Source organism: Muntiacus reevesi, chromosome 1, assembly GCF_963930625.1.
Source record: "Muntiacus reevesi chromosome 1, mMunRee1.1, whole genome shotgun sequence".
Lineage (NCBI taxonomy): Eukaryota > Metazoa > Chordata > Mammalia > Artiodactyla > Cervidae > Muntiacus > Muntiacus reevesi.
The window spans coordinates 4,612,628-4,900,985 of NC_089249.1; the positions used below are offsets into that span (position 1 = coordinate 4,612,628).

A 288,358-nucleotide genomic window follows, 5' to 3' on the forward strand; every position below is an offset into this window, starting at 1 on the left:
GAGTCTTGATTTCCTTGATGGCACTCCAGAGAATCCCCAAGAAAGTTGTCTCAAGTCTAGAGGGATCCTGATGTCACTGTAGCAACAGGAAAGAGCTCCACAAACCCCAAATCAACTCAAGATGAGAGCATAGTCCCTTGCTTCGACTCAAGAGGAATACCAACTTTCCACAAGCACCTCAAGAGGAGGCTATTCTCAGCTATAAGTATGTGAGGAGGAACCTGAGTTTGTGGCCTAAAGTGGAATGGACACTGAGAAGCCCTGATTGGAAACAAGGCCAGATATCCCTGCAGTGGCTTGAATGCAGGCTCGTCTTGCATCTCACAAGATGAAAGGATGTCTGAATACCCTGAGGAGACCATAGAGAAAGACCTAGTTCCACGCCTAATCATGACCGGAGGACTCACATCCTTTGAAAACACGAGAGGTACTCGGAGATCAATGCTTCAAAAGGAGACGATGCCTGACTCCACTTGAAAACTGAGAGGGCTCCTAGTATCCCTATGGCACGTGGAAAGGGATGCTGGGTCTCCCGCCTCACATGGAGAGGTGTCCAAATATCCCTGCCAAGTCACGAGGAGAATACCGAGGTGTCCCTCGCAACTAGACAGGAGTCCAGACGTCGGTGAACAAACACGTGTTTGGAAGGGGCATCCCCGTAGTAACTGCAGAATAAACACCAGGTTCCAGTCGCAACTCAAGAAAAACCAGGAGACTTCCCCTCGCTGCGAGATGAGGCCCGACTCCCCTGCACTGCGTGCAGAGCAATTCCGTGCTCCACATCAAACTGGAAAGGAGTCTTTATTTCCTTGATGGCACTTCAGAGAAACCCCAGGAACACTGTCTCAAGTCTAGTGGGATCCTGAGGTCACTGGAGCCACCAGAAAGAGCTCCATGTACCCCAAATCATATCGAGATGAGTGCTGATTTCCTGGCTTCAAATCCAGAGGAATGCCAACTTTCCATAAGCACCACAAAAGGAGGCTTCTCTCAGCTGTACGTATGTGAGAGAGACGGTGAATTTGGGGCCTCCAATGGAATCGACCCCGAGATGCCCTGACCCGAAATCAGGCCGGAATTCTTGCAGTGACTTGAATGCAAGCTGGATTTCATCTGACAAGATGAAGGGATGTCTGAAGCCCCTGGGGAGACACTAGAGAAAGCCCTAGCTTCCTGCCCCTTTTTGACAGGCAGCCTCTCATTAACTGGAAAACTCGAGAGGAAAACAGAGTTCAATGATTCCAAAGGAGACGATGCCTGACTCCTCTGGAAAATAGAGAGGAATCCCAAAATCCCAGTGGCAACAAAAAGGAACCTTGGGTCTGCCGCCTCAACTCGAGAGGTGTTCATATTGCCCTTTTAAGCAGCGAGGAGAATCCCGAGGTGTCCCTCACAACTAGACAGGTGTCCTGACGTTGCTGACAAACATGTGGTTGGAAGGGCCAACCCCGTCGTAACTCAAGTATATATCCCAGGTTCCCGCCGGAACTCGAGAAAAAACATGAGACTACCCCCTCGCCGCGAGTTGAGGCCTGATTCCCCTGCACTGCGTGCAGAGCAATTCCGTGTTCCCCATCAAACCTGAAAGGAGCCTTGATTTCCTTGATTTCACTCCAGAAAAGCCCCAGGAACACTGTCTTAAGTCTAGAGGGAATCTGAGGTCACTGGAGCAACCAGAAAGAGCTCCATGTACCCCAAATCATCTCGAGATTAGAGGTGATTTCTTGGCTTCAAATCAAGAGGAAAGTCAGCTTTCCACAAGCACCACAAGAGGAGGCTTCTCTCAGCTGTACGTATGTGAGAGGGACGTTGAATATGTGGCCTCAAACGAAATCGACCCTGAGATGCCCTGACTCGAAATTAGGCAGGAATTCCGGCAGTGATTTGAATGCAAGCTGGATTTCAACTCACAAGATGAGGGGATGTCTGAAGCCCCAGGGGAGACATTAGAGAAAACCCTATTCCCCCTCGCCTTCTCGACAGGTGGCCTCACATCAATTGGAAAACTCGAGAGGAACACGGAGTTCAATGATTCCAAAGGAGACGATGCCTGACACCTCTGGAAAATAGACAGGGATCCCAGGATCCAAGTGCAACAGGAAAGGGACTCTGCGTCTGCCGCCTCACCTCAAGAGGTGTTCCTATTGCCCTTTTAAGCTGCGAGGAGACTCCCGAGGGGTCCCTCGCAACTAGACAGGAGTTCTGATGTCGCTGAACACTCCCGTGATTGGAAGGGCCATCCCCGTCGTAACTCGAGACAATACCCCAGGTACCCGTCGCAACTCGAGAAAAACCATGAGACTCCCCCCTTGCCGCAAGATGAGGCCCGATTCCCCTGCACTGCATGTAGAGCAACTTTGTGCTCCCCATCAAATCCGAAGGGAGCCTTGATTTCCTTGATGGCACTCCAGAGAAACCCCAGGAACACTGTCTCTAGTCTAGAGGGATCCTGAGGTCACTGCCGCAACCAGAAAGAGCTCCGTGTACCCCAAATCACCTCGAGGTGAGAGATGGTGTCCTGGCTTCAAATCAGGAGGAATGCCAACTGTCCACAAGCACCACAAGAGGAGGATTCTCTCAGCTGTACGTCTGTGAGAGGGACGTTTAACTTGCGGCCTCCAATGGAATCGACCCCGAGGTGCCCTGACATGAAATCAGGCTGGATTTCCTGCAGTGACTTGAGTGCAACCTGAGTTTCATGGCACAAGATGAAGGGATGTCTGAAGCCCCTGGGGAGACACTAGAGAAAGCCCTATCTCCCTGCCCTTTCTCGACAGGTGGCCTCCCATCCATTGGACAGCTCGAGGAGAACACGGAGTTAAGTGATTCCAAAGGAAATGATGCCTGAATCCTCTGGAAAATGGACAGGAATCACAGGATCCCACTGGCAACAGGAGAGGGACCCTGGGTCTGCCCTGTCACCTCGAACGTGTTCCTATGGCCCTATCAAGCAGCGAGGAGACTCCCGAGGGGTCCCTCGAAAAAAGACAGTAGTCTTGACGTCACTGAACACACCCAGGTTTGGAAGGGCCATCCCCTTCGTAACTCGAGAATATAGCCCAGGTTCCAACCGCAACTCGAGAAAAACCATGAAACACCCCCCTCACCGCGAGATGAGGCCTGATTCCCCCACAACTGCTTGCAGAGAAATTCCGTGCTCCCCATCAAACCCCAAGGTGCCTTGATTTCCTTGATGGCCCTCCAGAGAAACCCCAGGAACACTGTCTCAAGTCTAAAGGGATCCTGAGGTCACTGTAGCAACCAGAAAGAGCTCCGAGTACCCCAAATCATCTCGAGGTGAGAGCTAATATCGTGGCTTCAAATCAAGAGAAATGTCAGCTGTCCACAACCACCACAAGAGGAGGCTTCTCTCAGCTGTACATCTGGGAGAGGGACGTTGACCTTGAGGCCTCCAATGGAATGGACCCCGAGATACACTGACAAGAAACCTGGCTGGAATTCCTGCAGAGACTTGAGTGCAAGGTGGATGTCATCTCACAAGATGAAGCGGTGTCTGAAGCCCCTGGGGAGACTCTAGAGAACGGCCTAGCTCCCTGCCCTTTCTCGACAGGCGGCCTCCAATCCATTGGACAGCTCGAGAGGAACACGGAGTTCAATGATTCCAAAGGAGACGATGTCTGACTCCTCTGGAAAATGGACAGGAATCCCAGGATCCAAGTGGCAACAGGAAAGGGACACTGGGTCTGCTGCCTCACCTCGAGAAGTGTTCCTATGGCCCTGTCAAGCCGCGAGGAGTATCGCGAGCTGTCCCTCGCAACTAGACAGGTGTCCTGAAGTCGCGGAACACACCCGTATTTGTAAGGGCCATCCCCACGTAACTCAAGAATATACCCCAGGTTCCCGCCGCAACGCGAGAAAAACCATGAGACTCCCCCCTCGCCACGCGATGAGGCCCGATTCCCCTCCAGTGCATGTAGAGCAACTTTGTGCTCCCCATCAAACCCGAATGGAGCCTTGATTTCCTTGATGGCACTCCAGAGAAACCCCAGGAACACTGTCTCTAGTCTACAGGGATCCTGAGGTCACTGCAGGAACCAGAAAGAGCTCCGTGTACCCCAAATCATCTCGAGGTGAGAGATGGTGTCCTGCCTTCAAATCGAGTGGAATGCCAACTGTCCACAAGCACCACAAGAGGAGGCTTCTCGAAGCTGTACGCCTGTGAGAGGGAGGTTGAATTTGCGGCCTCCAGTGGAATCGACCCCGAGATGCCCTGTCTCGAAATCAGGCCGGAATTCTTGCAGTGACCTGAGTGCAAGCTGGATTTCATCTCACAAGATGAAGGGATGTCTGAAGCCCCTGGGGAGACACGATAAAAAGCCCTAGCTCACTGCCCCTTCTCAACAGGCGGCCTCCCATCGATTGGACAGCTCGAGAGGAACACGAAGTTCAATGATTCCAAAGGAGACGATGCCTGTCTCCTCTGGAAAATGGACAGGAATCCCAGGATCCCAGTGGCAACAGGATAGGGAATCTGGGTCTGCGGCCTCACATCGAGAGGTGTTCCTATGGCCCTTTCAAGCCGCGAGGAGACTTCCGACGGGTCCCTCTCAACTAGACAGGAGTCCTGATGTCGCTGAACACACCCGTGTTTGAATGGGCCATCCCCGCCGTAACTCGAGAATATACCCCAGGTTCCCGCCGCAACTCGAGAAAAACCATGAAACTCCCCCCTCGCCGCGAGATGAAGCCCGATTCCCCTGCACTGCGTGCAGAGCAATTCCGTGCTCCCCGTCAAACCAAAAATGAGCCTTGATTTCCTTGATGGCACTCCAGAGAAACTCAAGGAACACTCTCTCAAGTCTAGAGGGATACTGAGGTCACTGCAGGAACCAGAAAGAGCTCCGTGTACCCCCAATCATCTCGAGGTGAGAGCGAATTTTCTGGCTTCAAGTCAAGAGGAGTTCCAACTGTCCACAAGCATAACAAGAGGAGGATTCTCGCAGCTGTACGTCTGGGAGAGGGACGTTGAATTTTTGTCCTCCACTGGAATCGACCCCGAGATGCCCGGACTCTAAATCAGGCCGGAATTCTTGCAGTGACTTGAGTGTAAGCTGGATTTCAACTCAGAAGAAAAAGGAATGTCTGAAGCCCCTGGGGAGACAGTAGAGAAAGCCCTAGCTCCCTGCCTTTTCTAGAGAGGTGGCCTGCCATCAATTGGACAGCTCGAGAGGAACACGGAGTTCAATGATTCCAAAGGAAACGATGCCTGACTCCTCTGGAAAATGGACAGGAATCCCAGGATCCCAGTGTCAACAGGAAAGGGACAATGGGTCTGCGGACTCACCTCGAGAGGTGTTCCTATGGTCCTTTCAAGCCACGAGGAGACTCCCGAGGGGTCCCTCGCAACAAGACAGGAGTCCTGACGTCGCTGAACAAACCCGTGTTTGGAAGGGCCATCCCCGCCGTAACTCGAGAATATACCCCAGGTTCCCGCTGCAACTCGAGAAAAACCATGAGACTCCCCCCTCGCCGCGAGATGAAGCCCGATTCCCCTGCACTACATGCAGAGCAATTCCGTGCTCCATGTCAAACCCGAAAGGAGCCTTGATTTCCTTGATGGCACTCCAGAGAACCTCAAGGATCACTCTCTCAAGTCTAGAGGGATCCTGAGGTCACTGCAGGAACCAGAAAGAGCTCTGTGTACCCCCAATCATCTCGAGGTGAGAGCGAATTTCCTGGCTTCAAATCAAGAGGAATGCCAACTGTCCACAAGCACCACAAGAGGAGGCTTCTCGCAGCTGTACGTCTGGGAGAGGGACGTTGAATTTATGGCCTCCACTGGAATCGACCCCAAGATGCCCTGACTTGAAATCAGGCTGGAATTCCTGCAGTGATTTGAGTGCAAGCTGAATTTCATCTCACAAGATAAAGGGATGTCTGAAGCCCCTGGGGAGACAATAGAGAAAGCCCTAGCTCCCTGCGTTTTCTCGAGAGGCGGCCTCCAATCCATTGGACAGTTCGAGATGAACACGGAGTTCAATGATTCCAAAGGAGACGATGCCTGACTCCTCTGGAAAATGGACAGGAATCCCAGGATCCCAGTGGCAACAGGAAAGGGACAATTGGTCCGCCGCCTCACCTCGAAAGGTTTTCCTATGGCCCTTTCAAGCCGCGAAGAGACTCCCGGGGGTCCCTCACAACTAGACAGAAGTCCTGACGTTGCTGAACACACCCGTGTTTGGAAGGGCCATCCCCGTCGTAACTTGAGAATATACCCCAGGTTCCTGCTGCAACTCGAGAAAAACCATGAGACTCCCCCCTCGCCGCGAGATGAGGCCCGATTCCCCTGCACAGGATGCAGAGCAATTGCGTGCTCCCCATCAAACCCGAAAGGAGCCTTGATTTCCTTGATGGCACTCCAGAGAAACCCCAGGAACACTGTCTCAAGTCTAGAGGGATCCTAAAGTCACTTCACCAACCAGAAACAGCTCCGTGTATTCCGAATCATCTCGAGCTGAGAGCTGATTTCCTGGCTTCAAATCAAGTGGGATGCCAACTGTCCACAAGCACCACAAGAGGAGGCTTCTCGCAGCTGTACGTCTGGTTGAGGGAGGTTGAATTTGCGGCCTCCAGTGGAATCGACCCCGAGAAGCCCTGACTCGAAATCAGGCCGGAATTCCTGCAGTGACTAGAGTGCAAGCTGCATTTCATCTCACAAGATGAAGGGATGTCTGAAGCCCCTGGGGAGACACTAGAGAATGCCCTAGCACCCTGCCCTTTCTCGACAGACGGCCTCCCATCCATTGGACAGCTCGAGAGGAACACGGAGTTCAACGATTCCAAAGGAGACGATGCCTGACTCCTCTGGAAAACGGACAGGAATCCCAGGATCCCAGTAGCAACAGGAAAGGGAACCTGGGTCTGCGGACTCACTTCGAGAGGTGTTCCTATGGCCCTTTCAAGACGCAAGGAGACTACCGAGGGGTCCCTCGCAACTAGACAGGAGTCGTGACGTCGGTGAACACACCCGTGTTTGGAAGGGCTATCCCCACCGTAACTCGAGAATATACTCCAGGGTCCCGCCGCAACTCGAGAAAAACCATGAGACTCCCCGCTCTCCGCGAGATGAGGCCTGATTCCCCTGCACTGCATGCAGAGCAATCCCATGCTCACCGTCAAACCCGAAAGGAGCCTTGATTTCCTTCATGGCACTCCAGAGAAACTCAAGGAACACTCTCTCAAGTCTAGAGGGATCCTGAGGTCACTGCAGGAACGAGAAAGAGCTCGGTGTACCCCCAATCATCGCGAGGTGAGAGCGAATTTCCTGGCTTCAAATCAAGAGGAATGCCAACGGTCCACAAGCATCACATGAGGAGGCTTTTGGCAGCTGTACGTCTGGGAGAGGGAGGTTGAATTTGCGGCCTCCAGTGGAATCGACCCCCAGATGCCCTGACACGAAATCAGGCCAGAATTCCTGCAGTGACTTGAGTGCATGCTGAATTTCATCTCAAAAGATGAAGGGATGTCTGAAGTCCCTTGGGAAGCACTAGAGAAAGCACCAGCTCCCTGCCCTTTCTCGACAGGCAGCCTCCCAGCCATTGGACAGCTCGAGAGCAACAGGGAGTTCAATGATTACAAAGGAGACGATGCCTGACTCCTCTGGAAAATGGACAGGAATACCAGGATCCCAGTGGCAACAGGAAAGGGACAATGGGTCTGCCTCCTCAACTCGAGAGGATTTCCGATGGCCTTTTCAAGCTGCGAGGAGACTCCCGAGGGGTCCCTCTCAACTAGACAGGAGTCCTGACGTCGCTGAACAAACCCATGTTTGGAAGGGCCATCCGCGTCGTAACTCGAGATTATACCCTAGGTTCCCGCTGCAACTCGAGAAAAACCATGAGTCTCCCCACTTGCCGCGAGATGAGGCCCAATTCCATTCTACTGCGTGCAGAGCAATTGCGTGCTCCCCATCAAACCCGAAAGGAGCCTTGATTTCCTTGATCGCACTCCAGACAAACCCTAGGAACCCTGTCTCAAGTCAAGAGTGTTCCTGAGGACACTGTAGCAACCAGAAGGAGCTCCGTGTATCCTCAATCATCTCGAGGTGAGAGCTGATTTCCTGGCTTCAAATCAAGAGGAATGCCAACTGGCGACAAGCACCACAAGAGGAGTCGTCTCGCAGCTGTACGTCTGGGAGAGGGTCGTTGAATTTGCGGCCTCCAATGGAATTGACCCCGAGATGCCGTGACTAGAAATCAGGCCGGAATTCCTGCTGTGCCTTGAGTGCAAGCTGGATTTCATCTCACAAGATGAAGGGATGTCTGAAGCCCCTGGGGAGACACTAGAGAAAGCCCTAGCTCCCTGGCATTCTCGACAGGCGTCTTCCCATCCATTGGGCAGCTCGACAGCAGCACGCAGTTCAATGATTCCAAAGGAGACGATCCCTAACTCCTCTGGAAAATGGACTGGAATCCCAGGATCCCAGTGGCAACAGGAAAGGGAAACTGGGTCTGCCGCCTCACCTCGAGAGGTGTTCCTATGGCCCTTTCAAGCGGCGAGGAGACTCCCGAGGAGTCCCTCGCAACTAGACAGGAGTCCTGTCGTCGCTGAACACACCCGTGTTTAGAGGGGCCATCCCCGTCATTACTCGAGAATATACCTCAGGTTCCCGCCGCAACTCCAGAAAAACCATGAGACTTCCCCCTCGCCGCGGGATGAGGCCCGATTCCCCTGCACTGCATGCAGAGAAATTCCTTGCTCCCCATCAAACCAGAAATGAGCCTTTATTTCCTTGATGGCACTCCAGAGAAACGCCAGGAACACTGTCTCAAGTCTAGAGGAATCCTGAGGTTACTGCAGGAACCAGAAACACCTCCATGTACCCCCAATCATCTCGAGGTGAGAGTTGATTTCCTGGCTTCAAATCAAGAGGAATGCCATCTGTCCACAAGCACCACAAGAGGAGGCTTCTCGCAGCTGTACGTCTGGGAGAGTGAGGTTGAATTTGCGGCCTCCAGTGGAATCGACCCCGAGATGCCCTGACACGAAATCAGGCCGGAATTCTTGCAGTGGCTTGAGTGCAAGCTGGATTTCATCTCACAAGATGAAGGGATGTCTGAAGCCCCTGGGTAGACTCGAGTGAAAGCCCTAGCTCGCTGCCCCTTCTCAACAGGCGGCCTCCCATCCATTGCCCAGCTTGAGAGGAACAGGGAGTTCAATTATTCAAAGGAGAGGATGTCTGACTCCTCTGGAAAACGGACAGGAATCCCAGGATCCCAGTAGCAACAGGAAAGGGAACCTGGGTCTGCTGCATCACCTTAAGATGTGTTACTATGGCGCTTTCAAGCCACGAGGAGAGTCCTGAGGGGTCCCTCGCAACTAGACAGGAGTCCTGACGTCGCTGAAAACACCTGTGTTTGGAAGGGGCATCCCCGTCATAACTCGAGAATATACCCCCAGTTCCCGCCGCAACTCGAGGAAAACCATGAGACTCCCCCCTCGCCGCGAAATGAGGCCCAATTCTCCTGCACTGCGTGCAGAGCAAATCCGTACTCCCCATCAAACCCAGAAGGAGCCGTGATTTCCTAGATGTCACTCTAGAGAAACCCAGGAACACTGTCTCAAGTCTAGAGGGATCCTAAAGTCACTGCACCAACCAGAAACAACTCCGTGTATCCCCAGTCATCTCGAGGTGAGAGCTGATTTCCTGGCTTCAAATCAAGAGGAATGCCAACTGTCTACAAGCACCACAAAAGGAGGCTTCTCACAGCTGTACGTTTGGGAGAGGGAGGTTGAATTTGCAGCATACAGTGGAATAGTCCCCGAGATGCCCTCACTCGAAATCAGATTGGAATTCCTGCAGTGATTTGAGTGCAAGCTGGATTTCATCTAACAAGATGAAGGGATGTCTGAAGCCCCTGGGGAGACACTAGAGAAAGCCCTAGCTCCCTGCCCTTTCTCGACAGGCGGCCTCCCATCCATTGGACAGCTTGAGAGGAACACGGAGTTCAATGATTCCAAAGGCGACAATGCCTGACTCCTCTGGAAAATGGACAGGAATCCCAGGATCCCAGTGGCAACAGGAAAGGAAATCTGGGTCTGCCGCCTCCCCTCAAAAGGTATTCCTATGGACCATTCAAGCCACGAGGAGACTCCCGAGGGGTACCTCGCAACTAGGCAGGAGTCCTGACGTCGCTGAGAATACCCGTGTTTGGAAGGGCCATCCCCGTCGTAACTCGAGAATATAACCCAGGTTCCCGCCGCAACTCAAGAAAAACCATGAGACTCCCACCTAGCCGTGAAATGAGGCCCGATTCCCCTGCACTGCATGCAGAGCAGTTCCGTTCTCCTCTTCAATCCCGAAAGGAGCCTTGATTTCCTTGATGGCACTCCAGAAAAACCCCAGGAACACTGTCTCAAGTCAAGAGGGATCCTGAGGACACTGCAGCAACCAGAAAGAGCTCCGTGTATCCCCAATCATCTCGAGGTGAGAGCTGATTTCCTGGTTTCAAATCAAGAGGAATGCCAACTGTCCACAAGCACCACAAGAGGAGTTTTCTCGCAGGTGCACGTCTGGGAGAGGGAGTTTGAATTTGTGGTTCTTCAGTGGAATCGTCCCCGAGATGCCCTGACTCGAAATCAGACCGGAATTCCTGCAGTGATTTGAGTGCAAGCTGCATTTCATCTCACAAGATGAAGGGATGTCTGAAGCCCCTGGGGAGACACTAGAGAAAGCCGTAGCTCCCTGCCCTTTCTCGACAGGCGGCCTCCCATCCTTTGGACAGCTTGAGAGGAACACGAAGTTCAATGATTCCAAAGGCGACGATGCCTGACTCCTCTGGAAAATGGACAGGAATCCCAGGATCCCAGTGGCAACAGGAAAGGGAACCTGGTTCTGCCGCCTCACCTCGAGAGGTGTTCCTATGGCCCTTTCAAGCCGCGAGGAGTCTCCCGAGGGTTCCCTCGCAACTAGAAAGGAGTCCTGACGTCGCTGAACACACCCGTGTTCGGAAGGGCCATCCCCGTCATAACTCGAGAATATACCCCAGGTCCCCGCCGCAACTCGAGAAAAACCATGAGATTCCCCCTCGCCTCGAGATGAGGCCCGGTTCCCCTGCACTGCATGCAGAGCAATTCCGTGCTCCCATCAAACCCGAAAGGAGCCTTGATTTCCTTGATGGCACTCCAGAAAACTCCAGGAACCCTGTCTAAGTCTAGAGGAATCCTGAGGTCACTGCAGCAACCAGAAAGAACTCCGTGTACCCCCAATCATCTCGAGGTGAGAGCTCATTTCCTGGATTCAAATCAAGAGGAATGCCAACTGTCCACAAGCACCACAAGAGGAGGCGGCTCGCAGCTGTCCGTCTGGGAGAGGGACGTTAAATTTGCAGCCCCCACTGGAATCGACCTCGAGATGCCCTGACTCGAAATCAGGCTGGAATTCCTGCAGTGACTTGAGTGCAAGCTGCATTTCATCTCACAAGATGAAGGGTTGTCTGAAGCCCCTGGGGAGACACTAGAGAAAGCCCTAGCTCCCTGTCCTTTCTCCACGGGCCGCCTCCCATCCATTGGACAGCTCGAGAGGAACATGGAGTTCAATCATTCCAAAGGAGACGATGCCTGACTCCACTGGAAAATGTAGAGGAATACCAGGATCCCAGGGGCAACAGGAAAGGGACCCTGGGTCGGCCGGCTCACCTCGAGAGGAATTCCTATGGCCCAGTCAAGCCGCGAGGAGACTCCCGAGGGGTCCCTCGCAACTAGACAGGAGTCCTGAAGTCGCTGCACACACCCGAGTTTGGAAGGGCCATCCCCGTCGTAACTCAAGAATATACCCCAGGTTCACATAGCAACTCGAGAAAACCATGAGACTCACCCCTTGCCGCGAGATGAGGCCCGATTCCCCTCCACTGCGTGCAGAGCAATTCCATGCTCCCCATCAAACCTGAAAGGAGCTTTGATTTCCTTGATGGCACTCCAGAGAAACTCAGGGAACACTGTCTCAAGTCTAGAGGGATCCTGAGGTCACTGGGATCCAGGCTCCCCGGCTCCCAGCCTCCCAGGCTCCCAGGCTCCCAGGCTCCCATGCGAAGACTCGAGAGCTGCTGTAAACCAGTCTCCGGGCTCCTGGGCGTTTGCTCGAGAGCTGCGGGCCCCAGTCTCCCAGGCTCCCAGGTGAAGACTCGAGAGCTGCTGTAAACCAGTCTCCGGTTTCCCAGGCGTTTGCTTGGGAGCTGCTGGCCCCAGGCTCCCAGGCTCCCAGGCTCCCAGGCACGCAGGCGAAGACTCGAGAGCTGCTGTAAACCAGTCTCCGGGATCCCCGGCGTGTGCTAGGGAGTTGCTGGCCACAGGCTCCCAGGCTCCCAGGCACGCAGGCGAAGACTCGAGAGCTGCTGTAAACCAGTCTCCGGGATCCCAGGCGTGTGCTAGGGAGTTGCTGGCCACAGGCTCCCAGGCTCCCAGGCTCCCAGGCTCCCACGCGAAGACTCGAAAGCTGCTTTAAACCAGTCTCCCGGCTCCCGGGCTGCCGGCTCCCGGGCTCCCGGGCCCCTGGCTCCCGGGCTCCCGGCTCCCAGGCTCCCGGGCTCCCGGGCTCCCGGGCTCCCGGCTCCCGGGTTCCCGGCTCCTGGGCTCCCGGGATCCCGGGCTCCCGGCTCCCGGCTCCCGGGCTCCCGGCTCCCGCGCTCCCGGGCTCCCGGCTCCCGCGCTCCCGGGCTCCCGGGCTCCCGGCTCCCGGGCTCCCAGGCGAAGACTCGAGAGCTGCTGTAAACTAGTCACTGTGCTCCCGGGCGTTTGCTCGGGAGATGCTGGCCCCAGGCTCCCAGGCTCCCAGGCTCCCAGGCTCCCGGGGTCCCGGCCCCCAGCTCTCGGGCTCCCGGGCTCCCGGCTCCCGGGCTCCCGGGCTACCGGATCCTGGCTCCCGGGCTCTCGGGCTCCCGGCTCCCGGGCTCCCGGGCTCCAGGCTACCGGTCTCCCGGCTCCCGGGCTCCCGGGCTCCCGGCTCCTGGGCTCCCGGGCTCCCGGGCTCCCGGGCTCCCCCTCCCGGGCTCCTGGGCTCCCGGGCTCCCCCTCCCGGGCTCCCGGCTCCCGGGCTCCCGGCTCCCATCTCCCGGGCTCCAGGCTCCCAGGGTCCCGGCCCCCGGCTCTCGGGCTCCCGGGCTCCCGGCTCCCATCTCCCGGGCTCCCGGCTCCCGGGCTCCCGGCTCCCGGGCTCCTGGGCTCCCGGCTCCCGGTCTCCCGGCTCCTGTGTTCCAGGCTCCCAGGCTCCCGGGCTCCCGGGCTCCCGGCTCCCGGCTCCCGGGCTCCCGGCTCCCGGGCTCCTGGGCTCCTGGCTCCCGGGCTCCCGGGCTCAAGGCTCCCGGCTCCTGCGCTCCCGGCTCCCGCGCTCCCGGGCTCCTGGCTCCCGGGCTCCCGGGCTCAAGGCTCCCGGCTCCTGCGCTCCCGGCTCCCGCGCTCCCGGGCTCCCGGCTCCCGGGCTCCCGGGCTCCCGGGCTCCCGGCTCCCAGGCTCCCAGGCGAAGACTCGAGAGCTGCTGTAAACTAGTCACTGTGCTCCCGGGCGTTTGCTCGGGAGATGCTGGCCCCAGGCTCCCAGGCTCCCAGGCTCCCAGGCTCCCGGGGTCCCGGCCCCCGGCTCTCGGGCTCCCGGGCTCCCGGGCTCTCGGGCTCCCGGCTCCCGGACTCCCGGGCTCCCAGATCCCGGCTCCCGGGCTCTCAGGCTCCCGGGTCCCGGGCTCCCGGGCTCCCGGGCTACCGGGCTCCCGGCTCCTGGACTCCCGGGCTCCCGGGCTCCCGGCTCCTGGGCTCCCGGGCTCCCGGGCTCCTGGGCTCCCCCTCCCGGGCTGCCGGGCTCCAGGGCTCCCCCTTCCGGGCTCCCGGCTCCCGGGCTCCCGGCTCCCATCTCCCGGGCTCCAGGCTCCCAGGGTCCCGGCCCCCGGCTCTCGGGCTCCCGGGCTCCCGGCTCCCATCTCCCGGGCTCCCGGCTCCCGGGCTCCCGGCTCCCGGGCTCCTGGGCTCCCGGCTCCCGGTCTCCCGGCTCCTGTGTTCCAGGCTCCCAGGCTCCCGGGCTCCCGGGCTCCCGGCTCCCGGCTCCCGGGCTCCCGGCTCCCGGGCTCCCGGGCTCCTGGGCTCCTGGCTCCCGGGCTCCCGGGCTCAAGGCTCCCGGCTCCTGCGCTCCCGGCTCCCGCGCTCCCGGGCTCCTGGCTCCCGGGCTCCCGGGCTCAAGGCTCCCGGCTCCTGCGCTCCCGGCTCCCGCGCTCCCGGGCTCCCGGCTCCCGGGCTCCCGGGCTCCCGGGCTCCCGGCTCCCGGGCTCCCAGGCGAAGACTCGAGAGCTGCTGTAAACTAGTCACTGTGCTCCCGGGCGTTTGCTCGGGAGATGCTGGCCCCAGGCTCCCAGGCTCCCAGGCTCCCAGGCTCCCGGGGTCCCGGCCCCCGGCTCTCGGGCTCCCGGGCTCCCGGGCTCTCGGGCTCCCGGCTCCCGGACTCCCGGGCTCCCAGATCCCGGCTCCCGGGCTCTCAGGCTCCCGGGTCCCGGGCTCCCGGGCTCCCGGGCTACCGGGCTCCCGGCTCCTGGACTCCCGGGCTCCCGGGCTCCCGGCTCCTGGGCTCCCGGGCTCCCGGGCTCCTGGGCTCCCCCTCCCAGGCTGCCGGGCTCCAGGGCTCCCCCTTCCGGGCTCCCGGCTCCCGGGCTCCCGGCTCCCATCTCCCGGGCTCCAGGCTCCCAGGGTCCCGGCCCCCGGCTCTCGGGCTCCCGGGCTCCCGGCTCCCATCTCCCGGGCTCCCGGCTCCTGGCTCCCTGGCTCCCGGCTCCCCGGCTCCCGGCTCCCCGGCTCCCGGGCTCCCGGTCTCCCGGCTCCCGGCTCCCAGGATCCCGGGCCCCCGGGCTCCCGGGCTCCCACCTCCCGGGCTCCCGCCTCCCGGGCTCCCGGCTTCCCGGCTCCCGGCTCCCCGGCTCCCGGGCTCTGGGGCTCCCGGGCTCCTGGCTCCCGGGCTCCCGGGCTCAAGGCTCCCGGCTCCCGGGCTCCCGGGCTCCCGGCTCCCGGATCCCGGACTCCCGGGCTCCCGGACTCCCGGGCTCGAGGCTACCGGGCTCCCGGGCTCCCGGGCTCCCGGCTCCCGGCTCCCGGGCTCCCGGCTCCCGGGCTCCCGGCTCCCGGGCTCCGGGGCTCCCGGGCTCCCGGCTCCCGGGCTCCCGGGCTCAAGGCTCCCGGCTCCCGGGCTCCCGGGCTCCCGGCTCCCGCATCCCGGACTCCCGGGCTCCCGGACTCCCGGGCTCGAGGCTACCGGGCTCCCGGGCTCCCGGCTCCCGGCTCCCGGATCCCGGACTCCCGGGCTCCCGGACTCCCAGGCTCTCCCTCCCGGGCTCCCGGATCCCGGGCTCGTGGGCTCCCGGCTGCCGGGCTCCCGGCTCCCGGGCTCCCGGGCTCTCCCTCCCGGGCTCCTGGGCTCCCGGCTCCCGGGCTCCCGGATCCCGGGCTCGTGGGCTCCCGGCTGCCGGGCTCCCGGCTCCCGGGCTCCCGGGCTCTCCCTCCCGGGCTCCCGGGCTCCCGGCTCCCGGGCTCCCGGATCCCGGGCTCGTGGGCTCCCGGCTCCCGGGCTCCCGGATCCCGGGCTTCCGGGCTCCCGGCTCCCGGGCTCACGGCCCCCGGGCTCCCGGGATCCCGGGCTCCCGGCTCCCGGCTCCCGTGCTCCCGGGCTCCCGGCTCCCGGGCTCCCGGCTCCCGGGCTCCCATGCTCCCAGGCGAAGACTCGAGAGCTGCCTGGGAGCCTGGGACCAGCATCTCCCGAGCAAACGCCCGGGAGCCCAGAGACTGGTTTACAGCAGCTCTCGAGTCTTCACCTGGGAGCCTGGGAGCCTGGGAGCCTGGGAGCCTGGAAGCCTGGGAGGCTGGGTCCAGCATCTCCCGGGCAAACGCCCGGGAGCCCAGAGAGTGGTTTACAGCAGCTCTCGAGTCTTCGCCTGGGAGCCTGGGAGCCTGGGAGCCTGGGAGCCTGGGAGCCAGGGAGCCTGGGAGCCTGGGGCCAGCATCTCCCGAGCAAACGCCCGGGAGCCCAGAGACTGGTTTACAGCAGCTCTCAAGTCTTTGCCTTGGAGCCTTGGAGCATGGGAGCCTGGGAGCCTGGGAGCCTGGGAGCCTGGGAGCCTGGGAGCCTGGGATCCTGGGGCCAGCATCTCCTGAGCAAACGCCCGGGAGCCCAGAGACTGGTTTACAGCAGCTCTCGAGTCTTCGCCTGGGATCCTGGGAGCCTGGGAGCCTGGGAGCCTGGGAACCTGGGAGGCTGGGGCCAGCATCCCCTGAGCAAACGCCCGGGAGCCCAGAGACTGGTTTACAGCAGCTCTCGAGTCTTCGCCTGGGAGCCTGGGAGCCTGGGAGCCTGGGAGCCTGGGAGCCTGGAGCCAGCATCTCCCAAGCAAACGCCCGGGAGCCCAGAGACAGGTTTACAGCAGCTCTCGAGTCTTCGCCTGGGAGCCTGGGAGCCTGGGAGCCTGGGAGCTTGGGAGCCTGGGGCCAGCATGTCCCGAGCAAACGTGTTCCTCTCGAGCTGTCCAATGGATGGGAGGTCGCCTGTCGAGAAAGGGCAGGGTTCTAGGGCATTCTCTAGTGTCTCCCCAGGGGCTTCAGACATCCCTTCATCTTGTGAGATGAAATCCAGCTTGCCTCAAGTCACTGCAGGAATTCCAGCCTGATTTAGAGTCAGGGCATCTCGGGGTCGATCCAGTGGAGACCATAAATTCAACGTTCCTCTCCCAGACATACAGCTATGAGAAGCCTCCTCTTGTGGTGTTTGTGGACAGTTGGCATTCCTCTTGATTTGAAGCCAGGAAATCAGCTCTCAGCTCGAGATGATTCGGAATACACGGAGTTGTTTCTCGTTGGTGAAGTGACTTTTGGATCCCTCTAGACTTGATACAGTGTTCCTGGGGATTCTCTGGAATGCCATCAAGGAAAGCAAGGCTCCCTTCGGGTTTGATGGGGAGCACGGAATGGCTCTGCACGCAGTGCAGGGGAATCGGGCTTCATCTCGCGGCCAGGGGGGAGTCTCATGGTTTTTCTCGAGTTGCAGCGGGAACCTGCGGTATATTCTCGAGTTACAGCGGGGATGGCCCTTCCAAACACGGGTGTGTTCAGCGACGTCAGGACTCCTGTCTAGTTGCGAGGGACCCCTCGGGAGTCTCCTCGCGGCTTGAAAGGGCCATAGGAACACCTCTCGAGGTGAGGCTGCCGACCCAGGTTCCCTTTCCTGTTGCCACTGGGATCCTGGGATTCCTGTCCATTTTCCAGAGGAGACAGGCATCGTCTCCTTTGGAATCATTGAACTCCGTTTTCTTCTCGAGCTGTCCAATGGATGGGAGGCCGCCTGTCGAGAAAGGGCATGGTGTTAGGTCATTCTCTAGTGTCTCCCCAGGGGCTTCAGACATCCCTTCATCTTGTGAGATGAAATTCAGCTTGCACTCAAGTCACTGCAGGAATTCCGGCCTGATTTCGAGTCAGGGCGTATCTGGGTCGATTCCACTGGAGGCCGCAAATTCAACCTCCCTCAAGCAGAAGTACAGGTGCGAGAAGCCTCTCCTTGTGGTGCTTGTGGACAGTTGGCATTCCTCTTGATTTGAAGCCAGGAAATCAGCTCTCACCTCGAGATGATTGAGGATACACGGAGCTCCTTCAGGTTGCTACAGTGTCCTCAGGAACCCTCTTGACTTGAGACAGGGTTCCTAGGGTTTGTCTGGAGTGCGATCAAGGAAATCAAGGCTCCTTTCAGGTTTGATGGGGAGCACGCAATTGCTCTGCATGCTGTGTAGGGGAATCTGGCCTCATCTCGCGGCGAGGGGGGTGTCTCATGGTTTTTCTCGAGGTGCGGCAGTAACCTGGGGTATATTCTCGAGTTACGGCGGGGATGGCCCTTCCAAACACGGGTGTGTTCAGCGACGTCAGGACTCCTGTCTAGTTGCGAGGGACCCCTCGGGAGTCTCCTCGCGGCTTGAAAGGGCCATAGGAACACCTCTCGAGGTGAGGCTGCCGACCCAGGTTCCCTTTCCTGTTGCCACTGGGATCCTGGGATTCCTGTCCATTTTCCAGAGGAGTCAGGCATCGTCTTCTTTGGAATCACTGAACTCCGTGTTTCTCTCGAGCTGACCAATTGATCGGAGGCTGCCTCTCTAGAAAAGGCAGGGAGCTAGGGCTTTCTCTAATGTCTCCCCAGGGGCTTCAGACATCCCTTTATCTTGTGAGATGAAATCCTGCGTGCACTCAAGTCACTGCAAGAATTCCAGCCTGATTTCGAGTCAGGACATCTCGGGGTCGAATCCAGTGGAGGCCATAAATTCAACATCCCTCTCCCAGACGTACAGCTGCAAGAAGCCTCCTCTTGTGGTGCTTGTGGACAGTTGGCAATCCTCTTGATTTGAAGCCAGGAAATTCGCTCTCACCTCGAGATGATTGGGGGTGCACAGAGGGCTTTCTGGTTTCTGCAGTGACTTCAGGATCCCTCTAAACTTGAGAGAGTGTTCCTTGAGATTCTCTGGAGTGCCGTCAAGGAAATCAAGGCCCCTTTCTGGTTTGATGGGGAGCACGCAATTGCTCTGCATGCAGTGCAGGGGAATCGAGCTGCATCTCGCGGCGAGGGGGGGTTTCATGGTTTTTCTCGACCTGCGGTGGGAACCTGGTGTATATTCTCGAGTTAAGGCGAGGATGGTGCGTCCAAACACGGGTGTGTTCAGTGACGTCAGAACTCATGTCAAATTGCGAGGGACCCCTCGGGAGTCTCCTCGCAGCTTGAAAGGGCCATAGGAACACCTCTCGATTTGAGGCTGCAGACCCTGTTTCCCTTTCCTGTTGCCACTGGGACCCTGGGATTCCTGTCCATTTTCCAGAGGAGTCAGGCATCGTCTCCTTTGGAGTCATTGAACTCCGTGTTCCTCTCGAGCTGTCCAATTGATGGGAGGCCGCCTCTCTAGAAATGGCAGGGAGCTAGGGCTTTCTCTATTGTCTCCCCAGGGGCTCAGACATCCCTTTATCTTGTGAGATGAAATCCAGCTTGCACTCAAGTCACTGCAATAATTTCGGCGTGATTTAGAGTCAGGGCATCTCGGGGTCGATTCGAGTGGAGGCCATAAATTCAAGGTCCCTCTCCCAGACGTTCAGCTGCGAGAAGCCTCATCTTGTGATGCTTGCGGACAGTTGGCATTCCTCTTGATTTGAAGCCAGGAAATTCGCTCTCACCTCGAGATGATTGGTGGTACACGGAGCTCTTTCTGGTTCTTTCAGTTACCTCAGGATTCCTCTAGACTTGAGAGAGTGTTCCTTGAGTTTCTCTTGAGTGCCATCAAGGAAATCAAGGCTCCTTTCAGGTTTGACGGGGAGCACGGAGTTGCTCTGCATGCAGTAAAGAGGAATCGGGCTTCATCTGTCGGCGAGGGGGGAGTGTCATGGTTTTTCTCGAGTTGCGGCGGGAACCTGGGGTATATTCTCGAGTTACGGCTGGGATGGCCCTTCCAAACAAGGGTGTGTTCAGCGACGTCAGGACTCCTGTCTAGTTGCGAGGGACCGGTCGGGAGTGTCCTCGCAGCTTGAAAGGGCCGTAGGAACACCACTCGAGGTGAGGCCGCAGACCCAGGTTCCCTTTCCTGTTGCCACTGGGATCCTGGGATTCCTGTCCATTTTCCAGAGGAGTCAGGCATCGTCTCCTTTGGAATGATTGAACTCTGTGTTCCTCTCGAGCTCTCCAATGGATGGGAGGCCGCCTCTCTAGAAAAGGAAGGGTGCTAGGGCTTTCTCTAATGTCTCCCCAGGGGCTTCAGACATCCCTTCATCTTGAGAGATGAAATCCAGCTTGCACTCAAGTCACTGCAGGAATTCTGGCCTAATTTCAAGTCAGGGTATCTCGGGGTCGATTCCACTGCAGGCCGCAAATTCAACCTCTCTCAACCAGACGTACAGCTGTGAGAAGCCTCTTCTTGTGGTGCTTGTGGACAGTTGGCATTCCTCTTGATTTGAAGCCAGGAAATCCGCTCTCAGCTCGAGATGATTCAGAATACACGGAGCTGTTTCTGCTTGGTGAAGTGACTTTCGGATCCCTCTAGACTTGAGACAGTGTTCCTGGGGTTTCTTGGAGTGCCATCAAGGAAATCAAGGCTCCTTTCGGGTTTGATGGGGAGCACGCAATTGCTCTGCATGCTGTGCAGGGGAATCGGGCCTCATCTCGCGGCGAGGGGGGAGTCTCACGGTTTTTCTCGAGTTGCGGCGGGAAACTGGGGTATATTCTCGAGTTACGACGGGGATGGCTCTTCCAAACACGGGTGTGTTCAGCGACGTCAGGACTCCTCTCTAGTTGCAAGGGAACCATCAGGAGTCTCCTCACGGCTTGAAAGGGCCATAGGAACACATCTCGGGGTGAGGCGGCAGACCCAGGTTCCCTTTCTTGTTTCCACTGGGATCCTGGCATTCCTGTCCATTTTCCAGAGGAGTCAGGCATCGTCTCCTTTGGAATCATTGTACTCCGTGTTCCTCTCGAGGTGTCCAATTGATGGGAGGCCGCCTCTCTAGAAAAGGCAGGGAGCTAGGGCTTTCTCTAGTGTCTCCTCAGGGGCTTCAGACATCCCTTTATTTGTGAGATGAAATCCAGCTTGCACTCAAGTCACTGCAAGAATTCAGGCCTGATTTAGAGCAGGGCATCTCGGGGTCGATTCCAGTGGAGGCCATAAATTCAACGTCCCTCTCCCAGACGTTCAGCTGCGAGAAGCCTCCTCTTGTGGTGCTTGTGGACAGTTGGGATTCCTCCTGATTTGAAGCCAGGAAATCATCTCTCAGCTCGAGATGATTCAAAATACACGGAGCTGTTTCTGGTTGGTGAAGTGACTTAAGGATTCCTCTAGACTTGAGACACTGTTCCTGGGGTATCTCTGGAGTGCAATCAAGGAAATCAAGGCTCCTTTCGGGTTTGATGGGGAGCACGCAATTGCTCTGCATGCTGTGAAGGGGAATCGGGCCTCATCTCGCGGCGAAGGGGGAGTCTCATGATTTTTCTAGAGTTGCAGCGGGAACCTGGGGTATATTCTCGAGTTAAGGCGGGGATGGCACTTCCAAACACGGGTGTGTTGAGCGACGTCAGGACTCCTGTCTAGTTGCGAGGGACCCCTCGGGAGTCTCCTCGCGGCTTGAAAGGGCCATAGGAAAACCTCTCGAGGTGAGGCGGCAGACCCATTGTCCCTTTCCTGTTGCCACTGGGATCCTGGGATTCCTGTCCATTTTCCAGAGGAGTCAGGCATCGTCTCCTGTGGAATCATTGAACTCCGTGTTCCTCTCGAGCTGTCCAATAGATGTGAGGCCACCTGTTGAGAAAGGGCAGGGTGCTAGGGCACTCTCTATTGTCTCCCCAGGGTCTTCAGACATCCCTTCATCTTGTGAGATGAAATCCAGCTTGCACTCAAGTCACTGCAGGAATTCCGGCCTGATTTCGAGTCAGGGCATCTCGGGGTCGATTCCACTGGAGGCCTCAAATTCAACCTCCTTCAACCAGACGTACAGCTGTGAGAAGCCTCCTCTGGTGGTGCTTGTGGTCCGCTGGCATTCCTCTTGATTTGAAGCCAGGAAATCAGCTCTCACCTCGAGATGATTCGGAATACACGGAGCTGTTTCTGGTTGGTGAAGTGACTTTAGGATCCTTCTAGACTTGAGACAGTGTTCCTGGGGTTTCTCTGGAGTGCAATCAAGGAAATCAAGGCTCCTTTCGGGTTTGATTGGGAGCACGCAATTGCTCTGCATGCTGTGCAGGGGAATCGGGCCTCATCTCGCGGCGAGGGGGGAGTCTCATGGTTTTTCTCTAGTTGCGGCGGGAAACTGGGGTATATTCTCGAGTTACGACGGGGATGGCCCTTCCAAATACGGGTGTGTTCAGCGACGTCAGGACTCCTGGCTAGTTGCGAGGGACCCCTCGGGAGTCTCCTCGCGGCTTGATAGGGCCATAGGAAAACCTCTCGAGATGAGGTAGCAGACACATTGTCCCTTTCCTTTGCCACAGGGATCCTGGGATTCCTGTCCATTTTCCAGAGGAGTCAGGCATCGTCTACCTTTGGAATCATTGAACTCCGTGTTCCTCTCCAGCTGTCTAATTGGTGGGAGGCCGCCTCTCTAGAAAAGGCAGGGAGCTAGGACTTTCTCTAGTGCCTCCCCGGGGGCTTCAGACATCCCTTTACCTTGTGAGATGAATACCAGCCTGCACTCAAGTCACTGCAAGAATTCAGGCCTGATTTAGAGTCAGGGCATCTCGGGGTCGATTTCAGTGGAGGCCATAAACTCAATTTCCCTCTCCCAGACGTACAGCTGCGAGAAGCCTCCTCTTGTGGCCCTTGTGGACAGTTGGCATTCCTCTTGATTTGAAGCCAGGAAATTCGCTCTCACCTCGAGATGATTGGGGGTACATGGAGCTCTTTCTGGTTCCTGCAGTGACCTCAGGATTCCTCTAGACTTGAGAGAGTGTACCTTGACGTTCTCTGGAGTGCCATCCAGGAAATCAAGGCTCCTTTCGGGTTTGACGGGGAGCACGGAATTGCTCTGCACGCAGTGCAGGGGAATCGGGCTTCATCTCGCGGCGAGGGGGGAGTCTCATGGGTTTTCTTGAGTTGCGGCGGGAACCTGGGGTATATTCTCGAGTTACGGCGGGGATGGCCCTTCCAAACACGGGTGTGTTCAGCGACGTCAGGACTCCTGTCTAGTTGTGAGGGACCCCTCGGGAGTCTCCTCGCGGCTTGAAAGGGCCATAGGAAAACCTCTCGAGGTGAGGCGGCAGACCCATTGTCCATTTCCTGTTGCCACTGGGATCCTGGGATTCCAGTCCATTTTCCAGAGGAGTCAGGCATCATCTCCTTTGGAATCATTGAACACCGTGTTACTCTCGAGCTGTCCAATTGATGGGAGGCCGCGTCTTTAGAAAAGGAAGGGAGCAAGGGCTTTCCCTAGTGTCCCCCCTGGGGCTTCAGAGATCCATTTTTCTTGAGAGATGAAATCCAGCTTGCACTGAAGTCACTGCAAGAATTCCAGCCTGATTTCGAGTCAGGGCATCTTGGGGTCGATGACAGTGGAGGCCATAAATTCAACGTCCCTCTCCCAGATTACACCTGCGAGAAGCCTCCTCTTGTGGTGCTTGTGGACAGTTGGCATTCCTCTTGATTTGAAGCCAGGAAATTCGTTCTCACCTCGAGATGATTAGGGGTACACGGAGCTCTTTCTGTTTCCTGCAGGGACCTCAGGATCCCTCTAGACTTGAGAGAGTGTTCCTTAAATTTCTCTGGATTGCCATCAAGGAAATCAAGGCTCCTTTCGTGTTTGACGGGGAGAACGGTATTGCTCTGCACGCAGTGCAGGGGACTCGGGCTTCATCTCACGGTGAGGGGGACTCTCATGGTTTTTCTCGAGTTGCGGCGGGATCCTGGGGTATATTCTCGAGTTATGGCGGGGATGGCCCTGCCAAACACGGGTGTGTTCAGCGACGTCAGGACTCCTGTCTAGTTGCGAGGGACCCCTCGGGAGTCTCCTCACGGCTTGAAAGTGCCATAGGAACACCTCTCGAGGTGAGGCCGCAGACTTAGGTTACCTTTCCTGTTGCCAGAGGGATCCTGGGATTCCTGTCCATTTTCCAGAGGAGTCAGGCATCGTCTCCTTTGGAATCATTGAACTCCGTGTTCCTCTCGAGCTGTCCAATGGATGGGAGTCCGCCTGTCGAGAAAGGGCAGGGTGCTAGTGCATTCTCTAGTGTCTCCCAAGGGCCTTCAGACATCCCTTCATCTTGTGAGATGAAATCCAGCTTGCACTCAAGTCACTGTAGTAATTCCGGCCTGATTTCGAGTCAAGGCATCTCGGGGTCGATTCCACTGGAGGCCGCAAATTCAACCTCCCTCAACCAGACGTACAGCTGGGAGAAGCCTCCTCTTCTGGTGCTTGTGGACAGTTGGCATTCCTCTTGATTTGAAGCCAGGAAGTCAGCTCTCAGCTCGAGATGATTCGGAATACATGGAGCTGTTTCTGCTTTGTGAAGTGACTTTAGGTTCCCTCTAGATTTGAGATAGTGTTCCTGGGGTTTCTCTGGAGTGACATCAAGGAAATCAAGGCTCCTTTCGTGTTTGACGGGGAGCACAGAATTGCTCTGCACGCAGTGCAGGGGCATCAGGGTTCATCTCGCGGCGAGGGGGGAGTCTCATGGTTTTCTCGAGTTGCGGCGGGAACCTGGGGTATATTCTCGAGTTATGACGGGGATGGCCCTTCCAAACACGGGTGTGTACAGCGACGTCAGGACTCCTGTCTAGTTGCGAAGGACCCCTCGGGAGTCTACTCCTTGCTTGAAAGTGCCATAGGAACACCTCTCTAGGTGAGGCCGCAGACCCAGATTCCCTTTCCTGTTGCCACTGTGATCCTGGGATTCCTGTCCATTTTCCAGAGGATTCAGGCATCGTCTCCTTTGGAATCATTGAACTCCGTGTTCCTCTCGAGCTGTCCAATGGATGGGGGGCCACCTGCCGAGAAAGGACAGGGTGCTAGGGCATTCTCTAGTGTCTCCCCAGGGGCTTCAGACATCCCTTCATCTTGTGAGATAAAATCCAGCTTGCACTCAAGTCACTACAGGAATTCTGGCCAGATTTCGAGTCAGGGCATCTCGGGATCGATTCCACTGGAGGCTGCAAATTCAACATCACTCAACCAGACGTACAGCTGCGAGAAGCCTCCTCTTGTGGTGCTTGTGGACAGTTGGCATTCCTCTTGATTTGAAGCCAGGAAATTCGCTCTCACCTCGAGATGATTGAGGGTACACGGAGCTCTTTCCTGTTCCTGCAGTCACCTCAGGATCCCTCTAGACTTGATAGAGTGTTCCTTGAATTTCTCTGGAGTGCCATCAAGGAAATCAAGGCTCCTTTTCGGTTTGACGCGGAGCACAAAATTGCTCTGCACGCAGTGCAGGGGACTCGGGCATAATCTCTCGGCGAGGGGGGAGTCTCATGGTTTTTCTCGAGTTGCGGCAGGAACCTGGGGTATATTCTCGAGTTAAGACGGGGATGGCCCTTCCAAACACGGGTGTGTTCAGCGAAGTCAGCACTCCTGTCTAGTTGCTGGGGACTCCTCAAGAGTCTCCTGGCAGCTTGAAAGGGCCATGGGAACACCTCTCAAGGTGAGGGGGCAGACCCAGAGTCCCTTTGCTGTTGCCACTGGGATCCTGGCATTCCTGTCCTTTTTCCAGAGGAGTCAGGCATCGTCTCCTTTGGAATCATTGAACTCCGTGTTCCTCTCGAGCTATCCAATGGATGGGAGGCCGCCTGTCGAGAAGGGGCAGGGAGCTAGGGCTTTCTCTAGTGTCTCCCCAGGGGCTTCAGACATCCCTTCATCTTGTGAGATGAAATCCAGCTTGCATTCAAGTCATTGCAGGAATTCCGGCCTGATTTCGATAAGGGCATATCGGGGTCGATTCCGTTGGAGACCGCAAGTTCGACGACCCTCTCACAGACGTACAGCTGAGAGAAGCCTCCTCTTGTGGTGCTTGTGGAGAGTTGGCATTCACTTCATTTAAGCCAGGAAACCAGCTCTCACCTCGAGATGATTTGGGATACCCGGAGACCTTTGGGGTTGCTGCAGTGACCTCAGGATCCCTCTAGACTTGAGACAGTGTTCCTGGGGTTTCTATGGAGTGACATCAAGGAAATCAAGGCTCCTTTCGAGTTTGATGGGGAGCACGGAATTGCTCTGCACGCAGTGCAGGGGAATCGGGTCTCATCTCGCAGGGAGGGGGGAATCTCATGGTTTTTCTCAAATTGCGGCACGATCCTGGGGTATATTGTTGAGTTACGACGCGGATGGCCCTTCCAAACACGGGTGTGTTCAGCGACGTCAGGACTCCTGGCTAGTTGCGAGGGACGCCTCAGGAGTCTCCTTGCGGCTTGAAAGGGCCATAGGAGCAATTCTCGAGTTGAGGCAGCAGACCCAGTGTCCCTTTCCTGTTGCCACTGTGATCCTGGGATTCCTGTCTATTTTCCAGAGGAGTCAGGCATCATCTCCTTTGGAATCTTTGAACTCCGTGTTCCTCTCGAGCTGTCCAAATGGTGGGTGGACGCCTGTCGAGAAGGAGCAGGGAACTAGGGCTTTCTCTAATGTCTCTCCAGGGGATTCAGACATGCCTTCATCTTGTGAGATGAACTCCAGCTTGCACTCAAATCACTGCAGGATTTCCGGCCTGATTTCGAGTCAGGGCATCTCGGGGTCGATTCCATTGAAGGCCGCAATTCAACGTCCCTCTCTCAGACGTACAGCTGAGAGAAGCGTCCTCTTGAAGTGCTTGTGGACAGTTGGCATTCCTCTTGATTTGAAGCCAGGAAATCAGCTCTCACCTGGAGATGATTTGCGGTACACGGAGCTCTTGCTGGTTGCTGCAGTGACCTCAGGATCCCTCTAGACTTGAGACAGTCTTACAGGGGTTTCTCTGGAGTGCCATCAAGGAAATCAAGGCTCCGTTCAGGTTTGATAGGCAGCACGAAACTGCTCTGGCTTGCACTCAAGTCACTGCAGGAATTCCGGCCTGATTTCGTGTCAGGGTATCTCGGGGTCGATTCCATTGGAGGACGCAAGTTCAACGTCCCTCTCACAGACGTACAGCTGAGAGAAGCCTCCTCTTGTGGTGCTTGTGGACAGTTGGCATTCCTCTTGATTTGAATCCAGGATATCAGCTCTCACCTCGAGATGATTTGGGTACACGAAGCTCTTTCTGGTTTCTGCAATTACCTCAGGATCCCTCTAGACTTGAGACAGTGTTACAGTGATTTCTCTGGAGTGCCATCAAGGAAATGAAGGCTCCGTTCGGGTTTGATAGGAAGCACGAAACTGCTCTGGACGCAGTGCACTGGAATCGGACATCATCTCGCGTCGAGGGGGGAGTCTCATGGTTTTTCTCGAGTTGTAGCGGGAACTTGTGGTATATTCTCGAGTTACGACGGGGATGGCCCTTCCAAACACGGGTGTGTTCAGCGACGTCAGGACTCCTGTCTAGTTGCGAGGGACCCTTCGGGAGTCTCCTCGCCACTTCAAATCGCCATAGGAACACCTCTCGAGGTGAGGCGGCAGACCCAGGGTCCCTTTCCTTTTGCCACTGGGATCCTGGGATTCCTGTCCATTTTCCAGAGGAGTCAGGCGTCGTCTCCTTTGGAATCATTGAACTCGTGTTCCTCTCGAGCTGTCCAATGGATGGGAGGCCGCCTGTCGAGAAGGGGCAGGGAGCTAGGACTACCTCTAGTGTCTTCCCAGAGGCTTCAGACATCGCTTCATCTTGTGCGATGAAATCCAGCTTGCACTCAAGTCTCTGCAGGAGTTCCAGCCTGATTTCGTGTCGGGGCATCTCGGGGTCGATTCCATTGGAGGCCGCAAGTTCAACGTCCCTCTCACAGACGTAAAGCTGAGAGAAACCTCCTCTTGTGGTGCTTGTAGACAGTTGTCATTCTCTTGATTTGAAGCCAGTAAATCAGCTCTCACCTCGAGATGATTTTGGGTGCACGGAGCTCTTTCTGGTTGCTGCAGTGACCTAAGGATCCCTCTAGATTTGATACAGTGTTCCTGGGGTTTCTCCGGAGTGCCATCAAGGAAATCAAGGCTCCTTTCGTGTTTGATGGGGAGCACGGAATTGCTCTGCACGCTGTGCAGGTGAATCAGGCCTCATCTTGCGGCGAGGGGGCAATCTCATGGTTTTTCTCGAGTGCGGCGGGCACCTGGGGTATATTCTCGAGTTACGACGGGGATGGCCCTTCCAAACATGGGTGTGTTCAGCGAAGTCAGGACTCCTGTCCAGTTGTGAGGGACCACTCAGGAGTCTCCTCGCGGCTTGAAAGGGAGATAGGAACACCTCTCGATATGAGGCGGCAGACCCAGGGTCCCTTTCCTGTTGCCATTGTGATCCTGGGATTCCTGTCCATTTTCCAGAGGAGTCAGGCATCGTCTCCTTTGGAATGATTGAACTCAGTGTTCCTCTCAAGCTGTAAAATGGATGGGAGGCCGCCTGTTGAGAAGGGGCAGGGAACTAAGGCTTTCTCTAGTGTCTCCCCAGGGGCTTCAGACATCCCTTCATCTTGTGAAATGAATTCCAGCTTGCACTCAATTCACTGCAAGATTTCCGCCCTGATTTCGAGTCAGGGCATCTCGGGGTCGATTCTATTGGAGTCCGCAAATTCAATGTGCCTCTCACAGATGACAGCTGAGAGAAGCCTCCTCTTGTGGTGCTTGTGGACAGTTGGCATACCTCTTGATTTGAAGCCAGGAAATCAACTCTCAGCTCGAGAAGATTTGGGGTACACGGAGCTCTTTCTGGTTCCTGCAGTGACCTCAGTATCCCTCTAGACTTGAGACAGTGTTCCAGGGGTTTCTCTGGAGTGCCATCAAGGAAATCAATGCTCCTTTCACGTTTGATGGGGAGCATGGAATTCCTCTGCACGCAGTTCAGTGGAATCAGGCTTCATCTCGCGGCGAGGGGGGAGCCTCATGGTTTTAATCGAGTTGCGGTGGGAACATGGGGTATATTCTCGAGTTACGACGGGTATGGCCCTTCCAAACACGGGTGTGTTCAGCGACGTCAGGACTACTGTCTAGTTCCGAAGGACCCCTCGGGAGTCACCTCGCGGCTTGAAAGGGGTATAGAAACACTTCTCGAGGTGAGGCGGCAGACCCAGGTTCCCTTTCCTGCTGCTACTGGTATCCTGGGATTCCTCTCCATTTTCCAGAGGAGTCAGGCATCGTCTCCTTTGGAATCATTGAACTCCGTGTTCCTCTCGAGCTGTCCAATGGATGGGAGGCCTCCTGTCGAGAAGGGGCAGGGAGCTAGGGCTTTCTCTAATGTCTCCCAAGGGGGTTCAAACATCCCTTCATCTTGTGAAATGAAATCCAGCTAGCACTCAAGTCACTGCAGGAATTCCGGCCTAATTTCGAGTCAGGGCATCTCGGGGTTGATTACATTGGTGGCCGCAAGTTCAACGTCCCTCTCACAGACGTAGAGCTGAGGGAAGCCTCCTCTTGTGGTGCCTGTGGACAGTTGGCATTCCTCTTGATTTGAAGCCAGGAAATCAGCTCTCACCTCGGGATAATTTGGGGTACACGGAGTTATTTCTGGTAGCTGCAGTGACCTCAGGATCCCTCTAGATTTGAGACAGTGTTCCTGGGGTTTCTTGGAGTGCCATCAAGTAAATCCAGGCTCCTTTCGGGTTTGATGGAGAGCACGGTATTGCTCTGCACGCAGTGCAGGGGAATCGGGCCTCATCTCGCGGCGCGGGGGGACTCTCATTATTTTCCTCGAGTTGCGGGGGGAACCTGGGGTATATTCTCGAGTTCCGACGGAGACGGCCCTTCCAAACATGGGTGTGTTCAGCGACGTCAGGACTCCTGTCTAGTTGCGAGGGACCCCTCGGGAGTCTCCACGCGGCTTGAAACGGCCATAGGAACACCTCTCAAGGTGAGGCGGCAGACCCAGGGTAGCTTTCCTGTTGCCACTGGGATCCTGGGATTCCTGTCCATTTTCCAGAGGAGTCAGGCATCTTCTCCTTTGGAATTATTTAACCCCATGTTCCTCTCAAGCTGTAAAATGAATGGGAGGCCACCTTTCGAGAAGGGGCAGGGAGCTAGGGCTTTCTCTAGTGTCTCCCCAGGGGCTTCAGACATCCCTTCATCTTGTGAGATGAATTCTAGCTTGCACTCAAGTCACTGCAGGATTTCCGGCCTGATTTCGAGTCAGGGCATCTCGCGGTCGATTCTATTAGTGTCCGCAAGTTCAATGTGCCTCTCACAGACGACAGCTGAGAGAAGCCTCCTCTTGTGGTGCTTGTGGTCAGTTTGCATTCCTCTTGATTTGAAGCCAGGAAATCAGCTCTCAGCTCGAGAAAATTTGGGGTATCCGGAACTCTTTCTGGTTGCTGCAGTGACTTCAGGGTCCCTCTAGACTTGAGACAGTGTTCCTCGTGTTTCTCTGGAGTGCCATCAAGGAAATCAAGGCTCCTTTCAGGTTTGATGGGGAGCACGGAATACCTCTGCACGCAGTTCAGTGGAATCGGGCCTCATCTCGCGGCGACGGGGCAGTCTCATGGTTTTTCTCGAGTTGCGGCGGGAACCTGTGGTTTATTCTCGAGTTACGACGGGGATGGCCCTTCCAAACTCGGGTGTGTTCAGCGACGTCAGTACTCCTGTCTAGTTGTGACAGACACCTCGGGAGTCTCCTCCCGGCTTGAAAGGGCCATAGGAACACCACTCGATTGAGGCCGCAGACCCAGGGTCCCTTTCCTGTTGCCACTGGCATCCTAGTATTCCTGTCGATTTTCCAGAGGAGTCAGGCATCGTCTCCTTTGGAATCATTGAACTCCGTGCTCCTCTCGAGCTGTCCAATGGATGGGAGGCCGCCTGTCGAGAAGGGGCAGGGATCTAGGACTATCTCTAGTGTCTCCCCAGAGGCTTCAGACATCGCTTCATCTTGTGCGATGAAATCCAGCTTGCACTCAAGTCTCTGCAGGAATTCCAGCCTGATTTCGAGTCGGGGCATCTCGGGGTCGATTCCACTGGAGGCCGCAAGTTCAACGTCCCTGTCACAGACATACAGCTTAGAGAAACCTCCTCTTGTGGTGCTGGTAGATAGTTGTCATTCTGTTGATTTGAAGCCAGTAAATCAGCTCTCACCTCGAGATGATTTTGGGTGCATGGAGCTCTTTCTGGTTGTTGCAGTGACCTCAGGATCCCTCTAGATTTGATACAGTGTTCCTGGGGTTTCTCTGGAGTGCCATCAAAGAAATCAAGGCTCCTTTCGTGTTTGATGCGGAGCACGGAATTGCTCTGCACGCTGTGCAGGGGAATTCGGCCTCATCTCGCGGCGAGGGGGGAGTGTCATGGTTTTTCTCGAGTTGCGGCGGGAACCTGGTGTATATTCTCGAGTTACGACGGGGGTGGGCCTTCCGAATACGGGTGTGTTCAGGGACGTCAGAATTCCTGTCTAGTTGCGAGGGACCACTCCGGAGTCTCCTCGCGGTTTGAACGGGCCGTAGGAACACCTCTCGATATGAGGCGGCAGACCCAGGGTCCCTTTCCTGTTGCCATTGTGATCCTGGGATTCCTGTCCATTTTCCAGATTAGTCAGGCATCATCTCCTTTGGAATTATTGAACTACGTGTTCCTTTCTTGCTGTCCTATTGATGATAGGCTGCCTGTTGATAAGGGGCAGGGAGCTAGGGCTTTCTCTAGTGTCTCGCCAGAGGCTTAAGACATCCCTTCCTCTTGTGAGATGAAATCCAGCTTGCACTCAAGTCACTGCAGGAATTCCGGCCTGATTTCCAGTCAGGGCATCTCGGAGTCGTCGATTCCATTGGAGGGTGCAAACTCAACTTCCCTCTCACAGACCAACAGCTGAGAGAATCCTCGTCGTGTGCTGCTGTGGACAGTTGGGGTTCCTCTGGATTTGAAGCCAGGAAATCTGCTCCCACCTCGAGATGATTTGGGGTACACAGAGCTCTTTCTGGTTGTTGCAGTGACCTCAGTATCCCTCTAGACTTGAGACAGTGTTCCTGGGCTTTCTCTGGAGTGCCATCAAGGAAATCAAGGCTCCATTTGGGTTTGATCGGGAGCACGGTATTGCCCTGCTCGCAGTGCAGGGGAATCGTGCCTCATCTCGCAGGAGGGTGGAGACTAAAGGTTACGACGGGAATGGCCCTTCCAAACACGGGTGTGTTCAGCGACGTCAGGGCTCCTGTCTATTTGTGAGGGAACCCTTGGGAGTCTCTTCACGGATTGAAATTTCCATAGGAATACCTCTGGAGTTGAGGCGACAGACCCAGTGTCCCTTTCCTGTTGCCACTGGGATCCTGGGATTCCTGTCCATTTTCCAGATGAGTCAGGCATCGTCTCCTTTGGAATCATTGATCTCCGTGATCTTCTCGATCTGTCCAATGGATGGGAGGCCACCTGTCGAGAAGGGGCAGGGAGCTTGGGCTTTCTCTAATGTCTCCCCAGGGGCTTCAGACATCCCTTCATGTTGTGAGATGAAATCCAGCTTGCACTCAAGTCACTGCAGTAATTCCGGCCTGATTTCGTGTAAGGGCATCACAAGGTCGATTCCATTGGGGGCCGCAAGTTCAACGTCCCTCTCACAGACGTACAGCTGAGAGAAGCCTCCTCTTGTGGTGCTTGTGGCCAGTTGGCATTCCACTTGATCTGAAGCCAGGAAATCAGCTCTGACCTCAAGATGATTTGGGGCAAACGGAGCTCTTTCTGGTTGCTGCAGTGACCTCAGGATCCCTCTAGACTTGACGTGGTGTTCCTGGGGTTTCTCTGGAGTGCCATCAAGGAAATCAAGGCTCCTTTTGGGTTTGAAGGGGAGCACAGAATTGTTCTGCACGCAGTGCAGGGGAATCGGGCCTCATCTCGGGTCGAGGGGGGAGTCTTTGGTTTTTATTGAGTTGCGGCAGGAAACTGGGATATACTCTCGAGTTACGACGGGGTTGGCCCTTCCAAACACGGGTGTGTTCAGCGACGTCAGGACTCCTGTCTAGTTGCAAGGGACTCCTCGTGAGTCTCCTTGCGGCTTGAAAGGGTCATAGGAATACCTCTCGACGTGAGGCGGCAGACCCAGGTTCCCTTTCCTGTTGCCACTGGGATCCTGGGATTCCTGTCCATTTTCCAGAGGAGTCATGCATCGTCTCCTTTGAAATCATTGAACTCCGTGTTCCTCTCGAGCTGTCCAATGGATGGGAGACTGCCTGTCGTAAAGGGGCAGGGAGCTAGGGCTTTCTCTAATGTCTCCCCAGGGGCTTAAGACATCCCTTCATCTTGTGAGATGAAATCCAGCTTGCACTCAAGTCACTGCAGGAATTCCGGGCTGATTTCGAGTCAGGGCATCTCGGGGTCGATTCCATTGGTGGCCGCAAGTTCAACGTCCCTCTCAAAGACGTACAGCTGAGAGAAGCCTCCTTGTGGTGCTTGTGGACAGTTGGCATTCCCCTTGATTTGTAGCCAGTAAATCAACTCTCACCTCGAGATGATTTGGGGTTCACGGAGCTCTTTCTGGTTGCTGTAGTGACCTAAGGATCCCTCTAGACTTGAGACAGTGTTCCTGGAGTTTCTCTGGAGTGCCATCAAGGAAATCATGGCTCCTTTTGATTGTGATGGGGAGCACGGAATTGCTCTGCATGCAGTGCCGGGGAATCGGGCCTCATCTCGCGTCGAGGGGCGAGTCTCATTGTTTTTCTCGAGGTGCGGCAGGAACCTGGGCTATAATCTCGAGTTACAACGGAGATGGCCCTTCCACGCACGGGTGTGATCAGCGACGTCAGGACTCCTGTCTAGTTGCGAGGGACCTCTCGGGAGTCTCCTCGGGGCTTGAAAGGGCCATAGGAACACCTCTCGAGGTGAGGCGCAGACCCAGGGTCCCTTTCCTGTTGCCACTGGGAAACTGGTATTCCTGTCCATTTTCCAGAGGAGTCAGGCATCTTCTCCTTTTGAATCATTGAACTCCGTGTTCCTCTCGAGCTGCCCAATGGATGGGAGGCCGCCTGTCGAGGAGTTACAGGGATCTAGGTCTATCTCTAGTGTCTCCCCAGGGGCTTCAGACGTCATTTCATCTTGTGAGATGAAATCAGCTTGCACTCAAGACTCTGCAGGAATTCCGGCCTGATTTCCAGTTGGGGCATCTCGGGGTCCATTCCATTGGAGGCCGCAAATTCAATGTCCCTCACACAGATGTACAGCTGAGAGAAGCCTCCTCTTGTTGTGCTTGTGGACAGTTGGCATTCCTTTTGATTTGAAGCCAGGAAATCAGGTCTCACTTTGAGATGTTTTGGAGTACATGGAGCTATTTCTAGTTGCTGCAGTGATCTCAGGATCCCTCTAGACTTCAGACAGTGTTCCTGGGGTTCTTTAAAGTGCCATCAAGGAAATTAAGGCTCCTTTCGGGTTAGATGGGGAGCACGGAATTGCTCTGCACGCAGTGCAGGGGATTCGGGCCTCATCTCGCGACGAGCGGGGAGTCTCATTTTTACAACCGGGATGGCCCTTCCAAACACGGGTGTGTTCACTGACGTCAGGACTCCTGTCGAGTTGCGAGGGACCCCTCGGTAGTCTCTTCACGGCTTGAAAGATCCATAGGAACAACTGTCGAAGTGAGGCGGCAGACTCAGTGTCCCTTTTCTGTTGCCACTGGTGTCATGGGATTCCTGTCCATTTTACAGAGGAGTCAGGCATCATCTCCTTTGGAATCATTGAACTCCTTGTTACTCTCAAACTGTTCAATGGATGGGTGGCTGCCTGGCGAGAAGGAGCAGGGAGCAAGGTCATTCTATAGTGTCTCCCCAGGGGCTTCAGACATCCCTTCATCTTGTGAGATGAAATCCAGCGTGCACTCAAGTCTCTGCAGGAATTCCGGCCTGATTTCAAGTCAGGGTATCTCGGGGTCTATTCCATTGGAGCCCGCAAATTCAACGTCCCTCTCACAGACGTACAGCTGAGAGAAGCCTCCTCTTGTGGTGCATGTGGACAGTTGGCATTCCTCTTGATTTGAAGCCAGGAAATCAGCTCTCACCTCAGCATGATTTGGGGCACACGAATCTCTTTCTGGTTGCTGCAGTGACCTCAGGATCCCTCTAGACTTGAGAGACTGTTCCTGGGGTTTTTCTGGAGTGCCATCAAGGAAAAGAAGGCTCTTTTCTGCTTTGATGGGGAAAACGGAATTGCTGTGCATGCAGTGCAGGGGAATCGGGCCTCATCTCGCGTGAGGGGGGAGTCTCATGGTTTTTCGCGAGTTGTGGTGGGACCATGGGATATATTCTCGAGTTACCACGGGGATGGCCCTTCCAAACACAGGTGAGTTCAGCGACGTCAGGAGTCCTGTCTAGTTGCGAGGGACCCCTCAAGAGTATCCTCACGGCTTGACAGGGCTATAGGAACACCTCTCGAAGTGAGTCGGCAGACCCAGTGTCCCTTTCCTGTTTCCACTGGGATCCAGGGATGCCTGTCCATTTTCCAGAGGAGTAGGCATCTTCTCCTTTGGAGTCATTGAACTCCGTGTTCCTCTCGAGCTGTCCAATGGATGGGAGGCCGTCTGTCGAGAAAGGGCAGGGTGCTAGGGCATTCTCTAGTGTCTCCCCAGGGGCTTCAGACATCCCTTCATCTTGTGAGATGAAATCCAGCTTGCACTCAAGTCACTGCAGGAGTTCTGGCCTGATTGCGAGTCAGGGCATCACGAGGTCGATTCCATTGGAGGCCGCAAATTCAACGTCCCTCTCACAGACCTACTGCTGAGAGAAGGCTCCTCTTGTGGTGCTTGTGGACAGTTGGCATTACTCTTGATTTGAAGAAAGGAAATCTGCTCTCACCTTGAGAAGATCTTGGGAACACGGAACTTTTTGTGGTTGCTGCAGTGACCTCAGGATCCCTCTAGACTTGAGAGAGTGTTCCTGGGGTTTCTCTGGAATGCCATCAAGGAAATCAAGGCTCCTTTCGGGTTTGATGGGGAGCACGGAATTGCTCTGCACGCAGTGCAGGGTAATCGGGCCTCATCTCCCGGCGAGTGGGGCATCTCATTGTTACGACCGGGGTGGCCCTTCCAAACACGAGTGTGTTCAGCGACATCAGGACTCCTGTCTACTTGAGAGGGACACCTCGGGATTCTCCTCCCGGCTTGAAAGGGCCCTAAGAACACCTCTCGATGTGAGACGGCAGACCCAGTGTCCCTTTCCTGTTGCCACTGGGATCCTGGGATTCCTGTCCATTTTCCAGAGGAGTCAGGCATCATCTCCTTTGGAATCATTGAACTCCGTGTTCCTCTTGAGTTGTCCAATGGATGTGAGGCCGCCTGTCGAGAAGTGACAGGGAGCTAGGGCTTTCTCTAATGTCTCCCTAGGGGCTTCAGACAACCCTTCATCTCGTGAGATGAAATCCAGCTTGCCCTCAAGTCACTGCAGTAATTCCAGCCTGATTTCGAGTCAGAGCATCTCGGGGTCGATTCCCTTTGAGGTCCATAATTCAGCATCCCTTTCACAGAAGTAGAGCTGAGAGAAGCCTCCTCTTGTGGTGCTTGTGGAAAGTTGGCATTCCTCTTGATTTGAAACCAGGAAATCTGCTCTCACCTCGAGATGATTTGGGGTACACGAAATTCTTTCTGGTTGCTGCAGTCCCTAGGATCCCTCTAGACTTGAGACAGTTTTCCTGGGGTTTCTCTGGATTGTCATCAAGAAATCAATTCTACTTTCACGTTTGATGTGGAGCACAGAATTGCTCTGCAGGCAGTGCAGGGCAATCAGGCGTCATCTCGCAGCGAGGGGGAATTCTCATGTTTTTTCTCGAGTTGCGGTGGGAACCTGGTGTATATTCTCTAGTTAAGACGGGGATGACCCTTCCAAACACGGGTGTGTTCAGCGACGTCAGGACTCCTGTCTCATTGCGAGGGAACCCTCGGGAGTCTCCTCGCGGCTTGAAAGGGCCATAGGAAAACCTCTCCAGGTGAGCTGCAGACCCAGGGTCCCATTCCTGTTGCCACTGGGATCCTGGGATTCCTGTCCATTTTCCAGAGGAGTCAGGCATCGTCTCCTTTGAAATCATTGAATTCCGTATTCCTCTCGAGCTGTCCAATGGATGGGAGGCCGCCTGTGGAGAAGGGACAGGGAGCTAGTGCTTTCTCTAGTGTCTCTCCAGGGGCTTCAGAAATCCTTTCATCTTGTGAGATGAAATCCAGCCTGCACTCAAGTTCTGCAGGAATTCAGGCCTGATTTCGAGTCAGGGCTTCTCGTGATCGATTCCATTTGAGGCCGCAAACTCAAAGTCCTTCTCACAGACGAACCGCTGAGAGAAGCCTCCTCTTGTGGTGCTTGTGGAAATTTGGCATTCCTCTTGATTTGATGCCAGGAAATCAGCTCTCAGCTCGTGATGATTTGGGGTTCCCGGAGCTTTATCTGGTTGCTGCAGTGACCTCAGAATCCCTCTAGACTTGAAACAGTGTTCCAGGGGTATCTCTGAAGTGCCATCAAGGAAATCAAGGCTTCTTTCCGTTTTGATGTGGAGCACGGAATTGCGAAGCAGGCAGTGCAGGGCAATCAGGCGTCATCTCACAGCGAGGGGGAATTCTCATGGTTTTTCTCGAGTTGCAGCGGGAACCTGGGGTATATTCTCGACTTACGACGGGGATGGCCCTTCCAAACACGGGTTTGTTCAGAGACATGACGACTCCTGTCTAGTTGCGAGGGACACCTCGGGAGTCTCCTAGCGGCTGGAAAGGACATAGGAATACCTGTCGAGATGAGGCGGCAGACCCAGTGTCTCTTTCCTGTTGCCTCTGGGATCCTGGTATTCCTGTCTATTTTCCAGAGAAGTCAGGCATCGTCTATTTTGGAATCATTGAACTCCGTGTTCCTCTCCAGTTGTCCAATGAATGTGAGGCCGCCTTTCGAGAAGGGACAGGGAGCTAGGGCTTTCTCTAGTGTCTCCCTAATAGCTTCAGACATCCCTTCATCTCGTGAGATGAAATCCAGCTTGCCCTCAAGTCACTGCAGCAATTCTGGTCTGATTTCGAGTCAGGGAATCTCGGGGTCCATTCCATTTGAGGTCGCAAATTCACGTCCCTTTCACAGACGTAGAGCTGAGAGAAGCCTCCTCTTGTGTTGCTTGTGGAAAGTTGGCAATCCGCTTGATTTGAAGCCAGGAAATCTGCTGTCACCTCGAGATGATTTGGGGTACACTAAACTCTTTCTGGTTGCTGCAGTGACGTCAGGATCCCTCTAGACTTCAGAGAATGTTCCTGGGGTTTCTCTGGAGTGCCATCAAGGAAATCAAGGCTCCATTTGTGTTTGATGGGGAGCACGGAATTGCTCTGCATGCAGTGCAGCGGAATCGGGCCTCATCTATCGGCGAGCGGGGAGTCTCATGGTTTTTCTCTAGGTGCGGCTGGAACCTGGGGTATATTCACGCGTTACGACGGGGATGGCCCTTCCAAACACGGGTGTGTTCAGCGAAGTGAGGACTCCTGTCTTGTTGCGAGGGACCCCTCGGGAGTCTCCTCGCGGCTTGAGAGGGCAATAGGAACACCCCTCGAGGTGAGGTGGCAGACCCAGAGTCCCGTTCCTGTTGGCACTCGGATCTTGGGATTCCTCTCCATTTTCCTGAGGAGTCAGGCATCGTCTTCTTTGGAATCATTGAATTCCGTGTTCCTCTCGAGCTGTCCAATGGATGGAAGGCCGCCTGTCATGAAGGGGCAGGGAGCTAGGGCTTTCTCTATTATCTCCCCAGGGGCTTCAGACATCCCTTCATCTTGTGAGATGAAATCCAGCTTGCACTCAAGTCACTGCAAGAATTCCGGCCTGATTTAGAGTCAGGGCATCTTGGGGTTGATTCCATTGGAGGCCACAAAATCAAAGTCCCTCTCACAGATGCACACCTGAGAGAAGCCTTCTCTTGTGGTGCTTGTGGAAAGTTGGCATTCCTCTTGCTTTGAAGCCAGGAAATCAGCACTCACCTCGAGATGATTTAGGGTACACGAAGGTCTTTCTGGTTGCTGCAGTGACCTCAGGATCCCTCTAGACTTGAGACAGTGTTCCTGGGGTTTCCCTGGAGTGCCATCAAGGAAATCAAGGCTCCTTTCGGGTTTGATGGGAAGCACGGAGTTGCTCTGGACATAGTCCAGGGGAATCGGGCCTCATCTCGGGAAGAGAGGGAAGTCTAATGATTTTTCTCGAGTTGTAGCGGGATCCTGGGGTATATTCTCGAGTTACGACCGGGATGGCCCTTCCAAACACCGGTGTGTTCAGCGACGTCAGTACTCCTGTCTAGTTGCGAGTGACTCCTCGGTATTCTCCAATCGGCTTGAAGGGCCACAGGAACACATCTCGAGTTGAGGCAGCAGACCCAGGTTCCCTTTCCTGTTGCCACTGGCATCCTGGAATTCCGGTCCAACCCAGAGGAGTCAGTCATTGTCTCCTTTGGAATCATTGAATTCTGTGTTCCTCTCGAGTTGTCCACCGAATCTGAGGCCGCCTGTCGAGAAGGGGCAGGGAGCTAGGTCATTCTCTAGTGCCTACCCAGGGGCTTCAGACATCCCTTCATCTAGGGAGATAAAATCCAGCTTGCACTCAAGTCACTGCAGGAATTCCGGCCTGATTTTGAGTCAGGGAATCTCGGGGTCAATACCACTTGAGGCCGCAAATTCAACGTCCCTCTCACAGACGTAGAGCTGAGAGAAGCCTCCTCTTGTGGTCCTTGTGGAAAGTTGGCATTCCTCTTGATTTGAAGCCAGGAAATTAGCTCTCAGCTCGAGATGATTTGGGGTACAGGAGGCTCTTTCTGGTTGCTGCAATGACCTCAGGATCCCTCTAGACTTGAGACAGTGTTCCTGGGTTTTCTCTGGAATGCCATCAAGGAAATCAATGTTCCTTTCAGGTATGATGTAGAGCATGGAATTGCTCTGCTCGCAGTGCAGGGGAATCAGGCCTCATCTCACGGCAAGGGGGAAGTCTCATGGTTTATCTCGAGTTGCGGTGGGAACCTGGGGTATATTCTCGAGTTATGACGGGGATGGCCCTTCCAAACATGGGTTTGTTCAGCCACGTCAGGACTCCTGTCTAGTTGTGAGCGACACTTCGGGAGTCTCCTTACGGCTTGAAAGGGCCATAGGAACACCTCTCGAGTAGAAGCGGCAGACCACGGTCCCCTTTCCTGTTTTCCCTTGGATCCTGGAATTCCTGTCCATTTTCCAGAGGAGTCAGGCATCGTCTCCTTTGGAATCATGAACTCCGTGTTACTCTCGAGTTGTCAAATGGATGTGAGGCTGACTGTCGAAAAGGGGCAGGGTGCTAGGGCTTTCTCTAGTGTCTCCCCAGGGGCTTCAGACATCCCTTCAACTTGAGAGTTGAAATTCAGCTTGCACTCAAGTCACTGCAGTAATTCCGGCCTCATTTCGTGACAGGGCATCTCGGGGTCGATTCCATTTGAGGCCGCAAATTCAAAGTCCCTCTCACAATCAGACAGCTGTGAGAAGCCTCCTCTTGTGGTGCTTGTGGAAAGTTGGCATTCCTCCTGACTTGAAGCCAGGAAATCAGCTCTCAGCTCGAGATGATTTGGGGTACAGGAGGCTCTTTCTGGTTGCTGCACTGACCTCAGGATCCCTCTAAACTTGAGACAGTGTTCCTGGGTTTTCTTTGGAGTGCCATCAAGGAAATCAATGTTCCTTTCGGGTTTGATGTGGAGCATGGAATTTCTCTGCTCTCAGTGCAGGGGAATCGGGCCTCATCTCGCGGCAAGAGGGAAGTCTCATGGTTTATCTCGAGTTGCGGTGGTAACCTGGGGTATATTCTCGAGTTACGACGGGGATTGCCCTTCCAAACACGGGTTTGTTCAGCCACGTCAGGACTCCTGTCTAGTTGTGAGCGACACCTCAGGAGTCTCCTTACGGCTTTAAAGGGCCATAGGAACACCTCTCGAGTAGAGGCGGCAGACCACGGTTCCTTTTCCTGTTGTCCATTGGATCCTGGGATTCCTGTCCATTTTCCAGAGGAGTCAGGCATCGTCTCCTTTGGAATCATGAACTCCGTGTTCCTCTCGAGTTGTGAAATGGATGTGAGGCTGACTGTCGAAAAGGGGCAGGGAGCTAGGGCTTTCTCTAGTGTCTCCCCAGGGCCTTCAGACATTCCTTCAACTTGTGAGATGAAATCCAGCTTGCACTCAAGTCACTGCAGGAATTCCGGCCTCATTTTGTGTCAGGGATTCTCGGGGTTGATTCCATTTGAGGCTGCATATTCCACATTCCTCTCACAGACATCCAGCTGAGAGAAGCCTCTTCTTTTGGTGCTGGTGAAAAGTTGGCATGCCCCTTGATTTGAAGCCAGGTAATCAGATCTCACCTCGAGATGTTTTGGGTTACATGGAGCTCCTTCAGGTTGCTGTAGTGATCTCAGGATCCCGCTATATTTGAGACAGTGTTCCTGGGGTTTCTCTGGAGTGCCATCAAGGAAATCAAGGCTCCTTTTGGGTTTGATATGAAGCACGGAATTACTCTGCACACACTGCAGGGGATCGGGCCTCATCTCTCGGTGAGGGGGAAGTCTCATGGTTTTTCTCGAGTTGTAGCGGGAACCTGGGGTATATTCTCGAGTTACGACGGGGATGGGCCTTCCAAACACAGGTCTGTTCAGCGACGTCAGGACTCCTGTCTAGTTGCGAGGGACACCTCGGGAGTCTCCTCGCGGCTTGAAAGGGCCATAGGAACACCCCTGCAGGTGAGTCAGCAGACCCAGTGTCCCTTTCCTGTTGTCACTGGGATCCTGGGATTCCAGTCCATATTCGAGAGGAGTCAGGCATCGTCTCCTTTGGAAACACTGAACTCCATGTTCCTCTCGAGATATCCAATGGATGTGAGGCTGCCTGTCGAGAAGGGGCAGGGAGCTAGGGATTTCTCTAGTGTCTCCTGAGGGGCTTCAACATCCCTACAACTTGTGAGATGAAATCCAGCTTGCACTCAAGTCACTGCAGGAATTCCGGCCTGATTTCGAGTCAGGGCATCTCGGGGTCGATTCCTATGGAGGCCACAATTTCAACGTCCCTCTCCCAGACGTACAGCTGAGAGAAACCTCCTCTTGTGGTGCTTGTGGACAGTTGGCATGCCTCTTGATTTGAAGCCAGGAAATCAGCTCTCACCTCGAGATGATTTGGGGTACACGGAGCTCTTTCTTGTTGCTGCAGTGTCCTCAGGATCCCTCTAGTCTTGAGCCAGTGTTCCTGGGGTTTCTCTGGAGTGCCATCATGGAAATCAAGACTGCTTTCTGGTTTGATGTGGAGCACGGAATTGCTCTGCACAGAGTGCAGGAGAATCGGGCCTCATCTCGCGGCGAGGGGGAAGTCTCATGGTTTTTCTCGAGTTGCGGCGGGAACCTGGGATATATTCTCGAGTTACGACGGTTGTGGCCCTTCCAATCACGGGTTTGTTCAGAAACGTCTGAACTCCTGTCTAGTTGCGAGGAAAACCTCGGGAGTCCCCTTGCGGCCTGAAAGGGCCATAGGAACCCCTCTCGATGTGAAACGGCAGACCCAGGGTCCCTTTCCTATTGCCACTGGGATCCTAGGATTCCAGTCCATGTTCGAGAGGAGTCAGGCATCGTCTCCTTTGGAAACATTGAACTCCGTGTTCCTCTCGAGATATCCAATGGATGTGAGGCTGTCTGTCGAGAAGGGGCAGGGAGCTAGGGACTTCTCTAGTGTCTCCCGAGGGGCTTCAGACATCCCTACACCTTGTGAGATAAAATCCAGCTTGCACTCAAGTCACTGCAGGAATTCCGGCCTGATTTCGAGTCAGGGCATCTCGGGGTCGATTCCATTTGAGGACGCAAGTTCAACGTCCCTCTCACGTACGTACAGCTGAGAGGAGCCTCCTCTTGTGGTGCTTGTGGAAAGTTGGCATTCCTCTTGGTTTGAAGCCAGGAAATCATCTCTCACCTCGAGATGATTACGGGTACACGGAGCTTTTTCTGGTTGCTCCTTTGTCCTCAGGTTGCCTCTAGACTTGAGACAGTGTTCCTGGGGTTTCTCTGGAGTGCCATCAAGGAAATCAAGGCTCCGTTCAGATTTCAGGTGGAGCACGGAATTGCTCTGCACACAGTGCAGGGGAATCGGGCCTCATCTCGCGTCGAGGGGGAAATCTCATGGTTTTCTCGAGTTGCAGCGGAACCTGGGGTATATTCTCGAGTTACGTCGGGGAAGGCCCTTCCAAACACAGGTTTGTTCAGTGACGTCAGGACTCCTGTCTAGTTGCGAGGGACACCTCGGGAGTCTCCTCGCGGCTTGAAAGTGCCATAGGAACACCTCTCGAGTTGAGGTGGCAAACCCAAGTCCCTTTCCTGTTGCCCCTGGGATCCTGGGATTCCCATCTATTTTCCAGAGGAGTCAGGCATCATCTCCTTTGGAATCATTGAACTACGTGTTCCTCTCAAGTTATCCAATTGATGTGAGGCCGCCTTTCGAGAATGGGCAGGGAGCTCGGGCTTTCTCTATTGTCTCTCCAGGCGCTTCAGACATCCCCTCACCTTGTGAGATGAAATCCAGCTTGCACTCATGTCTCTGCAGGAATTCCGGCCTGATTTCGTGTCAGGGCATCTCGGGGTCGATTCCATTTGAGGCCGCAAGTTCAACGTGCCTCTCAGGTCCATAAAGCTGAGAGAAGCCTCCTCTTGTGGTGCTTGTTTAAAGGTGGCTTTCCTCTTCATTTGAAGCCAGGAAATCTGCTCTCACCTGGAGATGATTAGGGTACACGGAGCTCTTTCTGGTTGCTCCAGTGACCTCAGAATCGCTCTAGACTTGAGACAGTGTTCCTGTGGTTTCTCTGGAGTGCCATAAAGGAAATCAAGGCTCCTTTCAGGTTTGCTGTGGAACATGGAGTTGCTCTGCACGCAGTGCAGGGGTATCGGGCCTCATCTCACGGCGTAGGGAAGTCTCATGTTTTTTCTCCATTTGCGGCGGGAACCTGGGGTATAGTCTCGAGTTACTTCGGGGATGGCCCTTCCAAACACGGTTTGTTCAGCGACGTCAGGACTCCTGTCTAGTTGCGAGGGACACCTCGGGAGTCTCCTCGCGGCTTGAAAGGGCCATATGAACACCTCTCGAGTTGAGGTGGCAGACCCAAGTCGCTTTCCTGTTGCCCCTGGGATTCTGGGATTCCCATCTATTTTCCAGAGGAGTCAGGCATCATCTCCTTTGGAATCATTGAACTACATGTTCCTCTCAAGTTATCCAATTGATGTGAGGCCACCTTTCGAGAATGGGCAGGGAGCTCAGGCTTTCTCTAGTGTCTCTCCAGGCGCTTCAGACATCCCTTCACCTTGTGAGATGAAATCCAGCTTGCACTCATGTCACTGCAGGAATTCCGGCCTGAGTTCGTGTCAGGGCATCTCGCGGTCGATTCCATTTGAGGCCGCAAGTTCAACGTGCCTCTCAGGTACGTAAAGCTGAGAGAAGCCTCCTCTTGTTGTGCTTGTGGAAAGGTGGCTTTCCTCTTCATTTGAAGTCAGGAAATCTGCTCTCACCTCGAGATGATTGGGGTACGCGGAGCTCTTTCTGGTTGCTCCAGTGACCTCAGAATCACTCTAGACTTGAGACAGTGTTCCTGTGGTTTCTCTGGAGTGCCATAAAGGAAATCAAGGCTCCTTTCAGGTTTGATGTGGAACATGGAGTTGCTCTGCACGCAGTGCAGGGGAATCGGGCCTCATCTCACGGCGTAGGGAAGTCTCATGTTTTTTCTCCAGTTGCGGCGGGAACCTGCAGTATATTCTCGAGTTCCGACGGGGATGGCCCTTCCAAACACGGGTTTGTTCAGCAACGTCAGGACTCCTGTCTAGCTTCGAGGGATACCTGGGGAGTCTCCTCGTGTCTTGAAAGGGCCATAGGTACTCCTCTCGAGGTGAGGCGGCAGACCCAGTGTCCCTTTCCACGTGCCACAGTGATAATGGGATTCCTCTCAGTTTTCCAGTGGAGTCAGGCACCGTCACCTTTTGAAATATTGATATCCTCATACCTGTCGAGTTTTCAAACGATGTGAGGCCTCCGGTTGCGATTAGGCGTAGAATTATGTCTTTCTCTATGGTCTCCACAGGGTATTCAGACATCCTTTCATCTTAGATGCAAGACGAGCCTGCATTCAAGCCACTGCAGGGATATCTGGCCTTATTTCGAGTCAGGGCATCTCGGTGTCCATTCCACTTGAGACTGCAAACTCAGGGTCCTCCTCACATACCTATAGCTGAGAGAAGCCTCCTCTTGAGGTGCTTGTGAAAAGTTGGCATTCCTCTTGATTTAAAGCCAGGAAATCAGCTCTCACCTCGAGATGATTTGTGGTAAACTGAGTTCTTTCATGTTGTTCCAGTGACCTCAGGATTCCTCTAGACTTGAGAGAGCTTTCTTGGGAATTCTCTGGAGTACCAACAAGGAAGTCAAGTCATCTTTCGGGTTTGATGTGGAGCAAGGAATTTCTGTGCATGCATTGCAGGGGAATCGGGCCTCATTTCACAGCGAGGGGAAAGTCTCATGGTTTTTCTCGAGTTGCAGCGGGAACTTGGGGTATATTCTCAAGTTAAGATGGACATGGCCCTTCCAAACACATGCTTGTTCAATGACGTCAGGACTCCTGTCTAGTTGCGAGGGACACCTTGTGATTCTCCTCGTGGCTTAAAAGGGCAATAGGAACCCCTCTCGAGGTGAGGCGGCAGACCCAGGGTGCCTTTCCTGTTGCCACTGGGACACTGGGATTCCTGTCAATTTTCAAGAGGAGTCAGGCATCGTCTCCTTTTGAATCACTGAACTCCGTGTTCCTCTCGAGTTGTCAAATTGATGTGAGGCCGCCTATCGAGAAGGGGCAGGAGCTAGGGCTTTCTCTAGTGTCTCCCCAGGGGCTTCAGACATCCCTTCATCTTGTGAGATGAAATCCAGCTTGCATTCAAGTCACTGCAGGAATTCCAGCCTGATTTTGAGTAAGGGCATCTCGGGGACGATACCATTTGTGCCCGCAAATTCAATGGCCCTCTCACATACGTATAGCTTAGAGAAGCCTCCTCTTGTTGTGCTTGTGGAAAGTTGGCATTACTCTTGATTGGAAGCCAGGAAATCAGCTCTCATCTCGAGATGATTTGGGGTACATGGAGTTCTTTTGTGTTGCTGCAGTGACCTCAGCATCCCTCTAGACTTGAGACAGTGTTTTTGGGGATTCTCTGGAGTGCCATCAAGGAAATCAAGGCTCCTTTCGGGTTTGATGTGGAACACAGAATTGCTCTGCAAGCAGTGCATGGGATCGGGCCTCATCTCCTGGCGAGGGGGAAGTCTCGTGGTTTTTCTCGAGTTGCCGCGGGAACCTGGGTTATATTCTCGAGTTACGACGGGGCTGGCCCTTCCAAACACGTGTTTGTTCAGAGAAGTCACGAGTCCTGTCTAGTTGTGAGGGACAACTCGGGAAACTCCTCGAGGCTGGGCATGGCAATTGGGATGCCTCTCCATATGAGGCAGGAAACCCAGGTTCCCTTTCCACGTGCCACAGGGATGCTGGGATTCCTCCAATTTTCAAGAGGAATCAGGCCTTGTCTCCTTTTGAAGCATTGATCTCCGCGTTCCTCTCGAGTTTTCCAAGGATGTGAGGCCTCAGTTCACGATTAGGCGTGGAACTAGTTCTTTCTCTATGGTCTCCACAGGTGATTCAGATATCCTTTCATCTTGGGAGATTCAAGACGAGCCTGCATGCAAGTCACTGCAGGGATATCTGGCCTTATTTTGAGTCAGGGCATCTCCGTGTCCATTCTACTTGAGGTGCAAACTCAGGAACCTCCTCACATACCTATAGCTGAGAGAAGCCTCCTCTTGAGATGATTGTGGAAAGATGGCATTCCTCTTGAGTCGAAGCCAGGGACTAAGCTCTCAACTCCAGTTGATTTGGTGTACATGAAGCTCTTTTGTGTTGCTACAGTGACCTCAGGATCCCTCTAGACTTGAAACAGTGTTCTTGGGGATTCTCTGGAGTGCCATCAAGGAAATCAAGGCTCCTTTCGTGTTTGATGGGGAGCACGGAATTGCTCTGCACGCAGTGCAGGGGAATCGGGTCTCGTCTCACGGCGAGGGGAAAGTCTCATGGTTTTTGTCGAGTTGCGGCGGAAATCTGGGGTACGTTCCCGAGTTACGACGGGGATGGCCCTTGAGAACAGGTGTTTGTTCAGCGAAGTCACCACCCCTTCCTAACTGCGAGTGACACCTCGGGCTTCTCCTCGAGGCTTGAAAGGGCAATAGGAACACCTCTCGATGTGAGGTGGCAAACCCTGCATCCCTTTCCTGTTCCCACTGGGATACTGGGATACCTGTCAATTTCAAGAGGAATCAGGCATCATCTCCTTTGGAATCATTGAACTCCATGTTTCTCTCGAGTTGTCAAAATGATGTGAGGCCTCCTGTCGAGATGGGTCAGTGAGCTAGGGCTTTCCATAATGTCTCCCCAGGGGATTCAGACATCCCTTCAACTTGTGAGAGGAAATCCAGCTTGCATAATGGTCACTGCAGGGATTTCCGTCCTGATTTCGAATCAGGGCATCTCGGGGTCGATTCCATTTGAGGCCGCAAATTCAACTTCCCTCTCCCATACGTATAGCTAAGAGAAGTCTCCTCTTGTGGTGCTTGTGCAAAGTTGAGATTCCCCTTGATTTGAAACTAGGAAATCAGCTCTCATCTCAAGATGATTTGGGGTACATGGAGCACTTTCGTGTTGATGCAGTGACCTCAGGTTCCCTCTAGACTTCAGACAGTGTTTTTGGGGATTCACTGGAGTGCCATCAAGGAATTCAAGTCTCCTTTCAGGTTTGATGTGGAACGGAATTTCTCTGCACGCAGTGCAGGGGAATCAATCCTCATCTCGTGGCGAGGGGGAAGTCTCATGTTTTTTCTCGAGTTTGAGCGGGAACCTGGTGTATATTCTCGAGTTACGACCTGGATGGCCCTTCCAAACACGTGTTTGTTCAGCGACGTCAGGACTCCTGTCTAGTTGCGAGGGACACTTGGTATCCTCCTCGAGGCTTGGCAGGGCAATCGGGACGCCTCTCCAGGTGAGGTGGGAGACCCAGGGTCCCTTTCCACGTGCCACAGGGATACTGGGATTCATCTCAATTTTCAAGAGGAGTCAGGCCTTGTCTCCTTTTGAAACATTGATCTCTGTGAACCTCTCGAGTTTTCAAAAGATGTGAGGCCTTCGGTCGCGATTATGCATGGAACTTGGTCTTTCTCTACGTTCTCCACAGGGGATTCAGACATCCTTTCCTCTTGGGAGATGCAAGACGAGCCTGCATTCAAATCACTACAGGGATATCTGGCATTATTTCGAGTCAGGACATCTCAATGTCCATTCCAATTGAGGCCGCAAATTCAGGGTCCTCCTCACATAACTATAGCTGACAGAAGTCTCCTCCTTGGTGCTTGTGGAAAGTTGGTATTCCTCTTGAGTCGAAGCCAGGGATTAAGCTCTCATCTCAAGGTGATTTGGGGTACATGGAGCTCTTTCATGTTGCTACAGTGACCTCAGGATCCCTCAAGACCTGAGACAGTATTCTTGGGGATTCTCTGGAGTGCCATCAAGGATATCAATTCTCCTTTAAAGTTTGATGTGGAACAAGAAATTGCTCTGCATGCAGTGCAGGGGAATCGGGCCTCATCTCGCGGCAAGGGGGAAGTCTCATGGTTTTTCTCGAGTTGCAGCGGGAACCTGGTGTATATTCTCGAGTTATGTTGGGGATGACCCTTCAGAACACTTGTTTGTTCAGAGACGTCAAGACTCCTGCCTAGCTGCGAAGGACACCTCAGGATTCTTCTGGAGGCTTGAAAGGGCAATAGGAACACCTCTCGAGGTGAGGCGGCAGACCCAGTCTCCCTTTCCTGTTGCCACTGTGATACTGGGATTCCTGTCATTTTTCAACAGGAGTCTGGCATCGTCTCCTTTGGACTAATTGAACTCTGTGTTCCTCTCGAGTTGTCAAAGTGATGCGAGGCCTCCTGTCGAGATAGGGCAGGAGCTATGGATTTCTCCAGTGTCTCACCAGGGGGTTCAGACATCGCTTCCTCTTGTGAGATGAAATCCAGCTTGAATTCAAGTTACTGCAGGGAATCCGGCCTGATTTCGAGTCAGGGCATCTCAGGTTCAATTCCATTTGAGGCCGCAAATTCAACGTCCCTCTCACATACATACAGCTGAGAGAAGCCTCCTCTTGTGGTGCTTGTAGAAAGTTGGCATACCTCTTGATTTGAAGCCAGGAAATCACCTCTCATCTCGAGTTGATTTGGGGTACATGGAGCACTTCTGTGTTGCTACAGTGACCTCACAATCGCTCTAGCCTTGAAACAGTGTTCTTGTGGATTCTTTGGAGTGCTATCAAGGAAATCAATGTTCCTTTCGTGTTTGATGTGGAACACGGAATTGTTCTGCACGCAGTGCAGGGAAATCCAGCCTCATCTCGCGGCGAGGGGGAAGTCTCATGATTAATCTCGAGTTACGGTGGGGATGGCCCTTGAGAACACGTATTTGTTCAGCGACGTCAGGACTCCTGCCTAGCTGTGAGGGACACCTCGGGAATCTCCTGGAGGTTTGGAGGGGCAATTGGAACGCCTCTCCAGGTGAGGCGGGAGACCCAGGGTCACTTTCTATGTGCCACAGTTATACTGGGATTCCTCTCAATTTTCAAGAGTCGTCAGGCCTCGTCTCCTTTTGAAGCATTGATCTCCGGGTACCTATCGAGTTTTCAAAGGATGTGAGGCCTCTGATCGCGATTAGGCTTAGAACTAAGTATTTCTCTATGGTGTCCACAGGGGATTCAGACATCCTTTTGTTTTGGGAGATGGAAGACGTGCCTGCATTCATGTCAGTGTAGGGATATCTGGCCTTATTTTGAGTCAGGGCATCTCTGTGTCCATTCCACTTGAGGCCGCAAACTCAGGGTCCTACTCACATACCTATAGCTGAGAGAAGCATCCTCTTGAGGTGCTTGTCAAAATTTGGTAGTCCTCTTGGCTCGAGTCCATGGACTAAGGTCTCATCTCAAGTTGAATTCGGGTACATGGAGGTCTTTCGTGTTGCTACAGTGACCTCAGGATCCCTCTAGACTTGAGACAGTGTTCTTGTGGTTTCTATGGATTGCCATCAAGGAAATCAAGGCTCCTTTCAGCTTTGATGTGGAACACGAAATTGCTCTGCACGCAGTGCAGGTGAATCGGGCCTCATCTCGCGGCGAGGGGGAAGTCTCATGGTTTTTCTTGAGTTGCGGTGGGATCCTAGGGTATATTCTCGAGTTACGAAGGTGATGACCCTTGAGAACACGTGTTTGTTCAGCGACGTCAGGACTCCTGCCGACCTTTGAGGAACACCTCGGGATTCTCCTCGAGGCTTGAAAGGGCAATAGGAACACCTCTCCAGGTGAGGCGGCAGAGCCAGCGTCCCTTTCCTGTTGCCAATGTGATACTGGGATTCCTGTCAATTTTCAACAGGAGTCAGGCATCGTCTCCTTTGGTATCATTGAACTCCGTGTTCTTCTCGAGGTGTCAAAATGATGTGAGGCCTCCTGTCGAGATGAGGCAGGGAGCTAGGGCTTTCTCTAGTGTCTTCCCAGGGGATTCAGACATCCCTTCTTCTTGTGAGATGAAATCTAGCTGGCATTCAAGTCACTGCAGGGAATTCCGGCCTGTTACCGAGTCAGGGCATCTTGGGGTCGATTCCATTTGAGGCCGCAAATTCAACATCCCTCTCACATAAGTATAGCTGAGAGAAGCCTCCTCTTGTGGTGCTTGTGGAAAGTTGGCATTCCTCATGACTTGAAGCCAGGAAATCAGCTCTCATCTCGAGATAGTTTGGGGTACATGGAGCTCTTTCTGGTTGCTCCAGTGACCTCAGGATCCCTCTAGACTTGAGACAGTGTTCTTGGGGATTCTCTGGAGTGCTATCAAGTATATCAAGACTGCTTTCAATTTTGATGTGGAACACGGAATTGTTCTGCACGCAGTGTAGGGGAATCGGGTCTCATCTCGCGGCGAGGGTGAAGTCTCATGGTTTTTCTCTAGTTTCAGCGGAACCTGGGGTATATTTTCAAGTTATGCCGGGGATGGCCCTTGAGAACACGTATTTGTTCAGCCACGTCAGGACTCCTCTCTAGTTGCGAAGGACACCTCGGGATTCTCCTCGAAGCTTGGTAGGGCTATTGGGACGCCTCTACAGGTGAGGTGTGAGACGCAGTGTTCCTTTCCACGTGCCACAGAGAAACTGGGATTCCTCTCAGTTTTCAAGAGGAGTCAGGCATTGTCTCCTTTTGAAGCATTGATATCCGCCTACATCTCGAGTTTTCAAAGGATGTGAGCCCTCCGGTCACGATTAGCCGTGGAACTAGGTCTTTCGCTATGGTTTCCACAACGGATTCAGACATCCTTTCATCTTGGGAGATGAAAGACAAGCCTGCATTCAAGTCATTGCAGGGATATCTGGCCTCATTTTGAGTCAGGGCATCTCAGTGTCCATTTCACTTCAGGCCGCAAACTTCGGGTCTTCCTCAGATACATATAGCTGAGAGAAGCCTCCACTTGAGGTGCTTGTGGAAAGTTGGTAATCCTCTTGAGTCGAAGCCAGGGACTAAGCTCACATCTCGAGTTGATTTGGGTTACATGGAGCACTTTTGATTTTGCTACAGTGACCTCAGGATCCCTCTAAACTTGAGACAGTGTTCTTGGGGATTCTCTGGAGTGCCATCAAGGAAATCAAGGCTCCTTTCAGGTTTGATGTGGAACACGGAATTGCTCACCACGCAGTGCAGGGGAATCGGGCCTCATCTCGCGGCGAGGGGGAAGTATCAAGGTTTTTCTCGAGTTGCGGCGGGAACATGGGGTATATTCTCCAGTTACAATGGGGATGGCCCTTGAGAACACGTGTTTGTTCAGCAACGTCAGGACTCCTGCCTAACGGCGAGGGACACCTCGGGATTCTCCTAGAGGCGTGGCAGAGCCATTGGGACGCCTCTCCAGGTGAGGTGGGAGACCCAGGGTCCCTTTCCACGTGCCACAGGGATCCTGAGATTCTTCTCAATTTTAAAGAGTAGTCAAGAATAGTCAGGAATCGCCTCCTTTTGAAGCATTGATCTCCACGTACCTCTCGAATTATCAAAGGATATGAGGCCTCCGGTCGCGATTAGGCGTGGAACTAGGTCTTTCTCTATGGTCTCCATAAGGGATTCAGACATCCTTTCGTCTTGGGAGATGCAAGACGAGCGTCTATTAAAGTCACTGCAGGGATATCTGGCCTTGTTACGAGTTAGGGCAACTCGGTGTCCATTCTACTTGAGGCCGCAAACTCAGGGTCCTCCTCACATAGCTATAGCTGAGAGAAGCTGCCTCTTGAGGTCCTTGTGAAAAGTTCGTATTCCTCTTGAGTCGATGCCAGGAACTAAGCTCTCATCTCGAGTTGATTTGGGGTACATGGAGCTCTTTCATGTTGCTCCAGTGACCGCAGGATCCATCTAGACTTGAGACAGAGTTCTTGGGGATTCTCTGGAGTGCCATCTAGGAAATCAAGGCTCCTTTCGGGTTAGATGTGGAACTCGGAATTGCTCTGCACGCAGTGCAGGGGAATCGGGCCTCATCTCGCGGCGAGAGCGGAGTCTCTTGGTTTTTCTCGAGTTGCGGCGGGAACCTGGAGGATATTCTCGAGTTACGATGGGGATGGACCTTGAGAACACGTGTTTGTTCAGCGATGTCAGGACTCCTGCCTAGCTGTGAGGGACACTTCAGGATTCTCCTGGAGACTTGAAAGGCCAATAGGAACACCTCTCGAGGTGAGGCGGCAGACCCAGGGTCCCTTTCCTGTTGCATTGGGATACTGGGATTCCTCTCAATTTTCAAGAGGAGTCAGGCATCGAATCCTTTTGAATCATTCAACTCGGTGTATCCCTCGAGTTGTCAAAGTGATGTGAGGCCTCCAGTCAAGATGGGGCAGGGAGCTAGGGCTTTCTGTAGTGTCTCCATAGGGGATTCAGACATCGCTTCCTCTTGTGAGATTAAATCCACCTTGCATTCAAGTCACTGCAGGGATATCTGGCCTAATTTCTAGTCTGGTCATCTCAGGCTCGATTCCATTTGAGGCCGCAAATTCAACGTCCCTCTCACATACATATAGCTAAGAGAAGCCTCCTCTTGTGGTGCTTGTGGAAAGTTGGCATTCCTCTTGATTTGAAACCAGGAAATCAGCTCTCATCTCGAGATGATTTGGGGTACATGGAACTCTTTCGTGTTGCTGCAGTGACCTCAGGATCCCTCTAGACTTGAGACAGTGTTCTTGGGGTTTCTCTGGAGTGCCATCAAGTATATCAAGGCTCCTTTCGGATTTGATGTGGAACACGGAATTGCTCTGCACGCATTGCAGGGGAATCGGGCCTCATCTCGCAGCGAGGGGGAAGTCTCATGGTTTTTCTCGAGTTGCGGCGGGAACATGGCATATATTTCCCGCGTTATGACGGGGATGGCCCCTCCAAACACGTGTTTGTTCAGGGACATCAGGACTCCTGTCTAGGTGCGTGGGACACCTCGGGATTCTCCTCAAGGCTTGGCAGGGCAATTGGGATGCTCTCCAGGTGAGGTGGGAGACCCAGGGTCCCATTTCACGTGCCACAGGGATACTGGGATTCCACTCAAATTTCAAGAGGAAGCAGGCATTGTCTAGTTTTGAAGCACTGATCTCCACGTACCTCTCGAGTTTTCAAAGGATGTGAGGTCTCCGGCCGTAATTAGGCATGGAACTAGGTCTTTCTCTATGGTCTCCACAGGGGATTCAGATATCCTTTTATATTTAGATATGCAAGACAAGCCTGCATTAATGTCACTGCAGGGAATTCCTGCCTGATTTCGAGTCAGGGCATCTCGGTGTCCATTCCACTTTAGGCCGCTAACTCAGGGACCTTCTCACCAACCTATAGCTGAGAGAAGCCTCCTCTTTAGGTGATTGTGGAAAGTTGGTATTCCTCTTGTGTCGAATTCAGGGAATAAGCTCTCATTTTGAGTTGATATGGGGTATATGGAGCTCTTTCGTGTTGTGACAGTGACTTCAGGATCTCTCTAGACTTGAGACAGTGTTCTTGGGGATTCTCTGGAGTGCCATCAAGGAAATCAAGGCTCCTTTTGAATTTGATGTGGAACACGGAATTGCTCTGCACACAGTGCAGGGTAATCAGGCCTCATCTCGCGGCGAGGGTGAAGTCTCATGGTTCTTCTCGAGTAGTTGTGAGAACCTGGGGTATATTCTCGAGTTACGACGGGGATGGCACTTGAGAAGACGTCTTTGTTCAGCAACGTCAGGATTTCTGCCTAGTTGCGAGCGATACCTCGGGATTCTCCTCGACGTTTAAAAGGGCAATAGGAACACCTCCCTAGGTGAGGCAGCAGTCGCAGTGTCCCTTTTCCTGTTGCCACTGTGATACTGGGATTCCTGTCAATTTTAAAGAGGAGTCAGGCATCGTCTCCTTTTGAATCATTGAATTCCGTGTTCCTCTCGAGTTGTCAAAGTGATGTGAGGCCTCTTGTCGAGACAGGGCAGGGAGCTAGGTCTTCCTCTACTGTCTCCACAGGGGATTAAGATATCCCTTCATCTTGTGAGATGAAGTCCAGCTTGCATTCAAGTCACTCTAGAGAATTCCAGCCTAATTTCGAGTCAGGGCATCTCGGGGTCGATTCCATTTGAGGCCGCAAATTCAACGTCCCTCTCACATACGTATAGCTGAGAGAAGCCTCCTCTCGTGGTGCTTGTGGAAAGTTGACATTCCTCATGACTTGAAGCCAGGAAATCAGCTCTCATCTCGAGATAGTTTGGGGTACATGGAGCTCTTTCTGGTTGCTCCAGTGACCTAAGGATCCCTCTAGACTTGAGACAGTGTTCTTGGGGATTCTCTGGAGTGCCATCAAGTATATCAAGACTGCTTTCAATTTTGATGTGGAACACGGAATTGTTCTGCATGCAGTGCAGTGCAATCGGGGCTCATCTCGTGGCGATGGGGAAGTCTGATCATTTTACTCGACGTGTGGCAGAAATCTTGTTTATATTCTCAAGTTATGACGGGGATGGCTCCTGAGAACACGTGCATTTTCAGTGACATCAGGACTCCTGCCTAGCTGCGAGGGACACCTCTGAATTCTCTTCAAGCCTGAAAGGGCAGTAGGAACACCTCTCGAGGTGAGGCGGCAGACCCAGCGTCCCTGTCCTGTTGCCACTGTGAAACTGGGATTCATGTAAATTTTCAAGAGGAGTCAGGCATCGTATCTTTTTGAATCATTGAACTCCGTGTTCCTCTCGAGTTGCCAAAGTGATGTGAGGCCTCCTGTCGAGATGGGGCAGGGAGCTCGGGCTTTCTCTAGTCTCTCCTCAGGGGATTCAGACATCCCTTCATCTTGTGAGAAGAAATCCAGCCTGAATTGAAGTGACTGCAGGGAATTCCGGCATGATTTCAAGTCAGGGCATCTCGGGGTCGATTCCATTTGAGGCCAAAAATTCAACGTCCCTCTCACGTACATATAGCTGAGAGAAGCCTCCTCTTGTGGTGCTTGTGGAAAGTTGGCACTGCTATTGAATTGAAGCCAGGAAATCAGCTCTCATCTCGAGATGATTTGGGGTACATGGAGCTCTTTCGTGTTGCTACAGTGACCTCAGGATCCCTGTAGACTTCAGACAGTGTTCTTGGGGATTCCCTGGAGTGCCATCAAGGAAATCAAGGCTCCATTTGAATTTGATGTGGAACACGGAATTGCTCTGCACACAGTGCAGGGGAATCAGGCCTCATCTCGCTGCAAGGGGTAAGTCTCATGTTTTTTCTCGAGGTGAGGCAGGAAACTGGGGTATATTGTCGAGTTACGACGGGGATGGCCCTTCCAAACCCGTGTTTTTTCAGCGACGTCAGGACTCCTGTCTAGTTGCGAGGGACACCTAGGGATTCTCTTCGAGGCTTGGCAGGGCAATTGAGACGCCTCTCCAGGTGAGGCGGGAGACCCAGGCACCCTATCTACGTGCCACAGGGATACTGATATTCCACTCAATTTTCACGAGAAATGAAGCAACGTCTCCTTTTGAAGCATTGATCTCCATGTACCTCTTGAGTTTTCAAAGATGTGAGGCCTCTGGTCGCAATTGGGCGTGAAACTAGGTCTTTCTCTATCGTCTCCACAGGTGATTCAGGCACACTTTCGAACTGGGAGATGGAAGACGAGCCTGCGTTCAAGTCACTGCAGGGATATCTGGCCTGATATCGAGCCAGGGCATCTCGGGGTCGATTGCATTTGAGGCCGCAAATTCAACGTCCCTCACACATACGTATAGCTGAGAGAAACCTCCTCTTGTGGCACTTGTGGAAAGCTGGCATTCCTCTTGATTTGAAGCCAAGAAATCAGCTCTCATCTCGAGATGATTTGGGGTACATGGAGATCTTTCGTGTTGCAGCAGTGACCTCAGGACCCCTCTCGACTAGAGACAGTGTTATTGGGGTTTCTCTGGAGTGCCATCAAGGAAATCAAGGCTCCTTTTGGGTTTGATGTGGAACACGGAATTATTCTGAACGCAGTGTAGTGGAATTGGGCCTTATCTCGCGGCGAGTGGTAAGTCTCATGTTTTTTCTCGAGTTGCGGTGGGAACCTGGGGTATACTCTCGATTTACAATGGGGATGGCCCTTGAAAACATGTCTTTGTTCAGCGACATCAGGACTCCTTCCTAGCTGCGAGGGACACCTCGGGATTCTCCTGGAGGCTTGAAGGAGCAATCGGAACACCTCTCGAGGTGAGGCGGCAGACCCAGTGTCCCTTTCATGTTGCCACTGGAATACTGGAATTCCTGTCAATTTTAAAGAGGAGTCAGGCGTTGTCTCCTTTGAAGCATTGATCTCTGCGTACCTCTCGAGTTTTCAAAGGATGTGAGGCCTCCAGTCGCGATTAGGTGTGGAACTTGGTCATTCTCTGTGGTCTCCACAGGAGATTCAGACAGCATTTCGTCTTGGGAGATGCAAGACGAGCCTGCATTCAAGCCACTGCAGGGAATTTCAGCCTGATTTCGATTCAGGGCATCTCAGTGTCCATGCCAGTTGAGGCTGTAAACTCAGGGTCCTCCTCATAATCATATAGCTGAGAGAATCCTCCTCTTGAGGTGCTTGTGGAAAGTTGGTATTCCTCTTGATTTCACGACTGGGACTAAGCACTTATCTCGAGTTGATTTGGGGTTCATGGAGCTCTTTCGTGTTTCTACAGTGACCTCAGGATCCCTCTATACTTGAGACAGTGTTCTTGGGGATTCTCTGGAGTGCCTTCAAGGAAATCAAGGCTCCCTTCTTGTTTGATGTGGAACACGGAATTTCTTTGCATGCAGTGCATGGGAATAGAGCCTCATCTCGCGGCGAGGGGGAAGTCTCATGGTTTTTCTCGAGTTGCAGCGGGAACCTGGGGTATATTCTCGAGTTACGACGGGGATGGCCCTTGAGAACACGTGTTTGTTCAGCGACGTCAAGACTCCAGCCTAGCTAAGAGGGACACTTCGGGATTCTCCTGGAGGCTTGAAATGGCAATAGGAACACCTCTCGAGGTGAGGCGGCAGACCCGGTGTCCCTTTCCTGTTGCCACAGGGATATTGTGATTTCTGTCAATATTCAAGAAGAGTCAGGCATCGTCTCCTTTTGAATCATAGAACTATGTGTTCGTCTCGAGTTGTCAAGTGATGTGAGTCCTCCTGTCGAGATATGGCAGGGATCTAGGGCTCTCTCTAGTGTCTCCCCAGGGGCTTCAGACATCCCTTCACCTTGTGAGATGAAATCCAGCTTGCATTCAAGTCACTGCAGGGAACTCCCCCCAATTTCGTGTCAGGGCATCCCGGGGTCGATTCCATCTGAGGCCACAAATTCAACATCCCTGTCACATACATATAGCTGAGAAAAGCCTCCTCTTGTGGTACACGTGGAAAGTTGGCATTCCTTTTGATCTGAAGCAGGAAATCAGCTCCCATCTCAATATGATCTGGGGTACATGGAGTTCTTCCGTGTTGCTACAGTGACCTCAGGATCCCTCTAAACTTGAAACAGTGTTCTTGGGGTTTTTCTGGAGTGCCATCAAGGAAATCAAGGCTCCTTTCGGGTTTGATATGGAACACGGAATGACTCTGCATGCAGGGCAGAGAAATCAGGCCTCATAACGCGGCGAGGGGGAAGTCTCATGGTTTTGCTGGACTTGTGGCAGAAATTTTTTTTGTATTCTCGAGTTACGAAGGGGATGGCTCTTGAGAACACGTGCTTGTTCAGCGACGTCAGGACTCCTGCCTAGCTGTGAGGGACACCTCTGGATTCTCCTCGAGGCTTGAAAGGGCAATAGGAACACCTCTGGAGGTGAGGCGGCAGACCCAGCGTCCCTTTCCTGTTGCCACTGGGATACTGGGATTCCTCTAAATTTTCAAGAGGAGTCAGGCATCGTATCCTTTTGAATCATTGAACTCCGTGCTCCTCTCGATTTGCCAAAGTGATGTGAGGCCTCCAGTTCAGATGGGACAGGGAGCTAGGGCTTTCTCTAGTGTCTCCCCAGGGGATTCAGACATCCCTTCATCTTGTGAGATGAAATCCAGCCTGAATTCAAGTGACTGCCGGAATTCCGGCCTGATTTTGAGTCACGGCATCTCGGGGTCGATTTCATTTGAGGCCACAAATTCAACGTCCCTCTCACATACCTATAGCTGAGAGAAGCCTCTTCTTGTGGTGCTTGTGGAAAGTTGGCACTCCTCTTGATTTGAACCCAGGAAATCAGCTCTCATCTCGAGATGATTTGGGGTACATGGAGCTTTTTCGTGTTGCTGCAGTGACCTCAGGATCCCTCTAGAGATCAGACAGTGTTCTTGGGGATTCTCTGGAGTGCCATCAAGGAAATCAAGGCTCCTTTCGAGTTTGATATGTAACACAGAATTGCTCTGCATGCAGTGCAGGGGAATCAGGCCTCATCTCGCGGCAAGGGGTAAATCTCATGGTTTTTCTGGAGGTGAGGCGGGACCTGGGGTATATTCTCGAGTTATGACGTGGATGGCCCTTCCAAACCCATGTTTGTCCAGCAATGTCAGGACTCCTGTCTAGTTGCGAGGAACACCTCGCAATTCTCCTGGAGGCTTGGCAGGACAACTGGGACGCCTCTCCATGTGAGGCGGGAGACCCAGGTTCCCTTTCCACGTGACATATTGATACTGGGATTCCTGTCAATTTTAAGGAGGAGTCAGGCATCGTCTCCTTTGAAGCATTGATCTCCGCGTACCTCTCGAGATTTCAAAGGATGTGAGGCCTCCAGTCGCGATTAGGCGTGGAAATAGGTCATTCTCTATTGTCTCCACAGGAGATTCAGACATCATTTCGTCTTGGGAGATGCAATACGAGCTTGCATTCAAGCCACTGCAGGGAATTCCGGCCTGATTTCGATTCAGGGCATCTCAGTGTCCATGTCACTTGAGGCCATAAACTCAGGGTGCTCCTCATAATTGATTCTCCTGCATTGACTCCAGAGCAATTCTACATTCCTCATCAAACAGGACAAGTGGCTTGACTTGTTTTAAGCAGCTCCAGAGATTCCTGAGAACACCATACCAACTCTAGAGGGGCACCAAGTTCAGCACAGCAACTTGAGAAAAGCTCAGTGCACCCCAAATCATGTTGAGATGAGAGCTGATTAGCTGGCTTCAAAACAAGAGGAATGCCAACTTTCCACAAGCAGCTCAAACGGAGGATTTTCTCAGCTCTAGGTATGTGAGAGGGACCCTGAGATTGCTGCCTCAAGTGGAATGGACACCGACATCCCCTGACTTGAAATAAGACCGGATTTCCCTGCAGTGACTTGAATGCCGGCTCGTCTTTCATCTCAAAAGATAAAGGGAAGTCTGAATTCCCTGTGAAGACCCTAGAGAAAGCCCTAGTTCCCTGCCTCATCTCGACAGGAGGCCTCATATCCCTTTGACAACAAGAGTGGAACGTGGAGTTCAATGCTTCAAAAGTAGACGATGACTGAACCTCTTGAAAATCGGCGGAAATCCCAGTATCCCTGTGGCAACCTGAAAGGACACTGGGTCTCCTTACTCACCTCGAGAGGCGTCCCTATTGCCCTGCCAAGCCTCGAAGAGAATCCCGAGTTGTCCCTCGCAACTAGACAGGAATCCTGACGTCGCTGAACAGACACGAGTTTTAAAGGGCCATCCCAGCCATAACTTGGGAACATAACCCAGGTTCCCGCCGCAACTCCAGAGAAACAATGGGACTTTCCCCTCGCTGTGAGATGAGGCCCAATTCCCCAGCAATGCGTGCAGAGTAATCCCATGTTCCCCATTAAACAGGAAAGGAGACTTGACTTCCTCAATGCAACTCCAGGAGACCCCAAGAACACTGTCACAAGTCTAGAGGGACACTGAGGTCCCCGCATCAACATGAAAGGGCTCCGTGTACTCCAAATCAACTCGAGATGAGGCCCGATTCCCTTGCACTGCGTTCAGAGCAAGTCCGTGTTCCCCATCAAACAAGAAAGGAGCCTTGACTTCCTTGATGTAACTCCAGAGTGTCCCCAGGAACACTGTCACAAGCCTAGAGGACCCTGAGGTCCCCGCTGCAACAAGAAAGCACACCGTGTACTTGAAATCAACTCAAGATGAGGCCCGATTCCCCTGCGCTGCATTCAGAGCAAGTCCGTGTTCCCCATAAAACAAGAAAGGACCCTTGACTTCCTTGATGGAACTCCAGAGAGTACCCAGGAACACTGTCACAAGTCTAGAGGGACCCTGAGATCCCCGCAGCAATATGAAAGGGCTCCATGTACTCCAAATCAACTTGAGATGAGGTTCGATTCCCCTGCATTGTCTCCAGAGCCATCCGGCGTTACACATCATACACTACACGGGGCTTATTTCCTTTAGGCAACTCCAGAGTTTCCCCGAAAATCACGTCTCAAGTCTAAAGGAACACCAAGTTCAAAATAGCAACTCGAGAAAAGCTCCGTGTGCCCAAATCATCATGAGATAAGAGCTGATTCCCTGGCTTTGATTCAAGAGGAAGGCCAACTTTCCACAAGCCCCTCAAGAGGAGTCTTCTCTCAGCTATAGGTATGTAAGTGGGACCCTGAGTTTGCTGCATCAAGTGGAATGGTCACCGAGATGCCGTGAATCGAAATAAGGCTGGATTTCCCTGCAGTGACATCAATGCAGGCTTGTCTATCATCTCAAAAAGTGAAGGGATGTCTGAATCCCCTGTGGAGGCCCTAGAAAAAGCCCTAGTTCCCCGCCTCATCTCAAAAGGAGGCCTCACGTCCCTTTGACAACTCGAGAGGAACACGGAGTTCAATGCTTCAAAAGTAGATGAAGACTGATTCCTCTTGAAAATTGTCAGGAATCCCAGTATACCTGTAGCAACTTGAAAGGACCCTGGGTCTCCCGCCTCACCTCGAGAGGAGTTCCTATTTCCCAGCCAAGGCTCGAGGAGAATCCCGATGTGACCCTCGCAACTACCCAGGCATCCTGATGTCACTGAACAAACAGGAATTTTGATGGCCATCCCCATCTTCACTCGAGTATATAACCCAGGATTCCTCCGCAACTCGAGAAAAACCATGAGACTCCTTGCTCGATGAGAGATGAGACCAGATTTCCCTGCATTGAATGCAGAGCAAGTCCATGTTACCCATTAAACACGAAAGGACCCTTGACTTCCTTGATGGAACTCCAGAGAGTCCCCAAGAACACTCTCACAAGTATAGAGGGACCCTGACGTCCCCGCAGCAACATGAAAGCGCTCCATGTACTCCAAACCAACTCGAGATGACGCCTGATTCCCCTGGATTGTCTCCAGAGCCATCCCGCCTTCCCCATCAAACATGACAAGTGGCTTGACTTCCTTTAGACAGTTCTGGAGATTCCTCGAGAATACCGTCACAAGTCTAGAGGAACACCAAGTTCAGCACAGCAACTCGAGAAAAGCTCCGTGTACCCCAAATCATCTCGAGATGAGAGCTGATTCCCTGGCTTTGACTCAAGAGGAATGCCAACTTTCCACAAGAACCTCACGAGGAGGCTTCTCTCAGATATATGTATGTGAGAGGGACCCTCAGTTTGCTGCCTCAATTGGAATGGACCGGAGATGCCCTGACTTGAAATAAGGCCTGAAATCCCTGCAGTGACTTGAATGCAGGCTCGTCTTTAACCTCACAAGATGAAGGGATGTCTGAATCCCCTGTGAAGACCCTAGAGAAAGCCCTAGTTCCCTGCTTCATCTCGACAGGAGGCCTCACATCCCTTTGACAACAAGAGTGAAATGCGGAGTTCAGTGCTTCAAAAGTAGACGATGACTGATTCCTCTTGAAAATTAACAGACATCCCAGTATCCCTGTGGCAAAATGAAAGGACACTGAGTCTCCCACCTCACCTTGAGAGGCGTCCCTATTGCCCTGTCAAGCCTCCATGAGAATCCCGAGTTGTCACTCATAACTAGACAGGAGTCCTGACGCCGCTGAACAAACACGAGTTTTGAGGGGCCATTCCCATCGTCAGTTGAGAATATAACCTAGGTTCCCTCTGCAACTCGAGTAAAACCATGAGACTCCGCGTGCCTGTCACGCTCTCGATGAGAGATGAGAAAAGATTCCCCTGCATTGCGTGCAGAGCAATTCCGTGTTCCCCATCAAACGTGAAAGGAGCCTTGACTTCCTTGATGGAACTCCAAAGAGTCCCTAAGAACTCTGATACAAGTCTAGAGGGATGCTGAAGTCACCGCAACAACACGAAAGAGCTCGGTGTACCCCAAATCAACTCAAGATGAGGCCAGATTCCCCTACATTGGTTCCAGAGCCATCCTTTGTTCCCCATCAAACATGACAAGTGGCTTTACTTCCTTTAGGCAACTCCAGAGATTCCCCGAGAACACCATCCTAAGTATAGAGGAACACCATGTTCAGCACAGCAATTCGTGAAAAGCTCCGTGTGCCCCAAATCATCTCGAGATGGGAGATGACTCCCCAGCTTCGAATCAAGAGGAATGTCAACTTTCCACAAGCCCCTCAAGAGGAGGATTCTCTCAGCTATAAGTATGTGAGAGGGACACTGAGTTTGCTGCCTCAAGTGGAATGGACCCAGAGATGGCCTGACATGCAAGAAGGCCGGATTTCCCTGCAATGACTTGAATGCAGTCTCGTCTTTCATCTCACCAGATAAAGGGATGTCTGAACCCCCTGTGGAAACTTTAGAGAATACTCTAGTTCCCCGACTCATCTCGACAGGAGGCCTCACATCCCTTTGACAACATGACAGACATGCGGAGTTCAATGCTTCAAAAGGAGACGAAGGCTGACTCCTCTTGAAAACTGACAGGAGTCACAGTATAGCTCTGACAACTCCAAAGGGAAACTTGGTCTCCTGCCTCACCTCAAGATGCATCCCTATTTTCCAGCCAATCGTTGAGGAGAATCCCAAGATGTCCCTCGTAACTAGACAGGAGTCCTGACGTTGCTGAACAAACACGAGTTTGGAGGGGCCATCCCCATCGTCCCTCGAGAATATAACCCAGGATCTCTCTGCAACTCAAGAAAAACCATGAGACTCCCCACTCGATTAGAGATGAGAACAGTTTCCCCTTCATTGCGTGCAAAGCAATTCCGTGTTCCCAATCAGACATGAAAGGAGCCTTGACTTCCTTGATGGAACTCCAGAGAGTCCCCAAGAACACTGATACAAGTCTACAGGGACCCTGAGGTCATCGCAGCAACACGAAAGAGCTCAGTGTACCCCAAATCAACTCGAGATGAGGCCGATTCCCCTACATTGGCTCCAGAGCCATCTGGCATTCCCCATCAAACACGACAAATGGCTTGACTTCCTTTAGGCAACTCCAGAGATTCCCTGAGAACACCGTCCTAAGTATAGAGGAACACCACGTTCAAGCGCAGCAACTAGAAAACAGCTCCGTGTACCTCAAATCATCTCGAGATGAGACTTGATTCCCTGGCTTTGACTCAAGAGGCATGCAAGCTTTAAACAACACCTAAAGAGGAGGCTTCTGTCAGCTATAGTTATGTGAGGAGGACCCTGAGTTTGCTGCCTCAAGTGGAATGGACACCGAGATGCCCTGACTCAAAATAAGGCCGGATTTCCCTGCAGTGACTTGAATGCAGGCTCGTCTTTCATCTCACAAGACAAAGGGATGTCTGAATCCCCTGTGGAGACCCTAGAGAATACCCTAGTTCCCCACCTCATTTGACAAGGGGCCTAAGATCCCTTTGAAACACGAGAGACATGCGGTGGTCAATGCTCCAAAAGGAGACAAAACCTGACTCCTCTTGAAAACTGACAGGAGTCACAGTATCGCTCTGACAACTGCAAAGGGAAACTTGGCCTCCCACCTCAATTCGAGAGGCGTCCCTAATGTCCTGCCAAGCCTCGAGGAGAATCCCAAGGTGTCCCTTGCAACTAGACAGGAGTCCTGACGTGGCTGAACAAAGACGAGTTTTAAAGGGCCATCCCCGCCGTAACTGGAGAACATCACCCAGGTTCCCGCCGCAACTCCAGGAAAAAAATGAGACTTCCCGCTCGGTGAGAGATGAGACCAGATTCCCCTGCATTGAGTGCAGAGCAAGTCTGTGTTCCCCATCAAACACGAAAGGAGCCTTGACTTCCTTGAAGGAACTCCAGAGAGTCCCCAAGAACACTCTCACAAGTATACAGGGACCCTGAGGTCCCCGTAGCAGCACGAATGCACACCCTGTACTCCAAATTAACTCGAGGTGAGGCCCGATTCCTCTGCATTGTCTCCAGAGCCATCCCGCATTCCCCATCAAACACAACAAGTGGCTTGACTTCCTTTAGGGAACTCCAGAGATTCCACGAGGATACCGTCACAAGTCTAGAGGAGCTCAAGTTCAGCACAGCAACTCGAGAAAAGCTCCGTGTACCCCAAATCATCTCGAGATGAGAGCTGATTACTTGGCTTTGCCTCAAGAGGAATGCCAACTTTCCACAAGCACCATACGAGGAGGCTTCTCTCAGCTATATGTATGTGAGAGGGACCCTGAGTTTGCTGCCTCAAATGGAATGAACTCCGAGATACCCTGACTCGAAATAAGGCCAGAATTCCCTGCAGTGACTTGAATGCAGGCTCGTCTTTCATCTCCCAAGATGAAGGGAAGTCTGAATGCCCTGTGGAGACCCTAGAGAAAGCCCAATTCCCCAGGTCATCTCGACAGGAGGCCTCACATCCTTTTGAAACCTCGAGAGGCACATGGAGTTAAATGCTTCAAAAGGAGAGGATGGCTGGCTTCTATTGAAAATTGATAGAATTCCCAAAATTCCTGTGGCAATGGGAAAGGACCTTGGTTTGCCCCCCTCACCTCGAGAGGCATCCCTATTTTCCTGCCCAGCTTCAAGGAGAATCTCGATATGTCCCTCGCAACTAGACAGGAGTCCTGACGTCGCTGAACCAACACGAGTTTTGAAGGGCCATCCCCGCCGTAACTCGAGAACATACCCCAGGTTTCCGCCAGAACTGGAGAAAACCATGAGAATTCCCCCTCGCTGCGAGATGAGGCCTGATTATCCTGCACTGCGTGCAGAACAATTTCATGTTCCCCATCAAACATGAAAGGAGCCTTGACTTCCTAGATGAAACTCCTCATAGTCCCGAAGAACTCTGTCACAAGTCTAGAGGGACCCTGAGGTCAACACAGCAACACGAAAGATCCCCGTGTACCGCAAATCAACTCGAGATGAGGCCCGATTCCCCTGCATTGGCTCCAGAGCAATCTTGCATTCCCCATCAAACAGGACAAGTGGATTGACTTCTTTTAGGCTACTCCAGTGACTTCCTGAGAACACCGTCACAGTTCTAGAGGAACACCAAGTTCAGCACAGCAACTCGAGAAAATCTCCGTGTACCCCAAATCATTCCGAGATGAGAGCTGATTCCCTGTCTTCGAATCAGGAAGAATACCAACTTTCCACAAGCAACTCAAGCAGAGGCTTTTCTCAGCTTCAGGTATGTGAGAGGGACCCTGAATTTGTTGCCTCAAGTGGAATGGACACCGAGCTGCCCTGATTCAGTGGGGCCGAGAATTCCCTGCAGTGACTTGCATGCAGGCTCGTCTTTCATCTCACAAGAAGAAGGGATGTCTGAATCCCCAGTGAAGACCCTAGAGAAAGCCCTAGTTCCCAGCCTCATCTCAAAAGGAGGCCTCACATCCCTTTGACAACAAGAGTGGAACGCAGAGTTCAATGCTTCAAAAGTAGACGATGACTGACTCCTCTTGAATATTGACCGGAATCCCAGTATCCGTGTGGCAACTTGAAAGGACACTGGGTCTCCTGCCTCACCTCAAGAGGCGTCCCTATTGCCCTGCCAAGCCTCAAAGAGAATCCTGAGTTGTCCCTCGCAACTAGACAGGCGTCCTGACATCACTGAACAAAACACGAGTTTGGAGGGGCCATCCCCGTCTTCACTCGTGAATGTAACCCAGGTTCCCTCCGCAACTCGAGAAAAACCATGAGACTCCCCGCCCGATGAGAGATGAGATCAGATTCCCCTTCATTGCGTGCAGAGCAATTCTGTGTTCCCAATCAAACATGAAAGGAGCCTTGACTTCCTTGATGGAACTCCAGAGAGTCCCCAAGAACACTGATACAAGTCTAGAGGGACCCTGAGGTCACCGCAGCAACACGAAAGAGCTCGGTGTACCCCAAATCAACTCGAGATGAGGCCGATTCCCCTACATTGGCTCCAGAGCCATCCAGCATTCCCCAAAACACGACAAGTGGCTTGACTTTCTTTAGGCAACTCCAGAGATTCCCTGAGAACACCGTCCTAAGTATAGAGGAACACCACTTTCAGGACAGCAACTAGAAAACAGCTCCGTGTACCTCAAATCATCTCGAGATGAGAGCTGATTCCCTGGGTTTGACTCAAGAGGAATGCAAGCTTTAAACAACACCTAAAGAGGAGGCTTATGTCAGCTATAGGTACGTGAGAGGAACCCTGAGTTTGCTGCCTCAAGTGGAATGGACGCCGAGATACCCTGACCCGAAATAAGGCTAGATTTCCCTGCAGTGACTTGAGTGCAGGGTCGTCTTTCATCTCACAAGATGAAGGGATGTCTGAATCTCCTGTGGAGACCCTAGAGAATACCCTAGTTCCCCGCCTCATCTCGACAGGAGACCTCACCTCCCTTTGACAGCATGAGCGGAAAGCATAGTTCAATGCTTCAAAAGTAGAAGATGTAAGTGTAGCAGTAGCTAACACCTCCATATTGGCATATACTTACTACTGCCTTATGTGATAGGAACATTGAAGTTATACTCTCTTAACAACTTCAAGTATTTAATTCAGTGCTGTTAACTATAATTACCATGCTATGCATTAGTTGCCCAGAACTTATTCATCTTATACCTTGAAGTTCATATTCTTTGACCAGTACCTCCCCATTACTCCCATCCTCCTCCTGGGCTCTGGTAGCCATTCTTCTACTCTCTGTCACTATGTATTCAACTTTTTGAAAAGCTGCATGTAAGTCGGGCTTCCTTGGTGGCTCAGCAGTAAAGAATCTGCCTGTAATGCAGGAGATATGGTTTTGACCCCTGGGTGGGTAAGATCCCCTGGAGAAGGGAATGGCAACCCAATTCAGTATTCTTTCCTGGGAAATCCCATGGACAGAGGAGCCTGGCAAAGGGTTGCAAAGAATTGGACATGACTTAGTAACTAAACAACAACAACATGTAAATGAGATCACCCCATATTTCCTTATTGTGTGACTTGTTTCACTGAGTATAACACCGTCTAGATCCATCCATATTGTTGCAAACAGCAAGATTTTTTTACATGACTGAGTAATATTCCATTGTGTATGTCTATGTGTATATGTGTGTGTGTGTGTGTGTGTATGTTTGTGTATATATATATGTGTGTGTGTGTGTGTGTGTGTATCCCCTACCTGTTTATCCACTTGTCTGCTGACAGACACCCAGGCTCTTTCTGTACGTTGACCATTGTGAGCGATGCTGTGGTGAGCATGTGGGGACAGACACCCATGAGTCAGGGCATACAGGTGGTCTCTAGAAGTGAGAGTAATCTTCCGTCTCAGGAAGAACACTGAGAAACTAAATTCTGCCAATGATCTGAGTAGGCCTGGAAGCAGATTCCCCCTCAGAGTGTTCCACAAGAGCCCAGCCAATACCACCTTGATTTTGGCACTGTGAGCCCTTGAGTAGAGAACCCAGCTGAGCTTCCTTGAGCTGTGAGATAATAAATGGGTGCTATTTTAAGCTGCTAAGGTTGTGATAATTTGTTATGACAGCAATGAAAAACTAATACATGCAGTAGTTATCTATCACTGAATGATTAGGGACCCTGAAAGCTTTGGAACAAGTATGCTTTTCTCCAACCCAAGAATCAGGCCCACTTTGAGAGATCTGGATTCTCTTGACTTCCCAGAGACAACAAACTGATACTTTCAACTATGGTTAGAATACCATTTTCAATTCCCCTGGTGTTAGAAATTTAAATTAACCAAAATAATAGAGGTTGTTCTATATCTTTTTTCAGGTTGTGGGGGAAACATTTGAGAGAGATTGTCCCCTTTGCATAAACTAGGCTATGTCTAACTAATAGTTTGATTTTCTATTAAGCATCAGGGAAGTGAGAAATGGTGGTTTTCATAGAATTAGTAAATGCCACCAAAACTAAAGGTCAAACTAAGTTGACATTAAAAACAGTATTTCCAGTGGGGCAGTGTGGGGTACTTGAAAGAACAGTTCCAACAAGTCCCTACAATGCCTATTCTCTGAACTTGTTATAATTGTTAACGGAATCCAGTAAAACTCTGTCCATCCCCAGCCTTTCCATTTGTGACATATATTAGCCACAAGTCTGTTTTCACAGACAAAGTGCCCTTGGCGACCAACGTGGAGAAGAACCATGTGGCTGATTCCACATTGCAGATGTTGCATTCATCCATGCAGGCTTCTCAGGGCCCCTGGCACTGCCAGCATTCAGGATCACTGTGAACTCAACACTGATTTATCCCCTCATGTGGCTTTGGAGGACAGAGGAATAAAGGAGCGTGGACACAGGGCAGATTACAGCTGAGCTGAGTTTGCACAGGAAACTCAAGCTTGAATTAAGGACCTGGTATCCAGGCTCTGGTCTATAATGTCGCAAAGAGTAGGACACAACTGAAGTGACTTGGCACGAATTCATCCTTAGATATGGTTTTAACCACTTTGATGCTCAATTTCCCCATCTGTGAAATAATGAGGAGATACCCCACACCCAAGGGCAAAGGTGAAGCCCAGCAAGATGGTAGGAAGGGTGAAATAACATTTAGAATCAAACCCCATACCCACCAGAGATGCTTAGAGGGCTCAAGGGCCCAGAGACCCTACAGAGACTGAGACAGAGCTGAGTTTCAGCGCCTCCTGAGGAGGCACAGGTCAGCAGTGGGCTGCTGCAGGGGCAGGGGCTCTGGGTGCAGCAGACCTGGGTGTGGCATAAATCCTCTTGGAGGAGATTGCCATTAGCCCCACCACAGAACTGCCAGAACTTATACAGGGCTGGGAAAACAGACTCTGGGAGGGCACAAACAGAATCTTGTATGCACCAGGACCCAGGAGAAAGGAGCAGTGACCCCACAAGAGACTGACCCAGACTTGTCCATGAGGGTCCAGGAGTCTTTGGCAGAAGCATGCATCAGTGTGGCCTGCTGCAGGGCTGGGGACACTGAGTGTAGCAGTGCATGCACGGGACCTTTTGAAGGAGGTCGCCATTATCTTCATTAGCTCCACCATAGTTTGGCCCCAGGTCAAATAACATGGAGGGAACACAACCCCACATATCAACAAAAATTGGATTAAAGATTTATTGAGCATGGCCCTGCCCAACAGAATAAGACCCAGTTTCCCCCTCAGTCAGTCTCTCCCATCAGGAAGCTTCCATAAGTCTCTTATCCTTCTCCATCAGAGGCCAGACAGACTGAAAATCACAATCACAGAAAACTAACCTATCTGATCACATGGACCACAGCCATGTCTAACTCAACGAAAGTATGAACCATACTGTGGAGGGCCACCCAAGATGGATGGGTCATGGTGGAGAGTTCTGACAAAATGTGGTCCACTGGAGAAGGGAATAGCAAACCACTTCAATATACTTGCCTTGAAAAGAAGAGAAGCGAAAGGCAAAGGAGAAAAGAAAAGATACACCCATCTGAATGCAGAGTTCCAAAGAATAGCAAGGAGAGATAAGACAGCCTTCCTCAGTGATAAATGCGAAGAAATAGAGGAAAATAATAGAAGGGGAAAGACTAGAGATCTCTTCAAGAAAATTAGAGATATCAAGGGAATATTTCATGCAAAGATGGACACAATAAAGGACAGAAATGGTGTGGACCTAACAGAAACAGATATGCAGATGACACCACCCTTATGGCAGAAAGTGAAGAGGAACTAAAAAGCCTCTTCATGAAAGTGAAAGGGGAGAGTGAAAAAGTTGGCTTAACGCTCAGCATTCAGAAAACTAAGATCATGGCATCTGGTCCCATCACTTCATGGAAAATAGATGGGGAAACAGTAGAAACAGTGTCAGACTTTATTTTTGGGAGCTCGAAAATCACTGCAGATGGTGATTGGAGCCATGAAATTAAAAGACGCTTACTCCTTGGAAGGAAAACTATGACCAAATTAGATAGATATTAAAAAGCAGAGACATTACTTTGTCAACAAAGGTCCATCTGGTCAAGGCTATGGTTTTTCCAGTGGTCATGTATGGATGTGAGAGTTGGACTGTGAAGAAAGCTGAGTGCCAAAAAATTGATGCTTTTGAACTGTGGTGTTGGAGAAGACTCTTGAGAGTACCTTGGACTGCAAGGAGACCCAACCAGTCCATCGTGAAGGATATCAGTCCTTGGTGTTCATTGGAAGGACTGATGCTGAAGCTGAAACCCCAATACTTTGGCCACCTGATTCGAAGAGTTGACTCATTGGAAAAGATCCTGATGCTGGGAGGGATTGGGGGCAGGAGGAGAAGGGGACGACAGAGGATGAGATGGCTGGATGGCATCACCAACTCAATGGACATGAGTTTGAGTAAACTCTGGGAGTTGGTGATGGACAGGGAGGCCTGGCGTGCTGTGATTCATGGGGTTGCAAAGAGTCAGACATGGCTAAGTGACTGAACTGAACTGAACTGAACTGAAGCAGAAGATATTAAGAAGAGGTGGCAAGAATACATGGAAGAACTATACCAGAAAGATCTTCACGACCCAGAAAATCACAATGATGTGATCACTCACCTAGAGCCAGACATCCTGGAATGTGAAGTCAAGTGGGCCTTAGGAAGCATCACTATGAAAGAAGCTGGTGGATGTGATGGAATTCCAGCTGAGCTATTTCAAGTCCTCAAAGATGATGCTGTGAAGAGTTCTGCACTCAATATGCCAGCAAATCTGGAAAACTCAGCAGTGGCCACAGGACTGGAAAAGATCAGTTTTCATTCCAATCCCAAAGAAAGGCAGTGCCAAAGAATGCTCAAACTACCACACAATTGCACTCATCTCACATGCTAGCAAAGTAATGCCCAAAATTTTTCACGTCAGGCTTCAACAGTACGTGAACCATGAACTTCCAGATGTTCAAGCTGCTTTTAGAAAAGGCCGAGGACCCAGAGACCAAATTGCCAACATCCATTGGATCATCAAAAAAGCGAGAGAGTTCCCGAAAAACATCTACTTCTCTTTCATTGACTACTTTGACTTTGACTGTGTGGATCACAACAAACTGTGAAAAATTCTTAAAGAGATGGGAATACCAGACCACCTGACCTGCCTCCTGAGATATCTGTATGCAGGTCAAGAAGCAACAGTTAGAACCGAACATGGAACAACTGACTGGTTCCAAATTGGTAAAGGAGTACGTCAAGTTTGTATATTGTCACCCTGTTTATTTAACTTATCTGTAGAGTCCATCATGAGAAATGCTGGACTGGATGAAGCCCAAGCTGGAATCAAGATTTCTGGGAGAAATATCAATAACCTCAGATATGCAGATGACACCAACCTTATGGCAGAAAGCAAAAGAACTAAAGAGCCTCTTGATGAAAGTGAAAGAGGAGAGTGGAAAAAGTTGGCTTAAAACTCAACATTCAGAAAACTAAGATCATGGCATCTGGTCCCATCACTTCATGGCAAATAGATGGGGAAACAGTGGAAATAGTCAGAGACTTTATTTTCAGGGGCTCAAAAATCACTGCAGATGGTGACTGAAGCCATGAAATTAAAAGATGCTTACTCCTTGAAAGAAAAGCTATGACCCACCTAGACAACATATTAAAAAGCAGAGACATTACTTTGCAAACAAAGGTCCATCTAGTCAAAGCTATGGTTTTTCCAGTAGTCATGTTTGGATGTGAGAGTGGACTATAAAGAAAGCTGAACACTGAAGAATTGATGCTTTTGAACTGCGGTGTTGGAGAAGACTCTTAAGAGTTCCTTGGACTGCAAGGAGATCCAACCAGTCCATCTTAAAGGAAATCAGTCCTGAATATTCATTGGAAGGACTGATGATGAAGCTGAAAGCCCAATACTTTGGCCATCTGATGTGAAGAAATGATTCATTTGAAAAGACTGGGAAAGATTGAAGGCAGGAGGAGAAGGGGACAACAGATGATGAGATGGTTGGATGGCATCACCAACTCAATGGACAAGAGTTTGAGTAAACTCGGGGAGTTGGTGATGGACAAGGAAGCCTGGCCTGCTGCAATACATGGGGTCACAAAGAGTCTAACACGACTGAGTGACTGAACTGAACTGAACTGAAAATGAGATAGTATTAGATTAAAAGTAAGATAATTGAAGAAAAGAACACTCCCCTACTTCATTGTTTTCTATTATTCTTACTTTTTAATTGTACATTTTACTTGTTACTCTTTCCCCCCCCCCCCATTTATTTTTATTAGTTGGAGGCTAATTACTTTACAATATCGTAGTGGGTTTTGCCATACGTTGATATGAATCAGTCATGGATTTACATGTATTCCCCATCCCGATCCCCCCTCCCACCTCCCTCTCCACCCGCTCCCTCTGGGTCTTCCCAATGCACCAGCCCCGAGCACTTGTCTCATGCATCCACCCTGGGCTGGTGATCTGTTTCACCCTTGATAATATACATGTTTCGATGCTCTTGTTTATTATTTAGTATCTATCTCCCTATCAACCAGAATGTAAGTTCCATTATGTCAGGAACTTTGCTTGTTTACTTTGGTTGGCCTAGAGGCAACAAGGCAATAATCTTCCCTGGTGACTCAGTTGATAAAGTGTTCGCCCAGAATGTGGGAGACCTAGGTTCGATCCCTGGGTCAGGAAGATCCTGTGGAGAAGGAAATGGCAACCCACTCCCATATTTTTGCCTGGAGAATTCCATGGGTGGGCCTGGTGGGCTACAGTCCACTGGGTCACAAAGTGTCGGACATGGCTAAGTGACTAACTTAGAGGCAACAAGAGGCAGGAGGGCTTAGTGGTTAAGAGCAACGGCTCCAGAACCAGGTTTCTGAGGTTTCAATATGGACTGCTGTGTGAACCTGGGACAATTACTCAATTTCTCAATTCCTCAGTTTTCCTATATTTAAAATGACAGTAATAAAACTTTCCAAGGGAATTCTACTGCCTTTTTGGTGGGAATTTAAATTGATACAGCTACTATGGATAACTGTGGAGATTCCTTAAAAAACTAGGAATAAACTACCTTGCTTGCATGTATGCCAAGTTGCTTCAGTCATGTCCCACTTTTTGTGATCCTATGGACTGCATCCCACCAGGTTCCTCTGTCCATGGGATTCTCCAGGCAAGAATACTGGAGTAGGTTGCCGTGCCCTCCTCCAGGGGATCTCCCTGACCCAGGGACTGGACCTATGTTTCTTAAGTCTCCTGCATTGACAGGCAGGTTCTTTACCACTAGTGCCAGCTGGGAAGCCCCTAAAACTACCATATGACCCAGCAATCCCACTACTGGGCATACTCTGAGAAAACCACAAATCTAAAAGACATATATACACTAATGTTCATTGCAGCACTATTTACAATAGCAAGGATGTGGAAGCAAGCTAGATATTCATTGACAAGTGAATGGATAAAGAATATATAGCACATTTATACAATCGAATACTACTCAGCCATAAAAAGGAATGAATTTTAGTCAGTTGTAGTGAGATGGATGAACCTAGAACCTGTTATACAGAGTGAAGTATAACTTCACTTATTTTTCTGACTGATGAGAAAAGAGAAAAATAAATATCATATATTAACTCATGTATATGGAATCAAGAAAAATATACTGATGAACGTATTTACATGGAAGGTATGGAGATGCAAATATAAAGAATGAACTTGTGCACACAGTGGGGGAAGGAGAGGGTAGGACAAACTGATAAAGCAGCATTAACCTATATACACAGTCATGTGTATAATAGAAAACTAGTAGGAAGCTGCTGTGTAACACAGGGAACCCAGCTTGGTGCTCTGTGACAACCTAAAGGGGTGGGACGGGAGAGGGGAGGGAGACTCAAGAGGAAAGGGGTGTGTGTGTGTGTGTGTATATATATATATATATATATATATATATATATATATATATATATATATAATTATGACTGATTCATGTTGTTGTAAAGCAGAAATCAGCACAGCATCATAGGGAAATTTTCCTCCAATTAAAAAAAATGATAATAGAGAGGACTTCCAGTTCAAGATGGCAAAGTAGAAGGACATACGCTCATCTCCTCCTGTGAGAACACCAAAATTGCAACTATTGAACAACCATTAACAGGAGGATGCTGGAACCCAACAAAAAAAGAGAGAGAGAGAGAGAGAGAGAGAGAGACCCCACGTCCAAAAACAAAGAAACTGCTGTGAGACAGTAAGAGGGGCACAACCACAGTAAAATCAAATCCCATACCTGCTGGGTGGGTGACCCACAAACTTGACAACAATAATACCAAAGAAATTCTCATACTGTTGTGAAGGTTCTGAACCCACATCAGGCTTCCCAGGCTGGGGATCCAAGAAAGGGTGGGAATCCCCAGGGAATCTGACTTTGAAAGCCAGCTGAATTTGATTATAGGATTTCCACAGGACTAGGGGAAACAGAGACTCCAGTCTTGGAGGCACAAACAAAACCTTTGTGCACCAAGACCCAGAGGAAAGGAGTAGTGACCTCACAGGATACTGAACCATTACCACCTGCTAGTGTTGGGGGGCCTCCTGTGGAGGCATTGGTTGGCAGGGGCTCACCACAGGGACAGGGCACTGGCAACAGCAGGCCAGGAAGGTCCCCCTTGGCATAAATCCTCTTGGGATTCACCATTAACCCTACCAGAGAGCCTGTAAACCCCAGGGATGGGTCTCCTCATACCATACAATGAACCCAAACCAGGAGGAAATTCAACCCCACACACCAGCAGAAAATTGGATTAAAGTTTTACTGAGCAAGGTCCTGCCCACCAGTCCCGCCTACCCGGAAACTTACACAAGCCTCTTAGCCTTCTCCATCAGAGGGCAGACAGAGAAAGCAAGAAGAAGAACAATGGCAAAGTGCTAAAACAAAAACCATATGACAGAAAGTTAATCAGGTTGAAAAAGCCGAAAGTTGTGTCCCAGATGAAGAGACAAGATAAAACCCGAGAAAAACAATGAAATGAAGTGGAGATAGCAAACTTCCAGAAAAAGAATTAAGAATAATGAGAGTGAAAATAATCCAGGATCTTGGAAAAACAATGAAGAAAATGCAAGAAATGTTTAGCAACGACCTAGAAGAACTAAGGAACAAACAAACATAGGTGAACAATACACTAGAAGGAATCAACAGCAGAATAATTGAGGCAGAAGAATAGATAAATGACCTGGAGAACAGAATGGTGGAAATCACTGCCACAGAACAGTATATAGAAAAAAGAATGAAAAGAAATGAAGTCACCCTGAGAGATCTCTGGGACAGTATTAAAAGCACTAACATTTGCATTTTAGGGGTCCCAGAAGGAAAAGAGAGAGGAAAAAGGACCTTAGAAAATATTTGAAGAGATAACTGAAAACTTCCCTAACATGGGAAAGGAAATAGCCAACCAAGTCCAGGAAGCACAGAAAGTCCCAGGCAAGATAAATTCAAGGAGGAACACACCAAGACACATAGTAATCAAACTGACAAAAATTAAAGACAAAGATAAACTATTAAAAACAACAAGAGAAAAATAAATAACTTACCAGGAAACTCCCATCAGGCTATCAGAATCATTTCTCAACAGAAACTCTACAAGCCAGAAGGGAATGGCACCATGTATTTAAAGTGATGAAAGGGAAAAACATACAACCAAGAATACTCTGCCCAGCAAGACTAACATTCAGATTTTATGGAGAAATCAAAAGCTCTCTAGACAAGGAAAAGTTAATAGAATTCAGCACCACCAAACCAGCTTTACAACAAATGCTAAAGGAACTTCTCTAAGCAGGAAACACAAGAGAATGAAAAGAACTACAGAAAATAAACCAAAAACAATTAAGAAAATGGTAATAGAACCACACATACCAATAATTACCTTAAATGTAAATGGATTAAATTCACCAAAGGAAAGACATAGACTGGCTGGGTGGATGAAAACATGTGCATGTATGCTCTGCCACTTAACACTGCTTGACCCCTCAAACTGCATGTAATTATTTTATATTGCCACATTAATAATATTCCAATTATGGCTTGCAATTGTAATTATCTTTTGTTTTTTGTCTGGCTATTTTCTGTAAAAATCAATAAGCATCTTTTACTATTGTGATTATGTAACTATTATTCCCTTAATACCATTGTATCACGATTGGTCAACAGAAGAATAATAGAACTCTATATCACCAAAACTATGATTTAATAGAAAAGGCTACAATCACTTTTTAAAATCCAGATGCACATCAGAATTATCTTGAAATATATTGAAAAATGTAAATGCCCAGGTACTGCTTTCTTTTTCTCCAGAGCTCCAGATAAATTTCTAATGAGCAGTAGTGTTTAAAAACAAGTGAGCTATATGATGATCCTTTACTTTTAACTAGTTTGTTTCACTTTTTTTATTTCATATTCAGTGCTCCCATTACATTTATTTTATGTTTTCCAATTTCTCCATCTTTTTTTTTATGTTATTTCTCAAGCCTTTCTCAAGTATAGTAGAAAAGCTTTTGTATACATATGTATAAATAATATGCATAATGTGTGCATTTTAGAAAACTTATGAATCTTTGACCAACTAAAAAATTTATGAAATTTATTTTGATTCCACTTGTTTGACTTAGATTTCTATTTTAAAAAAATAAATATGCAACAAGCAGCAAAGGTTTATTGTATAGCCAGGGAACTACAGTCAATATCTTGTAACAACCTTTCAGTTCAGTTCAGTTCAGTTGCTCACATTGTCTCATTCTGATGGCGGAGTCTTGGTTCCAGGGTGATGCACAGAACAGCATCACCCTTACTACTTACAGGCCCCGAGGACACGAGTCAGCACCACACAACTCCAAAGGCATTGCATGTGCCTGGGCTTGAGTGGAACCACAGTTCTCTTGAGGGGGAGAAAAGCAATCACATAGAAAATATGAATTCACAAGATAATATTTCACAAGATAATAAAAACGTGCTTTAATGTTGCTCCCACTCATATTGTGGTTAGGAATCCTTCATGAAATGCATTATCCCATTAGTCCTCAATCTCTGTAGATCAGACGTACTGTCATCTCTATGATGGTGAGAAATCTTATAGGAAACAGACAAGGTCCTGCATTGCTGAGAGACCTCATAGCTTTTAGATTAATCTTTCTCAGGGCTGATAATACAATTAATGTATTCAGGAAGTGACTCTTTATTTTAATAAGAAAAATATTGGCTCCTTGAATTAATAATACTTATTGGCTTTTTGCATGACTTTGAGGCCCATTCTTGGAACTACTATCCTGAAAAATGATCATTATAAAAAAGGTAACTGAATTTACTCTCTAAAGCATTCATTTATCCATTCATTTAGTCAATAAACTTTCAAGGACACGATGCCAAGTTCTACAGTGGTGCAGAGTATGTAAAGATGAAAAGTTATAGTCCCTTAATTCAGTGGCTAGTCATGCAAGTCAATCATTACAACAGTAGCAACAAATAATGCCAGATGTTTCTGAGCACTTACCATAGTCCAGGCACTGTGCCAAGTGCCTTCTCTGTAGTTTGTAATCTTTCCCACAGCCAATGTGGTAGATATTATTAATAATACCATTTTACAGATGAGTAAACTGAGCCCTGAGAAGGGAAAAAGTAGAAGCAGTGACAGACTTTATTTTCTTGGGCTCCAAAATCACTGTGGATGGTGACTGCAGCCATGCAATTAAAAGATTCTTGCCACTTGGAAGAAAAGCTATGACAAACTTAGACAGGTATTAAAAAGAGACATCACTTTGCTGGCAAAGGTCCATCTAGTCAAAGCTATAGTTTTTCCAGTAGTCAGATATGGATGTGAGAGTTGGTCCATTAAAAACACTAAGCATCAAAGAACTGATGCTTTTGAACTCTGGTGTTGGAGAAGACTCTTGAGAGTCCCTTGGACTGCAAGGAGATCCAACCAATCAATCCTAAAGGAAATCAACCCTGAATATTCATTGGAAGGACTGATGCTAAATGTATAACTCCAATTCTTTGGCCAGCTTTTGCAAAGAGCCACCTCACTGGAAAAGACTTCAATGCTGGGGAAAATTGAAGGCAAAAGGAGAAGGAGGCAGCAGAGGATGAGATGGTAAGGTATCACGATATGACTTTGAGCAAACTCCAGTACATAGTGTAGGACAGAAGAGCCTCACATGCTCCAGTCCATGGGGTCACAAAGAGTCAGATATGACTTAGCAACTTAACAAAAACAACAAACTGAGGCTCCCATTATTTTAGTGACTTTTCCAGTTAGATATGGAGCTGAGAACCAAGCTCAGGCAGTCTGACCCCATAACACATTCTTTTAGCTCTGTAACTCATACTTCATATGCACTATTCATAGCATATGGAGAAAGTTTGGTGGTTGCCCAAGGGAAGAGGCTGTACGATATCCATGAAGGAATTAGGTAAGCATCACAGGGGAGAGAGGATCTAGGCTGAGACCTAATGGACTTGTAATACTTGTTCAGGCTAAATAGCTTGCAAAGAGCATCCCAAGTGCATGCATCAGGGAATGCATGCAGCAAGCACAAAGCAGGGAGAGAAGCTTGGTACATTCTATGATGGAGAGCTAGATCCCAGGAGCTTGGGCACTGAGCAAAGACTGGAATGGAAGACAAGGCCAGTGAGGAAGGCAGGATCTGAATACCATGCCTTATTATATAAGGTATCTATGAGCAGCAAGTGGCAATGGTGCTGGAGTGGTGAGCGGCCGAGAGGAGACACCCCATGTCCAAGGTAAGAGAAACCCCAGGAAGATGGTAGGCGCTAAGAGAGGGGATCAGAGGGCAGACAGACTGAAACCACAATCACAGAAGACTAACCAATCTAATCACATGGACCACAAACTTGTCTAATTCAATGAAACTAAGCCATGCCACCCAAGACAGACGGGTCATGGTGGAGAGTTCTGACAAAATGTGGTTCACTGGAGAAGGGAATGACAAACCACTTCAGTATTCTTGCCTTGAGAATCCCATGAACAATATGAAAAGGCAAAAAGATAGGACACTGAAAGATGAGCTGCCCAGGTCGGTAGGTGTCCAGTATGCTACTGCAGATAAGTGGAGAAATAACTCCAGAAAGAATGAAGGGATGGAGCCAAAGCAAAAATAACACCCAGCTGTGGATGTGACTGGTGATAAAGAGCAGTATTGCATAGGAACCTGGAATGTTAGATCCACGAATTGGAAGAGGTCAAACAGGAGATGGCAAGAGTGAACATTGACATTTTAGGAATCAGTGAACTAAAATGGACTGGAATGGGTGAATTTGACTCAAATGACCATTATATCTGCTACTGTGGGCAAGAATCCCTTAGAAGAAATGGAGTAGCCATCATAGTAAGCAAAAGAGCAGTACTTGGATGCAATCTCAAAAAGACAGAATGATCTCTGTTCATTTCCAAGGCAAACCATTCAATATCACGGTAATCCAAGTCTACGTCCTGACTAGTAATGCTGAAGAAGCTGAAGGTGAATGGTTCTATGAAGACCTACAAGATCGTTTAGAACTAACACCCAAAAAAGATGTCCTTTTCATTATAGGGGACTTGAATGCAAAAGTAGGAAGAAAATAAAACACCCAGAGTAACAGGCAAATTAGGCCTTGGAGTACATAATGAAGCAGGGCAAAGGCTAATAGATTTCTGCCAAGAGAATGCACTGGTCATAGCAAACACCCTCTTCTAAGAACACAAGAGAAGGCTCTACACATGGACATCACCAGATGACCAACACTGAAATCAGATTGATTATATTCTTTGCAGCCAAAGATGGAGAAGTTTTATACAGTCAGCAAAAACAAGATTGGGAGCTGACTGTGGCTCAGATCATGAACTCCTTATTGCCAAATTCAGACTTAAATTGAAGAGAGTGGTGAAAAACACTAGACCATTCAGCTATGACCTAAATCAAATCCCTTATGACTATACAGTGGAAGTGAGAAATAGATTTAAGGGACTAGATCTGATAGACAGAGTGCCTGATGAACTATGGACGGAGGTTCATGACATTATACAGGAGACAGGGATTAAGATCATCCCCCAGAAAAAGAAATTCAAAAAGGCAAAATGGTTGTCTGAGGAGGCCTTACAAATAGCTGTGAAAAGAAGAGAAGTGAAAAGCAAAGGAGAAAAGGAAAGATATACCCATTTGAATGCAGATTTCCAAATAATAGCAAGGACAGATAAGAAAGCCTTCCTCAAAACCAGATCTGAAAGGGACACATGTACCCCAATGTTCATCACAGCACTGTTTATAATAGCCAGGACATGGAAGCAACCTAGATGCCCATCAGCAGACAAATGGATAAGGAAGCTGTGGTACATATACACCATGGAATATTACTCAGCCATTAAAAAGAATTCATTTGATCAGTTCTAATGAGATAGATGAAACAGGAGCCCATTATACAAAGTGAAGTAAGCCAGAAAGATAAAGACCAATACAGCATACTAACGCATATATATGGAATTTAGAAAGATGGTAATGATAACCCTATATGCAAAACAGAAAAGGAGACAGAGATGTACAGAACAGACTTTTGGACTCTGTGGGAGAAGGCGGGGGTGGGATGTTTTGAGAGAACAGCATCGAAATATGTATATTATCAAGGGTGAAACAGATCACCAGCCCAGGCTGGATGCATGAGACAAGTGCTTGGGCCTGGTGCACTGGGAAGACCCAGAGGGATGGGGTGGGGAGGGAGGTGGGAGGGGGGATCGGGATGGGGAATACATGTAAATCCATGGCTGATTCACGTCAATATACGGAAAACCCACTACAATATTGTAAAGTAATTAGCCTCCAACTAATAAAAATAAATGGAAAAAAAAGAAAGAAAGCCTTCCTCAGTGATCAGTGCAAAGAAATAGAGGAAAACAATAGAATGGGAAAGACTAGAGATCTCTTCAAGAAAATTAGACATACAAAGGGAACATTTCATGCATAGATGAGCTCAATAAAGGACAGAAATGGTATGGATCTAACAGAAGCAGAAGACATTAAGAAGAGGTGGCAAGAATACACAGAAGAACTGTACAAAAAAAATCTTCATGACCCAAATAATCACAATGGTGTGATCGTTCACTTAGAGCCAGACATCCTGGAATGTGAAGTCAAGTGGGCCTTAGGAAGCATCACTACAAACAAAGCTAGCAGAGGTGATGGAACTCCAGTTGAGCTATTTCAAATCCTAAAAGATGATGCTGTGAAAGTGCTGCACTCAATAGGCTAGCAAATCTGGAAAACTCAGCAGTGGCCACAGGACTGGAAAAGGTCAAATTTCATTCTAATTCCAAAGAAAGGCAATGCCAAAGAATGCTCAAACTACTGCACAATTGCACTCATCTCACACGCTAATAACGTAATGCTCAAAATTCTCCAAGCCAGGCTACAGCAATATGTGAACTGTGAACTTCCAGATGTTCAAGCTGGTTTTAGAAAAGGCAGAGGAATCAAAGATCAGATTGCCAACATCTGCTGGATCATTGAAAAAGCAAGAGAGTTCCAGAAAGGCATCTATTTCTGCTTTATTGACTATGCCAAAGCCTTTGACTGTGTGGATCACAATAAACTGTGGGAAATTCTGAAAGAGATGAGAATACTAGACCACCTGAACTGCCTCTTGAGAAATCTGTAGGCAGGTCAGGAAGCAACAGTTCGAACTGGACATGGAACAACAGACTGGTTCCAAATAGGAAAAGGAGTACGTCGAGACTGTATATTGTCACCCTGCTTATTTAACTTATATGCAGAGTACATCATGAGAAACGCTGGGCTAGAAGAACCACAAGCTGGAATCAAGACTGCCGGGGAGAAATATCAATAACCTCAGATACACAGATGAGACACCACCCTTATGGTAGAAAGCAAAGAGAAACTAAAGAGCCTCCTGATGAAAGTGAAAGAGGAGAGTGAAAAATTTGGCTTAAAATTCAACATTCAGAAAACTAAGATCATGGCATCCGATCCCATCACTTCATGGGAAATAGATGGGTAAACAGTGGAAACAGTGGCTGACTTTTTTGGTGGGGGCACCAAAATCACTGCAGATGGTGACTGCAGCCATGAAGTTAAAAGACACTTACTTCTTGGAAGCAAAGTTATGACCAACCTAGAGAGCATATTAAAAAGCAGAGACAACACTTTACCAACAAAGGTCCATCTAGTCAAGGCTATTGTTTTTCCACTAGTCATGTATGGATGTCAGAGTTGGACTATAAAGAAAGTTGAATGCAAAGAATTGATGCTTTTGAACTGTGGTGTTGGAGAAGACTCTTGAGAGTCCCTTGGACTGCAAGGAGATCTAACCAGTCCATCATAAAGGAGAACATTTGAAGTGTTCATTGAAGTGTTCATTGAAGTGTTTATTGAGTATTCATTGGAAGGACTGATGCTGAAGCTGAAACTCCAATACTTTGGCCATCTGATGCAAAGAGTTGACTCATTTGAAAAGACCCTGATGCTGGGAAAGATTGAGGGCAGGAGTTGAGGGGGATGACAGAGGATGAGATGGTTGGATGGCATCACCGACTCAATGGACATGGGTTTGGGTAGACTCCAAGAGTTGGTGATGGACAGGGAGGCCTGGCATGCTGTGGTCCATGGGGTTGCAAAGAGTCGGACACGACTGAGTGAACTGAACAGAACTGATGTAACTATCCAGTTATGAAACAAATCTGTCATTTAATTTTGTCTGGCAAGTCATAGCTCTTACTGCCTGATTAACATCAGAATGAACTTACCCTTAGATTGTTGGGGTCTAGTCACATTGGTAAATAGGCTAATTTTACTGCTATTGTTTAATGCCAAAGGTCTCTTTGCAGAAAGATTTTAATATCATGTTTATTTTGGTTTCATTTGAAATCATAAGGGAGATTTTAAATGTTACAAATTATCTATGGAATCTAAGTTAATCAGTTTAGATTCACAAATTTGAATACATCAAGTTGTATCCTTACTCCACATAATCACAAATGTGTGTAAATGTAATTGATCTCAAAAGACTAGAAGAAAATGGGCCAATATTTTAATAGTTACCTCTAAATCCTGGAGAAGTTTTATATAGTTTCTAAATTTTCCACAGTGAAAGCATATCACTTTCAGGAGTACAGAAAGAAATTTTTGCAGAGTGGAAATAAGATATTTTAAAATTCAGTGTAATGCACACACATAGTTCAAAAGTCAAATTTGTCTGAAAGGACTAATAATGAAATTAATACTCTGTTCTTCACTCCCACCCTGTCTTAACTCCCCAAAATCAGTCCACTAACTCTATAACTTGTTTATTCTTTAGCTACATCAAAATTCTGTATTTCTTCTATGATTCTACAGTAAATGTGAGTTTATATACAATGTCTGAATTTGTCCATTTTAGATATTCAAGTTGCTGCTATAAGATTCAGCTCACTTATATCACCTCACATCTATCTTCCCCAATTTCCCTGTGTAATTATAACACATATTTGTTTCTCTATTGTTTGGCTATCTTTGAAATTTTAGGCAGTAAACATACACCAAATATAGTCAGTCTCTTAACATCCCCTTGGGTTTAAAGAGAACACTGGTGCTCTTAGACTCATCTTTAGCTCTGCTGTCTTCCTTTTCTGGCATTCCAATCGTAGAGCATTCCAGGTGATAACATTTACATTTGGTTCTATAATTAAAATTACATCTTCCATGCTTTCTCTACCAGTATTTTTTAAAATTTGTAAACTAATAAGAGCGTTTTACATCATTGTGACTTTGTAAGCATTATTCACGGAGGAGTCAAGTGGTATTCTGTGAAGTTAACTTTTTCCTTATACTTGTTTTTGTTTCTTCTAATTCTCACAGTATTTTTTTTTTTTAAATTTTATTTTATTAGTTGGAGGCCAATTACTTCACAACATTTCAGTGGGATTTGTCATACATTGACACGAATCAGCCATAGAGTTACACGTATTCCCCATCCCGATCCCCCCTCCCACCTCCCTCTCCACCCGACTCCTCTGGGTCCTCCCAGTGCACCAGGCCTGAGCACTCGTCTCATGCATCTCACCTATTTTTAAATTTTCCATGACAACAGATATTCTACAACGTCTCCTTTTGTCCCAGGAGACCTCTCCCCCAGAGCCACCTGTCTCCTGTTTTACCTGGACTGTACGTTCTGCGGGTACAGTGGACAGTTTGACTGATTCCCCAAATCCATTCCATCACAGACAATGACTGAGGAGACAGTCATGTCCCCTCATTAGACTGAGGAGACATCCTCAGTGAGGATGTTCCAAACACCATTCCTAAAGTTCCAGCAGTCTACAACACTTCCAGTTTCCTCCTCTACTTTATTTATTACACCAACACATATCACTTTATAGCATAGTTGCTTTTCATTTCTTCACCTGAATGTAAGCTCCATGAAGGCAGGAAAGCTTCTCTTTATTTTCTGTTTTTTCCCATACATTTCATATATTATCATATTCTTCATATATTTCATATTTTCATATATTTTCATACACTTTCATATTTTTCATATATTTCATATTTTTCATATACTTTCATATTATTCATATTTTTCATATTTTTCATATATTTCATATATTTCATTTTTTCATATTATTCATATATTTCATATTTTTCATACATTTCATATTTTTCATATATTTCATATACTTTCATATATTTCATATTTTCATATACTTTCATATTTTTCATATACTTTCATATTATTTGTATGTTTCATATTTTTCATATATTTCATATTTTTCATATACTTTCATATTTTTCATATTTTTCATATACTTTCATATTATTTGTATGTTTCATATTTTTCATATACTTTCATATTTTTCATATTTTTCATATACTTTCATATTATTTGTATATTTCATATTTTTCATATATTTCATATTTTTCATATACTTTCATATTTTTCATATTTTTCATATACTTTCATATTTTTCATATACTTCATATTTTTCATAAATTTCATATTTTTCATATTTTTCATATACTTTCATATTTTTCATATACTTCATATTTTTCATAAATTTCATATTTTTCATATATTTCATATACTTTCATGTTTTTCATACTTTTCATATTATTCATATATTTCATAATTTTCATACACTTTCATATTATTCGTATATTTCATATTTTTCATATACTTTCATAGTATCCATATACTCCATAATTTTCATATATCTCATATTTTTCATATATTTCATATTTTTCATATATTTCATATACTTTCATATTTTTCATATTATTCATATATTTCATATTTTTCATACACTTTCATATTATTCATATATTTCATATTTTTCATATACTTTCATATTTTTCACGTACTTTCATATATTTCATATTTTTCATATATTTCATATTTTTCATACACTTTCATATTATTCATATATTTCATATTTTTCATATTATTCATATATTTCATATTTTTCATATACTTTCATATTTTTCATATTTTTCATATACTTTCATATTTTTCATAATTTTCATATGCTTTCATATTATTCATATATTTCATATTTTTCATACACTTTAATATTTTTCATATTTTTCATATACTTTCATATATTTCATATTTTTCATATTATTCATATATTTCATATTTTTCATATACTTTCATATTTTTCATAATTTTCATATGCTTTCATATTATTCATATATTTCATATTTTTCATACACTTTCATATTATTCATATACTTTCATATTTTTCATATTATTCATATATTTCATATTTTTCATACACTTTCATATTATTCATATATTTCATATTTTTCATATACTTTCATATTTTTCATATACTTCCATATATTTCTTATATGTCATATATATTAATATATTTCATATATTTTCATATTTTATGTACTCTGTCTTCTTTGGTTTACTTGCCAGCTTTATTGGGATGCATGCTGGATAACTTTCTGAGAGGTCACTTTTTCTAGACCCTTGAATGTCTTAAAAAGTTTTCATTTATCCCTTCATTGATATCTTGGGTAGGTTGGGACTATAGGTTGAAAATTTTAATGTCTCCGAATTTTGAAAACAACAGTCAAATTACCTATTACCATCCACTACTAATTGACGGGATGTTTGGGTGATCTGGTTTTACTCTGAAAAATAGCACTGACACATCTAGCAAGTAAAAATATAGGATATACAACTAAGTTTGCATTTCAGATAAACAAGGAAATTCTAGAAACATACTTATTCTAAAAAATTACTTATTGTCTATTTGAATTCCAATGTTAACTAGCTGTCCTATATTTTATGTTAACACTACTGGGACATTTTTAGGATATTCTTTTATCCTTAACATTCTGAAATTTCACAGTATTTCCGGTTGTGAGTCTTTAAAAGAAAAACAGTCTTTATATTAGTGCTTGAGCCCCAAGAAAGAGGGTATGATTATTATTGACATAATAATGTTTAAATAATGAGTCTTTATTGCTTCCAGGCTCTGGCTGTCTATCAGCTTGAGTCTGGGGAACAGGAACAAGAAAAAAAATGTAAAAAGTTTCATCAGTCTTAGGATTTGAAAATCTTTAGAGTAATTATCAGAGTGGAAGCATGAGATGACTATAACCTATTTCATACAGAGCCTGGTTATCTAGTAGAGTTGTCTGGTTTCAAACCTTGCCACCCAACTGGCATTTCATACAAGTATCAGTGAGCATCCAAAATTCAGGCTGAAGAGCCTTGTTTTATAAGAGTGAATATTCTGGACACATCCCAGATTTACCATGTAAATGCTCCACAGTGAACACAGCATAGATGTCTCCAAAGGAGAAAATTATTTGCTTGTGAGATGCATATTTCCTGTGGTTATCTCTGAGTGAACTAGCCAAAAAGTAAGTGAAGAGGTGAGAGACAAGAAGTAGTCACTTTGCAAAGTAGTGATAAAATCAACCAAGGTAAAACTGGTTTAAAGAAATTCGGAGAACTATAGAGCTGAGAGAGAAATTTTTTAAACTGACTTTAGAATCAGTTATCTAGGTCAGCCCACCTTTTACAGGTGACACTACCCAGGCTAACAGAGCGGAAGAGACTTGCCCAGAGTCACCGAACCATACTAGACCAGTTCCCGGTTCCCAGTCCAGTGTTTATTCCCCTTCATTGTTGCTGTGGGTTGGGACCTATTGCACAACAGCCCTATTTAATCATCCTGACAGCAATCCTGAGAGTGATAAACTTGCTCTGCAACAATCTGACTCAACTCAGGGTAGCAGCTTCACCAAATGCCCCATTAAAATGCAGTCAACTCCAAGGGGAGGTGAAAAAAAAGGAAGGGGGTGGTGGTCCAGAGGGCTTGGAAAAGTTTTTCCTAACCAAAAATATTGCCCACACCCACATACCTGTGTGTCTGAAATTAACCACTGAAAATGTCTGCTGTAAGGCAAATAATCATCTTTAACATTTTGCTTGGATCTTTGTAGAGGCTCCTTAACAAAGAAGAAGGTCTTAATGATATGACACCAGACAAATACATTGTGATTGAACATGGCAGAATGACTAGACAGTGGTCTGAAATGTATTAGGACCCATCAGGTACAAATAGCAGCAAGTGCCTACTTTACCATCATCATTTCACATCAGAACAAAGCAACAGATTGCTCTAATCATTTCCCTGTCATCAGATTTCACTTTTGGTGTCTGATGTCACGGTAAGGTACTTTAGTAGACCTAGTTTCCCTGATTACTTGAATAATTCACATTTTGATTCTGAATATGGGATGTTTTCAGCAGAACAAAGGCCCTTTAAATGGCAATTGCGATTTCAGCATTGAGACTCAGTTTGTCTGGACTCAAACTTCAAAATGTAGTTCCCACACCTTTAAGGTCATTTGCTTTCTTCTTTTTGTGGTCAAAAAGTTAAGCAAGATGAAGATCAAAAGATAACCATTTGTTTTTGTTAATGAAGAGGTAGTTTTAACCAGAGCTGGTGTAATGATGGTTAGGAGGCCAAGGGCAGATTGCCATGCCTTGCTAAGAAACAAATGCAGGTGGAAAGGTGGAGAAAAATTAATGCAGATAATCTTTTAAGAAGGTTGACTAGGACCAAAAAGAGAAAGTCTTTTATTGAAATATTTGGATGGATATTGATTGATTGGTTGATTTTAAAGGGCATAGGGAAGACATGAGCATTTCTATTACCTGGGGCGGGGGGGGGGGGTGTGTGCGGGGAGTCAGGCCCTTAGCTTCTCCATCCAAATATTGCAGAAATGTTAATATAACTGTAAACAAAGAGTCTGTCCAAGGTCATCCAGCCAACTGACCAAAGCATCAGAATTAAAATCCTGGCCCTTCAACAGCTTGTTTTCTTGGGCACATGAGGTCTCTCCATTTTGCAACTGTTTTTTATTTCAGTGGGTCATGGGAGGATGAAGGTGGTCATTTCTGTATCACTGCATTTGTAAAGAGCTATAAGGTCCTCTTGGGCAGGGAAGGGATAAGGAGAATAAATACTTGATTAAGTTAACATTTTCCATTTGCCAGACACCAGGCTAAGTGCTTTACCTAAATAAGTTATGCAACCTTCACAGCAACATATGAAGCAGATTAAGTTAATATCTTTTCACAGACAAAGAAATTGTGGCTCGAAGAGATTTAGTAATTCACCTGAAATCACACCAGCAAAAGCCAAATAAAAAAAGTGGGGGTTTTAACCAGTAGATTATCCCATCTCTCATATGCTATTTCAAATCCTGAAAGATGATGCTGTGAAAGTGCTGCACTCAATATGCCAGCAAATTTGGAAAACTCAACAGTGGCCACAGGACGGGAAAAGGTCAATTTTCATTCCAATCCCAAAGAAAGGCAATGCCAAAGAATGCTCAAACTACTACACAATTAGTGATATTTTTAAATATCACAATTCATTTTTTCTAGGTACAGTCACATTTTTGTCCTGTTTTATTTCCAGAAAATGCTGTGAGACAACTGAGAACGTCAACTCCATTTGAGAATAGGGACAATGAAACATATTCTCTCTCTCCCCCCTGCTCCCACTTCTCTCTCATACACACACATACACACACCATTAGGGAGGAAAGCCCATTAGAATGGAAATAATAGAGCCTAGATAGCTCAGTGGCCGAATTTGCCACAGAGCTGCCAGGACCCTTAAGAGAAGAGATTCAGTCCTCTGCTGTTTTTAGCCAGCAGCACCTGGTGTCCAGGGTAAAGGATATAAACCCATTCCATCAAAATGCCAGAATGTATGCCCGCAAGCAGCTTTATCGGAAGACCAGGCGAGAGGACTCATAAATAATAACTAGGAAAACTATTTCCAAGTGGAACAAACTTAAAATAATAAACGCAGCAGATCTTGACCACTACTAGGATCCTTTCCTCTCCCCAGTGAACTACAATGAGTCTCTTGGCATCACAGGGCTCTGTGCTGAGATGAGAATTTGCAATTAGCTTTAAGAATAAAAGAGTAAGTACAAATTGGCCCATATAGCCTTGATTCATAACATACCACTTAAAAGACAGTATCCATCAGTTACAAAAAAGAGTCTCTGTGCGAAGGTCAGCCTAGGTATGGTTTGTTTGTAATTTTGTGCAAGAGCTATGTCTTACTCATCGTTGCATCCCCAGCACCCAGCATAATGTCTGGCACATTGTTAGTACCCAATAAGTTTTGTTTAGTGATTAGTGAATATTAGTCAGGATATAATGATGCCATCTCTGCCACTTTGCTCCAGTTCTCTAAAACCAAGGAATATATTTAGGATTATGTTAATCAAATATACTTAGTTGGATGAAGGTAACACTGGATTGACATCAAACAGCTCTAGCCTGAATTTCCTAGGGAATTGCCTCAGCTTTTAACTTACATGGTTTGTAGCATTCTGATTTAATGGAAGCAATTCCATTATTAATGGGTGAGTTTCTAGATCAGCTTGTAAAATTCAGTCAGTTAGTTCAGTCATTCAGTCATGTCCAGCTCTTTGCAGCACCATGGACTGCAGCATGCCAAGCCTCCCAGTCCATCACCAACTCCCAGAGCTTGCTCAAACTCAAGCCCATAGAGTCAGTGATGCCATCCAACCATCTCATTCTCTGTCATCCCCTTCTCCTCTTGCCTTCAATTTTTCCCAGCAGCAGGGTCTTTTCAAATAAGTCAGTTCTTTGCATCAGGTGACCAAAGAATTGGAGTTTCGGCTTCAACATCACTCCTTCCAATGAATATTCAGGACTGATTTCCTTCAGGATGGACTGGTTGGATCTCCTTACAGTCCAAGGGACTCTCAAGGGTCTTCTCCAACACCACAGTTCAAAAGCATCATTTCTTTGGTACTCAGCTTTCATTATGATCCAACTCTCCCATCCATACATGACTACTGGAAAAGCCATAGCTTTGACTAAATGGACCTTTGTTGGCAAAGTAAGTCTCTGCTTTTTAATATACTGTCTAGGTTGGTCATAACTTCCCTCCCATGGAGTAAGCGTCTTTTAATTTCATGGCTGCAGTCACCATCTGCAGTGATTTTGGAGCCCTCAAAAATAAAGTCTCTCACTGTTTCCATTGTTTCCCCATCTACTTACTATGAAGTAATGGGACTGGATGCCATGATCTTAGTTTTCTTAATGTTGAGTTTTAAGCCTGCTTTTTTACTCTTCTCTTTCACTTTCATCAGGAGGCTCTTTAGTTTCTCTTCACTTTCTGCCATAAGGGTGGTGCCATCTGCATATTTTAGGTTATTGATATTTCTTCCAGTAATCCTGATTCCAGCTTGTGCTTCATCCAGCCCAGCATTTCACATGATGTACTCTGCATATAAGCTAAATAAGCAGGTGACAATATACAGATTTGATGTACTCCTTGTAAAATTATTTTATCAGAATGTAGAAAACTAATGGCATTCAATTATATTACAGATCTGTTTTCCCATTGTAATCATTCTTACTTGGCAATATTTATTTGAAGTTCCAGTCTAAGATGGCAGAAAGAGACTACCTGCTGTTCAGATTCGGGAATTATTCCTTCTAAACTCTCCACTCTTTCTTACCTTCCATTACCTGTATTCACCTACCCACCTTCATCCAAATAAAGCCTACTTCTCCTCCTGTTTTCTGAATCTCAGTGAGTAACACTTGTCGTTTACCATTGACTAAAGTCTGACACTTTGGAGTCATTCTCCCTTAGTGTGACCCCTCACTCGCATTACATAGATCCACATCCACACAGACATGTCTAGTGGGCTATCAGGTACTGATGATTCTATCCCAGCCACTGCTTTAGTTCAGGACATTATCTTTCTCGACTACTTCATATGTTCCTGGGTTCCAGAGAGAAGAAATCTGTAAATATGGCAAGTTTTCTTGCCATTTCCATGCATAGAAAATTTACCTGAATTCACAAGTTAGTACATATACTCAGGTGAAGACAACACTGAGGTAATATATAAGGTTTTAGTAGTGGATAAACTCTCCAAAGAAGGACACAATCTTTCATCAGGACCTTGGAGAGAACCAGCAAAGGTAGCTGATAAATAGAACTAGGAAAGTTCTGTCAAAACCAGGATTATAAATGGGCAAATACTGGAAAGAAGTCAGCTTAGACTTTCCAGCCACAGGTTGACTTTCTGATCCTTAAATGCTTCAAGTCCAGTCCTGTGACAGGCTTTTGGACCAGATGTTTCCCTTGATTGCAACCCTCTTCCCCCATATCTTTGCATTGCTGTCACCTTCTCACCATTCAGGTCTCAATCCAAATGACTGTGCAGTACAGCTTTTCCCATTTACCCATTTTACTTTCTTCATAACAGTTATCACTGCTTGAAACTGTGTTATTTATTCATTTGTTTACATGACTATTGTCTCCCTAGGCTTCACAGAGAGTAAGCTTTGTGGGTGAATAGACCATGTCTATGTGATTAACTATCATATATCTTTAGTGTTTAAAACATGTCTGACACCTAGGAGGCAGTCTATAAATATTTGACAAATGAGAAAATGAAATAAGACAGGCAATTAGATTTGAAGTTTAGGAGACTAGTGAGGACCTTGAACTGAGAAGTTGGAGCTAATATCAGACACTAATTATTGAGTGTGGAGAAATAGGATTCAAGTTGCCATGTACAGATTTGTGTTCGCATGATCCATGTAGGGCCAAACATCAAACACACCCATTGGGTAGCATGCATACCAATACTACATCTTAATTTCTAGAATAATTACTATAGTTTGAATAAAAGCAAGATAGCCCTTATTTTGATCTCTGCAAAAGGAACAACACTTTTCCCTGCATTTTCTCTAGAAAGGGATTTTTATTCTCTCAGTGGCATTAAGTGGGAACTGACCAAGCAAATCGGTGGGTGGGTTGTTTGACCACTCCAGAGGTCAATGAGTTAGGACTATTTCCCTTGAGCCCTCACTTCCAGAATCCTTAGAAACGAGAGAATCCTGTGGCTTGGAAGCTTGAATCTTGCAATTTGTCTCTGCAAATGGAGAAGGCACACAAAGGGTGCTAGGGCAAACTATATGTCCAGGATTTTAATTAGGTACACATGTTCCATTTGGCCAATGCAGAGGTTTTAAATGTTTTTGATTAGTCATCAGCATTATAAAAATCAGGAGATTTCATATAAAGAAAGATTTCCAGCCTCTCTTAGAAATACAGAAGTTCTAGAAGTACTAGCCCTTGATATCCCACATGACAAAAATCACCTGATATGGAGTGGCAGCTGCCCCTTCAAACACGACTTGTAGTCTCAACACCACCTCTGTCTCCAGGTCTCCACCTACTTCACTCATTTACCATAACTACATGGCCTTTGAAGGTGTTTGAGTCTGAGGTCCTCCACTATGAAATACAAGAATTAGATGATTCTAAGAATTGAAGACATGGGAATAATTATGAAGGTAAACTATCTATAAGGAATCACAGTATGCATTTCCCTAAAAAAGCAACTAATTTTTGGTATATTGCTATGGGTATGAAACTTATATGTATTATAAGATATTTATGAGGATACTGACACCATTCACACAGTGGCTCCCTAAAAGAAGATCTAAGGAAATTATGTTTATTTGTGTATGTGTTCACACATACACACAGATATGCACAGAGTAGATACTCAGTAAATATTTCTTGAATAAAGTAATGAGAGGCTCAACAGCATTCATCAAAACCCTAAGCAATAATAAATATTATTAACTGCTACTGTACACCTCACAGCTTATGAACTCACTCTACTTCTCTTTTTTCTCTTATTTTCCCCCAGTTGTAGTCCAAGACTGAGAATCTAATTGAGATATAATGAAAATTTATTAATTAATTGTAAATAGAACGGGTTGATCAAGCATCAGTTAGCCTACCTGCATTAGTTTGATGTGGTCTGAGAGTGAATTCATTACTATAGTGAAACCAGAACTTCTTAGTTTGGAGATATGTATTCTGGCCCTGATTGTGCCACTAACTGTAGTTCTTTGAATAAGTCAATTGGCTCTCTGGCCAAAGTTTGATCATCCATAAAATTATATGTTCTTCAGGACTTCTCTCTGCTTTATGATCTCTCTTTATGTGAATAACAAAGACACATCAGAGGTAAGAACTAGAAACTCAGAGCCAGCAATATCTAGCAAGGAAAGACCAAGAAGAGATTTTTTTCCCCCAATAATTAAGGCAAGGAAGTCTCCAAACGCATGGGCAACAATCCATGGAGGGACAAGAGTGGAATGTGAACTCATTAGCAGAATGTTGAGTAAAACTCAGGGAGGAAAAGAGAGTAATAGAGAGGGAGTCCAACTGTAGACTAAGAGAATTCTAAAGAAAAAAAAATGGAAAAACTGCTGCTAATTAGGTCATTTAGAAACTGAACAACCTAATATAATTCTTGCTGAAGCAATAAGGAAACAACCACGGGATGCACGATACTAACAAGAATACATGCTAATAGACAAAACTAGGATCCCCCAAATAACTTAACAAGTCCCATGCAAGCTAGTAGATATCAGGTGGAAAACAGCACTTGAATTTCACACTGCTTTTTAAAATATACTGAGGAAACATGTAGCAAAGGATCAGATAATATTTGCTGAATCAAATTCTGTTATTAAAAACTCTGGTATGCTTCACTATTTAAAAACTTTAATGTGAAAAATTAAAAATTTGAAAAATCTCAGAGTGATTATTTCTTTTTATAAAAGAATTCACTGCTGGTATATTTTAAACAGAAATCTTTCACCCTTAAAATTTTTAAAAAAAATTGAAACATTTCCTTTTACAAAAATCTTTCATTAACAAAAATGAGGTAGAGCTCAGAATCAATGCTTTATTTTGTCTTACATTCACGTCACCTAATGCAGCTTCAGGCACAGATGGGCAGTTCAGTAACTTTCAGTGAATGGATTATGTGTGGTTTTCTACTGCTGCATAACAAACCACCCCAATTTAATGGCTTAAAATGACTTTACCTTTCACAGTTCCGAAGGTTGACTAGGCTCAATGGGAAGTTCTTCTGGTGGTTTCACTTGGATTCTCTCATGTGCTTGCAGTCAGGTAAAAGTTTAGCATGGGTTCATCTGGAGGTTCAACCAGGATACTGGGTTGACATGGTCTCTCTCCCTCTGCCTAGTCTCAAGTTTCTTCCTCTCTATGTAGATTCTACATGTGGTCTTTGCAGCAGGGAAACGAGACCTCTTACATGGTGGTGGCTCAGGCATCCCCAAAGTACAAAATCAGAAGACTGCCATTGTCCACTGGTTAAAACAGATCAGTGGGCCAGCCCAGATTCAACGAGTAGGGGAACCACAGAAGAATATGAACAGGAGGTGTGATTCATTGGGGCATGTTCATAGACTAGCCACCCCAGTTTGCCTTCACTTTGGGCCCTTAACTTCCAAAGAGATAGGAAACAGGTTTAGAATTATACAGCTACAGACATAGGCCATTTTAATGAAAATGGAAGAATGACTCAGAGCCAGAACCCAGAGGATAAAACCAAGAGCAGAGGGAAACCATTCCTAAAAAGCAAAACTTACCTTAATCAAGGACTATCCTCTGCCTTGAGTTAGAGAAATTGGGATATGCACCAGGTTGGATTTTAGAATTGCTATAAATCAGGAAATGCTCATGTTTCCCTTTTCTCCGCTTTTTGAACATGGGAGTCTGCTGAAGTTTTTCTGTCTCTTTCACCATTACATCAAAGTGATGGGTTGGGGGTGGGTGATAATCTACTCTTCTTCACTGGTCTCTGCACCTGAGAAAGTGCATATGAGAAGATGACTTTGAGCAGTCACATCCATACCAGCACCTGATTTTTTTGACAATATCCTGGAATTTAAACTGATATCATATTTAGGATGAGATTTGCAGAGGTAAGCACATTTTTCATGTAAAAAGCCATGAATCAGTAAGAGCCAGAGGATGGTACCCTGGTCTCCAAAGATGGCTCCCAATGAACCACATCTCTTTGAATTTACACCTCCGTCATTGAAGCTGGGCTTTCCTGGGACTTGATTTAAATAACAGAATATGGCAGAACTGACACTATACCAGCTAGAGCCTAAGCTTTATAGACCTGGCAGCTTCCACTTTTTAGTTTTGAAAACCTTGAGTCTTCACATAAGAAGTCTGGCTTCCCTTCTGGAAAGATCACATTGACAGAAAACGTAGAGAGGCCACACGGAGAGACAGAGGAGGCCACTTAAAGCGGGAAACAGGAGCAGCTATCCTGGCATCTCAGCCAAGCCTCCATCTAACTACAACTGCATGACAGAACTCAAGAGTGATCAGCAGAATAACTGCCTTGATGACCCCAGGCATCCCACAGAAATATGAAAGGTAATAAAATCATTGTTTTAAGCCACCAAGGTTTTCAATAGCTTATTAATGCAGCTATAGATAAATAAAACAGTATCCATAAATGAATATGGACAAAGTACCATATTTAGGGGAGTTACAGTTTCACATACTAACTATAAAGTTCTTTTCTCTATTCAAGAAATATTTACTAAGCCCCTACATCAGTTAACACATCCTTCTTATGTATAAAAGAAAGATGTCGGCTTATGGAAAAACATCTTTAATTGAAAACTGGAATGTTTAGTTGAAAAAAACTTTCATATATCATTTGCTCCAGCATCCTCAGGCCTCAGGGGAGATAATTTCGATACATTAGCAACAGGAAACTATTGCAAACTCTTGGGGGAACAGTGACATGATGGAAATGGTATTTGGAAAGGTTCATATGGCCGTAGGAAATAGGGTTAGTGGCAGGGTTAGTGAAGCACAATCTTAGATGAAATTTGATCTGGATTGAAACCAGGGTAAATGGAAAGAACTTGATTACAGATCTTGAAATTTTGTTGAAAGAGCAAAAGAGAACATGTCCAAGATTACAGAAGCTGGGAGAATAATGGTGACAACAACAACTAAAGGAAGAATGTGGGACACTTGGAAAAAGAGTCATGAATGGGAAGAACAGATCTGTACAGATTTGGATTTAATCATTTGGATAAGAGGAAAATTGAACAGACCTATCTGATAGGCAGCTGGTATTTCGTTAACTTAAAAACAAAACAAACAAGCAAAAAGACTAGGGCAGCAAACTACAGGTGAGAGAAAGGATAAGGATTCAGGAGATGATGATCTGCTTCTATGCTTACACCCTTGGATTCAACATGGCTTTGCCACACCAGCCAGTAAACCGTGTGGTCTAGGCCACAATGTCTAGATCTGAGACCTGGAATTCTGCAGACCTATCCAGTCATCATGCTTCTAATGAAGATCCTAATGCATGTGGGAGGATCCAGGAAACAGTGGAGGGCTGAGTGCTAGCAAGGAGCAGATATCAAAGACCAAATCTCTGTGGAGCAGCCAGTGGCTAAGTTAGCAAAGTTTGAACACAGAGCATATCATTTTCTGACTTCTCCCTCAAATTATCTTCAAAGTGGTACAATTTCATTACTGATTGTCTTGGACTGAATGTTTGTGTCCCACCTCAAATTTATTTCTTGAAGCCCTACTCCTAAGGTATAGCATCAGGAGGTAGGGCTTTGGGGATGTGATTAAATTTAGATGATTTCATAAAGGTAGAGCCCCCATGGTGGGACTAGTGCCCTTTTAAGAAGAGGAGTAGACATCAGAGTTTCCTTTCTCTAACATGTGAGGACACAGCAACAAGACAGCCATTTGCAATCCAAGAAGAGAGCCCTTACCAAGAACTAAACTGGCCAGCATCTTCACCCTGGACTTACCAGCCTCCAGAACTGTGAAAAACAAATGTCTGTTGTTTAAGCCAGCCAGCATGTGGTATGTTTTAGAGCAGCCCATGCTGACTAAAACACTTTATCCTTTAAGTAGATACTATATTCTCTATGGAAGTGAATTTGGCGAGCTTCCAATAAGTTCATAATGGTTTAGCATAAATGGAAAAGAATTGACAGTTCCTTGAACTGCAAGGAGACCAACCCAGTCAATCCGAAAAGAAATCAACCCTGAATACTCATTGGAAGGACTGATGTTGAAGCTGAAGCTCCAAAATTTCAGGCACCTGATGTGCAGAGCCAACTCACTGGAAAAGACCCTGATGCTGGGAAAGACTGAGGGCAGGAGGAGAAGAGGGTGACAGAGGATGAGATGGTTGGATGGCATCATCGACTCAATGGACATGAGTTTGAGCAAACTCCTGGAGATAGTGAAAGACAGGAAACCTGACATGCTGCTGTCCATGGGGCCACAAAGAGTTGGACATGACTTAGCAACTGAAAAACAACAAAAGCTCCCTTTGGGATCATTTTGTGTCTCCAACACCTGTGGTACTAGATATTCTTGCATTTAAACTTTAAAGCAAAAGTAAGCAATGCTTGTGAAGATGATGGAACAGAAGCTGAGTTCCTTTAGTTCTAACATTCTATGTGACCACATGCTTTCTATTTGTGTTCAAAAGTTTAGAACATGAAACATCCCACCCTGCCTTCTCCCACTGATGATTTGAAAGAATAGCAGTGAAACATGTACATTACCATATGTAAAATAGATGACCAGTGCAAATTCAGTGCATGAAGCAGGGAATCAAAAGCCTGCTCTGGGACAACCAGAGAGAGAGGGTGGGGAGGAAAGTGGGAAGGGCATTCAGGATGGGGGAGGGGGAAACATGAATATCTGTGGCTGATTCATGTTGATGCATGGCAAAAACCATCACAATATTGTAAAGTAGCTATTCCCCAATTAAAGTGAGTTACTCAATTTAAATAAATAAATAAATAAATAAAACACTGAAACAGAGTGACCAGGGTGATTATTTGAAAGAACGCTCAAATGAAACTGAAATCCAAATACCTCTGTAATGTACTCCTCAAGTGTGCAGTTGGGCCCTTGTGTGTTAAGGGCCCATTCTAGCTACATAATACAATTAAATCTCAATAGTATTGAAGTAACTGTTTAGGTCTTCAGTTCAGTTCAGTCGCTCAGTCATGTCCAACTCTTTGCGACCCCATGGACTTCAGCACACCAGGCTGTCCATCACCAACTCCCAGAGTTTCCTCAAACTCATCTCCATTGAGTTGGTGATGCCATCCAACCAGTTTATACTCTGTTATCCCCCTCTCCTCCTGCCTTCAATCTTTCCCAGCATCAAGGTCTTTTCAAATGAATCAGTTCTTCACATTAGGTGGCCAAAGTATTGGAGTTTCAGCTTCAGCATCAGTCCTTCCAATGAATATTCAGGACTGATCTCCTTTAGGATGGACTGGTTGGATCTCCTTGCAGTCCAAGGGACTCTTAAGAGTCTTCTCCAACACCGCAGTTCAAAAGCATCAATTCTTCCATGCTCAGCTTTCTTTATAGTCCAAACTCTCACATCCATTCATGACTACTGGGAAAACCATAGCTTTGACTAGACGGACCTTTGTTGGTAAAGTGTCGTCTCTATTTTTTAGTATGCTGTCTAGGTCGGTCATAACTTTCCTCCCAAGGAGTAAGCGTCTTTTAATTTCATGGCTACAGTAACCATCTGCAGTGATTTTGGAACCCAAAAAAATTAAGTCTGCCACTGTTTCCACTATTTACCCATCTATTTGCCATGAAGTAATGGGACCAGATGCCATGATCTTAGCTTTCTGAATGTTGAGCTTTAAGCCAACTTTTTCACTCTCCTCTTTCACTTTCATCAAGAGGCTCTTTAGTTCCTCTTCACTTTCTGCCATAAGGGTGGTGTCATCTGCATATCTGAGGTTATTGATATTTCTCCCAGCAATCTTGATTCCAGCTTGTGCTTCCTCCAGCCCAGCGTTTCTCATGATGCACTCTGTATATAAGTTAAATAAGCAGGGTGACAATATACAGCCTTGATGTACTCCTTTTCCTATTTGGAACCAGTCTGTTGTTCCATGTCCAGTTCTAACTGTTGCTTCCTGATCTGCATACAGATTTCTCAAGAGGCAGGTCAGGTGGTCTGGTATTCCCAACTCTTTCAGAATTTTCCACAGTTAGATAACAGTTTTTCTTTTAGGAAGGAATATTTTATTATTATTTACTGGCATATGACAATAATAAAAAAAGACCAACTCACAGATGGTTTTATAATTTAAAAAATTTCCTTGCAAAAAATGTACCCACTCATTTCCTGCACCCAGGGAAAACCATTCATATCCTTCTCCTTGGTATGCCAGATAGGGCCTGATTCTCAAAAAGACCATAACAATATGGCATTAAACAGCCTCAATTCCTAGTATGAATGGACACAGACCAGAATGAAAAGACAGATTGGCATGAGGTCACTTCTACATGATTGTACAATCCACACAGGACTATTTAACTATCAAAGAAATCAAGTAACTTGCCTAATTACCAGTTAATGAATTGCTAAATGAGACAGATTTCTGTATCTCACCAATATGTACTTCTCTTTCCTTGGCGCTCTACTGTATCATGTTCCCAGTCCCTTTACATCTAGGTGGAACCATGTGACTAGTTCTAGCAATGGAATGAGTTAACTTCTGACATTTACAGCCCTGGCCCTTAAACCCACCAGATTCTCCATGTTCTTTTTCTTTTCTTGCCTCCTGGCTGGTTGCAGAAGATCCAGTGGAGGACCCAGAGAACACACTAGGTGGAAGGAGCCTTGGTCCCTGAATCTCTACATGAATATATATGAGTGTGATCATGCACAAGTTAGCCAGCTGGAGGAAAAGATACCATCCCGACTGAGCCTTCTTAGACCTGGCAGCCAGCCAGCTCTGCAGATCATCACAGATGTGAGTGAAGAGTGTTAGTTGTTCAAATGTGTCCAACTCTTTGCAATCTCATGGACTGTAGCCCACCAGGCTCCTCTGTCCATGGAGTTCTCTAGGCATGAATACTGGAGTGGGTTGCCACTTCCTTCTCCAGGGGATCTTCCTGACCCAGGGATCAAACCTGATCTCCTGCATTGCAGGCAGATTCTTTGCCATCTGAGCCACCAGGGAAATACCACTGCATATGTATAGGGCACCAAATATATAAATATATAGATAAGCAGTGACATAGGAGAGAAATACACTTTTCTGGTGTGAAGCCACTGAGATTTTGATGTTTTTATACCATTGAGATTTTATAGCTGTTACTTCCACACTGACATAATGCCATGATTTGAATCAATGCAAATTTGACTCCAAAGCCTGTGCTCCCGAACAGCACAGAGCATGACTGGTAACAGCCCACCTGCTAGCTCAGTTCACCCACATTACACTTGGCGCAGTAGAAAATGTCCCTAAAATCCCAGCCATGTGATCCCATCAGTGACACTGGGTTCTAGGAGAACACTTAGGGAAATATCTGTGTCAGTCAACTTTTGCTACATAACAAAACAGTTCAAAACCAGGTGGTCTACAACAACAACAAAAAGAAAAAAGGGAAAAAAAGACATTACTTTGGCTTACAATTTGAGACGTTGCAGTGTAGGCCTCTTGTGCCTGAGTGGTTCTTGCAGCTTGGGACCAGACTCTGCTAATATCAGCTGGGCACTCATACATCTGTGATCAGCTGTAGAGTTGACTGGCAACTGGCTAGTCTATGATGGCTTGAGTAGGATGGCTTATCTCTGATCATGTTGTATCTCCTCCAGGAAGCAAACTTGTGCTTGATCATTAGGTGGCAGCAGCAGTGGTTGCAAGACCAGCAAGAGGACCAGCCCCAATATACAGGCACTTTTCAGGCTGCTCCCTTGGCCAAATCAAGACACGTGACTGTGCTAAAAGTCAGCGCAGGGGGGCATTATGAAAGGCCTGGATACAGGTGGTGGGAAAAAATTCAGACATTACTACAGTCAACCAACCCCAATATCCAAGGTTCACTGGGTGGAGACCAGAGCACAGAACAAGTGTGTCCTAGAAGTTCAGTTCAGTTCAGTTCAGTCGCTCAGTCGTGTCCAACTCTTTGCAACCCCATGAATCACAGCATGCCAGGCCTCCCTGTCCATCACCAGTTCCCGGAGTTTACTCAAACTCATGTCCATTGAGTTGGTGATGCCATCCAGCCATCTCATCCTCTGTTGTCCCCTTTTCCTCCTGCCCCCAATCCCTCCCAGCATCAGGGTCTTTTCCAATGAGTCAACTCTTCACATCAGGTGGCCAAAGTATTGGAGTTTCAACTTCAGCATCAGTCCTTCCAAAGAACACCCAGGCCTGATCTCCTTTATGATGGACTGGTTGGATCTCCTTGTAGTCCAAGGGACTCCCAAGAGTCTTCTCCAACACCACAGTTCAAAAGCATCGATTTTTCGGCACTCAGCTTTCTTCACAGTCCAACTCTCACATTCATACATGACCACTGGAAAAACCATAGATATTAAAGCTCCTCAAATAATTTCTTCCAGCTTCTGACATCCATACCTGCAGCACTCCCATGGTAATACTGATATCATCTAGGAGACACCAGCGTCAGTTTGTTGCTTTTTGTGTTTTTCTGTTTTTGTTTTGTTTTGTTAGTTTATTGGAAGCCATGCTTGGGAGGAAATGACCAACTGACTACTCTTGTGGATGGTTTGGCAGAACCTTGGAGGCAGAAAGCCTTCTCTATCTGACAGAAGGGTGTTTCCACTGGGTGTGAGGAATCTTCTTCCTGCAAAAAAATATGAGTCATGATAAAAATAGAGTGCCAGACCTCCTTTGTATTCTGCATGTGGAAAGGAGAATGTGACCAAATCCCTGGTGAATACAGCCCTTTTCCTAAGAGGGAAGAGATAAAAGGCTGTCAGGGAGAATAGAACTGATATTGAAGCTACTGCCTTGTCTATTCTCTCCTAGAAGTTTCCTTTCTGTCTTCATTTCTATGTTCAAGATTTTCTCTTTGTGGCTTGCTGTTATTTCTATAAAAATGCCTTCCACTTGGCAACATCTTAGCCAAAAAAGCAAAATATCTACCATGAAAAAACACGGCATGTTGAACTTGGTGTTCCTTTAGACTTGAGACGGTATTTTCAGGGAAACTCTGGAGTTGCCTAAAGGAAGTAAGTCCCTGGTCGTGTATTATGGGTAACATGGGATGGCTCTGGAGACATTGCAGGGGAATCTGGCCTCATCTGGAGTTGATTTGGAGTACATGGAGTGCTTTTGTGTTGCATCTCGTGTTGCATCTCTAGACTTGTGACAGTCTTCTTCAGGACTATGTGGAATTTCATCTAGGAAGTCAAGGCTCCTTTCGTGTTTGATGGGGAACACGGATGTGGTCTGCATGCAATGCAGTGGAATAGGGTCTCATCTTGAGTTGATTTAGGGTACACGGAGCTCTTTCATGTTGCTGCGGGGAACTCAGGGTCCCGCTAGACTTGTGACAGTGTTCTTGGGAACTTTCTGGAGGTCCATCAAGGAAGTCAAGGCTCCTTTCGTGTTTGATGAGGAACATGGACTTGCTCTGCATGCAGCATTGCAATCGGGCTTCATCTCGCGGCGATGGGGAAGTCTCATGGTTTTTCTTGAGTTGCAGTGGGAATCTGGGGTATGTTCTCATGTTACGGCGGGGATGGCCCTCAAAACTCATGTTGGTTCAGCGACTTCAGGACTCCTGTCTAGTTGCCAGCAATACCTCGGGTTTCTCCACGATGCTTGGCAGGGCAATAGGGACGCCTCTCAAGGTGAGACGGGAGACCCAGGCTGCCTTCCCAGTTGCCACAGGGATATTTGGATTCCTATCAATTTTCAAGTTGAGTCAGGTGTCGTCTCCTTTTGACACCTTGAACACCGCGCTCCTCTCTAGTTGTCAAAGGGATGTGAGGACTCCTGTCGAGATGAGGCGGGGAACTAGGGCTTTCTCTAGGGTCTCTAAAGGGGATTCAGGCATCCCTTCATCTTGGGAGATGAAAGACGAGCCTGCATTCAAGTCATTGCAGGGAAATCCGGCCTTCTTTCGCATCAGGGCATCTCAGTGTCCATCCCACTTGAGGCAGCAAACTCAGGGTTCCTCTCACATACCTACAGCTGAGAGAAGACTCCTCTTGAGATGCTTGTGGAACGTTGGCATTCCCCTTGAGTCGATGCCAGGGAATCCACTCTGATCTCGAGATGATTTCGGCTACATGGAGCTTTTCTCGAGCTGCTGTGCTAAACTTGGTGTTCCTCAAGACTTGGGACGGTGTTCTCGGGGAATCTCTGGAGTTGCCTATAGGAAGTGAAGCCACTTGTGCTTGATGGGGAACGCGGGATTGCTCAGGTGCCAATGCAAGGGAATCGGGCCTCATCTCGAGTTGATTTGGGGTACACGGAGCTCTTTTGTGTTGCTGCGGTGACCTCAGGGTCTCTCTAGACTTTTGACTGTGTTCTTGGGGACTCTATGGTGTTCCATCGAGGAAGTCAAGTCTCCTTTCATGTTTTATGTGGAACCCGGAATTGCTCTGCACAAAATGCAGTGGAATCGGGCATCATCTGGTGGAGAGGGGGAAGTCTCATGGTGTTTCTAGAGTTGCGGCGGGAACCTAGGGTATATTCTCGAGTTACGACGGGGATGGCCCTTCAAAACTCGTGTTTGTTCAGCGACGTCAGGACTCCTGTCTAGTTGGGAGGGACACCTCGGGATTCTCTTCGAGGCTTGGCAGGGCAAATGGGACCCCTCTCAAAAAGAGGCGGGAGACCCAGGGTCCCTTTCCTGGTGCCACAGGGATATTGGGATTAATATCAATTTTCAAGAGGAGTCAGGCATCATCTCCTTTTAAAGAATTGAACTCCGCATGTCTCTCGAGGTTTCAAAAGGATGTGAGGCCTCCTGTCGTGATGAAGCGGCGAACTAGGGTTTTCTCTATGGTCTCCACAGGGTTTTCAGACATTCCTTCATTTTGGGAGATGAAAGACGAGCCTACATTTAAGTCACTGCAGAGAAATACGGCCTTATTTCGAGTCATGGCATCTCAGTGTCCATTCCACTAGAGGCAGCAAACTCAGGGTCCCTCTCACATACCTAAAGCTGAGAGAAGCCTCCTCTTGAGGTGCTTGTGGAAAGTTGGCATTCCTCTTGAGTTGAAGACAGGGAATCCATTCTGATCTCGAGATGATTTGGGGTATATGGAGTTTTTCTCATGTTGCTATGCTGTCCTTGGTGTTCCTCTGGACTTGGGATGGTCTTCTTGGGGATTCCCTGGAGTTGCCTAAAGGAAATCAAGCCATTTGTGTTTGATGTGGAACACGAGATGGCTCTGGAGCCAATGTAGGGGAATCGGGCCTAATCGCAAGTTGATTTAGGGTACACGCAGCTCTTTCGTGTTGCTGCGGTGATCTCAGGGTCCCTCTAGACTTGTGACAGTGTTCTTCGGGACTCTCTGGAGTTCCATCAAGGAAGTCAAGGCTCCTTTAATGTTTGCTGGGGAACACGGAATTGCTCTGCAGGCAAAGCAGGGGAATCGGGTCTCATCCCACGGCGAGGAGGAAGTCTCATGTTTTTTCTCAAGTTGCGGTGGGAACCTATGGTATATTCTCGAGTTACGACGGGGAGAGCCCTTCAAAACTTGTGTTTCTTCAGCGATGTCAAGACTCCTGTCTAGTTGCGAGGGACACCTCAGGATTTCCTTGAGGTTTGGCAGGGCAAAAGGGACGCCTCTCGATGTGAAGCTGGAGGCCGAGTGTCCCGTTTCAGTTGCCACAAGGATATTGGGATTAATATTAATTTTCAAGATGAGACAGGCATCATCTCCTTTAGAAGCACTGAACTCCATCTTTCTCTCGAGTTGTCAAAGGGATGTGACGCTTCCTGTCGAGGTGATGCGAGGATCTAGGGCTCTCCTTAGGGTCTCCACAGGGGATTCAAACATCCCTTCATAGTGTGAGATGAAAGACGAGCCTGCATTCAAGTCACTGCAGGGAAATCTGGCCTTATTTCGAGTCAGGGCATCTAGGTGTCGGTTCCACTTGAGGCAGCAAACTCAGGGTCCCTCTCACATACTTATAGCTGAGAGAAGCCTCCTCTTGAGGTGCTTATGGAAAGTTGGCATTCCTCTTGAGTAGAAGCCAGGGAATCAGCTCTCATCTCGAGTTGATTTGGGGTACACGGAGCTTTTTCATGTTGCTGCGATGACCTCAGGGTCCCTCTAGACTTGTGAGAGTGTTCTTGGGGACTCTATGGAGTTCCATCAAGGAAGCCAATGCTCCTTTCGTGTTTGATGGGGGACACGGAATTGCTCTGCATGCAATGTAGGGGAATCTGGCCTCATCTCGTGGCGAGTGGGATGTCTCATGTTTTTTCTCAATTTTCAGTGGAAACCTGAGGTATATTCACGAGTTACGACGGGGAAGGCCCTTCAAAACTCGTGTTTGTTCAGCAACGTCAAGACTCCTGTCTAGTAGCAAGAGACAACTCAGGATTCTCCTTGAGGCGTGGCAGAGCAATAGGGACGCCTCTCAAGGGGAGGCGGGAGACCCAGGGTCCCTTTCCAGTTGCCACAGGGATTTGGGGATTCCTATCAATTTTCAAGAGGAGTCAGTCATCGTCTCCTTTTGAAGCATTAAACTCCTCATTCCTCTCGAGTTTTCAAAGGGGTGTGAGGCCTCCTGATGAGATGAGGCGTGGAACTAGGGCTTTCTCTAGGATCTCCACAGGGGATTCAGACATTCCTTCATCTTGTGAGATGAAAGACGAGCCTGCATTCAAGTCACTGCAGCGAAATCCGGCCTCATTTTGAGTCAGGGTATCTCGGTGTCCATTCCACTTGGGGCAGCAAACTCAGGGTCCTCCTCACATACCTATAGGTGAGAGAAGCCTCCTCTTGAGGGGCTTGTGGAAAGTTGGCATTCCTCTTGTGTCAAAGCCAGCGAAGCAGCTCTCATCTCGAGTTGATCTGAGGTACACGGAGCTCTTTCTTGTTGTGGAGTGACCTCAGGGTCCCTCTAGACTTGTGACAGTGTTTTGGGGCACTCTCTGGAGTTCAATCAAGTAAGTCAAGGCTCCTTTCGTGTTTGATGTGGAACATGGAATTGCTCTGCATGCAATGCAGTGGATTCAGGCCTCATCTCACGTCGAGAGGTTATACAGATATGGAAGTTATAAAGATTTTAATCCATGAAATTATCCCCATGTTGGGTTGCCACAGAGCTTTCAGAGTGACAATGGTTCTGCCTTTGAAAGTGTTGTAACTCAGGGGGTGTCTAAAGCTCTAGGAATAAAATATCACTTACACTGTTCCTGTAAACCCCAATCCTCAGGGAAGTTTGAAAAAGCTAATGACATTATCAAAAGACATCTGCATAAATTAACTCGAGACACAGGACAATTGGTTTAAAGTCCTACTCATAGCTTTAATGAGGAGGGACTGTTTCCTTTTGAATGTATTTTTGGAAATCCTTTCTTATGCATAGACATTGTTATAGACCCTGAAGTCTTGGACTTTACTAATTATGTAACTCAGCTCTCAGCTTTTCAACAGGCATTAACAGAACTCTGGGAGTTGACTCCTGACCCAACTTGAGTCAAGCAAGCCTCTATTTGAGCCAGGAACCGAGGTCCTCATAAAAACATTGGGGTCTGGGGGCCCATCCCTTGAGCCCCTCTGGGAAGGCCCTTACCAGGTTATTCTTTCTTCTCCCACAGCTGTCAAAGTGCCAGGAATTGATTTGTGGGTACAGCACACTCGAGTTAAGAAGTGGCACCCTGACCAGAACTAAGTGACTTCAGTTTTTGTCTTTACTTTCTATGCTCTGGCTTTGTACTTATCAGATGGGCATGATAATCTATGTAAGTCTACTTATGCTGAATCCAAAAATCCTGAGTCTGCCATTTGAACCTCAAGACAATGCTTGGGCTCACTCCTACGCAGCATTTCACAATCATTCTAACTTCTGGGTCTGTGGAGAACTCCCCTCTTCATCAGTGGAAGGCTTCCCATGGTGGATATCTCCACTTCAAGGAAAGGACTTTCTCCAAGTCTGCAAATACCTTCAACAACAATAACATGCGATGCCTCTTCTTAAACTAATGACATCTAAAGAACACTAAGATGGACTGATGTAACTATGGGCATAATGTGACTTTTCATTTTGATTTTAACTTGGTTTAATGACTATTTTGCAGTACATCTGTAACTGTATGATGGGGTTTTCTAATCGTCTAAAAGCTTTTAAGTTACAAATGGTTGTCCAAGCTCCTTTGAGTGCCACAGCCTTCTCCAACTATTATTTGGGGCCCCTGGATCAGAGACCCTCATTATTAGGGTTAGGAGAATATGTTGCCTTAACAACTTAGGGACCATGCCCCTAGACAGCAGGAAGTATTTATGAAATGAAAAAAATGTCCCTTTCCCTTAGCAACATAACCCTCCTTGAACAAAAGGGGGAAATGAGAAAGTCAATTCCTCGGTAGATTGATAAGAAATCCAGGGGTCCCCAAGGAGAGAGGGGTCTGGAAGTCTCAAGGAGGAAGAAATGACAAACCTTTTTTGTCCCTCTACATTCCTGAGGATTATAGAGCAATAATGTATCCTGCTTGAGGACACTCTCTGGAAAAAACCTTTGGGCGAATCCTGTTATCTTAGGTGTGAGTTATGGGAGTAGGTCTAGCAAGGTCTTTACAGCCTCCAGACATTCTTTTGATTCACTGTAATAACTAATTACCTTGGACGTGTTGCAAGAGAGCATCAAAGGGCAGACACACTGAAACCATAATCACAGGAAACTAGCCAATCTGATCACACGAACCACAGTCTTGTCTAACTCAAGGAAAATAAGCCATGCTGTGTGGGGCCACCCAAGACGGAAGGGTCATGGTGGAGAGGTCTGACAGAATGTGGTCCACTGGAGAAGGGAATGGCAAACCACTTCAATATTCTTGCCTCAAGAATCCCATGAACATTATGAAAAGGCAAAATGATAGGATACTGAAAGAGGAACTCCCCAGGTCAGTAGGTGCGAATATGCTACTGGAGTTCAGTGGAGAAATAACTCCAGAAATAATGAAAGGATAGAGCCAAAGCAAAAACAATACTCAGTTGTGGATGTGACTGGTGATAGAAGCAATGTCCGATGCTGTAAAGAGCAATATTGCATAGGAATCTGGAATGTTAGGTCCATGAATCAAGGCAAATTGGAAGTGGTCAAACAGGAGGTGGCAAGAGTGAATGTTGACATTCTAGGAACCAGTGAACTAAAATGGACTAGAATGGGTGAATTTAACTCAGATGACCATTATATCTACTAATGTGGGCCAGAATCGCTTAGAAGAAATGGATAGCCATCATGGCCAAGAAAAGAGTCTGAAATGCAGTACTTGGATGCAATCTCAAAAATGACAGAATGATCTCTGTTCGTTTCCAAGGCAAACCAATCAATATCACGGTAATCCAAGCCTATACCCCAACCAGTAATGCTGCAGAAGCTGAAGTTGAACACTTCTATGCAGACCTACAAGACCTTTTAGAACTAACATCCAAAAAAGACGTCCTTTTTATTATAGGGGACTGGGATGCAAAAGTAAGAAGTCAAGAAACACCTGGAGTAAGTCAAAGGCAAATTTGGCCTTGGAGTACAGAATGAAGCAGGACAAAGGCTAATAGAGTTTTGCCAAGAGAACACCCTGGTCATAGCAAATGCCCTCTTCCAACAACACAAGAGAAGAGTCTACACATGGATACCACCAGATGGTCAACACTAAAATCAAATTGATTATATTCTTTGCAACCAAAAGGGAAAAGCTCTATAGAGTCAGCAAAAACAAGACTGGGAATGGACTGTGGCTCAGATCATGAACTCCTTATTGTCAAATACTAACTTAAATTGAAGAAAGGGGGGAAAACACTAGACCATTCAAGTATTACCTAAATCAAATCTCTTATGAATATACAGTGGAAGTGAGAAATAGATTTAAGGGACTCGATCCGATAGACAGAGTGCCTGATGAACTATGGATGGAGGTTTGTGACATTGTACAGGAGACAGGGATCAAGACTATCCCCATGGAATAGAAATGCAAAAAGTCAAAATGGTTGTCTGAGGAGGCCTTACAAATAGCTGTGAAAAAAGAGAAGCAAAAAGCAAAGGAGAAAAGGAAACATATTCCCATTTGAATCCAGAGTTCCAAAGAATAGCAAGGAGAGATAAGAAAGCCATCCTCAGAGATCAATGCAAAGAAATAGAGGAAAAGAACAGAATGGGAAAGACTAGAGATCTCTTCAAGAAAATTAGAGATATCAAGCGAACATTTCATGCAAAAATGGGTTTGATAAAGGATAGAAAGGCTATGGACCTAGCAGAAGCAGAAGCTATTAAGAAGAGCTGGCAAGAATACACAGAAGAACTGTACAAAAAGATCTTCATGACCCAGAAAATCACAATGGTGTGATCACTCACCTAGAGCCAGACATCCTGGAGTGTGAAGTCAAGTGGGAATTAGAAAGCATCGCTACAAACAAAGCTAGTGGAGGTGATGGAATTCCAGTTGAAGTATTTCAAATACTGAAAGATGATGCTGTGAAAGTGCTGCACTCATAATGCCAGCAAATTTGGAAAACTCAGCAGTGGCTACAGGACTGGAAAAGGTCAGTTTTCATTCCAATTAGAAAGAAAGGTAATCCCAAAGAATGCTCAAAATACCACACAATTATGCTCATCTCACACGCTAGTAAAGAAATGCTCAAAATTCTCCAAGCCAGGCTTCAGCAATACGTGAACTGTGAACTTCCAGATGTTCAAGCTGGCTTTAGAAAAGGCAGAGGAACCAGAGATCAAATTGCCAATATCTGCGGGATCATCAAAAAAGCAAGAGAGTTCCAGAAAAAACATCTATTTCTGCTTTATTGACTAAGCCAAAGCCTTTGACTGTGTGGATCACAATTAACTGTGGAAAATTCTGAAGGAGATGGGACTACCAGACCACCTGACCTGCCTCTTGAGAAACCTGTATGCAGTTCAGGAAGCAACAGTTAGAACTGGACATGGAACAACAGACTGGTTCCAAATAGGAAAAGGAGTACGTCAAGACTGTACGTTGTCACTCTGCTCATTTAACTTATATGCCAAGTACATCATTATAAATGCTGGGCTGGAAGAAGCACCAGCTGGAATTAAGATTGCCAGGAGAAATATCAATAATCTCAGACATGCAGATGACACCACCCTTATGGCACAAAGTGAAGAAGAACTAAAAAGCCTCTTGATGAAAGTGAAAGAGGAGAGTGAAAAAGTTGGCTTACAGCTCAACATTCAGAAAACTAAGATCATGGCATCAGGTCCCATCACTCCATGGGAAATTGATGGGGAAACAGTGGAAGCAGTGTCAGACTTTATCTTTTTGGGCTCCAAAATCACTGCAGATGGGGATTGCAGCCATGAAATGAAAAGAAAATTACTCCTTGGAAGGAAAGTTATGACCAACCTAGATAGCATATTAAAAAGCAGAGACATTACTTTGCCAACAAAGGTCCATCTGGTCAAGGTTATGGTTTTTCCAGTGGTCATGTATGGATGTGAGAATTGGACTGTAAAGAAAGTTGAGCACCGAAGAGTTTATGCTTTTGAACTGTGGTGTTGAAGAAGACTCTTGAGAGTCCCTTGGACTGCAAGGACATCCAACCAGTACATCCTAAAGGAGATCAGTCCTGGATGTTCATTGGAAGGACTGATGTTGAAGCTGAAACTCCAATATTGGGCCACCTGGTGCAAAGAGCTGACTCATTGGAAAAGACCCTGATGCTGTGAGGGATTGGGGGCAGGAGGAGAAGGGGATGACAGAGGATGAGATGGCTGAATGGCATCACCGACTCGATGTACATGAGTTCGAGTAAACTCCGGGAGTTGGTGACTGACAGGGAGGCTTGGCGTGCTGGGATTCATGGGGTCCCAAAGAGTCAGACACGACTGAGAGACTGAACTGGACTGGACTGATCTGAATAACTAATTAAAAGTAAAGTAAAGTTGCTCAGTCTGTCCAACTCTTTGTGGCCCCATGGACTGTAGCCTACCAGGCTCCTCTGTCCATGGGGTTTTCCAGGCAAATGTACTGGAGTGGGTTGCCACTTACTTCTCCAGATCTTCCTGACCCGTGGATCTAACCTGGGTCTCCAGCATTGCAGACAGATGCTTTACCATCTGAGCCATATAATTCGATTCCTAACACTTGCAAGGGGCTACTCTTTCTGCCCCCTTCTGATGCCTATGTCAGAAGCTTTCTCTATCTCCTTTATACTTTAATACAACTTTATTACACAAAAGCTCTAGGCAATCAAGCCTCGTCTCTGGCCCTGAATTGAATTCTTCTCCTCTGGAGGCCAAGAATTCCAGTGTCTTTGCGTGGTTCAGCAATAACTTTCAAGATCATCCTGGAGATTCTGGCCTTGTACCCCAGGAACATGGTCAGATAGGGGGTCACCCTTGAGACTGTGGGCTTTTGACCCAGGTGCAGGGTGTTGGAGTGGCGGGAATCCTGGATAATTTGCACATGTGACCCCAGGCAAAGGGTCTGGGAGGTAAGGTCACCTTGGAGACTGTGAATATGTTACCCAAGGTGCAGGGTGTGGGAGATAATGTCACCCTGGAGAATGTAGACTTCGAGCACAAGGGATAAGTTCTTGACATTGGGGTCTCATGGATGATTCCGCTCAGACAGTGTGTGGGGATGGGATTCACCCTGGAGACTGTAGATATGTGATCTCAGGTACAGGATTTCCGAGGGGGTCACCCTGGAACCTGTGAATATGTGATTCCAGGTGCAGGGTCTGCGAGGGAGTCACCATGGAACCTGTGTTTGTGTGACTCCAGGTGAGGTCTACAAAGTTTTGACAAACAGGAGGCTGTGGACATGTGACCCCTATTACAGGGTCTTGGAGGGGGTAACCCTTGTGGCCAGGGTCATGGGATGCAAGGTTATATGTCTGGGAGGTGGGGATACCCTGAGAGTATGGAAGTGTGACCCCAGGTACAGGTTCTGGTAGTTGGTGCCATCCTGAAAATGGTGGACATTTCACCCGAGGTATGGTTTCTGGGAGGTGGGGCCACCATGAAGACTCTGGACATGTGACCCCAAATGCAGGGTCTGGGAGGTAGACTCACCATGGAAAATGTGGACTTGTGACCCCAGGTACAGAATCTTAAGGGTGGGGTCACCTGAAGGCTGTATACTTGTGACACCAGGTACAGGTTATACAGGGGGCCACCCTCGAGACTGTGGACATGTGGTCACAGGTGTATGGTATGGGAAGTGCAGTAACCCAGGAGATTGTGGATATATGACAGTAGGTATAGGGTCTCAGGTATGTCACCATGGAAAGTGTGGACATGTGACCCCAGGTGCAGGTTTGGGTGGGGTCACCCTGGAGACTGTGGTTGTGTGACCCAAAGTTCAGGGTAGGAAGAGGGTTTCACCCTGCAGACTGTGGATCTATGACCACAAGTACAGGATCTGGTGGTAGTCACTGTGGCGATGGTGGACGTATGAAACCTAGTACAAGTTTACGGAGGGGGTCACCCTCCAAGACTGTGTACATGTGACCCTCGTTTCAGGGTCTGGGTTGAGGTCACTCTGGAAACTATTTGCTGTGTGACTTAGGTTCAGGGTTAGGGGATACGTTCACTTTGGAGATTGTGGTCATGTGACCCCAGATGCACCATTTGGGAGGCAAATCATCTTGGAGACTGGATACGTCACCCTAGATCCAGGGTCTGAATGGGATCCCCCAAGGTGAGATTGTGAATGTGACTCCAGGTGCAAGGCCGGCGAGGCAGTCACCTTGGAACCTGTGTTTGTGTGACTCCAGGTGGAGGGTCTGGGAAGTGATGACACTCTGGAGACTGTGAACATGTGACTCCATTACAGGGTCTTGGAGGGGGTAACCCTGGCATCCAAGATTATGGGACACCATCTTAAATGTCTGGGCGTGTGGTAACCCTGAGACTATGGAAGTGGGACCCCAGGTACAGGTTCTGGGAGTTCGGGCCAACCTGAGTGACTGTGGATGTTTCACCCTAGGTACAGTTTCTGGGAGGTGGGGTCACCCTGGAGACTCTCGACAAGTGACCCCAAGTGCAGAGTCTGGGAGGGGGGCTCACCATAGAAACAGTGGACTTGTGACCCTAGGTACAGGATATTAACGGTAGGGTCATCCTGGAGTCTGTCAACTTGTGACACCTGGTACAGGTTTAGGAGGGGTGTCACCCTGGATCCTGTGGATGTGTGATCCCAGGTGCATGGTATGGGAAGTGGGGAAGCCCAGGACACTGTATATATGACACTAGGTACAGGGTCTGGGGGATGACACCATGGAGAATATGGACTTGTGATCCCAGGTGCAGGTTCACAAGGTTCAGGCTACAAAATGGGTCTCATCAGGCAGACTGTTGAACTGTGACCACAGGTTCAGGATCTGTTGGTGGTCACTGTGGCAATGGTGATCGTGTGAAATCTGGAACAAGTTCAGGGAAGAGGTCACCCGTGAGACAATGGACATGTGACCTTAGGTGGAGGTACTGGTATGTGGTCACTCTGGAGACTGTGGATGTGTGAGTAAGGTGCAGGGTTAGGGGATGGGGTCACTGAAGATTGTGGACATATGACCCCAGATGCACTGATTGGGGAGGCAAGTCATCCTGGATACTGGACATTTGACCCTAGATGCAAGGTCTGAACTGGGTCCCCCAAGACACTAGGATATCTGAGCACAGGTACACGGTCTGGGATGGGGGTGACCCAGGAAACTCTGTATATGTGACCTCAGGTACAGTGTCTGGGAGGTACGGGGTCACTCTGGGGACTGCAGGCATTTAATGGCAAGGAAATGGTCTGGAAGGGGTGTCACCCTGCACGATGTGGATATGTGAGCCCAGGTGCAGTGGGTGAAGTGAGGTTCACGCTGGAAACTGTTGACATGTGACTCCAGGTGCACGGTATGGGAGGGCAAACATCCTGGAGATTGTGGATGTGTGTAAATAAGCACAGGGTCTGGCAGGGGAGGGTTACCCTGGAATCTGTGGTGAAGTCACCAAAGGTATAGAGTGTGAGAGGTGGGGTCACACCGGATACTAAGAACATGTGACCCAAGTTACAGAGACCAGGAAAGGGGTCACCACGGAGCCTGTGAATCTGTTAGCACATGTGCAGAATCTGGGAAATGACATCACACAAAAGTCTGGGGACATGGGATGCCAGGTGAACAGTCTGGGAGGGAGTCACCCTGGAGTCAGTTGATGTGTGACCCCGGGTACAGGCACTTGTGGGTGGGGAAAGCCTTGAGACTGTAGACATGTGATCCCAGTTACTAGCCTTGAATGTGGGTAAATCCAGGAGGCTCTGGACATGTGACCGCAGGTACAGGGTGGGGGAGTTGGGGTCACCCTGGCGACTGTGCCAATGTGATCCCGTGTACAGAGTCTGGGGAGGCGTGTCTTCCTGGCCACCATGTACATGTAACCCCAGGTACAGGGTTAGAGATACGGGGTTACTCTGGAGACTGGGGCAATGTGACCAGAATTACAATATTCTGTGAGGTGTAGTCACCCTGGAGACTGAGGAGGTGTGAGACCTGGTGCATGATCTGGGAGGCATTGCCACCCAGGGGACCATGGATGTGTGACCCTAGCTAGGTTCACGGGCTTGGAATTGGTGTCACCCTAGAACCAGTGGGTGTTGGAACTCAGTACAATTGTTTGACAGGTGGTGTTACCCTGGGCTCTGTGGACATATGAACCCAGGTGCAAGTTCTGGCGAGTGGGGTCACCCTGAGACTATCTACGTGTGACCCTAGGTATAGGGTTTGGGAGTTGGTGAATGTGCCCATGTGACACCATGCACAGTGTCTAGGAGGGTGTTCACCCTAGAGGCTGTGTGTATGTGTCCCAAGGTACAGTGTCTGGAGTGTGAGGTCATGCTAGAATCTGTGGACATGTGACACTGGGTGCTGGGGTCAATAGTCCAGCATCTGGAAGACTGTGGTTATGTGAGCCCTGGTACAGTGATTTGGATGAGTCACCTGTGAGACTGTGGATATGTGGCTCCAAGTGCAGGGTCTATGAGGGAGTCAACCTGGAACCTCTGTGTGCCTGCAGGTGAAGGTTCTGGGAAGTGATGACACACAGGAGACTGTGGACATGTAAACCACATTACAGGGTCTTGGAGGGTGTAACCCTGCGGACCAGGGGCATGGAACAGGTTCAATATCTATGGAAGAGTGACTCCAGGTACAGTTTCAGGGAGTTGGGACCATCCTGAAAACTGTGGAGGTTTATCCCCAGGTAAAGTTTCTGGGAGGTAGGATCACACTGGAGACAGGAATGTGACCCCAAGTACGGGATCTTGAGGGTGGGGCCATCCTGGTGGCTGTGGACTTGTGACACAAGTTACAGGAATGGGATCAGGGTCACCTGGCAGACTGTGAGCGTGTGATCCCAGGTGTATGATATGGGAAGTGGGGTAACCCGGGAAACTGTGGATATATGACACTACGTACAGGGTCTGGGCGCATATATGACACTAGGTGCCCACTCCAGTACTCGTGCCTGGAAAATCCCATGGATGGAGGAGCCTGGTAGGCTGCAGTCTATGGGGTCGCTAAGAGTCAGGCACAACTGAGTGACTTCACTTTCACTTTTCATTTTCATGCTTTGGGGAAGAAAATGGCAACCCACTCCAGTGTTCTTGTCTGGAGAATCCCAGGGATAGGGGAGCCTGGTGGGCTGCCATCTATGGGGTTGCAGAGTTGGACACGACTGGCATGACTTAGCAGCAGCAGCAGCACAGGGCCTGGGGGATGTCACCATGGAGAGTATGGACATGTGATACCAGGTGCAGGTTTGGCAGGGATGACCCTGGAGACTGGCTAGGTGAACCAAGGTTTAGGGTACAAAAGGGTCTCACCCTGCAGACTGTGGACCCTGACCACAGGTACAGGATCTGGTGGTGGTCACTGTGGAGATGGTGCATGTGTGAAACCTGATAGAAGTTCAAGGAGGGGTCAATAAGGAGATGGTGGAGGTGTGACCCTATGTGCAGGGTCTGGAGTGAGGTCATTCTGGAGACTGTGGCTGTGAGACTAAGGTGCAGGGTTAGGGAATGGGGTCACTTTGCAGAATGTGGGCATGTGACTCCACATGCACTGTTTGGGTCATCCTGGAAACTGTGGACAAGTCACCAAAGTACAGGATATGAGAGGTGGTGTCACACTGGAGACTGAGGACATGGGATCCAAATTACAGGGTCTGGGAAGGGGATCACCATGGAGACTGTGGATCTGTGACCATAGGTGTAGAGTCTGGGAAGTGATATCACACAGGAGACTGCGGACGTGTGACCCCAGGTAAAGGCTCTTGAGGGTGGGGAAAGCCTGGTGACTGTGACCTGTGACCCCAGGTACAGGGTTTGGAATTTAGCGTCGCCCTGGAGACTGTGCCAATGCAACCCCAGGTACAGGGTCTGGGGAGAGGTGTCATCCTGGCCACCGTTGATATGTAACCCCAAGTACAGTGTCTGAGATATGGGGTCACCATGGAGACTGAGGCCATGTGACCGGAGGTACAATCGTCAGTGAGCTGGGTTCACCCTGGAGACTGTGGACGTGTAACCCCAGCTGCAGTGTCTGGGAGGGGTGTCAACCTGGAGACTGAGGACATGTGAGACCAGGTGCATGATCTGGGAGGGGTTGCGACCCAGAAGACTATGGATCTGTGTCCCCAATATCAGACTTTGGTGTGGATGCTACCATGGAGACTGTGGATGTTTGATGCCAGGTAAAGGGACAGGGAAGGGCATCACCCTCGAGAACCTGGAGGTAGGATCCCAGGTTCAGAGTCTGGGAAGGGAGTTCTTCAGGAGTCTGTGGAAATGTTATGTCATAAAAAGGGCCTGCAATGGTGACCTGGTGACTATGTACATGTGACACAAAATACAAATACTGAGATTGGGGGTCATCCTGGAGACTGGAGAAATGTAACCACAGGTGCAGATTCTGAGGATGGGGTCACCTTGGAGACTGTTGACATGTGACATCAGGTGCTTCATCTTGGAGGTAGATCATTCTGGAGATTATGGACATGTGACCCCAGGAACAGGGTCTGAGAGGGGGTCACCCTTGAGACTGTGGCCTTTTGACCCAGGTACAGCATGTTGGAAGGGTGGTAACCCTGGAGAATGTGCACATTTGACACCATGTACAGGCTCTGGGAGGTGAGTTCACCCTGTTTACTATGGATATGTGACCCAAGGTGTGACTCTGGAGACTATGGATATGTGACCCGACGTGACTCTGGAGACTATGGATATTTCTCACCCAAATCAGGTCTGGGGATGGGGATCACACTGGAGGCTGTAGATATGTGACCCCAGGTGCAGGGTCTGCAAGAGGTACACCCTGGGGCCTGTGGATATGTGACCCTGGGTGCAGGATCTGGGTGCTTGGGTAACCCTGGTGACTGTGTCCATGTGATACCAGGTACAGTGTCTGGGGGGGTTGTCATCCTGGCCACCATGAACTTGTGACTCCAGGTTCAGGGTCTGAGATGTGAGGTCAGCCTGGAGACAGGTCAAATAAACCGAGGTACAAAATTTGGTGAGGTGGGGTCACACTGGAGGCTGTGAATGTGTAACCATAGCTGCAAGGTCTAGAAGGGGTGTCACCCTGGAATGTATGGATGTGTGACCCTAGGTGGAAAGGGGGAGTCAAACTGGAGACTGTGGCCACGTAACCCCAGGTGCAGAGCCTGAGATATGGGGTCACACTGGAGACTGTGGATGTGTGATGCCAGGTACGAGAAATGGGAGTGGTGTTAACCTGGAGAATGTTGATGTGTGAGACCAGGTGCATGAACTGGGAGGTGTTACCCCCTGGTGAACGTGAGCCTGACACCCCCGCTTCAGGGTCTGTGAAGGGTGTCATGCTGGATATGATCTCGAGATGATTTGGGGTATATGGAGCTTTTCTCGAGGTGCTGGCCTGAACTTGGTGTTCCCCTAGACTTGGGACGGTGGTCGGGGAATTTCTGGAGTTGCCTAAAGGAAGTCAAGCCACTTGTCGTACTTGATGAGGAACGCAGGATGGCTCTGGAGCCAATGCAGGGGAAACGGGCCTCATCTCGAGGTAATTTGGGGTACGCGAAGCTCTTTCGTCTTGCTGCAGTGACTTCAGGGTCCCTCTAGACTGTGACAGCGTTCTTGGGTACTCTCTGGAGTTCCATCAAGGAAGTCAAGGCTCCTCTCGTGTTTGATGGGGAACACGAAATTGCTAAGCATGCAATGCAGGGGAGTCGGACCTCATCTCGCTGCGAGGGGTAAGTCTCATGGTTCTTCTCGAGTTGCGGTGGGAACCTGGGGTATATTCTCGAGTTACGAACGGGATGGCCCTTCAAAACTCGTGTTTGTTCTGCAACGTCAGGACTCCTGTCTAGTTGGGATTCTCCTCGAGGCTTGGCAAGGCAATAGGGACGCCCCTCCCTGTGAGGTGGGATACCCAGGATCCCTTTGCAGTTGCTATAGGGATACTGGGAATCCTGTCAATTTTCAAAGGAGTCAGGCATCATCTCCTTTTGAAGCATTGAACTCCGTGATCTTCTCGAGTTGTTCAAAGGGATGTGAGGCCTCCTGTCGAGATGAGGCTGGAAACTAGAGCTTTTCTAGTGTCTCCACAGGGGACTCAGACATCCCTTCATCTTGTGAGATGAAAGACGAGCATGTATTCAAGACACTGCTGGGAAATCTGACCTTATCTCGAGTCAGGGCATCTCGGTGTCCATTCCACTTGTGGCAGCAACTTCAGGGTCCCTCCCACATACCGATAGGTGAGAGAAGCCTCCTCTTGAGGTGCTTGTGGAAAGTTGGCATTCCTCTTGATTTGAAGCCAGGGAATCAGCTCTCATCTCAAGATGATTTGAGGTTCACAGAGCTTTTCTCGAGTTGCTCCCCTGAATTTGGTGTTCCTCTAGACTTGGGACAGTGTCTCCAGCAATCTCTGGAGTTGCCTAAAGGAAGTCAATCCACTTGTCGTGTTTGATGGGGAACGCGGGATGGTTCTGTAGCCAATGCAGGGGAATCGGGCCTCATCTCGAGTTGAATTGGGGTATACAGAGCTCTTTTGGTTTGCTGCGGTGACCTCAGGGTCCCTCTGGACTTGTGACAGTGTTCTTGGGTACTCCCTGGATTTCCATTAAGGAAGACAAGGCTCCTCTCATGTTTGATGTGGAACACAGAATTGCTCTGCACACAATGAAGGGGAATCGGGCCTCATCTCGCGGCAAGGGAGAACTCTCATGATTTTTCTGGATTTGCGGCAGGAACCTGGAGTATATTCTCGAGTTACGATGGGGATGGCCCTTCAAAACTCGTGTTTGTTCACCGACGGCAGGACTCCTGTCTAGTTGTGAGGGACAGTTCAGGATTCGCCTTGAGGCTTGGCAGGGCAATAGGGACGCCTCTAGATGTGAGGCGGGAGACCCAGGTTCCTTTTCAAGTTGCCCCAGGGATATTGGGATTCCTATCAATATTCAAGATGAGACAAGCACCGTCTCCTTTTGAAGCATTGAACTCTGCGTTCCTCTCGAGTTGTCAAAGGGATGTGAGGCTTCCTGTAATGATGAGGCAGGGAACTAGGGCTTTCTGGAGGGTCTACACAGGGCATTCAGACATACCTTCATCTTGTGAGATGAAAGACGAGTCTGCATTTAAGTCACTGCAGGGAAATCTGGCCTTATTTCGAGTCAGATCATCTCGGTGTCCATTCCACTTGAGGCAGCAAACTCAGGGTCCCTCTCACATACCTATAGCTGAGAGAAGCCTCCTCTTGAGGTGCATGTGGAAAGTTGGCATTCCTCTTGAATCGACGCCAGGGAATCTGCTCTCATCTCAAGGTGGTTTGGGGTACATGGAGCTTGTCTCAAGTTGCTGTGCTGAACTTGGTGTTCCTCTAGACTGGGGACAGTGTTGTCGTGGCATCTCTGGAGTTGCCTAAAGGAAGTCAAACCACTTGTCGTGTTTGATGGGGAATGCGGGATGGCTCTGGAGCCAATGCAGGGGATTCGGGACTCATCTCAAGTTGATTTCGGGTACACAGAGCTATTTTGTGTTGCTGCTGTGACCTCAGGGTCCCTCTAGACTATCGACAGTGTTTTGGGGGACTCTCTGGAGTTCCATCAAGGAAATCAAGGCTCCTTTTGAGTTTGATGGGGAACACGGAATGGCTCTGCATGCAATGCAGGGGAATCGGTCCTCATCTCGTGGCGAGGGGGAAGCCTCATGGTTTTTCTCGAGTTGCATCGGGAACCTGGGGTATATTCTCGAGTTACGATGGAGATGGCCCTTCATAACGCGTATTTGTTCTGTGACGTCAGTACTCCTGTCTAGTTGCCAGTGACACCTCGGATTCTCATCGAGGCTTGGCTGGGAAATTGCTAAGCCTCTCGACTTAAGGCGGGAGAACCAGGATCCCTTTCCAGTTGCCACAGGGATATTGGGGTTCCTATCAATTTTCAAGTGGAGTCAGGGATTGTCTCCTTTTAAAGCATTGAAGTCCGCGTTCCTTTCGAGTTGTCAATGGGATGTGAGGACACCTGTCAAGATGAGGCGGGAAACTAGGGCTTTCTCTAGGATATCCACAGGGCATTCAGACATCCCTTCATCTTGTGAGAAGAAAGACGAGCCTGCATTCGATTGACTGCAGGAAATCCGGCCTTATCTCGAGTCAGGGCATCTCAATGTCCATTCTACTTGAGGCAGCACACTCAGGGTCCCTCTCACTTACCTATAGCTGAGAGAAGCCGACTCTTCAGGTGCTTGTGGAAAGTTGGCATTCCTCTTGAGCGGAAGCCAGGGAATCTGCTCTGATCTTGAGAGGATTTGGTGTACATAGTGCTATTCTCGAGTTTCTGTGCTGAACTTGTGTTCCTCAAGACTTGGGACCGTGTTCTCGGGGAATCTCTGGAGTTGTCTAACGGAAGTCAAGTCACTTGTCGTGTTTGACGGGGAACACGGTATGGCTCTGGAGCCAATGTAGGGAAATTGGGCCTCATCTCAAGTTGATTTGGGGTACACGGAGCTCTTTCATTCCACTGTGGTGACCTCAGGTTCCCTCTAGGCTTATGACAGTGTTCTTGGGGACTCTCTGGAGTTCCGTCAAGGAAGTCAAGGCTCCTGTCATGTTTGATGTGGAAAACGGAATTTCTCTGCACGCAATGCAGGGGAATCAGACCTCATCTCGTGGCTAGGGGGAAGTCTCATGGTTTTTCTCAAGTTGCGTCGGGAACCTGGGGTATATTCTCGAGTTACGACGGAGATGGCCCTTCAAAATGCATGTTTGTTCTGCGACGTCAGAACTCCTGTCTAGTTGTGAGTCACACCTCTGATTCTCCTCCAGTCTTGGCAGGGCAACAGCGACGCCTCTTGAGGTGAGGCAGGGGACCCTGCGTCCCTTTCTAGTTACCACAGGGATATTGGGATTCTTATCAATTTTCAAGAGGAATCAGGCATCGTCTCCTTTTGAAGCATTGAGCTCTGCGTTCCTCTCGAGTTGTCAAAGGGATGTGAGGCCTCCTGTCCAGATGAGGCGGGAAACTAGGGTTTTCTCTTTGGTCTCCAAAGGGGATTCAGACATCCCTTCATCTTGTGAGATGAACAACGAGCCTGGATTCAAGTCACTGCAGGACAATCCAGCATTATTTCGAGTCAGGGAATCTCGGTGTCCATTCTACCTGAGGGAGCAGAGCCATAAGGGAATCCCAATCTTCTAGCAGTTGCATTAAAAAAGTAAAAATTTATTTTAATCGCGTATTTTATAAACCCAGGATGTTAAAATAATATCAATTCATTGTACAATCAATATAAAAAATAATGGAAAGACTTGCTTTCTTTTTCATACTAAGTCTTGGAGTCCAGTGTGCTTTACACTTACAGAACATTGTGGTTCGGACTAGCCACATTTAGTGCTTGAGAGTCACCTGTGGCTGGCAGTCCTGGTGCTGGGACAGCCCAGGTCTACCCCACATTGATTCCCACAAGCAAAGAGGCTGGTCCTCAGGGCCCAGGGCCGACCGGTGCCCTCCACCGCGCAGCTGGTGGTACGGAGGGCCGTGTCCTGGAGACTCCATGCTCCCTTCTTTCCCAGGGGCAGGTGCCTCTCACCTGAAAACCTCCCTCTTTAGTGATTCCTTTCCTGACCCCACAGTAACACTCCACCCTACCCCAGTCACTCTCCTTCACCACATCCTCTTTATTTTTCGTTCATGGCACAGATACTGACTACACTGTCTGTTCATTTATTTGTTCACTGTTTATTGCCCATCTCCCTACACTAAAATTTAAGCTCCGTGACAGCAGAGCCTTTTCCACATCGTTCATCACAGTTTCCAGAGCTGGGAGAAGTGCCCAACACATAGAAAATATTCAAAAAATATTTGGTGTACTCATCAATTGCTATAGCCAAAAGGTACAAATTCTCCTTCTACCAACTAGGTAATGCGTTTACCAGAGAAACAATGTCACATGGAAGTCAGTTTCCCAGACTAGCCCACCAAAGTCTACTTAACCCCTAATGTAACCAAAACCTAGGAGAAAGTGACAGTGCAGATGAGAATGCCAGCAAGCGGTTTAGTGAAAAGCAGAAGTTCCTCCAACGAACAGTGCACTTTACTTCCCCAGGTCCTAGTAAGTTCCATGGGACTCATTGGGCCTTCAATATGAATGAATGAATCCACTCTAAGGAGAAACAGAAATCAATTCCAACCACACTATGGGTTACATCATCATGGGTATGTTATCCTGGGAGTCCAACCAACAATTACAACACTGTGTAAAAAGTACGTTGTAAGTGGCTTTCCCAATCCCTTGGTTTGGATAAGGTCCTTGTGCTATACATGTCTGTATTAGAAAAGACTGCTCTGGCGTCATCAGACAGAAATTCAACCCAAACTACCTTAAGGAGAGAAGGGACATTTGTTATAAAGATTCTCATGGAGAACTCTAACCAGAAACCTAAACACTACAAGATAATTCTCCTCATCTCTGGTACCCACACCTCTGAGTATCAGACTCATTTCCTCCCATTCTCTTCCTGGGGCGTCCTCCCCTCATTCAGGTCTTATGGTGACCCTAAATGCTTTCACATCCCTGCTCAGACATCCAGAAATCCCTTGGTCTTCTTGCCTCTGATCCATTTCCAAAGTTCCTAGGGAAGAAAAGGTATTGGCCCAGTTTGAAAGGTGTTCATCTTTGAAACTATCAACAATGACAACAGCATTGGTTCAACTTTAAAAACCATGTGAAAAAATAATAATAATAAAATTTTAAAAATGAAAAAAATAAATAACCATGTGGATGGTTGGATATAAACAGTGATTCCTAGAAAAGGAGCGCCAGACATCAAACCCACTGCAGTCCATTACAGCTTCTCTAAATCTTGCATTTCCCCATTCACTATATTCATCACACCCAAGTATAACTATTGATTTAAAGTTTACCTTTCAGGTTATGCTATAAGCTCAAGGAAGGTGGACTATGTCGGTCTCTCTTGGTCTCTATCTCTTCACCAAGAGTAGTTTCTGGCACATGGATATCCTCCAATATATTTCTGCTAAATAAACTATTTTAAAATGAAATTTTAAGGTGCAGACATATAGCAAATGATAAACTCCTCATTAAGAACTTTTCATACAAATTAATAATAGACTGAAACTCTATCAGCGCATGAAATAAATCCTCTTCCTTTATAAACAGACACCTGGAGCAACTCGATTGGGAATCCGGTGTTGGAGCCCATAAAATCCTTTAATACCCTCACCAAAACCCCTCCTGTCTGAATGACTCCTGCACACACAGGGAGGCTCCTACAGGAAGCAGTGCCCATAGGCGGCAACTTAACAGTGGATATTCTATCAAGAAAAGTGATAGGGCTCAGGGAAAAAAATCTGCAAAGTGAACCCTCAGGTAACAAAAGCAGCAAGAAAACAGTGAGGGAGAGGGAAGCATCGTGTTTACAGCTTCACAAAATGGAGGATAAGCAGCCCTGTGTCTGGAGCAATACAAGCTCCTCTCACTTAGAAAGTGACCCAATTTAGCTGGCACACAAAATCCTACTTCAGCGTGAAGGTATGAACGCTTCAAGACATGCTCACTTGTACTCCCAGACCTTGGTAGGGCATTCTAAATGTTGTACTTGACCGGTGATACTAAGTATTAATTCATGTACTACTCAAAACTAAAGGAAAATAGCTCTAATTTGTAAAAAGGCTGAGGTATACTACTCTAAAACAATAAAAAAAACTCTCCAGAATTTGGTCTCTGAGATTTATCCACATAGGTAAACTCCAATGAAAAACTAAGAAACAAGTCCTATTTGCGTAACCCTCAGGGAACACTTCCACACACCACATATGGTTTGAGCAAAGGCTCGAACAGAAGAAGTAACTTGGGATGAATCGGTTTGGCTAAAAATCGCTAAAACAATAATGGCCAAGGTCTTTGATATTAAATCTATTGCTCTTTTTTTTTCCTTCCAGTTTCATTGAGATATAACTGACATACAGCACTCTCTAAGTTTAAGGTGCACGGTATAAAGATTTGACTTAAGGATATCATGAAATGTTTACCTCAGTAAGTTTAGTGAACATTCATCATCTTATACAGATACAACATAAAGAAATTAAAAAAAAAAAATAAATTTTTCTTTATGTCGAGAACTCAGGATTTACTCTCTTAAATTTCATATGTAACATACAGAGTGCTAGTATGTATTTATCATGCTGAAGTGACTTAGCAGCAGCAGCAGAGCATATCCCTAGTATGTATTATCTTGTAACTGGCAGTTGTACTTTTATCTGCCTTCATCCTACTTCCCCTTCCCCCGCACCACTATTCTTTCTACTGCCTCAAAAATCACAGGTAAATTTTGGTAACGTGAATATTTCTTAAATTTACAACTGCAAACTATTCTTTCATTCAGGATGTATAACCAGCATGTATAAATGCTAACAAAATCCCAACTCTCCTGCCACACTGGCAATGTGACATTGAACAAGATTCTTATTTAGCTTCTTTTGAGCTTTAGCTTCCTCACCCATAGAATGGGTATAATATTGTCAACTGCACAGGGTTATCATAACTGTTGAGAAGGAGGCCCTTAGATTCAATGAGGAACAAACAGGATTCCTTTCTCTTGGAAGAGTGAACAGTCTGTACGTAAGACACAGATACTAACAAATTACTTCAATAATAATGATGAGAGGGATCAAATATGAGCTGAAGTCCATGAAAAGGATCAATGCCCAAATTGCTAGTCATTCTTCCAAAAGAAAAAAATGAGAGAGTGCATTTCTGTGGAGTAGGGGGAGCTATTAGCGAATTCCTGAGGTGGAGGAGAGAACAGAAGGTCAAAGAGTGGAGTATAGTAGGCGTCTTCTTCAAATGTGCCTGCCTGAGGACAGAAGGGACATGTGCAGAGTGGTTCTGGAATCAAAACCCCACAGACAGTCAGGCCCCATGGCATGAAGAGGGCTAGGCCAATTCACCCACCGGGCCACCAGTAACAACAGTGGAGAAAGTTAGAAGAAACTCACTGGGCCGCGACAGGAGAGCACTGTGGGCAGACAGTTCTGAACACCACGGAAATCAGGTAGAGTCTGAGAAGAGAAAGAAACGAGAGGGGTGCTGGGCTGGGCTCACGGGGTACTGGAGTGTGTGACCCACAGCGCCCTCTTCTGAGTCTTGTCCTGCAGGAAACAGAAACACCAGTACACCCCAGGATGGGCCAAGGGGTCTCTGTACACAGAATTCCAGACTGTGTGTTACACGTGAGCAACAGGACGCAACTCCAACAGAGAAAGAAGGACTGGGGTATTTCTTAACACTCACCACCATCCACCCCTCCCACCCCTCCCCACCACCAGCACCGCTCACACACGCTCCCCCCGCCCATCCCCTGCTCCCTGCCAGCCGCTCCCTCTCAAAGTTCAGGGCTGCTGGGGCCAGGCCTATTTAATACTTCTTTTCTTAGGCTTCCAGGGGCAAAAAAATGGCTGCTTCCTTTTTGTAAGTGAAAGGTCACATCTGCATCTGCAAAGAAAGCCATTCCTCTAACTAGTTTGCTTGTCTGAGCAAATAAGAAATTTGCGGAGAGCTACCAAGGGTAAACAGTAATTCGCTTGGAAAGAGGAAGATTAGGACTTAGGAGGGAAATCACGTTTAAAACTGAGAAAAGTACAAACAAAAGGGAAACTAGATCATGAAATAAATACATAATATTTAAAATAAAAGAAAAACCCTTGCCTCCAGAATCTACGCTTTAGCCTGGTGTACCTCACTCAGTCATATCTAAGAACTGCCGGTGCAAACTCCTTTTATTCTCCCCGCTCCTTTTCTATTCTATTGACACGGTGGTGGGCAAACGAAAGCAAGGAGGCCAAGTTCAGCCCACGGCTTGCTTATGTGAGGCCCAGGAGCTAAGAATGTTTTTTATATTTTTTAAGGGTTCTAACAAACAAATAAAACCAAAGTAGAATATTGAACAGAGACCACATGTGGCCTGGGAAACCTAAAATATTTACTTTCTGCTCCATTCCGGGAAAAGGCTGCCCCCAGTACAGCTGTAGATTCCTGGTGGCCAGCAGAGCAGAGACTTTCCTGGGGTCACACAGCCGTTCAGCGGGAGAATTTCCACAAGAAACCCTGGTCCAAGCCCCAGGCACCCTCCCAACCACCACACGCGAGAGCTGATATGACTGTCAGCCAAACACAGACCTGAGTAATTCCCACTTGAAAATAAAAAGGGGCGACATTAAGGTTTCCAAGAGAACCACATAAATAAATGTTAAAATAAAAATTCCACTACTGTTTTTTAAAAACTCCTGGTTGAGGGATGTGAAAGTGGCAGGAAATATTTAGTGAGGGGCAACACACATCCCCCAGACTTTCCCCTTCTACACTCACCTTTTCCTCCTGAAATCTAATCTCTGTCACCTGGATAAGAACGTCTGTAGAGAAGCTATGCCAGGAAATAGGATTTGCTCTTGGCCAAAGCACCAGCTTTCCACTCAGACCCACCCATACTTGCCCATAAACCCAAACTGTGAAGCTTTGTGACAATCACAATGCCTGCAGTGAGGGCTGTGGCCCAAGAGATTTACATGTGGCTTAAGTGTTAATTCAGGTCAACATGTCTTTCTTTTAACATATCAAATGGTTTCCTATGTAATCCATTTACCTAACCTTTGATGAAGTTATGTGTAATGATCAAAACTCATCTTGAAATGTCCAAGAAAAATTCACATGGTAACAACCCCTGCATAAATCTTTCTATACTAACCAGACTATTTTCTGGTCTACCTCTCTGTCCTGAATGGCCATTCATAAACAACTCCTCTTGGGGGCAGATATTTAATATCATTCACTGAGAAAGGATGGTGATAACATATCTGTCTTTCTAAATCAAAACACATCCCCAGTCATCTCATCAGACATTTCTCAGTGCCTGTGGCCTCCTTCTGTCCTGGAGCTGAGCAGAGCTGACCCTGATGGTAACAATATTATGAACATCATCATAAATATCCCAAAAGGCAAGAGGCCAGAGCAAGAGGATAAATGCAAATTTCATATTGAGTATTGTTTTCGAGTGTAAAAGTAGATTCTAGAAATCTAGTCCAGTTTTTTTTTTTTTTTCCCACAAAGATACTAGGTCATAATCATAAATAACAGAATCCAAGTATTATATAATATCTTAACTGAGAGTTCCTTCCATGTCCTTTTAAGAAAATATTAAAACTTTGAGGGAAAAAAAAAAGAAGTAAAGACAAAGGGAAGGAAGAAGGAATGAGTAGGTGGGATACAAAGAAAAATTCTCAGCCCATTGCAGTTCCTGACTTTTCAGTCCAATGTAGTTCCATGGCTCTTAAATTCTCAAGTATTTTTATTATTTGTGTTAATTTCACTGGTCTTTGCAGATGAAGCAAACTCAAGGTCCCAATAACATGTACTTTCACAGTGCACATAGCAAGTTTCTTGGTCTTCTATTTACATAGCCATCTAAATCTCTCTTCCTCTTATCTCCCTGTTGACTAGATTCATTCATAGGTCCTTAAGGATTCTAGTAAGCACATTTTTAACCAATAACCAATTTTGAAGAAAATTAATAATGAATCTAGGGTGGCTATGGATCCCCCTTACAATAATGAAACAGAAAAATCTCATATTGTTTCTCTATTCTAAATGGAGCCTATTTACTAAATTAAATGCAGGTGTATTCAGAGTATGATCTGGCATGCATGAGCTTACTGTGTATTTGTTTATGCATTTACTCACCCAGCTCAGCTGAGCCTGTTAATTCATAGCTGATTTCTCACTTTTTCTACTAAGGAGAAAGAACTCCTTTGGAGAGCCTCTTTTCTTTACAAAATGAATAACTGTGCATTGCTACTGATTTATTTTTCAGGTTATATTCATAACAAACTGTAAAATACATTTTCATCCTGGAAACACTTCAGGGTACAACATCCTTTCTAATAACAAAGAATGGAAGAAAGGAATCTCTTCCACTTCTGAAAAAGATTTAGTCTCATTTGCCTTTGGTCGGTAACTCAGAACCACTTCCACAGTTAATTACAAGAAAGAAAAAATGTTCTGACTTCCTTATAACTGCCTCCAGCATCCATCTTTGGCTTTAAGTGTAGAAAGCAGAAGAATGCAGAATCTGTGGGAATGCGTGGCCTTTGTGTCTCTAAGTTTGAGCATCTGTCTTTTATCTGTAATTACTTTTTCTGTATCTTTCCATCCCTGGTCTTTCTCCGACTTGCTTATTCCTCTTGTTACTATTTTCTACTCTTCTTTTCCCCAAACTTCCTGTTCCACTTCTGCTGACAGGCCATCACATAGAAAAAACAATACATTTATAATTTTTTCCCAAATATACTGAATAGAATATGACGTCTCTGTTCTCAGTATACTGAATAGAATATGATGTCTCTGTTCTTGGAAGCACTGAGAAAAACTTCTGGTTTTTATCAAATCATAAAAACCTACCCCATAAGCTCTATCTATTCCTATCTCTATGTTTGAAACTATTGGCTCTTTTCCTCCAAATTCCATCCTTTCTTCAAAGTTCATCATCATTTATCCAGTTGCTTAAGCCAGAAACCTATAAGGCATCTTTGATTACTATTTTCCTCACATCTAATTTCATTTTTTAAGTTGATATATAGTTGATTTACAACGTGGTGTTAGTTTCAGGCATACAGCAAAGTGATTTGGTTAATATACATAAATACATATATATATTCAGATTCTTTCCCCATATAGGTTATTATCAAATATTGAGTATAGTTTCACGTACTATACAGAAGGTCCTTGTTGTGTATTCATTTGCTATATAGTAATGCCTCACATCCCATTTTAAATCCATCGGCAGATCCTGCAGCCTCTATACCCAAAACACACCCCAAAACTATCCACCTCACTGCATGCCCTCACCACCCTCTGGGAGAAGATACCACAGTCCCTCGCTTGGACTTCTACAGTCACCTCCTACTTAGTATCTCTGCTTCTGCTCCTGCCTTCCTCAAATTCCTTCTTCCCAGTGTCCACAATGAAATTCTTCAACAGAAACAAGCACAGTGGCCCTCCTTTGCTTAAAAGCCTCCTCCTGTTTACCACTGCAATTAGCATTCAATCCAAAACCACCCAGAACCCCATAGGTGCATGTGATCTAGGATCCCCACCAACTCTTCTTATCTCATCATCTGTTCCTCAAACAAATGAAGCTCCTTGCTACTGGCGGCCCCTCTGACTAGAGGGCCCAGATGTCACAGGGCTGCTTCCTTCTCGTCATTCAGGTCTCAGCTAAAACCACCACTTCAAGCAGCCTACAGGCCAACAATCTAAAACAATCTCCCAAGATGTTCTAGCATACCACCTTACATTAAAGTTCTGCAAAACCATTATCAAATATTTCTTCTCAAATAGATTTTTTTGCCTTGTTCTTCCACCAGAATATAAGCACTTTAAGAGCAGAGAACTGGTCAATCTTGTCCACTACTATATGCCTTGGACCTACAGAGGTTCCAGGAATTAAGTAAGATCTCAATAAACCTTCTTTCTTTAACTTTTCTATATTTTTATACAATTTTTAAAGGTTACTTTCCACTTAGTTATTACAAAATATTGGCAATATTTCCCATGTTGTACAATACATCCTTGAATCTTATCTTACACCCAACAGTTTGTGTTTCCCATCCCCAACCCCTATATTGCAACCTCAACCCCAAACCACTAGTTTGTTCTCTATATCGGCCAGTCCACTTCTTTTTTGCTATATTCGCTAGCTTGTTATACTTTTTAGAATCCACACATAAGTGCTACCATACAGTATTTGTTTTCCTCTGACCTGTTTCACTTGGCATAATGCCCAAGTCCATCCACTTTTTTGCTGCAAATGGCAACATTTTGTTCTTTTCTGTGGCTGAGTAGTATCTCATTGTGTTTGTGAGTGCCTGTGTGTAGGTCACATCTTCTTTATTCATTCATCTGTTGATGGACACTTAGGTTGCTTCTATATCTTAAGTGACTGTAAACAGTGCTGCTATGAAGCTCAGTTGGTAAAGAATCTGCCTGCAATGTGGGAGACCCAGATTAAATCCCTGGGTTGGGAAGATCCACTGGAGAAGGCAAAGGCTACCCACTCCAGGGTTCTGGCCTGTATAGCCCATGGGGTCACAGAGAGTCAGACATGATTGAGTGACTTTCATTCACTCACTCAGGCATGAACACCAGTGCATGTATCTTTTCAAATTAGTGTTGCTGTTTCTTTCAGATACACGCCCAGGGTGGAACTGCTGGATCATAGGCAATTTAGGTTGTTTTTCCTGTGAAACCTCCCTACTGTTTTCTACAGTGGCTGCTCCAATTTGCATTCCCACTAACAATGTAGACGAGTTCCCTTTCCTCCACATTCTTGTTATTTGCGTTCTTTTTGAAGATGGCCGTTCTGACAGGCTGTGAGGTGCCAGCTCACTGTGGTTTTGATGTTCATCTCCCCGATGATTAGCAATGATGTGTATCCTTCCATGTGCCTGCTGGACGTCTGCATTTCCTCTCTGGAAAAAAAATGCCTATCCAGGTCTTCACCCCGTTTTTCAATTGAGCTGTCTGGTTTTTGATGTTGAGTTGTATGAGTTATTTACATACGTTGGGTATTAACTCCTTATCTGTCACATCATTTGCAAATATTTTCTCCCTTCAGTAGGTTGTCTTTTCATCTTGTTTATGGTTTCCTTTGCTGTACAAAAGCTTTTAAGTTTAATTAGATCCCATTTGTTTATTTTTGCTTTTATTCCCTTTACTTTGGGAGATGGCTCCACAAAAATTCTGCTGCATTTGTGTCAGAGTATTCTGCTCTTGTTTCCCTCTAGGAGTTATATGGTATCCAATCTTACATTTAGGTCTTTAATCCATTTTGAGTTTATTTTTGTATATGGTGTTGGAAAATGTTCTAATTTCATTCTTTTAAACGTAGTTGTCCAGTTTTCCCAGTATCAATTATTGAATGTGTTAGGTAGTTAGAATAGGGAAAAGGAGTCCACAATGGCGGTGGCTAAAAGACCTGGAAGGGAAAAGCCCGCGAAAATAGAACAGTGTGACAAGACAAAAACCGAGGAGCGTACACTCGCCTGACAAATGAATGAATAAAAATTCACACGGTCCTCCAAAGCCCTCCCTTACCACTCTAGCCTGAAATGGTATTTTTCCTTTACGACTTCAGAGCGTTCATTTGACTCTTCGTGTTTTGCTGCATCTCTTAACTGATGTCTTCAACTAATACATTATTTAACTTTTCATGATGTCACCATTATCAACCACAAATATTAATTAACTTAGATATTAAATAGGCACCTCCTCTAGTTGAATGAATAGAGGCAGGAAACAAAAAATACTTTGGTCAGAAAATTAATTAGACCTTTTGCCTGAGCATTTTACCACAAGGAGATCTTTGGATTTCTGGCAGTCCTGTTATACAGGTGCTCAGATCATTAAAAATAAAACTATATGTGATACATTCTCCATACACCATCCAGATGGGTCTTCAGCAAAATAGTGCTAAGTATTAAGTGGTGTGGATATGAAAGAATTTAAACAGAAGACATCATGCAGGTGTTTAATTTGATCTATGATAACAAGATAACTGGGGCAAGAGAAAACAGATGTACAGATCTAATACAGTTTGAGAAATGAGACATTCTCAGAATTTTGTTTTTAGAGAGGTGCTGCTGTTCTAAACATATCATTTATCTTTGTTAATAAAGGTCTGGTGTCCTGGTTGCTTCTCATAAAAGGGTGGATGCCTTTAAAGGTAATAAATACTTTAAGTCTTGTCACCTTGACTTTGCCACTGAAACTATCCGTTGATGAGAGGGGGGCCTTTATTTTGTAACTCTATCTTCTAGAAAACTGACCTAACTAATGAGTTGGCAGGCTACCACCACTTACCACAGCGTGTGCCACACTCCAGCTCAGACGGGGTTCCACAGAACTGGGAGCCACTGTCTAGTTTATAAGCAGGGACTATCTGACAAACAAGACTTCTGTAATCACCCATGCAGTACCATGCATGTATGTTATAATATTACTGTAAAAAACTGAAGATGTATATAGGGCTTCTTAGGCAGAGGTGACAGCTGATCTCTGGATGCAAGTCATGACACGCCCTGAAGACGAGGGAAGATCTGGTGCAATTTAATATCTGATCCAGCACATGTGGTTGCTTACAAATAATGTAAGATGATTTGTGGAAATCAAACTTTGAACTGTTTAAGCCACCTCAGAAAACATATATATAGTATTTTATGGGCCAGAACCCATGATCATATATCCAGCAAACGCTGCTATTATGAAATAATTTCTTCCAGCTTTTTTTACCACCATACCTTTCAACATCGTTTCAAAAGGTAATTCAAAATATTCAGTACTCAGCTGATAGCACAAGAGCCGTGAGCAAACAGCGCTTCCGAGGGCAGTGCTCCTTATCCTGTCTCGTACACCCCCATGCATCTCGCTCTTCCAGTGCTCAGGTTCTCATCATTCAAGTTATTAAACTGCTCAAATGGAAAACCAACTTCTGTCTTGCCTTACGTCACTGGGGAAAAGACAAGTGTGTTACTGCACAAAGTTAAGGCTTTTTTCATTTTTTAAAGAGGAGAAAGAGAATTAAAAGAAAAAGTTACTAGGGGCACATGAGAAATAAGTTTGGTTTGGACCCAGACACAAGAAAAGTTTTAAGCAGCTACCTAACAAGCCATGTCTATTCCTACTTTATCTGAAAGTGGCTGTGGGGGGGCGGGGAACAGTGTGATAATTCAAATATGAAGTAATCAAAACCTTTTTTGTGAGTCTTCCTTCCACAAATAAAGTCAGAAAGGAGACATCTCTGCATATAGACCGTCCATTGATGGTAACCTTCAGTATACGCTGTGCACTGAAAAGTCTATTCAGCCTCGCTCTGAAGTTGTCTTGGGAAAGCCTCCAGCGCCTGGTGACTGGGCCAGCATGGTGCCTTTAAATGGCCTCCCTGCCCTGGCAAGACACGCTGGACTCCTCATAAAAGGGGCCTCCTACCACCAGCCAAGTGTCTGCAGACTTCGTCTCCTGCACAGCCCGGCTTCACCTGCCTTGTGTTTCTCGCTCCATTCCCCGGCCCTGCTGTGCCTCTGACAGCTCCATCTGCGGATTCTTCCCCCGTGACTAAAACTACCCAGTCTGTCCCAGGGCCCTCTCAGCCACCATGCTGTCTCACCTTCTTGGTCGAATGCGTTCCATTAATTGCACCCAGGGTCAACTCGCTCTGCCAACCAAGCTAAAAGACACGTTTTTCCTATGAACTTCAGCAAATAACCCGCTCCAGGCCAATCCTTGTGGCCCAAATGAGAGCCAGACATAAGCACTCAAAGGAAAAAGAAACCTGGGGTCTGTTATCAAAAAAAGGAACCAAATGGTATCCTTGTCTGTGTTCTCTCCTAAAAAAACTAGTAACAACAACAACAAACAGTAACAATTTAGTCAAATGGGCAATACTAGGTTTTTAATCTGGATGTTAAATTAAGTACAAACACAGACAATTACAAACTAATTCACTCTAATGGTCTGATACAATCATCACAGGCTTTTCTTCCATTTTATTTTGAGTTATGAAAAGAATAGAGCAAAAATATTAAGGGAAATTCTAAAAAAGGAGAAAAGAAACCTACCGATAATTCAACAACCATGAAACACCAACTATTCCTTTTCAGTTTTTTCCAACGTTTTACACGTTCATTTTTGGACCAGACCTTTCCATAGGTTGATGCCTTTGTGTATTTCTTACCCACTTTTCATCTGGCAAATTCCCACTCTTCCCCCTTCAAACCAGCTCATGTACAATATCCTCCCAAAATACCTTCAGGCAAAGGATCTGCTGGGCTCATCAGACCTCACAGCATCCTCCTCCTATCTCTGCTGAAACACTGTCCCTGCTGAATTCATCTAACCCTGTAGAATCCATCTGTTTTCATGACTAGAGGAGAGGCCTCCCATAGTCCCCTTCACATCCCAGGACCTAGCCTGCCACTTGCAGGTTGTATGTGAAGAGAACAAACGAAACAACTGCAATTATGTTGCACATATAAGCTGGATTCAGCTCTGTCAGCTTCATGTTGTATCATAAACATTGTCCAGTTCCCATCTCTAGCAACAGCTAGAAGGAAGAAGGAAACTGATTGTATCACGGTCTCCAATAAGAAGCTACTCCATTGTTCAGTCACTCAGTCGTGTCGGACTCTTTGCCACCCATGGACTTCCCTGTCTTTTACTACTTCCTGGAGTTTGCTCAAATTCTTGTCCTTTGAGTCACTGATGCCATCCAACCATCTCACCCTTTGTTGCTCCCTTCTCCTCCTGCCCTCAATCTTCCCTAGTATCAGGGTCTTTCACAAGAAGTTACCAGGAAACTATAAAAGGACAAATGAGCCTTTTCTGATGTGATAGGTAGCATGAAATCCCCTGGGAACAAGCCAAGTTCCATTATACACACTTGCAGACACACACATACATACCACACCGGCAGGATGGGACAGGGGCCCGTAGCACATGCAGAGCAGACCCCACTTGTGTTCTTTTGGACTTAGAGACAAAACCACACCCATTGTTGACACACACTTCAGATGCACCCTTAGAGAAGTGACGTGATATCGTTGAGGAAGAGCTGGATTTAGACGCTAGAAAACTAAGTCCAAATTATTAGCAATAGGATCTGATACATCCATAAATAAAATATCCTGGCGCTCTGCTAGATGCTGGAAGTTCAGTGATGAGAGACAGAGCTCCCATTCATAGGGCTGCCAGGCTGCTAAAGGAAGCAGACGGCAAACAGGCAACACCGTTCATGTGATTGGCACCACGGTGGGGAAACAGCGCTAAGAAGCATGTCAGCAGGTCAGAGAAAAGTCTCCTGAAGGAAGCAAGTCCTGCAAGAATTCAGCAGAGGAAAGCGGCAGGGAGGTATGCAGCAGGCAGGGAAGTGTCTTTCCAGGAAGCAGGAATGACATGTATAAATGCCCAGAGGCATCTATAAAATAGGAATCTGAATACCTAAGCCCTGCACAGAGCAATTTCGAGGTTCAAATTAGATACTGATGTGGAAGGATAGATTCCTTTGTGAATGGTACTTATTAATAAGATTATAAAATTGCAATGTTGTGATTTTTTAGTAACATAGAGAATTGGAAAAAATAGATCTAAATTTAAAAGAACATAAAAGAGAGTAGGTTGTTCTACACTGGTATTTCTCAAACCTTTTGTCATTATCACCTCCCTTCCTTTATTAGCTTGCTAGGGCTGCCAAAACAAAGCATAGACTGAATGACTTAAACAACAGAAATTTATTTTCTCACGGTTCTGTAGGCTAGAAGTCCCAGATCCAGGTGTCAGCGGGGTCTTCTTCTGAGGCTTCCCTCCCTGGCCTGGAGATTGCCATCATCTCCCTGTCTTCACACAGTCCTTCCTCTATGCTCGACTTTGTACTAATCTCTTCTTCTTATAAGGACACTAGTCATGTTGGATTAGAGCCCATCCTAATGAATTCATTTTACCTTAGTTACTGCTACAAAGCCCTATCTCCCAACTAGTCACATCCTGAGGTACAAGGGATTAGAACTTCAACACATCAATTTGAGGGAGAAGCACCCTCCAAGGAACCTTTTAAGATATTTTCTTCCCTAATCACTCCCCTCACTCACAAAATGTAAATACCTGTTTATATACTCTGGCCCTTTGGAGGGCCACATACCATTGTTATAGCCAAGATGTCAGCCTCTCCAAGATCCAATTTTGGTGCCCTTGAAGGCAGTATCCTCCCTATTGAGAATTCATACTCCCCCTTAAAAACAAGCAGATCAATGTCCAGCTAAAGAGCATGAGATGGTAAGTAATTCTGAACTAAAATAACTTGTAACCTCAATGTGGCTACATGAATGATTTTCACTTTTTTGTTAATACTTAGTTCTGAGTTTCATATATTTTTCACGATTAGGTCACTGTCTCTTTGTTCAGGAAGCCAAGCAAACTATCCTTATTATCTATCTGTTCACTCATCTCCCACTAGCCAGTGACCTTCCCAAAGATCTTAGTAATCTGATGTAGCACAGTAAATGTCAACAGAACAAATCTAAACTCTAGAGACCTGTTCAAGCACAGAACTGCTTACTAGTTGTTTGTAACAGCTGTGTTGAGAAAGGTCTCATGCCCTGCCCCCACCCCCCTCAAAAGATCCTCATTTGAGTGAAATCAAGACAAATGAACAAGGACATTAACTGTGAAGAAGTCCTCAACAAGTAGACCAGGGGACATGGGGCTAGTACTGAAGAAGGGCAACCCCTTTCCAGCTCATTGTGTGAATACAAGACTTAGGGTTTATTTCTTTAACAGCCTTCGAGGATTAAAACATCACCTTCACTACCAGGCCACCTGCAGCTGCGAACCCCAGAAGCATCTAGGACAGCCTGTCCTCTGAGTGCTTCCCACAAGGTTAATTTCACCTTGCTGTAATCAAAACTGTTAGAGGAGACTTCCCTGGTGATCCAGTGGTGAAGACTCTGTGCTTCCACTGCAGGGGGCGATCCCTGGTCAGGAAACTTATGATTCTGCATGCCGTGCAGTGCGGCCAAAAAATTACAAACACAAAAAAACTGAGAGAGACAGAGGTTGGTTCATTTTTTATACACTGAAATTCAGGTCATATCACAGCCACATGAAGATACAGAAATTCAGCAAGGAGTGCTGGGAGGCGATGGGGGTACTGAAAGAAAGAGAGAAAAAGAAGGGGAAAAAGCAGGGAAAAGGAGAGCCAGGTAGAAAGAGGAAGAAGACAACGGCAGAGTGGTAGAGAAGGGAGGAACACTTGAAATGAACAGTGTAAAAAATTCTGCCAGCTCCCCAGTCAAAGAGCATCTGTACTATGAGGGATGGGGCAAGGAAATGTGAATTTGCACTGAAATTCTAATGCTTAAAGGTCAGTATTTTGCAAATAGCAGGGCCCCTAAATGGAAGCTGACTCCAGCTGGTGCTCAACTAAAGAAACGAGTAAAAAAATGGCTGTGATGAACCAATGAAAACTAGTACTCGACCTCCAATGCTGCACCTTCCTGAGGACTGTCAAGGGTAACTGCTCCTGTGTTTGTTCTGTGCGTCTCCCATTGGCTTTATTACCTTATCCAATAAGAGATGATGCCACTGTATACAACTTAAATGCCCCTTTTTACTATGTGAGTATTAAAAGGAGAAGAGGAAAGTGATATTAATCAAGACAGCGTGACAATGACATAGGACAGACATACTGAACAAGGGTGCAGAATGGACAGCCCAGAGGTAAACCCTCACACTTATGGTCAATGAACCTTCAACAAGGGCGTCAAGACAACCCAATGGGAGACAGAAAGGACAGTTCCACATCCACATGCAAAAGAATGAACTTAGAGTCCCGCCTTACACAAAAATGGACTAAACTGGATCCAAGGCTTAAAATATAAGGGCTAAAACCACAAAGCTCTTAGAAGAAACTACAGGAACAAATCTTCATGACCACTTACTAGGCAATAGTTTCTTATATTTAACATAAAAAGCACAAATATAAAATAAAAAATAAACTGAACTATGTCACAACGTAAAACTTTTGTGGTTCAAAGGACACTATCAAGAAAGTGAGAAGGAAAAAAAGAAAGTGAGAAGACCACCCAAAGAACAAGAAAATATGTGCAAACATATATCTAGAATATAAAAAGAACTCTTACAAAATGATTTTTAGAAAATCAATCCAACATAAACTTGACAAAGAATCTCAACACTCTTCCAAAGAATATATACAAAGGGTCCATAATCATATAAAAAGAAGCTCTACCTCATTAAGCATCAGGGAGATGAAAATCAAAATCATGCTGAGATACTACTTCATAGCCCTAAGACAGTTATAATCAAAAACACCCGTAATAAGATAAGTGTTGCAAGGACACAGAGAAACTAGAACCTTCACACACTGCTGCTGGGGATGTAAACTGTGGCAACCACCTTGGAAAAGCCTGGCCATTCCTCAAAATATTAAACGTGAATTACCACATGATCTGGCAATTCTTCTCCTAGAAATACATCCAAGAGACTGAACACATATATCCACTCAAAAACCTGCATGCAAATGTTCATTATATACAACATATAATATAAATTGTTTAGCCAATAGAAAAACTTATATATATATATTTATATGTAAATTATTATTATATTATAAATTTTATATATTTATTTTATTATATTTATATTTTATTTATATTTATATAAATATATTTATATTTTTATTATTTATATTATATATTTCTATATTATAATTATATATAATTATATATTATATAATATAAATTATATATAATATATGTATATATATAAACTTATATATATTTATGAAAATTAAAGTATAAACAAGCATAATTTATGTCTCTTGAGCTTTCCAGGTGGCTCAGTGGTACAGAATCCGCCTGCCAGTGCAGGAGATGTGGGTTCAATCTCTGGGTTGGGACGATCCCCCTGGAGGAGGAAATGACAATCCACTACAGTATCCTTGCCTGGGAAATCCCATGGACAGAGGAGCCTGGCGGGCTACAGTCCATGGGGTTGCAAAGAGTCGGACAGGACTTGGCAACTAAACAACATACTATGAACCTTAGTCAGAGCTCATACTTTATGTGGACCCAGATATTCCAATTTGAAACTTTTATATGAATTAAAGAAATACATAAATACAACCTCCACTAATAGTAATTGTTACCATCACAACATATTAAGGTAGAGAAAAACAACCCAGATCTTCTATTGACAAGGTAAATACAATTTTAGACAGAAGAGCAAAGGCAAATACAAGAGGACTGACCCTTCATTACTGTTACCAGGGAAACTCTAGCATTTCTCAGACCTTGAAGCAAGAAACTGTCTATCTGAAAAGATACCAGTAGTGGGCACACGTCACTGTCATCAGTATCTTTCTTATGAAGAAGCAGTTTTCACTTTTCCTGGGTTATCCTAAGTTTATCCTAGTGCAAAAACTTTAGGGGAAGAGAAGTCTTACCAAAGAAGTTACATGATTCTTAGAAACCGTCAGTACAAATAGGGTTATTTAGCTAGCTATTTTAATCCAGACACTAACATGAGAGGGATCCAACTTTAAAACCTCACAAGGTCTTTTTACAAGGTAATAAAGACTGGCACAATGTCACACAGCCCACGTCAGACAACGCATGCAACTTCTGTGAGCAGGGACTCGTCAGGGAAACCGCCAAGCAAGAGGACGGTTCTCCTCTCCCTGGGAGCCCAAAGGGACACCAGCCCGTGGGGGTGCCTTGCATGCATGCACACACGCATGTGTGCTCACACACACACACATCCACACACCCCCTAGGTGGCTCACCTCCGTATTTACCCAGCAGGTTCTGCTCTGCAACAGAGGCAATAAATGTGCAGATGAGGATGGGGGACTGGAAGCTAATAGCACTTTACCCCCCATCACCACCACGGCCTTAACTGCAGCACCCAGATACTGTCCTGCGAATCATGCTAAAGAATCTCAAAGAGGAAGAGGGTAATGTGACTAGACAGGTCAGGAAGGAAGTGGCAGGTGGTGTTAGACCATGAAAATGGGCCAGGACCTGGACAAGGCGGGGGAAGCGGAAGGGGCTGAAGGCAGAGCACACGTGTAGAAAGCATGGAGCTGACGGGGACCAGGGGCGGCCCAGGGCAGGTGGCTGGAGGGTCCGGCAGGAGAGCAAGTAGTGGCGGAGGCCCTGGAATGGAAATGGAGCTGGAGCCAGAAAGCAGACAGCTGGAGGTGCCACACTAGTGACTTGTCGCTGATTTCTCTTTTTGCGTAGCTTAAGGGAATCACTGTTAGGTCTTGAACATCTGAGTCTCAATTTCCTTATCTATAAAGTGACAGTTGAGGATTAGAAGGCAGCTATTAACTAACAATAATTAACATAAGTCGCTCACCCATTATATGCAGAGCTGTGTGCTGCACTTGTACACACACTGTCATGTTAATTAAGCTCCTGCTAGTCTCAACCTGCTATGACTCTTGGAAAGAGTCTGCCTCTCTAATTTATTCTAATTCCTCCTTTGATATGAGAAGGTATATTCTCTCTTTATATTCTGGTATATTCTCTTTTTGGAGTAGGAGAGGAGAAAACAGAAGACATAGCCTCTTTGCTGCTCCAGTTGTATTCGGGCCATTTTTGACACAGGCTCATTCGTTATTAGGGTAAAGGGTCCCCCATCCATTATTCCTCCTCTGACATAAAGTGTTCCCTGGTGGAAGATATCTGAGGTTAGAACAGAACAAAAGCTAATGAGCACGTTAAATGTAAGAGGTCTCTAAATCAATGCATCATTTTTCCCCTTGATACTCAGAAACAGAGAAAGACACATGGCTTCCTTCCCAGACCACGATCAGAAAGCTTACTAGTTGATCATCCTAAATCTCCCTCATAGCCAAGTTCTGCACATAGGAGAACCCTGGGACTTGGTCGATGGATCTATTCTCTTCTCCTGACAGACTCTTCCTGGGGATTTCCCCCATGTTACCAAATGGTGGTGGTGTCCAGATGCTCCCCACTCAAAAGCCAATAAACAGGCCAGATTGGTGGAAAGGAAAGTTTATTTCAGATGTCAGCAACTGGGTGGGGGGGGGAGGGTGGTGGGCGTCTGTCCAAAGGCCCACTCCCTCCCCCGGCCCCGCCGTGGGCAAGAGGTTTTATAGCCAGGTGGAGGGAGCTACATGCAGAAACAGCACAGTCAGCTCTGACAGTCATCTGCAAAGTGGGCATTGATGGTGTGACCAGCGTCATCTTGCTTGTTTTATGTACAGTTCATCTTCACTTCCAGGTCCACGTGTTCCCGTTTCTTTGAGACCAACTCTCAGAACTGTGGCCGCTTATGTCATGGGTATAACCTGGTCATCATGGAGTTATATTTTCCCACCTGGGGGTTTCACAGGATATGGCTCAGAATATTCCTGACAGTCCTTGAGAAAGGACTAAAGGTCCCTAACTGTGCTTAATGACTACATTATGATCATTTAGTCTCCTTGGACTGTTTTCCTCTGTTTCCACATTTCTCACTTATCTCATTAAACTTACCCTTTGACTAAAGTTTTCCAGAGACAAGGCAGGCAGAGGACAAGGTGGGGGGCAGAGGCCACAGGGCCCTGCTCCATTTCAGCCATGCTCATGACTTAAGCTTCATCTCCAAACTGAAGGCTCTCAATCTTAAACCATCATAGAAAATAACATATCCCAGTTGGCAGTACCACAAAGGCTCGTGTCAAGCAGTTCCAGAGGCAGTCACCTGGAGCCCTGGGGAGCCTCCAGCATCTCATTCACATCCTCCACCCATGGCCCAACAACCACAGCAGGCCCCCAGCCTCGAAGCCAGCCCGCGATGACTTCAGTTGTCTTCAAGGGTGAAGAATCACTTCTGACGTCTGTGACCAGACACAGATGGCAAAAAAGGGCGCTGCAATTTTTTGGCTGTAACTTAAACTTTTGGTGAATCTGTAATATGGAGATGAGAGTAAGAAGCCAGAAAGAATGAGATAAGGAATTTGTGGAAAATTTAAAAGTGAAAATTTTAAATTTAAAAGTGAAAGTGGAGGCTGCACTTATGGGAAACCTGTGAGTGAGTGAAGAAATAAAGATAGAATGGCATCTCAAAGAGGAGGTAAGTCTCGAGAATATGGTTTTAAAACACTGTTTTACATTGTAAGTCAGACCTAAGGATATTGTATTAAGTAGGGAAAGAATCAGTGAGGAAAAGGAGATAATCTGAAACCAAAGTTTCTGAGAAGATGGAGGTAATAAGGTCAAGAGAACAAACACAAAGCTTGCCTCTGGAAAAAGCCAAGTTTCTCCTCCAGAACACTAAGGAAGAGGACCCGGGGTAATGATTAAGGGAGAGACGTATATGCAAGCACCCTGTGATGTGTACTGACTCCTTTGACATTAGTTATTATACTGTGCATGCCCAGTCACTTCAGTCGTGTCCAACTCTTTGCGAACCTACGGACTGTAGCTTGCCAGACTCTTTTGTCCATGGGATTCTCCAGGCCAGAATACTGGAGTGGGTTGCCTTGTCCTCCTCCAGGGTATCTTCCCGACCCAGGGACTGAGCCCACATCTCTTAACGTTCCCTGCATTGGCAGGCGGGTCCTTTACCGTTAGTAGTAGTTTTCACCAAATGCCGACAGAGCAGGCATTCAAAACATGTTTGGTAAAAAACAAACAAAAACACACCAAAAAGTCTGCTAAAATAACTGAGATCTAGGCACTTCCCTGATTGTCCAGTGGTTAAGAATTCACTTTGCAATTCAGGGACTTGGGTTTGATTCCCGGTCTGGAAGATCCCACATGCAACCAAGTCTGCGAACCATAACTACTGAGCCCCTGGGATCCAGACAACTAGCGAGCCTGTGAGCCGCAGCTACTGAAGCCCGCACTCTCTGGAGCCCACACGCCACAACTAGAGAATTCGTGCCCCTCAACAAAGACCCTGAATTACGCAACTGAGAAAGACCCAACGCAGCCAAATAAATATTTTTTTAAAATAGCAGATCTACAGGAAAACTCAGTGAGATAGTTATGAGTTTTGAAATGTTTAGAAAAACAGAAGAAAAGCAAGTTCACGCTGAATTTCCTGAGAAAAACATGAGGTTAAGTCATCCAAAATTGAAGGCGTTGGGCTTCCCCGGTGGCTCAGATGGTGAAGAATCCACCTGCAATGCTGGAGACCTGGGTTCATTTCCTGGGTTGGGAAGATCCCCTAGAGAAGGGAATGGTAACCCATTCTAGTATTCTGGCTTGGAGAATTTCATGGACAGAGGAGCCTGATGGGCTACAATCTTTGGGGTCACAGAGTGGGAAACACCTGAATGACTTTCACTTTCACCTTGATATGTACAGAAAAGGTTTGCAATGACTGCTTTTAAAATGTGTAAAGTAGTCAAGGGCAATAAAATAAGTGACTGAAGTTTTTAATTATTATTTTATTGCAAACCTTTTCAGTTCAGTTCGTTCAGCTGCTCCGTCATGTCCGACTCTTTGAGACCTGGCAACATGCCAGGCGTCCCTGTCCATCATGAACTCGCAGAGTTTACTCAAACTCATGTCCATCGAGTCAGTGATGCCATCCAACCATCCATCCCATCCTCTGTCGTCCCCTTCTCCTCCCATCTTCAATCTTTACCAGCATCAGGGGCTTTACAAATGAGTCAGTTCTTTACATCAGAAGGCCAAAGTATTGGAGTTTCAGATTCAGCATCAGTCCTTCCAATGAATATTCAGGACTGATTTCCTTTAGGATGGACTGATTGGATCTCCTTGCAGTCCAAGGGACTCTCAAGAGTCTTCTCCAACACCATAGTTCAAAAGCATCAATTCTTTGGCACTCAGCTTTCTTTATAGTCCAACTCTCACATCCATACAAGACTGCTGGAAAAACCAAAGCTTTGACTAGACGGATCTTTGTTGACAAAGTAATGTCTCTGACAAATAGTGATGGTCAGTCAAGGGCTGACAATATGAATGTGTTACAGAACAGAGAAGAGGGCTGGAGGCAGAGAGAAGTACTCTGGGAGTGCCACGGCTGGGGCTGGGGGTCTTTTCAGGTCCCAGGAGCTGAGTACCAGTACATAGTGACACGCTTGCCCACGAAGGCTAGGCTGGGCATGAGAGGGGTTAAAACTAGGAGACCGATGCACTGGACAATCAGAACAGGGTTAAAAAGAGGAAAAACTCAGAATGAAGGCAATAAAGAAAGATTACCTCTCAGGGGAAAGGATGGGACTGAAAAGTGGGAAGATTATGGTCAGAGAAGAGGCTTCATCCACAAGGTTCAGAGCAACAAGTGCACAGAGCCCTACGAGAGGGTGAGCTCAATGCTCCATCCTGAACCCAGGTGTCTCTACCCTTTAAATTGCACAAAGATGTGTAGAAGTACACAAAATAAGATTCACTGAGGCCAGGGTTCGAAAGTTTCAATCTACTCAGAATGAGCAAGTCCTTATTTACTTCTTCTCTTGTTGCAAGGTTGGTGGGTGGTTTGGAATTTATATTAAATTATTCTTAGCTCTGGGACAGATGCTAACACATTACTGCAACCTAAGGAAGGAGGCCAAAAAATACTTCAGGACTCTACAACCTGAGGCTAGGGACTGAAACGCTCATTTCTTTTACATTGAAACATTACTCGATGCAGTAAAACTCCCAAATATCCTCTAAGGAAATAGTTGTTTCCTTATTACCTTTTTAATGATACTGGCTCTCTAACCAATCAAAAACAAATACTCTACTTGGAGAAACTATTTATAAATAAGACGGCATAAAAACAAAGTCATACATATAAAGGTACAAACACATTTATACACATAAAAAATTCAATAACCTTCAAATTATCCTAGCAAAGCAGTTTTATGATGTTTCATAAAACGTTTAAAAAAATAAAGGTTCAACTGCATTTAAGAACAACTCTTGTAATCTTACAAAAAGACAGAAAGTGTCACCCCCAAATTCTATACTGGTGAAACTATCTGTGCAGTACTGGGGACATGAAATTCTTGAGAATTGAGGCAGCACCTTGGGAGTGGAAAGACAACACGATTATTGGATATACAGATATATCTGTTCCTGCTTTGACATTAACCTATATGTCAATGCTAGTTCTATACTTGGAGCTGATCTCATGAATAAAAGTGGGCTCTTCTATGCACCCCTCTTCTCAATTAAAGATGGAACTATTCATGGTTAGCATCTGTGCATCTCCACAGAGACATGTCAGGAAACATCACTAATTCTAGACTTCTTAATAACCAAACTATTTGTTTTATTTCGATTTTACTTACTAGACTTAAAGACACAGGATCACATACTGAAACCTTATGCCATCACCTCATACTGTTTCTCCATCTATCACACTGTAAGGACAATGTCCTGAAAATATGTATTGCAAGTTTTTTGTTGCCTACTCAGCCTCACATACCACCCCAAAGTCTTTGTCAGACCAAGAGAATCAAGAAGAACACAACTGTGTTTTCTTCTCCTTGTCCTATGTATGAGTTTGGGGAGAGTAATAAAGGCAATTTGGCTTCATTTTAACAATGAAAACCCTAAGTGTTACCCCTATAAGCTTCAGGTGGTAAACAAATAATGACAGTTCCAATCAAAAAGGCTGATTGCTTGAGAAAGCTGGAGACAGCAGTTGCAAACAGATTTATAATTTAAAAACTCTTGTAGGTGGAAATGTAATGGATAAACCTGTCTCCAAAAGAAATAACCAGAGTTATTTCTGGTTACTCACTGAACTGGTGGGGAGATTTTCTCTCACTAACCTGAGACACTAGGACAAATGTACAATTACTAGATTTGGTACAAAAGCAATGATGGTTTTTGCATTGCTGAAATGTTCCATTTGATGTTGGAATACATTCTAAACAAATGTGATTATGTTACACATCATTTTAATGCACACTTCTCACTTTTTATCTTTTTGCTAATGACTTTGCTCAGGGGTTGGACCAAGAAGCTCCACAGCACTTCCCAAAGCCAAGCTTGCACCAAAAAATTGTCATGGTCACTGTCTGGTGGTCTGCTATGGTCTGATCCACTACAACTTTCTGAATCTCAGGGAAACCATTACATCTGAGAAACGTGCTCAGCAAATCGATGAGATGCACTCAAAACTGCAGCACCTGCAGTTGGCACTGGTGAAAAGAAAGGACCCAATTCTCCGTGACAATGCCCAACTTCACACTGCACAACCAACACTTCAAAAGTTGAAAGAATTGAGCTACAAAGTTCCACCTCATCCACTATATTCACCTGACCTCTTGCCAACCAGCTACCACTTCTTCAAGCATCTCGACAACTTTTTGCAGAGAAAACACTTCCACAACTAGCAGGAGGCAGACAATGCTTTCCAAGAATTCATCGAATCCTAAAGCATGAATTTTTATGCTACAGAAATAAACAAACTTATTTCTCATTGGCAAAAATGTGTTGACTGTAATGGTTCCTATTTTGATTAATAAAGATGTATTTGAGCCTAGTTGTTATGATTTTAAATTCACAGTGCAAAACTGCAGTTACTTCTGTATCAAGCTAACAGCACAGAAGGAGATATTACAGGGAAAAGCAGGTGAACACCATGGTCAGAATACTACTGCTGAATCAAAGTGGATGAAAATATGTAAGAAAACCAAAACATGGGGTTACCAGCAAAGGCTTGGGAAGAAACATGCAGGAAACGTATATGAATGACCAAGAGCCAACTCCACTCTGTGTCAAACGCCCTGGCTGTAAGAAGCCTACATTCCTCAGTATTCACTTGTGACTTTGGTCACGAATGGCTTCCCAGAAGAACTGGAAACTGGTTCCCAAACTCTCAGGGAACTGAACACAGACTATGAGGCAGAGACTTCATCTTGTCTTCTCCTGGAAGCCTCATCAAACAGCATCAATATTACCATCTACTTGAATAGCTGAGTTTGTGTCTGCCGCTTGCTTTTTAGTCCTCTTTCACACCCATGTATCAACTTTTACAATTAAGAGAACATGCAAACACCATCAAGAAAGTGAAAAGACAACCCTCAGAATAAGAGAAAATAGTTACAAAATGTTGCATCTGATAAGTGAGTGATATCCAGAATATATAAAGAATTCCTAAACTCAACAATAAATTAAAACAAACATCTCGATTCCAAAATAGGCAAACGAGGTACTTTCCTGGCAGTCCAGCAGTTAAGATTCAGCACTTCCACTGTAAAGGGCATAGGTCTGATCTCTGGTTGAGGAATTAAGATCTTGCAAGCCACAAGGCATGGCCTAAATAAATAAATAAATAATTTTTAATGGGCAAAAGTAAGAGGGGTTCTGGGGAAGATGGCAGAGAATTGGTCTCCCCATCTAGAAAACAACTACACTGACAGAATCTGTGAGACATAAATATCTGGAATTCTGGTCTGTTGAAGGCTTGCAATTTCCAGGGGAAGACCTAAACTGTAAATTATGGTTAATTTAAGTCAATTTCCACTCTGAGTACCATGGCAGTTATCACTACCCCCAGCCACATGGCAGACAGCTGTGTATGGTCTCTGGAGCAGCTTGTACACAACCTGAGAGGCAGGGTGAGCAAAAAAGACTCTGTTCTCCAAGTACTCGAGAGCTGTGCTATGATGGCTGACAGCTGCCCCCGAGCACAGAAGTGAAAACAAAGGGGCTGGCAGTCAGCATCGTCTCTCTCCCCATTGTTGCAAGCCCTCTCCCCGAGGCTGAAGTGAAATTAAGGGAATTTATAAGGCCAGTGCCCTTTCCCCACTCCCCTGCCACTTTTCACTTTTTCTCCTCTGGGGAGCCAGATACTGAAGACTACAACATTCTAAAACAACTGCATATATGGGCAAAATAAGAAAGTGGCCATATATATTCTGGGAAAGGTTCAGAAAGGACCTCAGAAGATACTGAGTTTACACTTCAGGCTAATTCTCAGCACAGGGACAGCCTACAGAAAACAGAAAATCCTGGAGAAGGGGGAGAATCTGATTTCCAGAGTTAGATTCAAATATCCAACCTTCAACAAAAAAACATGGCTGACAAAGAAACAGAAAGCAAGGTCCATTCAGAGGAAAAAATAAATCACTAGCAGAGCAACGGTCCCTGAAAAAGACAAAGACTCTAAAACTAACTTAAAGATGCTCAAGAAACTAAAGGAAGATATGGAGAAAGCCAAGAAAATGATGCGTGAACAAAATGGAAATATCAATAAATATGCATCATGAAAATCCTAGAGTGAGAAGATAAAGGGACAGGAAGAATATTTGAAGAAATAATGGCTGAAACTACCCAAATCTGAAGAAGACTATGAATAGGATAAAAGACATCAATATAAAAATCCAAAAGGTTCAATGAATTTGAAGTAAGTCAAATTATGATAAACCTAGACAGCGTATTAAAAAGCAAAGACATCGGTTTGATACTCAAAGCTATAGTCTTTCCAGTAGTCACATGTGGACATGAGAGTTGAGTCATAAAGAAAGCTGAGTGCTCAAGAACTGATGCTTTCAAATTGTGGTGCTAGAGAAGACTCTTGAGAGTCCTTTGGACTGCAAGGAGATCCAACCAGTCAATCCGAAAGGAAATCAACCCTGAATACTTACTGGAAGAAATGACGCTGAAGCTCCAATACTTTGGCCACCTGAACAGCCAACTCATTGGAAAAGACCCTAATGCTGGGAAAGACTGAAGACAAAAGGAGAAGAGGGTAGCAGAGGATAAGATGGCTGGAGAGCATCACTGATTCAATGAACATGAACTTGGACAAACTCCTGGAGACGGTGAGGGACAGGGCGGCCTGACATACTGCAGTCCATAGGGTCGCAAAGAGCTGGACCCAACCCCGTGACTGAACAACAACAAGATGAACTCAGAGGCGTATTATAATCAAACTTTCAAAAGACAAACAGAAAAACATTAAAGTATCAAGAGAGAAGCAAAGGATCACATACATGGGATCCTCAATAAAATTTCCAGCAGACTTCTCATGGGAAACTTTGGAGGCCAGAAGTAGGGGACTGGTATATTCAATACACTAAAACAAAAACACTTCAACCAGGAATCCAATATCCACCAAAACTGTCCTTCAAAAGTGAGGGAGAAATTAAGACATCCCTAGATAAATAAAAGTTGAGGGAGTTCATGACCACTAGACTCGACCTGCAAGAAATGCTTAAAAGAGTCCTACAAGGTGAAATGGAAGGACCCTAGAGAGTAACTTAAAGCCATATGGAAAAATAAAGATCTCAATAAAGGTAACCATATAGGCAATTATAAAATCTAGTATTACTGTACCAGTGGTTTGTAACTATACTTTTTGTTTGCTTTCTATTGAGTTAACCAAAAAGTTTGTTTTGAAACAAATAAGTAAATAGAAGCAGTAATCAAGAATTTCCCAACAAAGGAAAAGTCCTGTACCTGATAGCTTCACTGGTGAATTCTATCAAACATATAAAGAAGAACTAATGCCACTCCTTCTCAAACTTTTCCAAAAAATGTAAAAGGAGGGATCACTTCCCTAACTCATTCTGTGAGGTCAACATAACCCATACCAAAGCCAGAAAAAGACTCTACAAGAAAACTATAGACCAGTAATTCTTAGGAACAGTGATGCAAAAATCCTCAACGAAATACCAGCAGACAGAATTCAGCAGCATATTAAAAGAACTGTACACTATGACCAAGTGGGATTCATTTCTAGAATTCAAGCATGATTCAACATATGAAGCTTAATCAATGTAACATGCCATATCAAAAAAAAAGAAGAAGAAAGGAAAAAACTATGAGATCATCTCAGTTGAAGGAGAAAAAAATACTTGACAAAATACAACACCCTTTCATGATTAAAAAAAAAACCATTTAACAAAGTAAAAATAGAAGAGAAGAAGACTATCTAAACATAACAAAATTTATATATTAAAAAAGCACAGCAAACATCACACTCAAAGGTGTGAAGACTGAAAATTTTTCCCCTAATATCAGCAACAAGGCAAGAATGTCTGCTTTTACCATTTCTATTCAACTGGATTCACTTCTATTCACTTCTAGTTCTAATGGAACTTCTAGCCAGAGTATGAGGCAAGAAAAAGAAAAAAAAAAATAATACAAAGCATCCAAATTGGAAAAAAAGATGTAAAATTATCTCTTCGGGGGACTTCTTTGGTAGTCCGGTGGTTAAGACTCCAAGCTCCCAATGTACGGGGCCCAGGTTCAATCCCTGGTTAGGAAACTAGATCCCACAAGCCACAAGTAAGAGTTCACACACTGCAACTAAAAGATCGTGTGTGCCGCAACTAAGACCTGGTATAGCCAAATAAATAAATAAAAATATTCTTTTAATTATCTTTTTGTAAATGATATGATCTTAGACGTAGAAGACCCTTTAAAATCCCACCCTAAAAGCTACTAGAACTAGGGACTTCCCTGGTGGTCCAGTGGCTAAGACTCTGTGCTCCAAATGCAAGCTGCCCAGGTTCGATCCCTACCAGGGAACTAAGATTCCCACATGCCACAGCTAGAGATTCACACATTGCAACTAAGACCCAGTGCAGCTAAATAAATAATAAAAATAAAAAAACAAATATTAAAAAACAAACAAACAAAAAAGCTACTAGAACTAATAAATGAATTGAGCAAAGTCACAGGATACAAAGTCAGAACACAAAAATCAGTTGTATTTCTATACACATATATGAAGACAATATGAAGAGGAAATTAAAAAACAACTCCATTTACAATAGCATCAAAAAGAATAAAATACAATTAACTAAGGAGGTGTAGACTTGTACCATGAAACCTATAAAACACTTCAGCAAGAAATTAAAGATATAAAATGAATGGAAACACATCCCAAGTTCATGGATAAGAAGACTTGATATTGTTAAGATGTCAATACTACTCAAAGTTATCCACAGACTCAATGCAACTTCTATCAAAATTCCAACAGCATTTGTTGGCAGACATAGAAAATTTATACCAAAATTCATGTCTCTAGGAACTCCAAATAGCCAAAAATATCTTGAAAAAGAAGAACAAAACTGGGAGATTCACAACTTCTGATTTCAAAATTTACTACAAAGTTATAGTAGTCCAAAAAGTGTAGTATTGGCACAAAGACAGACAAACAGACCAATGGAATACAATAGAGAGCCCAGAGATAAACTCTTGTATATAGGGGCAAGTGATTTTTGATAAGGGCACTAAGAACATCCAATGAGAAAAGAACAGAAGACCATTGGGAAAACGTGATATCCATATGTAGAAAAATGAAGTTGGACCCTTATCTAACACTATATACAAAAATTAACTCAAAATTAATCAAGGAACAAAATGTTAAGACATAAAACAATAAAACTCTTAGAAGAAAACATAGGACAACAACTTCACAATATTTATTTGGCAGTGATTTCTTGGATGTGACACCAATGACATAGGTAAGAAAAGAAAAAACAGACAAATTAGACTTCATGAAAATGTTTTAAATTTTGTGCATCAAAAGACACTATCCACTCAGTAACAGGGAACCATGGAATGGAAGAAAATATTTGCAAATCATGTATCTGATAAGGGACTGATGGTCAGAATATACAGAGAACTCCCAAAACTCAACAACAGAAAAGCAAACAATCTGATTCAAAAGTGGGCAAGTTCAGTTCAGTTCACTCGCTCAGGTGTATCCAACTCTTTGCAACCCCATGGACTACAGCACGCCAGGCCTCCCTGTCCATCACCAACTTGCAGAGTTTACTCAAACTCATGTCCATTGAGTCAGTGATGCCATCCAACCATCTCATCCTCTGTCATCCCCTTCTCCTCCCATCTCCAATCTTTCCCAGCATCAGGATCTTTTCAAATGAGTCAGTTTTTCACATCAGGTGGCCAAAGTATTGGAGTTTCAGCTTCAGCCTCAGTTCTTCCAATGAACATTCAGGACTGATTTCCTTTAGGATGGACTGACTGGATCTCCTTGATGCCCAAAGGACACTCAAGAGTCTTCTCCAACACCACAGTTCAAAAGCATCAATTCTTTGGCGCTCAGCTTTCTTTATAGTCCAACTCTCACATCCATACATGACTACTGGAAAAACCATAGATTTGACTAGACGGACCTTTGTTGGCAAAGTAATGTCTCTGCTTTTTAATATGTTATCTAGGTTGGTCATAGCTTTTCTACCAAGAAGCAAGCATCAAAAGTGGGCAAAGGACTTGAAAAAAATATTTTTCCAAAGAAGATACAGGAATGGCCAATAAGCACTTGATCAGGTGTTCAACATAACTAATCATTAGGGAAATGCAAATCAAATCCACAGTGAGATATCACTTTACACCTGTCAGAATGGCTACTGTGAAAAAATAAAAGACAACAAGTGTTGGTGAAGATGTAGAGAAATTGGAACCCTTGTTCACTATAGCTAGGGATGTAAAATGGCATAGCCACAGTGTAAAACAATAAAATTGTTCCTCAAGAAAGTTAAAAATAGAATTACCATGTGATCCAGCAGTTCATTTCTGAGTATATATCCAAAAGAATTGAAAGTAGGTTCTCAAAGAGGTATTTGTACACCCATGCTCACAGTAGCATTATTTACAATAGCTAAAACATGGAAGGAACCCAAGTTTTCATTGACAAATGAATGAATAAACAAGATATGGCATATATATACAATGGAATATTAATTATTATAACACGCAATCACCAGTGAAGCTGTGGAGAAACTGAAACCCTTGTACATTGTGGGTGGGAATTTAAAATGGTATAGTTAGAGGAAGATAAATATCATGTGGCATTGTTTACATGTGGAATCTAAAAAATTAGTACAAATGAACATATTTACAAAACAGAAATACAGTCACAGATGGAGAAAACAAACAGGGTTATTACCAAGAAGAAATAGGGGGAGGATAAACTGAGAGATTCCAGCTGACATACACACTCAGTTCAGTTCAGTTGCTCAGTCATGTCCGACTCTTTGCAACCCCATGAATTGCAACACGCACGCCAGGCCTCCCTGTCCATCTATATATAAAATAACCAATAAGAACCTACTGTATAGACCGGGAACTCTAATCAATACTCTGTAATGACCTATATGGGAACAGAATCTAAAGGGTGGACATATGTGTATGTATAACTAATTCACTCTGCTATAGAGCAGAAACAAATACAACACTATAGACCAACTACATTCCAATAAAAATTAATTAAAAATAAAATAAAGTGGTATAGTAAGTACGTAAGTAAGTGTTGGTCGCTTCAGTCGTGTCCGACTCTTTGTGACCCTATGGACTGTAGCCCTCCAGGCTCCTCTCTCCATGGGATTTCCCAGGCAAGAATACTGGAGTGGGTTGTCATTTCCTTCTCCAGCAGACCTTCCCAAACCAGTGATCAAAGCCGGGTCTCCTGTACTGCAGGTAGATTCTTTACCATCTGAGCCACCAGGAATACAACATTGTAAATCAACAATATTCTAAAAAAAATTAATTAAAAATAAAATGTTATAGTCCCCATGAAAAACAATTTGGCAGGTCCTCAAAAAAAATAATGAATTACCATACAATCCAGCAATTCCACTCCTACCTACATATCCAAAAGAATAGAAAGCTGGGACTCAAGCAGATTATTATGTAACAATGTTCATAGAAGCATTATTCACAATAATCAAAAGGTGGAAACAGCCCAAATGTCCATCAACAGATGAATAAATTTGACATACATTTTATACACACTCACAGGCACATAGTGGAATCTTCTTTAGCCATAAAAAGGAATGAAGATCTGATATATGCTACAACATAATGAACCTTGAAAACATAATTCTAAGTGAGGTAAGTCGGCCATGAAAGGACAGACATTGTGTGATACCACTTCTGTGAGGTACCTAGAATTCACAGAGAGTTCAGAGACAGAAAGTAGAACAGAGGTTACCAGGAGAAAGGGGGGATGAGGAGTTATTGTTTACCAGATACAGAGTTTCTATTTGGAATGTGAAAAAGTTCTGGATGTGGATAATAGTAACGGTTGCATAACATTCTGAATGTATGTAATGCCAGTAAACTGCACATTTAAAAATGGTAAATTCTGTTGTAAATATTTTACCATAATAAAGATACTTTTAACATTGGAGGGAAAAAAATAGAATATTGAAAATTAATGTAATATAATGAGCAAATCAAATATATACATGACCGATGAGTACAATGTGCAAATACAATTTCCTTTCTTCTTACCCTCCTTTACTTCCTTCCTCTCTCTTCAGCTATACCAAGCAACTAAACATTCTAAGGAAGAAAGATTCATAGGGAAGTATAATGAGAATTTAATTTTAAAAAGATAAATCATATTATAAGGGACTGGCAGAATGAGTTAATCCAGAGCAGGGATTATAAACAATCAGCGGGCAGAATCGAAGACCAGGAGATATTTCTATCTTCAGTAAAAGAAAATGAGGAAAAGACAAAAATGTGCAAGCCCCAAATTTGTAAGTCATTTAGTTCTAGAACAACTCGTTGCAATTATCTTAAGGATAAGATGAGTTAAATAATTCAGGTGGGGCCAGTCTCACTGGCTGTGAACCATAAGGCAGACAAGCAACGCCCTGGATTCCACGCCAGCAGAGCCCAGGGACCACATCTTACACCATCCCTGAAGGTGCGGTTTATCCCTCCAGAGCCCCAACACTGTGGAGTTCAAAGCTCTATGTGACCACAGGGGAAAAGGAGTGGGTGGGACGAACTGAGGGACTGGGATTGACATGTACACGCTATTGATGACATGTACGATACGGATAACTAATGAGAACCTACATTACAGTGCAGGGAACTCTACTCAATCCCCTGCGGTGACCTAATGGGAGGGAATCCACAGACAGAGAGGACATGTGTACACGTATCGCTGACTCACTCTGCTCGACAGCAGAGACTAACACAATACTGTAATGCAACTATGCTCGAGTAAAATTAAAAAAAAAAAAAAAAACTAAGTGAATGGTCCTCAACACATGGTAAATCCAGACTTCCCAACCTCATGGTTCATGTTCAAGAGCAAGACAGTCATAAGCACCCTCGTCTGCAGATTATTGCTCAACTGTTTCACATCTTCAAGAAAAAGGTTTAGGGTCCAAGAAGAATGTTTGCATTCTTCTGCCTTTCACTTGATTCAACAAAAATCATCTATAAAATAAACTTGAAGACCTCAAGAAAGACCCAGCTTATTAAGTAAGGATTCTTTAAAAAAAAAATCATAACGCCACTGTTATGATTATAACTGGCAGAAATGGTCTCCCAAGATGCATTCCAACTCTAATTAAAACAGAGCTTTCCCAGGGCTCTCACTTAATTTTAATTTATATTAATATAGAAGAGTCATTCGATATATTGAACAGCCATCCTAAATCTAGTGGCTTAAACGCCAAGCATCTTCCCTTTCCCTAAGCCACAAGCTTGGAGATAGATAAAGGGCTGAGGGATAACATTCGGGATTACCCACCCATACAATAGGCATTTTTCCAGAATATGAAGAAAACTGTTTCCTAAAATGAGATTATGCTGTGCTTAGTCGAGCTTTTTCAAAGATGCAATGCCAAACAGAGTCTGCCCGTCAACAGCCATACTGGTGGACCTAAATGAAACTGTAAGAACAACATCTATTTGGAAACTGACTTTAATCAATGTTAAAGAGCTATAACTTTTCACTTAATTATACTGATGATTTGAGATCTGGAAGAAATTCCATATTGTTCCAAGGCTTCTTCCACTTCATTCAAAACTAGAAACTTCTCACTCCAAGCACTCAGCATGACTTTCTTCTTAGCACTTATCGCAACCTGACACTGTTATATACATATTTGTGTACTGTTTCTTGTCCCTCTCTCCCACCAGGATGTCTCTGCAGTTCAGAGGCCCTGGCCGTGTGTTTGCTCTCATATTCCAGCACCAATAATAGACCTGGCACAGACCAAACCCTCAGAAGCGCTGTCTTTGATTACTGTTTGACTGGTAACTCTCGCTCTATGCTTTTATTTGTTGTTGTTGTTGTTCAGCTGCTAAGTCGTGTATGACTCTTTGAGACCCCATGGACTGTGGCACGCCAGGCTTCCCTGTTCTTCACCATCTCCCAGACTTTGTTCAAACTCACGTGCATTGAGGTGGTGATGCAATCCAACCATCTCATCCTCTGTCGCCCCCTTCTCCTCCTGCCTTTAATGTTTCCCATGAATATTCCGAATACCAGACCATTTTACCTGTCTTCTGAGAAATCTGCAGGCAGGTCAAGAAGCAACAGTTAGAACCAGACATGGAACAAGAGACTGGTTCAAAATTGGGAAAGGAGTACATCAAGGCTGTATATTGTCACCCTACTTATTTAACTTAAAAGGAAGAGTATATCATGCGAAACGCTGAGCTAGATGACTCACAAGCTGGAATCAAGATTGCCAGGAGAAATATCAACAACTTCAGATATGCAGATGATACCATCCTAATGGCAGAGAGTGAAGAGGAACTAAAGAGACCCTTCATAAAGGTGAAAGAGGAGAGTGAAAAAGCTGGCTTAACACTCAACATTCAAAAGAGAAGATCATGGCATTCAGGCCCATAAGTTCATGGCAAATAGATGAGGAAACAACGGAAACAGTGAAAGACTTTCTTTTCTTGGGCTCCAAAATCACTGCAGATGGTGACTGCAGCCATGAAATTAAAAGACACTTGATCCTTGGAAGAAAAGCTATGATAAGGCTAGACAGCGTATTAAAAAAGTAGAAACACCACTTTGCTGACAAAGGCCTGTAGAGACAAAGCTATGGTTTTTCCAGTAGTCATGTACAGATGTGAGAGTTGGACCATAAAGAGGGCTGAGTGCCCAGGAATTGATGCTTTTGAACTGTGGTGTGGGAGAAGACTCTTGCTTGTCCTTTGGACTGCAAGGAGATCCAACCAGTCAATTCTAAAGGAAAACAACCCTGAATATTCATTGGAAGGACTGATGTTGAAGCTGAAGCTCCAATACTTTGGCCACCTGATGTGAAGAGCTGACTCACTGGAAAAGACCCTGATGCTGGGAAAGACTGGGGGCAAGAGGAGAAGGGGACGACAGAGAATGAGACGGTTGGATGGCATCACCGACTCAATGGACATGAGTCTGAGCAAGGACAGGGAAGCCTGGCGTGATGCAGTCCACGGGGCTGCAAAGACTTGAACGCACCCGAGCAACAACAACGTCTGAACACAGACATGAGCCAGGGTGGGAGAGGCCATCCCACTGAGGCTGCTTTCCATCTTAGGAGGTACACAGCACTGGCAAGGAAACAAGAGGGGCAGAAAGAAGCTTCCACCTGAGTTCTTCCCAAATAGTATTCCTTAATTAGACACACACAGCAAGCTCTTGGTCTTATTACACTGTTTGTTCTGATTTTGTGTAATAAGTGTTTCCTAAATCTGGCCACTGTTCTCCAAGTTCACTGCCACTGTTTGACTCCTGGTCCACTGCCTCCAGCATTCTCCATCAGTCTCTTAAGGCTCCAAATACACCTTCCCTATTTTTGCCATACTTCACATCCTAACAGGAATGTTACTCATGTCACTCCCTTGGTTAAAAATTTCTGTTTATTCTCCATGTTTATACAGTAAAATCCATTCACTCTTAGTTATCATACTATGTTCTTTATAACCTGAGTCCAACCTGTAGATACAGTCTACCTAGGCCATACTGACCTCCTTACCATTTTTTAGACACATCACCTTTTAGATTCTGTAATAAATATTCTGATTTTAGATTTCTTTGAAAGAAGATGAGACTAACAATGACACAGGTAGCAAGAATTTCAGCAGTTCTACACTACAGAGTACAAATACTGGGCTGACCAAAACAGTTAGGGTTTTTCATAAGACATCACAGGAAAACCCCAAGGAACTTTTTGGTCAACCCAATAATATGAAGTACAGGCACATCTTGGAGATATTGTAGATTTGGCTCCAGACCACCCCAGTAAAGAGAATATGGCAATAAAGTGAGTCACGTGGATTTTTGGTTTCTCAGGGCATATAAAAGTTATGTTTAAGACTCACAAACATAGAAAACAAAACTATAGCTACCAAAGGAAAAGAAGGAGGGGTAAATTAGGAGTTTGGGATTAGCAGGTAAAAACTAGTATATTTAAAATAGGTAAACAACAAGGGCCTACAAACTAGTATGTAAAAAATAGATAAACAACAAGGTCCTATAGCACAGAGAACTATATTCAGTATCTTAAGTAAATAAAAATAAAAGCTGTGTTTAGATTATACTGTAGTCTGTTAAGTGTGCAATAGCATTACATCTGAGAAAACAATGCACATACCTTAATTAACAAAAACTTTATTTCTAAAAAATAATGACCATGGTCTGGGCCTTCAGTGAACTGCTGTCAAAGCTCGCTGAAGACAGATCATCATAACAAATATAATGAGTTGGAAATATTGAAAGAATTACCAAAACGTGACACAGAAACCCAAAGTGAGCTAATGCTGTTGGAAATATGCCACCAATACACTGGCTTGACACAGAACTGCCAAAAAACTTCAATTTGTAAAAAACACAACTTTGGTAAAGAGCAATAAATCGAAGCACAATAAGACAAAGTGTGCCTCTATCTGTTAGGGAGATGTTTGAAGGAGGCAGATGCAAAACTCTGCCTGCAACCATATCGATCTATGAGTCTTTAAACGTACAGGTACTCAAAACCTACCCAGATTCACACAGTAAATAAAAACCTCCCGAGCTCAGCCCCTCAGTCCCTACTGTACAAAGCCTCCCACAGTTATTCTGTCATAAGGGCAGCTTTTCAAAGACTTAGCCCAAAACACCACTGCTACGAACCATAAATAGCCACAAGCTCATTCTCAGAAGTGAAATCAAACTTCAGTAAACTTACCCAAGGGAGTTCATCTCTGTTTTCTGATGAGATGAGTCACCAGCCACATGGCTAAGTTTTTGAGCTTGGAATTTTGCTTTATTCTCTAAAGACTCCATTGTTTCTTTCATTATAAATATTTTAGACTTTAATTCACATTTTTCGTTTTCAAGCTATAATTTTAAAAATTAATAGGGATATGTCTCAGTTTCTTTTCCTTAAGCACTCTTTAATAATATTTCTGGGAGAAAACTAAGGAAATAAATTAGATTTATTTAAAAATACATTAAAAGTCATGTGTACACTTTAGGTTCTAGATGTAAGGGCAGGTAAACACATTTATCTCTCCTCTTCAGTATCACTGAAACCAAAGAAAAAAGGAAAGGCAAAAAAGGAAGGGAAGAATATGTCCATAACAGCAAAGAAGCAGGAAGGGAAAACACCAGCAGAAAAAAATTTCTAAAAAAAGTAGACAGTTCTGAATTGAAGAAAAATCAGGACAGAAAATACTATCACTAAAACACACAATGGACAAGACTTGTATAAAGAAAGTGAACGTTTTCCTAAAGAGCACAAAACACAGCCTGACTTAATGTAGACACACCATGTTTCTCAAGGGGAACACAGTATTGGAGATGAATTAAAATTTCCTAACATAATTGTAAATCCCATGAAATTTCAGTAAGAGTCCTAACAAAATCTTTTTAAATTAGATAAGTGACTTATATTTCATGCTGAAATTTATTTAGGAGAAAAGAAAGTTAAGAAAAAAACAGTAAAAACTGGGGGGGGGGGTGGTTAAGAATGCAGCTATACTTGCTTTATGAGATATCAAAATAAATTTAAAAGCCACTGTAATTAAAACAGTATGAATTTCACATATGGACAAGCAAACATATCCCTGATGTAAATTTTAAAAAGGTAGCATTTTAAGAAAGTGGGAAAAGAATAAACTCTTTAAAAACTAGAGTTGGGACAGCCACTCATTGGACACAAAAAATAAGCTAGATTTCTATTTCATTTTGTATACAAAAATAAGTTCTAGAAGTAATAATGATCTATCTATAAAACTCAAAACCAAGAAATACTAGTGATAAATTTAAGTCTTCCAGTTAAGATGGCAGACTGACCACACACATTTTTATCTTCTCTTCCTCTAGAAACAGCACTAAAATGACAGTAAAGGTTAAATATTATACTCTTAAGGACAAGGAGAACAAGAAAGAAAACAAGGGTGAACCGGTGACTTCAGTAACTTGTAGGAATAGTCACTGCAAAACTGTTTACAATAGCCAAGACATGGAAGCAACCTACATTCCCACTGATAGAGGAATAAAGAAGATTTGGTACACATAAGCAATGGAGTATTACTCAGCCACTAAAAAGAATGAACGAATGCCATTTGCAACAACATGGATGGACCGAGAGAGTGTCATACTAAGTAAGTCAGACAGAGGAGAAATATCCTATGATTTCTCTTATATGTGGAATCTAAAAAGAAATGATACAAATGAATTTACTTACAAAACACAGAGACTTGCAGACTAAGAAAATAAACTTATGGCTGCCAGGGTGAAGGGATAGTTAGGGAGTTTGGGAAGGTCATGTACATGTTGCTATATTCAAAATGGATAACCAACAAGGACCTGTTGTATAGACATGCGACTCTCCTCAATGCTCTGTGCCAGCCTGGACGGGAGGGGGATTTGGGAGAGAATGGATACATGTATACATACGACTGAGTCCTTTCCTGTTCACTGGAACGACTACAACACTGTTAATCAGGTATACCCCAATACAAAACAAAAAGTTTAAAGTCTGAAGGAAAAAAAAAACCTGTGAAAGACAAAGAGTAGACACAGAATAGTGGCTCAGAGTGGGGAAAAAAATACAATCTAAAGCAGTTTCTGAACTTAGGAACTAATGATGTTGACACTAAATAATTCTGTTTCGGGGGGCTGTCCTGTGCATTGTAGGCTGTTTAGCAGTTATCTCTGCCCTCTGCTTACTAGATTCAAGTACTTTTGCCCCTTAATTGTGACAGACAAAATCCTCCAGGTATAGCCAAGTATCTCTTAGGAGGCAGAAGTGACCCCAGTTGGTGTCACTGACCTACAATGACCATGGTCAGGAACACCAACGAGCGGCCAGCCGACTGCACTGAAGCCGAGCACATGAGGCCACGCGGTGGGGCGGGGAGGTCCCTACACGGGCGTTCCAGGTACTCCGCGTGACGCTCTCTAGGCCCATCCACGCTGCTGCACATGGCACTGTTCATTCTTGTTAACCGCTGAGTAACATTCCACCGTATGTGTGTGCCACATCTTCTTTATTCCTCTATCAGTTATCTCTTTCTACAAAGTTCCCTTGGAAATCAAAAATACATGAAAAAATCAATAGAAGGGCTAAAAGATAAAGTTGGATCAATCTCCCAGAAAGTGAGAAAAAAGTCAAAGAGAAAATAAAGAAGAAGGGATAAGAACATCAGATCTTTTTAGGAAGTCAAAAACCAACTAATAATAGTTTCAGAAAGAGAAAATAGAATAGTAGAGTAAATTACCAAAGAAATGAAAACAGGAGATAAAGAGAGAAAACCCTAAAACTTTTCAGAAATAAAAACACGTCATGTACAAAGGACTCAGTAACAGAATAGCATCAGACATCTCAAGGAAAGCTGAAGACAAATGAGGACAGTATTCAAAATTTTTAGTGAAAACAATTCTCCAATTGAGACTGGCATATGCCTAAGCCAGATCATAAATCTGAATGTTGAATAAAGACATTTTCAAACAAATAGACTAGCAACAAAATTTCCTCCCATGTATTCTCTTTCAGGAAACTGCTGGAGAAGGTACTGTGCCAGAAGAAGGAACAAACCAAGAGAGAAGAAAACATGAGGTTCAGTGTAGGAGGGGCAGACAGGGAAAGTCTCATGAGGACAGCTATGGAGAGACACAGTCCATAGGAAGCAGGAAGATGGAAAGCTTGAGAAGAAACGGCTTTAGGGGGGAAAGGACCAGAACTGATAGGTTTGAAAACAAAAATTACTGAAAGGCATGTGGCAGAAATAAAGTCCGTGATAAAAATCAACAATGAACAACAGAAAAGTAACAAAACACAAAATGAAACAAAAGCCATGAATAACTCTAGGAAAGTGGTCTACAAGAAAAAAGGCAAGAGTAATATTGTTCCACCATAAACCATGGTAAGTCTTAGCAATATAGACAGTAACTATCAAAGAGAGTAAAACATCTAATTAAACTATGTTAACATAATGGGGGAAGAAAAGGGGAGTGCTAAGCGATCAACTACCATCCTGGAGACTCACTAAATAATCTTAAATCCATAAGTAGCACAAGCAGTTATTTAGAAACAGGGAGGTAAACACCAGGAAAAGAAGTTAGCCACTGTGGATGGTAATCTGTGAGACAGGGAAGTGAGAAGGGAAAAAAAATTGCACTAAAAGTTCCAGATTCTTATATTACAAACAAAAGCACATGCAAGGTATGAAGATTAAAAACAGGAATCACCTGGCTTAAAAAACACTGCCTGAGCCTCTGACACTACTGTGAGCAGTCTCCAGTTACACCCCTCACCCCTGCCCACGGAAACAGTTATCCTGGGTCTCGTGTTTCTCATTTCCTGAGTGCCTTAGCACACCACAGTTGCATGAATCTCCACACAACATACACTTTATGTGACCATGTTCTGAAACTCTACATAAAAAGAATCATACTGCATGTTTTCTTTCTTCTTCTGAGAAATAATTTACTTCTGGCTGTACTGGGTCTTTGTTGCTGTGTGGGCTCTTCTCTAGCTGTGGAGAGTGGGGGCTGCTCTCCAGTTGGGGTGCTTGGGCTTCTCTTGCTGCAGGGCGTGGGCTCCAGGGCACGTCGGGCTTTAGTAGCTGCAGCACACGGGCTCAGCAGTTGTTGTTCTGGGCTCTGGAGCACAGGCTCAAACACTTGGCGGCACACAGGTTTAGCTGCTCTGCAGCACTGCGATCTTCCCAGATCGGGAGTCAACCTGATCTTCTGCAATGGCCGGCAGGTTCTTTACCCCTGAGCCACCAAGGAAGCCCCTGCACGCTCTCTTCAACGTATCTGCACAATTCATGCACGCTAATGTCTGTGCCCACCGCTGTTCACTTTTGCTGCTCTGTAATGCCCCACTGTATGACTTACCACTCTTTATCTATGTTCCTCACAACTGACACCTAGATGTTTTCTATTTTCTGTCAGTGAGTGAACATTTTAGGTTTTTTGAGCCTGACGGTCCATTGCCACTACTGTACTGTAACACAAAAACAGCTGTAGACAACGTATTAACAAATGAGCATTGCTGTGTTCCAATAAAAACTTTATTGCAAAAACAGTCTGGAGGCCAGATTTAGTCTGGGGGCCATAGTTTATTGACTTTGATTCAGGGTTCAATGGATTTGTTGACTAACAAGAGTAATCTACTGGCCAACCTAGAACAATGCCAAATTATTCTTCAAAGAGGTACCAGTTGGCACTCCCAGAAGCTTCACATACTCACTAATAAAGCTAGCTATAACTTGTTAATTTATGATGACTTGAAAGATGTGAAAATGGTTTTGCTTTGGTTTTAGCTGGCATTTCCTCTATTTTTGACGTAGAACATCTTTTTATATTTATTAACCATTCATAATTTCTTCTATTGTGAAGTGTCAGTTCACAACTTCTGTCACTTTTTTTAGGTTAAACGTACAGCACATTGTTCTCCCAATTAGTGGCTGTCTTTTCAAATTACAGCTATTCGATGAAGCTACTCCTGTCAATGTGGTCCTATTTGTCTATGTTTTCTTTAAAGGAATAAACCTGTTTGTGTCTTGTTTAGGAGCACACACTCTGGAATGAGACACCTGCTAGCTGTGTGATCTTGGGCAAGCCTCCCCTCTGCCTCACTTTCCTCATCTGTGAAATAAGAAAAATATTAGCACTTACTGCTTATAGTTGTGAGAATTAAAGTTATATGTATATGAAAATATATAAAATGTTGAGAAAATTACCTGACACACAGTAAATGCTATATAAATGACTGTTATTATTATTTTGCTAAGGTAAAAAAAGATTTTCTCTTGTGTTTTCTTTTAAAATTTGGAGTTAATTCTTTAACACAAGGATGCAAGTAACCCTGAACTGAATTTTGGGTCTGGCATATATTTTAGGTAGGATCCAATTCCTTTTTTACATACATATATATGAACAGTCAATTGTCCCAGAAACAAGTGAAGTGAAGTGAAAGTGGCTCAGGTGTGTCCGACTCTTTGCAGGTCCATGGAATCTTCCAGGCCAGAATACTGGACTGGGTAGCCATTCCCTTCTCCAAGGGATCTTCTGAATACAGGGATCAAACCCAGGTCTCCCACATTGCAGGTGGATTCTTTAAGGGCTGAGCCACCAAGGAAGCCCATCCCAGAAACAGTGTTACTAAATAACTCTCTCTTATCCTGTTGATCTGAGTCCTCTATATATCAAATTTCTATAATTTGTGGGTTTGCTTTCTACTAGTTTTATCACTCTTAATCCCTGAGCACTACCACCCTATTTTAAATACTAACTCTAAAGCCTTCATATCTAGTAGGACAAATTTTGTATTCTTCTTTAAAATTTCTTTGACTCCTGACTCTCTGCTTCCATGTAAATTTTTAAATCTATTGTCAATTTTCACACACACGCACACACATCATGTTCCTAGGATTTCAGATGAAACTACATCAATTCTACAGATGAATCTGGGGAGGATTTACATTTTTTTACAAACATGATATCTGTCACCTTTTTAATAAACCTGATAACTCCATAAGATCTTGATGTCTTAATAAGGTTATAAAATTTTTTCTGTTAGGATCCTTCAAAATTATACACAGGCATCTTGTATTATTTCTTGCTATAAAAGTGGTATGGATTTTCTTTCCATCTATATTGCATGGGATTTGTCATGCTACTGTAATTCACTGTGCATTCTGAATTGGAGGATTTCTGTGTTTCCCATAATACCTAGAAAAGTATCAGTTATTATGCCATGAAATACAGCCTCTCTCATATTCTATTATAATCTCCTAGAATTCTGACTAAATAAGTGTCGGAACACTTTCACTTTATTCTCTAAGACTTTAAACTTATTTTATATTTCCTATCTCCTGCTCTCTTTTCAATGACTTCTAGTACTTCAGATATATTTTCCAGTTTATTAAGTCATGCTTTTGGATTCTGGGCAGGCTAGAGTAATAGGGACCCTTAATAACTAAACATTTAGGCAAAATACATGGAACAATGGTTTTCAAGACACTGGGCATCAAGCAATGATGTACAGTGGCCCCTAAGAGACATGAGATAAATGAGACGAGCCCAATCACTGCTCCAGCTTATCGCTGGAAGATTTTCTAGGTGTGATACAGGAAAAGGAATCTAGCTGGACTCGGTGGTCCCCCTGAACTCAGACTATGGGCCTGAGAGTCAAGGGAGGCCAGAGCAGTTAGAATTTGTAGGGCAGATACTAGAGGGGAAAGAGCACAGGGCGAGAGCTCCAGAGATCTACAAACGGTGCCCCCGAGTCTCAGCTGAGCAGAAGCTCAGCACACTAAAAGCTACCCAGGGCCAGGGAAAGAGCCATCAAAGCATCAGAGGGAACTACTGAGGGCTCAGGCCAAGTCAGGTAGAGTTTCTTTCCCATCAGTCATTTGAAAACCTCGTAATTCATGGGGCAACAGGCAGCGAGTGTACCCAAAAAGATGTGGTCTCAGCAGTAAAACAAAACTAGTCCAAAACTAAATGCTCCTCTAGTCCCACTTAAAAGCAAAACCAAAAAGGATCAAGCTACTCGCATCTGACCTAACCGTATCCTAGAACAAACTTCAAGAGTGTTTCTAGGAATATAAGCTCTCCAGCAACCAAAAAAATAAAATAGACAATGTCTGACATCCAATCTAAAATTACGGGGAATGCAAAGCAGGAAAATACAACCTAAGTGGAAGAGGAGAAAAAATCAACTGGCCCAACGTCGACTGAAACAGATGACAGAATTAGCAGATGAATAAAAACAGTGAAGACATGGAGAAGGAAACTAGCCAAAAGAAAACACAGTGAGAAAAAAAAAGACTATCAAAACACTTACCAATTTGTTAAAAACCCTATCTTTAGTGAGAGTAATAAGGAATGAAAAGGAATTTCACTTTTACTCTAAGGCTATATTACATGATTTTTTGTTTAAAAAAACAAAAGAGCAAACAACTATCATAGCTAACACTTAATGAAAGCTTATGATATGGCAGTGAATATTCTAGGTTCTTGATGTGTATTAATTCATTTAATTTTCACAAAAACTCTAAGAAATAAGTTTGAGTACCATTCTATCTTACAAACAAAGAAATTTACAGATAAAAAGTTTAAGACATTTGCCTACAGAAAACAGATGACAGGTGTATTGATATGAACCCATGTAGTCAATCTTCAGAGTACACACTCCTAGTCAGTCACCAATACACAGCTTCTCTAAAATATTATTTTGAAATTTTAAAAACATACAGTACATTAAAATATAATTGAAATAGTCATTCACACAACAAAATATACCCCAAATCCAGTTTGATAAATTACCTGGTGATTAACACACATCAAATGCTCAATAGTTTTCTCTAATTCTGATTTTCCAAAAATACTCATTTCCTGGAGATGTTGTAAGAGAATTTTATAGACGATGTTCACTCATATCAGATAATAAAACAAAATTTTCAAAAATAAGCAATGCAATTATACAGTACTATTTTGTCTTTTTATAACATAGAAAGGCTTTAGAAAGAAAGTCACTAGAAATTTTACAAAAATGCTGCTTTTTGTTGAAAACAAAAACAAGAGTTCTTCATCTTTTACACTCTACCTCCATGTGTGACTGTGACAGAAGACACAGATTGATACGGGTTCATTTATAAAAATGTACACATGCAGAAAAAGTCTTTGACAAAATTCAGCATCCATTTATGATTAAAACTCTCCAGAAAGTAGGAATAGAAGGAACATACCTCAACATAATAAAAGCTATATATGACAAACCCACAGCAAACATTATCCTCAATGGTGAAAAATTGAAAGCATTTCCCCTGAAATCAGGAACAAGACAAGGGTGCCCACTCTCACCATTACTATTCAACATAGTTTTGGAAGTGTTGGCCACAGCAATCAGAGCAGAAAAAGAAGTAAAAGGAATCCAGATAGGAAAAGAAGAAGTGAAACTCTCGCTGTTTGCAGATGACATGATCCTCTATATAGAAAACCCTAAAGACTCTACCAGAAAATTACTAGAGTTAATCAACAAATACAGTAAAGTTACAGGATATAAAATTAACACACAGAAATCCCTTGCATTCCTATACCCTAACAATGAGAAAACAGAAAAAGAAATTAAGGAAACAATACCATTCACCACTGCAACAAAAAGAATAAAATACTTAGGAGTATATCTGCCTAAAGAAACAAAAGACCTATATATAGAAAACTACAAAACACTGATGAAAGAAATCAAAGAGGACACAAACAGATGGAGAAATATACCGTGTTCATAAATTGGAAGAATCAATATTGTCAAAATGGATATACTGCCCAAAGCAATCTATAGATTCAATGCAATCCCTATCAAGCTACCAACGGTATTTTTCACAGAACTAGAACAAATAATTTCACAATTTGTATGGAAATTCAAGAAACCTCGAATAGCCAAAGCAATCTTGAGAAAGAAGAATGGAACTGGAGGGATCAACCTGCCTGACTTCAGGCTCTACTACAAAGCCACAGTCATCAAGACAGTATGATACTGGCACAAAGACAGAAATACAGATCAATGGAAAAGAATAGAAAGCCCAGAGATAAATCCCCATACCTATGGACACCTTATCTTCGACAAACAAGGCAAGGGTATACAATGGAAAAAAGACAACCTCTTTAACAAGCGGTGCTGGGAAAACTGGTCAACCACTTGTAAAAGAATGAAACTAGAACACTTTCTAACACCATACACAAAAATAAACTCAAAATGGATTAAAGATCTAAATGTAAGACCAGAAACTATAAAACTCCTAGAGGAGAACACAGGCAAAACACTCTCTGATACAAATCACAGCAGGATCCTCTATGACCCACATCCCAGAATATTAGAAACAAAAGCAAAAATAAACAAATGGGACCTAATGAAAATTAAAAGCTTTTGCACAACAAAGGAAATTATACGCAAGGTGAAAAGACAGCCCTCAGATTGGGAGAAAATAATAGCAAACGAAGCAACAGACAAAGGATTAATCTCAAAAATATACAAGCAACTCCTGAAGCTCAATTCCAGAAAAATAAATGACCCAATCAAAAAATGGGCTAAAGAACTAAACAGACATTTCTCCAAAGAAGACATACAGATGGCTAACAAACACATGAAAAGATGCTCAACATCACTCATTATCAGAGAAATGCAAATCAAAATCACAATTAGGTACCATTGCACACCAGTCAGGATGGCTGCTATCCAAAAGTCTACAAGCAATAAATGCTGGAGAGGATATGGAGAAAAGGGAACCCTTTTACACTGTTGGTGGGAATGCAAACTAGTACAGCTGCTATGGAAAACCGTGTGGAGATTTCTTAAAAAGCTGGAAATAGAACTGCCATATGACCCAGCAATCCCACTTCTGGGCATACCGAGGAAACCAGATCTGAAAGAGACACGTGCACCCCAGTGTTCATCGCAGCACTGTTTATAATAGCCAGGACATGGAAGCAACCTAGATGCCCATCAGCAGACAAATGGATAAGGAAGCTGTGGTACATATACACCATGGAATATTACTCAGCTGTTAAAAAGAATTCATCTGAATCAGTTCTAATGAGATGGATGAAACTGGAGCCCATTATACAGAGTGAAGTAAGCCAGAAAGATAAAGACCATTACAGTATACTAACACATATATATGGAATTTAGAAAGATGGTAGTGATAACCCTGTATGCAAAACAGAGAGAGAGACACAGATGTACAGAACAGACTTTTGGACTCTGTGGGAGAAGGCAAGGGTGGGAAATTTCAAGAGAACAGCATCGAAACATGTATATTATCAAGGGTGAAACAGATCACCAGCCCAGGTTGGATGCATGAGACAAGTGCTCAGGGCTGGTGCACTGGGAAGACCAAGAGGGATCGGGTAGAGAGGGAAGTGGGAGGGGGGATCGGGATGGGGAATACATGTAAATCCATGGCTAATTCATGTCAATGTATGACAAAAACCACTATAATATTGTAAAGTAATTAGCCTCCAACTAACAAAAATAAATGAAAAAAAGAATTTACACAGATCAATCCAATAGGCAACCATAAAGAAAAAACCCAGCAGATTAAGTAAGCCCAGAAGTATGCCCTCATGAGAGGAGATGTAGGAGGAACAACAGACGGGCTCAGGAAGATACAGAAAACAGAATACTACAGGGTGATGCAAGAGTTCAAAGTTTCAAGAGAGAGCTGGTCAATAATATAAACACAAGTGTTGTTATTTTTGGTTATATTAACTTATCTGACTCTTGTTGATGCTAAGTCCAGGACAAATGATATATTGGTGCTCTGTGAGAATTTTTCATGCCAATTCTTACTTCCATCCATGTTATTCATTAAAAATGGGCTTCCCTGGTGGCTCAAATGGTAAAGAATCTATCTGCCTACAATGCAAGAGAACCAGATCTCTGGATCGGGAAGAACCCTGGGAAGGAAATGACAATCCAATCCAGTATCTTGGCCAGGAGAATCACATGGACAGAGGAGCCTAGCGGGTTTCAGTCCATGGGATCACAAAGAGTTGGACACGACTGACACTTTCACTACTATTCATTAAAAATAAGTTAAGACGTCTGATGTTTCGATTATATATTTCATTGAAGAAGTCACTCTACTGTAGGCCTTTTATTTACTAAATCATTCAGCCAGTACTGAATATATATCATATACCAAGCATCAAGTAAACTGTGAGGAATACAGTAAAACAGATAAAGTCACTGATGTCACAGACAGTATAGTCTAGTAAAGATAAACCTTAAACAAGATATTAAAATAAAATTCATGAATATTTTGCTAGGAAAAGGAACTTGAATGCAACATATTGGAAGGCAATCAGGGATCCAGAGTCCACTTCCTGTGTAAGGAAATGACGTTTAACCTGGCTCTAAAGGATGAATAGAAATCAGCCAGGTGAGGAGACTGAAAGGGATAAAGGAGTTTTCAATAGCCTATGTTAAAGACAGGGGTATGAGAAAGTCCATTAAGCCTGGAGTTGAGAAAATGAGGGGTGGGAAGTGGGGAGGGCTAAGCCTGACCATGATGTAGCAAGGGCCAATCACGAAAGTCCCTGAGAATAGTTAATGGATTTTAAAACAGGAAGTGAAGTAAGCAGATTTACATCTTTGAGCAATGACTCTGACTTCAGTGTAAAATACAGATTTCAGAGGCCACTGATACACTAGTGCAGTTGAGAGAATTGGCCAGAATAGGATGGTAGCAGGGGAATAGAAACAAGCAAAGTGATTCAAAAGAAACCATTGTGAGCTCAGGAGCCAGAGTCTTTGTGACTTCATTAGCTGGGTAATCTTGGGCAAATCATTATTACTATTTTTTATTAAGGTATAGTTAATTCACAATATAAAATAGGTCTTAGGTATACAACATAATAGTTCACAGTTTTTAAAGATTTACTCCATTTATGATTATAAAATACCAGCTATATTTGCTGTGCTGTACAATATATTCTTGTAGCTTGTTTATTTTATACAAACTCATTAGTACCTTTAAAAAAAATTTTTTTTAATGTTTTATTTGGCCATATCACAGCATATAGAATCCTAGATCCCAGACCAGGGATTGAATCCACACCCGCTGTTTTGAAAGTGCAGTCTTAGCCACTGGACAAGCAGGGAAATCTAATTCCCTACCCCATCTTGCCCCTCCCCCCACCCCTCTCCCCACCAGCAACCACTAGTTTGTTCTCTGTATCTGTGAGTCTGAGTCTTTCAGACTAGCTTGTTTCATTTTTTAGATTCCACGTGTAAGTGATAACATACAGTATTTGTTTCATTCACTAGCTTGTTTCATTTTTCAGATTGCATATGTAAGTGATAACATACAGTATTTGTTTTCCTCTGACTTATCTCACTAAGTATAAGGCCTTCCAAGTCCACCCGTGTTGTTGCAAATGGCAAAATTTAATTCTTTCTTATGGTCAAGTGGTACTCCATTGAATATACACACTACAGCTTCCTTATTCATTCATTGATGGACACCAGTTGCTTTTATATCTTGGGAACTATAAATAACGCTGCTATGAACATATATCTTTCAAATTACTGTTTTTATTTTCTTCAGGCATATACCCAGAAGTAGAATTGCTGGATCATATATTATTATAGATCTACTTTTAGGTTTTTGAGGAATCTTCAAACTGTTTTCCACAGTAGCTACATGAATTTACAATACCAATAGTGCACAAGCATTCCCTTTTCTCTACATCCTTGTCAACATTTGCTATTTGTGGTCTCTTTGATAACAGCCACTCCGACAGGTATAAGGTAATACCTCATTGTGGTTTTGAGTTTCATGATTAGTGATGTTGAGCATCTTTTCATGTGTCTGTTGTTCAGCAAATTATTTAAATTCACTGTAACCCAGATAGCACATCTGTAGGCATTGCCAACTGAAAAGGCAACTGTGAACATTTATTGTCAAAACCCTTGTAAAACGCACTAAGAACAGAGTTTCCCACATGGAAAGGGCATAACACGTGTTAACTATTATTAGAGGTAGCATCAGTAGGACTTTGTGATTAAATGAGAGATAGGAGTTTTCAGGGAGAGAGGACTCAGTGACGATGCCTGGGTTCAAAAACTGGCTGGGCAGTGAAATAACAGGAAACTAGTAGAGGAGACTTAATGACTGAGTGGATTAGTTGAGTTTTTATGTAAAAAACCTGTTGTAAACTCATAAATCCTGCCTCCTGTAATCCAGAAAGAGTCTGGTAATATGAATGTCACTTTTTCTGAGTTTTTGGTACTACTGTACTTTTTTATCCTACTTTTACATTCCTTAGTCATTTCAACAGATATGAAAAAGGATAAATCAGTAGCTTGTACTAAAAGTTGCCATATTACACAGAAGTTTTCCATTTGGTAACTGTGACACTTATTTTTATTAAAAAAGCACTTTGTGGGAGGCAATTTTCCAGAAGATCCAAATTAAAAGTACTCTGTTGGGGCAAAACTTTAACTGAAAATCTATGACATAAAGACCACCTCTATAACACTTAAAAGTTCTTATTCTTAACCTTAGGTACTAATTTCTAAACATTAATTCAATAATATTTATTGGAAGCAAACTATGGACTCCATAATAGTAACAATAATAGTTAACATTGAGTACTTTTAATGTACTGAGCACTGTTAAGTGCTTTATGCATGTTAACATTTTGGAGAGATTATGAAATAAAATACTGCCCAGAGATATGACACCAAAAGCACAAACAAAAGAAAACAATTAATTGGACTTCATCAAAATCTTAAAATATCTGTCCTTCAAATAACAATACTAAAAAAATGAAAAGACAACCCACAGAATGAGGGAGGGAAAATATTTGCAAATGATATATCTGACAAGGGACTTGTATTGAAAATATATAAAAGTATTCTTACAACTAAGTAAGATAATCCAATTTAAAAAAATGAGCAATGGATCTGAATAGAAATTTCTCTAAAGAAGATATATAAGTGGCTAAATAAACATATGAAAATAAACACTTTAGTCATCGTGGAAATGCAAATTAAAATTAAAAAGGATACTGCTTCTACCAGCATGATGATAACAAAAAAGACAGATAGTAACAAATATTGGTAAGGATGCAGAGAAATTAGAACTCTAACCCCTGCTAGTGGGACTAAAAATGGCACAGACACTTTAGAAAAATAGCTTGGCAGTTGCTCAAATGATTAAAGTTGACTCTAGGTATCCTATGACTCTAGCTATACATCTAAGGCAAAAGAAAACATACCCACACAGAAAGTTGTATACAAATGTTCACAGCACCGTTATTTGTAACAGCCGAAGAGAAGAAACCACCCCAATGATAAAGAAAATGTCGCCTATCCATACAATGGAATGTTACCCCATAATATAAAGTAATAAAGTGATACATATGACCTAACAGATGGATCTTGAAAACATTATGCTAAGTTAGAGAAGCCAGACAAAAACAAAAAAAACACATATTGAATGGTTCAATTTATATGAAATGTCCAGAGTAGGTAAATCTAGAAATAGAATGTAGTGGTTGTCTAGGCCTGAGGAGGATGGGAGATGTTAAGAGTGATTGCTAACTGGTACAAGAGTTTCTTTTTGACATAATGAACATGCTCTAAAAGTGACTGTGGGGATGGCTGAGTAAGTCTGTGGATATACTAAAAACTAATGAATTATACACTTTAAATGGGTAAATTATATGGTATGTGAATATCTCAATGAAGCTTTTTTTTAAGGAAAAAAAAAATCTCCCTTCATATGAGGGACTGCCTATTGAGATCAGAATTGGTTCTTTTCTATAAAAAAAGAGATAATAAATGTTTTAGGCTTTGTGGACCATACAGTTTTTACTGCAATTACTCAGCTCTGCCACTGCAGCACGTAAGTCAATGAGCATTCCCACTAGTATTATCAACAATGAAATCTGAATTTCACAATTTTCATATGTCATGAAATGTTCTTTCGATTTTTTTCAATGATTTTAACATGTAAAAACCATTCTTAGCACATTGGCCATATAAAAACAGTGTTCCGGATTTGGCTCATGGGCCATGGTTTGCCAACTCCTGATCTAGATTCAAAATAGTCATATCACAGGAAAACATAAAAAAAAGACCTCCCTTTTTCTCAATAAATTACCTTTTAAAAATAAGTCAATCTAATTACTTACTTTTAACTTGTCTTTTAAAGCTTCCTTTTCTGCCATAATCCTTCTTAAGTCAGATAACGCAAGTTCCTTCTCCTTTTCTGTGAGACTGATAGTATTATGGGAGACTGTAGTTTGGGTAGAGTCTTGTCTGAGTGCGGATAATTCTTCCTGAGCCTTAAAGCAGGAAAAGATATAAATTAAAAAACACTGACCACCAGCCCAGGTGGGATGCATGAGTCAAGTGCTCGGGCCTGGTAGGCTGGGAAGACCCAGAGGAATCGGGTGGAGAGGGAGGAGGGATGGGGGACCGGGATGGGGAATACGTGTAACTCTATGGCTGATTCATATCAATGTATGACAAAACCCACTGAAAAATAAAAAAATTTAAAAAAATAAAAAAAAAAAAAAACCACTGGATATGCTCCCATTTAAAAAAAGGAGAACTAAACATATGCTACTTTTGCTCTCTTCCCAAATGCCACCAAAATGAGAGTAAGAGGATTCAAGCAATAATAGTAATAATTAAAACAAAAAGACAAGAAGATGGAGAGAAGTGCCAACCACAAATTTTGAAAGCCAAATAGCAGATGGACAACTACTAATTAAGTAAGCATACCCAAGAAAGCTGAAATCTAAGCCAACTTCAGGAAAAGCTCAGAAAGTAGATCAATATGTACTGCAGAATCCCAAAAAAACTCCAAAAGTAAGAAAAGCTCCTTCAACTTGGCCTTTTAACTCTATATTTTTCTCTTCCTCTCAAAATAGCAACAGGATTTCATGGGAGATTGGTATGAGAACAAAGTTTGGTGATAAACATGATGCTTTGCTCAGACTCACTCTGCCTTCTGACAACTGAGGCTTGTAACTGGTCCAACCTAGTGAATCTCCCCTCCCTATGCCTCAAAGCTAAGTCCTTAATATTCAATGTATCCAATTAGTTAGTGCTACCCACTGGAAGATACACATAACCCAACATGATTGAATCCCAAGCAAACACTTGACTCAGAGTCAGGCTAAGACCCATTCAGTGGTTTGAGAAATAGGGAATTATCCCAAAGTGACCTGACCCATAGATAGGCTAGAAAAGAGGAAAAATAAATATGAAAAAACAATAGAAATCTCTGCTTTGGGCACAGGATGATAGTAGAAACTACTAACTATGAAGGAATATCCCTAAAATCCATATACTACAGTAATATAAAGGATATATACTGGTTCCATTATAGTTAACCGGTGTTGCATAACCAATATCTTACTTCATTATATAAGACACTTAGCTTATCTCTTTCTGCTGTCAATAATTTAACATTGGACTGTATATCCACCATGTGCTTTTCAAATCTTTCTAGCATACGCTGAAGTTCCTCTCTTTCTCTTGTGATGAGATGGATATCTGAGTCACAATCACCCTGAAACATAATTCAAGACAGAAGTTATCATTTCAAGACAATATTGTTTCAAGATAATTCAATACAGAATTATCACCACATGGTTGGCACAAGGATGCTGAAGATGAGACTGACTGAAAGATGCTAACAGACAAAAAGAACACAACTTCCTTTAATGTAATTAAGGAACACAATTAATCTATAAGGAGAGCAGGAGAGAGAATGCTGGCAATACTGGGGCAAATTTCCAGGTCTTCGAGTTCCCAGCAAGAGACCCAGCTGCCACTGATCCTACTTGATTAGACCCCATCAGATGCTTCAAGTGTCACTCTACCCCAGTTGTGTATACTGCTGTTGTAACTAAAGTATAATCCCCAGACTGGAAGCATGCAGTATCTGGGAACATGCAAGGCATGCAAATTTTGAGGTATATCCCAGACCTACTCAATCAGAAACTATGGGGGCAGGGCCCAGTAACTGGTTTATCAAGCCCTCCAAGTGATTCTGATTAATTTGGAGCTGGGAATCACTAGTTCATAGCCCTCTCCACGGGAGGAATCAAGCAGGTATGTGAATACCTGCTAACCTGCTCACCCAGCACAAGTAACTTAACAGCCTAGCACATTCCTCAGTGTTTTCTGAGACTAAATCCAAGATCAATTTCCCAGGCATACCAGCCCCCAACTGTCCCAGCACCAAACCTATGTGAGCTCTATTTTTTCTGCAATCAGATAAATATAAATATTTCTACCAGACAGTGTACATTAGGATATTCACTGAATAAGCAAGTACTTCCAACATTCCTAAAACAAAATTATACCTATTACTTCAATACAACTTAAAAAAAAATCCATTTACCTCATAGTTATTGTAGAAAATAAATATGGTAAATGGACACTTGGGGTCTATGGCATATTAATGTTCAAGTACTATATGCAGAAGCTCCAGATAGTGACAATCTGGTATTTTGCTACATTGCAAAGCATTCTGATCTATGTTATTCAATATCTACTATGCACATACCATGTCCAAAGTACACTTGGTAAATGGTAAATATCCATGAAGTATCCTTCACCTGCCACTTGGAAATAAGTTATCCTCTTGGTTAAGCAAGAAAAGTCAAGGGAAAATGAATGAGATTAGCTATCTGGACACCTTGAAGGACAAAATGTATCTGTATTACAGGATAAAAGCAATTAGGGTGAGGGCTTAATTAACATTTAAATAACGATAAAAGAAAACTTATGACATAAACATATTTAAATAAAAATATTTTTACAGAAAGGAGGTGATATGCCTAGATTTTAGAAAAGGAGAGCTCAACGAATAAGGATTTGACAGTCTGTTTTTCATTATTATCTAGGTCTCAGCTTAAACGCCACTCTCTGTAAGGAGTCCTTCCAGATTCTCCAATCTAACTTAGATCTCCCTCTATATACTCTCATAGCATTCTGAATATTTCCTGTATTCTTTCCTCATTAATACTTACTATAAATGAGATTATAAAGTTATTTACACAACTGGGTGTTTAATGTGTCTTTATCACTAAAACCAGACATCAAATTGCAAACATCCACTGGGTCATAGGAAGAGCAAGAGAATTAAAAAAAGAAGAATCTGCTTCACTGACTGTGCTAAAGCCTTTGATTGTATGGATCACATGGATCACAACAAACTGTGGAAAATTCTTAAAGAGACAGGAGTACCAGACACCTTACCTGTCTACTGAGAAACCTGTATGCAGGTCAGGAAGCAATAGTTAGAACTGGAGATGGAACAACGGATTGGTTTAAAATTGGGAAAGGAGTACATCAAGTTTTTTATATTGTCACCCTGCTTATTTAACTTATATGCAGAGTACATCATGCAAAATACCTGAATAGGTGACTCACAAGCTGGAATCAAGACTGCCAGGAGAAATATCAACAACCTCAGATATGCAGATGTTACCATCCTAATGGCAGAAAGTGAAGAGGAACTAAAGAGGCTCTTTATGACGGTGAAAGAGGAAAGTGAAAAAGCTGGCTTAAAACTCAACTGGCATCACTGGCATCACTGACTCAACAGACATGAGTTTGAGAAAGCTCAAGAAGATGGTGAAGGACAGGGAAGCCTGGTGTGCTGCAGTCAATAAACTAAGATCATGGCATCTGGTCCCATCACTTTATAGCAAATAGATGCAGAGAAAGTGGAAAGAGTGATAGATTTTATTTTCTTGGGCTCCAAAATCACTGTGGATGGTGATTGCAGCCATGAAATTAAAAGATGTTTGCTCCTTGGAAGAAAAGCTATGACAAACCTAGACAGAGTACTACAAAGAGAGATATCACTTCTCTGACAAAGGTCTGTATAGTCAAAGCCACAGTTTCCAGTACTCATGTACAGATGTGAGAGTTGGACCAAAAAGAGGGCTGAGAGCCCAGGAATCGATGCTTTCAGACTGTGATGCTGGAGAAGACTCTTGAGAATCCCCTGGACAGCAAGGAGATCCAACCACTCAATTCTAAAGGAAATCAACCCTGAATAATCACTGGAAGGACTGATGCTGAAGCTGAAGCTCCAATACTTTGGCCACCTGGTGTGAAAAGCAAACTCATTGGAAAAGACCCTGATGCCGGGAAAGACAGAAGGCAGGAGGAGAAGGGGACGACAGAAGACGAGATGGCTGGATGGCATCACTGACTCAACAGACATGAGTTTGAGAAAGCTCAAGAAGATGGTGAAGGACAGGGAAGCCTGGTGTGCTGCAGTCTATGGGGTTGCAGAGAGTCAGACGTGACTTACAGACTGAACCACCACCAACACTAAAACGCAAGTGCCCTCAGAGACACAGGAGGTCCTTCTCACCACACCTTCAGTACTTAGCATGTAATTCTAAAATGAATGAATTCCCCACTTCGCTAAATGTGTCTTGTATGTATGTATGAGTGTTAATAATTCCCTTTTATCACTCCATTTTTCCTAAACACACATGCACACATACACAAACTCATGTACACATACCCACAATGCTAGACTGAGACTAGGAAACAGGTCTTCTTTATCTTGTATCCTGCATGCCACATTCATAGTATGCTCTCAGTACACATCTACTGAATTAAACCTAACTTTCTATCTACACCTGATGTGCTTGGGAGAAGGAAACGGCAACCCACTCCAGTACTCCTGCCTGGAGAATCCCAGGGATGGAGAAGCCTGGTGGGCTGCTGTCTATGGGGTCGCACAGAGTTGGACATGACTGAAGCGACTTAGCAGCAGCAGCAGATGTGCTTTAAATCAGCAAATAATAAAGAAATAAAACATTTACTAGGAATTAGATGTTATGTTAGATCCTTATACAACTATGTCATGTAGTCTTCATAAGAGGTTGTAGATACATTCCTCACTTTGCAAATGAGGAAGCCATGGCTCCATGAGTTAGGTAACTTGTCTAAGGTCATAAAGCCAGTGTCTGGAGTTGAAGCTTCTAATAAGGTTTCCAACTCCAAAGCATTTCCCATCACACTATACCCAAAACTCACATTTGGAAATCTGGTGAGTACAATGTCCAAGAGACCAGCGCTGTCCCTACATAGACAACAAGGAACGATAACCCTATATGGAAAACAGAAAAAGAGACACAGATGTATAGAACAGACTTTTAGACTCTGTGGGAGAAGACGAGGGTGGGATGTTCAGAGAGAACAGCATTGAAACAAGTATACTATCAAGGGTGAAACAGATCACCAGCCAAGGTTGGATGCATGGGACAAGTGCTCAGGGCTGGTGCACTGGGAAGACCCAGAGGGATGGGATGGAGAGGGAGGCAGGAGGGGGGATTGGGATGGGGAACACATGTAAATCCATGGCTGATTCATGTCAATGTATGGCAAAAACCACTACAATAATGTAAAGTAATTAGCCTCCAACTAATAAAAATAAATGAAAAAAAAATTACCGATACAAAAAAATGTCAATATATTTTCTGAGTTGCAGCAATCCCAGGAAACTCTGCTCAACAATTTACTATAAAAAGCAGGGGTTGAAAACACAGCCTGTACCAAATCGAGCTTGAGAGAGGTCTATGCTGTCTGCCAACAACTGTTTCTAAACAAGTTTAAAACACCCAGTTTTAGACTGGAATTTACTCCTTAGTTCACAGCACTCACAACTGTCTTACACTCCACCCATTTCACTCATGTACATCACCCATTATTCCCTACCACGCCTGAAATTTACTACTGGAATCTAAAATGCTACCAAGGTCCCAACTTTCTAAACTTTACAAAATGAATCATGTCAGGTATCATTAGAACATTTCAAGAAACTAAATAAGATGAAGGGGGGAAGGCCCCTCCTAATTTTACCAGTAACTTACCCATATCTCAACTTGCCTTTCAACCATGAATTCACACCAAGCAAACAAATCCAATATTTAAAAGTATTGAGACACTTACCCACTCAATTCTACTTAATAAGTTGATTAAACTAATCAACATTTTTGAAGAAGACTGTCCCACACAATGAAGGTGATCAATTCAGTGATTTCTTTTTCTTGATTCCTAAGTATATATGGAGCTTAAAAAACAACTCAGCACACATAAATTAACTTAACTGTATGTCCCCACCCATTCATTGTGCTCTTAACAGATAACAAAGCACAGTGTTTAAACTAACACTCTAAATCAAATTCAGCCATGAGTCAATTAAGTTACAAAACAGTCTAATCAGAAAATGTCTCAAAACCATTTGGCAGTAGGCAGAAGATCTTCAAGAAAAAGATGACAGAGTTGGTAAATGCAGTCAAGTCTAAAATCAAATGTCCTGAGTTTTAATGACTGTACTTCCAACTTCTCTAATTTTATCCAGTATGTACATACTGTGAGGGTCATAGAAGCCTCCAGGAATCCTCTAACTCCAACGTTTAAAAGAAAGAAGAATCTGGACACTGTAAAAGCAGTGCTAAGGGGAAGGTTCATAGCATTAGAGGCTAACCTCAAGAAACAAGTCAAATAAACAACCTAACTCTACACCTGAAGCAACTAGAGAAGGAAGAAATGAACCCCAGTGTTAGCAGAAGGAAAGAAATCTTAAAAATAAGGGCATAAATAAATGCAAAAGAAACAAAAGAGACCATAGAAAAAATCAACAAAACTAAAGGCTGGTTTTTAGAAAAGGTAAACAAAATTGACAAACCGTTAGCCAGACTCATCAAGAAACAAAGGGAGAAGAACCAAATCAACAAAATTAGAAATGAAAATGGAGAGATCACAACAGACAACACTGAAATATGAAGGATCATAAGAGACTACTACCAGCAGCTCTATGCCAATAAAATGGACAACTTGGAAGAAATGGACAAATTCTTAGAGAAGTATAACTTTTCAAAACTGAACCAGGAAGAAATAGAAGGTCTTAACAGACCCATCACAAGCACGGAAATCGAAACTGTAATCAGAAATCTTCCAGCAAACAAAAGCCCAGGACCAGATGGCTTCACAGTTGAATTCTACCAAAAATTTAGAGAAGAGCTAACACCTGTCTTACTCAAACTCTTCCAGAAAATTGCAGAAGAAGGCAAACTTCCAAACTCATTCTATGAGGCCACCATCACCCTAATTCCAAAACCAAAGATGCCACAAAAAAAGAAAACTACAGGCCAATATCACTGATGAACACAGATGCAAAAATCCTTAACATAATTCTAGCAAACAGAATCCAACAGCATATTAAAAAGATCATACATCATGACCAAGTGGGCTTTATCCCAGGAATGCAAGGATTCTTTAATATCTGCAAATCAATCAATGTAATACACCACATTAACAAATTGAAAGATAAAAACCACATGATTATCTCAATACATGCAGAAAAATCCTTTGACAAAATTCAACATCCACTTATGATAAAAATTTTCCAAAAAGCAGGAATAGAAGGAACATACCTCAACATAATAATACAAGCTATATATGACAAACCCACAGCAAACATTATCCTCAATGGTGAAAAATGAAAGCATTTCCCTTAAAGTCAGGAACAAGTCAAGGGTGCCCACTCTCACCATTACTATTCAACATAGTTTTGGAAGTGGCTGGCCACAGCAATCAGAGCAGAAAAAGAAGTAAATGGAATCCAGATAGGAAAAGAAGAGGTAAAACTCTCATTGTTTGCAGATGACATGATCTTCTACATAGAAAACCCTAAAGACTCTACCAGAAAATTATTAGAGCTAATCAATAAATACAGTAATGTTGCAGGATATAAAATTAACACACAGAAATCCCTTGCATTTCTATACACTACCAATGAGAAAAGAGAAAGAGAAATTAAGGAAACAATACCACTCACCATTGCAGCAAAAGGAATTAAATACATAGGAGTATATCTGCCTAAAGAAATGAAAGACCTATATATAGAAAACTATAAAACAATGATGAAAGAAATCAAAGAGGACACAAACAGATGGAGAAATATACTGTGTTCATAAATTGGAAGAATCATTATTGTGAAAATGAGTATACTACCCAAAGCAATCTATAGATTCAATGCAATCCCTATCAAGCTACCAACGGTATTTTTCACAGAACTAGAACAAATAATTTCACAATTTGTATGGAAATTCAAGAAACCTCGAATAGCCAAAGCAATCTTGAGAAAGAAGAATGGAACTGGAGGGATCAATCTGCCTGACTTCAGGCTCTACTACAAAGCCACAGTCATCAAGACAGTATGATATTGGCACAAAGACAGAAATACAGATCAATGGAAAAGAATAGAAAGCCCAGAGATAAATCCCCATACCTATGGACACCTTATCTTCGACAAACAAGGCAAGGGTATACAATGGAAAAAAGACAACCTCTTTAACAAGTGGTGCTGGGAAAACTGGTCAACCACCTGTAAAAGAATGAAACTAGAACACTTTCTAACACCATACACAAAAATAAACTCAAAATGGATTAAAGATCTAAATGTAAGACCAGAAACTATAAAACTTCTAGAGGAGAACACAGGCAAAACACTCTCTGATATAAATCACAGCAAGATCCTTTATGACCCACCTCCCAGAATATTGGAAATAAAAGCAAAAATAAACAAATGGGACCTAATGAAACTTAAAAGCTTTTGCACAACAAAGGAAACTATAAGCAAAGTGAAAAGACACACTTCAGAATGGGAGAAAACAATAGCAAATGAAGAAACAGACGAAGGATTAATCTCAAAAATATACAAGCAACTCCTGCAGTTCAATTCCAGAAAAATAAATGACCCAATCAAAAAATGGGCCAAAGATCTAAACAGACATTTCTCCAAAGAAGACATACAGATGGCTAACAAACACATGAAAAGATGCTCAACATCACTCATTATCAGAGAAATGCAAATCAAAACCACAATGAGGTACACGCCAGTCAGAATGGCTGCTATCCAAAAGGGGTACACGCCAGTCAGAATGGCTGCTATCCAAAAGTCTACAAGCAATAAATGCTGGAGAGGGTGTGGAGAAAAGGGAACCCTTTTACACTGTTGGTGGGAATGCAAACTAGTACAGCCGCTATGGAGAACAGTGTGGAGATTTCTTAAAAAACTGGAAATAGAACTGCCATATGACCCAGCAATCCCACTCCTGGGCATACACACCAAGGAAACCAGATCTGAAAGAGACACGTGCACCCCAGTGTTCATCGCAGCACGGTTTATAATAGCCAGGACATGGAAGCAACCTAGATGCCCATCAGCAGACGAATGGATAAGAAAGCTATGGTCCATTGTATACATATATACAATGGAATATTACTCAGCCATTAAAAAGAATACATTTGAATCAGTTCTAATGAGATGGATGAAACTGGAGCCCATTATACAGAGTGAAGTAAGCCAGAAAGATAAAGACCAATACAGTATACTAACGCATATATATGGAATTTACAAATATGGTAATGATAACCCTAGATGCAGGACAGAAAAAGAGACACAGATGTATAGAACAGACTTTTGGACTCGAAGGGAGAAGGCGAGGGTAGGATGATCTGAGAGAATAGCATTGAAACATGTATATTATCAAGTGTGAAACAGATCAGCAGTCCAGGTTGGATGCATGAGACAAGTGCTCAGGGCTGGTATACTGGTATACTGGGAGGGATGGGATGGGGAGGGAGGTGGGAGGGGGGATCAGGATGGGGAACACATGTAAATCCATGGCTGATTCATGTCAATGTATGGCAAAAACCACTACAATATTGTAAAGTAATTAGCCTCCAACTAATAAAAATAAATGAAAAAAGAAAGAAAGAAAAATCTAAAGAACCCAAATGATAGTCATAAAATTTTGAAAATAATTAAGACCTAAAATGAGGACATGTTTTTATTCTCACGTTTTTATTCATCATCGTTAACCTTATACATCTTTAGACCATCAAGTTGCAAACATGACTGTAGTGGACAAAGAGGATGATCTGTCCAGTGCTCACTGCCATTTTTTACCCCTTCCTGTTGCACAGTTATCATAGAAGATGCCTGGTCTGTACAATGTGGCCTGCCTTTCTGACTGGTCCAAGAATGGGAATGGCCTGAAGCCACGTAGCCTGCCATGGAGACAAAGCCATTCTACTTAAAGAGAGAAAATGCAGATGATACCAAAAGTAAAGATTAGAAAGAGAGGAAGTGTCCAGCAGCATGAGTTCCTGGATCCAGTTTCTGGAAGCTCAGATGCCCCTGCACTCTTCCCAGATATATAATGAGCTATTCAATCTCCCTTAATTTCCAGGAATCAGTACCTTACACTTTGTTCTTAAGTAGTTTTCCTAATTAATGCAGTGTTCCTAAAGTCACAGACTACAAAAAGGTCACAGAAGACTACAAAAATGAAAATTAAGAAAGACTTCTTAAAAATAAGTATGAATAACATTACATTATTACAATAATACACCAAAAGTTTGCTCATAAAGCTCTTTTTTGCCTTATCAAACACTCTCACAAAGAGATATTACCTTTTCTAGTGTTTTAAATACTGGAATTTTTTCACAGGTAGAATGACTTCTAGAGCAAGATCTTCGCTGTATTATATGTTGAAGTTTTTTTAGTTCTTTCTTATAAAAATCTCGTTCATCTTCTATACCTTTCAGAAACGTATCTAAACGAGAAGGTGACTTGTCTCGTCGTTTGATTCCGTGTTCTAGTCTCATCCTCTCAATTTCCACAGTAAGTTCTCTTTCTGCAAATTAAAGTCATAAAATCTTAAAACAATGTTGCATATAAAATGTATAATCAGCCAAATAAACTATAACAATAATTTTTACAATGAAAGCTACTAAAAATCATTAGCTGTTTTGCATATCACCTACAACTGCCAAATATCAAAGAGGTAAATGCTGAAAGGAAAAGATTAAAAAAATTATATTAAATTGTATTTTGGCGTAGTTCTAGTGTTTTCTCTCTCTGAATGTATATACACAATTTTTAAAGCAAACTGAGGATTACTTTTTACCTATAGTTTATTCTCTTCTTTTAAACACCTAATACTGTGGTATATCAATTCCTACACCTCATTAAATATAAAAACAGGATTTTTCAACAGCTGTACCCAATTTTGGATACTCTGACTCTATGAAATTTTTTCTGCTGTAGATAATACCCAAATAAAAAAACCTTCCACCTTTACAAACCCAAAGACTGTTAAAAACACTTACAACTTTATACGCTCAGTGAAATAATCATAAAAGTCGTTACCTGAATATTTAAATGAGCAATAAGCTTTTCATTGGCTTTATTTCTAGTCTCCAGAGAAAGGATATCAGAGGAGCGACCCCCATCCAATGCAATCGACAGTCGTTCTATCTCTCGTTCCCTAAGTTCAATCTGAAAACATAAAGTTGTGCTATCATTTTTAAAGATATGGTTTTTAACTGAAATGATTAACACTGCACAAATGTTTATTTGAATATACTTCCATTTTTCTTATGTCCCACAATGTACACAAAAGATTAGCATTCATATATGTTACATACACATAAATGGTATTATGAGATCCATTTAAGCAGAGCAAAAATATACACAGAAAATCTCAACCTAAGAATTGTCAACACAGGTTTCATAAGTATTTTTATTGAAGAGATTCTTTCTAATTTTACGTTTTGTTTTTTCCCTCCTCTAAGATTAGGCAATGTTTATACAAAAAGAAACGAAGTCCTGGAACTGAGTTTGAACTACTTCAGTGCCTGGTGAAATAAATGGGAGATAAACAAATGAATATAAAACAAAAAGGAAAGTGATTTGCTATTAAAACTCATTATTAAAAAGGATATAAGGCCGGAATGAATTTGCTTTACTATCTATTACATAGAAAAAAACAGACATACAATCAAAAGCATCACTACCAACCATGAATTCACATGCAAGAATCTAGAAAAACACACACACTTTCAAACTTTGGTTTTCTTTTCAAAAAAAAAAATTGAAAACAAAAACCAAGTATTCAATTTAACAAACAATTATTGAGCATAGTTCTAAATATACAAAGATGAATAAAACATGATCCCTTACTTTCAGGAACACACAGCTTTACAGGAAAAGCAATAAAGTAAACCAATAATTGCTTTAATATGTTATTCAATGATACAATAATAGAAATAGGTATATAGTACCAAAGTAGTCAAGGGAACAAATAAGTCCAAAAAAGTTATAAAATATGCTAGGCAGAGAAGAAAGGAGGGATATTCCAGGCAGTGACAAAGAAGCACAGGCAACACGCTATGTTTAAAGGAGCAGAAGTGACTCAGTGTGACTGAATTACAACACGCAAGGGGAATTAACAGTTGGAGATGAGGCCAAAGATTTAGGCAGGAACTAATTATGATAAGCTCTGTATACTTCACTAGGGAGAAATATTACTCAGGACTAAAGGGTGAATGTGATAAGAATAGGACCAGAAGCAAGGAGACCTACTGTAGGAACATATGAGAGATGATTAGAGCCTAAGAAACAGTGGGTCAGGACAGAACAGAATACGTAAGTTTAAGAACTGATAGAACTTGGCAAGTGGTATGTGACAGGCAGAGAACGAGACGTATAAAGACTACAGAATGCTGGCTTGGGTGGATGCTGAAGCTTCCAACCAAAGCTGAGCATATAGAAGGAGAAACAAATGTGAGACAGAAGCTGAAAGTTCAGCACTAGGCATATGTGAACACACAGCTTTCATCCAAATGGAAATGCCAGTGTCAAGCTGGGCATATCAGAACGGAACTCAGCAGAGAAGTGTCAGCCTGAGAGGCTGGGGAGCCATCAATATTCAGGTAATGAACTAAGAGAGTGGATGAGACTATCTGAGAAAACATGGAGAGGAGAAGTCAAAGAATCCTGGGGTTTGGTGATATTTTAGGGAGGAGGCAGACAAAAGAGCAAAGACGATATTATAAGAGGCTAAAAAAAAAAGGCAAGAAAAGGAAAACAAAAAGAAAATGAAGCCACAGAAGAGTTTCAAAGAGAAATGATCAATAATGTCAAATACTGCAGAGTGAGTCAGGAAAATGAAGACTTAAAAGTATCCTTCTGGATGCGGCAACTAATGTCAATGGTAACAGTAACTAGACCAACTTATACAGTGGGGGACAGAGGCCAACAGGAGGTTAAGAAGTGAACAGGAAGTGAAGAAGTAGAGAAAGAAGAATAAGACACCCTCTAGACCAGCTCAGACGGTAAAGCGTCTGTCTGCAATGCAGGAGACGCGGGTTCGATCCCTGGGTTGGGAAGATCCCCTGGAGAAGGAAATGGCAGCCCACTCCAGTATTCTTGCCTGGGAAATCCCAAGGACCACGGAGCCTGGTAGGCTACCATCCATGGGGTCGCAAAGAGTCAGACACGGTGGGGTCGCAAAGAGTCGGACACGACTGAGCGACTTCACTTTCACTTTCAGAGTAGGCATGAGGGAGAAGAAGGCCTTAGTTAGCAAGAGGGGAAAGGTAATTAAAAGATTTTTTAAGGGGTATTAGTGATGATGATAAAAGTATCTCCTCACAGTACTGAAAAAATGTATAGTCATTAAAATGACTATATAAGTTTGTTAAAGAATAACTGATTAAAGCAATATCCTAAGGAGAAGAGAGGGAATGGGGCCAAGCGCACGAAACAGGAAGAATACCATCCTACCCATTAAGTCTTAAGGAGAACCTGTGAATATTGCTCATTTTAAAGGGAGAGATAGGAAAATGAAAAAGAAGATGATGTCCTAAGAAGGAGGGTGTAGTGTACAGGCCATGGAAAGAGCTTGAAGAGAACAGTAAAATCTGGAATATATGCTGAGAACAGAACAAACTCCCACCAAAAAAAAAAAAAAAAAACTGATAGCGCAGACTCAATCAAGACTGATAACCACATGAAATTGGTGATTTCAATCAGAACGGTCAGGCTATTTTCTTCAAACGCCTCAGCCACCTCATGGAGACAATAAAGACTGATCAGTTTATGTTCATAAAGTACTTAGAAAAAAAATGTGATGAAAGAATGACTGAATATAAATTGAAAAATATTAATTAATATTCATCTCATATGCATATTTGATATGTTCAACATCTCTCCATAAAGTAAGTTTTTTGGATGACATTACTACAATTCCTTTTAACTCCATCTATCCAAGTGATCTTCAAAGTAGTTTATAAACTTAACACTTATACCAATACATAGGTTACATCTATACTGGTATGTGCAGATTTCTTCACTCCAAAAAAACGTAGTTATGTGCAGAATATGAAAAACGTGTTACCTGATTTAAACTTCAGTAAGCATATTAAGAAAGAAAGCTTATAATTACCCAAATCAGAATTTATCCAAGACACAAAAAGAAAGTATAAAAGAACAAAGGTTGTTCAAAGTTTTCATCTAACCCCGAGTCTATTCACTCCCTTGCTTCTTTAGAAAACCGTCTTATGGGGCACCGGTGCTTATAGAGAAAGTTTTCACGTAACCCCAAATCTGTTCACTCCCTTGCTTCTTTATGGAGCACCAGTGCTTTTAGAGAAAACATTCAACAAGCATGGCCACTCGGAAGAATAACTTTCAAAGACATACTCAAAATGATAAAATCTATAGAAAGGGTAAAACAAGTTTTTAAAAAGACTATCATAAAGCATAATACACTTCAATAAAATATCTCTTGAGATGGAAACAGTTAATATGGTCATAATATTTGGGGAGATAGATGACTCACCTTAAAAAAAAACCAAACTGCTACTCACCTCAATGCATAGTGCAGGGAATGAACTGAAGGCTCTGAAGCCATCTAAGCCATTCCATCTATTAATTCTATTAACGAATTTACTAAAAAGAAAAGCTGTATTAAAAACTCAGGTATCAGAAATATTAAACATAACCCAATTCTATTTATAGTCACAGCGCACTCACCTCAATCCCAACTAGATAAATAAAAAATCCTACCTGCTTGTTATAATCTCTCAGTCCACTTTCCATCACTGCTAACTTCTCTTGTAACTGGCACACTTCCTGTTGAACTTCTTGAATTCTGAAACATATTTATAAGTAATTTCAATATATTTTTAATAAGAAATACAAAATTACAAAAGTGAAATTAGATGCCTTCTTTTAAAAACCCTGAACTTTTTGTTTCTCAGTGAGGTAGGAGGTGCTGGGCCAAACGGCTCCCAGGCCACAGCACAGAGTACATTATCTTAGAGATTTAATTTTATAAGAACAGATACAAAACTGAGTGGTAAATAATCTGAAACTCAGAATCATTATGTCTCCTACTGCATTTTGAGTCTTAAGACAAATTCTTCTGGGTACTGTTGCCAATTCTTAGGTTCAGGGAACTAAGCATCAAGTCTAAAACTCACAATACTATTAAGTGAAATAAGGGACTAAATGTTTTCTGACCCCACATGACCCTGTATTTTCTAACAAATTACCTTGCAATCTTAGAGAGAAGAAAAATACTAAGAAATACCAATTTTCCAGGTAACTACAGCAAAAAAAACCTACTCTTTCCTGGAACTTGTTAATTCCAAGAAAATCAAGATTTGTCTAAATCATCTGAATTGTATGAATGCCTAAATGTACTGTAGTACATCAAACTTTGCCAAGCATTAACAAAACAGGACATAATCACTTTCATACTGGAAAAATAAAGCCTGAAGCCAGGTTTAATTTTGAGAGAGATTTTCCATGGGGTCGGCACAGCCCCACTGAACACTGCGTGTACCTGCTGCTAGTATTAGCAGAGCCAACACCGCCCACTAACCTAGGAGCAGGAGCGCAGCACGTACGCGACCGCACTCACACACGCATGCGTGACTGAACACAGTGCATGCGCAAAGTAAAACAAGGAAGATAATCAAGAGACTGATGCTACCTACGATGGCTTGATAGAAGAGAAGAATGCTAAGGCAAAGAAAGAGACAGGAAAGATACACATGTTGTTGTTCAGTTACTAAGCTGTGTCCAACTCTTTGCGACCCCATGGACTGCAGCAACCCAGGCCTCACTGTTCCTCACCATCTCTCAGAATTTGCCCAAGTTCTTGTCCATTGAATCAAATACATACGGAGCCCTCTAAAACTCGGTAAATAATACTAACATATTGTCTAAGTCCTAATTTATAAGTGCCATAAAAACAAAACACAAAATATTTCATGGGTAAAGTCAAGTAAGTGTATAAATACAGGTACATAATATTGTGTGAGAATAACTGAGCTGAAGACCCTAATTAGTCCCCCAATCAATGTCCTTTTTTTAAATTGCTACAGACATTAATAATAAAGTAGAAAACTCTCTCATATTGTCTACATGATCTACAAGTAAAAAGCCGGCTGCACTAGCCATTCCCACTAGTGTGTTCTGCACCTAAACCGCGTCTGCAGCCGAGACCTGAGAGGCTGTCACTCGCGCTCTCCTGCTCCTCTGCACCTTCTAACATGTTCTTAATGGCATTCTGTGTATTTCCCCTTGTCTCACCTTCTTACCGGGTTGTAAGTTTCTCAAAAGTTGCATCTTTACAGCCCGAGAACACTTACATAGCCTTTTCCAAAGAGTTTATTGAAATTATAATTAAAATAGAATTTACACCTGATTCCAAGTTAAGGAAACACCAACATACAGAGCTAGAGAATCATGAAGCAAGACTTTCACAGCCAGTTACAAGTCTACTCATGCTACTGGCATTTGAGAAAAATCTCAACTAACAGAGAATCTGTGGAAGATTTACTTGGGTGATAAAGCTGAATGTCAAAGCAACTCTACTGAAATAGGCTCTAGGTGGCACTAAACTGTTTCAAAGCAAATATGGACAGAAACCTCAGATATATGATTTACTTGAAATCAAATTTCAAAACAAGTGAAAACCTTCAATATTCAGAATATATTCAGAAAGCATTTACTGGATGCTTATGCAAAGTTCTATGCTACACACCAGAGATAGGCTAGTTAAGAAGACAAAACCGTACTATCAAGAAATTTAGGGCTAACCAAGTGATGAGGTAACTAAAGCCAACAGAGGATTCTTTAATGCACCTGTCATCAGCCACGTGCAGGAGGTCTGCGATGTAAGGGCCATCCGGCTGAGGAACCGGATATGAACTGATTTCAGAGGGAGGGACTGGTTCATCAATCTGCACGCGCTGGCGCCTGAAAGCAATATTTCTTTTCTTGCCACCTAAAAAAAAAAAGCAAATGTGTATTTCAAAAAACTGAAAACAAAACACTGTCTTAGAATTAAATAGTTCAGAAGGCTAGCCTTTTTGTTATAAACTATGTCTCTGGGTCTTATTACATAAGAGCCAGGTCAAATGTTTTCTCCCTTACATATAAATACCTACCTGATCTTTAACTGAACAACTCATTTCTGCAAACCTCAACAACACATGGTTAGAAAGCAACCTTTATTTTCTGCATGCTTGGTATATATGCCCAGATTTAATCTGTCCCTTCATGAGATGGGGACCAAACTCTGGCAAGACTAAAAGTTGAGTGTGCCTTGTGGTACATAACAGAGCCCAAGAAGTCATCGCCAGCAGAAAACTGTCAAATGAGAAGCTTCAAGGCAATGATAACTAAAATAAACATGTTTATTAAGCAAGGCCAAAGGAGAAGATAACTGAAACTTTAAGAATCAAAATCAGTATATAGCAGAATATGTATCCTGAATTAATGGGGAATTTTCTTAATTATCCTTAAAACCAGCAGGAGTAATTTCTTTTAATGGCTAGATATATCCCATGTTGGTCCAAACCACAAGGATAATTCAGCTTTTCCAGTACCTGGTCAAGATTAGACACGTACTTGAAAAACTAACTGAACCTCACAAAGAACAAACACAACCCATAACTCTGTCTTCCTCAGAATCCTAACAAGTTTTCTATACTCCTACCCTCTTGTTTTGAGGATGAAGAAACCAGGTCAAGAGTATTTAGGTGACCTGCTTGTAGTTACACACCTGAACATGCAAACCACTTTCTTCTTCCCTCATCTCCTGGTTTTCCTCCTCGGCTGGTCCTTCTCAGTTTCTCTCAGAGACCCTCTTCTTCCATCTGTGCCTTAAAAGACAATTTCCTAGGGTCTGTCTTTGGTTCTCCTCTCTTTCCAATCTACATAATCTCACTAGTAACTCCTACCACAGTCAAAGCTTCAGTTCTCAGGATATTCCAATGATTTCCAAATGTGACTCTCCATCTAGGACCATATTTCTGAGGACAGATCTACATATTCCACTGCATACTAGGAGTTTCAATGTGAATGTCCTGTGGATACAACATATTCAACGAACCCTTTGTAGATGGTGGACTTCTGTTCTGTTTTCCATATTCCCTATCTTAAGAAATAGTACCAGGACATCCTTGGTGGTCTTGTGGTTAAGACTAGGGGCGCAGGTTTGATCCCTGGTTAAGGAACTAACATCCCACATGCCCCATGGTGCAGCCAAAAAAAAAAAAGAGAAAGAAATAGTATTAATATCCTCATTCATCCACTCATTCACTTCAAACAGAAATTTGGAAATTCCTCTACATCCCAAGTTTACTAAATTTATCCATCCCTAAATTTTAGAGATTACACCTCTAAATCACCCTTGATTTAGGCCCACTCTTTTCTCAGAAAATCTAATTATCCTCCTTTTTTAGTTTTCTTAATCTTTTAGTTTCTTCTGAGATGTTCCCCCACATTTCGGCATCTCTTCTGCCCTTGGCTCATGGTCCTCGCTCTCCCAGCTTATTTTCTGCCACGGATTCCTCCCTGATCCTGGCCTCCCAGTTTGCAATTCTTCAGTTCTTAGAGTCTCCTCTTCACTCAGCTCCAGGCACAGAGTAACATGATTAAGCCTGGACTGTGTTACCAGACAGAACTGAGCCAGCTTCCAGATCTTCAGCTCTCTTCTGAGGCAGCCTTCATTCTGACCAAATTACTGCTGGTCCTCACCGTGTTCTTTAATCCCTCAGTCTCTACCAAGTCTCGTAATTCAGCACCTCCCTTCCCCTCATTTACTTCCGTGACCTTAATCTCATGGTTCAGACACCTCCATGGTCTGGTTACTACTACTGGGGGTTCTTCCATCAACTTTGAGCCTGGACAACCACTAACGCTGCATATGCCCCATCATTTCTTTTTCCTTCTCTGATAACTACTGAGCATTAGGCTAAGAAGACTAAAATAAACTAAGAAATAACAAAGTATATCATTTTCAAAGTCTTTAGAGTATGAATTATTTTTATAATTAATAATGATGATAATAATAATAGAAAAAAGAATTCAAATTAACAATGAAAGAAAACCCTAGGCACTGAGGATAGACTCCTTACACCTAAGAAGTTTACTGTTATATAAGTTTCTAAGCACATGTATAGAATATAAGCTGGGTCTCCAGAAATCAATTTTAAAGGTTCTGTGACTATCCAAATACATTTTTTCAAATACTAAAGTCTAAAGCATGAATACCCAAAGTCCCATTTCAGTCAACAGTTTTAACATCTTTAAAAGATTAGATGTATATAATTTGTTTTGAGAGGGAACAGATTTACATGGAGTTTGAACTACAGCTTGCAAATTCTTTTCTTGAAGCTGTTGAATTTTTCCATTCTTAGCTTTACTTTCTTTCTCCATAAGTTTGAGTTTATGAATATATTGATTATTTAGAAATTTCAGATCAGCTGTTTCATGTGCGCACTTTTTCAACATGGTTTTCAACTCTTAAAATGAAAAAGATTTAAAGAGCATTTTATACATCAAGAAGTTCTCCCATTTCATAAAACAAAATAATCACAATAATTTGAAAGGCTCCACCTGACTCTTATATGCTTTGTTAGAAGGTTGTAACTTTTCTACCACGATTAACAAAACTGCAAACAAGTCACTAAGCACAAAAAGGAATTATATTTTTCTTCTGTGATGAGACTAATATGAGCTTTTGATCCAGTAAATTGGATATGAAGCTAAGGGATTATCAATTCATGCCAAGTATTAGCCAGGGCTTTCTACTAAATACAAGAAGATTTTATAATAAGTTAGCCACATAATTTACCCTTTGCCTAGTACCTCTGAAATCATTCTATCTTCCAGTTCAAAAACAGGGTATAAAAGAATCAGAACAATAGACACACAACTTTTTCTCAGAAACACAGAAGTTGTTACAAGGAAATTTTTCTTCAGTACCAGCATTTAATATTTTCTACAGCAACTTCTGGGCTTCCCAGATGCCACAGTTGGTAAAGAATCTGCCTGCCAATGCAGGAGACACAAGAGATGCGGGTTCAATCCCTGGGTTGGGAAGATCCCCTGGTGAAGTAAAAGGCAACCCACTCCAGTATTCTTGCCTGGAAAATTCCATGGACAGAGGAGATTGGTGGGTTACAGTTCACAGGTTCACAAAGAGTCAAACACAACTGAGCGCACACCACAACCATTACAGCAATTTTAATTCTAAAAATGTAATCCACATTCAGTGAAGATGAATATAGCTGTGGAATGCAAATTTATTTTTCTTGTGGAAATTCTTCAACACACCCTACAATATTTCAGGAACTATCAGTAGGAAGACTATCACATTTTCTAATTAATAGTTTCAAAGGTAGAGTAGGATTTCCCACATATAAAATGAAAAGGGCAAAAATTTCAAAAGTCACAAAAATTTACCTTTAATATGTTGACCTGATTGTTCTCTCAGTTTCATTAATTCCAGGTATAATTCATTATTTTCTTTACTCAACCTTGCATTTTCAAGTTTATAAGGTTCCAATACAAAATCAAAATTGGCACTCTCTTTTTCAGCTTTCACAGCAGATAATTTTGATTTCCGAAGACTTTCTGTTGTATGAACTAGATCACCAATATTAAAGAATGGAAAATGCAAATACAAGGAAACATTCTATTAACTTTTAATAACTAAAAGCAGACTTCTAAAAGGACTTAAATGTTAATACTAACATGCTATCAAATCGAAAATCAAACATACAAAAACAAACACTAGAGGTCTTTCAAGGTACTAAGAAGGTCTCAAAACTTTCCTGTCGTAATTAAGTTATAAAACATATACATATAGGCAGAACCATCTTTAAACCTGATCTCACTCACCCCCCCCCATGTCTAATTAGTCACCTGATCCTGTGGAATCTGTGAATCTTACTTGGTCATTTAACATTTACTGAATGCCTGCTACATGCTAAGTGTCAGGGATGCAACAAACACGGATCAGTTACCTACCTCTAAGAACACAGATGAACAGAATATTCACTACATCAACATTTACTGGGCAGGGAACATGGTAAGGAACCCACTGACATGGAGCTTATATCCTACTAACAATTTGTCAAAAGTTACGGTACTATGTGATAAACTCAATAAATATTTCAGTGCCGACCTTGTGTTCAGCCTGTCCTAGGTATGGCGGTGAAACAGTCAGTCTCTAGTTTCTTGGAAGTCTGCATTCTAATGGGAAGGTAAAACAAATTTCCAACAACAATAACAGCTAAGGTAACGTGCAGTATATGTGACAGAGAGCTGCAGGCCATATAGCTAACTGAGCGTAAAGACAAAGCAGGAAGGAGAGGAGAAAGAGACTTTACAGGCAGACAGAACAGCACATGGAGAGACCAAGGGCGAGAGCAAACATGTTTTCAGGAGCTTAGGTGGTTGGTGCAGGGAAGATGAAGGGAATGTAAAATCACTGGGGAAAATGTGTGTCAGTTTCTTGGAAAGTTAAACATGCTCCCACCCTATAATTCTGAATTGCTGACCTAGAACTAGATCATGAAGGATTCTGGAGGCCATACTAGAGACCACAAAGTATCTTTCATCCACTCTCTTCTTTTCATCATTATCACTTATAGTCCTACTGCAAAAACTTCCTAGACCATTTCTCTGCTCTAATTAGTCTCAAATCACAGTAATAAGATTCATGTGGAAAAGAATAAAAATCACAAAGAATCTTTCAGCTAAATTAACATGTTCACAGCTAAAGTCATGATCAACCACCTTAGATTGGCATTATAAATGCGTAGCAATTAGAGACCAGTGACTAACATAATATCATGTCAAATGCATTTCAATAAAATAAAAACCAGTGAATAAAGCAGCTACAGAACTCCTAACTAGATCAGAAAATCACATTAAAACTGTACTTTTACTCACAGACAAAACCCTCAGAAACATTTACTCTAAACAGTATAGAGTGCACGGTGACCCTGGAGTTTTGCGACGTGGAGAAGAGAGAAGCTTCAGACGATTTAAGGACTTTAAAAGTCTACCCATTTCTGTACTAAAGCACAAAGCTCAACAAGAAACTAGATAAAGGGGATTCAGGGTCACACAAGTTTGCAGTAGTGTTCCCATCTTTACCTGAAAAGTTTCTCCACCAAAGGTAAACAGTCCACTGTCAAAGTCTGGCGGTATCCCAACGGATCCAATCTTTTCCTAATATTAAGATACTTTCTTTCTGCAGCTGTAGTCATCTTGTGTTCCAAACTAGGTTTATTCACTTCCAAAAATTAAAATCCTATAAGAAAAGAGTGAAACATCATTCTATTATCAGTTATTATTATTGTTTAATGTTTTAAAAAAGGATTCTTTTATTATGAAGCAATTATTTTTTTTTATTTCTTTTCAGGCAGACAGCTCTCTAGAATATTTAGATTTATTTAAATCCAATGCTAAAGATATCCATCCATGTTGCTGCGTTAAAATAAATATCCCCTCATAAACTTAATACACAGAAGTTAAAACAATAAAACCTCTAGACAAAAGAAAGAAGAATATTTTTTCAAGCCTGAGACAGGCAGAGAATACTTAGAGCAGCCTCTTTTAAGTTTTTCTTTTAAATATAAAAGAGAAACTTGATAAATTGGATTTCTTCAAATTAAAAATGTCTGCTTATCAAAATATATCCTTTTATTTGACAAAACAAAAACTTAGAAGAGTAGGAAAAACATATGCATAATATCTAACAAAGGATTTGTATACAAAATACAGAAAGAACCCTTACAATTCAATAATAAAGATAACCCAATAAGAAATGCAAGGCTAAGATTTGCAAAAGATATTTAAATGAGAATAATCATATGAAAAGATGCTTAACACCACTAGACATCAGAGAAATACAAATTAAAACCACAATGAAATATAATTTTGTTCATACTAGAATGGCTAAAATTGAAGGTACAATACTAAATGTCTTCAAGGACTTGGAGTAACAGGAATTTTCATATTGCTACCGGAGTGTGAAATCACTGTGGAAAAAGTTTGTGGGAGGGAGGCTCAAGAGGGACAGGATATATAAGTCCTCATAACTGAGTCACGCTGTAGTACAGCAAAGCCAACACAACTCGCAAAGCAATTATCCCCCAATTAAAAATAAATTAAAAAGTGTGGCAGTTTCTCATAAATTTAAACATACTTCTAGCCTATGACTGTGTAATTCTACTCCAAGGTACTTACTCAAGAACATGAAAATAAACATCTATAAAGAGACTCTACAAGAATATTTGAAGCATCTTTATTCATGATAGCTTCAAACTGGAAACAACCTATACAGAAGAAGGATAAGGACACTATACTTAAACAATGTAATATCACTCAAGAATAAAACAGAACTGGTACCTGTCAACAGTATGGATGAATTTAAAAACATCTGAGCAATAGAAGCCATGATTATATGAAGTTCAAAACAGGCAAAATTAAACCATGTACACAGAAATCATAACAGCTGTCACCTAGGGTGATGGGGGTAGTTGGAGCCTGACTGGAAGGGCATGAGGGAGTTTTCTCAGGTAATGAAAATATTGTGGTAATGGGGACAGACATCACACCAATGTATACATTTATCAAAGCTTTTCAAATAGCATATGTAAAGTTTACTGAGATTAAAAAAGAAAGATCCCAACATGTAAGTAACTCTGGACATCTTTTTATCCTTGTCTTTTTAAATATCTATGAATATATCATCTATCAAACTGCCCTAAAATGGAGTTATCCAAAGATCACTTCTTTAAAAAAAACATGCTCTCTTTTCTAACCTTTGCCAGGTAAATGTGGTCCTAGTACTCAATATTTCTAAATCAAACAAAAACTTTGTTTTACATCTGTATTGCTTTTCACAATTTATATAAAACATGCATGGATATGGATATATGCAAAATTGGATCCTCACAACTACTATGAGGGAAAAAGGGTCAAGGACACCCTCCACATTCAAAGATGAGGAAAGGCTGCCTAGAGACAGGAACTTTTTCTAAATCACAAGGTCACCAAGCAGGTGGGCAGTCAGGTCTCCTGAGTCCTGACCCAGCGCTCAGGTTTCTGCATTATGCCGCCTCAACGTACTAGATGACTCCTAAGTGAGTACTACTCCTTGATAACTTACTAGGTGACTCCTAAGTGAGTACTACTCCTTGATAACTTACTAGGTGACTCCTAAGTGAGTACTACTCCTTGATAACTTACTAGGTGACTTCTAAGTGAGTACTACTCCTTGATAACTTACTAGATGACTCCTAAGTGAGTACTACTCCTTGATAACTTACTAGGTGACTCCTAAGTGAGTACTACTCCTTGAGAACTTACTAGGTGACTCCTAAGTGAGTACTACTCCTTGATAACTTACTAGGTGACTCCTAAGTGAGTACTACTCCTTGATAACTTACTAGGTGACTCCTAAGTGAGTACTACTCCTTGATAACTTACTAGGTGACTACTAAGTGAGTACTACTCCTTGATAACTTACTAGGTGACTCCTAAGTGAGTACTACTCCTTGATAACTTACTAGGTGACTTCTAAGTGAGTACTACTCCTTGATAACTTACTAGGTGACTCCTAAGTGAGTACTACTCCTTGATAACTTACTAGGTGACTCCTAAGTGAGTACTACTCCTTGATAACTTACTAGATGACTCCTAAGTGAGTACTACTCCTTGATAACTTACTAGGTGACTCCTAAGTGAGGACTACTCCTTGATAACTTACTAGGTGACTCCTAAGTGAGGACTACTCCTTGATAACTTACTAGGTGACTCCTAAGTGAGTACTACTCCTTGATAACTTACTAGGTGACTCCTAAGTGAGTACTACTCCTTGATAACTTACTAGGTGACTCCTAAGTGAGTACTACTCCTTGATAACTTACTAGATGACTCCTAAGTGAGGACTACTCCTTGATAACTTACTAGGTGACTCCTAAGTGAGGACTACTCCTTGATAACTTACTAGGTGACTCCTAAGTGAGGACTACTCCTTGATAACTTACTAGGTGACTCCTAAGTGAGTATTACTACTTGATAACTTACTAGGTGACTCCTAAGTGAGGACTACTCCTTGATAACTTACTAGGTGACTCCTAAGTGAGGACTACTCCTTGATAACTTACTAGGTGACTCCTAAGTGAGGACTACTCCTTGATAACTTACTAGGTGACTCCTAAGTGAGGACTACTCCTTGATAACTTACTAGATGACTCCTAAGTGAGGACTACTCCTTGATAACTCCTTCCTACAAATCTCTCCCTCTCCACATTCTCGTTAGCCTTTTCTCTGAATGACGTCCCCATTCTATGCTAGGTTCTTTCTAGGTTCCTTCCACAAGAGGGACCTGACTGATGCAGGTGTTCTAGAAAAAGTCCTGAAGAAGTCAGAAGTGCACCTGTCAGAACAAGAACCAGCAGGGCCTCACAATTCAAACATGCCTCCTTTTCGTCTGGTATCAACTTTGGTTACCCAGAAAGAATACATCCTCACATCCTTCTGAGAGACAATATGAGTATTAAAAAAGAAAAATCATCAACACATACGACAGATGAAAAAGATTAAAATCCTCTCAGGAAGGACAAAAACACATTAGGCTTCCCCCACCCATGCATGGGCTGCTGTCCACCACCAACACAACGCGCCCGTCTACATCATCCGAACACTGCGGCCATACTGAAAGTTTTCCAGCAGAACAACACAAAAGGGAAGGTTTGGAGGTGCTCCACGCGTACGTGTTTGGAACCACCCACTTCCTTAACTTTAGGGAGCTCACGTCTGAAAGCCGGTGCATCTTATTTTTACAAAAGTATCCTGTGCGTGTGCGTGTGCGTGTGTGTGTATAATCTCCTGTGTATATAATAAATATGCACAAGGGCTAGAAAACCAAAACACCCCAAACCATCATTAACTAGGTTATCTCGCGAATCCTCCCTCACTGAACTAAAAACAGTAGAGTGGAAGAGGGGATGTTTACTAAGGTGCCGGACAAAGGTTAATAAATGACTCGTCCTAGGCTTTGGGGCACTTTTGTTTTACAAAGAGCCTGTATGATTCTTATACGAAAGGGTGTTTTAACTTTTAAATCAACCCATCAGTCGGTAGGAGGCGGATCTGCTGGAACCGCACAGACGCGCGGCGAGCGGGGCCGGAGGAACCGGGAGCCCTGGCAACCCCAGGCCGACCTCCGGGCCGCAGTTCCGCGGTCGGGCGCTGAAGGGAAGAGGGTGTCCGCGGCGAGGCGACAGGGCTCCGCGCCCCGCCCGCCCGGGGCCCGCTTCCTCCCGAGGCCGCGCGGCCTCCCTCCCGGCAGCTGCCGGGCCCGGCCCGCGGGGACGGCCCTGGAGGCGGAGGCGCCGCCCTGCCCAGCCCTCCCGCCCCGCGCCGCGCTCAGCCGCAGCCCCGGCCGCCGCTCCCTCCGCCTGCGGTCGCGCCTCCCTCGCTGGCTCCTTCCGCCCAGACACCGGCTCCAGCGCTGGGACAGTTTGAAAATGGCGCGGAGAGACGATCAGGGCCGGCGCGGAGGAGGTGCCGCGGTTGCCTCGGTAACGGGAGCGGCCGACGTTTCGCCGCGCGCAGCGGGGACGCGCCCGACCGGGATGGCGGCGCTGGGCCCCGGTGCCCGGAAACGCAACGGCCCGCACGGCGCGAGGCCGCGGCGCCCCCTGGCGGCCGGCGAGCCCCTAACCTCAGCGGCTGCCGGCGGTAGGACTCCTCCAAGTCGATCGCGCGCCTTGCTTGACCTTCTCGGCGCGGGGTCAAAATCCCGCCCAGCCCTGGTCCCTGCCGCGGATTAGCCTGCCTTCACCCGTTCGGGGGACGCCTTCGCCTGATCTCCAACGACAGGCGCAATTGCAACTTTCCGTGTCAGCCCCCTAACACAGTTAACTGTTGCTCCCACACCCATGCCCAGATGTGTAGACCCTTATAAAATACTCAGTCCGCTATGATGATATAACATCATAGCGGACTCATCCCGTCAAAACGTAATTATTTGTTTGTATGTCTCTCCCTGCCGTCCCCAGTTGTGAATTCTTGAAGTCAGAGATTATTTTACTCAGTTATGTTTCTCTGGCACTAACCGCAATAAACATTTGTGAATGGAATTAAATCCAAATCAACTCGGTTTAGAGAGTTTGTTCATAAACCGAAAACACATGGTCAAATTGTAGGATTCTATTTCTTGCGTGAAAACTTCTAGATGATCAGAGACGAGCTCATTTTCTCCTTTCTGATTACTGCTCTGGCAAGTAGGACTTTCATTCTGAAAAGGTATTGTCTTTGCATGTTACCTGACTGCTTTGTGGGTTGTGAATACTTTGTACCCATTCATGTATTGTTTTAGCCGTTTCCGTTGTGTCTTGTCTGCCTTCCGGCTGCTTTAAAAGTTGTTTTGTGGCATTTCTAAGAGGAAGTGAGTTAGGTTCTGTAGATGGCTTTTGTAGTCTTGAAGATGTACCTTTAAATACATTTTTTTTTTCCTGAACAACAAATATTTTTTTTTAAATCACACCAAAATGACTATGCAGTGGCCATCCAGTCCAGATAACTCTGTCCCAAATGCATAGCAGTTAGAAAATGTAAGAATCAAAGTCAAAGAAATTTTAAAAGGTAAGTGGGATACTGAGGCCAGTTTTGCTCCAGGTAACATGGAAGACCAGAGCAAGTTCACTGTTGGACTGAGGTCAGGGTCCCCGGTGCACACCCAAAGTTGTTGCTGTTTGCCACCCAGGTCCTAGGCTTTAGGGGAGCAGCAGGGCTAGGGAAGCAGAAGAAAGTAGAAACTGAGCTTGCTCTGGGCTCTCCCCAAATCACCAGGGGACGGGAGTCCTGAATTGGGGGTCAATCCTGGTAGGCCTACCCTCAAAATTGATAATTAGGAGGAGGTAGAGCTAGATGGGACCTGAATTGCAGGCAGATTCTTTGCCATCTGAGCCACCAGGGAAGCCCATGAATACTGGAGTGGGCAGCCTATCCCTTCTCTGGGGAAACTTCCTGACCCAGGAATCCAGAGGGAGTCAGTCTCCTGCATTGCAGGTGGATTCTTTACCAGCTGAGCTACCAGGGAAGCCCCAGTGAAAAAGAACCTTTCACTGAAAATGAGCTTGCAAACCAAAAACAATCAAGAAATCTGATGCTAACAAAGCCAACACAATAAAACATCAGAACATGAATTCTTGGGTTTCCCTGGTAGCTCAGTGGTGAAGAATCTGCCTGCCAGGGCAGGAGACGTGGTTCAGTCCCCGATCCAGGGAGATTCCACACACCCCAGAGCAGCTAAGCCCACGCGCGACAACCGCTGAGCCTGTGCTCGGGAGCCTGGGAGATGCAACCACTGAGCCCGTGTGCCTGGCTGTTGAAGCCTGCGCGTCCTGGAGCCCGTGCTCCCCAGCAGGAGAAGCCACCTGAGCGAGAAGCGCAAACAGCAGCTAGAGAGCAGCCCTCACTCGCCGCAACTAGAGAAAAGTCTGCGCGGCAGCAAAGACCCAGCATAGCCAACAATAAACAAATAAAAATTCAAAAACCCATGAATTCTCTCTAGACGGAAGAGGCTGATGAAGCTTTAAAAATGCATATGTGTAAGGTGATCTGGATCAAAGTTTTGCAACGTTGGCCTTTTGGATGTTTAGGGCTGAAAAATTCTTTGTTTCAGAGGGCCTGTCCTAGGCGCTGTAGAAATGTCGAGTAGCATTCCTGGCTTCCGTCCACGAGATGCCAGTACCACCCACCAAGTTGTGACAAAGATCTCTCCAGATACTGCCGACTGTCCCCTGGGAGGCAAAACCACTCCCGGTTGAGAGCCACTGGTCTAGATAGACGGAAGAAGTAACTTCCATTAGAAAGAACAAGAATTGTTAAAGGAAACAAGAACAGATGCATATGAGAGGGAACCAGTCAGAAAATCTGGAAATTAAAATTATAGTCATCAAAAACTTTACATTATTAAGTGGAATGAAATGTAGATTATAGGTAAAAGAATCAGAGAATTTACCTAGAACCCATTTCTTTGCAGACAAGTACATTTAGAACACAATTAAGAAATACAAATACTAGCTTGAGAGACTCTAAAGAGGCACAGAAGGGAATAGCAGCTATGGCAGGCAGACCTCTCCTCCAAAGATGTCCACACCCAAATTCCTGGTACCTATGAATATGTTCTATTACTTGGCAAGGGGGAATTTACAGATGTAATTAAGGTTGTTAAAAGCCTAAGAATAGGCAGATTGTCCTGAATTTTTCAGGTGGGCCGAATGTATTTGCACAAACCCTTAAAAGCAAACAGATGTGAACAGGGCTTGACAGCTGCTGGGGGTCTGAGGCTGGTGGGTGCATGCGATGAGTGCGGGGGTCCCGGGAGAGCTGAAGGAGACTAACAGCCCGCAGGGACCCGTGAGCCTCGGCCCCAGGGACGGGGAGCTGAGTGCCTGCCGACAACTGGGATGGACGAGGAAGCAGATCTCTTCCTCTATTTTCTTATCTCCAGGTAAAAACTCAGACTGCTGACACCTTGCTTTTGACAGCAGAGCCCGCTTGGACTTCCGACCTACAGAACTATGAGATAATAAATTTGCATTGTCTTAAGCTGCTATGTTTATGTGACTTGTTACTGTAGGAAGAGAAAAAACAACTCAGCAGAGAAGCAAGATTTGAAGAGATAATAGCTAAGAATCTTCCAGAACTGAATCAAGGTACACATCTTCAGATGAAAAATTTGCATCATTCTAGTTAAAGATGGAAGATTAAACGTATACATTAACTTTAACCTCTCTCCCTTCCTCCCTCCCTCATTGCTTCCTTCTCTCTATCCCTCCCTCCTTCATTCTTCTAGAATGATGATAAAAGAATTTTAAAGATACTTTTTTAAAAGGCTTTAGAACAAACAGAACAGCAGTGGAGACAAGATCAATAAAGTTTCAGGGCTGGCAAGCAGATGGGCAGTAGGAAACTGACTTCTCAGCCTTGAAAATCTTGAATCCCAGCCAGCAGTGGGGAAAGTGAAGAAGCCACCTAACTATTCTGCAGAAACCTCAAAGGCCCAGGGTCTGGTGGCACCGGGTACCCTGCTGGAGCTAACAGCAGCACAGCTGTTTTTGGTAGAATGCTTCCAGCTGTCTTGCTCCCTAGACCGTCCGGAGCTGCTTTTGTGTGGTTTCACCTCCTCCTGGAGCAGACGCTTTGCGTCCTGACCTTTCTTACTTCATTACCGTTCTGCCAGCAGGACGGATCAGTTGCAGGCTAAGCAAACTCTGTGTGTAAAACAAACAGGCGTTATTCATACTGGACATCAGCAAGTTATTTACTGACTGTGAGCCTCTCCAAGTAGTAAGGAGAAAGATGGCTGAGAAAACTTCTAGACACGGGATGCACACGCTTGGTGTGTGTGGCTCTTGCTGGCTTGGTGTGTGGGGTGTGGAAGATAGGGATTTCCTAGACTCTGGGCTTTGACACTGATTCTATTAAGTCCATTTTGTCCCTTCCATACTTTTACTCCCTGTATTAGCTTCCTCAGCTGCCGTTATGTGCATGCGAGCGTGCTAAGTCACTTCAGTCGTGTCTGACTTTTTGCAACTCTGGATTGTAGCTCACCGGGCTCCTCTGCCCGTGAGATTCTCCAGACAAGAATACTGGATGAGTTGCCACGCTCTCCTCCAGGGGATCTTCCCTACCCAGGGATCGAACCCATGTCTCCTGTGTCTCCTGCATCGGCAGGCGGTTTCTTTACCATCAGCACCACCTGGGAAGCCCATGGCTGCCCTCATACACGATCACAAACTAGCTGACTTACCACAACAGAAATGCAGCCTCTCAGGGGTCTGGAGAGCAGATGTCTGAAATCAGCATGTTGTCAGGGCTGTGTGTGCTCCCTCTAGAGGTTCTGGAGGGGAGTCCTTCCCTCCCTCGTCCAGTTCATGGTGGCTATTGGCATTCTCTGGCTTCCTTGGTTTGTGACAACCTCACTCGCATTTCTGCCTCCACCTTTTCTTCTCTGTATCTTCCAATCTCCCGCGTGTCTTTTTTTTTTTTTTTTTAAGAAGATTAAAAAAAATTTTTTGATGTGGACCATTTTTAAAGTCTTTATCAAATTTGTTACAATATTGTTTCTGTTTTCTGTTTTGGTTTTTTGGCCCTGAGGCATGTGGGATCTTAGTTCCCCAGCCAGGGCTCGAACCTGCACTCCTTGCATTGGAAGGCTCAGTTTTAACCACTGGACCATCAGGGAAATCCTCTGTTAGTTAGTTTCATCGCTCAGTCGTGTCCGACTCTTTGCCACCCCATGGACTGCAGCTTGTCAGGCTTCCCTGTCCATCACCAACTCCCATGAGCTTGCTCAAACTCATGTCCATCAAGTCGGTGATGCCATCCAACCATCTCATCCTCTGCCATCCCCTTCTCTTCATGCCTTCAGTCTTTCCCAGCATCAGGGTCTTTTCCAATGAGTCAGTTCTTCACATCAGGTGACTGAACTTTCAGCTTTGGAGTTTCAGCTTCATCATCAGTCCTTCCAATGAATATTCAGGACTGATTTCCTTTAGGTTGGACTGGTTGAATCTCCTTGCAGTCCAAGGGACTCTCAAGAGTCTTCTCCAACGCCACAATTCAAAAGCATCAGTTCTTCGGCATCAATTCTTTATGGTCCAACTCTCACATCCATACATGACTACTGGAAAAACCATAGCTTTGACTAGACAGAACTTCATCAGCAAAGTAATGTCTGTCCTTTTTAATATGCTGTCTAGGTTGGTCATAGCTTTTCTTCCAAGGAGAAAGCATCTTTTAATTTCATGACTGTAGTCACCATGGGCAGTGATTTTGGAGCCCAGAAAAATAAATCTGTCGCTGTTTCCATTGTTTCCCCATGTATTTGTCATGAAGTGATGGGACCAGATGCCATGATCTTAGTTTTTTGAATGTTGAGTTTTAAACCAGTTTTTTCACCTTTCGCTTTCATCAAGAGGCTCTTTAGTTCTTCTTTGCTTTCTGCCATAATGGTGGTATTTATAAAGATACTTATCACTGGATTTAGGACCCACCCAGATAATCCAGGTAATCTCTTCACCTCAAGGTCTTTAACTTAATTACATCTACTAAGATCTTTTTTCCGAATAAGGTAACATTTACTTGTTCCGGGGATTAGGATGTGGACATATCTCTTGGGGGGGGGGGGGGCAACCATTCATGCCACCACATTCCCCTAGTTTTTGACATTTTTATTTAGTCTGGGTAAGCAGGAAGACAAAAGACTGTCATATAGCCTATAGAGCCTTACACTTGCATTAAGGTTTTTCATTTTTTGTATCCTTTTTTTCCATCTTCACTCCCTCTTTGTTTCACTGAAAAGCTGAGAGCTTTCCACCTTTGCTTGTTTGTTTACTTATGGCTGCAGTGAGAGAGGGATGGAGGGGGCAGTCTAGGTAAAAGTGAAAGAATCCAATGAAGTATAAAACCATTTTCCTACCATCCCTGTAGAGCAAACTAGAGCAGCCCAGCAAAATACGAAATAGCCTCTCATCCAAAGTGAAATAATAAAGCCAGCCTCTAGGGAAAATATCACATATTATCAAATACGTCTTTTTAAACACTAGATCATATTCTGAGTGACTTCATGCTGAGTTCCCAAGAGGTTAAAGGAAATTGCATCTGACTGAGTGAACAGCAGAATCTCATCTTCCATCTCAGTCTCCCTTGGGTAGCATAATGTATTGTAAAATAATGGGCAAAACCGCCCAGATTATTCAAATTGTGTTTTTCCTTTCTTCTTATTTTTATAGTTCTTTGCTGAGAGCATTTCAATGAATTTAAATGAGTGCTTTGTGATAGAACTCTATGTAGTGTTATGGGTTGAATTAGGTCCTCCACGAAATTCATATGTTGAAGTCCAAGCCCCTCAGAGTGTGATCTTATTTGGAAATAGAGTCATTGCAGGTGTCACTGATTAAGATGAAGCCACCTTGGTATAGGATGGACCCCTAATTCAGTATGCCTGGTGTACTGATGAAAAAAAAATACACTATGTGAAGAGAAACAGACACATGCAGAGAAAAGACAATATGAAGGCACAAGAAGCAGGCTTTCCTGGTGGTTCAGGGGTGGAGAATCCACCTGCCAGTGCAGGAAACACTGGAGGCGTGGGCTTGATCCCTGGGTCAGGAAGATCCCCAGGAGAAGAGCACGGCCACACGCTCCAGTATGCTTGCCTGGGAAGCCCCATGGACAGAGGAGCCTGGTGGGCTGCAGTCCATGGGCTTACACAGGGTGGGACACAATGAGTGACCGAGCACCACCACACCTGAAGCACTAACGCCGATTTAACTGGGGTCAGGATTGTCACGCAGAGGGAGAAAATGCGAATTAGCTATTAGGTTACTGGGCTGAAGAAGAGTTCACAGTTCAGAATCAGGGTAAAATAGATGAGAGTATCTGGAATTCAGATCCCCACCACAATCAATGCTGGGTACATCGTCCCTCCAGCCACACTAGCTTAAACAATCTTGAGCCGGTGCTCCCATCTGAGAAACCACTTCTCAAAAAAGTAGGGAACATCTGGGAATTAGAAATGACTGTCTGTGCTTGATTGCTTCTTTAAATCCAGTATGCAGGTTAATGCTGTGGGTCCTCCTTGCCTTGGACTTCCTGGGGAAAATATGTTCTTCACTCTCAAGAGAAACTTAGATGAGGCCTGTCGTTTCAACACATTCTTAGTGTATGTGTCCTGTATTTCTGACTCCCATGACCAACCAAGTTTTTAGAGACTTCAGACATCCTAAAGATGGACACTTCTGTTTGGATTGACGCTCTGCCTCTTCTACCATAGTAGCCTTATCTATAGCCTTGCTTGCTTTAGAAAATACTTGAATAAGAAACACTGCTTGGAGAAGGAAATGGCAACCCACTCCAGTACTCTTGCCTGGAAAATCCCGTGGACGGAGGAGCCAATCCATGGGGTCGCAAAGAGTCGGACATGACTGAGCTACTAAAAAAAAAAGAAAGAAAGAAACACTGCTGCTGAAGCAGCTTATTAAAATAAGAAAAAAAGAAAGAAAAGTAACTTCCACAAGTCAGGAATTCATCTTTAAAGCACTTTCAAATGAATAGATAGTCTTTCTATTTTTGCTGTTTGGGTTACCAGCTTTTGGGGACTCTCAGAATTTACTGTCCCAGTTCAAACATTTCCATTAGAAAGCAGGCTGCTAGCTCTGGTGGCTTCCCCCCAAAGTCCATAGTTTAGCTAGTGCAGAATGAATGTCTGCTTTGAATCAAAGCAGCTGGTGTCAGGGGCTCATTGTGTTGGCAGCGAACCCCAGAAAGAAAATCTTTTTCCATTCTCCCCATCTCTGATGCTTCATGGGGTATCAAGAGTCTTGGCTGTTTGCATTCCCTTTTAGAGAAAAGGTCCACTGCCTTTCTCTATCTGGTTTGGAACTTCCCCTTCCTGGCGCATTTCTGGACTGCATGCATATGCATAGCTACTTATTAATCTGTGAAACCTAATCACTTACCCACTGTGACATCTGGGAGAGGCTAGAGTTTGTTTTAAAGAAGCATTGTTTTGAAGTAAGTCAGAAAGAGAAAGACAAATACCCTAGGATGTCACGTATATGAGAACTCTAAACTATGATCCAAATGAATCTGTCTGTGAAAGAGAAGTAGAGTCAAGAACATAGAGAATAGATTGGTGGTTTCCAAGGAGGAAGTGGGTGAGAGAGGGGAGAAGCAGGAGTTTGGGATTAGAAGATGAGGACTGGTAAATATAGAATGAATGGACAATAGAGTCCTACTGTATAGCACAGGGAACTGTATTCAATATCCTGTGATAAACCATAATGGAAAAGAATATGAGAAAGAATATGTGTGTGTGACTGAGTTACTTTGCTGTACAACAGTAATTAATACATTGTGGTTCAATGATACTTTGATGATAAATGAAGTATAAAAAAGAAGCATTGAGTGCTTAAGACTCTGTCCTTCCAACGCAGAAGGTAAGGGTTGGATTCCTGGTCAGGGAACTAAAGATCCCATATGCTGCACAGTGAGGCCGAAAAATTGAAAAACACAAAATTTAAGGGACTTCCCTGGTGGTCCATTGGCTAAGACTTTGCACTCCCAATGCAGGGGGCCAGGGTTCAATTCCTGGTCAGAGAACGAGATTCCACATGTGGCTTCATGCTGAAACTAAGGGTTCACATGCCGCATGCTGCAATGAAGACCTGGCACGGCCAAATAAAGAAATATTTTTATTTTAAAAGAAGCATTGTTTCTTTAAGAGGGTAATTTCTATCTGGATTTTGAAGAGAGTGTGATTATACGCCCCCATCCCTTACCTTTCACTTTTTATTTATTGATTTATTTTTCCTCTCACTTTTTAATAAAAGACAAAATCAGATCTTGAAGCTGTTGGGTCATGGTTCTTCAGAATGCTTCTACCCTGGGGGCATTTCTGGTTCTAGTTCCGGCTTCTCCATCTAGTCTTGGAGTTGCTTGAAGCAGTCTCTCTCACAGACACTTCTTACTGAAGATTCTGAGGATGACTGACACATTCTTGGTTTTTCAAGTAATCATTCATGTCACTTCCCCAAACTCTGGAGTTTAAATTCCTCCCTCTGGGCTGGTTCTGGAGATGGATCTCTTCTGACACAGCTTGGATTTAGGAGTCTTTTGAGGCTTGATTCAGTCTGGGGTGCAGCCCTGACAAATTATTCCATATGAATGCCCCATGGAAAGTGTTACTAAGCGGAAACACATTTCCTGGGGGTATTTAAACTCTCATCCTGACTCAGCCATGAAAAAGAATGCAGTCATTCCATGCAATCAATTTTCAGCAACATGGACGGACCTAGAAATTATCATACTAAGTGAAGTAAGTCAGAGACAAACACTCCCTAATATCACTTACATGCAGGATCTAAAAAATAGTAAAAATGAATTTATTTACATAGCAGAAACAGACTCACAGACATAGAAAGGAAACTTCCGGTTACTGAAGAGGAAAGGTGGGGGAGGGGGGATAAATTGGGAGCATGGGATTGGTAGATGCTAACTACCATATATAAAATAAACAGCAGAGTTTATTGTGTAGCACAGGGAACTATATTCAATATCTTGTAACAAACTATAGTGCAAAAGAATTAGGGAAATGTGGATTCATATATATATATAAACAGATAACTTTGGTGAATACCTGAAGATAACAAAATATTGTAAATCAACTATATTTTCATTAAAACAAAACAAAGCCAAAGCTCTCACCCTGCCACCTCTCTGAGTGGGAGGCTGGCAGAGAGGTGCTGTAACGCTGGATAGTCATTTGGCCAGAATGAAATTTCCAAAGAGAGTGCTGGCCAGTGCTTAAAACCAAAATCCTTGGACACTGCAAAATTAGAGAATCCGGTGAATTTAGCACAGAATATCCATTCTTGCTCCAGTGTACCCCCAAATACTCTCTATCTTAATGTTAAAAAAAAAACAAAGCAAAGCAAAAATCTGAAGCCCAGACCAAAGGTGATTTTCATGTGGAACCAGGAGAGTGGTGGGATGCTGTAGAGAATAAGGGGCGAGCTGTGCGGTGAGCCGCCTGTGACCAGGTCACTCAGGACTGGGGCTCAGGGCCCTTTACCTGAAGGTGGAGCCCATCTCTTCCCACCTGGGTGAGGCCGTCCTCTGCTCCCCTTGGGATCAACCATGAGGATGTCCTACAGAGCTTGAGGACATACATGTTCAGGTGTCCGTTATAAGCATCTTTTCACTATTACACATATTGTAAGCACCCTTCCTGTCTTAGTGCCACGAGCGGCCCAGCTCCATCCATTCTGAATGGAAAAGCAGAGACTGCCAGTAATTTCCTTAGGCTTCCCTTCCTCTCTGTCCATATGGAATTCCTCCTACCCTTCCTGTCCATTTCACTGTTGTGGATGGATTTCAGAGCTTGAATTTTATCCAATATACAGTGGAGAATTATTTAACATGTTTTAAACTGAAAATTGCAAGATGAAATTAGTCTGGGGAACGTGAATCTGAGTAGTAGAAAAATTGAAGGGTGAATGGTGCAGAGAACAATATTATCAGGACAAGAGGTTATTTTAATGATGAGATTAAGGCCTGAGGGAAAAGTGAGAAATACTACAAAGAAAGAGCGCGCAGGGCACAGTGAGGGGTCAGCGTCTCAAAGAGAAGTAGTGGAAGAAATCCAGGCAAATGTTAAGGTTTTGAGTTTCAGAGCCTGAAGAATGTGCTGTTGTGCAGCCCCCTGGGTGCAGAGTCAGGAGGCCACCTTGAAATGTGATGGGGGGCTTCCTTGGTGGTTTAGTGGTTAAGAATCTGCCTTGCAATGCAAGGCACACAGTTTAGATTCCCTGGTCTGGGAAGATCCCAAATGTTGTGGAGCAACAAACAAGGCCGGTGCGCCACAACCTCTGAGCCCGTGAGCTGCAACAGCAGAAGCCACTGCAATGAGGAGTAGCCTTGACTCGCCACATCTAGAGAAAGTCCTCATGCAGCAAGGACATACCACAGCCAAGAAAAATAAATAAAATAAAATCAATCAATCTTTTAGAAAAAGAAAAAGAAATGTGTTGGGGCAGGAAAGAGGTAAGAGGTGGATAGTAAGTGTGGTCTGGGAGGTAAGAGGCTCAATGTATTGCAAAAAATGTGCTGGCATGGCACAATAAGGAAGATGCTTGGTCTTTGTCCTCAGTCCTGGAACAGGACATCTAAAATTCTTAGAACTTCTTGAGTGACAGGGTAACAGGAGCAACTTTGTTTGAATGAGATGACTCCAGCAGGACCCTCCATAGCTGCAGGATGGGGCTGGCCACCAGAACGGCCAAGACTTGATTAGACGCTTGGAATTTTCAGCCCCACCCCTAGTCTCTAAAAGTGAGAGAGGGGCTGGAGAGTGACTTAACCACCAAGAGCCAGCGATTTAAGCAATCTTGCCTGTCTGCTGGAAATCTGTAGCAACCCAACACTTCGGGAATCAGAAGGCCTCTAGGTTGGTGAACACACCAGGAACAGGAAGGGTGGAGTTCCTGGAGAGGCCTTGGGCTCTCCCTGCCCCTTCCCTCCTTCCTTGCCACCTTTCCCATTTTGGCTGTTCCTGAAGTGTATCCTTGCTAATGAACTGATATAGTAAGGAATGTGTCTTCCTGAGTTCTGTTCTAATAAACCTGAGGGGGTTATTGGAACCCCCAATTTATAGCTAGTCAGTAAGAGGTATGTGGGCCCCAAAACTTGTGACAGGCATCTGAAGTAGGACTGTCATGTAGGACTGAGCCCTTAACCTGTGGAGTCTGTACTAACTCCAAGTAGTTAATGTCAAAATTGACATTGAATTTTGGACCAGTTGGTGTCCAGAGAGTTGGAGATGTGGTTTTGGAAAAGATACCATGTATTTGGATGTTAGGAGGAGAAAAAAAACCCAAAAAACAAAGTTGCATTTGGTGTTTAAAATGTTGTTAGTAAAGATAACTCACCAGGAAAGACTTGGCTGTATGCAGGTAACATTAAGGAGAAATCTAGAAGTAAACTGAGGCTTCTCTTTCAGGTTTCTGCTCTATATGTTCGAAACATGTTCTATACATCTGGATGTTGCTGACTCTAATGTTGTCACAGATTATTCTGTTTCCTCTTTTAGACTGTGGGCTCCTGACAGTATACAGAAGACTAACGGGTTCTTCTTTGCGTCCGTAACTCAGGCAGAGTGTCTGGCACTTAATGAGAGATCAGGAAGTATGAATTGAATTGAACAGAACTGAATGGAACTGGGTGAACCTGGCCTCGATACAAGTCCAGCATTTAGCATGGCTGCCTCCTTTCAGGGACTGGCCCGAAGATGGGGCTAAAAAATATCAGCATTACTGCCAACTAATTCAGGTCCTTTTGTTTAAGCAGCAGGGACTTAATTTTCCTGTTGCCACAAGTGTAGGTTTAGCTGGCAATCTGATCATTTCCTGGCAGTTAAGGATAATGGTATTTAACAAGAAATGTCAATAACCTCAGATATGCACATGATACCACCCTTATGGCAAAAAGCAAAGAGGAACTAAAGAGCCTCTTGATGAAGGTGAAAGAGGAGAGTGAAAAAGCTGGCTTAAAACTCAGCATTCAAAAAATGAAGATTATGGCATCCGGTCCCATCACTTCATGGCTCATAGATGGGAAAACAATGGAAACAGTGAGAGACTAATTTTCTGGTCTGCAAAATCACTGCACATGGTGACTGCAGCCATAAAATTAAAAGACGCTTGCTCCTTGGAAGAAAAGTTATGACCAACCTAGACAGTATATTAAAAAGCAGAGATATTACTTTGCTGACAAAGGTCCATATAGTCAAAGCTATGGTTTTTCCAGTAGACATGTATGAATGTGAGTGTTGGACCACAAAGAAAGCTGAGTGCCGAAGAATTGATGCTTTTGAACTGTGGTGTTGGAGAAGACTCTTGAGAGTTCCTTGGACTGCAAGGAGATTAAACCAGTCAATCCTAAAGGAAATCAGTCCTGAATATTCATTGGAAGAACTGATGCTGAAGCTCCAATACTTTGGCCACCTGATGCAAAGAACGGACTCATTAGAAAAGACCCTGATGCTGGGAAAGACTGAAGCGAGGAGGAGAAGTGGACAACAGAGGGTGAGATGGTTGGATGGCATCACTGACTCGATGCATATGAGTTTGAGTAAACTCCAGGAGTTGGTAATGGACAGGGAGGCCTTGGGTTCTGCAGTCCATGGGATCACAAAGAGTCTGACACGACTGAGCGACTGAACTGAACTGAAGGATAATGGTTACGATAGTTCCAGTTTGTCTGGAAACTTGCAGTGAGCCTCTGTAGTGACTTAGCTACAGAATGTTAAGAAAAGCTATTCTTTAGCAGCAGACACACTGGGAAAATTACTGTCAAGAAGTGTGAGTCCCTTTTAAAAGCATGATGCCAAAGCATCTTGATGATGGAATACTTTGTTTTATGTATCTATAAAGACATCAGAATGCTCATTTCATAATGTTAATGCAAGGAGCTACTTCTTTTAATCCCCTTTTGTAGATATGCATCAAGCAACAAAGGTTTACTGTATAGCATAGGGAACTATAGTCAATATCTTGTAATAACTTATGATGGAAAATAATTTAAAAAATAGTAAATGTGTATTTGTATAACTGAATCACCTTGCTGTGAACCTGAAACATTGTAAGTCAACTACAATATAAAAAATATATATATACTTAAAAATTCTCTTTTGGAGTAAGAGTAAAGATAAAAGTGGGGGCTCTGCATGAATAAAAAGATTGATAAACATCATATATTTTGAAAATATTCTACATGCTCTAACTTTCAAAAGAATCTTCAATAGTTCTATGGCCAAAAGACAAAGGATAAGCTGGGGAAAATGTTACAACTATTTCCATAGATCTAATATATAAAAAACTCCTATAAATTGATAGTAAAATGACTAACATGATAGACTATATCAGCAAAACAATTTTTAAATGGGAAAGGTATGAAAATTCAATTGCTCAAGTGGTTCTTTAATCATGTGACAAGAGAGACTCACTGAAAGTAAGAGATATAAATTAAACCAATAGACATGTGAAGGATGAGTAGGTAGCTAAATGAAAGATGGAGTAAGACAAGTGAAGAGGCTAATAAACTAGTAACCATTGGGTATTGAGTGCTTGCTAGGTTCTGTTCCAAGTGCTATGCATGCTTTACAGGCATTGTTTAATTTAATCACCATAATGACCCAATAAAATAGGAAGTATTGATATCCACCTTTTACAGACAAGATTAAATAATTTACTAGAAATCACAATGTAAGTGATAAAGTCTTGACTTCAACTCCAGAAGTTAAAACAACTCTGAATTTGGCAGACTATCAAGGAAGAGAACTCTACAGGATAATGGCTAGAAAAAGAATATTCAGATGATGATCAATTAAACTTGGTGGATATATAAAATTGTCAGGGTCCTAAAATCTCAAACAGACCAACTTTCTAAATCAAATGCAAATTTCTTCTGCAAATCCTTCAACAGATGGCCATCACAGCTGCCACCTGACTATTTCCAATGACAAGAGGACTCACGGCTTTTCAGAGCAGCTCATTGTGTTGCTGAAATCTCTGTTAGAAAAAGTCTTCTTTATATGATGCTAAAATATGCCTCTTCTTGTAAGTGAGCAGTCAAAAGGAAGTGAATCTCCGGTTATCTGTGGGATGACCTACCAGCGTACTCAGATTCTTCCACCTTTGCTCACATGATATGGTTTCCAAGTCCATCACTTCTCCAGCTATTGCCTTTAGATTAGAAATACTCTAGTTTCTCAGTTTTCTTATTGAAATGTATCCAGAAATGATTGAATCAGATTAGGACTGAGGCCAGGGATATATCTGTCTCCTTTGCTATATCTGCACAGTACTTTCAACCTATTACAATGTGTCCTAGTATCACTGAGTCACAGTCTCTAGTGAAGAACCATGCATGAGCCTCTTTCTACAGCTGGTTGGTTTTTAATATCTATATTTATTTATATTATCCTGAATGAAAATATGGGGTTTCTGGAGCGGAGATCAGTTTTTATTACATCAGTTGCTCTCTTTGCCCAGGGTAAGCTGAATGGAATCAGATGCTCCCCTATATGTCCCCGACTCTGTACTGCAAGAGAGTACAGAGTCTACATCCCAATAAGAATCTCAGAATTTATACATGAGAGGAAGAGCTCCCTTCTTCATCTCACGAGACAGGGAGGGAAAGCTCTTCTGCCTAATTAACACTAATTTCCTTGGGAAGATAAGGGAAAGGTCCGGTGCTCTTACCTTCTGGAATATAAATAGATGTCTCTGGGGGAAGGAAGACAAGTGAAGCCTCTCTGGTCTACAGGTCCTGACTCCAGATTTTCCCCCCATTTGAAATGTAAACACTTATCTCCAGGGAGGTAAATCTTTCCAGAGTCGTCTCACTAACTATTCTCTCATAGTCATAACTTAACTTCCAATGCTTGTTAAGCCCAGGTTCTGGTAAAACTTGCTTGGAAAGTCCTAACTGTGCAGAAACGTGAAATACTCACTTGCTGACTTGGACTCCAAATCTGTCTCTCTTTCTCTCTGTCTCTTTGTCATTCTGTCACCTCTCATGGCTTCCAGGGATTCAGCCTGAGTACCAATCAATAGGGGCTTCCCTGGAGGCTCAGAAAGTAAAGAATCTGCCTTCAGTGCAGGGGACCAGGGTTTGGCCCCTGGGTTAGGAAGATCTCCTGGAGAATGGAACGGGCAACCCACTCTGGGATTCTTGCCTGGGAAATGCCATGGACGGGGAGACTGGTGGGCTATTAGTTTGTGGGGTCACAAAGAGTCCAACATGACTGAGTGACTAACACTTTCACTTTTCACCAGTCAACATGCATTTGACTAAGGGTCAGAATGCCTGACTAAGAAGTGGTTAGGTAATAAAAGCATTTCGTGGTCTTGCTTGACAAAATGAAGTGAAGTGAAGTGAAGTCGCTCAGTCGTGTCTGACTCTTTGCTACATGGACTGTAGCCTACAAGGCTCCTCTGTCCATGGAATTCTCCAGGCAAGAATACTGGAGTGGGTTGCCATTTCCTTCTCCAGGGGACCTTCCAGACCTAGGGATTGAACCCGGGTCTCCCGCGTTGCAGACAGACGCTTTACCGTCTGAGACACCAGGGAAGCCCACTTAACAAAATCTCTACAGCATTTTGTACAGTAGCGAGGATAGTTTAACAGAGCAGCCAGTCCTGGTGTGGTTTGCAGTTCCATGGAGCCATCCAGGACCCGACGGCTGTCACGCTCCCATTCTTGCTTCCCCGGAGGTGACTTTCATCCTGGGACCTTTTGCCCCCTGGTCACAAGATGGCTGCCGCAAGTCTAAGAAACAGGTCTGCGTGTATCAGCGCCCAAAGCCAGAAGTGAGGGCCGGCAACAGGGATTTCATGACAAGGCTTTTTCCTCATAGGCCTCTTTCTCATCACAGAGAAATGTCTCCCAGCAGCGACTGGTGGGGTTTCCTTTATGGGCCAGAACCGGGTTCCAGGCTGAAGCCTAGAGCCATCTCTGGCAAAGAAACGTGAGTCGGTTGTGACATGGTTTCGCACCAAGCTAGGGTTCTATGAACAAGTGTTAGAAGTGATCCATGAATTTTTGGAGAACTCTCTCCATCTCAAATCAAGAGAGCAAAGACATAAATTTGTGTCCCCTGAACAAAGGAGAGAACCCTCAGTTAAGGGTTCCCTCTCAGACGTTGTGGAAACTTTTCCACACAGGGCTTCCCTGGTGGCTCAGACCGGTGAGATGCATTGACTCCTGGCAGGCGAGCTGCAGGTGACAGACACTCAGGGAAGGGAGGAGTGTCTCCAACAAAGAGTCAGGTCTCGCTGGCGCCCAGAAATGCTGATCAGATAAGAACGTCCCAGCCTCTTCCCTCCTCTCCCTCCTTAGCAGTTTGGGAAGAGGAGGAGTTGAAGTGGGCCTGGAAAAAGAGAAAGCAAGGGTCACTTCTCCTTCTTTCTCTGCCCACATTGAGCCCACGCTGGAAAGAGTGAGAACACTGACTTCTGAGCCATGTTGCGGGCTCTGCTTATGACAGGGAACGGCCAGAGGCATTTCAGTGGCTACCCAAGGACTTATTCCACTTCACAGACAGCAAAAAAGTCATGAGTTCTGCCTCAGGTATTATCCAGGGGCAAGAAGAAGAACTGGATGTGAGGAAATAACACATATTCTGAGCCCTTGGAGCAAACTATATACTTCTTATCTAAACCTCTGATATAAATAAGCATGGCGACTTCTTTTGGCTTTTTTTTCCTCAAAGCCAGGAAAAATCATGTGAAGAGGAAGTTTCTCATTCACAGAGAACCTGCCTTACCTCACTCTTCCTAACTCACCAAAATTGGGTGATAGTGAACAGAACTTTCAGGAATATCCTCTACAGAGATTTAGGGCCTCAAAGAAGCGTTACTGTTGTTGTTCAGTTGCTAAGTCCTGTCCAACGCTTTGCAGCCCCATGGACTGCAGCATGCCAGGCTTTCCTGTCCTTCACTGTCTCTTGGAGTTTACTCAAACTCATGGCTTCCCTGGTAGCTCAGATGATAAAGAATCCACTTGCAATGCAGGAGACTGCAGTTCAATTCTTGGGTGGGGAAGATCCTCTGGAGAGGGATAAGGTACCCACTCCAGTAATCCTGGGCTTCCTTGGTGGCTCAGATGGAAAAGAATCCACCTGCAATGCTGGAGACCTGGGTTTGATCCCTGGGTTGGGAAGATTCCCAGGAGAGGGGAATGGCTACCCACTCCAGTATTCTGACCTGGAGAACCCCATGGGGTTCTCTATATATAGTCCATGGGGTTGCAAAGAGTCAAACACCACTGAGCAACTTTCACGTACATGTTCATTGAGGTAATGATGCCATCCAACCATCTCACCCTCTTCGCCCCCTTCTCCTCTGTCCCCTTCTCCTTTTCCTCCTATCCTCATTCTTTCCAATATCAAAGTCTTTTCCAATGAGTTGGTTCGTCGCATTAAGTGGCCAAAGTATTGGAGTTTCAGCTTCAGCATCAGTCTTTCCAATGAACATTCAGGGTTGATTTCCTTTAGGGTTGACTGACTGAATCTCTTTGCTGTCCAAGGGACTCGCAAGAGTCTTCTTTAGCACCACAGATTGAAAGCATCAATTCTTCAGTGCTCAGATTTCTTTTGATGTATAAAAATGTTCAAGGGAAAAACTGCTCAAGGAGAGTCTTATAAATCAATGGAAGCCAAACCAGTGATATTTTAAGGAATACCCTTAAGTCTCCAGTTGATGAAATGCCCAGTCAAAATCAACCATGCTCTCTCTCTCAGCCCCTCAGCACACATGCGTTGATTTCACTGGGAGGACCAAGTCCTGGGGGGCTACTCTGTGGGTCTGATCTGATACATTAATTATTTATGTGCACAGAGCTCCCATAGGGAGCTGAATTATAATTGATTTTTAGACTTACTTAGCAGGACTGCGAGTTTAACTCACATCATACCTCAGAAGTTTGGAGCAAGTGTGGTCCATTGTTAACTAGTCCAGCCTTCTTCCCCCATCCCTACCTGCTGGTAAGAAGTAAAAACAAATAACTAAGTCTAACCGAGTGATTGAAATACATTTCATGAGGGGTGTTAGAATGTCTCGGAAGATAAGAGCACAGTCTGTCAGACTTCTCACCCGGGGCTCTGCGATGGGAACAGGATGTGTGCATGTGGGGGTGGAAGGCCGCCTGGCCTCGTAGCTGAGGGAAGACTGCGCTCCACAGGAGCCTCTTCTAGGCCTGCCTGGCTGTTCCTGGTGTCTCTGGCACTGCAGCTGACGCCTGGGTCTGGTGTGATGTCTGGGTCTCTTTCTGTTCCTAGTTGGCCCTCTCTGACTCTCTCTGCCTCCTCAGGGCTTCTCCCAAAACAACCTGTTCCTCTGACTTCTGGCTGTGACTCCCACCTCATCCCAGCCCTTCCTACAGGCCCTCACCCACCTCACTGGCACAGGGGATCCCCACCAGATTCTCAGAGTCTCGGTCACTGGACCCAGTGAAGAGAGTATAGGCGATTCTAAAGTTAAACCTTATGACCTCCCTCTCTCTGGTCATGCTGGACCCTCTAGGGTTGATATGAAGCAGCCTAGAATGAGGCCTCTTCTCAGAGTCTCAAATGGGGAGTGGAGATAAGAACTTCCTTCCACCTTTGATGTCTTCCCCAATTTCATATCACGTGCCCAGGCTGTGTCTGGCAGCTCTGTTCCTCTGTTGCTCTTTCCTTCCCACAGTCCTGGGGCTGAAGATTAATGGCTTTCCTCTCTGTTCTTCTGTAACACACCTCACTTCCACTCCAGGAGAGAAATGACTGAGCCATGTCATCTAGGCTTAGTATCGAATGAATGGAGGATGAAAGCAGATAAAATAATTTAGAAAATCTCCTCCCAATATAATAGCCTGGCTTTTAAACTATTGTTTAGCTACACAATCTTATTTTGAAGGTTGTGCACGCACGCTAAGTCACTTCAGTTGTGTCTGACTCTTTGTGACCCTGTGCTCTTCCGTCCGTGGGATTCTCCAGGCAAGAATATTGGAGTGGGTTGCCATTTCCTTCTTCAGGGGATCTTCCCGATGCAGGGATCGAACAGGCGTCTCTTACGTCTCCTGCAATGGCTGGTGGGTTCTTCATCACCAGTGCCACCTGGGACTCCCCTTAAGGTCAGACACTGAGTGTTAATTATGTCTTTCTCTTTGCATTCCATGTAAATTGCCTAGAGCAGTGCCTGGTGCCCTGTAAGCAATCAATATTCTCATTCTGTAATAGATCTTTTATTATCCTGAGACTGGTTGATGTCTTTGGCCAACACATAGAAGAACATGTGCTAGGAAAAGCAAAAGAGAAAAATTATGCTGATAATGTCTAAGATATTAACCTTATTAACATTTCATTTTATCATTTTTCAAAGTTATCAACTAGTATTTGCTTGTAGAGGAATTCAAAATGTATAGGAGATTACAAATAGAAAAGTCCCAATAAAAATTTTAAAATTTCATTTGTTCTGTTCTGCTATTTTATACTTTTCTCTAAAAACAATGACTGTAAGCGTTTTGGCTGGATATTTTTACTTGCCCATCTCTACCATTACACAATAAGTTTTTGATCTTGTCTTTGTAGCCCCACAGGTGATTAGCATTTGATGAATGAATAAATGATTGAATAATGAATTACCAAATGATATAAGTAAATGAAATATCTTTAAAATATATTGTTATGTAAACTTGTTAAGAGGCTACATTAGTTACTTTTCGGACTTTCTTCATAGGATTACATGTGATTCAAATATAATAGCGATTTAATTATGATGCTTTGTCTACAGTTTTCTTTTAAATGCTTCCCATGATGCTTCAGGAACCTTCTACTGAGTAACAGAATGAGAAGTTTGGATGATGACAAGGCAATTCATCAAGGCTTTTGTGTTTTTACGTGACTATCTGATCTCGTAGCAGTAACGCCCAGAATTTTCACGGCTTACTTTACTTTTGATATGTTATAAAGCATAGTCAATACATACTCTGCTATCTAATGTGCTCAAGTGAAATGAACTGCGCTGATTGATCATTTGGATTTGTCAATGTTTTAAAAATTAGTAACATAATTCTAAATTAAAAAAGACATAACGTTGGCAGTCTGATTAAAATGAAGGACGAGACAAACCAACCTAGTGAATAGATTACTGGTGTTATGAGTAAGAAACAGGACCCAGTTCATATCTAGTTTTCAGGTTCAGTGAATGAGGTTCTTTCCCAGGTCATTTAGCAGAATTTGTTGAAGATGTCTAAGATATTAACCATATTAACATTTCTCAGAAGGCTGGTTGAGGCTTGAAGCCTTCTTCTCTGCTTTGCCTCACAGGATTTGGAAAGGCTAATGAAACAACATTAGCAAGTTTCTAAGGACTTTGTGGGTAATGGCTTCGCACACAAAGGCCTGGAGAGACTTCCTCTGTCCTGGGAAGACGCAGGTGCGCCTGCCCGGTGGGTGACTGGGTCAGGGTGAGGAACGGACCCCAGTGAGGTGTTGTCATCTTTCGGCCCAAGGATGTTGCTCCATTTCATCCACTCACCCTGGAGAGCAGAGTCTGATTGCTCAACTGTTGCTCAGAAATGCGTCGTTGATCCATTTCTTCTTAAAATTGAATGCTTATTAGCACCATGCTAAACATTTTACAAACACCATCTGATTTAATCCTTACAATGAACCTATGAGAGAAGCACTACTCTTTCCCTTTTACAAATTAGGATCCTGAGGCCCAGAACTAACTTACCTGCACAAGATCAGACAGCCCGAGAGAGGCAGGGTGTGAGGCCTGTGCTAACTTCAGAGTCTGAACTCTCAGCTCAGGTTACACTGTTAACTGATCTTCACGGGTGCTGCCCAGTGGATGGGTGGCAGCAACTCAATGATGCATGTCTCAATTCCTTGACTTTATCAGACTACAGATACATCTAACTCCTCTGAGCTATTACAACACTGTCTGTATCATTCATTTGGCAAATACCATTTATTGTCTTATACAGTTTATTTGATTCTGTGTATAAACATATTTTAGTTTGCATTAATTGGGGATCTTCGGTTGCAAGCTACAGAAACTAACTTCAACTAACTTAAGGGCTCCCTACTACTCCCCGACTGCAATATGGGAAGAATATCGGGTGATTCACAAAATCAGAAGAAAAAAGAACCACTTCATCTTGGGAAGATCACAAACAAGGGCAACTTTGGAGATCTTTATAGAAGACATTTATGGGTGTTCTCTTTTGGTGTGAAACGGGGAGGATTTAACTCTAAGTACCTTCATTCAAGCAGTGTCGCCTGCCCAAGATTCACACTCCCCGCAGAGATGGAGAGTCTGATTGGCCCAGTTAGACCAATCATCTGCCTAATCCTTGCAGAGCATGGGGACTGTGATGGATAATCTTTCAGGATCCAAATGATCCTACTGTGATATGGGAAGAGACACAATCCATGTCTAGATTATTGTGATTAATTTTATATCCCCTGATGCAATACTATAATTTTTCAGGCAGAAAAGACAATCTATGGTACAAAGACAAGGCTAAGAGGCAGGAAATTATTAAGACAAAGGACCCAGAGAATAAGAAGAGAAATCACAATTCTTAGAATGATGATGCCCTAGGAAGAGGCACATAATTTCAGCCTCCATCAGTAAAAGTTAAAGTATTCATCTATTATACTCTTAGCTGTTCCTCTGCTCTCTTCTACTTTCAGAACTGTTCCCTGTGATAAATTTTATGGTTTGAGCAATCTTACAGGAGATTATTCCTCCTGAATAAACAAATATGGAAATGAATTTTTATGAACACAAGTTAGATGTAGTTCATTTCATTTATAGCTGTAGCTAAATAAACTTGGCTTTAAAAAAGCTAAGTAAAATTATAATGAGTGAATTTTAATACAAACCACTTCAAGATTTTTTTTTTTTTCAAATTTAAATTTAGGTTGGGCCTACAAACTGCCTTAGGAAAGCAGGTGGTGTTTTGGATTAAATTTTGTATTATTCCACTACGTAGAAATCCTTTTAGAAAGTTCTCTTTCCCTAAGTGCTACAGTATTGACTGGTCAACCTGACCTCAAAGTAGTTGCAGAGGATCAATGTTGGCTTAGCTACAGCTTGGCAAAGACTGGGAGGTAAGATAAGAGCTGTTGGTCCAGAAAAACAACCCACGATAAAGCGTTCTTTTAAACTATAGCAAATGCATATATTCTAACAAAACAATACAAAATTTCTTCCAAACAACTCTCAGATCTCTCTACACGTATTTTTAAATCATCTGCAAAACCATAAGGATCATGGTTGTGTGATGAAAATTCAATAGAAACCTCTAAAGATTAATAGTAACATATGGATAATCATTAAAGAAATTACATTCAATACCCTAAATTTTCAAACAATTGCACCTACTCTGTTTATATACATATTTTTTTGACATGCTTGCATGTTTTAATACACATATATCATTGCATGCTTTACCTTTTTCTTTGATGGCTCTGGTAATCCTACTTCATGATCACAGCAGCCATGGCTCTCATCTCCTATCACAACATACCAAGAAGGAAGAAGATATAGAGGCTAAAGACCCTGTATGTCTTATGAACTTTCTTTTTTTTTTCAGGATGGACAATCTCTCTCGAGATCTCTTAGCAGACGTCCTCCTAGATCTCACTGACTAGAGCTGGGTTTACACAAATATGTACTCCTCAATCAAACCTAGGCAAAGGAGAGCTGGACTGTCATGGCCTGCTGAGACCAGGCCAAGCATGCTGCCCATTATGGTTTGGGAGGCTTGTAAGAACCTGGGCCCCATCTTCAGAGATTCATATTTATTTGGCTAGAGTAGGGTGCAGATATCAGGAGTTTTAAACATTTCCACAACTCTAATATGCAGCAGGTCGGGATCCAAGAGTCTATGCCAGCTTTGGTGTTTCACTTTTGTCTGGCCTGTTCCTACTCTGTAAAAAGCAGAGCTCTGTTAGCAGGAGGAGCAGGCAGACCCCACAGCTCACAGTGTCTACCAGAGGAGCTGACAGTAGATCAGGTACACAGCCTCCCCAAGAGAGCATATCTGAAATCTACAGAAGACATTGTTCATTTAGGCCCTTCATGAATTTAATTCGTCAATCTTTATAGAATGTATACCACTGTGGAGACCCTGTATATGTATAAGGTAAAAACTGGGAGTAGAGTATACTTTATCTTGTAAGTCCAATTTCCTTGTAACAACCTTCACTCAGCACCTAGAATGAGACCCACATCTAGTTACATTAGGTGCTAGGTTCAAGCAGAGAACAGAGATTCTGCCCTAATGCAACTTACTTTCAAGAATACAGTTGTGCTCTAAACATTGAAGAGAATTGTAAAGAAATTCATGCAATGGTTTCCTCCTTCCATGAGTTAACAATTCAAGGCTGCCTGTTCACTTTCTACTGTTTAAACTCAATATTTAAGTATGTACATGTTCTAGACAGATACTGTTACACAAAATAATCCTAGTCATAAAGACTGCAGGCTTAGATATAGGGGAGATATACTAAAGAAGTAGTATATTATAGTTAAGTGCCATGAAGGAAAAGAATAGGCTCTTATGAGAGAGTTACAGGGCAACATAATTGAAATGAAAGGAGATCCAGAAAGGCTAACTGTTTAAAGTGAGATGGAGACAAATTTAAATTCAGATTAAAGCACATTCCTTCCATTTCTTAATTTCTTTTTTACTACCTTCTCTTCTAGCTGACTACCTGGAACTTCTTGAAAGACTCACCATCTTGCCAGTGAAATTGATCGAGATGTTATCTCAGAGAAGCTGCTTTCTCAAGATTTTTTGGGCAAGACATGTGCTCATAGACTCATGTTTGTCTTGCTTGCTATATTCTCCATTGTTTCTTATCACCTGATTTCCCTTTTTTTCATATATTCCTCTCCCCCCTTTCATCCGCCCCACTGTCTTTTTTCTTCCTCTTTTCAAAATATGAATTGATCCTAAATGCACTTAGTACTCGGAGAAGGCAATGGCACCCCACTCCAGTACTCTTGCCTGGAAAATCCCATGGACAGAGGAGCCTGGTAGGCTGCAGTCCATGGGGTCGCTGAGCCGGACACGACTGAGCAACTTCACTTTCACTTTTCACTTTCACGCACCGGAGAAGGAAATGGCAACCCACTCCAGTATTCTTGCCTGGAAAATCCCTTGGACAGAGAAGCCTGGTAGGCTACAGCCCATGGGGTTGCAAAGAGTTGGACACAACTCAGGACCTATGCATACCAGCATACCATATCATGGTGCTGCCAAATATTAAAAGCTGAGAACTCTTAAAGCCACAAGCACACACGTGAGCTGTCTTCCAAAAGACAAAACAACAACAACAAAAAACCCCAAATTATGTTAATTTGTTCAGAGGTATGAATGATGTAGCATACACCATTGTAATTGACTATGCCAAAGCCTTTGACTGTGTGGATAACAATAAACTGTGGAAAATTCTGAAAGAGATGGGAATACCAGACCACCTGACCTGCCTCTTGAAAAATCTGTATGCAGATCAGGAAGCAACAGTTAGAACTGCACATGGAACAACAGACTGGTTCCAAATAGGGAAAGGACTACATCAAGGCTGTATTTTGTCACTGTGCTTATTAACTTATATGCAGAGTACATCATGAGAATTGCTGGGGTGGATGAAGCACAAGCTGGAATCAAGATTACTGGGAGAAATATCAATAACCTCAGATATGCAGATGACACCACCCTTATGGCAGAAAGCAGGGAGGAACTAAAAGGCCTCTTGATATAGAAACGAATGAAAATGAAAACACAACAACCCAAAACTTATGGGACACTGTAAAAGCAGTGCTAAGGGGAAGGTTCATAGCATTACAAGCTTACCTCAAGAAACAAGAAAAAAGTCAAATAACTAACCTAACTCTACACCTAAAGCAACTAGAGAAGGAAGAAATGAAGAACCCCAGGGTTAGTAGAAGGAAAGAAATCTTAAAACTTAGGGCAGAAATAAATGCAAAAGAAACAAAAGAGACCATAGAAAAAATCAACAAAGCTAAAAGCTGGTTTTTTGAAAAGGTAAACAAAATTGACAAACCGTTAGCCAGACTCATCAAGAAACAAAGGGAGAAGAACCAAATCAACAAAATTAGAAATGAAAATGGAGAGATAAAAAAAAAAAGAAAGAAAATGGAGAGATCACAACAGACAACACTGAAATACAAAGGATCATAAGAGACTAGTACCAGCAGCTCTATGCCAATAAAATGGACAACTTGGAAGAAATGGACAAATTCTTAGAAAAGTATAACTTTCCAAAACTGAACCAGGAAGAAAGAGAAGATCTTAACAGACCCATCACAAGCACGGAAATCGAAACTGTAATCAGAAATCTTCCAGCAAAGAAAAGCCCAGGACCAGATGGCTTCACAGCTGAATTCTACCAAAAATTTAGAGAAGAGCTAACACCCATCTTACTCAAACTCTTCGAGAAAATTGCAGAAGAAGGTAAACTTCCAAACTCATTCTATGAGGCCACCATCACCCTAATTCCAAAACCAGACAAAGATGCCACAAAAAAAGAAAACTACAGGCCAATATCACTGATGACGATAGATGCAAAAATCCTTAACAAAATTCTAGCAAACAGAATCCAACAACATATTTAAAAAGTCATACATCATGACCAAGTGGGTTTTATCCCAGGAATGCAAGGATTCTTTAATATCCGCAAATCAATCAATGTAATACACCACATTAACAACTTGAAAGATAAAAAACATATGATTATCTCAATAGATGCAGAGAAAGCCTTTGACAAAATTCAATACTCATTTATGATCAAAACTCTCCAGAAAGCAGGAATAGAAGGAACATACCTCAACATAAGAAAAGCTATATGTGACAAACCCATAGCAAGCATCACCCTCAATGGTGAAAAATTGAAAGCATTTCCCCTAAAATCAGGAACAAGACAAGGGTGCCCACTCTCACCACTACTATTCAACATAGTCTTGGAAGTTTTGGCCACAGCAATCAGAGCAGAAAAGGAAGTAAAAGGAATCCAGATTGGAAAAGAAGAAGTGAAACTCTCACTGTTTGCAGATGACATGATCCTCTACACAGAAAACCCTGAAGACTCTTCCAGAAAAGTACTAGAGCTAATCAATGAATATAGTAAAGTTGCAGGATATACAATTAACAACAGAAATCTCTTGCATTCCTATATACTAACAATGAAAAAATACAAAGAGAAATTAAGGAAACAATACCATTCACCACTGCAACAAAAAGAATACAATACTTAGGAGTATATCTACCTAAAGAAACAAAAGAGATGGACAGGGAGGCCTGGTGTGCTGCAGTCCATGGGGTCGCAGAGTCAGACATGACTGAGCGACTGAATTGAACTGATACCACTGTAAAACTTTGCAATTTCAGCTGTGGGTTATAGGCCTGTAGCACTGATATTACCTGGGATCTTGCTAGAAATGCAGAGTCTTAGATCATACAAAACCTGCATTTCAACAAGATTCCTGGTTGTTTCATACGTACATTAAAACTGGGGACTTGCAGATGCAGAGGATCCTAGAACATAGAGTTATGAGAATTAATAATCTTACTTCCTAGACACCATTGTATATTTAACCTTCCTGGCATAGCCATTTTTGCTTTCTCAGCACTTTTTCATTTCTTTATATTCTCTAAGTTATCATATGTTGCTCTTCTCATTCCATCTGTAGCACAAAATATTACATATCTCTAAGATCTAGAAAATTGTAGCTGATCAGTCATCCACTGCCTTTTCTGTCTTCATTCAAAATATCTTATTTAATTTTGAAAAGCTGTATTAAACTCGGTTTCTAATTCCTTAGAATAAACAGATACTAACACAAATATAAACTGAGACATATTAATTAACCAATGTTTATCTTTAATAGGAATCATGTACATCTTACTTTCTCAAAATTTCTATCCAGTTATTTAGATAATTTTGTTATGTGACGTGCTTACTTTTCTAGATTCTTTTCTAAGAAGTATTTTGCTATCTGCCTTTTCTTTAAATAAGAGCCATACCACCTCAGGTAAAATTAACCTTGGTCTGTTAACACAAACATTGGACAGTGTTTGGTCTTTAGATGTTTAAATATATTTATATCTGTAACATTCTGGAGAGGGAGGTCACTGTTGTGTGGAATATCAGCTCTGAAAATACTTGGCTTGAACCTCGAGCAATCCAACCAACCTTGGATCTTCTTTGTCTCCAGATCATCTACAAATGTTAAGGTTTTTTCCTATGTCAATAAAGAATATACACACACATATGAGTTTGATTTTGTTTTTAAATTAAACGTGGAGCTAATATAAAATAAGATTTATAAGGTATGTGTAAGGTATCAAGTATCATAGTACAATGAAATCCATGTAGCCACTGCCCAGTTTAAGTAACATAACATACATTTAAAATCCTGCCCCTGCTAGATACCATAATCTTCCCTTCCTGCTCCCTAATCACTCTAGAATTTTATGATCATTTCCTTGCTTTTTCTCAGTTATACAACACTTGTAACTCTAAATACTGTTTATTTTGAACTTTTATATTAATAGAATCATATGATATATATTCTGTGACTTTTTTTTTTTAAACCTGACATTATTTTCCTGGTATTCATCTGCAGTAATTTTTGTAGATAAAATTCACTTATTCTCACTACTCTATTGGCAAATATTGAATACACCTTAATTTATCCATCTACTACTAATGGAAAGTTGGATTATTTGCAATTTTTTGCTATTACAACTGTACTGAGGGACTTTCCCAGCAGCCTAGTGGCTAAGAATCCGCCTTCCAAGGCAGGGAATGCGGGTTGATCCCTAGCCCAGGAACTGGGATCCCATAGGCCATGGGACCTGAGCCTGAGCGCCACAACTAGAGAGAAGCCCACAGGCGGCAGTGAGGATCCTGACGTAACCAAAAGTAAAATAAATGTCAGAAAAGTGAAGCCGCTGCACTGACAGGGTCTTTGTGTTTATGCATTAAGGACACGAGTCTCTTTATGGCAGTGATTCAGTCCTCACTGAGTACCACTGACTGACTATGTTTTACGATAAATGACATGTAATAATTCTTCTGTATTGATTCTATAAGGACTTGCTTTCATACAAATGACAGCACATGATAAATTTAAGAATAATATTACCACATTTCAACTTTTTGGAAAATGTATTTCAGACTGTTACACAGAATCACATGATCCTCAAAATTCAAGTTTACAACTGATCTTCACAAGACCCTTATCCATATACACAATAGTTATTCAGAAGGAAAAATTCGATACAGTATTTTAGTAGTTACGTGATTTGTAACCAATACTGAATTGCTGAAAGCCGAAGAACTCTCAATGAATTACATATAGGATAACCATTCTCAAATACAAGAAGCGAGACAATAAAGGAAAATTTTCTGTTCAGTCGTAGAAAAATGATAAAGGCATTTATGATGAGATAAATGCTTTAAGTTAGTACACAACCTACTGGGTGAATAAAACTGCCACACTGGTTGGTAGTTTTCCTCTTGAATATATGTGGTATGGCATCATCCATTTTGGAGAAGAAAACGGCAACCCACTCCAGTATTCTTGCGTGGAAAATTCCATGGACAGAGGAACCTGGTGGGCTACAGTCCATGGGGTTGCAAAGAGTCAGACACAACTGAGCATGCACACATTACCCAATTATCTGACATTAAGTAATACGTAAAATTTCAAGTCGGAGTTCTCAAAACGGTTGCTTGGTATTTTTGAATAGTGTCTGGTGTACTCAGAGTGTTTCTTTTCATTTATCTTTTCTTCTTTTATAAGGTTTAGTGGGACTGTGCAATGCTGGAGCAATAGTCCAGAATGTCCTGAATAGTGAATTCCATTGTAACACCAGATCCAGGATAACAGCGAGCTATCAAACCTTCAAAATGCTTGTACTGGCGAATGAATTCATCCTGCATGGAGTGCCACACCACCTACAAAATGAAAATGAGAGTCGCTAAACTGCAAGAGGAAACAATACACAACAAGAATGTAGAAATACTGTCAAGACATATTCTAAGCATTTAGGATAGCATAATTCACTTTCACACATTGGAGAAGGCAATGGCAACCCACTCCAGTGTTCTTGCCTTGAGATCCCAGGGACGGGGGAGCCTGGTGGGCCGCCGTCTATGGGGTCGCACAGGGTCGGACAGGACTGAAGTGACTTAGCAGCAGGATAGCATAATAGTTAATCACTGTGGATGGTGACTGCAGCCATGAAATTAAAAGATGCTTGCTCCTTGGAAGAAAAGCTATGACAAACCTAGACAACATATTAAACAGCAAAAACTTCACTTTGCTGACAAAGGTCTGTAGAGTCAAAACTATGGTTTTTCCAGTAGTCATGTAGAGATGTGAGACTTGGACCATAAAGAGGGCTGAGTGCCAAAAAACTGATGCTTTCGAACTGTGCTGGGGAAGATTCTTGAGTCCCTTGGACTGCAAGGAGATCCAACCAGTCAGTCCTAAAGGAAATCAACCCTGAATATTCATTGGAAGGATTGATGCTGAAGTTAAAGCTCCAATATTTTGGACACCTGATGTGAAGAGCCGACTCACTGGAAAAGACCCTGATGCTGGGAAAGATTGAAGGTGGGAAGAGGAGAAGGTGGCAGAGGATGAGATGGTTAGGTAACATCATCGACTCAATGGACATGAATTTGAGCAAACTCTGGGCAGTCCATGGGGTCGCAAAGAGTCGGACACGACTGAGCGACGGAGCTGAACTGGGAGAGAGTGAAGGACAGGGAAGCCTGGCGTGCTGCAGTCCACAGGGTCACAGAGTCACGTCTGAACGACTGAACAACAACAGTTAAGAATGTACATCCTGAAGGAAGATTCGTAACTCCTCGAGTGACCTTGAGTATGTTACACCACTCTTCTGTGCCTCAAGGCCCTCCTTATCTGTAAACTGGGTCGTGATAATAATACCTTCCCCACAGGTTCAAATGAGATTAAATGAGTGAATGTATGTAAAGTGCTCAGAACAGTGTTTGACAACACAGTAATGTTTATTACATTTCAGCTGTTATTGTATCTGTTCCAATAGCCAACACAGATGTGGCTATGCACTACTATGTATGAAATAAGACTAAGGATTAAATGAAACTTCACAGCAGATGAAAGTTTAATTTATCTAAAATTAAGGATGCAAAACACTTCTTGATGACATGGAGAACACCAAGATGAGTCAGACTAATCATGAGCAGTCAAAGGGATCTATAGTCTAGAAGTGGAAACTAAATTGCTGACAGATATAAGCAGAAATCAATACAACACTGTAAATCAACTGTACTTCAGTCAAGAAAAAGTAAACAAATGAACAGTCCCATCAGAAAATAAATCTTAGACAACTATCAAGGCAGAACCTGACACACACACACTGACACGGCAGCGCTGTCAATAGGCTACACTTACTCGACTTGTTTCACATCAGCACAGTGCAAAGGGCTTTATGCACGTATTATTCTATTTAAGTCTCATGACAACCTGGTGAGGGTGGGTACTATGAACGAACACCACTTCTATCTGCCAGCTCAAAGAATGCCTTCTTCGAGGATTTTTCCTTGTAAATCCTAAATGTCACAAACCTTAAATTCCTAACAGTCAGCTTAAGACTATTTTACTAAACAGCTTTACTTACACTTTTTGCTTCTCATCTTTTAGCTCACAGTATTTCTTCCACTGGGAATGCCACTTCTATTTTATCTGTTAAGTTAGTATCTGACTTCCAGAGACTAACATAAATGCTTTCCTTCATGAAGCCTTCCATGATGCTAAAATCAAGAGTAATTCTTACTCATCTCTAACTGAGGTTTAAACCTGACTCTATCATACATTAGCTATGGGATCGTGGTCACATTACTCTACCTCTCCAAGCTCTGATTTTCACATGTATAAAATGGCAATGGCAATAATATTAGTGCCCACCTACAGAGTACAGGTATTATTTCTGCTTTTCAAATAAGGAAACTGAGGCTCAGAGAGGTGAACTAACTTGCTCCAAACCAGGCAGTTTTACCTGGAGGCAGATTATGAACCCATATCCAGGCTCCCATGCTCACAATCACTCCACATTCCATTCCCTTACTACCTTCCAAACTAAAACAAAACACAGAAAGTCATGAAAAACCCGTCCCCAACCAAAAGCAAAACAACTTAATGTCTCAAAATGATACCACAGAAATATAAAATACACAGAGATAGCCATATAAACTTGTATAAATATTCCTTTTTTCCTCACAATTTACTAATCTTGTCTGCATTTTATATGGCGCTTTCCTGCTGCACTAAAATTAGAAAATGTATAGCATTTCTAGAGGAATATTTAGGGGAAAATAGATACATAAAAGGATGTGCAATCTAGGTAGGTTAAGAGAACTAAAGCATACCTGAAGTAAGTTCTCCTCTTCACATACATGTTTATCAACCTTCTTGTAGAGGTTATCGAGACCTTTTTTCACTTCTTTTCCAGGAGACTCTTTAATAACTTTTCGGAGTTCTTGCTTGTTAAACGCAAGTTGATTGCTCACTTCCTCCTCTCTTATACCCTGTGCCACCCGAGCTTCCACACCTTCAAAGAAATGCTTCAAGGAAATGAAAAGAAACAACGGCTAAGAACGGCTCTCACTACCACTTAAATTAAAAAAAAAAAAAAATCTGATTATAAACTAGTATATATCCACTGTGTAAAAATCAGACAGTGTGTGAAAATATAAAGGATAAAATAATAATCAGCTATTATCACACTACTCAGAGATAAGTACTGTCAAAAGACTAGAATTCCCTCTAGTCTTTTGATGTGTGAGTATGAAAATGAGATTAATTTTGTATGCTATATTTTCCATTTAATATTTGATATGTTTTTCCCAAAGTATAAATTTTAATGGCTGCATCATGTTCCGTCCAATGACTATACTATGTTTATTCATTCCTTCAGTATTAAGTATTTAATATTTTTTACTTTTTCTCTTGAAGTTGGCAAAATCTACTCATCAAAAACAAAATCTATTATAAATACAGCTATAAATAACTTTCATACATAGGTATTTACCCACATTTTTGATGACTGTCCAGCATAAATTTCTAGGACTATAATTCTTCAGTTGAGGAGTGTAATTGTTAAGCATTCTGAAGACTCTTCATATACACAAATTGCTTCCCAGAAAAGTTCAGTTACTTTATATTTCTGTCAGCAGTATATGACACTATTTTATCTTATCATACTATCATAAGCATTATCATAATTAAAGAAAAATCTTTGTCATTTTGAAAAGTGAAAAAGGGGGACTTTCCTGGCAGCCCAGTGGTTAAGACTCTGCCCTTCCAATGCAGACAGCATGGATTGGATCCCCGGTGGACGGACGGGGATGGGGAACTAAGATCCCACATGCCAAGTGCTGTAGCCAAAAAAAAAAGGTAAGAAAGGTTTATTTGTCATTTTATTTCAATATTCTTCAGCTAGCAATGAAGTTTATCTGCTTTTCATATGCTCAGTAAGTACATTCAGAACCCATACCCATTTATATATTGGGATCCTAGTGCTTTCCCGGTTGATTTTAAAAAGATCTTTTATATTTAGCATACTGACTCTTGTACTGTTATAAATATTCTTCTCAGGCTGCCTTTTAAGTGTAAGTGGTTTTTTAACATGTATATTGGCAAGTCTTTACTTGAGCACAACATGATTTAATACTGACAAGTCAAATCCCCTCTCTACTATTCTCTAAAATTTTCTTAGCAGTTATTTATTTATTCTTCATTAAATTATTACATTTTTAATAACAATTTTCTAGACAAATCTGTTCCAGATATTTAAATTTTTTTTCTACACAGATTTTAATTAATGTATTTATTTTTCTACACAGATTTTTAATTGGTTATTATAACATATAGGAAACAAACTGTTTTTTGATATATATATATACCTTGACTAGGTTAAAAAACCTACTTTACTTTACCAGATGAAATAACTCCCACATGTCACACACAGCCTCCCAGGTGGCGCAGTCACAGACTCCGCCTGCCAGCAGGAGACATATATATATATATATATATATATATATATATATATATATATATATATATATATATATATATATATGGCTAAATTTGGATTCCTATTTCACATCTTTTAGCCAACCAAATCCTAAATTGTTCAAGTGCTTAAAATGTCAAAGGCAAATAAATGAATGCAATTGTAAGTACTAAGAAAAATAAACCTAATTATAGAAATAATTCTGTGGTAGTACGAACTTTCTAAGAATGGCCCAAAACTGAGAAGTCATAAAGAGAAAGATGAATAAACTTAACATATAATTTGGAAGCTCTTACACAGTAAAACATACCATAAGCAAAACTGATTTATATCCTTCTAGGTTAACAAAGGATAACAAGACTGATAATACCGAGAAATACTGGGTCTCGAGGCAGATGTGACAGAAACTTTCACCAAACACTCAAAGGACCAAACAGGTATAATCTTTCTGTGTGGTTATTTGGCAGAAACTCAACAGACACAAAACTTCTGACCCAGGAATTATTTCTAATAACTGACCCTAGGGAAATTATTGGACAATATACAGAAATATACAGAAAACTGGAAACAAACCAAATGCCTGTTAACAGAAGATCTGCTAAGTAAACAATGACAGATGGAACTCTATGTAATCATCAGAAGTGACTACGGTTATCTGTATCAGGAGACAAGGACAGACACTAGAATCACAGAGTCTAGCAGGTTCCAAACAGGGTGTAAGGTGTGAGAAACATTTCAAATTACAGAACACACAATATGTGCATGTCTGTCAGGGAGAGAGATATACTGAAAAGTTAACACAGGTAAAAATTAAATGTTAACCTTTGTATGATGAGATTACAAATTACCTTTAGTTTCTTCTTGATTTTTAAAGTCAGTTTGCTGATTTTGGGGGGTATGTAATGAGCATATACTACTTTACAATCAGACAAAGCAAAGCTACTTTGAATTTTAAAAGAAATATCAACCATATAAACATTCAATCATGTAATTTATCATCTTTCCCCTAAACCTGTTTCCACCAAAAATGTATTATCTCTAACTGTTGAGATAATTCTACTTTGGTCATTTTTTTTAGTTTTAAAAATTCCTGAATTGATGCAGTCAGATCATTTATTTCAAATTAAACACATCCACACTGTTTCTGTAACTTAACTGTGTGATCTGACATAGCTAGATGATGAATTACACTATTTTAGCATTAATTTGGGCTTCCCTGGTAGCTCAGCTGGTAAAGAATCGGCCTGCAATGCAGGAGACCCAGATTCAGTAACTGGCTCGGGAAGATCCCCTGGAGAAGGGATAGGCTACCCACTTCAGTATTCTTGACCTTCCCCGGTGGCTCAGATGGTAAAGAAACCACCTGCAATGTGGGAGGCCTGGGTTTGATCCCGGGGTTGGGAAGATCCCCTGGCTGATTGCACGGCAACCCGTGCCAGTATTCTTGCCTGGAGAATCCCATGGACAGAGGAGCCTGGTGGGCTACAGTCCATGGTGTTGCAAAGAGTCGGACATGACTGACTGACTAAGCACACACACATACAGACATCACTGTTGATCAGCTCAAGAAGACTCCTGCTAAAATGCGAATGTAATCCACAAGGTCATTTTTGTGTTTAAAAAATGAATTTCAACTTTGCATACTGATAGCCCATATGAACCCTAAAATATAAGTAGTTCCTGGTAAATACAAAAGGGTTTTACACACTGTTTTTCAAATTTAAGAAATCTTTATTATTATTATTATTTTTAATATATATATATATTTTTTTATTTACTTGTGCCAGGACTTCATCGCTGCATGTGGGATCTGGTTCCCTGACCAGGGATTGAACCCAGGTTCTCCACATTGGGAGTGTGGAGTCTTAGCCACTGGACCACCAGAGAAGTCCCAAATTTAAGAAATCTTTAATTTCAGAAAACTTAAAAAAGACTAGAGACTATGGAAAATAATGAACACATCTGTCTCCCAACTTCTAACTTAATCAGAAATAATGAAAACAACTGACCAAAAACACCAGAAATAAGGAAAACCACCACCAAAAACTTCTTCATAATGTAACAAAAGTTTACCATTAACAAATACTCCTCTGATAAGTTTAGTATATGCTTTATCTAGATCTCCACGACACTCAGCATTTTTAAAGATTGATTCTGCGAGTCCAGCAAATTCTTCAAATTCAGCAACAAACGGGAGAATTCCTACTTTACTCTTCTTTGAGATCTTTACTTCTTCCATTTGCCTTATTTGGTTACTCTAAAGTTAGGCAGAAAGCAAGGGAGAAAAATAGCTAAGCAACTTAGAAACAACGTACAATTAAAAGTAAATATATATACCACAAAGGCATGATGTAATTTAATACCTAGAACATTTCGGACATTTACTAATCAAAGATTAACACAATATGGATAACTATGAAAAACTATTTCTAGAGATTAAAAAGTACATAGATATCATTGAAGAAACTAAAATCAAGGGAAAAAATCCAAATTATTCAAAACAAAATGCACTCAAAGCTTGTGAACCTCAGGTCTTTGTTTCAAGTAAAAACAACCAATGAACACTTCTATCATTTATAAAAGGTAAGTATATAATGATTGCCCACTTTGGGGCAGAGCAGATACCAGAGCACACACAGGATCTCTCAAGATTATTTCTGGTTGGTGTCTATATAGTCAAGTTGAGAACCACAACCATTTCCAAATCTCATCAGCCTAAAATTTGTTTGGATAGAGAAGTTCTATGTTTTGGGGGTATGAGCACAGAGGAGAACAGGTACTTCTACTGTGGATTTGCATTATATAGTTTTCCATGTACCTATTAGTCATTCACTCTAAATCAGTATAGCAAAGTACTTGTGTAAGATGGATACAAAGTAACAAATAGACATATAGACAGAACATAGACACTTTGGTTCAAAATAATCAATTATGATTCTGTGTACTTCCAGGGGATCTAGTTCTATTCCCAGTAAGAAGTACACTGCCCAAGTGTTGAGTCATTTTCAACTCCTACCTAAAATTTCATTGTGCTGAGATTCTGGGGGTATAACCTGAAAACCATATGACATGTAGAGATTAGAAAAGTAACCGTTCTTTTGTTCAATATGGTATTGGAAGTCCTAGACATAGCAATCAGACAGGAAAAATAAATAAAAGGAATCCAAATTGGACAAATCATTCTAAAACCTGTATGGAAACACAAAAGATCGTAATGCCAAAGCAAGCTCAAGAAAGAAGAACAAAATCAGAGGTATTATGCTCCCTGATTTCAAACTATACTACAAAGTTACAGTCATCAAACAATATGGTACTGGTACAAAAACAGACATGTACATTAACAGAACAGAGCGCCCAGGAATAAACCCATCCTTATACGGTTAATTAATCTATGACAAAGAAGGCAAGAATATACAATGAGGCAGAGACACCCAGATCATACCATTTTCAAAGGTTAAAGGGTACAAAACCACATCACTGTAGTGTGAGGAATCCTGAAAAGCAAAGTAAATGCAGGTAAGAAATGTACTGGAGTGCAGTGTCCAGCTTGGTAGTACTTGCTATGTTTCTAATTTTATCCCTAGTTCTTGGCAGGCTAATCTTTTTAGCCCCGTTCCTTGAAGAACACTTTGGGCTTGGCCACCAGATGAAAGTACTAAACTCAGATACCATCTATTCCACTTTCTGCAGTTGTCTGACATTCATTCTTTGGCTCAATACACAGAGAACCATTCACTACTCTTTCAAGGTATGCTTTAGGTCCAGATCTTGTCCCAAGTACCAAAAACATGTAACACTTACTGAGCACACACAACTGACGACACTGTGAAAAGACTTGATTTAAATTAAGAAACAGATTGATGATAACCAACAGAAGGAACCATCCTCTTCCCTTTAGTGACAAGGTCCATCTTTTAGAAATACATGCAATTTAGGGAAAAAACACGACTTTATACCTTTGTCTAGGTTAATTTAACTAAATTTCTTCACTTCCCAGTTTTGAGAGGAACACGAACATTCTTCAGCAAACTATTACTAATTACTACTATTGTTCCCTGGTGACTCAGATGGTAAAGCATCTGCCTACAATGTGGGAAACCTGGTTTCGATCCCTGGGTCGGGATGATCCCCTGGAGAAGGAAATGGCAACCCAGTCCAGTACTCTGGCCTGGAAAATCCCATGGACGGAGGAGCATGGTAGGCTACAGTCCATGGGGTCGCAGAGAGTCGGTCACGACTAAGCGACTTTACTTTCACTTTCATTACTGTCATCATCATCATCATCATCATCACCATTACAAGCAATTAGTTACAAGCTCTTATTCTGTACCAGGCAATGTGCTAAGCACTTCATTTGAACCCATGTCTACATCTCCCTGACACTATTATATCTTACACTTCTAACAATTACATTCAACTGGATTGAGAGGTATTATATTAAAGTTTTATATACTAGCTTTATTCACTGATAAGAGCAAGAAAATCTTCATATTCTAAAAATGTACAGTGTTCTCATGGTTAATGTTCTAGCTATTCTTATTCTATGTCACATGGGACTCATTATTTTAGACTTTAGTAATTCTTTATTTTCTTTTTGGCAATCAGCTTACAATCAGACCTTACAGGTTTATCATCACTTCTGAAGAAAGCTGGGCAGGGAAGAGGATAAGTGGCCAAATTTCATAATATTTCAAATGCCAGTGCAATCATTTGGTGGGGAAGGAGGGTTAACAAGTCTGTTGAGGTGACATTTACGTTTCTACGGATGGCTTTTAAACTTTCAGAAATCAGTAAGCATTATTTTTAAAAAGTATAAAAGATGAAGTGGATTTTAATCACCCTTAATATTTTTATTATTCTCTCATTATTCTATGGGCTTCCCTGGTGGCTCAGCCGGTAAAGAATCTGCCTGCAAAGCGAGAGACCTCGGTTCGATCCCTGGGTTGGGAAGATCCCCTGGAGGGAATGGCTACCCACTCCAGTATTCTTGCCTGGATAATTACATGGACAGAGGAGTCTGGCAAACTACAGACCATGGGGTCACAAAGACTCAAACATGACTGAGTGACTTTCACTCACTCATTATTCTATGGCTATTCAAGCACTGGATTTAACTTAGAGGTTACATAGTAGAATAATTCAGATGATAAATACCTATTTTTACATATTAATACTAAATATATTCATAAAATGAAACTCTTTTTAGAACCTGGCCCAATCCTCTTCATATCTATGAGCTTACCAAAACCTAACAGAAAAAATAAAGTTAATGATTTTTTTCCCTATTAGGAGAAAAATGATAACTACCAAAAGTTGTCATAAGAACAATTTATTCTTAAAGCAATATGATTAAAGCTATTGAACTGAAAAAAATACTTTAATCAATTAAAATAACCCAAATATTAATTACCCTATTGTGATATATTAAAAGAAGAAAAACAATAAATTCAAGTTTCAGTTGCTTCATTAAATCTATGGTCACTAATTGGTCACCTGGGATTTCAGTTACTTAGTGGATCTCGGGTGTAATCGCTGCTGCCTCTGTGTCAGCCACTCCAGGACTGGCCATGGTTCACAGTGTAGATGGGACACAACTTGGCACTAGCCTGCTCCTGGACACTTCAGCCAATACCCTGCTGCAAGGCGTGGGGACAGGAACAGTAGGTCCCCTGGTGGGAAGCCAGAAGTCTTTGAAACACACACACACACACACACACACACACACACACACACAGATACTCTGCAATGGTTAAGAGTTCTAAGTTACTGAAAAAAAAAATACCCAACTTACAATACATTTGTCAAAGTTCCTTTTGACAGTCACCAAAACATTTCCCAGTGTAGTGCTCAGAAAAGAAGCGGGGTCCACGTTCTGTGCAGTCCACACATGGCGACTCATTTTGACTAGCATGTCAAGGGAGTTAAAGCTACCGATTTTGTCTCCTAATGCAATCAAGTTGTTCAGTTCTGGCTCAATGCAGCGAAATATTTTAATTATCATCTGGCGGATCATATCTTTCCTGTTCAGAAATACAAAACAGAATAGTTAGTACAACCTTCAGGTGCATTTACCTTTAACTTTAATCCACTCGGTATACACAAATGACTAAAATTTGATATATCAACTAACACTGTCCAAATAGTTAATTATTCTAGAGTGGTTTCCAACATAAACATATTTTTTTGAGGTTGCATTTTTATCACTCAAAATAACGTCCTTTGTAGAACTGGGTCCTGAAATGTGCTTTGTGATTTCTGAGAAATACACTACAATTCAAATGCAACTTCCTACCAGCAAACATCAAAATTGACTGCATTTGTGTGATTACAAGAGCAAAGAAAAGCCAAAGAGCCATAAAGGGGACCAAGTTTACTTCATTGAGAAGCTCTGTAACACACTGGGCACACAGATCGGTGCTCTGAGTGTTGTCAGCTATGGACAGTAATCTGGACTCCTCACTGGGCAGCATTCCTTCCTGCTCAATTGAAAGTTTACTTTTTTGTCACAATAAACAACAGATAGTAACAAACACATACTCAGATGAAACAGGCAGCGGTGGGCCAGCATTATGTTGCTGTGACAAAGTTCCTCCATCTGTGTCCTCTGCTTCAGTCTGCAAAAATTATTCAGATACTTTACATAATAAAAGGCTAACAAATTGAAGAGTTTAGTTTATATAGCAATAGCCTGCTCAGTCTCCAAATTCTTAGGAGAGAATGTATGATGAGAAATAATGATTTTTAAAGGTAGTATTATCAATGAAATTATATAATTTAACATGTTGCTTCAGAATGTTCAGGAGAAGCTTTGTTTTCAGATTTTATCTGAGAATGAGAAGCTGTGTTTGCTTGTGAGCACATTTGGGGGGGGTGGGGCGGGAGAGAAAGGTAGAGGAGACTCAGAGGGAGTGCAGGAACGAGGGGACAATTTAATAAAAAGCTGAAAATATCTAGGGACATGTTCAAGGGAGAATTTTGAAAATTAAAATCATTCTAATAAAATTAATCATCCTAATAAAACTTGAGCATAAAAAATGCTGTCAGAAGTTCTTACAGAAACTAACAAATTTACTAGCAATTACCATCTACAAGAACAAACCCCCTAACCATCTGAAAGACTTGAGCACTGTTTTTATATGTTAGTTCTTTTAAAGATCATCTTAATTTTAAAAAAATCACTCGATTTGCATTGTGTTTTTAAGTTCTTTAAAATACTCTAGCAAATGGCTCATTTTATTTTCTTACATTTATGCCACCAGAGAGCCATGTTCAATAGGCATTATTATACCCATTACATAGATGAGGAAAAGTAGGGATTAAATAATTAGTTTATGGTCTTGAAAGGTTGTTGCTGAACGATAAGACGCGGGATTCTTGGCCTCCGGAGGAGACGAATTCAATCCGGGGCCAGAGACGAGGCTGGATCGCTCAGAGCTTTTGTGTAATAAAGTTTTATTAAAGTATAAAGGAGATAGAGAAAGCTTCTGACATAGGCATCAGAAGGGGGCAAAAGAGTACCCCCCTCCTAGTCTTTAGCTGTATGGTATATAGTCACTCACAGTCTGTTAATGAAAAGAAAGGAATGTCATAAAATCTAGAATGGCACCAGATAATTCATCCCAGGCCATAAAACTATTGACTTGCATCTTGTACCAACAAATAGTTTCGTTTACATAGATTAGGGGAACAATACCTGAACAAGTAAGTTAGGCCCTTTGGCGGAACCAACTTGAAGATGGAGTCTGGGGTTCATTAACATAGCTTAAGACAACATTTCCATACGAAAAAGAAATGTATTGGTTAACTCAAGGTTTGGGAGTAGTTAGCTTTAGGTGAGACCAGGTGTCATGGCCACACAGAATGTTAGGAGAAACCTCCTTTTAATTTTGTATAGAGAAGGAAAAACAGATCGCTGGTTTGTTCTTTTCTGCCAGTTAAGAGAGATAAAAATGTCTGGCACTTACAGTCTCATACCTCCATTTGGAGACCCCTGGCCTTCCTGCCTGTTACTCTCTCATTCCCCCCTTTTCTTTTAGGAGAATTATGTTGCCTAGGGAAAAGGGGCGTCGTTTTCATTCCATAACTCCTTCTGAGCTGACAAGGGGCGTTGTCCCTAAATTGGTGAGGCAACATATTCTCCTAATCCTCATAGTGAGGATGTCTGATCCAGGGGCCCCAAATAGTAATCGGAAGAAGCTGCAGTGATAGCAGGAGTTTGAGCAACCATTTGTAACTTAAAAGCTTTCATGCGACTAGAAACAAATCCAGTTACACAGTTACAGATGCAGGGAGCAAAGAGCAAAAACAAAACAATCAGAATTATTGTAATTAAGATAGTTTTCCACCATGGGGAACTAGTTAATGTCTCCCAAAGTGAGGCAATTGAGGCTTCAGGAGTATCCATGGCCCCAATCATCTTGTTCATGTGTTTAGTAAAATGAGTAACATTAGTGCTCATATCAGGTATATATGTGCAGCATTGAGTATGAATGATGGCACAAGTTCCTCCTTGTGCAGCAAAATAGTGATTAAACTGAGACAGTGTATAATCAAAATTAAAAGTCACATTATGTCCATAGTTAAGGTACAGAGTATTACACCAGTTCATTCTAGGGTTGTTAGATGTCATCAGACGAAGAAGAGGCATCACATGTGATTGTTGTCGAAGGTATTCGCAGACTTGGAGAAAGTCTTTTCCTTGAAGTGGAGATGTCCACCATGGGAAGCCTTCCACTGATGAAGAGGGGAGTGCTCCGCAGACCCAACAGTTAGACCGATTGTGGAATGCAGCATAGGAGTGAGCCCAGGACAGGAAGGCACTGTCTTGAGGATCAAAGGGCAGACTCAGGATTTCTGGAGTCAGCAGAAGTAGGCTCACATAGATTATCAGGCCCATCTGAAACATACAAAGTCAGAGCATAGAAAGTAAAAACATAAAATGACATCACTTAGTTCTGGTCAGGGTGCCACCTCTTGACTCGAGTGTGATGTACCCAAGAATCAATTCCTGGCACTTTGACAGCTGTGGGAGAAGAAAGAATAACCTGGTAAGGGCCTTCCCAGAGGGGCTCGAGGGATGAGCCCCCAGATCCCAATGTTTTTGTGAGGACCTCGGTTCCTGGCTCAAATAGAGGCTTGCTGGATTCAGAGGCTGGGTCAGGAGTCGTCTCCCGGAGTTCTGTTAATGCCTGTTGAAAAGCTGAGAGCTGAGTTACATAATTAGTTAGCTCTAAGGCTTCAGGATCTATAACAATGTCTGTGCGTAAGAAAGGCCTTCCATAAATACATTCAAAGGGGGACAGCCCCTCCTTTTTTGGGGCAGTTCCAGCCCTCATTAAAGCTATGGGTTTCTTGAGTTAATTTGCGCAGATGTCTTTTGATAATGTCATTAGCTTTTTCAACCTTTCCTGAGGATTGGGGTCTCCAGGAACAGTGTGAGTGATACTCTATTCCTAGAGCTTTAGACACCCCCTGAGTTACAGCAGCTTTAAAGGCGGAGCCATTGTCACTCTGAAGGCTCCGTGGCAGCCCAAACCTGGGGATGATTTCATGGATTAAAATCTTTATAACTTCCTTAGCTTGTTCACTACGACAGGGGAACGCCTCAATCCATCCAGTAAAAGTATCCACCCAAACTTGTAAGCAAGAATATCCATTAGGTTTTGGCATATGAGTAAAATCAATTTCCCAGTCCTCTCCAGGATACTTTCCCTTTCGTTGTAATCCAGATTTTGCTAGCCTTTCCGTCTTTGGGTTATTTTTCTGACAAACCTCACACCGTTTGATAATGTTTTTAAAGTTTTCATTATATTTTTACCTTCAAACAAACGAGAAGTCATCTGGCAAGTACTTTCTACACCCAAATGAAAACTCTGATGTAAACCCTTAAGAATTTTCCACTGAGCATTTTCAGGAATTATTAATCGTCCATCCTCGGACTGCAACCATCCTTTATCAGTAATCTTTGCTCCTCTTTTCTCATATCTTTTTAATTCTTCCTCAGTATATTGTGGTTTTTCTTGTTCTACAGGACCTGTCCATATCAAAGGCGTCTGTAGGGAGGGGGTTTCATAAAGTGCCGCTTTTTTGGCTTGAGTCTGCTAACAGGTTACCGGCGGCTACTTTACTCCCATCCCTGCTGTGCCCTTTGCAATGCATAACCGCTACTTCTTTAGGACAATAGATAGCAGTTAAAAGTCTCTGGATCTCTCTGAAATGCTTAATAGGTTCCCCTGTTGCTGTTTGAAACTGTCTTTCTTTCCATACTGCAGCATGAGCATGCAAAGTCAAATAAACATACTTAGAATCGGTGTAGACATTTACTCGCTGCCCTTTGCTTAACTCTAGAGCTCGGGTCAGAGCCACAAGCTCCGCTAACTGGGCGCTGGTTTCCTGGGGGAGAGATTTTGCTTCTAAAACCTGTTCAGCCGTCACCACAGCATAACCTGCTTTACGCTTTCCATCCCGAACAAAAGAACTGCCATCTGTAAATATTTCCATGTCAGGATTGTCTAATGGGGTATCCATTAGATCTTCCCGAGCTGCATAGTTTAAAGTTAGAAATTGGGAACAATCGTGATCAGGTGTTTCATCTTCCTTCTCAGGAAGGAAAGTAGCAGGATTTAAATTTCTACAAACTTAAAGCTTAGTTACTGGTCCTTCTAACAACAGTGACTGATATTTAAGAAGCCTACTGTCTGTCATCCAAATGTTAACCTTAGAATTTAAGATTCCACTCACATCATGAGAAGTCAGTACAGTAAGGTTTCGTCCAGTAATTATTTTTAAAGCTTCAGGTGCTAATAAAGCAGCTGCCCCAATTACTCTTAGGCAGTGGGGCCACCCACGTGCAATTACATCTAATTCTTTGCTTAGATAAGCAATAGGTAGCTGGTGAGGCCCCCGGGGTTGTGTCAAAACTCCCAAGGCCATACCTTTCCTTTCAGTGACAAACAAGTTAAATTCTGACCCTGTGGGCAAACTCAAAGCTGGAGCTTGCAGGAGAGCAGTCTGAAGAACCTTCAAAGCCTTTTGAGTATCTGGAGACCAAACCAGTTTGTCAGTTTGGGCCTGCTGAGTTTCAGCTATAAGTTTATATAAAGGCCGGGCAAGTTCTCCATAACCCGGAATCCAAATACGACAGTAGCCTGTGATTCCCAAAAATCCTCTCAATTGCCTTAAAGTCATAGGTAGGGGATGGTTTAGTATAGGTTTAATTCTCTCGGGGCCTATGGCCCTAGTCCCTTCTGATATGATTAGGCCCAGATATCTAACAGATTGTTGACAAAGCTGAGCCTTTTCTCTTGATGCCTTGTAACCGCAGCCTGCCAGAAAGTTTAAGAAATCTTCTGAGGCTCGTGAACAAGCTTCCTCTGTCTCAGCACAGAGCAAAATATCATCTACATATTGTAACACTACTGCTTTAGAGCTATTAAAGTTTTGTAGATCCCGTGACAAACTTTGTCCAAATAAGTGGGGACTGTCACGAAATCCCTGGGGCAAAACTGTCCAGGTTAACTGAGAAGCTGGCTGAGTAGGGTCTTCAAAGGCAAATAGAAATTGATTTTCCTCTGCCAAAGGCACTGAATAGAAGGCATCTTTTAAATCAATTACTGAAAAATATTTGGCTCGTTCAGGAATTTCAGACAGTAGCGTATAAGGATTAGGCACCACGGGGTGTAAAGGAACCACAGCCTCATTTATTATTCGTAAATCTTGAACTAATCTCCACTTATCATTTGATTTTTTACACCCAAAATAGGAGTGTTGCATGGACTGTTACAGGGAACTAATAGTCCCTGCTCCTTTAAATTTTCAATGATGGGTTTTAACCCTTCCTTAACTTCAGGTTTCAGTGGATACTGCTTCTTATGTGGGAATAAGTGTGGGTCTTTGGAGCTTGACAACTACAGGAATAGCATTTTGTGCTCGACCCACAGATTTTCCATCAGCCCATACTCTAGGATTCACATTTTCTTCAACTAAAGGGAGAGAAAGGGAGGGCTCCATATTCATGAAAACAGAGGCATGGACCTTGCTCAGTATATCTCTCCCCAAAAGGGGTGAGGGTGATTCTGGCACGATAAGAAACTCGTGTGAAAATAGCACAGAATCCCAGTTGCACGATAGAGAATAACTGAAGTAATACCTTTTGGCTCGTCCAGACAGTCCCATTACAGAAGCGGATCGGGAAGAAAGTGGGCCAGGGGCTTCAGTAAGTCGGAGAGTGTATCAACACCTTAGGAAAAGAATCTAGGGAGGATATCCATATGCAAAACAACAAAGTGGGATTCCTACTTAAGAAAAGTGGAACATAGATATAAATATAATACCTAAAACTCTTAGAAGAAACACAGGAGTAGATCTTCATGACTTTGGGTAAAGCAATGATTTCTAAGCAATGTCACTGAAATCACAAGCAACAGATGAAAATATTAGAAATATTGGACTGTTTGAAATTTAAAATGTTTGTGGTTAAAATGACACCATCAAGAAAATAAAAAGACAACCCATTAAAGGGAAGAAAGTACCCACAATTCATGTATCTGATAAATGACATGTATCCAGAATACAAAAGGAACACTTTTCAATTCATTATTTTAAAGGTAGATTTTACTTTGGGGAGCTCCAAAATCGCTGCAGATGGTGACTGCAGCCACGAAATTAAAAGACACTTGCTCCTTGGAAGAAAAGCTATGACCAACCCAGACAGCATATTAAAAAGCAGAGACATTACTTTGCCAACAAAGTTCCATCTAGTCAAAGCTATGGTTTTTCCAGTAATCAGGTATGGATATGAGAGTTGGACCATAAAGAAAGCTGAGCACCAAAGAACTGATGTTTTTGAACTGTGGTGTTGGAGGAGACTCTTGAGAGTCCCTTGGACTGCAAGCAGATCCAACCAGTCCATCCTAAAGGAATCAGTCCTGCATATTCATTGGAAGGACTGATGTTGAAGCTGAAACTCCAAAACTTTGGCCACCTGATGCGAAGAAGTGACTCATTTGAAAAGACCCTGATGATGGGAAGGATTGAAGGCAGGAGAAGGGGACCACAAAGGATTAGATGGTTAGATGGCATCACTGACTCGATGGACATGAGTTTGAGCAAACTCCGGGAGTTGGTGAAGTACAGGAAAGCCTGGTGTGCTGCAGTCCCTGGGGTCACAAAGAGTTGGACACGACTGAGAGACTGAGCTGAACTGAACTGAGAACTGACAATAGAAAGATCTTACCAGACCCACTCCCACATCATACATTTTAAGATGACAGGATTAGTCAGAAGGTTCTTAAGAAGGAGAAACAAGTCCTCAAGCAGGATACATTGTTTTTATATTATCATTGATACAGAGTTTAAGGGAAAACATAGCTTTGAAACATTAGTTCTGGTCTTAAGGAAAAAGCGTTTTATGTGACTAAGACAAGGAATGTAGGAAAAAAATGCTTGTCCCTTTCTCCTCCTTGAGAGCCCAGGACACTTTTCTCCTTCTCGAGTTTCTCCTTCTTGAGGGCCTGGACTACTTCCTCCTTGAGGACTCTGGACTCCTTATCAACTTACCTAAATTAACTGTCTCATTGGAGATTGAGGAAATGAATAATAAAATTATAGGTATATTTCAATCCTAAATCCACCAAACAAGAACTACTGGTTTTTTTCTTATGTCCCTGGAATATTTATGAAAACCAACTATGCATTTGTCCACAAAGAATATATTATTTGGAAAAAATTAAGGGTTAAATTAATAGTCAATTTAAAAAAGAAAGTTTTTCAGCCAATAAAAAAGAAATGAATAATTTAAAAGTAATCAAAAGAAAATCTTAACTTTTAGAAATTAGAAATACCTTCTTGATTAATATAGTATATATATATGATATATATTAGTCAGGTTTTTCTCTAGAGAAGCAGAATTGAAAACAGGGACTCAAATTCATGTGCATCATAATTATTTTGCTTTTAAAAGATTTATTTTATTGAAGGATAATTGATTTACCATCTTGTGTGAATTTCTGCTTTACAGAAAAATGATTCAGTTATACATATATATGTATATATATATATTCTTTTAAAATTTCTTTTCCATTATGGTTTATCATAGGATATTGAATATAGTTCCCTGTGCTACATAGTAGGATCTTGTTGCTTACCCATTTCATATATAATAGCTTGCATCCAAACTTCCAATCCATCCCACCTCCCTCCCTATTGGTAACCACAAGTTTGTTCTCTATATCTGTGAGTCTATTTGTGGGGAGAGAGCAAATGAGCCAAGATGGTGTGGTCACGCTCTCTCGCCCATTTTTAAATAATGACTGTGTAACAGTTGAGATCACTTATGCCTGACACCTGAGCTTAAAAACTGAGAATTTTAGGGACTTTTCCCATGGTCCAGGAATTAAGACTGTGCCCCCATTGCGGGGGTGGGGGGGTGGTGCAGCATGGGGGCAGGTTTGATACCTGGTCAGGGAACTAGATCCCACATGCAACTAAGAGTTTGCATGTTGCCACTAACAGCCGGCACAGCCAAATAAACAAATTACAGCGTGAGTGTGAGCGCGAGCTCAGTCACATCCGGCTCTTTGTGACTCCACAGGCTGTAAACTGCCACGCTTCTCTGTCCATGGGATCTGTCCTGCTTTGGCAGGCAGATTTTTTATAAGTGAGCCACCTGGGAAACCCAAATAAATAAATAATAAATATTTCTTAAAAAGGGAAAATTTGAAAGCTACTAAAATTTAGAATCTGTATAATTTATATGTTAGCTTCACTCAATCACTTAGTAGTTACATTAGCACACTTATCTGGGGCATATTATGTGTAAACTCTCTGTGCCTCAGTTTCCTCAGCTGAAAGGAGATGATCACAGCACATTCTCCAGAGAGTGGCTGTAAGAACTGAGAAAGTTAATATATATAAAACAGTCAAATGGTACTTGTTATCATTACTCTATATATGGCTGGTTCTTTCCGCACATTTTGTATGAAACCACAGCTGGTCCTGTACAGAAAGTAAACAGAGGATCATTTTTCTCCTCATTGGTTTTTCTTCCTCTTCTCCCCTCCTTTTTCTGTAGTGGAAGGAAGTGCGCTCCTTGCTTGTTCTGTGGCAACTCTGGAGTCATGGCAACACTGAAATGAGAAGTAGGCCAAGCATCGGGCAAGGCCAAGTGATAATATAAATGGACTTAGTGGATTAGAAATATGGACAGCACATAATAAAATGAGATTTATCTTGGGAGAAAAATAGTTTATCTAAGAAGAAACAGTTCAATGCATAGTCAACCCAGAAGGGGGAAAGGGTGTATCTCAGAGAGGTAGAGATAATGAACAGAGGAAAGGGTACTGGCAGAAATACAGCCAGAGGGCCCCTGTTCTATATAGCATGACCCTAGGAAAAGGAGATGGGATGGCCTCTGATAAATATCTCCTCATCCTATGGACTGCTCTTTTTGTGCTTGTTTTAAGATTTCCAACTCTAACAGAGGTCAGTGGTCAAGTGGTTGATGTCACTGTGCACCAAAAATATTTTTGTCAGTTGCATTAGTCATTATTTTGGCTGTTTGAATAACCAAATTAGAACAATCACAGACAGTCTGAACCATAGCTGGGCAATGTGCCCTCATGACGAGCACAGATACCAAATCTAGTACCGAGAGAAGTCTCAGTCACACTGCATAGACACAGCCCTGGGTTCCAGAGCTATTGCCAGAAAACACAGTTCAGTCCAGAGCTGGTGCTGGGAGCTGAGGGATCGTGCTGCCATTGCATCTCTAAACTGAGTGCCATGGGAGCCTGCCTTTCCTCTGCTGTGGGTTAGGTCAGCTCAGGAGGCTTTGTGTCTGTAGACAAGAGCATTGGACTCCCTTAATTAAGAACTAAGACGTTAGTGTAAAACTGATCAATAAAGACACAATCTTACTTGAAATCCCTCCCCATCTTAATTGGTTTAAAACTAACATCAATGGAGAAAACAAAGAGAGCCAGGGTATAATTAGCCCCTGGAATGGTGCTGTGAGGCAGTAGACCCAACAGAGGCTGTGATATCTTTACTGCATCCCTCCAGGGGCAAAATCCCAGGACAAGGAAGACCTTCAGCCTGGGAGGCACCCAGAGCCAGAAGGGTGACTTCCTGCTGTCTGACCATGATGGAAAAGAATTCGTAAGAACTGGATTCACCCCCAAAACAGATCATTATGTTCCCTCAGTTTTCCCTTCAAACAATCTCAGGGACCTGTCCTTAGTTCTTCAACACCACTGATTGTCCCTTAGTTCAGATCCCCTCTACATTGGCTCCCAAACTGATCTCCCTGCCTCTTGGCATCGAGGCCTTCCACCCTTCAGCACCTCCCGAACTTCATCTGTCCTTTGAACAATGAAATGCATGTAGCCTAGGAGATCTACTTAAAGCGCAAATGTGACTATGACAGTCTCTCATCCATCAATTTTAAAATACCCAGGTAATTTATTTAACAAAGTTTTAATGTGCATAGGTGGGCCCCAGGCACTGTACTAGGCACTGAGAATATGATGATAAAAAATAAAAAGCCCCACCCTCATGAAGCTTGGAATTTAATGCAGAAAAATGACAGCCAAACAATTACACAAGAAGACATGGTTAAATTCTCTAAAGAAGAGGGGGCTCTAGCAGAGGCTCAATCTAGCCTGGGAGGTCAGGAGACTTTCCTGAAGAAGCAACTTGTGAACAGAGATGTGAAAGATAAGTAGGAATCAATTAGGCCAATGTTTCTTGTAAACTCTAATTAGGTTAAGGAAATTAAATAGCGTGCCACAACCAATGTCTTTTGAAATGAAATAATAGACTGGACAATAGCACAGTAGAAGAGAAAAGGATAGAAGGAAACAGAATAAAGTAGTAGAGTATAGATCAGAACATATTTCAGGTAGCAAAGGTTAATATTTCATGATATGTTTATAATGAGTTAACTATAAAATGTATTTCTTAGTGTGGGCTGTAAACTAGCCAGTGGCAGAAGTAAGGGGAATGGAAGCACACATCCTAGAAAGGGAACAGCCTCTGCAAGACTCAGCTGAGAGAAAGCAGGAGGTATTTAGCCTCATTTTTAATCTGTGAAAGAACCCACACATCATTCATTCAGCAAATACTTATTTAATTCTCTTTCAAAGCAGCACACCCAATCAGAGTCACAAGGAGGAGCCAGGCAGCTTTCCTTGTCTAAATGAGTTTACATGCCATCAGGAGAGAGAGGTATGTAAATAAATATTAGACTAAGTTTGAAAAAAAGTTGCAGGAATAAATCAAATATACTGAGAATATAAGGAAATTGCTTCTCTCTAGGAAAGATCTCAGAGAGCTTTATGAAAAGAGAAGGCTTTTTCTTGAGTTCTGGAAGGACAGCTAGAGGTGAAAATTCAGGAGAGGAAGGGACACAGAGGTACAAACAGTCCAGGATAAAGAACAGTGGTGATAAAGGCATGGAATGCCTTTGGGGATTCCATATTTGGGGAATGGTGAATCAAGGTTGAGAGTGGAGAGAGGGTCACTGAAAGACCTCATAAGGACCAGAGTGGATCAGCATCTGTCTCAACCTCCAACTATGATACCTCAGACAACTCTAGCCTTCTCTCCATTGGTTATCCCCTCTGTGAATTGGGAAATATAACTCTGGCCTCTGATACAATCAGCAGAGCTGGGGAAAATAAAATGCACTCAACCATATAAAGTGTTTGTAGCTCACTGGAGTAAAGGTGCCCAAAATCTGCAAAAATCTTAGTAGCCCCAAAGAAAGTCAGTTGTTTTATAGTAATAGGATTAATGGGGCTTGGGGGGTGGGGGGCATATTTTTCAGTCGTTCCAATCTTCTTATTGTTGAGCTGCCTCAATTTCCTTTTTAAGAATAAAAACTAAAAGACATGAGGGTCATTATAGAGTAAAACAAATATCAAAGCATGAATATTTCTGTAATAATATTATGAACATACCTTCAAAGTCATAGGATCTATCCTCAGGTGGTCCTGCCCATCACTAAAGGGTATTATGAAAAGCTGTTAATTTTTCTCTATATCTATGTATCCTGGATTCTTGATTCACTAAAATCTATTAGATTGTAATATCTGCTAGGTAAAGAGAGATCTTGTTTGCCTGACACATCTTTATCGCCTCACACAAGTAGACAGCCATCATTGAATGAATGAATGAACTGCAGGGTCTCCTCCAGTCAATGAAGCCATTCTCCAACCAGCAAGATGTCACAGAACCACTTTAATCAGACCACTCCAATAAAATAAGGGAAAGTGTCTGATGGACCCAAGCACTTTTTCTAGGGGAGGAAATATATATATTTTAATGTACATGTATCTCTGGGACTGTTGTGGTGGTGCAGTGGTCAGGACTCTGCACTCCACTGCAGGGGGGCACAGCTTCAATCTCTGGATGGAGAACTAAGATCTCACATGCCTCGCAGCTTGACAAAAAAAAAAAAAAAAGTATAAGTATTTCTAAAACACTGAATCTTATTTCCTGCAGACTGACTTCCTTCTGTCTCGTTCTCATTTTTCTTAAGGATCTGAACATAAATGCTGAGGCAGAAGGTATGGTGATCAGCAGCATCATTTGAGTCAAGACTCTATGTTACAAGTGACAAAAATCTATTCAAACTGGCTCATATAATGGCACAGCACAGGATCAGATTTGTCTTCAGGAATGACCAAACCCACATATTCAAACAAGGTCCACAGAGTTTATCTCTCTCCATCTCTTGGCTCTCCTTTCCTCTGTCTGCATTCTTGGCTGAACTCTCCTTTGTTTGTGACAAAGAGACCAGAAACTCTAGGCTTAGTGGAAAGAGAGAGCTGTTCTTTCCCCACGTGTGTGTGTGTTAAGCCGCCTCAGTCGTGCCCGACTTTTTGTGACCTGATGGACTATGGCCCGCCAGGCTCCTCTGTCTGTGGGATCTTGCAGGCAAGAATACTGGAGTGGGCTGCCATTCCCTCCTCCAGGGGATCTGTCCAACCCACGGACAGAACCTGCGGCCTGTGTCTCGCATCTCCTTCTTTGGCAGGGGAGTTCTTCACCACTAGTGCCACCTGGGCCCCAGGGGTGCCTCTCACTGGCTCAGCTTGGGTCACATGCCCATCCTTAAACCAATCATTGAGATTCTGTTTGTGTAAGACCTGCCCTGGAGCAAGGGAAATGAGATCAGCTCTACTTGAACCACAGAGAATATGAGCAGGCAAAGTGTAGGAGGAAGGGTAGGGTCCCAAAAGGAAATCAGGTGCCACTAACAGAAAGGGTAAATGATTGCTGAGAAGACCAGACTGGCAGCTGTCATCATCTTCATCTGTCCAGAAAGAGGTTGAAGAGGGCCATCAGATGGGCTGGCAAAAAGAAAGTGATTAAGCCTTTTGCCACTATTGATGCTATGCATGTGCTTAATGATAACAGATGAGATTCAGTGCCAGTGAGAGCCAACAGGGTAGGGAGTGGAAGCCAAGCGGCAATCCATCTCACAGCCTATGAGTTCCCCCAAGTCTGGTTTACTACATGAAATGCCCAAACTGACTCAGGCACTTTTCAAGTTGCAAAACTTGCACTCATGTTCAGCAGATATATTTAAAACTGTTTTACAACCAACAGTTAAACAGAAGGAAATTAAGGGAGAAAAATCAGGGATACAGCTTCATGCATAAAACTCAACCATACAATTAACAGAGTCCATATTAATCACATGTCAGTTAGGCCTCAGTGGTTTGGTAGTTTTTCGTCGGCAGAAATAAGCCAATCCTGATAGGCAAAGATGGTTGATGTCAGTATAATTGAAAGACTTTAAACATAGGGCCCCTATCATTAATTAATCAAGTAATTACTCTCTTAATGCCATATTTGGTAATTAGGTTTTTAGCACTTTTCCCCACTTAGCTCTAGCTCTTTATCATACCAACATTCCTTTATCTAGAGGTTCCAGTAGAAGATGAGATGTGTTTTTAATCATAATAAAAATGCTTGTATTTGTAGATCACTTTGTACTCTATAAAATCGCTCACTAGAGTCTTCCGGCAGCCTTTGCAGATAAGCAGGACAAATATTATTCTCCCAAATAACTGCCAGAGTGTCTGCCTTGGACTCAGACTTGCAAAATGCCAATAGAATCTCATTCTCTTGCAGGTGGAGTAAGGCATCGTCTCATTCTGATGGCGGAGTCTTGGTTCCGGGGTGATGCACAGAACAGCATCACCCTTACTACTTACAGTCCCCGAGGACACGAGTCAGCACCACACAACTCCAAAGGCATTGCATGTGCCTGGGCTTGAGTGGAACCACAATTCTCTCGAGGGGGAGAAAAGCAATCAAATAGAAAACATGAATTCACAAGATAATAAAAACGTGCTTTAATGTTGCTCCCACTCATATTGTGGTTAGGAATCCTTCATGAAATGCATTATCCCATTAGTCCTCAATCTCTGTAGATGAGAAGTACTGTCATCTCTATGATGGTGAGAAATCTTATAGGAAACAGGCAAGGTCCTGCATTGCTGAGAGACCTCATAGCTTTTAGATTAATCTTTCTCAGGGCTGATAATTCAATCAATGTATTCAGGAAGTGACTCTTTATTTTAATAAGAAAAATATTGGCTCCTTGAATTAATAATACGTATTGGCTTTTTGCATGACTTTGAGGCCCATTCTTGGAACTACTATCCTGAAAAATGATAATTATAAAAAGGTAACTGAATTTACTCTCTAAAGCATTCATTTATCCATTCATTTAGTCAATAAACTTTCAAGGACACAATGCCAAGTTCTACAGTTGTGCAGAGTATGTAATAGTGAAAAGTTACAGTCCCTTAATTCAGTGGCTAGCCATGCAAGTCAATCATTACAACAGTAGCAACAAATAATGCCAGATGTTTCTGAGCACTTACCATAGTCCAGGCACTGTGCCAAGTGCCTTCTCTGTAGTTTGTAATCTTTCCCACAGCCAATGAGGTAGATATTATTAATAATACCATTTTACAGATGAGTAAACTGAGCCCTGAGAAGGGAAAAAGTAGAAGCAGTGACAGACTTTATTTTCTTGGGCTCCAAAATCACTGTGGATGGTGACTGTAGCCATGAAATTAAAAGATTCTTGCCACTTGGAAGAAAAGCTATGACAAACCTAGACAGGTATTAAAAAGAGACATCACTTTGCTGGCAAAGGTCCATCTAGTCAAAGCTATAGTTTTTCCAGTAGTCAGGTATGGATGTGAGAGTTGGTCCATTAAAAACACTAAGCATCAAAGAACTGATGCTTTTGAACTCTGCTGTTGGAGAAGACTCTTGAGAGTCCCTTGGACTGCAAGAAGATCCAACCAATCAATCCTAAAGGAAATCAACCCTGAATATTCATTGGAAGGACTGATGCTAAAGCTATAGCTCCAATTCTTTGGCCACCTTTTGCAAAGAGCCACCTCACTGGAAAAGACTCCAATGCTGGGGAAAATTGAAGGCAAAAGGAGAAGGAGGCAACAGAGGATGAGATGGTAAGGTATCACAATATGACTCTGAGCAAACTCCAGTACATAGTGTAGGACAGAAGAGCCTCACATGCTCCAGTCCATGGGGTCACAAAGAGTCAGATATGACTTAGCAACTTAACAACAGCAACAAACTAAGGCTCCCATTATTTTAGTGACTTTTCCAGTTAGATATGGAGCTGAGAGCCAAGCTCAGGCAGTCTGACCCCATAACACATTCTTTTAGCTCTGTAACTCATACTTCATATGCATTAGTCATAGCATATGGAGAAAGTTTGGTGGTTGCCCAAGGGAAGAGGCTGTACGATATCCATGAAGGAATTAGGTAAGCATCACAGGGGAGAGAGGATCTAGGCTGAGACCTAATGGACTTGTAATACTTGTTCAGGCTAAATAGCTTGCAAAGAGTATCTCAAGTGCATGCATCAGGTAATGCATGCAGCAAGCACAAAGCAGGGAGAGAAGCCTGGTACATTCTATGATGGAGAGCTAGATCCCAGGAGCTTGGGCACTGAGCAAAGACTGGGGAGAATGGAAGGCAAGACCAGTGAGGAAGGCAGGATCTGAATACCATGCCTTATTATATAAGGTATCTATGAGCAGCAAGTGGCGATGGTGCTGGAGTGGTGAGTGGCCGATGGGAGACACCCCATGTCCAAGGTAAGAGAAACCCCAGGAAGATGGTAGGCCCTAAGAGAGGGGATCAGAGGGCAGACAGACTGAAACCACAATCACAGAAAACTAACCAATCTAATCACATGGACCACAGCCTTGTCTAACTCAATGAAACTAAGCCATGCAGTGTTGGGCCACCCAAGACAGACGGGTCATGGTGGAGAGTTCTGACAAAATGTGGTTCACTGGAGAAGGGAACGACAAACCACTTCAGTATTCTTGCCTTGAGAACCCCATGAACAGTATGAAAAGGCAAAAAGATAGGACACTGAAAGATGAGCTGCCCAGGTCGGTAGGTGTCCAGTATGCTACTGCAGATCAGTGAAGAAATAACTCCAGAAAGAATGAAGGGATGGAGCCAAAGCAAAAATAACACCCAGTTCTGGATGTGACTGGTGATAGAAGCAAGGTCCAATGCTGTAAAGAACAGTATTGCATAGGAAGCTGGAATGTTAGGTCCATGAATTGGAAGTGGTCAAACAGGAGATGGCAAGAGTGAACACTGACATTTTAGGAATCAGTGAACTAAAATGGACTGGAATGGGTGAATTTAGCTCAAATGACCATTATATCTACTACTGTGGGCAAGAATCCCTTAGAAGAAATGGAGTAGCCATCATAGTCAGCAAAAGAGTCTGAAATGCAGTACTTGGATGCAATCTCAAAAAAGACAGAATGATCTCTGTTCGTTTCCAAGGCAAACCATTCAATATCACGGTAATCCAAGTCTACGTCCTGACTAGTAATGCTGAAGAAGCTGAAGGTGAATGGTTCTATGAAGACCTACAAGATCGTTTAGAACTAACACCCAAAAAAGATGTCCTTTTCATTATAGCCATTCAAAATGGCTTTTGAATGCAAAAGTAGGAAGAAAATAAAAACACCCAGAGTAACAGGCAAATTATACCTTGGAGTACATAATGAAGCAGGGCAAAGGCTAATAGAGTTCTGCCAAGAGAACACACTGGTCATAGCAAACACCCTCTTCCAACAACACAAGAGAAGACTCTACACATGGACATCACCAGATGACCAACACTGAGATCAGATTGATTATATTCTTTGCAGCCAAAGATGGAAAAGTTTTATACAGTCAGCAAAAATAAGATTGGGAGCTGACTGTGGCTCAGATCATGAACTCCTTATTGCCAAATTCAGACTTAAATTGAAGAGAGTGGGGAAAACCACTAGACCATTCAGGTATGACCTAAATCAAATCCCTTATGACTATACAGTGGAAGTGAGAAATAGATTTAAGGGACTAGATCTGATAGACAGAGTGCCTGATGAACTATGGACGAGGTTCATGACATTATACAGGAGACAGGGATTAAGATCATCCCCCAGAAAAAGAAATGCAAAAGGCAAAATGGCTGTCTGAGGAGGCCTTACAAATAGCTGTGAAAAGAAAGGAAGTGAAAAGCAAAGGAGAAAAAGAAAGATATACCCATTTGAATGCAGAGTTCCAAAGAATAGCAAGGACGGATAAGAAAGCCTTCCTAAGAACCATATCTGAAAGAGACACGTGTACCCCAATGTTCATCGCAGCACTGTTTATAATAGCCAGGACATGGAAGTAAGCTAGATGCCCATCAGCAGATGAATGGATAAGAAAGCTATGGTACATATACACCATGGAATATTACTCAGCCATTAAAAAGAATTCATTTGAATCAGTTCTAATGAGATGGATGAAACTGGAGCCCATTATACAGAGTGAAGTAAGCCAGAAAGATAAAGACCAATACAGCATACTAACGCATATATATGGAATTTAGAAAGATGGTAATGATAACCCTATATGCAAAACAGAAAAAGAGACACAGATGTACAGAACAGACTTTTGAACTCTGTGGGAGAAGGCAAGGGTGGGATGTTTTGAGAGAACAGCATCGAAACATGTATATTATCAAGGGTGAAACAGATCACCAGCCCAGGTTGGATGCATGAGACAAATGCTTGGGCCTGGTGCACTGAGAAGACCCAGAGGGATGGGGTGGGGAGTGGTGGGAGATGGGATCGGGATGGGGAATACATGTAAATCCATGGCTGATTCACATCAATGTATGGCAAAACTCACTACAATATTGTAAAGTAATTAGCCTCCAACTAATAAAAATAAATGAAAAAAAAAAGAAAAGAAAGCCTTCCTCAGTGATCAGTGCAAAGAAATAGAGGAAAACAATAGAATGGGAAAGACTAGAGAGCTCTTCAAGAAAATTAGACATACAAAGGGAACATTTCATGCATAGATGAGCTCAATAAAGGACAGAAATGGTATGAATCTAACAGAAGCAGAAGACATTAAGAAGAGGTGGCAAGAATACACAGAAGAACTGTACAAAAAAGATCTTCATGGCCCAAATAACCACAATGGTGTGATCATTCACCTAGAGCCAGACATTCTGGAATGTGAAGTCAAGTGGGCCTTAGGAAGCATCACTACAAACAAAGCTAGCAGAGGTGATGGAATTTCAGTTGAACTATTTCAAATCCTAAAAGATGATGCTGTGAAAGTGTTGCACTCAATATGCTAGCAAATTTGGAAAACTCAGCAGTGGCCAAAGGACTGGAAAAGGTAAAATTTCATTCTAATTCCAAAGAAAGGCAATGACAAAGAATGCTCAAACTACTGCACAATTGCACTCATCTCACACGCTAATAACGTAATGCTCAAAATTCTCCAAGCCAGGCTACAGCAATATGTGAACTGTGAACTTCCAGATGTTCAAGCTGGTTTTAGAAAAGGCAGAGAAATCAAAAATCAGATTGCCAACATCTGCTGGATCATTGAAAAAGCAAGAGAGTTCCAGAAAAACATCTATTTCTGCTTTATTGACTATGCCAAAGCCTTTGACTGCGTGGATCACAATAAACTGTGGGAAATTCTGAAAGAGATGAGAATACTAGACCACCTGAACTGCCTCTTGAGAAATCTGTAGGCAGGTCAGGAAGCAACAGTTCAAACTGGACATGGAACAACAGACTGGTTCCAAATAGGAAAAGGAGTACATCAAGGCTGTATATTGTCACCCTGCTTATTTAACTTATATGCAGAGTACATCATGAGAAACGCTGGGCTAGAAGAAGCACAAGCTGGAATCAAGACTGCCAGGGAGAAATATCAATAACCTCAGATACACAGATGAGACACCACCCTTATGGTAGAAAGCAAAGAGAAACTAAAGAGCCTCCTGATGAAAGTGAAAGAGGAGGGTGAAAAATTTGGCTTAAAATTCACCATTCAGAAAACTAAGATCATGGCATCCAGTCCCATCACTTCATGGGAAATCGATGGGGAAACAGTGACTGACTTTTTTGGTGGGGACACCAAAATCACTGCAGATGGCGACTGCAGCCATGAAGTTAAAAGACACTTACTTCTTGGAAGCAAAGTTATGACCAACCTAGAGAGCATATTAAAAAGCAGAGACAACACTTTACCAACAAAGGTCCATCTAGTCAAGGCTATTGTTTTTCCAGTAGTCATGTATGGATGTCAGAGTTGGACGATAAAGAAAGTTGAATGCGAAAGAATTGATGCTTTTGAACTGTGATGTTGGAGAAGACTCTTGAGAGTCCCTTGGACTGCAAGGACATCTAACCAGTCCATCCTAAAGGAGATCATTTGAAGTGTTCATTGAAGTGTTCATTGAGTATTCATTGGAAGGACTGATGCTGAAGCTGAAACTCCAATACTTTGGCCATCTGATGCGAAGAGCTGACTCATTTGAAAAGACCCTGATGATGGGAAAGATTGAGGGCAGGAGGTGAGGGGGATGACAGAGGATGAGATGGTTGGATGGCATCACCGACTCAATGGACATGGGTTTGGGTATACTCCAAGAGTTGGTGGTGGACAGTGAGGCCTGGCATGCTGTGGTCCATGGGGTCGCAAAGAGTCGGACACAACTGAGTGAACTGAACTGAACTGATGTAACTGTCCAGTTATGAAAGAAATCTGTCATTTAATTTTGTCTGGCAAGTCATAGCTCTCACTGCCTGATTAACATCAGAATGAACTTACCCTTAGATTGTTAGGGTCTAGTCACATTGGTAAATAGGCAAATTTTACTGCTATTGTTTAATGCCAAAGGTCTCTTTGCAGAAAGATTTTAATATCATGTTTATTTTGGTTTCATTTAAAATCATAAAGGAGATTTTAAATGTTACAAATTATCTATGGAATCTAAGTTAATCAGTTCAGATTTACAAATTTGAATACATCAAGTTGTATCCTTACTCCACATAATCACAAATGTGTGTAAATGTAATTGATCTCAAAAGACTAGAAGAAAATGGGCCAATATTTTAATAGTTACCTCTAAATCCTGGAGAAGTTTTATATAGTTTCTAAATTTTCCATAGTGAAAGCATATCACTTTCAGGAGTACAAAAAGAAATTTTTGTAGAGTGGAAATCAGATATTTTAAAATTCAGTGTAATGCACACACATAGTTCAAAAGTCAAATTTGTCTGAAAGGACTAATAATGAAAATAATACTCTGTTCTTCACTCTCACCCTGTCTTAACTCCCCAAAATCAGCCCACTAAGTCTATAACTTGTTTATTCTGTAGCTACATCAAAATTCTGTATTTCTTCTATGATTCTACAGTAAATGTGAGTTTATATACAATGTCCGAATTTGTCCATTTTAGATATTCAAGTTGCTGCTATAAGATTCAGCTCACATATCACCTCACATCTATCTTCCCCAATTTCCCTGTGTAATTATAACACATTTGCTTCTCTATTGTTTGGCTATCTTTGAAATTTTAGGCAGTAAACATACACCAAATATAGTCAGTCTCTTAACATCCCCTTGGGTTTAAAGAGAACACTGTGGCTCTTAGACTCATCTTTAGCTCTGCTGTCTTCCTTTTCTGGCATTCCAATCGTAGAGCATGCCAGGTGATAACATTTACATTTGGTTCTATAATTAAAATTACATCTTCCATGCTTTCTCTATCAGTATATTTTAAAATTTGTAAACTAATAACAACGTTTTACATCATTGCGACTTTGTTTTGTAAGCATTATTCACGGAGGAGTCAAGTGGTATTCTGTGAAGTTAACTTTCTCCTTATACTTGTTTTTGTTTCTTCTAATTCTCACAGTATTTTTAAATTTTCCATGACAACAGATATTCTACAACGTCTCCTTTTGTCCCAGGAGACATCTCCCCCAGAGCCACCTGTCCTCCTGTTTCACCTGGACTGTACGTTCTGCAGGTACAGTGGACAGTTTGACTGATTCCCCAAATCCATTCCATCGCAGACAATGACTGAGGAGACGGTCATGTCCCCTCATTAGACTGAGGAGACATCCTCAGTGAGGATGTTCCAAACACCATTCCTAAAGTTCCAGCAGTCTACAACACTTCCTATTTCCTCCTCTACTTTATTTATTACAACAAAACATATCACTTTATAGCATAGATGCTTTTCATCTCTTCACCTGAATGTAAGCTCCATGAAGGCAGGATAGTTTGTCTTTATTTTCTGTTTTTTTCCCATATATTTCATATATTTCGGATATTTTATATATTTCATACACTTTCATATATTTTCATATACTTTCATATACTTCATATTTTTCATATATTTTCATATATTTTTATATTTTTCATATATTTTCATATTCTTCATATAGTTCATATATTTCATATTTTGCATATATTTTCATATTCTTCATATAGTTCATATATTTCATATTTTGCATATATTTTCATATTCTTCATATATTTTATATAGTTTCATATATTACACATACTTTTCAATTTTCATATATTTCATATATTTCATATTCTTCATATATTTCACATTTTTCATATATTTTCATATTTTTCATATATTTTCATATTCTTCATATTTTTCATATAATTCATATATTTCATATATTTCATATTTTTCAAATATTTGCATAGTCTTCATATTTTTCATATATTTCATATATTATCATATATTTCATATTTTTCATATATTTTCATATTTTTCATATATTTTCATATTCTTCATATTTTTCATATATTTCATATATTTCATATTTTTCATATATTTTCATATTCTTCATATATTTTCATATTCTTCATATTTTTCATGTATTTCATATATTTCATATTCTTCATATTTTTCATATAATTAATATATTTTCATATTCTTCATATTTTTCATATTATTCATATTCTTCATATTGTTCATATATTTTCATATTCTTCATATTCTTCATATTTTTCATATATTTTCATATTTCTCATATATTTTCATATTCTTCATATTCTTCATATTTTTCATATATTTTCATATTCTTCATATTTTTCATATAATTAATATATTTTCATATATTTCATAATTTTCATATATTTTCATATTCTTCATATTTTTCATATATTTTCATATTTTTCATATTTCTCATATATTTCATATTTTTCATATATTTTCATATTCTTCATATTTTTTCATATATTTTCATATTTTTCATATTTCTCATATATTTTCATATTTTTCATATTTCTCATATATTTCATATTTTTCATATTTCTCATATATTTCATATTTTTCATATTTCTCATATATTTCATATTTTTCATATATTTTCATATTTTATGTACTCTGTCTTCTTTGGTTTACTTGCCAGCTTTATTGGGATGCATACTGGATAACTTTCTGAGAGGTCATTTTTTCTAGGCCCTTGAATGTCTTAAAAAGTTTTCATTTATCCCTCCATTGATATCTTGGGTAGGTTGGGACTATAGTTTGAAAATTTTAATGTCTCCGAATTTTGAAAACATCAGTCAAATTGCCTTTTACCATCCACTGCTAATTGATGGGATGTTTGGGTGATCTGGTTTTACTCTGAAAGACAGCATTGCCACATCTAGCAAGTAAAAATATAGGATATACAACTAAGTTTGCATTTCAGATAAACAAGGAAATTCTAGAAACATACTTATTCTAAAAAATTACTTATTGTCTACTTGAACTTCAATGTTAACTAGCTGTCCTATATTTTATGTTAACACTATTGGGACATTTTTAGGATATTCTTTTTATCCTTAACATTCTGAAATTTCACAGTATTTCTGGTTGTGAGTCTTTAAAAGAAAAAAAGTCTTTATATTAGTGCTTGAGTCCCAAGAAAGAGGGTATGATTATTATTGACATATTAATGTTTAAATAATGAGTCATTATTGCTTCCAGGCTCTGGATGTCTATCAGCTTGAGTCTGGGGAACAGGAACAAGAAAAAAAATGTAAAAAGTTTCATCAGTCTTAGGATTTGAAAATCTTTAGAGTAATTATCAGAGTGGAAGCATGAGATGACTATAACCTATTTCATACAGAGCCTGGTTATCTAGTAGAGTTGTCTGGTTTCAAACCTTGCCACCCAACTGGCATTTCATACAAGTATCAGTGAGCAACCAACATTCAGGCTGAAGAGCCTCGTTTTATAAGAGTGAATATTCTGGACACATCCCAGATTTACCATGTAATTGCTCCACAGTGAACACAGCATAGATGTCTCCAAAGGAGAAAATTATTTGCTTGTGAGATGCATATTTCCTGTGGTTATCTCTGAGTGAACTAGCCAAAAAGTAAGTGAAGAGGTGAGAGACAAGAAGTAATCACTTTGCAAAGTAGTGGTAAAATCAACCAAGGTAAAACTGGTTTAAAGAAATTCAGAGAACTATAGAGTTGAGAGAGAAATTTTTAAAACTGACTCTAGAATCAGTTATCTAGGTCAGCCCACCTTTTATAGGTGACACTACCCAGGCTAACAGAGTGGAAGAAACTTGCCCAGAGTCACTGACCAGACTAGGTCAGTTCCCGATTCCCAATCCAGTGTTTACTCCTCTTCATTGCTGCTGTGGGTTAGGACCTATTGCACAACAGCCCTATTTAATCATCCTGACAGCAATCCTGAGAATGATAAACTTTCTCTGCAACAATATGACTCAGCTCAGGGTTACAGCTTCACCAAATGCCCCATTAAAATGCAGTCAACTCCAAGGGGAGGTGAAAAAAAAGGAAGGGGGTGGTGATCCAGAGGGCTTGGAAAAGTTTTTCCTAACCAAAAATATTGCCCGCACCTACATACCTGTGTGCCTGAAATTAACCACTGAAAATGTCTGCTGTAAGGCAAATTATCATCTTTAACATTTTGCTTGGATCTTTGGAGAGGCTCCTTAACAAAGAAGAAGGTCTTAATGGTATATGACACCAGACAAATACATTGTGATTGAACATGGCAGAATGACTAGACAGTGGTCTGAAATGTATTAGGACCCATCAGGTACAAATAGCAGCAAGTGCCTACTTTACCATCATCATTTCACATCAGAACAAAGCAACAGATTGCTTTGTGCTCTAATCATTTCCCTGTCATCAGATTTCACTTTTGGTGTCTGATGTCACGGTAAGGTACTTTAGTAGACCTAGTTTCCTTGATTACTTGAATAATTCACATTTTGATTCTGAATATGGGATGTTTTCAGCAGAACAAAGGTCCTTTAAATGGCAATTGCGATTTCAGCATTGAGACTCAGTTTGTCTGGACTCAAACTTCAAAATGTATTTCCCACACCTTAAGGTCATTTGCCTTCTTCTTTTTGTGGTCAAAAGTTAAGCAAGATGAAGATCGAAAGATAACCACTTGCTGTTGTTAATGAAGAGGTAGTTTTAACCAGAGCTGGTGTAATGATGGTTAGGAGGCCAAGGGCAGATTGCCATGCCTTGCTAAGAAACAAATGCAGGTGGAAAGGTGGAGAAAAATTAATGCAGATAACCTTTTAAGAAGGTTGACTGGGACCAAAAAGAGAAAGTCTTTTATTGAAATGTTTGGATGGATATTGATTGATTGGTTGATTTTAAAGGGCATAGGGGAGACATGAGCATTTCTATTACCTGGGGCGGGGGAAGGGGGTGTCAGGCCCTTAGCTTCTCCATCCAAATATTGCAGAAATGTTAATATAACTGTAAACAAAGAGTCTGTCCAAGGTCATCCAGCCAACTGACCAAAGCATCAGAATTAAAATCCTGGTCCTTCAACAGCTTGTTTTCTTGGGCACATGAGGTCTCTCCATTTTGCAACTGTTTTTTATTTCAGTGGGTCATGGGAGGATGAAGGTTGTCATTTCTGTATAACTGCATTTGTAAAGAGCTATAAGGTCCTCTTGGGCAGGGAAGGGATAAGGAGAATAAATACTTGATTAAGTTAACATTTTCCATTTGCCAGACACCAGGCTAAGTGCTTTACCTAAATAAGTTATTCAACCCTCACAGCAACATATGAAGCAGATTAAGTTATTATCTTTTCAAAGACAAAGAAATTGTGGCTCGAAGAGATTTAGTAATTCACCTGAAATCACACCAGCAAAAGCCAAATAAAAAAAGTGGGGGGTTTTAACCAGTAGATTATCCCATCTCTCATATGCTATTTCAAATCCTGAAAGATGATGCTGTGAAAGTGCTGCACTCAATATGCCAGCAAATTTGGAAAATTCAACAGTGGCCACAGGACAGGAAAAGGTCAATTTTCATTCCAATCCCAAAGAAAGGCAATGCCAAAGAGTGCTCAAACTACTGCACAATTAGTGATATTTTTAAATATCACAATTCATTTTTTCTAGGTACAGCCACATTTTTGTCCTGTTTTATTTCCAGAAAATGCTGTGAGACAACTGAGAACGTCAACTTCATTTGAGAATAGGGACAATGAAACATATTCTCTCTCTCCCCCCTGCTCCCACTTCTCTCTCATACACACACATACACACACCATTAGGGAGGAAAGCCCATTAGGATGGAAATAATAGAGCCTAGATAGCTCGGTGGCCGAATTTGCCACAGAGCTACCAGGACCCTTAAGAGAAGAGATTCAGTCCTCTGCTGTTTTTAGCCAGCAGCACCTGGTGTCCAGGGTAAAAGAAATAAACCCATTCCATCAAAATGCCAGAATGTATGCCCGCAAGCAGCTTTATCGGAAGACCAGGTGAGAGGACGCATAAATAATAACTAGGAAAGCTATTTCCAAGTGGAACAAACTCTTAAAATAATAAACACAGAAGATCTTGACCACTACTAGAATTCTTTCATCTCCCCAGTGAACTACAATGAGTCTCTTGGCATCACAGGGCTCTGTGCTGAGATGAGAATTTGCAATTAGCTTTAAGAATAAAAGAGTAAGTACAAATTGGCCCCATATAGCCTTGATTCATAACATACCACTTAAAAGACAGTATCCATCAGTTACAAAAAAGTCTCTGTGCGAAGGTCAGCCTAGGTATGGTTTATTTGTAATTTTTGTGCAAGAGCTATGTCTTACTCATCGTTGCATCCCCAGCACCCAGCATAATGTCTGGCACATAGTTATTACCCAATAAGTTTTGTTTAGTGATTAGTGAATATTAGCCACGATATAATGATGCCATGTCTGCCACTTTGCTCCAGTTCTCTAAAACCAAGGAATATATTTAGGATTATGTTAATCAAATATACTTAGTTGGATGAAGGTAACACTGGATTGACATCAAAGAGCTCTAGCCTGAATTTCCTAGGGAATCGCCTAAACTTTTAACTTACATGGTTTGTAGCATTCTGATTTAATGGAAGCAATTCCATTATTAATGGGTGAGTTTCTAGATCAGCTTGTAAAATTCAGTCAGTTAGTTCAGTCATTCAGTCATGTCCAGCTCTTTGCAGCACCATGGACTGCAACACGCCAGGCCTCCCAGTCCATCACAAACTCCCAGAGCTTGCTCAAACTCATGCCTATAGAGTCGGTGATGCCATCCAACCATCTCATTCTCTGTCATCCCCTTCTCCTCTTGCCTTCAATTTTTCCCAGCAGCAGGGTCTTTTCAAATAAGTCAGTTCTTTGCATCAGGTGACCAAAGAATTGGAGTTTCAGCTTCAACATCACTCCTTCCAATGAATATTCAGGACTGATTTCCTTCAGGATGGACTGGTTGGATCTCCTTACAGTCCAAGGGACTCTCAAGGGTCTTCTCCAACACCACAGTTCAAAAGCATCAATTCTTTGGTACTCAGCTTTCATTAGGATCCAACTCTCACATCCATACATGACTACTGGAAAAACCATAGCTTTGACTAAATGGACCTTTGTTGGCAAAGTAAGTCTCTGCTTTTTAATATACTGCCTAGGTTGGTCATAACTTCCCTCCCATGGAGTAAGGGTCTTTTAATTTCATGGCTGCAGTCACCATCTGCAGTGATTTTGGAGCCCCGAAAAATAAAGTCTCTCACTGTTTCCATTGTTTCCCCATCTACTTACTATGAAGTAATGGGACTGGATGCCACGATCTTAGTTTTTTTAATGTTGAGTTTTAAGCCTGCTTTTTTACTCTTCTCTTTCACTTTCATCAGGAGGCTCTTTAGTTTCTCTTCACTTTCTGCCATAAGGGTGGTGTCATCTCCATATTTTAGGTTATTGATATTTCTTCTGGCAATCCTGATTCCAGCTTGTGCTTCATCCAGCCCAGCATTTCACATGATGTACTCTGCATATAAGCTAAATAAGCAGGTGACAATATACAGCTTTGATGTACTCCTTGTAAAATTATTTTATCAGAATATAGAAAAGTAATGGCATTCAATTATATTATAGACCTGTTTTCCCATTGTAATCTTTCTTACTTTGCAATATCTATTTGAAGTTCCAGTCTAAGATGGCAGAAAGAGACTACCTGCTATTCGGATTCGGGAATTCCTTCTTAACTCTCCACTCTTTCTTTCCTTCCATTACCTGTATTCACCTACCCACCTTCATCCAAATAAAGCCTACTTCTCCTCCTGTTTTTGGAATCTCAGTGAGTAGCACTTGTCATCTACCATTGAATAAAGTCTGACACTTTGGAGTCATTCTCCCTTAGTGTGTCCCCTCACTCGCATTACATAGATCCACATCCACACAGACATGTCTAGTGGGCTATCAGGTACTGATGATTCTATCCCAGCCACTGCTTTAGTTCAGGACATTATCTTTCTCGACTACTTCATATGGTTCCTGGGTTCCAGAGAGAAGAAATCTGTAAATATGGCAAGTCTTCTTGCCATTTCCATGCATAGAAAATTTACCTGAATTCATAAGTTAGTACATATACTCAGGTGAAGACAACACTGAGGTAATAAATAAGGTTTTAGTAGTGGATAAACTCTCCAAAGAAGGACACAATCTTTCATCAGGACCTTGGAGAGAACCAGCAAAGGTAGCTAATAAATAGAACTAGGCAAGTTCTGTCAAAACCAGGATTATAAACGGGCAAATACTGGAAAGAAGTCAGCTTAGACTTTCCAGCCACAGGTTGACTTTCTGATCCTTAAATGCTTCAAGTCCAGTCCTGTGACAGGCTTTTGCACCAGATGTTTCCCTTGATTGCAACCCTCTTCCCCCATATCTTTGCATTGCTGTCACCTTCTCACCATTCAGGTCTCAATCCAAATGACTGTGCAGTACAGCTTTTCCTCAATCACTCCTATCCCATTTCCCCATTTTACTTTCTTCATAACAATTATCACTGCTTGAAACTGTGTTATTTATTCATTTGTTTACATGACTATTGTCTCCCTAGGCTTCACAGAGAATAAGCTTTGTGGGTGAATAGACCATGTCTATGTGATTAACTGTCATATATCTTTAGTGTTTAAAACATATCTGGCACCTAGGAGGCAGTCTATAAATATTTGACAAATGAGAAAATAAAATAAGACAGGCAATTAGATTTGAAGTTTAGGAGACTAGTGAGGACCTTGAACTGAGAAGTTGGAGCTAATATCAGACACTAATTATTGAGTCTGGAGAAATAGGATTCAAGTTGCCATGTACAGATTTGTGTTCGCATGACCCATGTAGGGCCAAACATCAAACACACCCATTGGGTAGCATACATACCAATACTACATTTTAATTTCTAGAATATTTACTATAGTTTGAATAAAAGCAAGATAGCCCTTATTTTGATCTCTGCAAAAGGAACAACACTTTTCCCTGCATTTTCTCTAGAAAGGGATTTTTATTCTCTCAGTGGCATTAAGTGGGAACTGACCAAGCAAATCAGTGGGTGGGTTGTTTGACCACTCCAGAGGTCAGTGAGTTAGGACTATTTCCCTTGAGCCCTCACTTCCAGAATTCTTAGAAACAAGAGAGCCCTGTGGCTTGGAAGCTTGGATCTTGCAATTTGTCTCTTCAAATGGAGAAGGCACACAAAGGGTACTAGGGCAAACTATATGTCCAGGATATTAATTAGGTACACATGTTTCAGTTGGCCAGTGCAGAGGTTTTAAATGTTTTTGATTAGTCATCAACATTATAAAAATCAGGAGATTTCATATAAAGAAAGATTTCCAGCCTTTCTTAGAAATACAGAAGTTCTAGAAGTACTAACCCTTGATTTCCCACATGACAAAAATCACCTGACATGGAGTGGCAGCTGCCCCTTCAAACAGGACTTGTAGTCTCAACACCGCCTGTCTCCAGGTCTCCACCTACTTCACTCATTTACCATAACTACATGGCCTTTGAAGATGTTTGAGTCTGAGGTCCTCCACTATGAAATACAAGAATTAGATGATTCTAAGAATTGGAGACATGGGAATAATTATGAAGGTAAACTGTCTATAAGGAATCACAGTGTGCATTTCCCCAAAAAAGCAACTAATTTTTGGTATATTGCTATGGGTATGAAACTTGTATGTATTATAATATATTTATGATGATATTGACACCATTCACACAGTGGCTCCCTAAAAGAAGATCTAAGCAAATTGTGTTTATGTGTGTATACACACAGATATACACAGAGTAGATACTCAGTAAATATTTCTAGAATAAAGTAATGAGAGGCTCAAGAGCATTCAACAAAACCCTAAGCAAAGATAAATATTATGAACTGCTGCTGTACACCTCACAGCTTATGAACTCACTCTACTTCTCTTTTTTCTCTTATTTTCCCCCAGTTGTAGTCCAAGACGGAGAATCTAATTGAGATATAATGAAAATTTATTAATTAATTGTAAATAGAACGGGTTGATCAAGCATCAGTTAGCCTACCTGCATTAGTTTGATGTGGTCTGAGAGTGAATTCATTACTATAGTGAAACCAGAACTTCTTAGTTTGGAGATATGGATTCTGGCCCTGATTCTGCCACTAACTGTAGTTCTTTGAATAAGTCACTAGGCTCTCTGGCCAAAGTTTGATCATCTATAAAATTATATGGTCTTCAGGGCTTCTCTCTGCTTTATGATCTCTCTTTATGTGAAAAACAAAGACACATCAGAGGTAAGAGCTAGAAACTCAGAGCCAGCAATGTCTAGCAAGGAAAGACCAAGAAGAGATTTCCCCCCCCCAGTAATTAAGGCAAGGAAGTCTCCAAACGCATGGGCAACAATCCATGGAGGGACAAGAGTGGAATATGAACTCATTAGCAGAATGTTGAGTAAAACTCAGGGAGGAAAAGAGAGTAATAGAGAGGGAACCCAACTGTAGACTAAGAGAATTCTAAAGAAAAAAAAATGGAAAAACTGCTGCTAATTAGGTCATTTAGAAACTGAACAACCGAATGTAATTCTTGCTGAAGCAATAAGGAAACAACCATGGGATGCACGATAATAACAAGAATACATGCTAATAGACAAAACTAGGATCCCCCAAGTAACTTAACAAGTCCCATGCAAGCTAGTAGTTATCAGGTGGAAAAACAGCACTTGAATTTCACACAGATTTTTTAAATATACTGAGGAAACATGTTGCAAAGGATCAGATAATATTTGCTGAATCAAATTCTGTTATTAAAAACTCTGGTATGCTTCACTATTTAAAAACTTTAATGTGAAAAATTAAAAATTTGAAAAATCTCAGAGTGATTATTTCTTTTTATAAAAGAATTCACTGTTAGTATATTTTAAACAGAAATCTTTCACTCTTAAAATTAAAAAAAAAAAATTGAAACATTTCCTTTTACAAAAATCTTTCATTACTAAAAATGAGGTAGAGCTCAGAATCAATGCTTTATTTAGTCTTACATTCACGTCACCTAATGCAGCGTCAGGCACAGATGGACAGTTCAGTAACTTTCAGTGAATGGATTATGTGTGGTTTTCTACTGCTGCATAACAAACCACCCCGATTTAATGGCTTAAAATGACTTTACCTTTCACAGTTCCAAAGGTTGACTAGGCTCAATTGGAAGTTCTTCTGGTGGTTTCACTTGAATTCTCTCGTGTGCTTGCAGTAAGGTAACAGCTTAGCATGGGTTCATCTGGAGGCTCAACCAGGATACTAGGTTGACATGGTCTCTCTCCCTCTCCATAGTCTCAAGTTTCTTCCTCTCTATGTAGACTCTACATGTGGTCTTTGCAGCAGGGAAACGAGACCTCTTACATGGTGGTGGCTCAGGCATCCCCAAAGTACAAAATCAGAAGACTGCCATTGTCCACTGGTTAAAACAGATCAGTGGGCCAGCCCAGATTCAACGAGTAGGGGAACCACAGAAGAATATGAACAGGAGGTGTGATTCATTGGGGCATGTTCATAGACTAGCCACCCCAGTTTGCCTTCACTTTGGGCCCTTAACTTCCAAAGAGATAGGAAACAGCTTTAGAGTTATACAGCGACAAACATAGGCCATTTTAATGAAAATGGAAGAATGACTCAGAGCCAGAACCCAGAGGATAAAACCAAGAGCAGAAGGAAACCATTCCTAAAAAGCAAAACTGTACCTTAATCAAGGACTATCCTCTGTCTTGAGTTAGAGAAATTGGGATATGCACCAGGTTGGATTTTAGAATTGCTATAAATCAGGAAATGCTCATGTCTCCCTTTTCTCCTCTTTTTGAACATGGAAGTCTGCTGAAGTTTTTCTGTCTCTTTCACCACTACATGAAAGAGATTGGTTGGGGGTGGGTGGATAATCTGCTCTTCTTCACTGGTCTCTACACCTGAGAAAGTGCATATGAGAAGAGGCCTTCGAGCAGTCACATCCATACCAGCACCTGATTTTGTTGACAATATGATGGAATTTAACCTGTATCATATTTAGGATGAGATTTGCAGAGGTAAGCACATTTTTCATGTAGAAAGGCCATGAATCAGTAAGAGCCAGAGGATGGTACCCCGGTCTCCAAAGATGGCTCCCAATGAACCACATCTCTTTGAATTTACTCCATGTGTAGACCCCTCCGTCATTGAAGCTGGCCTTTCCTGGGACTTGATTTAAATAACAGAATATGGCAGAACTGACACTATACCAGCTAGAGCCTAAGCTTCATAGACCTGGCAGCTTCCACTTTTTAGTTTTGAAAACCTTGAGTCTTCACATAAGAAGTTTGGCTTTCCTTCTGGAAAGATCACATTGACAGAAAACGTAGAGAGGCCACACGGAGAGACAGAGGAGGCCACTTAAAGTGGGAAAGAGGAGCAGCTATCCTGGCATCTCAGCCAAGCCTCCATCTAACTACAACTGTGTGACAGAACTCAAGAGTGATCAGCAGAAGAACTGCCTCGATGACCCCAGGCATCCCACAGAAATATGAAAGGTAATAAAATCATTGTTTTAAGTCACCAAGGTTTTCAATAGCTTATTAATGCAACTATAGATAAATAAAACAGTATCCATAAATGAATATGGATAAAGTACCCTATTTAGGGGAGTTACAGTTTCACATACTAACCATAAAGTTCTTTTCTCTATTCAAGAAATATTTATTAAGCCCCTACATCAGTTAACACATCCTTCTTATGTATAAAAGAAAGATTTAGGCTTATGGAAAAACATCTTTAATTGAAAACTGGAATGTTTAGTTGAAAAAAACTTTCATCTATCATTTGCTCCAGCATCCTCAGGCCTCAGGGGAGATAATTTCGATACATTAGCAACAGGAAACTATTGCAAACTCTTGGGGGAACAGTGACATGATGGAAATGGTATTTGGAAAGGTTCATTTGGCAGTAGAAAACAAGGTTAGTGGCAGGGTTAGTGAGGCACAGTCTTAGATACAAGTTGATCTGGATTGAAACCAGGTTAAATGGAAGAGGAAAGAACTTGATTACAGATCTTGAAATTTTGTTGAAAGAGTAAAAGAGAACATGTCCAGGATTACAGAAGCTAGGAGAATAATGGTGACAACAACAACTAAAGGAAGAATGTGGGACACTTGGAAAAAGAGTCATGAATGGGAAGAACAGATCCATGCAGATTTGGATTTAATCATTTGGATAAGAGGAAAATTGAACAGAGCTATCTGATAGGCAGCTGGTATTTCATTAACTTAAAAACAAAACAAACAAGCAAAAAGACTAGGGCAGCAAACTACAGGTGAGAGAAAGGATAAGGATTCAGGAGATGATGATCTGCTTCTATGCTTACACCCTTGGATTCAACATGGCTTTGCCACACCAGCCAGTGAACTGTGTGGTCTAGGCCACAATGTCTAGATCTGAGACCTGGAATTCTGCAGACCTATCCAGTCATCCTGGTTCTAATGAAGATCCTAATGCATGTGGGAAGATCCAGGAAACAGTGGAGGGCTGAGTGCTAGCAAGGAGCAGATATCAAAGACCAAATCTCTGTGAAGTAGCCAGTGGCTAAGCTAGGAAAATTTGAACACAGATCATATCATTTTCTGACTTCTCCCTCAAATTACCTTCAAAGTGGTACAATTTCATTACCAATTGTCTGGGACTGAATGCTTGTGTCCCACCTCAAATTTATTTCTTGAAGCCCTACCCCTAAGGTATAGCATCAGGAGGTAGGGCTTTGGGGATGTGATTAAATTTAGATGATTTCATAAAGGTGGAGCCCCCATGGTTGGACTAGTGCCCTTATAAGAAGAGGAGTAGACATCAGAGTTTCCTTTCTCTACCTTGTGAGGATACAGCAACAAGACAGCCATTTGCAATCCAAGAAGAGAGCCCTTACCAAGAACCAAACTGGCCAGCATCTTCACCCTGGACTTACCAGCCTCCAGAACTGTGAGAAACAAATGTCTGTTGTTTAAGCCAGCCAGCATGTGGTCTGTTTTATAGCAGCCCATGCTGACTAAAACACTTTATCCTTTAAGTAGATACTATATTCCATATGGAAGTGAATTTGGTGAGCTTCCAAATAAGTTCATAATGGTTTAGCATAAATGGAAAAGAATTGACAGTCCCTTGAACTGCAAGGAGACCAACCCAGTCAATCTGAAATCAACCCTGAATGCTCATTGGAAGGACTGATGTTGAAGCTGAAGCTCCAAAACTTCAGGCACCTGATGTGCAGAGCCAACTCACTGGAAAAGACCCTGATGCTGGGAAAGACTGAGGGCAGGAGGAGAAGAGGGTGACAGAGGATGAGATGGTTGGATGGCATCATCGACTCAATGGGTATGAGTTTGAGCAAACTCCTGAAGATAGTGAAAGACAGGAAGCCTGACATGCTGCTGTCCATGGGGCCACAAAGAGTTGGACATGACTTAGAAACTGAAAAACAACAAAAGCTCCCTTTGGGATCACTTTGTGTCTCCAACACCTGTGGTACTAGATATTCTTGCATTTAAGCTGTAAAGCAAACATAAACAATGCTTGTGAAGATGATGGAACAGAAGCTGAGTTCCTTTAGTTCTAACATTCTATGTGACCACATGCTTTCTATTTGTGTTCAAAAGTTTAGAACATGAAACATCCCACCCTGCCTTCTCCCACTGATGATTTGAAAGAATAGCAGTGAAACATGTACATTACCATATGTAAAATAGATGACCAGCGCAAATTCAGTGCATGAAGCAGGGAATCCAAAGCCTGCTCTGGGACAACCAGAGAGAGAGGGTGGGGAGGAAGGTGGGAAGGGCATTCAGGATGGGGGAGGGGGAAACATGAATACCTGTGGCTGATTCATGTTGATGCATGGCAAAAACCATCACAATATTGTAGTTATTCCCCCAATTAAAGTGAGTTACTCAATTTAAATAAATAAATAAATAAAACACTGAAACAGAGTGACCAGGGTGATTATTTGAAAACATGCTCAAATGAAACTGAAATCCAAATACCTCTGTAATGTACTCCTCAAGTGTGCAGTTGGGCCCTTGTGTGTTAAGGGTCCATTCTAGCTACATAATACAATTAAATCTCAATAGTATTGCAGTAACTGTTTAGGTCTTCAGTTCAGTTCAGTCGCTCAGTTGTGTCCAACTCTTTGTGACCCCATGGACTGCAGCACACCAGGCTGTCCATCACCAACTCCCAGAGTTTCCTCAAACTCATCTCCATTGAGTTGGTGATGCCATCCAACCAGTTTATACTCTGTCATCCCCCTCTCCTCCTGCCTTCAATCTTTCCCAGCATCAAGGTCTTTTCAAATGAATCAGTTCTTCACATTAGGTGGCCAAAGTATTGGAGTTTCAGCTTCAGCATCAGTCCTTCCAATGAATATTCAGGACTGATCTCCTTTAGGATGCACTGGTTGGATCTCCTTGCAGTCCAAGGGACTCTCAAGAGTCTTCTCCAACACCACAGTTCAAAAGAATCAATTCTTCCATGCTCAGCTTTCTTTATAGTCCAACTCTCACATCCATTCATGACTACTGGGAAAATCATAGCTTTGACTAGACGGACCTTTGTTGGTCGTCTCTATTTTTTAATATGCTGTCTAGGTTGGTCATAACTTTCCTCCCAAGGAGTAAGAGTCTTTTAATTTCATGGCTACAGTAACCATCTGCAGTGATTTTGGAACCCAAAAAAATTAAGTCTGCCACTGTTTCCACTATTTCCCCATCTATTTGCCATGAAGCAATGGGACCAGATGCCATGATCTTAGCTTTCTGAAGGTTGAGCTTTAAGCCAACTTTTTCACTCTCCTCTTTTACTTTCATCAAGAGGTTCTTTAGTTCTTCTTCACTTTCTGCCATAAGGGTGGTGTCATCTGCATATCTGAGGTTATTGATATTTCTCCCGGCAATCTTGATTCCAGCTTGTGCTTCCTCCAGCCCAGTGTTTCTCATGATGTACTCTGTATATAAGTTAAATAAGCAGGGTGACAATATACAGCCTTGATGTACTCCTTTTCCTATTTGGAACCAGTCTGTTGTTCCATGTCCAGTTCTAACTGTTGCTTCCTTACCTACATACAGATTTCTCAAGAGACAGTTCAGGTGGTCTGGTATTCCCAACTCTTTCAGAATTTTCCACAGTTAGATAACAGTTTTTCTTTTAGGAAAGAATATTTTATTATTATTTACTGGCATATGACAATAATAAAAAAAAAAAGGCCAACTCACAGATGGTTTTATAATTTAAAAAATTTCCTTGCAAAAAATGTACCCACTCATTTCCTGCACCCAGGGAAAACCATTCATATTCTTCTTCCTTGGTATGCCAGATAGGGCCTGATTCTCAAAAACAGCATAACAATATGGCATTAAACAGCCTCAATTCCTAGTATGAATGGACACAGACCAGAATGAAAAGACAGATTGGCATGAGGTCACTTCTACATGATTGTACAATCCACACAGGACTATTTAACTATCAAAGAAATCAAGTAACTTGCCTAATGACCTAGTTAATGAATTGCTAAATGAGACAGATTTCTGTATCTCACCAATATGTACCTTCTCTCTTTCCTTGGTGCTCTACTGGATCATGTTCCCAGTCCCTTTACATCTAGGTAGAACCATGTGACTAGTTCTAGCAATGGAATGAGTTAACTTCTGACATTTACAGCCCTGGCCTTTAAACCCACCAGATTCTCCATGTTCTTTTTCTTTTCTTGTCTCCTGGCTGGTTGCAGAAGATCCAGTGGAGGACCCAGAGAACACACTAGGTGGAAGGAGCCTTGGTCCCTGAATCTCTACATGAATATACATGAGTGTGATCATGCACAAGTTAGCCAGCTGGAGGACAAGATACCATCCCAACTGAGCCCTCTTAGACCTGGCAGCCAGCCAGCTCTGCAGATCATCACAGATGTGAGTGAAGAGTGTTAGTTGTTCAACCATGTCCAACTCTTTGCAATCTCATGGACTGTAGCTCACCAGGCTCCTCTGTCCATGGAGTTCTCTAGGCATGAATACTGGAGTGGGTTGCCACTTCCTTCTCCAGGGGATCTTCCTGACCCAGGGATCAAACCTGATCTCCTGTGTTGCAGGCAGATTCTTTGCCATCTGAGCCACCAGGGAAATACGATCGCATCTGTATACGGCACCAAATATATATATATATATATATATATATATATATATATATATATATATATATATATATATATATATATAAAAGCAGTGACATAGGAGAGAAATACACCTTTCTGGTATGAAGCCACTGAGATTTTGATGTTTTTATACCACTGAGATTTTATAACTGTTACTTCTAAACTGATATAATGCCATGATTCGAATCAATGCCAATTTGACTCCAAAGCCTGTGCTCCTGAACAGCACAGAGCATGACTGGTAACAGCCCACCTGCTAGCTCAGTTCACCCACATTACACTAGGCGCAGTAGAAAATGTCCCTAAAATCCCAGCCATGTGATCCCACCAGTGGCACTGGGCTCTAGGAGAACACTTAGGGAAATATCTGTGTCAGTTAACTTTTGCTACATAACAAAACAGTTCAAAACCAGGTGGCCTACAACAACAACAAAAAGAAAAAAGAAAAAAAAAGACATTACTTTGGCTTACAATTTGAGAAGTTGCAGTGTAGGCCTCTTGTGCCTGAGTGGTTCTTGCAGCTTGGGACCAGACTCTGCTAACACAGCTAATCAGCTGGGCACTCATACATCTGTGATCAGCTGTAGAGTTGACTGGCAACTGGCTAGTCTATGATGGCTCGAGTGGGATGGCTTATCTCTGATCATGTGGTATCTCCTCCAGGAAGCAAGCTTGTGCTTGATCATTTGGTGGCAGCAGCAGTGGTTGCAAGACCAGCAAGAGGACCAGCTCCAATATACAGGCACTTTTCAGGATGCTCCCTTGGCCAAATCAAGACACGTGACTGTGCCAAAAGTCAGTGCAGGGGGGCATTATGAAAGGCCTGGATACAGGTGGTGGGAAGAAATTCAGACATTACTGCAATCAACCAACCCCAATATCCAAGGTTCACTGGGTGGAGACCAGAGCATAGAACAAGTGTGTCGTAGATGTTCAGTTCAGTTCAGTTCAGTCGCTCAGTCGTGTCCAACTCTTTGCAACCCAATGTATCACAGCATGCCAGGCCTCCCTGTCCAACACCAATTCCGGGAGTTTACTCAAACTCATGTCCATTGAGTTGGTGATGCCATCAAGCCATCTCATCCTCTGCTGTCCCCTTCTCCTCCTGCCCCCAATCCCTCCCAGCATCAGGGTCTTTTCCAATGACTCAACTCTTCACATCAGGTGGCCAAAGTATTGGAGTTTCAGCTTCAGCATCAGTCCTTCCAATGAACACCCAGGCCTGATCTCCTTTATGATGGACTGGTTGGATGTCCTTGCAGTCCAAGGGACTCTCAAGAGTCTTATCCAATACCACAGTTCAAAAGCATCAATTTTTTGGCACTCAGCTTTCTTCACAGTCCAACTCTCACATCCATACATCACCACTGGAAAAACCATAGATATTAAAGCTCCTCAAATAATTTCTTCCAGTTTCTGACTTCCATACCTGCAGCACTCCTATGGTAATACTGATATTATCTAGGAGACAACAGCATCAGTTTGTTGCTTTTTGTGTTTTTCTGTTTTTGTTTTGTTTTGTTAGTTTATTGAAAGCCATGCTTGGGAGGAAATGACTGACTGACTGCTCTTGTGGATGGTTTGGCAGAACCCTGGAGGCAGAGAGCCTTCTCTCTCTGACAGAAGGGTGGTTCCATTGGGTGTGAGGAATCTTCTTCCTGCAAAAAAAAAATGAGTCATGATAAGAAGAGAGTGCCAGACCTCCTTTGTACTCCTCATGTGGAAAGGAGAATGTGACCAAATCCCTGGTGAATACAGCCCTTTTCCTAAGAGAGAAGAGATAAAATGCTGTCAGGGAGAAGAGAACTGATATTGAAGCTACTGCCTGGTCTATTCTCTCCTAGAAGTTTCCTTTCTGTCTTCATTTCTATGTTCAAGATTTTCTCTTTGTGGTTTGCTGTTATTTCTATAAAAATGCCTTTCACTTGTCAACACCTTAGCCAAGAAAAGCAAAATATCTACCATGAAAAAACACAGCATGTTGAACCTGGTGTTCCTTTAGACTTGAGACGGTATTCTCAGGGAAACTCTGGAGTTGCCTAAAGAAAGTAAGACCCTTGTCGTGTATTATGGGTAATGCGGGATGGCTCTGGAGACATTGCAGGGGAATCGGGCCTCATCTCGAGTTGATTTGGAGTACACGGAGTGCTTTCGTATTGCATCTCATGTTGAATCTCTAGACTTGTGACAGTCCTCTTGAGGACTATGTGGAATTTCATCTAGGAAGTCAAGGCTCCTTTCATGTTTGATGGGGAACACGGATGTGGTCTGCATGCAATGCAGTGGAATCGGGCCTCATCTTGAGTTGATTTAGGGTACACGGAGCTCTTTTGTGTTGCTGCGGTGACCTCAGGGTCTCTCTAGACTTTTGACCGTGTTCTTGGGGACTCTATGGTGTTCCATTAAGGAAGTCAAGGCTCCTTTCATGTTTTATGTGGAACCCGGAATTGCTCTGCACAAAATGCAGTGGAATCGGGCATTATCTGGTGGAGAGGGGGAAGTCTCATGGTGTTTCTAGAGTTGCGGCGGGAACCTAGGGTATATTCTCGAGTTACGACGGAGATGGCCCTTCAAAACTCATGTTTGTTCAGCGACGTCAGGACTCCTGTCTAGTTGCGAGGGACACCTCGGGATTCTCTTCGAGGCGTGGCAGGGCAATAGGGACCCCTCTCAAAGAGAGGCGGGAGACCCAGGGTCCCTTTCCTGGTGCCACAGGGATACTGGGATTAATATCAATTTTCAAGAGGAGTCAGGCATCATCTCCTTTTAAAGAATTGAACTCCGCATGCCTCTCGAGGTTTCAAAAGGATGTGAGGCCTCCTGTCGTGATGAAGCGGGGAACTAGAGCTTTCTCCATGGTCTCCACAGGGTTTTCAGACATTCCTTCATTTTGGGAGATGAAAGAGGAGCCTACATTTAAGTCACTGCAGGGAAATCCGGCCTTATTTCGAGTCAGGGCATCTCAGTGTCCATTCCACTAGAGGCAGCAAACTCAGGGTCCCTCTCACATACCTAAAGCTGAGTGAAGCCTCCTCTTGAGGTGCTTGTGGAAAGTTGGCATTCCTCTTGAGTCGAAGACAGGGTATCCATTCTGATCTCGAGATGATTTGGGGTATATGGAGCTTTTCTCATGTTGCTGTGCTGTCCTTGTTGTTCCTCTGGACTTCGGATGGTCTTTTTGGGAATTCCTTGGAGTTGCCTAAAGGAAGTCAAGCCATTTGTGTTTGATGTGGAATGCGAGATGTCTCTGGAGCCAATGTAGGGGAATCGGGCCTAATCGCAAGTTGATTTAGGGTACACGCAGCTCTTTCGTGTTGCTGCGGTGATCTCAGGGTCCCTCTAGACTTGTGACAGTGTTCTTGGGGACTCTCTGGAGTTCCATCAAGGAAGTCAAGGCTCCTTTAATGTTTGATGGGGAACACGGAATTGCTCTGCAGGCAAAGCAGGGGAATTGGGTCTCATTCCACAGCGAGGAGGAAGTCTCATGGTTTTTCTCAAGTTGCGGTGGGAACCTATGGTATATTCTCGAGTTACGACGGGGAGAGCCCTTCAAAACTTGTGTTTGTTCAGCGATGTCAAGACTCCTGTCTAGTTGCGAGGGACACCTCGGGATTTCCTTGAGGTTTGGCAGGGCAAAAGGGACGCCTCTCGATGTGAAGCTGGAGGCCGAGTGTCCCGTTTCAGTTGCCACAGGGATATTGGGATTAATATTAATTTTCAAGATGAGACAGGCATCATCTCCTTTAGAAGCATTGAACTCCGTCTTTCTCTCGAGTTGTCAAAGGGATGTGAGGCCTCCTGTCGAGGTGATGCGAGGATCTAGGGCTCTCCTTAGGGTCTCCACAGGGGATTCAAACATCCCTTCATTGTGTGAGATGAAAGACGAGCCTGCATTCAAGTCACTGCAGGAAAATCTGGCCTTATTTCGAGTCAGGGCATCTAGGTGTCGGTTCCACTTGAGGCAGCAAACTCAGGGTCCCTCTCACATACTTATAGCTGAGAGAAGCCTCCTCTTGAGGTGCTTGTGGAAAGTTGGCATTCCTCTTGAGTCGAAGCCAGGGAATCAGCTCTCATCTCAAGTTGATTTGGGGTACACGGAGCTTTTTCATGTTGCTGTGATGACCTCAGGGTCCCTCTAGACTTGTGAGAGTGTTCTTGGGGACTCTATGGAGTTCCATCAAGGAAGTAAACCCTCCTTTCGTGTTTGATGGGGAACACGGAATTGCTCTGCACACAGTGTAGGGGAATCTGGCCTCATCTAGTGGCGAGTGGGATGTCTCATGTTTTTTCTCAATTTTCAGTGGAAACCTGAGGTATATTCATGAGTTATGATGGGGATGGCCCTTCAAAACTCGTGTTTGTTCAGCGACATCAAGAATCCTGTCTAGTAGCAAGAGACAACTCAGGATTCTCCTTGAGGCGTGGCAGAGCAATAGGGACGCCTCTCAAGGGGAGGCAAGAGACCCAGGGTCCCTTTCCAGTTGCCACAGTGATTTGGGGATTCCTATCAATATTCAAGACGAGACAAGCATCATCTCCTTTTGAAGCATTGAACTCTGCGTTCCTCTCGAGTTGTCAAAGGGATGTGAGGCTTCCTGTAATGATGAGGAGGGGAACTAGGGCTTTCTGGAGGGTCTCCACAGGGCATTCAGACATACCTTCATCTTGTGAGATGAAAGACGAGTCTGCATATAAGTCACTGCAGGGAAATCTGGCCTTATTTCGTGTCAGATCGTCTCGGTGTCCATTCCACTTGAGGCAGCAAACTCAGGGTCCCTCTCACATACCTATAGCTGAGAGAAACCTCCTCTTGAGGTGCATGTGGAAAGTTGGCATTCCTCTTGAATCGACGCCAGGGAAATCTGCTCTCATCTCGAGGTGATTTGGGGTACATGGAGCTTGTCTCAAGTTGCTGTGCTGAACTTGGTGTTCCTCTAGACTGGGGACGGTGTTGTCATGGCATCTCTGGAGTTGCCTAAAGGAAGTCAAATCACTTGTCGTTTTTGATGGGGAATGCGGGATGGCTCTGGTGTCAATGCAGGAGATTCGGGACTCATCTCGAGTTGATTTGGGGTACACAGAGCTATTTCGTGTTGCTGCTGTGACCTCAGGGTCCCTCTAGACTATCGACAGTATTCTTGGGGACTGTCTGGAGTTCCATCAAGGAAATCAAGGCTCCTTTCAAGTTTGATGGGGAGCACGGAATGGCTCTGCATGCAATGCAGGGGAATCGGTCCTCATCTCGTGGCGAGGGGGAAGTCTCATGGTTTTTCTCGAGTTGCATTGGGAACCTGGGGTATATTCTCGAGTTACAATGGAGATGGCCCTTCATAACACGTGTTTGTTCTGTGACGTCAGTACTCCTGTCTAGTTGCCAGTGACACCTCGGATTCTCCTTGAGGCTTGGCTGGGAAATTGCTAAGCCTCTCGACTTAAGGCAGGAGAACCAGGGTCCCTTTCCAGTTGCCACAGGGATATTGGGGTTCCTATCAATTTTCAAGAGGAGTCAGGCATCGTCTCCTTTTAAAGCATTGAAGTCCACGTTCCTTTCGAGTTGTAAATGGGATGTGAGGACGCCTGTCGAGATGAGGCAGGAAATGAAGGCTTTCTCTAGGATATTCACAGGGCATTCAGACATCCCTTCATCTTGTGAGATGAAAGACGAGCCTGCATTCGATTGACTGCAGGAAATCCGGCCTTATTTCGAGTCAGGTCATCTCAATGTCCATTCTACTTGAGGCAGCATACTCAGGGTCCCTCTCACATACCTATAGCTAAGAGATGCCGACTCTTCAGGTGCTTGTGGAAAGTTGGCATTCCTCTTGAGTGGAAGCCAGGGAATCTGCTCTGATCTTGAGAAGATTTGGTGTACATGGTGCTATTCTCGAGTTGCTGTGCTGAACTTGTGTTCCTCTAGACTTGGGACCGTGTTCTCGGGGAATCTCTGGAGTTGTCTAACAGAAGTCAAGTCACTTGTCATGTTTGACGGGGAACACGGGATGGCTCTGGAGCCAATGTAGGGGAATCGGGCCTCATCTCAAGTTGATTTGTGTTACACGGAGCTCTTTCGTTCCGCTGTGGTGACCTTAGGTTCCCTCTAGGCTTATGACAGTGTTCTTGGGGACTCTCTGGAGTTCCGTCAAGGAAGTCAAGGCTCCTGTCGTGTTTGATGTGGAAAACGGAATTTCTCTGCACGCAATTCAGGGGAATTGGACCTCATCTCGTGGCTAGGGGGAAGTCTCATGGTTTTTCTCGAGTTGCGTCGGGAACCTGGGGTATATTCTCGAGTTACGACGGAGAAGGCCCTTCAAAGCGCATGTTTGTTCTGTGACATCAGAACTCCTGTCTAGTTGTGAGTCACACCTCGGATTCTCCTCCCGGCTTGGCAGGGCAACAGCAATGCCTCTTGAGGTGAGGCAGGAGACCCTGCGTCCCTTTCTAGTTACCACAGAGATATTGGGATTCTTATCAATTTTCAAGAGGACTTAGGCATCCTCTCTTTTTGAAGCATCGAGCTCCCCGTTCCTTTCAAGTTGTCAAAGGGATGTGAGGACTCCTGTATAGATGAGGCAGGAAACTAGGGCTTTCTCTAGGGTATCCACAGGGCACTCAGAGATCCCTTCATCTTGTGAGATGAATGACGAGCCTGCATTCAATTGACTGCAGGAAAATCCGGCCTTATTTCGAGTCAGGGCATCTCGGTGTCCATTCTACTTGAGGCAGCAAACTCAGGGTCCCTCTCACATACCTATAGCTGAGAAAAGCCTCCTTTTGAGGTGCTTGTGGAAAGTTGGCAATCCCCTTGAGTGGAAGCTAGGGAATCTTCTCTCATCTCGAGAAGATATGGCGTACATGCAGCTTATCTCGAGTTGCTGTGCTGAACTTGTGTTCCTCTAGACTTGGGACCGTGTTCTCGGGGAATCTCTGGAGTTGTCTAAAGGAAGTCAAGCCACTTGTGTTTGATGGTGAACACCAGAAGGCTCTGGAGCCAATACAGGGGAATCGGGCCTCATCTCGAGTAGATATGGGGCACACGGAGCTATTTCATGCTACTGCGGTGACCTCAGGGTCCCTCTAGACTTGTGACAGTGTTCTTGGGGGCTCTTTGGAATTCCATCAAGGAAGTCAAGACTCCTATCATGTTTGATGTGGAACACGGAATTGCTCTGCATGCAATGCAGAGGAATTGGGCCTCATCTCGCAGTGAGGGGGAAGTCTAATGGGTTTTCTCGAGTTGCGGCGGGAACCTGGGGTATATTCTCGAGTTTTGACAGGGAAGGACCTTCAAAACCCCTGTTTGTTCAGCAACGTCAGGACTCCTGTCTAGTTGCGAGGGACACCTCAGGATTCTCCTCGAGGCTTGGCAGGGCAATAGGGACTCCTCTCGAGGTGAGGCAGGAGACCCAGTGTCCCTGTCCAGTTTCCACAGGGATATTGAGATTCCTATCAATTATCAAGACGAGTCAGGCATCATCTCCTTTTGAAGCATTGAACTCCGTCTTCCTCTTGAGTTGTCAAAGGGATCTGAGGCCTCCTGTCGAGATGAGGCAGGGAACGACGCCTTTCTCCAGCGTATCAACAGGGGATTCATACTTTCCGTCATCTTGTGAGATGAAAGACAAGCCTGCATTCAAGTCAGTGCAGGGAAATTTGGCCTTATTTCGAGTCAGGGCATCTCGGTGTCCATTCCACTTGAGGCAGCATCCTCTGGGTCCCGTTCACATACCTATAGCTGAGAGACCCCTTGAGGTGCTTGTGGAAAGTTGGCATTCCTCTTGAGTCGAAGCCAGGGAATCACCTCTCATCTCGAGATGATTCGTGGTACACGGAGGTTTTCTTGAGTTGCTGTGCTGAAATTGGTGTTCCTCTAGACTTGGGACGGTGTTCTTGGGGAATCTCTGGAGCTGCCTAAAGGAAGTGAAGCCACTTGTCGTGTTGATGGGGAGCATGGGATGGCTCTGGAGCCAATGCAGGGGAATGGGGCCTCGTCTCAAGTTGCTTTGGGATACACGGAGTTCTTTCGTGCTGCAGCGGTGAAATAAGGGTCCCTCTAGATTTGTGACAGTGTTCTTGGGGACTCTCTGAAGTTCCACCAAGGAAGTCAAGGCTCCTATCATGTTCGATGTGGAACACGCAATTGCTCTGCACACAATGCAGGGGAATCAGGCCTCATCTCGCAGCAAGGGGGAATTCTCATGGTTTTTCTCGAGTTTCGGTGGAAACCTGTATATTCTCGAGTTACAATGGGGATGGCCCTTCATAACTCGTGTTTGTTCAGCAACGTCAGGACTCCTCTCTAGTTGCGAAGGACACCTCACACTCTCCATGAGGCTTTGCAGAGCAATAGGGACACCTCTCGAGGTGAGATGGTAGACCCAGGGTCACTTTCCAGTTGCCACAGGGATATTGGAAGTCCTATCAATTTTCAAGATGAGTCAGAAATCATCTCCTTTTGAAGCAATGAACTCTGCGTTCCTCTCGAGTTTTCCAATGGATGTGAGGCCTCCTGTCCAGATGAGTCAGGGAACTAGGGCTGTCTCTCGGGTCTCCACAGGGGATTCAGACATCCCTTCAACTTGTGAGATGAAATACAAATGTGCATTCAAGTCACTGCAGGGAAATCCAGCCTTTTTCTGAGTCAGGGCATCTTGGTGTCCATTCCAATTGAGGCAGTAAAGTCATGGTCCCTCTCACATACTTGTAGCTGAGAGACATCTCCTCTTGTGGTGCTTGTGGAAAGTTGGCATTTCTCTTGAATCGAAGCCGGGTAATCAGCTCTCATCTCGAGATGATTTTTGTTACCTGGAGATTTTCTCGAGTTGCTGTGCTGAACTTGGTGTTCCTCTAGACTTGGGACGGTGTTCTCAGGGAATCTCTGGAGTTTCCTAAAGGAAATCAAGCCTCTTATCATATTTGATGGTTAATGCGGGATGGCTCTGGACACAACGCAGGGGGAATGGGCCTCATCTCGAGTTGATTCGGGGTACACAGAGCTCTTTCGAGCTGTAACGATGTCCTCTGGGTCCCTCTAGACTTGTGACAGTGTTCTTGGGTACTCTCTGGAGTTCCATCAAGGAAAACAAGGCTCCTTTCTTGCTTGATGTGGAACACCGAGTTGCCCTGCACGCAATGCCAGGGAATTGGGCGTCATCTCATGGCCATGGGTAAGTCTCATGGTTTTCCTCATGTTGCGTCAGGAACCTGGGGTATATTCTCGAGTTATGGTGGGGAAGGACCTTCAGTACTCGTGTTTGTTCAAGGAAGTCAGGACTCCTGTCTAGTTGCGAGGGACACCTAGGGATTCTCCTCGAGGCTTGTCAGGGCCAAAGGAACGCCTCTAGGTGTGAGGGGGACACCCAGGTTCCCTTTCCAGTTGTCACAGCGATATTGGGATCCTTATCAATTTTCAAGAGGAATCAGGCATCGTCTCCTTTTGAAGCATTGAACTCCTCGTGCCTCTCGAGTTATCAAAGGGATGTGAGGCATCCTGTCCAGATTAGGCGGGAAATTAAGGTTTTCTCTTTGGTCTTCAAAGGGGATTCAGACATCCCTTCATCTTGTGAGATGAACGATGAGCCTGGATTCAAGTCACTGCAGGACAATCCAGCATTATTTTGAGTCAGGGCATCTCGGCGTCCATTCCAATTGAGGCAGCAAATTCAGGATCCCACTCACATACCTATACCTGACAGAAGCCTCCTCTTGAAGTGTTTGTGGAAAGTTGGCATTCCTCTTGATTCGAAGCCAGGGAATCAGCTCTCATCTCGAGATGATTTGGGGTACATGGAGCTTTTTTCTAATTTAAAAAAACAAAACTCAAAAGAGCCACAGACCACAGTCTATCATTCAGAAACTGAAAATATGCCAATTGTCAAATCAAGGTAGGGAGTAACAGGGAACCACTTGGCTCTTGTGAGAGGAAGTGAAGCCACATTTTCACAGCTGAGACACAGGTGTTGATGCTGATGTTGCAAGTGTTTTCAGTCGGCAGGGCACTCCACTCTTATTTTCTGTCACTTTACCCTAGAGTCACTACCCCCACCTCTTTCTCAGTCAAGCTAACACATGGAGCTTCTAGAGCTGTCTATCATAACCATGATCACAAAATTGCTAACTGACTGCTGAAT

General features: G+C 43.7%; 3 protein-coding genes, 1 long non-coding RNA gene and 1 other non-coding gene across 5 annotated transcripts; all 5 read right to left on the reverse strand.

Moving 5' to 3' along the window:
* Positions 1-12,459: 12,459 nt before the first annotated feature.
* On the reverse strand, positions 12,460-13,927 carry LOC136160784 (spidroin-2-like). Its single transcript, XM_065924922.1, has 2 exons — positions 13,508-13,927; positions 12,460-13,356 (listed from the first exon to the last, which is right to left on the reverse strand). Exons 1-2 carry the CDS (start codon positions 13,925-13,927, stop codon positions 12,460-12,462), a joined length of 1,317 nt encoding a protein of 438 aa, XP_065780994.1.
* Positions 13,928-14,111: 184 nt separating this feature from the next.
* On the reverse strand, positions 14,112-15,692 carry LOC136160843 (spidroin-2-like). The gene is made up of 2 exons (XM_065925054.1): positions 15,244-15,692; positions 14,112-15,018 (listed from the first exon to the last, which is right to left on the reverse strand). The coding sequence occupies exons 1-2, from the start codon at positions 15,690-15,692 to the stop codon at positions 14,112-14,114; spliced, it is 1,356 nt and encodes a 451-aa protein (XP_065781126.1).
* Positions 15,693-30,291: 14,599 nt separating this feature from the next.
* On the reverse strand, positions 30,292-197,040 carry LOC136160902 (centrosomal protein of 135 kDa-like). The gene is made up of 13 exons (XM_065925188.1): positions 196,779-197,040; positions 195,077-195,268; positions 193,966-194,133; positions 191,468-191,609; positions 189,380-189,464; positions 185,678-185,806; positions 185,597-185,603; positions 184,939-185,162; positions 175,838-175,990; positions 174,605-174,755; positions 167,229-167,308; positions 159,628-159,779; positions 30,292-30,541 (listed from the first exon to the last, which is right to left on the reverse strand). Exons 1-13 carry the CDS (start codon positions 196,888-196,890, stop codon positions 30,292-30,294), a joined length of 1,845 nt encoding a protein of 614 aa, XP_065781260.1. The 5' UTR covers positions 196,891-197,040.
* Positions 197,041-230,133: 33,093 nt separating this feature from the next.
* Positions 230,134-240,836, reverse strand: LOC136169280 (uncharacterized). Its single transcript, XR_010663402.1, has 3 exons — positions 240,654-240,836; positions 236,936-237,119; positions 230,134-230,756 (listed from the first exon to the last, which is right to left on the reverse strand). It is a non-coding gene; the product is annotated as an uncharacterized lncRNA (long non-coding RNA).
* On the reverse strand, positions 236,677-236,749 carry TRNAG-CCC (transfer RNA glycine (anticodon CCC)). Its single transcript has one exon. It is a non-coding gene; the product is annotated as a tRNA-Gly (tRNA).
* Positions 240,837-288,358: the final 47,522 nt, after the last annotated feature.

Bases quoted from the DNA above. Each gene is read 5' to 3' on its own strand.
- LOC136160902 (XM_065925188.1), bottom strand. From the start codon at position 196,890: ATGACTACAGCTGCAGAAAGAAAGTATCTTAATATTAGGAAAAGATTG. The intron at 194,134-195,076 runs GTAAATTTTTGT...TTTCATTTTAAG, and splicing joins ATCAGGTCAACATATTAAAG to AGTTGAAAACCATGTTGAAA. The intron at 189,465-191,467 runs GTGCATTAAAGA...AATATGTTTCAG, and splicing joins CTGCACGTGGCTGATGACAG to AATTCAAGAAGTTCAACAGG.
- LOC136160784 (XM_065924922.1), bottom strand. From the start codon at position 13,927: ATGGGAGCCGGGAGCCCGGGAGCCCGAGAGCCGGGGGCCGGGACCCTG. The intron at 13,357-13,507 runs GTGACTAGTTTA...CCCGGGAGCCAG, and splicing joins AGCAAACGCCCGGGAGCACA to GAGCCCGGGAGCGCGGGAGC.
- LOC136160843 (XM_065925054.1), bottom strand. From the start codon at position 15,692: ATGGGAGCCCGGGAGCCGGGAGCCCGGGAGCCGGGAGCCCGGGAGCAC. The intron at 15,019-15,243 runs GTAGCCTCGAGC...GGAGTCCGGGAG, and splicing joins GCCGGGAGCCCGGGAGCCCG to CCCGGGAGTCCGGGATCCGG.